This window comes from Seriola aureovittata, chromosome 23 (assembly GCF_021018895.1).
Source record: "Seriola aureovittata isolate HTS-2021-v1 ecotype China chromosome 23, ASM2101889v1, whole genome shotgun sequence".
Lineage (NCBI taxonomy): Eukaryota > Metazoa > Chordata > Actinopteri > Carangiformes > Carangidae > Seriola > Seriola aureovittata.
The window spans coordinates 11,419,483-11,707,840 of record NC_079386.1 but is presented as its reverse complement, the minus strand read 5'-3'; the positions used below and the strand labels follow the sequence as shown (position 1 = coordinate 11,707,840).

Sequence of the window (288,358 nt, the reverse complement as noted above, 5' to 3'; positions counted from 1 at the left end):
CACGCGCACACACAAACACAGCACTTGCACCACAAATAAAGCAAAGAAGACAAACCTGAGCAGACACACGAGACAACAAATCCACTCTGAAATTAAATATCAAGCACCACAACAAACCATCTGTTTGTAAACACACACACGCTTTACACCCGTCTCCGTGATGCATTCTCCACCCACGGGAAAAATATAAACCGTTTCACACTTGGGCACAGCTAATTATAATGCAAATATATGACAGTGCTGGTTGAACGTTCGCCCATAGGTTGACAAGAACAAACGTGATATGGAGATTCTCCCTCATTCTGGTTCACCTAGAAAGCCAAGGGCAAATGGAAATGGTTTAGTGGGGCGGATCGGCCCCCCAACATAACCCTGGCAGGGAACTTTGGTCTCCTTTTTAATTAATGAGCGCCAGTGTTTTGGAATGTAAATACGCAACTAAGCAAACAGACTGTGCAGTGAAGCGAGCAAGCCTGACGGCGGGAATGTGCATACATTTGACTGTCTATTAAATTTGAATTTTGAGTCATCCTGTGCATGATGTCATTTATTCCCGATCCGGCGGCGCAGCGTATCAGACAGATGATAACTAGAGCCGTGACCCAGCCTTGTTTTATTCATAATGACTCATAGTGTAGGAATATTTTCACTGAACACTCACTAAGCCCTGACCTCCCTCCCACCCCCCAGTCGCCGCCGCCGCCACCACGCCCCAAGCTTTCACTTCGCGCACGTGCTCGGATTTACTGTTTGAAACTCTTACTTTTGAAACTTTTGCGTTTCTCTTTTTTGGAAAGGCTTCACTACCTTCCTTGAAATGTCACACACACACACCCCTCACACTCCTCAACATGTAGAGAAGCGAAACGTTCGACAGCCCCGCCGCGCCTGGTAATGGTTGCTAAGCTATGATCGGGGGAATCGTTGGCCAGTGGAGGGGCTTAGGGAACGTTCTTTTACGGGACTGTCACTGTCATTGAACCATTAGCAAAATTTAAAGCGGCAATAACATCCACAAATTAATAATATCAGTCAGGCGGATATATATATTAGCCTAGCATGGTACACAGTGTGCAAATGTAGCTAATAAAATTCACCAGTGTAACGAGATAAATCTCAGTTTTCCTTCTCACCTGCGAGACTTTTATTGGTTGCTGCATGAAATAAAAGCATGAGTAATATCCAGCGGTACATTATTCTGTGGGTGTCTGAGTAATGATGACTTCACCTTGAGGCCTAGGATCACTGTCCCCAGGCGGGAGTTAGACTGGGTGCATTAACATTGTTTAAGAAATATAATCTCCAGACAAGCTGCTGATGAAGACTTTCTCTCTGCCGTTTGGTCAGCAGAAATCACAAACGTGGGCCTTGGATTTAATGTGTCAAAATGAGACTGAATTATGGATCATCAGTACCAAAGGCTTTTAATGCACCACAGCATGAGCCAAATGAATACTGATCGCTTTTCACTGAGGGACTCTTACAGTGTTTAACAACTTTAAAAAAAAAAAAAAAAAAAAAAAAAAAGCATTGGTGGTGGCCCTATGGAGGCAACTTAGTTTTTAATTTAGGTGTGAGACGGCCCACGGGTGAAAACAGCTTTTAACAGTGCAGTAGTGTTCATAGTGTCGTTTTTCAGGTAAAACTAAAGATGTATAGGCTCACAATGAACTTTAGTTGAATTTTGTAGGTTGTGTGTGTGTGTGTGTGTGTGTGTGTGTGCTTGTGCATGTTTGTGTGAGTGTGCTCTAGCCACCCAATTCTGCCTCTAGGACAGTACCGTGAAAAATATGGCTTTTTTATTATCCCATGTAAATAAGTAGAATGTGTTCAGCAGAGCCAATACTATTTGCTGAATATCTACAAAAAAACAATAGTCCCTTGTGCTGTATCCTTGCGAAACACATTTATTTAAGAAATTATGATAATACAACTGTGAAGACAGGAAGCCAAAAAGCCAATTATTTATCCCTTTGCAAGAAAATGACCCTGCACAGTCAAACAGGCAAACTGATGAGGTCAATCACTCTCTTGGAGTTTTCAAAAAAGGTGCTAAACGTGCTCGGGGAAGGCGAAAAAAAATTAAAAGCAGAGAGAAAGGTGTTTTTACAAGTCAGCAAGTCCCCGAGCTTCAGCCCTGGACTCCGGGGCCTGACACACACACAAACACACAAACACACACACACACACACACACACACACACAGAGAGAAGCTAACTAATGAGGCCGTGATACCAGGCAAGCCCCTCGAAAACTCACAAGCAAGCACTCTTCAACTTATTTCTCCGTGTTTTTTTTGTTTTTTTTCTCCCCAGGTATTCCGGCAGTAGATGGGTCCCACTTATCAATGTTCCCATTTGGCCTCGCAAACACAGGCCACCTTAATGAGTTTTATATGGTTGACCATTTGTTTTTTGCTCCAGTTGTTGCCAGTTTAAAACATGCGATGTGTCGTAAAACGTTGCAGCATAAGTTTCTTAAGTAAGCAGTTCAGCATTGGGATCATCATTACATCCCAAATTACAGTGACGGAGGGGGAGAGAGAGAGAGAGAGAGAGAGAGAGAGAGAGAGAGCGAGAGAGCTATTGTTAGGATGATTGACAGTGAGTGAGCATTTCAATAAAATGTCTCCCTGATGATTATCCTCAGTCAGTTTCTTTAAAACATATAGTGAAAACAGACCCCAACAGAAAAAAAAAAGGTCCCCTTCAATCAATATTGTCTCAAGTAATGAGGTGTCAATTGGATCAGTCCATCTGGCAGCAGTGAAAAGCACATATTCCAGTGTGCCCGTTGGCATGTGCGCCCTCTGAATGTCAACGAGGTTCAGACTGCTGCAACTGGGTAATCAACTCATTAGATTAGATATAGTATAATGGACACATTCTCTGCAACAGCGTTGATGGACTGTAACTCTCTCCGAGTGCCACTCAAGGCAGCCTGCCTGTTGTTCCTTCCCACAATCCTTACCGTTTATCCCCCTGCCCCCCCTCTTGTGTAAAGAATGTCTTTACAGGCATCAGTTGTATTGGAAGACACTTGGGTGAGTAAGTTTTTCATCAGCTATTTGTTCTTGTGTGGTTATTGTCATTGCAAACACATTTTTAATTTCAAAGTTTTTTTGGTGGTGGAAAATGTCAGTCACATGACAGTAACTCAAATTTGTAAATCTTACCCATTTAAATTTGTCTTGATTTTTAGTTGTATTTAAGATTTTGGAAATGTATCAAAATATGGTTGAAAAGCACCACAAAGCAGACACGGAGAGTGGGATGTAACCCAAATTCTGCAAAGCCACCCCAACCTTTACACATTCACCCGGAGACCTCGTTGTTGTCCTTCAAACTCCCACTGGACCTCACGAGACAATTTCATGGAGGATCCCAGTATGCACCGATAAACTCGACTGACACGGTCCATGGACTCACTTCACCGCGCTCCAAGCAGAGGAAAGGTAATTCTGTGTCATAAATCCAAGTTTTATTATTAGTTTTAGGCTGGGCTGAGATGCAGCAGCAGCAACAGTGCATCTAATAATAACAGGGCCTAAAAATACACAGGTAAATCTTTCCTTGGTAACCGCAGGGACCCGGCTTCACCGTCCACCGAGGGAGCTCGCTGACTAATGAAGTTGGTAAGCTTAGAGCAATTAGACACATCAAAGCTCGAATCTGAAAATTAATTAGGCTCTCCTCTCTTTCAGAAGGAGCATCCGCTCATGCGGCGGCTAATTAGCATACCGCCATCAAAACACGCAGGTGCCCATGTTATTGCTGCTAAGACCATTTGAGAAACGTTGCTCATCACGCGCCCCCCCCCCCCCATTAAAATGATCAAAACATCACTCTGAGAGAGTGATGGATGACATTTATGAAATCAAAACAGGTACATTGATACTAGCTGCAACTACTGAGTCACTCATCAATGTACAATTGTAACGTACAATTATGGTCTCAGTCGACTCAGGTTAAGGCCATTTAGACTCCATGTATTTTCTTTCACAACGTGCAATTTGGTACGGCCTCGCGCTCCGCTTTTGTTCAACTGAGTATCAAAGGCTCCCTTAAACTTGGGTGTGTCACATCAAAGGGACCCCGGGTCTCTTGTTAACTTTTAATGTCAAAAGAAGCACTGACATTCACTGAACTCGGCGGTCGTTTTCAGAACTTCATTAGCCACCGCAATCCGGTTTTTGCCGTGTGAAGTCACATCAAAGCCCGGGCAATCACATGCTCATTCACACTAATGAAGAGCTCCTTCAAACACAAGTGCTCATTATTAACGACACCTGATTTTAAATGCGAGGTGTATTATGTAAATTACACCCCCCACCCCACCCCACCCCACCACACCACCCCTCCCCCTTTCAGCCTTGTGCAAGTCGGTTGTGAAAATTTTGGAAAAAAAACAATTTATTTCTTTTTTTGTTTCAATCTACTGAGAGAGAATGGAGAATAATAGTATATTGAATATTTGTATATTTCTTTGTTCTAGCTCATTTTACGATGACAAAATGGGTAAATAATGCATAACTTCTCATTGATCTGTTATATGACAGTAATCAGGGCTTCTTAACCTGTTTCCTCATGGTAATATATTAATCATTTCCCTCAGCCACTCTGCTGTGAAAATTAATGTAGCCCAGTATGTTTTCCCTTTAGGCTGCACTTTGATTAATGAGCCAGGTTCATGCTATGCTACTCTGCTTCAACAAGGAAAATGCATCCCAATAAAGTTACAAAAGTTCAACAAACTAGCCACGTCCATCAATTCCTGCACAAGTTGACTGTGGCAAGTTATACGGCCGACGCTGTCAAACCGAGTTAGCTGTGAAATACAAGGCAACAGAGAGGGGGAGAGAGAGAGAAAGAGAGAGATAATCTCTTTGAGGTGATAATGATTCAAACTTGGTAGGCAACAGGAACTGAGACGCAACTCAGGTTTTACAAGTCAACACAGTGGAGGCCCCCAGGAAAACAAAGTTCAGACTCAGGGTGGGAGATAAATCCCAGCTGTAGACAAAGCCTGTATTTCTGTGTCCCTGCAGTTTTGCTCTAATCTGTCTCTCTCAGCCCTGTAAGCTATTAAAGGCCAGACAAAGGCAGTCCAGAGCTAAGCACCCTGTGGGGAGATCTTATTTACAGTGTAACTGCCACTTTGACTGCCTGCCACCTCTGTCTTGCTCCTGTGCTTCCTCGTTTTTTCCCCTCCATCTACTACTTTTCTCTCTCTCTCTCTCTCTCTCTCTCTCTCTCTCTCTCTCTCTCTCTCTCTCTCTCTCCCTCTCATTCTTCTCCACTCCCATCTGCTGCTGTGGGTTTTTAATCTCAAGCAGCTGAAATTCTATCTTTCAGCTTGGCTTGCCCATTTGAAGGGCTTGGTGTTCAACTTCTTGTTTCTGACTTGGCGTTTAATGGAACTATTGTTCAGTTTGAGGCATATCCCATTAGGTGAGGCTGAGACTGGGGAGAAACATAAGTAATAGGAGGCTGCTCTGGCCCATTTCTTTCAGACTCGCCATTTTCTCCCAGGTACATGTCTCCCCAGCACATAGCAACAAGTTGAGATTTGGTGCGGTGTGATTGAAATGGTTCAATCTGGTGCATTCATTTCAGTTCTCTCACCCTCATCAGTTACATCCTGATCGAGCTACGTTGTCACTGGTGGAACTGGCTGCAAGTAGTTGCTTAAGAAATATTCTCAAAGTCCTATGCTTTTAGATACAGTACATATGTGGAAGAGAAATAGTCCCAACCAAAGCCAGAAGCAAAAAAAAAAAAATCAATACTGTGACACTCAGCTTTTCTCCAAACTGTCAGCAAGAAAATATACCCGGGGAAGAATTCATCATTTGCATAGTGCGGTACCTTAAAACGGCCTGACACAAGTAATAAAAATGTATTAGCTTGCCAGGACATGGGGGGCTATGTTGTGCTGAGTGTGTTGCCTTGCAGTGCTGAATAAGCTAAGGCTACAAAACTTCCTCCAGGGTGCATGACATGATTCTACCAGGAATTGATCTTATAATTGTGAGGTTGACACCTCGTGTGTGGCGTTATTGCCAACACATCTCCCACCCAGGAACCTCATGTGTCGCCAACCTGAAATTGTTTTGTTGCCATGGCACCGTAGGCTACAAACTCTCTGTTGGTAAACATTCCCATTCAATTATTACTGGAAAAATAAGGCTGTCGTTGGTAGATGGTGTCATAGCAGTACTGACAGGTAAGAAAGTAAGAATCTTTTTATTTATTTATTTATTTTTTAGGGGGGTGGGGGTGCTTTATGTGTTTTATCATCAACCTGAGCAGTTCCCACGGGGCAAAGCATCAGCACCAAACAAAACAATAATCACCACTTAAGCCTAGTCCTCCAACACGATGCTCATTATCAATGGATGTAAATAAGTCAATTAGCATTCAAATAATCGACTTGCAGCCATGGCCCAGCTGAAATAGGTTCATTATTTTTCATTTTCATCCTTACTCCAATAACAACTAATAAACAGGTTTCTCACAGCAGTTTCAGGCAGTTATACAGAACAAAGACAATGAAGTGGGGCTGAAAGCATAATGCTACATTTATGTGTTTTTTTGTCACGTGAGTGGACAATTAAGAAACGTTAAACAAGGTCATCAAAAATAGTAGGAATTCCTTTTGTAACATTTATATAGGATTTCTTTGCATGTTTTTTTTGTTTGTTTTTTTTCGTTTTTTTTTTTTTTAAATGGGTATTTGTTTTTATTATTTTCTGTATTCATCATTGCTTGAAACTGTTAATGACTAATTAATACATTTCAATGAAATGCTGAACAATGAATTGCGGTATCAATTACTTGCATCTTAACATTAGATGATATTCACTTATTGAAACATGAATACTTAACCTTGGTGATAGTGACTAAAAACATTACTCAACAATCTGTGCTAACGACTACTTGACACAAGAGCCACAGGCGGCGTGAATATCGAAGGACGACAGCAGGCTGCGTATTGATAGACTTTGTTGAAGTGAACGTGTCAGCAGATCAGAGAACGGCTCAGATGAACCTCAGAAAACAGCTTCATGTGGCAAACAGCATCTATCCAGGCCGAGCAAAAGATTCAGGACACGGCGTAACAATGATCCGGCTCCAAGACAAGGCTAACATATAGCCGGAAATCTATAAATCACACTTGGTCTTCTTTTTTAAAAATGTACTTCCTCGCTCTTACACTCCTCCTGTCTGTGCCTGAGACACCCATGGTGGGCAAGGTCAGTCATTGTTCAAACATCAAATCACTCAAAGGCTGGCAGCTAAGCACCGCGCTGCGCCTCACCTTTATTCTTTATTTCTGGTATGGATGACTACAGAGCACAAAGGGATCTGAGAGGTGCAACATGAGTGTCAAGTTTTATTTTGAAGAGCATGGATGTGGTCAAGAATGTGTTTTACTTTAAAGTTTTGACAGTGTTGCAAGGTGCCTAGGAATTGGTTTTTGGTTTTTTTGTTTGTATTTGGAGGGTATATCTGACAGCTAGAATGTCTCCCTCACACAATACTCCCTCAGTTTGTTGAGAATTACTTAAATTGGGGAGTTTTTTGACTTGGCAGAAAATGTAGGCCAGACCACATGCTGGGTGAAGTGTGGAGAGGTCGACTGCTGGGGAGGCACTGGCTGTTTTGAAAGCCAGATTTACTCAATTGAAGCCCTTGATGATAAAAAAAACTTTTTTAAAAACAGCAATATAATTTACGTGATGCCAAACTCTGATCACCAAAGGATGGTGACTGGCACATAATGCAGTAAATACAAAACACAAACCATATATGTGAGTCTGCAAAATATGTACTGTGTCATTCTGTTGCTTTATCATGTTAATTCAAGGCAAATCACACTGGGACAAATAAGCATACAGTCCAACTCATTGCCAAAAATATCACAAATATTACAATCTATGGAGGGAACAAAGTAGGACAATGGCACTACTTTGAACTGAGACAGAAAAGGCTGGAAACTGAGTAAAGTTATAACAGAACATATCCTGTACCGCAATTAATTTTACTTTCCAGTTACTCATGCTACAGAAAATTCCATAAACAACCACTTCAAGTTCTAGTGATGGAAATGCAACCAATACAACACAAACATAATACCAATAAAGCCATTGCATTCATACTGTATCTATCCTACAACACAATGCAACATTGTGGCAAAGCCCTGCAACATATCATACAACATAATCACAACTTGTTCAATTGCCACTTAGCTGAAGCAGTACAAGTTAAAGAGGTCCCAACTTTGGCTCAGTCATTGTATGAAGCAAGGCATATGGCACGGCGGCCAGCAAACAAATAGCTCAAACAAAGAAAGTAAAAAATATAGCACTTGCCTTTTGTAGATCTACCTGAAAAAGAAGTCAATGCACCTATCCGTATTGAGGCAGATGCAGCAGGTATCAACGGAAAGAAAACCTGTAAAATTCTCAAAAATAAAAAAGCGAAAGATTGTATCATGTTCAGTCTGAAAGCACCTGAAGGGGTCACAAGAAGCAAAGAACCGATCATGGCACGGCAGCCAAGAAACAACACAACATTGCACAAACTGAAAAAATACGAGTGACACTTTCTGTCACCATTTGTCTGATACACATCGTAAAGGCTGGAATCTGAGTAAAGATATGACAAACCATATCCTGTACTGTAATTTGTTAATTTCCATTTATTTAGGCTCCAAAAAAAAAAAAAAGTAGTCCTAGTGATGGAAATGCAACCAACACAACACAAACATATTACCAATAAAGCCATACTGTATGTATCCAACGACACAATGCAACACTGGAGCCAAGGCCTGCAATTTATACAATGCACTAATCTGTATTCAGACAGATGCAGCAGAAAGCTAGCAAGACAAAAAAGGTGGCTTAAAAAAAAAGAAAGAGTTTCTGTGGAGCACAATGGAGCAGTCCGACTTACAACTGCACTACATGAGTGTTCAGACTGAACCTGAAGCTAATTTTAAAGATGGCACAATTGCCTACAAAATTTATTGAATTACACAAGCAATGAAAACACAAGTGTTAGCCTTCTGCACAGACATGCTAACTGAAAACATTTTAACTAGAAAAATAATAGTTAATTAAGTGTTTTCACTCTGCAAACTGTTTAAACTAGGAAAATAAGAAGGAACTTGAGTTGCTGGTAGGTTTTAGCATCAGTCTGAGTCAGAGCTGTCACACAAACACATACACACACACACAGTCAGTTTGTCAGGTTAGCTAGCTAACATCAGTGCTAAGTCTGTACAGTGGCATCACAGTGGCTGCTTGTGGCAAAGAAATGAAAAGAAAACCTCTAAAATTCTCAAAAACAAAGAGCAGCAAAAAGTTTGCATCGTGTTCAGTCTGAAAGCACCTGAAGGGGTCACAACAAGCAAGGAGCCAGTCATGGCACGGCAGCCAAGAAACCACACAACAATGCACAAACTGAAACAAAGTAGACTGACACCTTTTAGTCACCATTTTTAGATCTAACTGAAAAAAGCCAATGTGTCAGCCTGACTGACACATAGATAAACATTGCAGCGGTTTGGCATGGCATGCAGTTAAATACAATGCACATCAACACAATATTAAGAGGTCACAACATACATCAAGATCAACTAAGAGTGAAAGCAGCCTACAATTAACACAAAACAAGTGACACCTGCTGTTAAATTACATTGCCACTAGCTTGATCCAAACAAATGCATTTTAACAGAAACAGACAAATTAACCAACTAACCAGTTACATAAGCAGCAGCCACTTGAGTACGACTACACCAACACAAGTTTAAGACATCACGACAAGCAAAGGCACAGCAGCAGAGACAGATCAAGTCTAAGACATGGCACGGCAGGCAACATGGTACACATAAAAATGCAAACAAAATGCAACAGGCTGGAGGCTCCTTTTAAAGAACTAGGCCTCAGACCAGTAAGCACAGGCCCAGTCATGGAGAAAGCTCAAACAGCATAAAGATATAGCGCAAACGTCATGCAAAGAAGAAGGAGTTAAACTTACTTTTCGTAGTTCTACTTGACACAAAGCCCGTGCACCTCGCCTTATAGGAGTCCTCCTGCTTGGCTTGCCTTTTTTCACCACAGGACTTGATGGCCAGGGCTGAGAAGTCCTGCTTGACACTTTGAAACTGTGTATTTTTACAGAATTAAAGTCCAAAAAACTCCACTGGTCACATTGTCAAGCTTGATTCACATGCTGTTTATGGTTGAAAGCAGTCAGCAAAAGGCTTGAAGAAAAGCTGCAGAACAGTGTAATTTAGCAGTCTCTCTCAGATGTCCGACCACTCCTCCTTGCTGCAGATTTATCAAAGATGGTGTGGGTTTTCACATTTGCAAAATGTCCCTTTATAATCCAAACAAACTGTTTCTGTCACCGTCAACATCAGTTTGCATTGAGTGAACATCATGAATTGGCATGGATTGTTAAGCACGTGGGAAACACTCACTGTGGACCTTGACTTCCTGGAAATACAAAAAAAAAAAAAAAGGCTGTTTCCCCAGCCACAACACATGACAAACTTTTGAGCAATGACCCATGCATGTCTTGATCCAATCAAATGAAAGCTTTTCTCCATGCCCCACCCCCCAACATCCTGTTTGAAAGGGAAATACTTCCAAGTCAGGATGTAATGAAGCAATTTAACTAGCACCTGCTAAAAAGAAATCAATCAGTCAATCAGTCAATCAATCAAATAAACTTTATTTATATAGCAGTTGAATGCAAAGTGCTTTACAGATGATTGATGAGCAGATAAAAAGACAGTACAAATGTTTAGAATAAAACAATTTGAGACTAATATACATGAGAAATAAAAATGACAAAATGTAAAATAAATAAAACCAGATTAAATAAAATAAATAGAGAAAATAATTAAAATTATAAAATTTTGCTTTTTCAATTGATTTTTATTTCAGGAAATGTTACAAATAACACATTGTATATAAATCCAAAAAATAAACAACTATATACTAACATTATATTATATTTTGTGCATTTATTCAAAGTACAGCTTATGATATGTACACAGAATACCTACTTTTTTCAACAAATATACATATACATATAAATAATATCAACAAAGCTCATTTATCAGATTTTCACAGACATGGCATTACCTTCCTTAACTGCAAAAGATCCATACTGACAATACTTTAATAAATATTATGACTAAACCCATAAAATATTGTGGTTGGGTTTATAACTCACCATGTCTCATAACCAAACCTAGAAAAAAATGTTATCAGAAAATAAACTGGTTGCTGGTCTGTAAACTTCTCGCTTCTCTTCGCCCCCCAGACATGGATGCCATCAGAAATTCATCATGGATGAATTACAGAAGCAGCTGGGTAAAGTGTATAGTGTGTGAGCTGCTGTTCTGGGGGCATTTCTAGCTACCATCCCAATGTGTTACACAAAATAATTCAACTCTTTAAAAGAAAGGGCCTGGCTGTGAACAGTTTATATTGGAACTACTTTTCTACTGAAGAAATAGTTCCCATGAAAGCTGTTGACAGTTTGTTATGAGGATAATCTTTAGTAAAGGAATATTTTGTTCTCTGGAGATTTTTTTCTGTTGATTTTTTAATTTTTAATGTAATTTTTCTGTAATAAAAAAACAAAATAAAATTTCATTCGCTTATGTTGTTCTGGGCTAAAACATCTGGGACAGATATCAAAAAATAAAATCAAAACATTACATTACATACCAGTGGAAAATACCACAGAATACTTGGGTTTGCAGGTGAACCAAGGATTTAACTAACACTTTGGCAAGCCAATCAGTTAATGGCTGACTTGAAATGGAACAAGATAGGACCAAGTGTAAACTGTATATTACATTCTTGCAATTCTCCATCATCCTCTCTTGAAGCGAGCTTTAAAGACACACACCACTCTGATGGCCTCCCACCCTTACATGCATGCGCGCACACTTCCTCACATGGCCAGACACAAGGGAAAGCTCCTCATTATGGCCGGAGTGACATCACCCCACTGTGATGTGGACAGACATTATCGACCTTCTCTATCTCGCGGTAAAAACCTCTGTGCAGGGTAGTGACAGGGGTCAGTGTCAGGAGAGAGGGTGAATGTATAAGTGGATGGAATAGATTGAAGGGATAGAAAGGAGCGACTCCAAAGGCTAGTCGCTGTCAAGTCGTGGTTGTGCGGCCGACATTGCAATATCACATGAACCTTCGGCTGTTCGGAATTGAGACTAAAATGACTCGGGATTAGCTGTGACCGCGCTTCTCACATCTACTGCAGCTCTTACAAGGGTGCTTACAGTTTTTCAGTGCAACATCCTCTCTTAAGAAGATAAAAAATGTAACAATCCATCTCATCCCAATCCAGTGCTTGACTTTGGACTGATACAAAAGGATAAATCAAAGTGTATTCCAGATGGGAGGGGTTTGGCGAACTTCACATCCAGACTTTTGTTGGTTAATAGGTTGCATTAAGCCCATCAAGTGGTGTGGTGCGTGATAAGCAGTCTCACGAGCCCAGTAGGGGCCTGAAGAAGCTCTTGTAATGAATGGTTGGAGCACTGCTGATGCACAGCAATCATTAACAGCCTGATAATTACTCTGGATACCTCGATGGATTGTGTGTATGTGTGTGTGCGTGACGCAGATAGAGCCATTACGATGTGTGAGGCCTCAGAGAGAAACAGATAAGCGCTGTGTTTGTGTGTATTTTGCTTTGCTGGTTAACACATTGTGTGTCTGTGTGTGTGTGTGTGTGTGTGAGTGTGTGTGTGTGTGTGTGTGTGTGTGTGTGTGGCCTGGAAATGTCCTACTCCAGCTTTGTATTTATATTCCTGCTTACAATTGCAAATATGAGCATATTCTCTGCTGCTTACTGTGGAGGTATTTGAAACTGTCTCTGGTAATGCTGCTGTTAAAACAAAACAACAGCAGCCTGATTAAGGAAGCATGATGGATGCTGGGTATTTACGGTTTCTGTAAGGAATGATAAAATTACCCACAACTTGAAAATCATCACTTTTAGCACTAATTAAAACCACTCATTCGAGTTTAATTTTGACAAAGTTCCCCAACATCTGCATGATCAAGACAAATGTTTGCATCTCTCCATATTCCAAAACTGACTTTTTTATTCAATGGGTTCATTATTATTCACTTGCTTTTTGTATCACCCATCGAGAGATGTCTCTATGGAAACAAAACCATCACCCAGCATTAGTGACAGCACAACATAATAGACTAATAAGAAGGAAAAAACAAAATGATGCTCTTATGTAGCTCTCAAATGGCTCTAAATGATACAATAGGCACGTTGCTCAGGGAATACAAAATGTTAAGTCCCTTAAGGACAATGAAAACCCTGTTGGTCCATAAATACATATTCAAAAAGTGAAACATTATGTAATCACGGCAGTCATTCTGACGTCAAATATGTTTGAACCATATATTTGTTTTCATGCTCTACAGTTGAACTGAAATTTACATTTTCTTCTTATGTTTTCTTATGATACTGTGGCTATTGTGCATATTTTTTCTCATAAGAGCTTTTTTCTCTCTTTTCCATAAGTAAAAGTTTGACAGCGGTTGACTCACATTTGTGATAAGCCCGTAGAGCCTATATGAACATCGATTCAAGATGCCCCCCCTCCCCCCCTTCTTGGCAACCATACCTATGGAAGGATTAATAAACAAGCTTAGTGGGCAACAGATGACAATAAACAACAAATGGTACAAAATGACCACAAGCACACGCAGGACAACCACAAAGAAAAACAAAACAGCCACAAAGAGACGTAAGCCAACTACAAAGAGACACAAAACGACCACAAAGAGACACATAGCAACCACAAACAGTTGTAAAACAGGCTTTTACATGTCTGTGCCCAGGTGCCCATTGTCTCATAACCTGTCTTTGATCATACCATGTAGCAACCATTTGAGAGGACACATTGCACTGTTAACTTTGTATCTTATTCAGGAAGTGGAAGCTAGCAAGCTAGGCCAACCAGCTTTCCCTCTGCAGACTAGTTAGCCTAGCTTGCTAGTGTTACAGCCAATTCCCACCAAATGTTGCTTCAACACCTACTGAGTCATTAGCAGCTCCTGCACATGTGGTGACTGAAAATAAGCGGACTGTTAAAACTCACAGCAACGGGTAACCCTGTACCCTCAGCACTCTGTACATTGCTCAGTGATTCAAGTCACAACATATAGTGACTAACAAAGGAGTATCTGAGTGACGCAGCCCCCAAGCTTGGCCATTGGAAGAGATACTACAACTTATTTTTAATGTGTGCTCAAATTGCAGAACCAATATTGTCAGTCAGTAACGACAAATTCATGCACAATTAATGATTTCCTTTTAATGATCACAGTTTTGACAGATGTACACAAGCCTGAATCTACACCAAGGATATTTCAACTTTAACAGAGAATCCCTTGGTTTAAGATCTTTATGTTTTTTCGTTTTGGGAGACACACTGGCTAAGATTGGGATTTTTATATCTCATCCCAGACCAACTAAAATAATAGATTGTCATATTATACGGTACTCCCTTCTCATTCACCTCAAGTTCAGATCAACAATAAAGTATTGCTTTGTTTTATCTTTCTAGGCGCCAATGTTTGGCCACTGTCCAGTGTGGTGTTTCAGTGATTGAGAGCCCAAACAGTCCTGGCCCGCCCTGCATAGTTTAGTCTACCGAGGGGTAATTGAATAGCGCAAGGCTGCAATAGCATTCGACGGGAGGAATGCTGAGCTGCAGGGGAATATGGAGAAGGTTTCAGCCAGCAGCAATTAAACAGAGAAATGATGCGTGAAATAGCAGGGAGGAGGGTGGGGGGGTGTTAGTGAAGTGAGAGTAAAAGCGCAGAGACTGTAAAGGAGAGCAAGAAATGTCTAAAATATAGGAGAAACAGTAGTCGGGGAGAAACAGAGACATGATGGTGAAAAGAGATTAACGTTGTGTTGTGTGTTTAGAAATGATCCTCAACAATCTCATACTGCATGTGAACAGATGCACTGGAGTCTGACCTTGTCAGTGCAGGAGGACATATGTTGGAAGATTATCAGAAAAGAACCTAACACGTCAAAGAGAAAGAAATAAGACCATCCTTGACCACAGGTAATTGTTTTCATTCGTTGTTTTTCTGTTTCAGTTGCTGGCACAAATTGGATTCGGGGTTAGAATATGACAGCCATCTAGAAAAGCCTGCACCAAGAAAGCTTGGTGGGTCCATTCTGGTTGAGTGAAACAGTGCTTTCAAATTTCATTGCCTGGGCAACTACAACCAAACCTATATTGTTTATTCGAAGCTACAGAGGGGGGACAAATTAAAGCAACAGTGTCAATGCTCCTTGGCATTGATTCACTCAAATCTACTGGAGGGATGAACACTGTTCTTACAAAAGATATTCCCTCAGTAGGTGTTTTGATGATGGTGATAGAGAGCGCTGTCTAAGACTTCGGTCCAAACGTCTGTGTAACTGCTACAGGAATATTCGGATCCAGTAAAATTCCACAAAATGTACTTTTTCTAGGCCATTGTTTTTGTAAAATAAATATTGATGATCCAAAACCATTGGAAATAAACATTCTTCGTTAGAAATCCAAAAATATGAAATAACCAAAATTCCTCTACCTTTGGCAGACATTTCCCTTTGTGTGGGACCCCATCACTCATAGAAAGAAGCTGATGAAATAAAAATAGGTTTTCATGGCCTTTAATATCTGATACCCAATAGCTCTTGTAGGGTCTTTTTGAGAAAGGTTTGTTTTCATTAGATATTATTTTATTGTCCGAAAGCATGCATTACATACTTTGTTCTTAATCTTCTTTCTTGCTTTTCATTGATTTATTATACCGACTATGTGACTAAGTAGAGAAAGCTAGAGAGCCAAACTTGAATTAAACTTAATTTCGTACTTGATTTGTAGACTTACGGTTGGCTTGAAGGTAATGTGTCAGCATGCATAATAAAAGCCTCACAGTTTACTGTCACTGTCCTTATGATTGAGTCTTTTTTTTTTTTACACACAAGACATGCACTTATTACAGGCTTTAATAGCAATTAAGCCCCCATTCAGCTTTTATCATTATGAACGTTTTTAAGCTGAAGCAAATTTTATGTTAATGTCCCTTAAAACAAATTAACGGCGCAGGTTCTTTTCAAAATGTCATGGTTTCATATGTCAGAAAAAGAGTGCACTCTCTTCAGTGTGGTTGAAAATATTTGGAGTAGTCCGCTGCTCAGAATTATTTGACACTCGAAGGCTGAGTGGCTGTATTGTCAACTTTCAACTGATGCCAGAGGTTGGAAGAAATGCCTAAGAGATGAGGAGCTTTTTTTTTTTTTGAAAAGCAGGAGGAAGTGATTTCTTGCCTTTTCCTGCATCTTTACACACAAGCTTGTTAAAAGTTCATCCGAGCTCCTATCAGCAGCCACAGCTGGATATCTACTGAGAGCTTTCCATACACACACATACACACACACACACACACACATACACACACGCACGCACAAGGGCCAGGGATTCAAGGATTTAGGAGTTGATAGAGGAGGGGGTTTTAAAAGGCATAGTGTGGAGACTCTTGAAGTACACTCAAATGTCAGTGACCAGAGCGATGTTCAGGTCCGGGATGACTTCTGCATGGACTGTAGCTGTGCTGCCACCGTACACGTGGCCTAATGAGAGAAGCTCTGTGAGCCTGCAGTGTGGAGAATCATCCTAAAATTGGTCTTCAACTTTGAAAATGCTACACGAGCGAGAGGTAACTGTAGCTGTAAATCAACTTCACACTTTTTTCCACAAAGCCCGACTGTTCGGTTCATGTGCAAAGGAAGGAAGTTTATACATACACATGCATGAATCTCTCTCTCATACACACACACACACACACACACACACACACACACACACACACGTACACATACATACACATACACACTTTAATCCAGTTTATGGGCATTTCGCTGTGTGCGCGCCCACAGCATTCATGTTTGGATTTTATGTCACAGCTCCCCTCTGGACAATTGTTTCAGAGAAAAATAAAACATGCAATAAAACAGAATAAAAGCTGAAATGGAGAGGTGTGGGAATACAGCAGATCCATGACCTCTGTGAGCAGAAGCTCTCCAGCTGCCCCACATACTCATCCAGCTGCCCTCCTCCCTTCTCCTCCTCCCCCTCCATCTAATCCTGCCAGAGGAGTTTAATTTACTGCCCAGAGTTCCCTCACACAATTTCTTTAAAAGTGCATTTTATGAGACTGCAATTCCATTTCATAGGGGGCCCTGTACAGTAAATCCTATTTGCAAAGCGTCATATGCGGTCACATTAACATGACAAAAGTGCCCGTCTGCAGTCCTGTGCTTTGCTCTTGCCCATATTATCACCTGCTGAAGCATTTTATAGGATACCAGAGTGCCAACTCGTGTCCATCAGGAAAGTTGTAGTGGCTGCTGCCGAGGCATAAGTGGCGATGGGATGGGAGATAAAAGCGGCTCAGCCCCACAAACAGCAGCAGGCACCTAATATGAATCAATATCACAGCTCTCTCTCTCTCTCCTAAAAAAAAACTATCTACAGCTTAAATGTTGTTTTAGCAAAGTTCAGTGGGATCAAGGCATCAAAGCACAGAGGAGACTGAAGAGAGTGCACTTTTATACAGTGCTTTTGAAGTGAGTAACCTAAAAAATGTGTGCGCTCCAGACGGTTTCATCCCATTTTCAATCAGCACCAATCTATAAGCTTAGAGCTTCCGTAATGCCGCGTTCTTTCAATGTCAAGTCTATTGTAAGTACACGTTTTCAAGTTGTAAATCAACATTGACATCTCGCACCTGCAGGCAACTGCAAAGACATTGGGCTTTTTTTTTTAAAGTTTCTTCAACTTGGCCGATCAAAACTTAGCCATTCAGAAGGAGTACGCTAAGTGAAACAAGTAACAAGATGTGTCTAAATCGCTTGATGAACAGAATCCACCTGTGGCAAAAGACACAAATCAGACCTATTCAGTGGCTAACACAGTAAATATGAGCTTTGTTGCTGTAACTAACACGTTTCAATGATTTAAAAACAATAGATAAATACCATTTAAAAGTTCAGATAAAAACACAACTATATAGTCACAACTATTTAGAGAAAAGACAGGCACAGTAGCTTTTTTTTTTTTTTTTTTTGCAGGTTCCAGACGGGCAGACTGGGAGTTGTGAGCCAGAGCCATATGGTCCTGTTTCAGCAGCCCATTTCCCATCATTAATGAGCTGTGATTGATTGGATCATCAGCGCTGCTGTGTGTGGCAGGTACTGGATGGAAGCTACACAAAAGGTGTTAAAAAGTTAGGTGACCTCTGACCCTTTCATCAATGCCTCTTTACAGCCCAATTCCAAACCCCCTTCAAGACAAGGTTATCAACTGATTTAGACCATAATTGAGATGAATGACACTTTTATAATGTAAAAACTCACTATATAGACAATGGGTCTACATAGTGAGTTTATATTACAGGTTCAAACCTTCTCAATACTGTATATAGGGCTATACTATCTTCAAAGGATTAGTTCAACATTTTTGTAACTACACTTACTCACTTTCTTGCCAAGTTAAATGAGACTCAGTATGAAACTGGAGCCAGATAGCTTAGCTTAGCATAATTACTGGAAACAAAGGGAAACAGCTAGCCCAGCTCTGTCCAAAGGTAACACAATCCACCAACCATCACCTGTAAAGATCATTAATTAGTACAATAGATTTTGTCTTGTTTTTTATCTGTAAAAACAACAGTTAGTGGTACTACCTGCAGGTTATGTGGTGGAGTATTTCTTGCTGGAGGATTAAGGATTTAACTCAACAAATTATTTATAGTAAGCTAAGATAACTGACTACTGGATACAAATTCATATTAAATGGACAGATATGAGTGTGATATTGACTCTTGGCAAGAATGCAAATAAGCATATTGCCCCAAGCTATTCCTTTAAAATGTGTATACTATATGTAAGTTTATTTACAATTATGGGTACAAATAAGAAAGTCTCACAAACATTTGTCAGTTGCATTTTGTAACATTTTGGCAGGCAGAAAGGGCCAACATCTCCAACCCAGCTTCATCAGACAACACATTTGTTCCGTGCTTTGGATACTGTGTGGACAGCTTATCCAAAATATCCAATATATTCACAAAGATAGTTGTCTGCTAGATTCCTGGCCGCAATAAAAGTCTGGTGGTTTCAACAGAAACCATCTGTCCTTGTGACTGCTCTACATGTGACACTGAAGTTAATTATTTCCATAACGCAATTCAACAGTGCTATAGTTTGTAGAAATACCTGTAGTCAATCCATAGTCTGTACATCATATACAAAAAACAATACCCATGGCCGAAAAAGTTTATAGGTTATTCTCTGCACCCTTGTGTTGTATTACTTTGCAGGATAGTTAAAAAAGAATACAGAGACAGACATGGCACCTTAAGCCGGCAATCAAAAGTTCAAAAACTGCTGTCTATGCAAGTTTACAATGGTAACCTTCCAACGTGTGACAGTATTTACATAAAGGATTCAGGCTTGGTTGGAATATTAATTATTGATGTGAACTGTAATGAATGATTTATAACCAAAGCCAATCAGAAGCTGCTGTCTCGCGGTGCCACCTGAGGGATATTATATATTTATAACTCAAGGACATGCTGTCATTGTTTAGGCCTACCTACTTACTCTTGGGTTACAATGGTGCACAGCTTTTGTTTCTCTCTCCATTGTACTTTGCCTTCAAAGACAGTCGCTATTGGCTGTTCAGCAGACAACACACTTTCCTTTTAAGTGTGCTCTTGTAGGGTGCACACATACAAACTATAATGTCAAAGCTCCTCTCCTCAGGCTGCATTGAATACACACTTTTCCTGAACCCTTTTATTCCATGAAAAAATAAAATAAAATAAAATAAATAAAACGTGATTTACATTCACTCATGACCTTTACTACTGAGAAGAGTGGAGCATGTTTTATATTTTCATTTTCTCAACTTTCTCTACATGTTTTAATTTGAAATTATCGTATTTCATTGGACAGGGAGTCAATGACATATTTGCTGGTGTTAATTTTCAGTGGCGAACAACATTCTGATCGAGACCCATCAAGGATAAACTGTCACATTGGTGAAAATAAATAAATAAGTAAAAATCAACAGGTAAACACCACAGAATAAATTCATAGTCCATTTGTATTAATCTCAATAAGCGCAACGCTGTGCTTGTAAATGCATTCAGCACAGTACCATTAACACTACATTTAGAAGCATAGCAATATGCAAAGTGGTTTTGATGAATGTCTTCTATTAACACAGACAGTAAAACAAGGTAATATGTTGATGTGGGCTGGATGGAAATACATTTGCTTGCAACTCTGACTCAGTCACCCATGGGAGTAGAGCAAAATAATTGGGCCAAATTGATCGTCGCTTGGAATTAACCCCACTCTGATTGGTGCTATTGTAATTGGAGGTCAGGCGGGTTACTGTAATACATGACGTACAATTGATAATTAGGAGCCTTCCGATATGCAGAGTAAATGAATTCCTATGAATGAGTTCGCACAATGTGCAGGTTCATAGGTTGTTAATCAGACTAGCCTTTTCCTGTATGAGGCAAATGGCTGAAGTACACTTTGCACAGATGATTAACTCTAAACATAATTGTATGTAAATTGAGATTTCAAAAGAATCCACATTACTAAGCTGCCGTCCTGTATGTAAAGATTCCCAGATTGTCTGGGGTTAGGGTTAGGTATTAAATTGTTCTGCACTGAATATTCATCCTTTTTCTTATTGTGAAGTTTGATTTCATACATAATTACTAGTTAAAAGTCCAGCTTTTTGCAGCCAAAAAATAATCTGTCTGTTTTATAAATTCATTCTCAGTAGTTTTTTATTATTAAAAGGAAGAAAATAGATCTTTGGGGAAATATCACAAATACCCCTTTTCCTCTTAGCAGCTGGAGGGGCGTAACTCTGTCTGCCTGTGAGTGACAGCATCTGGGAATGAAAGAATAAATAAACAACCTTGTGCTGCAGCTTAAAAGTAAGTGGCATTGAAAAGTAAGGATCACACCAGCAGCTAAACAGAACAGAAGTTTAAATGCTCTTTAATGTGCCATAGCTTAGATGCTAATTAGCTAACTAGCCTGAAATGCACTTCTCCCTGGTGAATGTTTGTTTGGTGGCTTGTTCAACATGCTAAGGTGCCGAAAAGCTGTGTTCATGTTTGCAAGTTAGATAAGAAGGTGACTTCAGCAGACGAGTTGGTTGTTTAAAGTCCATGGCTGTTGTGTTGTCTGGTTGGCTGCTGTCTGGCTGTGGGCTTATGATAGAGTGACTGTTTTATGCTAATATGGTTTAAAATTAAGTGAAATTACTCTCTATTTTCTCTCTACAGTTCTGTTTACTTCCCCCTGGCATTTTGTTCACCATTGCAAACCATTTTGTTCAATAAAAAGTAATTGAAGAAGGAATAAAACCAACTTACTAACATTACAAGTAGCTAACACAGCAAATAACAAGCTTGCTAACAGTCAGTAAGCAAAGTTGTTAGCTTGTCAACTTAGCTTGGTTGCTAACAGGACAATAAGTTATTAAGGAGTATTTTACCAATACTTCCTGCCTCATAGCTGTTTGCAAACCATTACTCTTTTGTGAAGCAGTTACTATTCTAAAAGAAGATGATTAAATAAAAGTGAATGGTGCAAAACAGCAAATAAATAATCATATTTTAGTTTGGACTCTCCAGCTCTCTATCCACTCAAATTCGTGTGTCAAAATTCACCAAAGTTGCACTTCTCCTCGAGCAGATCCTCAGCCATTACAATTCCATTTGCATTAACTGATTTAAATGCAAAATGTTGCCAATTTCAATCCTGTTGGTTCCAGTCTTTTACAACAGATAAATGCAAAGATAGTAGGTGCCATTATGAAACACATAAATATAAAATATGTATTTCTACCTTTTGGTTTTTCATTTTTTTTGTACGGTAGAACAAAGAACAGATATGCATGCTGCAGACAAAAAAAGAATGTAATTTCATTTCAGTTGGACTTCTATGAATATTACAAGCAGTAGCATGGTCCCATACAACATTTACCCTGTGCGAATTTCCTCCCTCGCCTATTCAACAATCTTGAATTTCCTGTGAGGATTTAATGACTGAATGATCTCTACCGCTGCTGTTTCAACAAAGGCATACTGCACTGTATCATACATATATTGTTAAAGCTATGGTGTGCTGTATGTTGAAAAGATGCCCACTTCACTTTGGCTATTGCACAAAGGCCCACTCATGCACTGCTGCCTGTGTATTATCCCCCTACTCACACCCACACATAAAGCAGCCTATTGTGTGCCATGTTTTTTTTTTTCTTTTTTTTTTTTTTTAAAGATCCAGTTCTGAGGAAAGTTCAAGAAGGAAATCAACACCTTCAGAGAGGAGTGGCATCACTCCATCCCTGCTATGATGCATGTTTAGTATATTTCTACTCTTTGTATCTGTTGCGTTACTGTACATTAAAGGCTTGTGCAACATCCGTACGCTGCAGTGAGTTGTTCTTCAATATTACACACCAGATGGCCTTAGCTGCTGGTGAGAAGAAAGCATAAGCACTGAGATAACACGTTAAGACATCAGCCCATCAATCTCTTGCAGGAGGCATCTATCCCATTCATAAATCAATAATTCTCCATCATCCATAGTCACACTGTAAACTGCAACACTGCATGATTTTCAGCATACAGTGGAGTTCAAAGGCTTTGCATATTTGTGAGAATTATGCAAGCTACTCCCTCTCATGGCTAAGCCTCAGTCTCATGATGGTGCTCGAACCTATTCTAAAGGATCCTGTCTGAAGTGGGTGGGTGGGTGGGGGGGCATTTGAAGTGGTTTTGGCAGCTGCTGCAGGAGCTAGGTGCCCCCATTGCAGGAGATAGGCGGGCCCATTGTTGAAAAGCTGGCCAACAGTTCTTGCTCCGTTTGTTTGGACATGCTGCGGACATGATTTGGCCCTTCGCTCCGCTTCTCATTTCACCCGGCTAACAGCCTTTATGTCTATGGCAACATGACAAGCCATGAAAGTGGATATGACAAAAAGATGTGTGAAGTGTGCATGAATAAAGTTTGGGGGGGTGGGGTGGGTGGAAAGTACCAGATGTAAGAATGTTACATCAAACTACATACTACATATGCCATGTAAGTGATGTGCGGGATCAAAATGGGACTGTAATTGCACAAATCGGATAGTTATAAGTATATCAACACCAAATGTGACAAACAGCCACAAGCTACCATTGCAAGCTAACATTTCATGTTGCAGTGAGAAACGCCAGCTAATAGCAGTGAAAATGCTAAACAAATGACTTGCGTGTGTCCAAAAACATCAACCAATCGCATGGATGAAAAGCACAGACGCTCCCTCACACAATTAACATTAGCTTATTCTAGTTATGTGTCATCAAAATCCTGCTCTTTCCTCAAAATACAGCAGACACTGCATATATGCCTGATGTTCTACATTAATGTAAAAACTCGTATTAGAGATGACTGCAATGTAAACAGGAAAAGCTTCACTCGTGACAAATTGGGTCAATACACTATTTAATAAAGTATTATTCATCAGCCACACAGGATCAGGAAAAGAGACTCTACAGGCATGTTAAATGTAATATATATTTCTATCCAAAGCCATCAGCCTGCTCCTCTTTCCAAACTGAAACTCTAAATGCATATCAAACACAGAGCCATATCACGATTAAACAGCCTTAAATACATAGTAACAGTGTGGACCATCTTACTTTACAATTGCTGCTGTTTCAGTGCAATACCATCTAGACCTACCACCTTCATAAAACCCAGAGCTCTGACCATATTGGTGGAGCTAACAGATAATTCTACTCTGAGCTAGCAGGTAGGTTTCCTTCTTCAAATAATGAATTTTTCACTCATTTACTTACTTACTTACATACTTTTGCGAACCATTGAGTTTTAGGCTCAAAAACAACTTTGCTGTGAACGTCTCACCGTCGCACTGTCTCTTTTTCACATGGAAAGTGGAAACTAACAGGCTAGGCTAACTACATCCCTTTCAGAAAGTGAAAGGTAGTAAGCTTAACTTGCTATCGTTAGCACTGTTTCCCACCGGATGTTACTTTTTTGTTATACATTATGTTATTTAAACACCTGCTGAGTCTTGGCAGCTCACACACACTCACTGATGTGGTTGTTTCACATTATACAAAGGTTTGGGGGGCTAACTAGCCTCACGGCCTCTTGATAGAGTGACACAGGGAGTTCTAAAGTCACAGACGGGATTAAGCAATGGCTAACAACATAAGCACCCCAAGGTGATGAGCATGAGACCGTTGGAACTGAAGTGATATCATGACCTATTTTTATTGCCCCTCCACACAGATATTGCACCAATCAAATTACCAGCACTGACATTGTTAGTCCTAACCACAAATTTAAGTTTGACTTTATTCGGTGATGGTTCCTCAGGTTCCTCCTGTGTTCATCCACAGCTGCTTTAAGACGACAGCGTGCGTCGTTGTTTCCTCCTCATCTTGCCTGGCAAATTTGCCATTTCATTTTTAATCTGTAATTTTTTTTGGTTAAATTTCATTTGTTCATGGGATAAATAAATTACCTCTTTTGGAAAAAACAAATCCAAATCTCTCTCTGGATAGCCATGACAGCAGGATTATTAGGAAGAATTGTCAATTGATGCAATCATAAGAATGATTTTGGCAACTGTGTCATTATTGTTGCATGTAAACGCAACAAAATAAACACATTTGCATTGTAATGTGTCCAATACCTCTGATAATGCTCAACTGAAGTACCATTAGGCTTAGTATTGGCCCTCCTTTAAAAACACTGTGTGGATTATCATGGTTTACAGAGCCGCTGTCTGCCCCCTTTCCCTGGCATATGTTATCTGCAGTCGCAGCTGTATGGCACCAAGTACACAATATCCCCCATCTGCTGATCCAGTCATGCACTCCTTTATTTCCATCCCTCTCATTCTCCAAAGCCCACCTGACGGACCCAGCAGAGGGGCTAACCTGCTATGAACATGGCTGCTCCACGGCGTTGGCAGGAAACAAACCCTTTCCATTCCTGGAAGGGGCTACGCTGCACTGATGTGCCATGCAATCTGCGTGGACTGGCTGATGGTTGCACTTAGTTCCACTCATTTTTGCCAACATGAACAGCCCCTACTGCTTTAGATTGCGTGCCAGTGTTCCCACTATCCCTTGAATGGCCATGAGGGTATTGTGCCAAAATTGCTGGTGCTGCTTTGTAATACGCAAATTAGTTGCTCTATTGTTAAATCTGACGCCCGCTGCAAGTGAATGAGACTTTTCCAAATGTATGTTACTAGCTGGATATTTTTTTAATATTTGCTTCTTTACATTAGCAACCAACTCTGCTGCTCTTCAAACTGATGGGAGATACAGATAGATGGACAGACAGTAGCAATAGACTCCTCATCAATCAAAATCCTATGAAAAGCTCACACAAATATTCTCTATCTTGTGCCATTTCTGAGCTCGTTCTTAATATTTTTTGCATTCAGACACTCATCATCATGCCATAATTGTCTGAATATGCAAAATCCCCTTCATTTACTAATTGGTGAACACACAGTAACTGCTACCAAAGGGGGGATTTCAACACAATATTGCTGATTAGCAGGGCTGTGGAGGGTTCACTTTTAGAAAATCACAATTCGCAATTATGCTGTATTGAAAAATTATAGTAGCTGTAAATACACGCTCATCTAAGTGTAACACTCGAGCCATGAAATGGATCAGATTTATTTGTTTGCTTTCATGTACTGTATGTTAAAAATAGAGCAGTTGTTGTGTCCCATTTCAGAGACTTCTTGTTAAAAATGAACCGTACTGCAAAATGTTACAGCTTAAGCAAGATAAAAGAGCTGCTATTCCTGTTTGATTTAGTAACTTTCTTTCCCGGAAATAAATGCACAGCATAGACAAAAAAAAAACTTAGTACACATGAAATTAAAGGAAACACAGGGGATCTATGGCAAAGAGGAAGTCATTGTGTTTTAGCCTGATTAACCAAGCCTGTATTCAGACTCTATAACCAGTAAGACAATGTTCTATTAGCATTGTTTCACAGGAAATAATGTACTCAGGGAGGATGGGGGCAAAAAGGTCAGTAGGGGGAAAGATAGGAAGTGGTGAGAGACGTGTGTGAAAGTGAGGAAGAAGAGAAAGAGAGAAGTTAAAGGAGGAAGGTCCTGTGTGTCTGCAGAGAAGCCAGAGCCTTCGGGGACCCAGTGTATACAAGGCAGCAATTATACTTGATGAAGTGCCTCCCGCCGCAGCCCCCTTCAGCAGTCATTTCCCACTAGTGCGCGCCATGCCAGAGCCACATACATCTTCCTGTTGCAAAAGATCTCATTAACAACCAGTAGATGGTACATCACTTATCTTTATCAAACATATGCATAAGTGCCCCCTTATGATTCTCTTCTCCCACGACCCTCCTCTCCCTCTCTCTCTCTTTCTCAGACTTAAGACACATTGTCTTAAAGGCAAATCAGCTTCATTTAGCAACATAAAGGCAGATGGGAGGTTCGTCCACTGAAATGGAATAACTTTTCTCCATAACTAAGCAAATGACAGGGTTTTCTATTTCTCCAGCAAAGATGGGTGGAGGGTGGGGGGGATCAATGACACTGTAATGGGCATAATTAGCACTATAAAGTCGAAGCAAGAGCCATGAGAATATGGAAATGAATGCTGATTTCAATGCCGTAAATTACTCCTTGAAGCATATTCCTATTACATGTTCCAACAAACCTGTTCAGTCGGTTAAATGTCCTTTATTTTGGAGACTGGGTTTTAGTAAGATAAGTCATTTCTTATGGTGAATGGACTCTGATTTAGAAACTCGAAAATGCCCCATTTCACCAAACAATAGGAGGTCGATTCACTTTCCTGCTCACTCACAGTCACATCCAAAAAAGACCTTTACAAGCGAGTGAGAAATGGTGAAAGTGTAACTGACTGACAGCCAAATCAAAAGAAACCTTTTTTCCCCCTCCCCTCACTAACTACGCATGCAGAGAAGTTTTAAGGTGGACGACCTGCTTAAATTCAATTTCCATCCTCAAAAACGATCTACATCCTCATAAAAAGGTCATTCAACACGTTCAAAATGGTAATTAACATAAGCCAAAAGAGAAATGTCTACCCCCCACTCGCTCAGAAAGTCAAATGAAAGGAGGTGTGATGAGACGAGGGCTCATTTCTACCTCTGTGTCCCGCAAAGTTCTTCCAACCACCTTTACACTTCCACAGATACCATCTTGCTTCTTTCGTTCTAACAATAAGGACATTTTCCTCATTTACAAGTCACAGGCTATCTCCTGTGGGCCATTAGTTTCTGCTGCCATTTAAGCAGATTGTGGAATCAGTTGTCCTGGATGATAAGAGTCTGGTCGAATATGTATCTCCAATCGGCCATCAAAGTAAACAAAGATCCCTTCTGCCCAAAAGTAATTACACTTTGTCACCTCTACTCTTATCCAAGCATTATGCAGTTGGTTTGCCATATATTTGACAGTGGTTGGATTGACAGAAATATTCAGAATTCAAATGGGAGCATATAAGATACAAATGTACTTTCTCAAAGGAAACATACTTGGTATTACACTATCAATTAATCATACTGATTGTGGGAGCACAGCAGGCCAGAATACAGAAAGGGTGACATTTTCTTTTTCATTATCAAAAAGCCAAAGCAGCTGTGTGAGGCTGTACTTTGTCACAATGGTGCTCTCGAGCTAAATGCTAATGTTAGCAAACTAACATGCTCGCAATGTCAATGCTAATAATATCCTGATCATTAAGCCAGTGTAATATTTACAAAGTTCGCCATCTTAGTTTGACATGTTAGCATGCTAATGTTTGCTAATTAGCACTAAACAAAATCCAGGAGGCAGATCATAATGGTAATAGCTTTTCAGATATTTGGTCATAAATTAGAATAAAAGCACAAACTGAAATTCTGACACGATAATGCTGCTGTTAGATGAGAATGTTTAAATATAAGGCTATGGCCACATACACTGTCAGTTAGCTTAGCTTCACAAAAAGACTGGAGATGGGGGGAAATAGCTAGCCTGCATCTGGTAAAGGGTAATAAAAACCTGCCTACCAGAACCGCTAAAGCTCACTAATGTGCCACTTTATTTCTTGGCTAGCCCCCATAAAAAGGTAGAATTGTTGTTTTCACACTTGGATTTTTGTGCGGATTAAGCAAATGAGATGTAGCGTGTCAAATAACAGCATTTATAGATGCTAGAAGCCAGATTTCAATACCTTTTGACGGAGCCAGGATAGCCATTTCCCCTGTTTCCAGTCTTTATGGTGTGCTAAGTTAACCTGCCACTGGCTGTACCTTTACATTTAACAGACAGATATGAGAGTGACCTGTATCTTCTCATCTAACCCTCAGCCAGAAAGTGAATACTTTCCCAAAAAGTCATACTACTCCTTTAACAATATTAATCATACTGATAGAGAAAGCACAGTGGGCCAGAACACAAGAAGGATGACATTTTCTATCTATAGCCTCACGCAGAAAACAATAAAGTTCTTTTCTATACAATATTTTTCATGAACTGTGTGTCACTCTTAGCCCATATTTATACTCAGGTGTAGTGAAATAGCCCACAGTTGCATGGCACAGGTCTTATGAAATGCTAGCAGGCTGCTTTTTCCCCATCTAAAATACCAAACACTTCTATTCCCTGAGCAAAATAATCATACAGCTTTCATCTCCTCCTGTTACTACCTAGACCTCTTCTCCATCTGCCTGTCTCCCTTTCTCTCCAGTTTCCATTCCATCCACCTCTCCTCTCCTCTCTTGTCACTCACATGCTCCTACTACAAAGGTGCCCAGATGCCTCAAATCTCCAGCACTGATCTCCTCCAGCAAAAGGGTGACCCATGTGGGATCCGCCTCACTAATCACTGCCTGAAACCACTCTGGGCTCACAGGCCGAGAGATAAAGACAGCCGCGAGCTTTACTCAGCTTTAGCAGGCCTCAGCGGCTGTCTCTGTCGGGACTGACAAGCAAGACTGTTTCTGAGGTGAAAAATCGCCGCCGGCCAGCCTACTGCGAGCTACCTTTCCATCTCACTATCCGAAAAGTTCCACCACAATCTGTGGGACAAGCACAAAGGAATGTCACCTCTAAACTGGTGTGACGCTTGCTGCATAGCAGGTTAACGCGGCGCTTGGTCCGCATGCATAATTATTGTTTCATTGTTTTTTAATGTTTATTATCATTATTATTTTCCTATTTTTTTTCTCTCTCAAACTCTCAAGAGGTATTTATGTGATAAACGATGAACAGCAAGGCCTAGAGAGTGAGCTTCGCATGGCTGCACCGAATCCACAATTAGCCATTTCATTAGCATCCATTAACATTTCATTTTATTGTGTATATGGGAGCAACAGTAGAGGAGGTGAGGGCAGATGCTGCATTTTCCCACTGACCCGTGAATACACATGAATGCACTCTGGTGGCACGCTAATAGCAGCTCCTGTTTATGCATATGATCACTGAACATAGCCAAGTGGGGGCAGTTGACTGTTGACTAAGTTTCAAAACGAGTTGACAACATTGGGGCACATAAATGTGCACTCGGGTAAGTGGATGCTTCGTTTGGTTGCGTCTGCATTTCAGCTTTCAACATACAGTGTATATAAGGAATTTAACCTTAAAAAAAAGTTTGCTAAGTAGTTACATCCCCCTAAAATCTCAGATAATATAACTAATGTTACTAGATTCAACAGTGCCTCGGACAGGGGCGTATCTCTTTCTTCAGCACTAGCTCTTTTTTTACACCCAAAATATGAATATGAATTACAACCACTGAATCTTTTGTGGCACATAACGTAATCACCACACACACACACACAACACACACACACACACACACACACACACATTTTCTTTTGTGAATTTTGGGCAAAATTATAAAGACTGCATTCATCTCCTGGAGACTAACCCTTACTTGAACCAGACTAACCACTACCTGCCTAACCCTGACTTTAAGCACTATCCCAAAAAATCTGCATTTTTCCTAACTGGGAACACGGCCATCCCCAAATCTAACCTAAGTCTGACCCACACACACTCACACTGTTGAGGTCTCAGCAGCGGCATAGCGTCTCCTCCTCTGCTCTGGCGCCGTGCACTCACAGGCAGGTCGGGACATTTTTCTCTCAGAAAGTCTTAAAAAAATAAAAAGTTGTGAGCCACTATGTTTTCACTTTTAGAAGTCTTATCTTACGGTAATGTTGCCTGCCTATAAAAGCTTGCTAGCTAGCTAATATAACAGCAGAAAAGCTTCTCTAGAATTTACTGTGCAGCAGCTATCTAGAGAGTCAAAAGAATGGCAGCATGTTATTTGTTGACAGTATGGGACATTTGAATTTAAGAGCCTTACTCCATTATTCTCCATTACGTTTTGAATTGTCACTTGGTGCCTGGATTTTGTTTTTTCCTGAACATAAATTAAGACATTCTCACTCTGAATTGATGCAGAAAGGCAACAAAATTGTGCATAAAGATTTATCAGGATGCAGGAAATGGAGTGTTTGATGCTCAAAATGTCTTGGGGGAGGACACTGATCTGCTGCTTAAGGCCCCGCCAAATGTTTGAATGAAACCCACTTCCATGTTTTTAAGTATATTCATGTATTCTTTTAGTGTATTTCTTAGTACAGTAAATTACAATGGCACTGTTCACACAATCCTCTCAGTAATGGACAGAACCTACTGAGAAAATAGTTTTGACCATAGTCAGCACTCCACAATGGATTTTTTTCAATCCAGCATCTTTAAACATAGTTTACGAGTCAATCAAATCAAAAGCTTTAGTAAAAATTGCAGTCATACTGCATTTTCATTGACTTCCCGTGTGAGGAAGTTGGGATGCGGCATATTTGTGCAGGAAGGCAGAGAGGTGTGTATGCGTGTGTGTGCGTGTGTGGTGGTGGTTTCAGGGTCTCTGCCTCTGACAGTTTGAAGACACTCGGCTACAGAGACGAGCTTGAGGATCTAATAATTTCAGTGGAAGCTTGGTCATTACAAAGGTAAACGCTGACATTTCAGGCAGCGTGTTATTTTGACTGACTGCCTATTAGAGGGTGTAATGCAGCGCGCAAATGTATACTTCAAGCCTCACTGCTTCAGCAATGGACAGGGAGAGCGGATGGCTCAATCTACTGGTCTTTATTTAGCAAGGTCGCTCAGGACATGAGTAGGTTTGGACACGGCCAATACAACACCCCACACACACCCATGCACACGGACACAGTCGATGACATTGTTGTAAGCCAAACTTTTTTTCCTCTAAAGAGGTAGCACTATTAAGAGCCTGTCTCCATTTACAATATATTGGTCGTGTTTATAGAAGATAGGAGATATAAATCCACTGTTATAGCTTTTTGTCAGCCTCTAACTTAGGGAAAAGCTCTGTAGTCACAATTTCTGATCATTGGTCTGTCTCCGCCACCTTGACAGCCTCTACAGACCGCTTGCTTTGATAGTAAAACCACCAATTGAGGAACACCGAGCTGTGAAATTTAAAACTTTAAACTGGTACCGTATCAGCTCAAGAGATGTTCACACTGAAATACTTATTGGCTTCTCGACCCACTATGAAATCAGTTTGCTTGAAATGATACATCACTTGCAGTGAGGGATTACCAACAAATAATTGGACTATCTCTTGCAATGCACCAGCCCCTGTAATTTTAAAAAGCTCATGCAACACATGTTTTCATAAACCTGCCAGTCATCACCGACTCCAAGCAACAGGTTTATGGGTTTCAGAGCCTTTGAGGTTGAACTTTGTCTCTTTGAATCACTGCAGCTTGCCAAGTAGGCAGTTACTACTTTGTTCCCGACAGAGAGGAGAGGGCTTTGTTTGTTCCTCACAAGTGTCACCCCTCAGGGGCGTCTTATAATTCTGGCCTCTTTCCCCATCTTGTCTTGCTTTTATAGCCACGCTGTTATATTGGTTGGTTGGTGGGTCATGGAGGGCTGGGCACACCCCTTATAAAGGTCCCCGTTCAGGAAAAATGGAGGACTTTTTTTTATGGGTCTAATTGGAACTTGGCAGTGCGGCCATGTGGGCTGCTGGTAGGGATTAGACCGGTGGCTCAGTTGGCTGACTCCTGATGGAACACTATGGACCCAACGCAGACGCTTCCCTTGTTACCCTGGAGGGAGAGGGACAGCGTGCGTGTATCTGTTCGTCTGTGCGTATGTGTGTTGAGAGCATTGGGGATGGGGAGGTGGTGGGAGGCTACAGCCTTGCTCCAAAGCGATTTGTCTCGGCCAAAAGGTTCCCTTGTCCTTCACAGATGGCTGGGCATGCACCCCCATTAGTGGTAAAGAAAGAAGAGCGAAAGGAACACAGAGGCAGACGAGACACCTGTGTGTCTGCTTAACAAATAAACTCTTACTGTGATCTATGTACGCACAAGACTTGTTTTATACAGAATGTAATTTACACTCCATCACAGACAAAAACACATTGTGGAATATATCCAATGCCGGATCTGGCGAGAAAAGTTACTGAGGCAAGCAGAATCCCACGACTACTTTGAAAGAATTAGCATTTTCAGCCCATGGGGGCAAAATGACAGAGTAAGAGAGACAGGAAAAGGAAGCTGGACAAAGAATCGAAGATACCGGAGAGGGATGTTGGGGGGAATGGGATTTCTGCAGACTGCATGAGGCATTTTCGAAGTTCAATGTTACAGAAGGTTACAGATGCTCTAAAATCAATTTTTACTCAAACCGAAAGAAAACAAAATGGAGTTTGGCGGTCATCAAATTGTTTTGTCTGTTTCCCCCATCTTGATCGGTTGAAGCACGGCAGTTTGGCACAGTTTCAATGGGGCGTTGTTTATTGGGGTGAACAGTTGCTCATGGGGGTAAGGAGTTCAGAGCATGTGAGGGGAGGCTCCAAGCAATTTCGTGTGCATCTCACCTCTCACTCACCTACCTGCATTTATTTCAGCATTGCCCTCAACCCCTCTCCGATGGAGCTTTCCCTGCAGCGCAGATGCACTATATTTCTATCAATGCAGCCGTAGTGAGGGCAGATGAAGCAAGCATGTGACTAGGAGAAAAGTAAAAGCTAAGGCATCTGGTAAAATCGGCGCAAGCACCAGTTCAAAGAGGTAAAAGGATTCCATGGCCTTGAGAGAGGTGACAGTAAAAAACTGTAAGATTTTGACAGTAACTACTTGATCATGAAGTGTAAATTTGCACTGAATTATTAACACAAAATTTGTAGTAAATCTCCCAAAGTCTCTAAATTTGAAGGCATGTACTGTGATTAAGTATTACTCACGTCAACATGTGTATTTATGCAATCGGTACATTACCTGGGGCTGAATAAATAATCGTTCTCATATCAAAATCGCAGTTTGAATTTCAATAGTCATGTTTTTAATTATAACTCAATAGTGTGTTAATAAGCTGTTGCAAATTAATGTTTAAGTTGGGAATGACTGATCCCACTGGCGCAGCTCATTAGTCTGTGAAGCTAATGTTAGTCTATGATGCTAACGTTAGCTTTAGCAGCTCAAATGCAGAACTGCCAACAGCAGCATCAGGTGTCATTCTGATATCAATACAGTATCAGACGTGACTTTGTAGGAATTGGTTGTCATTACCATAACTATGCACGCTTTCTGCAATTTCTGTAAAGCTGTAATGAAAATGAAAATTGCAATATCAAAAATGCTGGTTTTCCTCAATTCGTTCACCCCTAACATCATCATTTTGTATAATTTTACTACATTTTACTTGCAACACTAATATAAAATTGGTAAAGTTCCAGAAGAGAGGCTTCCGCTGTGTCTATATTTGTAATCTAAAAAAGGGCTAGTGAGCATTAACATCCAAATTGTGCATTTTGATGCCCTGATAACCCTAATTCCTACTCCTGCTGAAGAAAAGTGTGCAATTTTAAAAACAGCCCATCTTTTCTAAAGATGCCACTCAGGAGTTGACTATCTACGGGAGCAACCAGTGCGTTGACTGGCTGAGAGTTGACAATTCTTGCACCTCAGGAAGTATAATTGGCGTGGCACAATGGCAAGAAGACAGCATAATCATCACCATGTTGACCAGGGTAATTTGAGCTGTCTCATCCTTTTAGACACAGCTAGTCTTTGACAGAGCACTTCTCTGTGGAAATAATAATATATGCGTGTCTGTATGTGGGATCATTCTCTATCATTTGCTTAAGAGGAAGTCTAAAAAAAGTTTTATGAAGAATCCAATATGATTATATAGTTCTTAACACCACAGGATAACAGTACTGTACCTACGTATCTACCTGGGATAAGGCATTCATTAACAATCAGCTGGTGTAACATTTGCTTGATAAGAGGATGTGGAATAAAGCACCAGAAGAAAATGTGGCATGTGTGTGCCAATACTGAGGTCAAAACTAAAAAACTGCTCACAAACATTTTGACTGCTGAGTTAGTGGAAAGGAGGCCGCTGGCCACACTGCAAACTGAGACCACTGAGAAAGGACACCGCTGGCTCCGAGGGCCAGCAGCAGCTCATCTCATTCAAGAAGCTGCGTGACATCAGAATGGGGGAGTGAGCAGGAAAGATCGCAGATGACCCCACTTACACATGCAACCACCTGTTCCAGAAACTCCCCTTTGGGGGAAAATGGAACAGTTCTATCAGGAAGTGTGCCACCCGTCACTTCTGCCTGACAGCAGTCCCTGCTCAACAGGCCATCGACTTCAGGTCTCTGCATGAACTGGGAAACACAACATATCTGATGGTGAGCACAAAGTACCAGTTTAGAAAACAGCATACAGTCAAAAATAAAGTCCTAATGTCATTCTTGACCTTATATCTGAAGAACTAATGTAGGTGAAGTGAATGACAGAGAGCCATGGGCAGTGATGGTCCTTAAGTAGATGATAATCGAGAGCTCCCCAGTGAGGCTTTTAAAGGCCATCAGCACCGAACCATAGAGACCAAAGATGTATAATAGCAAATCATGGTTGACACCTCTTAACTGCACAGGTCAGAGCGGCTAATGGCCTTCCCAGAGAGCACTGCAACCACAAACAACATTTATAGCTAAGTTCAGATTCTATCTTTGGACCGCTTCAGCATACGAGCATGGTGTGCTTTTTAGAATTGAGTGGGCCATTTCACTATTTACCGGTCAAGTCAAACAAATTTAATTGTGTTCTCTGAGCAAAGTGCTGTGACAGAAAGAGTACAGAGAAATACAATGTTGTGCAAAGAGAAAGCACACAAAAAATAAGAGTTTGGTGGGGGGGTAAAGGCCAAAACATGCCAGCTTTTAAAAGCCAATTGCAAAGCCATTAGGCATTGACATGGGGAGAAAAGGGTGGTGCAGTAAAAGTTGCGTTGGGTAAGATGAAAGGTGGTGTGCACCTTTTATCCACAATTACTGTGCTTATCATGAAAGAGCCACAGTTGCAGTCGCCCATAGTGGCAGTGACTCTGGCTCAGAAGTGAAGGAGTAAACAAGTGTGTCATTTGAGACGCCGAAGCCGAAATTCCATTTCAGACTCAATTTTCCTCGAAAACAATTAGATTAATTAGCCTCATAACTCAGACAGTGAGTGGGAAAGTAATGGTCACAATGTATCATAATGTCACAGTATCATTACAGCAGTACTGTTAACACTTATTATAAGGCTGGGGTTTCTATCAGACATCAATCCCAACCTTCTGGCAGGTTTAAGAATAACAAAATGGTCAAAGGAAAGAGGCCAGAACAGATGGTGTGTATATGGTCACTAATTTCGACAACAGTTGTGAGGAAAAACCCACTATAGACAAAAACAACAACTGTTGTAGAAACTGTATTCAAGAATCTGCTGCAGTCTGAATTAGCAATCATAATGCTGATGTTTCCAACTAAAACCTGGCAGTGGAAGCTGGAATTCTGAAAGGAATACCTGCAGCATCCAAAATGAGATATTAAGGTTGGTACATGGTAAGTAAGTAAGCTAAATTGTTTATGAGAGGAGGAAATGTTAAATACATATCTTTGGCATTGGTAATATCACCAAAACAAGTACACAAAAACTTGCATGACAAAGCAACAACTCTATATAGATTCAACATCAATGACATTACTATATGTAAATATATTTATGTGATATACACAGCAAATCTAGAGCCATAGGTGTAGTAAGACTGCCACCAGCAACAAGGTCCAAGAGAGTAATCATTATTTCCCTGTCGATTCATAAATATACTGTATATCCTCATCCACATCTTTCTATACCTTGTCGGGGTCCAGGGTCACTGCAGTGGGAAGAAAATATACTTGGACATGGCAGAGATGCATGTCCTTGGAATATAAGATGAATCTGGAAAAAACATACTGAAACATGATGAGAGCGTACAGTGTACACGTCAGTGTCAGCATGACTGGGGGCTGAACCTAGATACTTCTTGCAAGACAGGGACAAGAAATCAGCTGTCTGGGGAAAGGTTTTGGGGTGAGTCTAAGGATTCTTTTAGGATTTGTGTTATTTGACAACATATATGGATTGTAATATACAGTACTCATCATATAAAATTAATGTTGGCAAAAACATATACACGTTTGACAAAATTTGGCCTTATTAAGTTAATGTGGCCAAAATGTTAGCCAACAGTTCTCTATTTACACATCCCACAGACATGTAGCAACATTAGCGTTGATGCAGAGACATGTCTATGGCCCGCTGATGAGCTTTGAAGTCCAATATAATCACTCTATGCTGTTTGGCCTACAATGAATCCTGAAAAAATATGTGTCTCTTTAGCTGCTTATTACTACTTCCACATTAACCAGCTAAGTGCTAACTTTGTTTGTAGTGGTACGGCAGAGTGGGTTTATAAAAATGCTCCATAGCTTAGTGGTGAACTGCAGAGTCTGATAATAATAACTTTTATATGATTATCTTTCACATTATACATAGTAATTTTAGTAATTGTGTTATATAAAAATACTGATAGGTGCAGCTTTAAATCAAATGTCTCTTTTAAACAGCTAGTTTAACAGTGCTTTAACCAAAACCATGAACCTTTAATGTAACATGATTGTTTTTTTGTTTTTTTTAAATTATACTTAAATTGCAACTTTCTCAGTGAATCATTAGTCATTCAACCAATGTCTGTAATTACAATTTTCACCATGACATATTAATTCAAAGTACATGGGCAATTGCAAGTGTTCAATATTTCCAAGTAGGACAAAAACTATCTGAATCCACTGTTACTTTTAATGACTAACCCAACACATTTAGTTCTTTAACTTTAGTCCTTCTGCTCTACCCCCTGCTGGTACTTAGTCCACAGATCATTAAAATACATTTGCAATTCCACCACAACTGCTGTGTGTGCGCCTGTGTGTATGTGTGTGTGTGTGTGTGTGTGTGGGTTGTTGATGGTTGTACCACTTCTTCCTTTAGAAGTTAATTCAAATTAAAAAAGATCTGCACCAAACTTTAAAGGCTGTTCAGCTGCTGGAAAAGGTTAGACAGTGGGAGAAATATCCCCCACTGCAGTGACATTAGGCTTTGCAAGAACACCCGGTATGTCCTATATCACATACTATATTGCATACTGCGTTCATGCTTGTATGGTTGTACCTTTAATCAATTTCTATTAGCAATTTATTAGGAATGACAAGAAAAACATCACTATGTGGAGAATTAATAGCTCATTCTGGTAATATTTCTCACATCTGTGTATTTAGCACATGGTGGGATAGAGATGCATTCTGCTGTATCTATATTTTAAGACAAACCAATGCATGAATATATTATTAGTAATGATGGTTAATTAATTTTCTTTATCAATTTAATTACTTACATGTATATTAGTTTGATCTGCATAGCTTTCAATTATCTTTGGTTGTGTGCTTCATTAATTTAATGTTACAGAGAAATTTAATCTGAATTTATAAAAGACTTAATGAAGTGTCTCAATTTCATTTAGGGTGAAAATTATTTGACATGTTTATTTGTTACATGGACAGTGTGAGCACTTCTTTTGTGACACCCAGATGATAAAATTCTATTTATTTGTGAAGAATTACAAATTTCCTAGTTGGAATGACCTAACATAAAGTCAATAAAGTTAATAGTTCCCTAATACTCTAATTTTCATGGCATTTCATATTCTCCTCTCAGACAAACCGCAATTAACAACTGCATAAAGTAATAATTGCCATTCTTTTTTGTTAATTAAGCTGCTCCTTGGGGCAACACAGCAGAGCACAATTCATTTGAAACTATTGCAAGCGCTGAGTTTTAAAGTTACTCATATTTTCATGGTAATAATGACATTTCTCTGAAATAAAACTTCTTGAATGTTATCTCTGTTATGATGTTATGACATTAAAATCTTGTCTTGTGAGTTTTTCTCAAAGTTCGAGCTTATTTTGTTGGATTTTTGTTCTGGTCAGCTGTTCATAATAAGCTCATGTGATATATCCATAAACTTTGAGCTTGCTACTCATAATGGTTGTTGTACTTCAGGTTTGGGTTGCACCAGATCATCATAAACCCATAACTAAGTTTGAATATAAAGTCCTTTCTAAATTCTATGAACTACTTGCTAGTTTTAGTCTATTGATTTACGAATTCAGGTTGTATGATTCAAACTTAAGAAGTGTCTTAAAAATTGGTAAATCGGTTGCTATGAACCATCAAATCAATAGCAATTAAGTAATTAACTGAAAGTTGGCGTAGCATCACAAGCTAGCATAGCTTTTCAAAAATTACAGTTTTACAGGCGTAAAAGATGTGTCCTTTGTAAATGCAGGTGTTACTTTTTATTATTCATGTCTGCATCAATGAGGAAATAACTGGTCTTTTGAGAGTGGTTTAGAGTTAGTACTACTCATATAGTTTATAATGAGAGGAAAATATCCACCTATGCTCACCTAACTGACATTAGTTACTCATTTAATCAAATAATGGAATAATGTTATACAATCTGAAGTATGTTGTGTTATTGTCAAGATTTATTTCATCATTAAACAGCATTTATCAATTTCTCAGATGTGGAAACTGTACTCCATGTCACCTCTTTTAACTCTTCACTTTAAACGGTAAATGAGACAGGTAAAGAGAGGCAAAGGTTTGTGGAAAGTTCCCAGAGTCTTGCAAGAAGAATTACTTGATTTTATAGATGTTCTGCACAGGAAAAGCAAGAGTGTGTAGCTAATCATTGTATTTTTCACCATTACTCTGGAGTAGATGTTGGGAGACTCAGCCCTTTGGTGTCAGTGAATCCTGAGATGACCAGAAGCCAAGCAAGGCAGGTCAGATTGGCATGAGAGTGTGAGAGTGAGGCCAGATTACCTTATTGCAATCCAGCACTTTGAAGAAAAAGCTGCAAAAGCAGGCGTGTAGAATCCCCAGCCTGACCTTTATCTGACCTTTATCAGTGAGTAAAGCAGGCCAGGGAACAACTGGAAAGAAAAGGATGGACTTCAAGGACCAGTTTCGCCAAGTCACCACTGCACCCCCTGTTGACACTGTCCTAGAGGAAAGGCCAGAAATGCAAAGATCTAATAAAGTTGGCCACAGTACTCGAGTGAGCCTTGCAGCAGGGATTAAAAAGGGGAAACATACAACTGGCTAGCCTTGCCTAGCTGCTGAGCAGACCTGCTACTGACACCCTGGCTCCATCTGTGCTGGGACAATCAGGGACAGGCTGACTGCCTCCAGTGTGAATAGACTAGGTAATTTTGACAGGATCACCTCCAGCAGTATCAAAGCCAGGCTTTTTTAACCCCAAAGTCTTGTTACTGTAGATCATGTGGATGGAATGACCAAGTGTGGAGACTGAAGACCAGTCCCTATATGCTACATGGAGGATAACAGTGAGGTGTTTATTAAAAGCCTGAGAAATAAGGAAAGCTAAATAGCTAAATTCAGTCATCCCAAAGTGTGCTTTTGTTGTAGTTTACCTTCTTACCTTAGACTTTCAGGTATTCCTTTTTTACTCCACTACATGTTCAGCACTGCCTTAAGAACTTCAGTAAAACTTCAGTAAACGTTGTATATTGATGTTAGTTTGGATGGTTTTTGTATGTGAAGGATGGCCAGGAGCAAGTAACAGCTTATGACAGATGAACCCTGCACCCAAATGAGCAGAATGATAAGAACTATACATCCTTCATGTTTAAATTTAAAGACTACTTCAGGGGATGCAAAGAAACTGCTTAGGCAGATAATATGTCTTTGCTACTGCAAATCTTAAATATACAGAGCAACAGAGTGTTGGGCTGCTACCAAGTTTTAACTATGTTTTTACATATCACCCTAGAAAAACAGCCAGAAAATGGATGCCATGTTCCTCTTCAGGTGGTATCTAATTTGGCAGCCACAGATGATGATGTAAGCCCCCAGGAGAGGCCACAGGGATGGGCATAATGGCAAGAAGACTCCATATTAATGGATTTGTAGGGTTTGAGATCCAGAAAGGTTAGCAGACACCATGAGAAAAAAATGCAAGCAAAGTCCTGGATGGATACTTAATCCTTTCTGCTGCCAGCTCAGGGTACAGAACCTGGCTCGTAAGCCATGGTATACACCACATACTGTAGCTTCCACTCTGGTTGGAAAGTATGCAGCATAACACAAATATGCAACAGTAACTTCTTTACATACAACAAATGTCACAATTTTTGATCCCCATGTGGTAGAAAACAATAGCCTGGGTCCAGACCAAACCACAGGATCACCACCCATATCTCTGGTGTTGTGCTCTTTGGTGGCTTCTTCCTCTGTTGGTGAAACATTACACCAACCACAGCTCTAATTAACAGGATTAAGAAAAGCTACACCGTTTTCTAACATACAGTGGCTAGCTAGCAAACCTAGCTAAATCCATGAGAAATTGGAACAGAAAAATGCAAGTGTGGATGAGACTGTCACAGCTGTATAGGTTGGTGCAAGTGAACTTACAGTAATGACAATCTTTAAATTGGCATACTCTTTTTATAAAGGTGAAAAAAAGTATCTGCTTACAGCTGCTATATTAGCTTTAGTGCTAACTGAAAATAATGATAGCAGGACAGACATTATGCTACTGATAGCTCAGTGAAAAAGAAAATTAAGTATAAAAAATTAAGTATAACTGATCTAAAAAATAAATGAAGCCTTATATAGCCTCATATGTTTGTTATAGTATTGCTGTGATAGCATTAGCTTCATCATCAACACTTAACAAATCCCTGCTGTTAGTTTACCTTTAATCTTTCATTTTCCTTCCAAGTTTCTTCTGGCTTGACATATGCCTGGGTCCTCGGCCAAAGCTTGGCCCATACACTTCCACATCTGGGCAGATTGCAGCTGTTATCCTTCGAAATTGACTGACAGTCACAAGACTATCTGTGTGTGCGGTGCCAGAATAGGTCCAGATGTGGAAGTAGCATCTGACAATCATGCAGTATATGTGCCAGATTCGGGCCGTGGAACTGGGCGTATACTGGGCCAGAAGAAAACAAGCATGTGGCTCATGTATAGATTGGATTTATTTTGCTTCCTAGGATTTTATTGTGGAATATACTCACAACCGCCATTTTAATTAAAACAATTTTTTACAAAAAAAATTCAAAGCCTTTTATGGGAGTAAAAACTGAATATTTATATGTAAGGCAAAAATTCAAGATTGTTTAGTGTGGGATGTAGATCTGTCCTTGGCATTTGGTGAAACTGAGCATTAGGTTATTCCAAATGAATAGTGAATTGGCAGATATGTTGTTTTTATTTCAAATAAACAAGAGAACAAAATGATACTTAACTGTTATTGCTGTAGCTTTAGGCAGACAAATAACATCAAACAGCCTGTTGGCATTGCCAAGGAACACACTCCTTGTCTCTATGCACATAAACACTGTACAGGCCTAGTCATTGCTCTGCTCATAGAATTATACTGCCTGAGCATTTTAAATAATATCCATATTGCAATAAATGAGCTTACCATTGTAATATCTGTGCCATCCTTGAATCAGCACTTGCCTTTGAAAAGCCAGACTAGACTGCAAGTATTTGATGTCTCTTGTAACTTCAGTTGTCTTGCTGAGAGCAATACAGATGCACACAGGATGTGACATTCATATATCTGACAATGACAAATTTAAAATAATTTTTATCCTGATAGAAGCTCCTGCAAACAAGTTCTGTCGACCAAGTTGTCCTTACTTCACTGCAGCGATATGGATTATTCTGCCTCACTTCTCTCCAAAAGCGAGGCAGAAGTGGCCCGGTGGTGCGGTGTGTCTTGAAAATCTGAACATGACCGAGAAGATGTCGAGTAATCCAGGGTTAACATGGGCGGTCAGATGGAAATCCTGCTCAGATTGCAAAGCAGCATGGGTGTCCATCCGCCTCCTACACTGCCTGTCTGTAACATGAGACAAGCTGCCAAACACTGTAAGAGCACCGGTATATCAGGTCCATTATAACAACACAGCGGAGTCTGATTATAGATGACAGCTGAGGACAGGTAAGCACGTACTGTGCTGCACAGCTGCGGCTCTCAACCCCGTCTTACCTTTTATTTGTTTGGAAATATCACCTGAAAGACCCTGGTTACCTTCGGTCCACAGCAGCTACATCTGGTAGGAGGTGTGAAGGATTAAAAAGCCTTTCAAGCTCTTAATATTTTCTAAAGAGTGAGGGAAAAAAAACAAAAAAACAGCAACAGTTAATTACAATTACGGGAATGAGTCTCCTCAATCTTACGTTAGCCTCAATCTTATCTTAGCCTCGGGGCATTTCGGTGCTGCGACTCCATCAAAGAGACACAAATGAGAGAATTGGGACAACAAAACATCTCACAAAAGGCAGCTGGATGCCCTTTAGCACTGCAGTTTTACCTGAGCTCTTTGTGATTATTCACTCTTTTAAATCACTTGTTGCGTAACTGTTAACTGTTAAGTGTGACAAATCGGTCACTGGATGTGCTGAACCCTATGAAAATGCATTTGTATCTGAGCTATTTACAGTGGTGGAGGGAGTGTAGTATGTAGGTTCTTTACTTAGCTACAAGTATCACATGTTATATGATAGTTAGAAGAGAAGATCAATACCACTCTGGAACCTGCCCGCATTTTGCAAGTGATCAGTTAAGTTAGAGAACTTTAGAGGTGCTAGTGGGTGGGTTTTGATACTTTAAGAGAGACCCAAGCCAGCTGTTTTCCTGTTTCTAGTCTTTGTGCTAAGCTAAGCTACGCTAGCCTTTTCTTTAGCAGACAGACAGTATCTCAAAGGAAAGGTCAAGGTAAAGTAAAAGGTAATTACCTGACAGCCTGCTTACAGCGAGAGAAAACATGCAGGTTCACCGTTTTGTTCAAGGACGCTTAGAGAAAACAAAATTCTGTGGCAGGTCTCAAACCTGTGAGATTTGTGTGGGCGTCTCTGGACAACAGGCCAAAATAACTGGAATATTTTTGGCTCGGGTGCTTAATAAATCTTTATGTGCTACTTTTTCATTCACAGACATCAAAGCCAGAGAGGAGACAAACCTAAAGGGAATCCGAGCTGCCGAACGGCCCCGGCCCTTCTGTTGGGAATTCCTTAGGTGGCTGAAACTCGCCGGCGGCGTACACCTACATCCGCTGGAGCAAAGTCATAGGGAACGCCGGCGAGCGCTTGATGTTCCGAATGACTGGAGAGAACAAGAGCAACACAGAGTCAGCTGTGCCAATACATTCATCATACTCTGGTACCCCCACCCCTCCCCACCCCCCATGGACCGGGTTCACTGTTTACAACCTCCCACAGTAGTTGTGGAGTGCACTGATGTGGATTTGATGCAGAACTGCAGCCGCTGTAGCAGAGTGAGCATATTAACTTAAATGCTTTTTGCTGTTGCTGCTGTCACTACCCTTAGCCCTCTGCACACTACTCTGTTTTGGAGAAAATGCAAAAAAGGCTTCATTTAATTAACAAATACCCCACATATTTTATAATGTTGTATTCTCTGACAGCTGCCCACCCCCTTTTTTCGTCCCATTGCATATATCCTCGCAGAGATACCACTAGTTAATGAATGTCTATTTTAGTCATACACACTTATATTGCCCCCATTACAGCGGTATTATTTCAAACTGCTCCAGTTGCCTATATGGGGTGTATTAAGAATATCTAAGCCAATTTTCCGTGGAAGAGGCGCCTCAAGAACATGTCTCTGTTAGATAAGTTAATTACCTCATATCCTACGGCTACACACCAGGTTCCTCCTCCTCCCCCTGCTCCAGACAGGAGGAATAAAAACAACACTCCTACATGATCGAGATGTACTGTATGCTAATGCTAATTAACTCACCACTATTATCTTCATCATGTAACATGCACCTGGTAGGCTAATCACAGAACCATCAACTATGTACGATTCACCCTTGTGACACATATCACAGACCTAATTTATTTCACAGAATACAGGATTTTTTTTCTTTTTGAGGCGCTGGGTTTTCTGTCTCTTTCAGCAGGCAGGTAAGTGTGTGTGCGTGAGTGTGTGTGTGTGTGTGTGCAGGCAAGGGTTCATCAGCACTGTGTGTTCCACTGGCTCAAAAATAGAAACGAATTCCAGTATTCTCACGCGCAACTTTTTTCTTTTTTTTTTCTTTTGTGACTTATGATCTCTCCTTTGCAGAAGTGCAACAGGAAAGTGGAACGATTAGCAGTGATAGCATGAATAATTAGCATTTTCAAAATAACAACATGTCGCCTGGTCGCCATGTCAAATAGCATGTTTATCTCTTTTGTCGATGCTTAATGGATACAATGAAAATGTTTTGTGTAGTTGTTTTAGTAAGTCTACTTGCAGTGTGCCATATATTTTATTTGAAAAAATGGATCCCACATTCAGTGTGCTGTGCTACATGCAGCAAATAATTAGACTGAGGATCCTCTGAATGGCTGCCTCTTGTATGTATAGTGCCACTTCTGCGTTCACGAAACGGATGCTTTTTTTGTCCACATGGCGCTCATATTTCCTCATGAGTGAGTTAATGTCTCTTTCATGTCCTCTGTATCACTGTCATCTTGAATAAATTAGTTTGCTCCATAGCTACGATTTGTATTACAAGAAGCATCCTGGGCACGCTAAGTGGTTCCTTAGCTGCGCTCCGGGGATACAAAGGTTTAACAATAAAAAAGCGAATTATTAGTTCTGTTTTATTCATTGTGACAGAAAATTACATAAAGATTATTCCCAGGTTATTCTATAACATAGAACATTGCCTGACATTATTATAAATACTAAAACAACAATAAACCAAGCCTACTAACAAGTGCTGCCTACGACCAAAAACTCATTCCACTGAGACATTACTGTCCAAAAACTATTAAAGGCACATCTATGAGTCACACTGTTGTACTGGGTTCATTTATTTTAATGAACGTGGGCACTGTAGTTTGTTTTAATTAAATCCCACATACACTGTACTGCTGCCGGAAATACTTAAAAAGAAAAATGAATGTGTATTAATCCTCTGCTAAAAAATAGTCCCCCTAATTCACTTCTGTTGAGTAACGTTTGCAAAAAGTTTTTTTGGCTCATGGTCTTTTCATGGAATTTGTTGACAATAGGAAAAATATAGAAATGTGTCAGGCTTCTCCTTTAAGTGAGCATTGACAGAGATAAGGTGGGGGGAGTTGGGGGGGTGTGTTTATGTGGTCATTAAGAGTCAGTATGGAAACACCTTGGCTGTGTTGCGGGAGTCTTTGACTTAAGTATCAGTTGTGTCGGACATAAGTACATTGTGCAGATAGTAGCCTCTGGTTGTTATGGAAACAACCCTTTTTTTTTCATCATGGTAAATGCAGTCCGAGTAGTGAAAAAAAAAGAGGGTGAATAACATAAATTAGTCCTTGACGTGAAAAAGTTTGGCAACCCCAGGTCTGCGCTTTTTCCCTGTGGCTCTCTATCAGCCTGTTTTATCACTAAAGAAGTCGTGCATGCAGAGAGAGTACAGAGACAGACTAAATGTCTGCTGGACACATTTTAAAATATAACATAATCCTACTTCAATATATGGAGAATTGACATATTTCCTGAGTAACATTGAAACTGTTGCAAATGTTGTAGTTGAAGTGTCCCCAGCTCAGTGTTGATGTGTTTATGGATGCAGCGTGAGCTTGAGCAGCACATAATCCTGCATGTCAGCGCTGCTTTGCTCAAAGCTGTCTGGTATGTTGTCGGTGTTATGCACTCCAGTCGCTCTGCAAATACACTAAGAACCCTTCCGCGCGCGCACACACACACGCACACACACAAACACACACACCTATTCACACAAGCACGCTGCACACATAGCCTTCTGAGGGGAAAGTCAGTATGAGGGCTCGGCGCAGCCCCTGTATGAGGCGTGTTTTTGACTGGATTATCCCGACTCCACCTCGTCTCTGAAAAGCTTTAAGTTGGGAAAATGCTCCTCCTTCCCTTGATATCTGGCTGGCTTAATGACTAATAAACCCTCTTGTTGGCGCTCAAAGTCAAAGGAGCGGCAAACACAAGCAAAACAAACAAGTCTAATAAACACCACTAAATACAACCTTAAAAGTCACAAGTGCAAAGGCTTGAAGAACACAAAGGGCACATGTTTATTTTTCACTTAATTCCAAAAATGCTTTCCTATGAGGTCTTTCTGGGATGAGGCAGCTGTAAAGCAGCCTCTGCCTCTTTAATGTATCATTACCCCCCTCTGGTGGCGTATGAATGCACCTGTGATATCCACAAAGGCAGTATATTTAAAACATCTTTACCACCTCGTTGTTATGACCCAACACATTCTGCCTTGGTGTTAAACAAGGGGAAACAGTATAACACTTGCTGTAGATTTTATTAGTCGAGCAGAGTACTGTGACTCATTTCCAAGTCAGCGGCTGGAGGAGTTGCTTCAGTATGCGTTGTGCTGTTCTCGCAGGATGACTCTCCCTCTCTCAGTTTCCCTCACTCCACCTCTCACTCTTTCATTCGCAGTTGAATTCATTAGCCCTGCTGCCATGTTGCCAGCGCGGTGAGGAATGTAAATTACGGTGACGGAACAGATATGAACAGACGTCTACTAATAATGTCAGCTGATGTTATCAGGCAGGAGTACAATATTCAAAAACTCTTCCGTCTCTTTTTCCAGACGCCCCCTCGTCTCCTCCTGAGTTATAACTATTCTATCCATCCACCATCTTCCCTCCATTGCCCCTTCCCTGTGGCTTCTCTATACCCTGTCACACATGGCCTCCTCCAGCCCATTATGCTTTGTTTTGTGTCATGCCCGTGGACGCAGGGGCGAGCGGCATATGGATGATTTCAATCCATCTCAGGAACCCCTTCCTCCTCCACCCTTCCCTCTGTCTTTCTGTCAGACAACAGACACGCTCTCTGTTTATCTCTATCTCCCCTTAGCCCTCGATTCTCCACCTGCGCCAGTGATGGATACTGCTGATGGATGTAAAATGAAGTTTTAAACTAACTTTTCATAACCCTTTCTTGCATAGAGCTTGACTAAAACACTTGGTATTAGTATGCAATCTGTATCTGCATAATTTGAACAAAGAAAAACATGTCAATGAAAGGTGTAAATGTATGAAAAACACATTCCACCTGGAATTGGTAGAATGTGATCGAAAGTTAGCCTCATTTACACCTGGTATTAACCTCTGATCTATATCTGGATACATTATCTGGATAATAACATCCGATCCACAGGCCTATGCATTTACACCTGGTATTAATACGTGTTCTCATTACCTCAATCTAGATAACGCTGGCTAATGGCTAGCACACATGAAGCATGCCATGTCAAGTGAAGCAATGCTATGGATGGGTGTGAGCAAAAGCTTGCTAGTCAATCCTGCTACTTGTAGGTGTTGTCAGTCTAACTTAAGCTAGCAGGAAGAAGCAAGTAAGAAGTATGGACGATCGTTCAACTTTCCACGATGTGTGAATCGCATTTACCTGCCTGAGATCCGATCAGAATGTGAGCCAATCCGATCCCAATGCGCCTTTACACCTTGCATTTACATGCGTTCCTCCTTATCCAGATAGGACGTCCATATACAGATTATAATAAACGCATGTAAATGTGGTACGGATGTACAAATGCAATCTGTACAGTGCTGGCGCCAAACAACTTGAAAGGTCTCCGAACTCCACCTTTTCCTGCTATGTCAAATAAGCCCACACAGCAGCATTGCTTTCTTTAACACCACGTTAGGCCTACAAGCTCTATATGGATGATTTCTATAGGCAGGCATCTGATAAGAACTTGGGCACATTTGACAGCATATGAATGCTTGTAGAAACAAGCAAAGACCTTTGATGATGAGGGATTGCATGTCAATACCAGGTGTAAATAAGGTTTAAAAGATTCAGAACCTGGTCGGTACTATTTCTTAATCTTCGTCATGCCAAGTGATCTTACGCTGAAAGGTCACGATGGGAAGGCATGATGCTTATAAAGGAGCCCTGGATAGGAACTTGCTCACCTGGAGTCGCCGGGAAATGTCGTTGAATAATGAACAAGCTTGTGACTAATGAGTGACTCATGAATCTTCTCTTCGCAGGAGCCTCATGAGCATTCGTCAGCACAATTCACACACGCACACACACCCACCTTCTTTTCTCTGTATCTTTCTCCTTTTGTCATCGCGCACTGGTTGCTCTGGCTGCATGTGTTCGCCATCTCCCGAGGGCTTTAACTTTACCCCTCTCCCCTTCTCTCAGCACCCTGCCTCCTCCTCTCTCTGCCCCCCCACCCCGTCTCAGGAATCAGACACAGGTTTGCCACTGCTGAGGAAGCAACCATGGTAATCCTCAGGCTCAACTTCAAAAAGAGCCTCTAAAGACTACACTCTCTATGGCTCTGGCAACTCAGCCTGTTACCTCTGCTGAGGAAGGGGAGAAAAAAAAAAGCACACACCTCTCTCACCTGCCTGTTTCTCCTCTTCCCAGATACTTCACTCAACTTGCTTCTTCTTTATCAGCACTAAATGTTCTTCAGCTCAATTCCTCAACTCCCCTCGCAACAAATGCTCCCTTTCTCCGTTCCCCTGCCCTTATCGACACAAATCTCTGCAAGGCAAGGATGAGTGGGAGAGAAATGAAAACTGAAAGCAGGAATGAAATCTTAGGATGGAGAGTTGGAGTGAAGGGGAAAAGTGGAGGACAATGTAAAGCAGAAGGATGGCAGCCGAAAAAGCAGCTGGCGAGGAAGGGGAAAGAAAGAGACTGAGAGAGCGAGGGGAAATAGAAAGGAGATAGAGCGTTCCCAGTTCTACGGTTTGGTCTCGGAGGGGTAGCTGGCACATTGTCAGCAGATCTTTATACAGCTCTGCTATGCAGGAACAGGAGCATGAGCAGAGAAGATGGAGTTGCTTAAAGCGGGAGTGGTAGAAACCATTCAGTCCAGAGTGTGTGTGTGTCTGTGTGTGTCTGTGTGTGGTTTCAAAGATGCTTAGTTGAAAGGTAAAGGAATACGGCATCAATAACTGAGCATGAAATAATTGGCGTTTATCAAACAAGAACCACACACACACACACTATAGCTTAAAATAAAGCAGCATCCACTTGTTAACCCTTATTACAATTCCCTTGTAACTTTCTCAGATTTATTGTACCTGTTGAGAGAAAGTCACCAAGCATTTTGAAATTGTGAAATTTTCAAACAAAATCAATTGATTTCAACAGAATCGCTGTGACCAGTGAATTCACTAAATCTGTGCAAATATGTCCAATTAAGTTCAGCTGTGGTGAACCGTGACACTCACATTAGCACCACTGACCGATAGCAAACCATCTAACCAGCACTTTGACAGAGCAGAGAGCTAGTGAGCCCAAATTGAAGGAAGCTATTGTAGCGTATTAGCTTAGTTTCAACATTCACAAATACAAAAGTCAGTGGTGCAAATACAGAATGGCTCTTGAATACTATTGTGACTTTCATGCTCTGTTCGCGACTGAGCTAACTATTGCTAAGTGACAGGTATGTTCCTGGCTTGCTAGTGTATCTCACCCGCCAGAGTAGATCTCCAATTAGACCTGAAAGTAGGCCCTATGTCACCAAGCCGACAGCGACACACCAACTTCACACACTTCAATGCACTCTGGGTCATGTGAATCTGATTATCCCAATTGAATTTTTCACAAGTTGAAAAAATGTACTGTTCATGTGTAGGAAGCAATAACCCCCGATCTCTAACGTGATATATTATTTGCTCTTCATCCTTCTATACCACATACCCTTTGTGATACTTTTTTTTCTCTGATTGCTATTCTCTCATTCTTTGTGCTAATTCTGTGGATTTTACCCAGAGGTGCTGTACTGCTACGCCTCGCTGCCAGGAAGGAAGTGCAACCCCACCCCTATCCCCCATTTTACAATCACCCATCGCCTACGTGTCATTAACTTAATCTGTCCCCATAGATGGTATGCTCCAACAGTATGAATTATGAATTATTTATTTCATTACAGACGTGCTTGCCTTTCTGAATAAAAAAAAAAAAGAAGCTGTGAATTAAGTTGTTTCATCCTGCTGATGCCACAAAGCAGAGCCCTCTCTGAGTAGCTAGCAAAGTATTTCTGCTCTCATTGGGATGCGGCAGCGACTTCGGAGGCGGAAGGACTCAGACAGGCGCTACTTAAACATTTAAAATGGAGGAGGCCACCTTCAAAGGGATGGCCTTGCACAATCAGTGTAGCCCCTTCTTTTTCAATTAGGACACAGTCTGCCAGGCTGGCATCCTCACCTAAGGGCTGGACTAAGGCTGTGAAATATCGATGGCCGTTTCTCAGGAGCGAAAGGAACACCTTACGCTTCGTTCCCCCAGGTAAGTTTATATATTTAAGGTTTTTTGACGGCAGGCAGCTGAATGGGTGATTTGTTTGTGTGTTATGAGTGGGCGTGCAGTGACGCTCTAGTAGTAGATTGCACTAAATTCGATCAAAAAAAAAAAAAAATCCACCTCAGCAGCACATTAATCTTCTACAACCATAACACAACAAATAGATTGTTCAATCAAATGAATCGCTCCTTCTTCCTCAGCCTGAGAGTGATGTGTAGTTGTTTTCTGCAATATTTAACAAAGCCATCTATAGTGTTTCACCTTTGGCTGTGGCATGTAAACTCAGAGAGGCCAACTTTTGCTGGAATCAAAGCCTTTTTGCCTGTAACCGCTGGTAAACAAGGCCTCATTATTTTCAACTGTGTGATCCTGCACTCATCAGGGATATAGAACACACATCTGCATTGGTAATTGCACTAGCTCTGCATCTGTTCAGCAAATGAACAGCACTTAACATTAGAAAATGATAAACCTTATCACTTTCACAAAACTTTCAACCTTTATCTTGATTTTTTTTTCAGCGGGAAGGACAAAGTGCCTTATTAGTTTGGGTTGGTTGTGTTTTGGGGTTTTGTAATTAATTTCAAGATGAAGTTCTGAGTGATTTATTTTGCTCTTCACTAAAGAATGAGTAAAGCTGGGTGCTTATTCATCTAGATGACAACCATGGAGCTTTGTCAGAGTTTGAAGGCTTAAAGGGGAGATAGGATGTAAATTAATTAACCAAAAAAGATGTACGTGTACATCATCAAAACACTGCGAATGAGAATACTTCATTGTAATTTCTCTCTCAATCTGCTTTATGAAAAATAGTCACCTCAACACATGCAGATCTAAAAATTGGGGTTTCGAAAAGTGTTCTCAAGGGTGTAAACTTTTACATGCATATCAGATCCATGAGGACTCACGTGGTTTGCAAAGGGTGTGAAGCTGAAGACGGAGTGCGAAAAGAGCAGATTGGATTTGATATTAGTTCGGGCTGAGGCGAGTAGAGGGGTTATATACTTAGTCATACGATGACACAGCCCCTAATGGGGCAGAGAAGCGATGCACTGATATCCTTAATTGATGGATTAGAAGCATATAATTCCCTGCAGAGAGAGGATGATCAAGAGAACAGTGGAGAGGGCTCGAGTAAGCACGGGGAGCAAGAGCTTGCACATGACCTGAACGGTTAATTGAATAGGGAAATTCCGGGGATATTTTATTTAAATGAGGCTGGAAGAACAAATGAGGAAGAGCAGGGAAGGGAAGGGGAGATGAAGAGAGGAGCAAGGTGAAGGTTTAGAAGGCGAAACGAGCAATAAACAAGAGACTGTGTCAACAAATTGTGATGAAATTAAATTTAATGGCACTGTTAATGAGTATGAAGCAAATCAGGAGCTCAAGAGAGGTGGCTTTTGTCAATGAATGGCCATGTTGATAGATGATGGATGGGGTAAAGCAATAAAGTAAGGGGCCTGGGAGCGGATAAATACCAGTGCAACATTTATACATCAAGAGTGAAAGGTAGGTCCACAGCAGAGACGTGGATGGATGGGTGGAGGAGAGAGGAGAGACCTCTAGAGGAAAGCAGCAGATCCCTGTCTAAAACTCCCCTTTCATCTGGCCCACACAGTGCCAGATCAATCCAAACGCCCGCCCATCATTAGGCATCAAAGGGTTGTAGGAGGGGGATCCTGTCTGCACACAGCTAATCCCCTTTAAATGTGCCTTCTCAAGGAACAAAGCCGCCATTACATCCACAATGCATTTCTAGATGATCTGCACTTTTCTTGTGATGCTCCGCGATCATCAAAGCGAGCGAGGTGGCAGAAAAGTTACAAAAGGGAAGACTTTGAAATTCAGACATGATTTTCATGGCGACCGCTCTGTAACAGTGACGTCTTTTGGCGCGTTCGTCTACTCTAAACATGCGCAAATGCAAGCGCCTCTAGAGAGACGAGTTCTGCATTTGAATGTCTCCATTTTTAGCCCCGGACTCCTGGCTCACATTGATAAATGTTCTGACACTGACTTAGGGGACATGTAAAACAAAGGTCAGCAGCGTAAAATCATTTCCATCGCAACAGATGACAAATGGAGTCGGTTTCTTGCGTTATTGTCAAGAGATTCTCCCCTTGCCTTCAGTCCTTTCACTCTCTTTTCTGTACTATGCGCGTGTCTATTATTGTTCCTCCCTGAAAACCATGAATAAATAATTCAATCCACAGATTTTTCATTTCATGAGCGAATATGATATTTATCCCCTACCCGATCTTACCACCCACCCACCTCTCTGAAGGAGCACATAAAACGCTGTATGTCTCTTCACCTGAGACTCAAACAAGACTTTGTAAAAACCCTCAGCATTTTTTTTATTTCCTCTCTCCACTCCAGATCATCTTTTGAGCCCCAAAATGTTGTCTCAGCACCACTTGAGTTGCTTTGTTTTCTCTTAAGTATACATCCACTATTCCCCTCCCTCTTCGCCTTCTTATCCCACCCTCTCATCCCTGCGTTGCCCTCCTCTCAGCATCGTGCCGTGAATCTGAGACAGTGACAAACTCTGACAAGAAAGCCAGTGATCTTGATACCCGTCTGCATCTCAATAATGGAGCAACTTGATATGAAAGCCTTGTTATCAGGGCCCTCTTGGCTCACTGCGTGTTGCATCCCATCCGTCAACAGAGAAACGGGGAAAGGAGTGGGGAGACACAAGGGGGAGAAGGATGGAGGGAGGGGGCTATGGTTCAGTTATCACAGCAATGGGATTAATGGATGTGTGGGGTTTAAATTGGCTCTCAATGACAGCGGAGGCCTCACCGTGTTTCTATCAGTTATCGGCAGGTTTCCCCCCATTACTCAGTCTCTTTCTCTGTCTCTCTCCCTTCCCTTGCTTTTTCTCCCAAACGCTGTAGCTGCAATTTATTCCTAAACCTCTTACCATTTCTGTCTGAACCCCCCACACATCAAACCCCCCCCCCCCCTTTCCCCTTCACTCTTTGAATCCAATACTCCAGACAGCATGATGTCCAAATTAAAGAATGTGGTTTGAAGCCAGTGAAAATATATAGCCTGGTGCAGTAAGTCAACTGCATAAATGGACTAAATGAGCATTTTCAATATTTGATAACATAACATCTGATAATGTGCTGTTGAGCAGAGCCATCCCTGTCAGATGAGCTCAAGTTAAGCACCCCTTCTTTGACACCACCCGTCGTGTTCCAAATGGGTAGAGTGGATATTAACCAACACTACATGGAAGTGAATATTGTTACAATATCTTTTCATACAGTTGAGTTGTCATTGTTCATGTAGGTCTGGTCGACTTTGTATTTCAGCCATTGATGCATTACTTTAAGCTATCAGTCAGCTGTTTATCCATTAGTTTTAGCTAACCACTTCAAGTGTTAATCCACTACTTGTAGCTAGCTATTTCAATTGTTTATACATTACTTCTAGCCAACTACTTCAACTGTTTACATATTGCTTTTAGCTAACTAGTCCTACTCTTTATACTTTAATTTTAGCTAATTATTTAGCCATTATATTTAACACAGTTAATAATTTAAACTCTTCACTTTAGCTAATTATTTTGAATCTTTATCATTTACTTTTATTTCAACTACTCTCCTTACTTGCTAACTAGTATGTAGTCCCTTTGGCTAAACATAGCGGGTCTCAGGTTGGTTGGAGGTGTGTAAAGTGCAACAAGCCTATCGTAGCTGGTAATTCAATGCTTATTGTAACAATAAATTTGCTACGGATCAGCACCAATGTTTTTTTAGGGGACATTTACAAGACAAGAGGCTATAATACACCCTCTGAGCAGCGCTAAGTCTTCAGGGCAGATTGGAGGCTACAGTGAGCTGCTATTGGAAAGTGATGAGACAGGCCGAGGCTAACTGGTTAGCTTGCTAACTTAGTAGAGCAACGTTTCTTCTAGACTGGTACGTAAACAGCTGTTTATGCTAACTCTGGCTATGTAGCAACGGCAAAACTTAAAAATAGCTCCTTCAAATCAAATCATACTTTCTACGTTTTTTTTAATTAGTTGAGCTACTCGACAATCTTTCCACATATGCCTGCAGAAGTATACCCCAGGATACAAGTACCCCTGGCTGGGAATCACTGTAGTACAACATACATGGCCTCCATGATGGCTGAGCAGACAAACACCAGCAGGTGCAGTGCCATATTATTTAATTCTAAACTTTTCTACTAAAGCCAGTCTAACACTTCTAAGAGTGCTTGCTGTATCTTTTAGTAAGAAGGACTTTGTCAGAGATGTTTATTCACTACTCACTTTGGTTCAAATGGTTTATTCATCTGAAAGAAACTTATGCTCATGGCAGCAGATGGGCTCGGAAGGAAGAAACGCCACTATCAAAAAACCCCTTCCAACAGCCTAATTACTTTTCACTCTTGTCACTGTCAGTGTTCTACATTGAGAAAAATGGAGGAAGAGGCTTTAACATGGTAAAACCAAACTCCATTTGGGAGAAAATAAAGACGCAAATACAGCCATTTTGCTGCTACAGACTTGGCTCACAGTCACAGACACTGCAAAAACTATGAGACATCCTCAGTCTACATAGTGGGCCCGTGTTGATCAGCTCAGTCCTTCTTTTTGTATGCTGTTTTCTTTCTGTCCCACATCCTCTCCATCGCAAAAGTCCCCTGTAGGTCTCTATTATCCCTCGCGAATCCTATCAGTTCCAAAACACACACAGGGCACTGCGAAGATGTTTGGATGTGGTTGATTCAATTTGCTTGTTTTTGTGGCAAATAATGTGAGCAGGGTATGCCATTCAGGCATCCATGTGGATTCTCAAACATCTGCCGCCGATGGAAAAGATAACCAAAAGATTGACGGAATATGGAGAAAAGGTTACCTGGTGTGAGCAATTTACTGCTGTCGGTAACAGCGCTGACTCCCAGGAAAACGGCTGAACTCTAAGAAATGAAAATCATATTTTTCCTTTTCTTTTTAATTATACAGGTGTTCATTATTCAAGTCTTTCGCTCAAGAACGATATCGTAGTTTCCCTGAGGACATTCTGCTCAAGTAAAAACAAAATCAGAGTTGCAAGGCTCCTATCTGACACGATGAATTCCTTGAAACAACATGTGTCATATCTTTATTGAAGAGTGTTTCACGATTGCGGCACAGTTTGACATGTAATAGGGCTGAGTGCATGGCAGTGGAACCTAGTGTTTACTCTTTGTGTTGTGTGTTTTGTTGTGGGGAACGGGTGAGCTGCATCTTTACACATGGCTTCCCCTCAGTGAAGGCGAAATGAAGGGGAGCCCTCGGGGCACCCACAAAGACAGGAGGATCTGGAAGAGTCTTAGATGAGCATGAAAACACACACACACACACACACACACACACACACACACACACACACACACACACACAAAAAGCAAACAAGCACTTGAGGAAACAGTAAATTCACACAAGCAGACACACAATAATGAACATCCTCAGTCATAGCACACGGTAGGCTTTTTTCAGCACCATGGACAGCAGCCGCTCTTGCACATAGTGTATAGTATATTCAGTGGAGGCTGCTGTCCCAATGTCTTCAGCACCATGGACAGCAGCCTCCCCCTCAAACATTACACAATTCATATTTTTACTGCAACCAATCTAACTATCAGTGTGTACTTTAAGGAAAACTATGGGTAACTGGGTTTCTGATTCCTCACCATCACCTGTTCCTTTACAATAACTATATTACACAGCTATTTCCTTTGAGAATGAGAAACATGCAAGTTATTATTAATATTATTAGATTAACAGTATTGGATATATTATGCGTTTTGTTTCGTGATGGACAAGTCCAAAGTACAGTACTGGTGATGTAATTGTTGGGAGTAGAAATATTTGCAATGAGCACATTAGCTGTTGGAAAATATTTTATGATTAAGATTTGTTTGATTTCAAAATCTAAACGTCAGCTAGTTGCATATGTCGAGTTGCATCTTGCCATAGTAAAGAAAGAATACAGAAAACACCAAATATCTCCAGAAACAGAGGAGAAAAGGGGGAGCCCTCTGTTATCTATTTTCCTCTAAGCAAGAAGTTGCAAGTGAATTATCTAAACTTTCCCCCATAGCAAACGGCAGAAAATGTACTTTATCGCCCCCATCATTATTTTTGTTTGTGGATTTATTTCTCTCTGTCACCCCTTCATCCCCCTCCGCTGATGATTTGTTGCGATTTCAAGAGACAAAACATGGAAATTGCACAGAGGGGATCAGGAATTTACTTCTTGATAGCATCTGTTACTAACTATTTTGCTCAGCATGCAGAATCAGTTTTCCCTGTAGACCCGTTTCCCCCCTTTATCTTATTTATTTGTAGAAAGGCTTATATTGTCTCATACACCACAAGGTGCACCTAGGAACCTTTGTGCATGGCTAAACGGGAACTTTTATAGCGGTCCCTACCCAGAATAGCAATTAGCTGTGGTAGACTGGGGAAAAACACAGAGCGGAGTTGGTATGCAGAGAGCTCTGCAAAGTTAATGGACTTTTAAATCGACACTCTGAGCCAAATTCCCTCATTAATGCCATCCCTGGTCCCTGCCTACGCGACCGTTTGATTTCAAAGGTCAACTCTCAAATGTCAACATAGGAACGGTAAATAGAGTACACTTTTATGATTCCTGCACTGTGTGTTGAATGTATGTATGTGAAGTAAAGAGTGAAAGGGGCCCTACTGATACATTTTTATTTTCTATTTTACCTTTATTTATCTTGCTGTGGACAGGTTATGCATACAATTTGTCAGCCGTGAACTGCTTTACATTTGGAGGGTTCACATATTATGACTGTAAAACCAAAATCCTCTAATGTTGGCCGCCAAGATACAATAGAAGAAGTAAGAAGCTAAGTGCCCTGCTCAAAGTCACCTTGAAGGTAACTGATGTCTTTGCTTTTTGCTTGTTAACAACCACCTGCCAGATTCCTTTAGCCAATTTAAGAAGGGAGACTGGGTTGTACTAACTATTCTTACATCCATGACTAAAGCTGTGCTCCAGATTCACTCTACACACTACCACTGTAGTGATCCAAAATCGACCAAATAACTGTGAGTTGAGATGAAAAAGCTTCAGTAACATCTCAACATACACTGATTTCTTGTATACTGACTGCAAAAACAGTGAAGATGATTACAGGTTTATATTGTACAATATATAAAGTAAAAAGTAAAGTAATAATAAAGTAAAAGTAGTATGGAATTAGGACACAACAAAATTTTGCGTAAATTCTCGAAACTATTTAAGTACTAAGATGGAAATATCTGATTATGCTAACCTAACAAATGTTATTTGGTGATTTAGTCTAATGCTATTAACATAACATTTTTTACTTTGACGTATTTTCATATTTTGTTAAATGTACTTAAAAATATTTGTAGTTCCTACCTCATTATTAACAGGCAAGTTTCAGGTTACATTAGTAACCATGACCTGTTCTACAGTCTAAACGGGCCATAAATTAACTAGCTAATTTAAGTAAGCTAACATCAGTTCTTTTATTGGTTTAGTTAGCTATGCAAAAGTTACACCTGCTAGTTACTAGATGTAAAAAAGTTGTAAAAACTGAACTCTGTGTAAGAACTAGTTTGTGTGTTTTAATCAAGTGATGTTTGAGATAAATGACTTTTTTGAACTGTCAATCATGCAAAGCTACTGTAGTGGAGTCCCAGAATAAAACTGGAAATGAGCATAATAGGCCCCACAAAATGTATGACAGTTGTTAGTTTGAAGAAAGGTGATGTCACATTCTTCCTGTGAGTCAGGGTTTAGCCCTATATGAATCAAAACCTAATGACAGTTGGTGGGTTGCTTGCTTATGTTGCCAAATCACTGCCACATAAAACTGTAATTAAACTACAGCCACACAGTCCTGATGTAGCTGATCATTTTTTGAGTCTAAGCAAAAAGTAATGACTAACAATGGTTTTGTACCTAACTTGTACAGCGATTGTTGCTTATTTAGTCATTAATGTTTAATATAATGCAGGAATTTAAGATAATTTTTTGTTTATGAAAGCTCAGCATAGCTTGTTTTACCTGTCTGTAGCGACAGTGTTTTGTAGATTTTTTTTTTTAGATGCGTATTTAACAGCTTCATTGAGGATATTGCTACAACAGTCGGATTTATCTGTCAGTCTATGAGCCTGAAGACCAAAATGTTGCTTCCAGCCATAGTCAGAAAAAGTTGTTGGATATCACACAGAGTGCAGGGATGCTGCACTAAAGAATAAAGACAGAATAACTGTTCTGTGGATTGGACCGTACCAAGAGGAAGCATCATCAGTCTTGGTGAATTATTGGAATAGGATGTATAGGATGAATCGGATGTATTTCTGTGTTTTTATTAATTCAGTCAATGTGGACTTTAAAAAGCAAAAAGTACAGGACAGAAAAGGGAGGAAAACCCTCCCGTGGGATTCAGTTTCAGGCCAGTGGAGGGACCAAACTAGAGATCTCATGAACAACGCGGGACAATAACAGGCAAAGGTTGTCAAGAAAAGAGATACAGTGGGAAAAAATCATGATGATGGACATCTTGTGATGAACACTGATACAGTGCCCTGGGTCTGCTCAACTGAGTTTGGAGATGGAAGGAAAGTGTGCCATGCTGCAAATCTTTACGTCTAGCCCGAAGCTGGGAGCTGTGAGTTTTGACCCCGTGACTTTGACGGACCATGAAGCAAATAATGCCACGGGCCATAGTAGCTGGACAAAGACATGTATAGCATAATGGAAACACCACATCATTTCTGCTGGCGCACAAAAAATAAAAAAAGAATCCACACAGACACAGATCCATTAATCTGTTGAAGTGAAGATGTGCTGTGAAAGTGTACCTCAGTATTGATTGCAATGATGTCGCTCGAGGTGCAGCGGGACACAAGAACAGAGTTAACAGAGTAAAAAGAATAAGAAATAGAGGAAGGGAGGGGGAAAGGCAGAATTTAAACATGGCCTCCAGCAAGCAGACTGTATCTGTCTATTTTAATTTGCTTTCATAATTATCTGATTACTGCTTGTGCCTGTGGATTCATTCCCTTCACTAAATATAGGCCCAGATTGTTCCAAGGCTCTGCTCACAAATTCTCTTTGATTGTTTGGTGGAGAAAACCTTCCACACAGCGAAGGGGCCCCCGCTGAAAGAGCCCCCTCCTCAATAAGAAATGGGCTTCTCCGAGATGTTTTTTAAAGCATTTGTTAATATGCCCGCAAGGCAGGAGAGTTTTCATCTCTAGTCCCACTTGAAAGGCCCTCATCAAGACTCTCCAGATGTTTCCCTCTGCCCTTTCATCCGCTTGCTTTGTTGTCAACAAAACAGCAAAAGTTTTGTCTCATTAATTATTTTTTGCTCTCCGCTTTTGTGTTGATGTGTCTCAAATGCCATGTTTGGTGCCCAACAGGAGTTGTGTTGTGCATTCGTCTGGGCTTAACATGGAAGGAAAAAAAAAAAAAAAGAAAGAGAGAGAAAGATAAAAATGGAGGGAGGGATGTGTCAGGGTGTGGTGAGAGAGAGATAGAGAGAGAGGGAAATACGGAGAGACAGAGGCAGAAAAAGAGGGATATTAAGAATGCAACCTGCTGGTTATCAGGTTGAGGGTGACAGGGTGAGTGTGTAAGTGGCAGCTGAGAACGCTTGTCAAGGGAAATTTGGGTCAACATGCAGCCATCTCCCCGGGACGGCACTGCGGCCACGACAGTGGAATCCGCACTGCTTCGATTATACATATGTGTCAGATTGCTCTAAATGTTCACCTATACGCATTGATTTCCTGTTCCTATGCCTTGATTGATAAGCCGGCCACATTCCTCTATTAGTTTTGGTCCTCTGAAGCAACTTCTCAAGATGAAAGGGACAGAATGCATTTGCAGCGAGAGTCTGGATGTCTGTGTGTGTGTGTGTTTGTGTGTGTGTGTGTGTGTGTGTGTGTGTGTGTGTGTGTGCGTGTGTGTTTGTGCGCTCGGAGGCAGCTGCCTGTCTACCATTGTCTAGACAGAATCATGTGCCTGCATACTGAGAGAGGAGGTGACACGCCGAAAGCTGCCTGTGTTGATAATTCTCCACAACACTCATTTGCTGTGACAGAGACCCAAAAGTTAGTTGCTTCAGAACTTTAAAAAAAAACAAAAAAAAAACATTAAAGCGGTTCAGGGATTTAAAGTGAAGATCAGCTTTTCAGCATAAAACACTCAACAAACATAACAGCAATGAGTTAAGGGGATTATGATTATAAGGCTTGCAAAGTATTCAATACTATCAACTGTATGCATACCCCACTGTGTCTTCTTTGGGTGTTTTCCACCACGCGAGGCAGAACTGATGTCATAAAAATGCTCATTATTCACTGTATATAAAACCAGATACAGTAGAACTACTTTCAATGTTTCGCCGTGAAAAGTCTGACACACTTTCCTCCGCATCTCCTCTCCATCTTTATGGAATCACCACACACACCATCCTCAATCAGCCCCCATAACGCCTTGCTGTCTGTATGCCCTCTGGTTATGGCTGTGCCACGCTATAATGGCCCCCCACCCCACCCCCCTTATCTGACACACAGTTATGCAAATATTAGGTTCCACCCGAATATCTGGTGACAGGAGTTTCTCTCGCTCTCTCCTTTCCCCCTGATTATGTAGTGATAGGCTCGCTCGGCCCGGAATAGACTACTCGCGTGTAATCGTGATTAGTCATATCTCATGTTCGCAGTGATGTAAAACCCATCACTGCCTGGGCTTTATTGTCGACGTGCGTGCAAGACATACTGATGGACAGTCAGAGACAGATGGAAAATTCTTTTCATGCCACTGGTTCAGATATGGTATGTAATATACTATCCGCCGTGTTTGCTAATGAGGACTTGTTGCTAAAAAAGATCAACAAGCAGTCAGCCATTTCTATACTCTCTCAGCTGCCAGAAAGCTGAGCTCACATCCAGGTAAAGTGATAATTAATTAGCTTCATATGCTATTGCGCTGAATGCATAATTGCACTTTAGAGACATTGTTTTTATTTTTTGCTTCTCCTGCTTCTGCTTCTCTGCTCTGGTGGATGAAAAAAATTAAAGACACTGACCCAGAGCAAGACACAAACCCACACAGTGAGAGCTGCAACTGTACTGCCACAGTAAAGGAAGCTTTACCATTGGTTTAAACCCGTGGCTCAGTAGGCTTTAACTTCCCTGACAGCAGTCAGCACTCTGGGTTAAAATGCACAGTGACATGTCATGTCATGGAGATTGACTGGAAGCCAAATGAAAATTAAAGACAATGGCCAAAAAAAGAAAAATCATTCAGGATGCTGCTGTCTCCGACTTCATGAGGCTAACTAACAGAATTACATCTCCAAAGTCTAGGTATGGTAACTCTAAATCATATAATATCGGTTTATAGCACATATTCCCACTCGTATGATAATATATGTGACTCTAATCAAGAGAACAAAACACGAGTATATCTTGACATGGTAATTACCATGATATGAAATTAAGACAGTTTTATTTACATTATAGATAAATAAAGATTAAAGCTGCATTAATTGATTTGTTTTGACGACTTTGACGCAGTGGAACAAGCTCAAAACACAGCAATGATATTATAAAGTTTTAGCAAGCCTGTTAGCAAACAGAGCAACATCAGTATTTTTCTAGAGTCATGTTTCTGGACACCTGACGAGTGTAAGTCCAATATTAAATCTTTTTTAGCTCTGTTTTTGTCTCCGCATAGCTTTGAGCTGGCTCTTTAGGTGCTAAATGCTCCACTATGTTCACCGGTTTTCCTAATATTTGGTGTTGGACAGGTAGCGGACAGCGAGTTTCTTTTCATTTACAAAGCTGCTTGCTGTGGCTTCAAATGAAACTGATGACAGTGGGGTGAGAAAAAACAATCTAATGAGCTAAAGGATGCTGAAACACTGTAAATCTGAGGGGAACTGTAGCAGGGATGATTAATGTCAGTGGCTTTGTCGCCTCTAGCATCACCTTGCAGATAGTTATTTTAAGATAAAACTTAATGCTAAATGCTAAAATGTAATGTCCAGCTGCTGCACAAATATATATGCTGAACAAACATAATAAAGGTTTGCCACAAAATATACAGTTTCAATGATGTATCAGGTGAGTAAGTTAGAAAATTGGGAGCCATAATCCCCACCGGGTAAAAGGGGTGCATCGCGAGATGAACAGTATGTGTTAACATGTTTATATTGGTAGCCTCCCTATAACTGGCTTTCGACAGTCAGGTAATATGATCGTGTGACTTTAGTTGGTCAGGTGAAGCACTCATGTGGCTCGAGTTGGTCAGGTAATAGTGCCAAGCGAGGCCGTTGACAGCAACACTGAAGTTAGTGGGTGAGAAGTAAAATAACAACCATCCCCTTTCTCTCTCTCTCTCTCTCTCTCTCTCTGACACACACACACACACACACTCTGTCCCAGCTCTCTCTCACACACACACAGAGACTCCATCTCCCCGAGGGGTAGTGATCTGTGACTCCTCAGTGTTCTGTGCACATCTGAGATGACAGCACACACAACACGGCCAGCGCTCCAGTCTGGTGTTCCACGTGATCACCCAGAGCAGTACTGTACAGCAAACAAGATACAACCACAGTGTGTACACACAAGGAAACAGGCCAGGACTTCCACTGAATCCAACAGCGTCACACTCAGACTGGACCACACAGTTTGTATGAATACAGGTTGCGGTTTGACTTAGTCTTCTCTAGAGGCAGATGCATGAGCTTTGTCTTGCAGCTATCACAACATAAAATACTTGTTAGTTGTTCGCATATTTGCAGATGACAGTCAGTTATTCTAAGTGAACTCTCCAAGAGCTTTTTGACCGAAATTTGACCCTGTTACTTTTTGAAATGCATAAGAAGTAAGTACAGTAAATGCGCTCATGTAAGGAAGGAGCGAAATATATTTCTAAAGAGTTTTTGATCTAAGAGACAAACTTGCTGCTGCTGTGTCTACTGCGATGATCAAGGGGATTCAGTTAACAAAATTCTACCATATTATTATTTTAAAGAATGCAGTAAAGCTAAATATGAATGCAGCATTTGGGTCTTGGATGAAAACCGTAAATTATGACAGGTTGTTTATTTATCAGAGGAAAACAGTGTTACCCAACAAATCTGGCATTGACATCATTTTTTTTCATATATCACAACTTGGCTCAGATTTGATGGTGAGCATAAATTTGTGTCAGAATCCCTGTGATACTCATTATAATGTAAGAGAAACACTGAGATGCTGAATGCTAAAGGAGATGTGAATTTAAACTTCATTCCGGCTGATTATATGGAAGCTATGGGAGAAGTTATTCTCCACAGATACGATCAAGTGTTTCATGAAACATGTGCTTCATCTCTGATTTCACTGTGCGTCCCAGATGTAAATGTGTACATTTATATCTCTGTAATTTAAAAGCTGAGGCGCCCGCCCCACACACTTATTATCAGCTGAGGAAGGAGCAGACCGGATTCAATTTGAGGAGAGGTAGTGGATCATGAAGGCATTTCACCATTCTGGAACAAATTTGATATCCGTCTGGAAGTCAGGACCCAGAACGGTAGTGTTGTCAGAGAAAAAAAAGTCAAATGTTGCTTTCTTTGCTTTTCCAACTCTGATTTCTCATCATTGCTCAAACTTTTTTGATCTTATCACTTTCTCTGACTTTTTCCCTACATTTTCCCCCCCACCTCATTTTCGCCGCTTACCCGTAAATCCTCATGGATCTACTTGAATTTCAGCTTACGAAACTCAGACCAGCTGCAGTTAAAGAATATTTTACAGTTTACTAGCTTTCCAGTGATGAAGACGAAAGGAAAAGGGCAAACTCTCATCTTATTTCATTTTCTCTTTTTATAAGATCAAGTCTTTGGCATGGCAACAGCCTGTGCAATACTGTCCTGCTGTTATTTCATTACTTTTTTCTCAGAGCAGCTTGCTGCAACCAGTGTATGGGTGAAACTGTATAATATTGACAGGGTCTGTTTCATCTTGGTCATCATCAATAAGAGAATTGTGCCATTCGATGTCCAGCTTGCATGCGTGACAATAAATGCTGCCAATGCATGCACTCCCTGCAATAAAGAACCTCTTGAATTCCCAATTTTTACAATTTTTTTTCACCCCATATTCAAAAGTTAAGAGAATGAAATAATATCTCCCATTTTTTCAGTGCAAGTTTGTTCATTCTTTGTTTAATCTATTTTCCTACTTTACTTTTTCTTATCTAGGCTTATGCCTTGTCACTTATTTCCTCCATTAATGAAGAATCAGCTATTACACTGTGGCTTTATAATTGCCTGTCTCTCTCAGCTCTGCACTTTTGCCAAATCTCTTTTGCTGAACAGCCAACAGCCAACAATGAATAAATCAAAAGCTACCTTTGACCCCTGGACTGTATAAACAACTGTAATAACCTGATCTTAATCAGTTATTTTGTATTTTGTCTCTCATTTAAAATATGTGAATTGTTGACAGGTGCATAATTTTAATTCAGTTGGGTCAAGTTGCATCTAAAAGTAATACTTTTAAAAATGGTTCAGTTCATTATCAAAAGAAAAGCATAACGGTAATTGTCATTTTATTTTGAAGAATTAATGACCTGGATGTTTTTGTCTTCCGGTTGACCTCTGTTGGTGTTCACGTGGGGTTACGAAAAAAGGGAGAGACGAACGATGGGCTAGAGAGAGAAGAGCTGCATTTTGTGGGAGAGTGATTGCCGACGTTTTTTGGTTATTTGGGGTTTTCATGTTGGACTGTGTAAATCTGGCTACTGAAGAAAAAACTCAGAGGTGGCTTTAACAGAGTTTTGGACAGTTTATTGATAACGTGTTTTTCCGGCTACCGAGAGCGTCGAGTTAGCCACGTTAGCTCATCACGGTTGCCGCCGTCGAGGGAGAGCGGTCGGACAACACTTCATCTGCACAGACGAGAGGAGGAGACGGGTCGGGAAGAGCTGCAGCGGTCGTCGCGGACGTTTTGCTGAGGCTGGAGACCATCTGCTTGCTGTCTGCTGCTGTTGGGAGTGTGGAGGCTGCTGCTACTTGTTGCGGGCTGGGCCAGGCCTGACGAGGAGGATTAATGCGGAGGTGGTAGTCCGCTGTTTCATCTTTTCTAATGGAGGTAAACAGTACTGCGTCCTGTTTTTCATGAGCTCCAACATAAAGCGCGCCAACGAATTAATGCAAGCTTGCTAAAAAGACCAAATAATAAACACAGAGTGCACTCAGGTTGTTTAAACTAGTAGACTGAGAAAAATAAAATCCCGGGTCAATTTTATTTTGGGTGTTTCCTTGTTTATTTTCCATACAAATGTTTATTATTTTCTCACGTGGAAGATTTATTGTGTCCTTTAATACAAGACTGAGAGACTGAGAAACTGTGTTGTACTATTATTTGTCAATTCATACAGTAAGTATCTGAGTAAGATAATTCATATGTCCGGCAGTAAATTCATTTATTTGTCAAAGCCAGGGTTATTCCCTCAGCCTCTCATTGAGTGTTATGAAAGAGTGAGGATCATTGTTTACCCTAGACATGTTAACTATACAATGAGATGTCCCGTTCGCCATTTAATTGATTATTGGAGATAAAAGGAGGTGAATGTTATAATAACTATATCTGAAAGCGTTCCTCATATCACGAGCCGGTGGCGAGAGGGTTACACAACATAAGATGTTTGAGAGGCATGATTTGCTGTAATGGTGTAATTACACAACACAACTTCGAAAGGAAAGAAACAAAGGTTCCCTCCTGCCCCTAAAGACACGCCTTTGTTTTTTAATTCTATTGTTATTTGCTTAAAGACTTTTTTTTCATATAATGAACAACTCACCTCCTTCTGTAGATCTGGAAGTTCACTCTATTCCCTTGTGCTGCTTTTTCTTTATCACACCATATAGTAAAGTCAACTGAAATTAGTTTTTTTTTTTTTTTTTGTATAAGGAAATAAAACTGAGGCAGTTATTTGTCAAAAGAGGATAAAAGTACTTTAGACATTTTTGTGGAAACTTTGCTTACAATATCTGTGGTTTGAAACTGAGTGGAGTCATAGCTCTGAATAGTAGAATAGTAAGCGGATGTTGGACGTTTGTTTCAGTCCATGTACTGTTGGTTATGTACCATTAGTGATAATTAAAGCTGTTAAAACATCTACCGTTTGTGGTTTAAGCGGTTACATTTTAACACTAAACATTTGTGGGGACCTGTTCTTCTGATTTTACTTGAAAAGTGGAGCTAGCGAGTTAGGCTAATTAGCTACTTGGAAATTCTTTCAAAGGATCCTGTCATGGCTTAATGACCATACTGTAAAAACTCACAGCAACGAGAATCATGCAATGTCAGCACTAAGTCCATTACACCGTGATTTGAATCATGACATGTTGTAATGTACAGAGTAGTGGAGGAGCGTACAAGGAGCTCAAATCACAGATGGAACAAAGCAACGGCTAACAGCTAACAATGTCAGCCCCCAATTTGCTAACTGCTAACTGTGTGACTTTCTGAATCAAAGTAATACTACAAACTATTTTTAGTGCTCAGCCACACAGATAATACATCAGTTAAATTACAGAATTAAATTGTCAGTCTGTCCCCTGAACACTACAGTGGGGAGCGATGTTGAAAAAGGAAATTTCTTCTCTTTGGTAATTTCAATTTTCATCAAATCAGTACACAAGTCAAAGCAAATACCAAGGATAGAGATACTGAACCGTGTAGCTGTTTCCCCCCCCCCCTTTTTTAAACCAATATCTGGCCTTTTAAATCTGCCTTTGTACTTGCCTGCCTGCATTCCTTCCTTCAAAGCTTGTGAAAGCCATGGATGGCAAGAGTTGGGAGTGAAGCATCAGGTTGGCACGATGCCTGGGAAACAGAGAAAAGTAGAGAAAAGATGAAGTGAGAAGAGACAGCGATGAGTGAAAAATGTGATAGCGGTGAAGGTAGCGGTGGGAGTCCGATGATGCAGAATGAAAGCGTAACAACAGGACAGAAAGCGAGGAAAGAAAGAAAGAAGAGCGAGTGAGTAAGATGTGTTTAACTGCGGGAGTTTGTGTAGGAGTGATGGGAGAGCCCGCGGGGCCCTGAGGTAATCTGCAGGTTTGTGCGCTAGCTCTCCAGGACCTTGCAGGTGTGCTGCAGCAGAGATGTCACAATTGTTGTTTTTTTTCATGCACAAACACAAACACGTGAGCATAGAGTTCCTCCGCAGACTGTAACCCTGCGGTCAGCTCCTCACCTTGTCATCTCAAAATTGACCTGTTTCAATAAAAACAAGCAACAAAAGCCTTTTCTTCCCCCCCTCTCTGCTCCTCATGTCCATTTTTTGTCTCTAGCTGTGCTGGCTAGCAATATTAATGAAATATATTTGTAGCGATGTCATAAGCAGACCTGTAAACACCATCTCTCATACAGATAAACAATACGTACTGTAGAGGCAGCATGCACGAGGCAAATGTCCTTGGCTGTCTGTCTTTATGCGGTTTAGACTATTTCATCACAGGCTGTTGTGTGAACTGTCTGTCTTTCTGTGTTTTTGTTTACCACCAAATTCACACACACTTCACTTGCAATCTCTAACAGACGTCTACAGAAAAGACTAACATTTTTATATACATTCCTGCACTGTGACGGGTCCCCGTTTGCTCTTTCTCTTGTCTCTTTCTGTTGCTCTGACAGAGATGAAAAACAATGAGATTTAATCATCCCATTCTCCTTTTGCAAACAATTAGATTATGGCTTTGTTTTCTTTCAATTTGATAAGGGAATCTGACACCATTCTTCCCCGAAATCCGCAGTCATACATTATGGAGACGGCGGAGCGTGCTTCTGTTAATAGGAATTGACAGGAGCTACTGCAGAAATAACAAGAGCAGACTTCTCTGGAGTCTCGGGCCCCACCCAAAACACTGCGCTTGCACACACACACACACACACACACACACACACACACACACACACACCACACACACACACACACGCAAACACACACACAGACATACACATGCACACACACCACCATCAATGCACAACAGCAGTGGGACATCCACAAGACATCCTCATCAATTATGAAGGAGCTCTGAGTACCATCCATTACACCCAATCAGCTGGAGAAATCACTGTTTTACCACGATTAGCATTCCTCTATTCATTAGGAAACCACACACACACACACACACACACACACACACGTACACACACACACATATACACACACACACACACACACGCACATATACACACATATACACACATATGCACACACATGCAGACAATGCACCCGATAAGCCAGGATGAATATGGAGGAACTAAACAGTTCTCAGAATGCAAAAGAAACCAGTTCCAGTCCCTAGTTTATTCATGACCTGAATAGCATGCCTGCACAAACAAGCCCCGACTAATGTTAATTAAGCAGAAAAGAGGCTCGTTAGAGAGAGGGAGAGAGAAAATGGATTAATCCAAGGACGGCTGGAAGGAAATATTCGATTGGAGTTGGAAGTTATAAGAAAAACATTGGCGAACTTTCATGCTTCAAAGAAAAGGCGAGTTTTGAGGAAACAAAAGGGTAAAACCAGCCGATAGGGGGATTCAGTTTCAATGAGCCACAGTCAGGAAAACCTGACGAACAATGCTAGACAGCTTGCTACTGAATGTTTTCCTTAAAGCAGGGGTTCTCAACATAGGGGCTCAGGACCCTTGAAAGGTATTGCAAGACAAACCTGACAGTTCATGAGAAGATTAAAGGGACAGGACAGAATCAAAACCCAGTTTCTTCTACACAAAATGATGATTCACTTTTCTCCAATAATTCCCTTTTCTTATGAAACACTGCATAATTAACAATTTCTGGTATCTAAAATAATTTTAATAACAATAAAATTATAATTAAACAAATACAGTTTTCTCTGCTGCCAAATGTGGTTTCCTGCTGGGAGTGAGTCGTGGTGATTGTTGCTTGACAAGAACTTCAGCCATCGTTGCATCAACAAAACAAGAGGTTATAGTACGTCCTCTGAGCAGCGCTACTTCTTCAGGGCAGATTGGAGGCTCCAGTGAGATGCTTTCAGAAAGTGATGATATGTGCCAGGGCTAGCTGGTTAGCGTGCTAAAGACATGATAAAGACGAGTTAACACTGGCATTGCTTTCCACAACTGGAGACAGCTCTTGGCAAGTTTAACGTTTCTTTCCTACCATTAACAGGTGTTAATGCTAATGTCGGCTATGTAGCAATAGCAAGACTTACAAATAGGTCCTTTACATTGCCATGTTTATCTGTGATGTGCTAAAAAAATGTGTAATATAAGTAGAGAAGACTCACGGTAACAGATACTCAAGTATCTATCTAAGGTTTACTGTTTATCTGACTCTAGCCGCCATAAGATACTGGTCATACCAGACCAAGTAAGCTTAAAGCCGCAAACCCTCTGATTGCATTGAACTGAGAACAGGTGTGTTTCATTGTTTATGAATTTGACTTTTCAGTTGTAAGGAGATGACTGTGCTATTTCTTCCTTCAAAATTTACAGTCTAGCTTTTAAGTAAACAGAAGCCAAAAAGGTTAGGAGCCACTGCACTAACGCAAAAGCAACAGCAAGACAGGATCCATTTAAAGGTCTGATAACATGGACACTTGGGTGGCAGCTCTGTCGCTTACTGTTTTCCACTGTCTAATCCAATTCCCTCTAAGGCATTGCCATCAGATACTTGCTTGTAACTTGGTTAGAAAAACAGGAGATCAATTAAAGAGGTGAGCTGAAGCTGAGGGTACAGCAGTGGGAGCAAAGATGAAGGTTGGGAGGGAGTTTCTATGGATGTTTTCTTGAAGCAGAACCGAAGGTCCATCTACAGGTGCACATCAGCTCCTTTGGTTAGCTGTCAGGCCGCATTTTTGATGTGGCTGCATTGCGCTTCATTATGTATGCCATATTGAACCAAACCAACAGGTAATCACGGCGAATCAAATATTCATTGGGACACATTTTGCTTGAGGCCACGCTGAACCACGGTCAGAGCAACAGAGACACATCGAAGCCAACAGCTCTTGTCAGTGTACGGGAAACAAAGTACAGACAGAAGATTTAGTTTAACCTGGAAAACATGAATTCTGAGAGCAATAGGCTTGTTTTCTTTTCTTTGTCTGAGAAACTCATTCACCTTTTAGCATCTCCTAGCAACAGTATAAATATCACTTTGTGTGGTTTTGTGTTACGCTACGTTTTTTTTGACATTGGTGCTGCTGTGAGGTCATTTTTTTCATCTTTTGCCAGACCAAGATCCGTAATACAGATGTCCACTAGTCAGACTAGTCAAGGGAGGTGTCTTCCTGCTGAACGAGTCAGAGCAGGGTTGATAAAAGAAAAACTGTTAATGTCTACGAGCTGTAACAAGTCTATCATCACTGCTTTTGTTTCTTCATCATCCGTCGCTTCCGTCTCTTTCCCTCTCTAACTATGTCTCACTAGAGCACTTGCTCCTCACCCTTGGTCGCTCTCCATCTTTTCAATCCTCTAGTGGCAAATCAACCACATGCACGTAAACAATGCAACACACTCACACACACACACACACACACACACACACACACACACACAGGTGCATGTGCTCACACACACACACACACACACACACACACACACCATTTTGCAGCACCGTGGGGCTGAAAAACTTCTATCAGCGCAGCTTTGTCTTTCAGGTGGTAATTAGCAGTCATTGTTGTTGTTCTGCTAATCAGAAATCTCACACACCAATGAGGGTCATTATCTCGCCATCAGGAAAAAAAAAAAAAAAAAAAGACCAGCCTGGCTCAGGGAAGATGCACAGAGACGGGTGTGTGTGTGTGTGTCTGTGCTATGTGATATGTATTATGATAGAGTTCACAGCCTTATCAAATAAAATGGCGAGATTGGATCTTTTTCAATCATTTGGATATAGAAGGGCTTAATATCAATTATGAGATGGGATTCTGTGATTGTTTCTTCCTCTGGTTAATTGCACCTTCAGACTTATTCGCACATGATTGTGAAAAAGGCTTTGAGGCTAGATACAGCGTGAACAAAGAAGCGCCGGAAATGACGTAGTTCAAAACTGAACACAGTTAGAAATGAAAAAAATGCTTTCGAAATATTCCACTGGCCTCCAACAGCCAAAGAGAACAGACAACTTCAGTCATTCAGGCCACAATTTTGAATAGCGGGCTGTTAAAAAAAATAATAAAGCTGAGGGAGTATCAAACCAATAGCAGCCAGGAGAAATGTAAAACATGTTTTGGTTTTAAAGCTGCTATATGAGATGAGCAGTCTGAAATCAACACGAACTCTTTAATTTCTTTTTTAACGAACAAAACCCCATGCTGTCAGGATAATTTGAAGGACACAATAACATAAAAAAAATTCTGAATTGTGGCTTTTTCTTGTTTTAGTTAAGTTAAACAGCATCGCTCTTTAAAGCAACACTATGAAACTTTTGCTGAATAGCAGCTACCATCGCAACATTTGTCATTTACTAGAAAATGGTGAATGCAAACATTTTGTGTATCAGTAGCACAAGTAGAGGTGGGTCTTAAAGTCAGGGAGCATTCTAACTAATGTAACTTAGACAGCATGTATCTAATGTTTGCTCATCGAGCAAACTGCCTTAAGCAAGAGCATGTTTAATTTCATATGAATTCAAGATGTCATCTGAAAATTGTTTTTCTTTAGTCTCTGAAAAGTTTCATGGCCTCACTTTAAATCAGCAACAACAAACAGTTTTTTGGCAGCTAACTAAATAAAGCCAAATAATAAAGGGTGGTGTTCATATTTACTCTCTAATACCACACAATTACTTTCATGCAATAATGATGAGATGTCTGAACTCTGTGATGTGTAGCTTGGATTGGGTATATAGAGAGTAAGTCAGATATTAAGTATAGCAAACACCGGCCAAGGACACCTAAACTTCAAAGGACACTACCACTCTATTGAAACTCTCTGCATCCTTAACAAGCTAATGTTTAAATCCCTTCCAGTTTGCCACTTCTGTACCCCCCCTGTGTTGATAACGTAATTTAGAACAAACAATCTTGAGATGAAGGTTACTGCGGATGGACTGGCATTCTAGATTAGAAAAGGATAAATAAATAATGGACTCAGAATGAGGCAACAAATTATGCTAGTCCCCCCAATTCAAATCAATGGTGTCCAATCTATATCTGCGTCCTTGTGCTGGTGTGGTTTGGAGAGCTGGGGGGCATGATGGTGCACAACAAATTGCTGACTGTCTTATGTGGTGTGCTGCTGGTCACTCCAGGGAGATGGCCGTCTGCTTTAATAGGGTGGTCAAGGTCCCACACATGAACAGAAAGCCAATACAGGAACTCTGGATTCAGGGGTCAGGAGATCATCAAGCATTATCCCTCTCTTGCTAACGCACTCTTTCTTTCTTGCAGTGTTAAATGCTCAGGTATGCAATCTTGCCGTTTCCATTAGGCACATTTTTCTCACTCATTTCCTTCTGCCTTGTTCTTCTTCTGCTTACGCCTGCCCACTCCTGTACTCACCCCCTCACTAGTGAAATGAGGCAGCCCATTGGACGGTGGTATGCAGAGGTCGGCTCGGCCTCGCTTCTCATTCCACCTCTGGAGTGGATTACTAAATGGAAATGACCGCAGGGTTCGCAGGTCCACCCTGATCAGCTCACAGCTCCTTCCCTCCCTCTCTATCGCTCTCTCTGGCCATCTCAAACTCTCTCGCTCTCTTTCTCAGAATGCGGAACCTCCACCAAATCCCAAAGACCCTCATATACAGCTTTCCAGCCTGTGGTTATCTGCCAGCTATAGTTGTATCAATATTAGAATCATTCTCTTCCACTGCAGTGCACAATATTCACAGAGGAGAGACAGCATTTCTATGTGCAAGATTAAACCTCAGGATTTATTTTTCATCTTAAAGGGGTACTCCAGAGATTTAGTTTTGGACTTATATAAAGTCAGGGGACTTTTAGGAGACAGATTTTTAATATAAAATGGTCAAAATCCATGTAGTAGAGGCTGACATGTCCCGACTTTTAGTACCTAGACTGAGTCAAGCTCCAAAAACACCTACAATTGCCATAATTCTACTTGACAGTGTATTATATTATGCCCTCCAAGTAAACACCTGCGTCTTTCAAGCACAGCACCAGTTTGTAATGCAGGCTTTCCCTTAAAAAACTTGACGTGTCCAGGTCTAAAAGACAAGATAACCCTGAAGACATCACAAAAGTCATTCCCGTATAGTTTCCACCAGAGCCGTAAAAGATATTTAAAAACTGCATTCACAGACTGAGCAATACTCCCCCATGACGAGCTAGCTGATGACAGAGATTCAAATAGATCTGGTGTCGAGTTGATTGACAGCTGCTTCCACAGTTGGAAAAAAAACCTTAAGGCCAATCAGAGCTTTGTAGGTGGTGATGTCACCTTACAGAGGCGGGGCCAAAAACAAAAATCACCACAAAACTACAACTACCAATTTTACACATCAAAGTGTGTTTTCAGGTCTTGGGAAGTAATGTAATATACTGTATGTAAATCCGTACATGGCTGAAATCTGATAAATTGCCTCAAGTGATGTCGCTTCAGTCAGAGGAGGCGGGGTCTGAAGATTTCAGGTTTGACAATGAAAAAATGTATTAAAAAAAAAAAAAATTTAAAAACATCCCAATCTCCGAACTCCTGAACTATTGAGTTGCATTATGGGTAATGTAGGTGCCAGGTTTTGACTAAAAGAAAAACGAATTTGTGAGAAAAGAAAAAACTACCCATTGTGAGTCGGCAATGTTATAAAACTGAGAAAATAAAGAAATTTAACATATATATTGTGTGTGTGTATATACTGTATATATATATATATATATATATATATATACACATTCATACAGTACATACACACATACACACACATTTTTTGTTTTTGTATTTTCGCTTGACAGCAGCCTTCTCAAAGCTTTCTTGTTATATTGTTGCTCTGTCTTTTTAGTTGTCTGGAGCCACAAGTGATGTGTTATCACTTTAATTCCATGAGCAAGAATTCTGTGGCAAATGTGTGTGTGTGTGTGTGTGTGTGTGTGTGTGTGTGTGTGTGTGTATGTGTTTGGCTGAGAGTAACTAATAACTCGACACTACGCCTACAGTCATATGCAAATATGCAAAATAATTTGGGAATAGGCTTCAGTTACAGACTGCAAGATTACCACCTAAACAAACACAGTGTTATCACTGAGGTGACCTGCTCCGTCTGGCAACATTCCTATAATTCCAATACTGGATGGATAAATATGAAAATGATCCACAGCCTTATTCTTTCGCAGTGTTTAATTGGAATGTTTAACATTCCCTTCTTTATTAGCGCTGCGGTGACTCGCGCCCTCCCTCCACCGGGGGGGGGGGGGGGGGGGGGGGGGCTGATTGAGGTTTTAAAGACTCAATCCCAGTTGAATTGCAATTGCAGAGGCTTTTAATTAGATAAAGCTTGGCTGGTTTGAACATATACTTTACAGCCGTGTCAGGCTAAAAGGGTCCATGTGTCGTAAATATCACCCGAGACATTAATAGAATTGAGATTAGAGGGCAGAATGTGTGGATCAGCGTAAAAAGGCAGCCAGCAGTGGGACGAGTTCATGCAGTGAGCTATTTATAGCTCCTAAAATGGACGGCTCCATTAATATAAGGCTTACCCTTTCTGGAAATGTAAATCACCGGGGCCATGGCTCAACGTGCATGTTATACAGCTGCAGTATGTCAGAGTTAACAGTACCGTCTCTCTGATTTACAGTTGTCTGTGATAAAGCAAAGAACATTGCTTCATTTTTGTGTACTATCCTCATGGACATCTGCTGTGTTTTTAGTCAATATGGTATCCAAGCAATCTTCTATCTTTTCTCTCAGCCTAAAAAAATGAGTAAGCATCTAAGATAAGGCATATGGCTGCAAAGGATATATATTTTAATTGCATGCCTGTTTCAGAGAGGCAGCACGAGGAAGAGCTACCACTTCTCAGCAGACTAGAATATAGATGTCTAAAGTGGTATTAGAGCCATGTTGAGACCTGTCACTCATCTGCTCCCTTTCATTTCTGCCCTTGATGTTTATATTATTCACAGACTGAGACAAAGTGAGCAAACACCAGAGATGGGAGAGAGAGACCGAGGGGGGGGGGGGCTCAGTGGACACTTCCACAGGGCCAAGGGCTGATCAATAACCTCCACATTTCAAAACTGCATCGGATCAAGTCCAACATGCCTTGTTTTTAAGAAGCACAGGCTCCGGGTTTAATTGAGAAGCATCTCACGTCGAATCAGAGGGCTCATGTCTGTTCTTTTGAAATAACTTGTCATTTTCTCTCTTTCTCGAGCATATCAGCTCGCCCCTTTTTCTCTCTAATCCCCCTCCTCTCTCTCTCGCTCTCTCTCTGTCATCACTGTCTGTGCGAACACTGCATACAGCTCAGGTGCTCTGCTACTGTACACCTCTGCATGCATGTACCGTGTGACTCAAAGCACACAGCGAACCACAGGTGGAGGAAATATTCTGTTCTCTTCACTTACTTTAAATAGCAACATGGCAATACCTCAATGTAAAAGAATCCATTACTAGTAAAGGTGATGTGCTGTAAATTAGTATTATCAGCTAAATGCATTTAAAGGACCATACCTGTGTTTTCAAGGTTTAGTTTTCTAAACTAAAAATCATGTTTTGTATTTGAAATAATGATTTTTGAAATGACTTTTAGATTTTGTTGGTGTATTTTTCCCGACTGTTCCCGGCATCTGCTTCTGTATAATATGCAGATCAATTAGCTGCCTCTTGAAACTTGTTTGGGCTGTTTATTCCATCACACAAAATATCAAGTTTGCACTGAAAAGTTAAATCATTTCTGCCTGGTATTTAAGTTTTAAGTGCAGATTGACTCCAAAAAGTCTGCATGGAATCACTTCGTGATAATAATTATAATGTAACTTCAAAAACAAAACGAAAAAAAAAAAAAAACTGTGATGGATTCCACAACTCAAGCATTTTAAAGAGTTTGCCACTTCAATTTATTACTATACAGAGATGAATGGAGGCCAAACAGATGCCTAAATAGAAGGAAATTAGACACAGATGCCTTAAATAGAAGGTGATTAATGGAGTAAAAGATAAGAAAAAACAAAATTCTGCTACATGAATTCGCATTCAGGTTTTGAACTTTTCTCTAATCTTTGCTTTTTCTGTGAAATATTGGATAATTTTACCTCTTTGTGCCTCAATTACTTAAATGGAACTAAACCAAAATATGAAACATGAAAAGGAGCCCTGGCTAGTTATTGATTTTTCATATGGGGCAAAAATGGTGGGGAATCACTGCTTGAATCTTTAACAATTTAATGAATTTGCAATGTTTTAATGCAATATCTTATTTTGAAAAGAACTACTAACTATATCTGTCATGTGCAGTGGATTAGTAAGAGTAATAATAAGTAAGTATTTGCTTAGTGTATGTTTTGGATGTAAATTTTGACTCGACTTGACTAGATTTAATACAGTACTTGAACAAATGAACTTCACACTGCAGCCACTCATGCTCAGTGCAGTGACATGGTCAATGTCAACGCATACAATAATGTCCATGACTTTGCAGAGCTTCTCACTGAACTCTCTTACACCATATGGTGACCTTCATACACTATAGGTCTCAGAGGGATGGCAAAGAAAAAAAAAAAAAGCTGGGTTATAGAAACACAGAGGACAACAGAGGTAGATACACACAACAGTCCAAGGAAAGATGCAGAGGATGTAAAGATGGTCTGGGGTCAGTACAAGTCAATACAAAAGAAATGAGAAGGTAATGTGGATCCAGAATTTTAAAAGGGTTGTTATCCTCACTATTCTCAAGGAATAGGCATTTAATGCAAAACAACTGATTTAGAGTCAAAGGCTCATATACTGTATTATCACACGAGAACCAAGAGGCTATACTGCAAGTCTGTTGCCAGTACAAGCCAAACTGCTCGGAATATAAAAGACCCTCAACAGGCCAATTAAGTAAGAACATATTCATTTATAGTAGTGCAATGAACATAGTAATATAATTAATAAAGGCGAAAGAAGAAAATATATATTTGCACAGTGCAAACAAAGCCTTAATAAGAAATGCTCAGACCATGAATGCACAAATGTGCTATCTGTATGATTAGAATATAAGGACATGAAACAAAGGACGCGCAGCTGGCGTATGTGGCATAATGAAAATAAAATGTTAATATGAATTTTTCATGGAGGAACCTGTGTGACAATTGCCTACGTGTGCATTTTCCGACTGCTATGCATTATTCAACAAGTGAGTGTGACTTGAGGTGGGGAGTTTATTCTTACATTTGACTTGAGAAAAAAAGCAGAGTGTGATGAAACCTACAAATAAAAATAATGATATAATTATGTATGAATAAGTCAAAGATGGAGGATGGAGTCTTTTGCAAGTTGAAATCCACAATGGGGCTGAAGATGCTCCGAGCTTCCAGGGCTCCATCTTTTATATCTTGCAGATATGTTCATAGAACACAACAGAGTCTCTAGACAGAAATCTGTAATATAAAAGTCCTACACATACTGGGCAGATGATATTATATAGAGCTGTGCAGAGCAGATGCAGCATTAAAATAAAAATAAAACACAGATAAAGAGCTCGAAGCAATTTAACAGAAAAAAAATGAATCATGATGCATAATAAACCAGAGAGAGATAGTGGTAATTATCATTAAACAACAACACTGATGATTATCACTTTTTAGTTTACCACATTTCTATCATTATATAAGGTATCTTTAATTTTCATATTATTTTGATGGCCTTGTTTAATGTAGTATTTTATTTTTTACCAAACTGTAATTATCTGATGAAACCCTGATCAGGGTTTCTTTGCTATATAAAGTGCAAAACTTACAATTTCTCTAAAAAAAATTGTTTCTGTGTGTATCTGACTTTCTGCTACACACTCACACGCTGACACCTCTACATTCTCCACTGTTCCCACCATCTGCATTTCTGTGAAAGCACAGGAAAAGCAATTTTTAGCATGTTTTCAGAGTGTTTGGCAAAAATAGAAAATTTTAATTTGCACTGCGCTCAACGTTTCTTCTCAATTCATAAATTATTTTAAAGTGAAAGTCTAAAATTAAGCATCAAAAGAAACCAAACATGCCTTTAATTTGATTTTTTTTAATAATTTTTCAAAATTCAAGAATCAGAGATGATAACCAACACCTGAATGAACAACCAAGCCGAAACCATGTTTCTCATCTCTTAAATGGATATCTGATGGTGTTTCTGCGGCAGATAGTCACAGAATCTTAATGACAAATTTCATGTAATAATACACATTTAGTTAAACAGAGTTTGTGCTCATCTAAATTCAGAGTGGGTATGAGGTGGCAGACAAATTACATAGAAGGTGAACACTGTCTTTCAGTAATAAAATAAAAAAATAAAATATCATGCATTTCAGCGGATCTGGAGACACCTGTGGTAACTTGTAGTCATAAAAGCCATTTTAATAGTGTATATTTCAAAATTTCAACCAAAACGAAAATGATTTATGTGTATTTTTAGTAAGAGCACTAAAGTTGACAGTGAAGCAACTGTTAACTTGTGTATTGAATGAGTCCCTGCATTTCAGTGTTGCTGACTCCACTATATAGCAAAAACTTGACAATAAGACATTTTTTTAAAGAACATAAATAGAAATCTAAAGTCTTCGAGAACTTTTTCTCTTGGCTCCTGCAAATGGGTAAGGCAGCAATAATTTTATATTGTGAGGTGTGCATGCTAAATTAAGCTAGCAAACAGACAAGCTAGCTAAATTTGGCAAATTTTTTGCGTAAATTATTTTGTTATTAAGACAAAACACTGAACATGATGGTGCAACTTCCACTGAAATATTGGGCAAGCAGAATTAACGTATCATTAAAGCTTAAACTGGTCAGTAACACTGCATGTAAAAGCATTTTGCAATGTTTATTAATATATTTATACTGTACATTAAAATACATTTGGTGGCGGCCAGTGCAATTTTAAAACACACAGGATCATTTGCTAAAAAAAAAACACTGCCAGTGGATACAATTAACGGTTACGATGTTAACTGCTATAAAAAATAACAAATAATTACAAATAAATACTTACATTAGAATGCCCATCATCTCATGTCTAATTAAATATGCGACTATTAGCCACCGTTGACGGCTAGAGGCCTAAAACTTGCTCTTCTATTTTGTATTGGATATGCACATACAAGTATTTTAATTCTTTGTTGTAATAGCAGATCCTGCCACTAACAATTACAAATATGAGGGAATGCTATTTAATGTGTGCAACTACATTAAACTGTTCTTGGAGCAAAAGTGCTACAAAGAAAAGGTAAATGCTTCACTAAAGATCAAAATAATCAATACTTTTCAGATGAAAGACAAAACAGCCTTTTTAAAGTAAGTGGAAACATAAAAGCATGAAGCAAGCAGTTTGGAGTATTTCTGGAAACTTCTGAGATTTGATAGCTGAACATATTTGTGTAGCATTCTCAGACTTCAGAAGAGCGGTATATAAATCATGTTTTGTAGTGCTTATGTCAGCGCCATGTCCAGCTGAGGTCTGCGTGACCTCCAATGTCTCCTGCACCTGTTTTCCACATCCCCTTGTGCATCGGCATCACTTTATATATCCGAGTTCAAAAGCAGTCTTCAGGCTATGACCCCCCCCCCCTCGACATGAAAGCAACTTTATTAGTCTTCATGTGCGTTGTGTGCTCTTTCTTTGTCAGTCTCCACACTTTTCTCCGTCTTCTAACATTTCAAACTCACAGTACCTTTCTTCCTCCTGCTTATTTCTTTTCCTGCCAGTCATTGTTCTTTGCACTGCGACCGGTCTTGCTCAGCACCAAGCTCAGTTCATTCAGCAGATTGGACGGTATCACACCCTCCCCGCCCAGAGTGGGTCTCTTGCTGGTGGTTTTACAGCCACTCTTAGGGGGAAGAGGCAAAGGCATGGGCTTCAAGTGTCTGGGCAGGGACAGGGACGGGGACGGGTAAGGGAGCCGTGGAGGCTGGCCAATATCCACAGAAGATCTTCTGTGTGGGACCTCTGGGGCTTTGAGCAGGTTGTTGTGCAGACCAGCATCCGTGGTCGCCTCCTGGTTGCCATCGCCAAGAGAAATCCTCCTGTGGATCATTGGTGGGCAAACCTGGCCGATACAGATGAGTCAACTTAAATGCACGAGTGCTAACTTTAACATATTTTAGTAACAGGTTATTAGAATTATTTTGGACATTTGTCTTCAGAGTGAAGCATTTAAAACAAGTTTCAAGCCAAAGCATTGAAAAGCACATCCTCTGCATCTTCAAATGTAACATTAATAGTAGCAGAAGCCAGTGTTAGCAAGGCAAAAAAGCATTAGTTAAACAACTTAAATTGCTCATGCACAGCTATTTAAGTGTACTGAATGTAGGAAATAACCAGCTTAATTCTTGAAATGGTTGATTTAATGATAATAAATAGATCATAGTTTTTGCTCAGCCATGTTAGCAAATAAGAAATGTTATATAAGTAAGCAGAAACTAAAACCGGCACAGCTTTCCTCACCTGTTTGCTGCAATTGAGGCTTTCAGTCACAGCTGCTCCTCTGGACCACTTGTTATCTGCAGCTTTTTTTGAGTTAACGGTCTTCGAACAGAGGTCAGAACCGTACTGAAGACACACAGCCAACAGCCCAAATTTGTGATGGTTGTTGAATGTAGACAACAAAGACAGTTTGTGTTAATATATTGCCTCTTTAAGGGATGTATGCTTCGGATGGATACTCTCCAGGTATACACAGGCACATACATGCAGACGGTCGATTAGCGGAACATAGTGTACTCTGTAGTTTTCCTTTTCAATTAATTGTATTCACAGTTTATGAGGGAAAAAAAATAGTGACGATGATAAAGCAAAGAAGAAATAGTGGAAAACAGGATGTGGAAGCTTAAACTGCTGTTTTTGGACAGAAACACAAGGAAACATAAGCACCTTTAAAAAATGAGGGAAAGTCAGAGTGTGAAAAATCTCTGTTCCAACGCAGCTCTCCGACTGAATTTCGGTCTCTGGCTAAACTTTCTCTTTAACAATGTCTTCTTTTACATCACTGTGACCCCAAGACCTATAGAACTGTCTCTTTTTAACAAATCCTTATTTCATCACTGCCACAACCTGTCCTTGGACCTTTACACCCTCCCACCAACCCTCCAACACTCACCACCACCACCACCACCAACACCCATTCCACCTTGCTTCAAAATGAGGCCCTCCGTCGCCAGTTGCTATGGAAACTGCCGGAGCACAATGCTCTCTAACAGGTAAGAGAAAGGAAATCAAGAACACCAAAGTGCTCTCTGTCTACTTTCTCATCTACACTTTCTCTCTGCCCTTCCCACAAGTCCTGTGTCCTTCCCACAAGCCCCGGTGTTGGAAGCTGACAATCCTGATATTTAGCGGATTTGGGAGGAGAATCCTAATATTTTTAGCCGGCTCCAGTCTGCTATAGATTTAGTCGCTGCAGAGCTAAGGGCTTCTCCAAAGAGCAGAGAAAAGTCACTGAGCCAACTGAAATAAACACCTTGAAACACTTAGAAACAACAGACAAAAATTGGCTTCTCCTTTAGATCCATCTCTCCCTGACAATGTTGCCCTTTTTACTTGCTAACCCAAACTAAGGCACAAAAAGGCTTTTACAGTAAGCACCTGTGATAAACAACACTGTGCTGCAGATGGGCTCCCATAAAGGAAGCCGAGCAGCGGGCTAATACTGACGAAATGTGCTGAGCATACAATCCAGAGCTGGGATTTCTCTGTTTGATCTTTCCGTTTAGGATGAGCGTGATGTTCACGTTATAGTCATTTACTTGGAAATGAGCAGAGAATAGACACATGCGCTCGGTCTAATGAGGAAACAAGATGCTATTGCACTAAAAAGATAGCAGCAATGAGTGTGAGAGTGAAAAATAATACAAAAAATATGACACATCCGTTGCTGTTCTCCCTGTGTTTGCTTTGTCTTGCATTATTTATGTCATATGTGCTGTGTCAGCGACTGACAGCGACAACACTTAGCTGTATCTGGGGGCTAAGTACCACAATGCGATTGTTACAGTCGCCTTGACCTTATTCTCACAGCTTTTCCACATAAAATGATTTATGTTATTGCTGAGTGACCTCGAAAACTTTACAGTTCTTTCCCTGTTTATGTATTTCATCTGCCTAACAGCACAATGGAAATGGATGATTGGGGTAAATATGATTTATCATATCTCCTTGTTCGGAGATATGGATTGTAAAAGATGATTTATTCAGGCTGTAATCAAGAGTATTTTTTCGACCATATAAGGAGGGAGGATATGTCCACAATATGTGTCACATTCACTGGTATTTTTGGTTTGCAACATAACTATAAAAATGGTTAGAGAAAGGGGACAGACTTGTCTTGCACTCCCTAACTAACTGCATGGCTTGAGCCTCTACTCATTACTTCATCAAGTTCCCGAATGAGTGAATTCCTCGATCTTTGCTCCAACATCTCTGTTGCACATCATCTTACCTTCATCCTGATTATGTCCGTCACCCAGCTGACCTGCTCCTCCCTCTTCTCGCAGCACAAATGCCTGAGGAGGGAAAGCTCACTCACATCACTGATTTCCACATTGTTTTTTTCACAGTAATTTTAAACTGCCGAGTGGATTCAGTGAGTCACTGCACTGGACACAGTTTGTTCTGAGGGGACAGTTCATTGATCACTGTAAATAGACTTGACGATAGGTGGGCTGACTGCCATTAACTATGATTACATGCATCTGCATGGGTAAAGTATCCCTTAGCAGCACTGATTAGTGCTGAAACTAACAATCTAGAATGATGGTTTAAATAATGCCTGTCACCTGCTCAGATTTATACAGTATTCTGTTTGGATTTGAGCTATTTCTGGTGTGTCGTGTACTGTACTGTACTGTACTGTACTGTACTGTACTGTACTGTACTGTATGTACGTTATTATTAAAGCCCTTTGAGGCTAATTTCTGATTTGTGAATTTGGGCAAAACAAAAAGGACTAAAACTGACAATATACCATCTTCTTTTTTCTTTGGCATAGAAATGTAAGCACTTGCTAAACAATACATATTCCCTTTTTTATTAAATTTTTCTCATCTCATCTGTTTCTTTAAATCATTTAAAAAATGGTATTTGGTAAACATAGATCAAAATATGCCCTAATTCAAGCTAGCAAGATTAACAGTCTACAGCTATGCTAACAGGCTGTATTTAGCCACAGCAGTGCTTTGAGCTAAATGCTAACATCAACATAGTGTCAATGCTAACAAGCAAATGTTTAACAAGTATAATTTTTAACCTGTTCACTGTCTTAGCTTAGCATGTTAACATGCTAACATTTGTTGATTAATAAATTAATTATTTTAGTCCAGAACCAAAGTAGTGAGCTGATCAACCAAGAGCCTTGTTGTTAGCATGGCTGAAAAATAAAGCCTAACATCATAACAGATGGAAATGTGCCCATCCTGTTCAAAAAGGTCTTATTTTATTAACTTCATTGTATGTTATTTCACTTCCTACCTGTTGACCAGAGAGAAGCCTCTCACCATGTGACCATCAGTAATACTATTTAACCGGACCGATGCTCCCATTACTAACCCACTTAGATCACGACGACGTGCTTTAACTTCAACTTTATATCTCTCTTCCACTTGATTCTTTCTGTTTTAGAGATATTTTGAGTGGAAAGTATAAAAGTCACACTCATCAATGATTGAACAGAAGGACTTCTGCATGGCACTCACCATTGTTGTTTATCAGTGTAGACTGTGAAGCCCCAGCTGTAGAAACGAGAAGGACATGGGTTAGATTTTGAGATTTCGCTTCTGCGAACTGAAGCTTACAATTCCCCGTGCACCAGATTCTTTTGGAGACAGAGGTTATAAACATGTTTTTGTGATGTATCCAACTCAACAATAAAAAGAAAACTTGGTGAGAAAGTAAAAGATAGCAGCGGGTCAGAACCTTTTCATTAAAATGCAAAGAGGAAAAAAAAAGTTCACTACAAATGCTAGGTGCTAAAGAGTGGAGTTAATTAAGTTAATCATTGCACTTCCAGCCCACATGTTTATGCATGGGCAAGCCTCTGTATGCTCTGGGTTAAAGTATACAATACACTGAGCGCATGTTGTTCACCTATAAGGTTTAATTTATAGATTAAATTTAAGATTGTTGTAGACTTAAAAACGCATGGATATGTGTATATGTGTGTGCATTTGTGAGAATTAACGTGGACAGAGGCAGTATAAGGTGAAAAGACCACCTTCCTGGAGAATACCTCTCCCTGAAACCTTTCACAGCTGTGGCTGAACAGGAGCAGAGGAGTGGGGGAAGAACAAAGCGAAAGAGGGGGCAGAGATAGAGAGCCTGCAGCCTGGAGCACCACTCCTGTGAGTTAAGGCAGCCGATCCAACCCCGCAGTAGGCCGCTCACAGATAGACCTCTGCCTAATGAGGTACTGGAGCGCTGCCTCTCCTAACCCTCTCACTATGACTCTCTCCGTTCTCCTCAGCACTCTGTCTTTATTTCTTTATTCAGCGTATCACTTCTCCCACAGCCCACTCAACAGTATATCTATGATACCACGCTGTATCATTCTTTCCTTCTGTCCCTCTTTCCCTCTCGTGCTTCATCTCCCTCTTCTTCCCTCTTATCCACTTTTTCTCCCCTGAAGGACTGCGTAATGCAGACAATCGCTTGCTGGACTCATTTTTCACGCTTCCCCAGACTCGAAATTCCGACATGGGGAAAATTATGAGGAATTGTAATTGGGTAATGTGAAATATAGGGTTTGGCTTCTCAAAAAGCCCTCTTTGTTTGTCCAACAAGAACTGCTGCACTTTTGGCATGTGTCATAAATTATAATAATAGAAGATCATTAAAATATAACTGCGGCGGCAATGTTTTCAACCCACAGTAGCAGAGTTTGATAATTTGTATTTGTTAAAATGCAATTACATTTGATCAGTTTCATTACAGTGAAAAATAAGATGGGGTCAGGAGTGGCTTGGGCATCCCAAACTTTGAGGGGAAAGAGAAAGGGCAATATATCTTTGGGGACTATTAGCTCAGGCACAAACTGTTGCACATGTGCACAAAATTCGCTTGAAAAGACAATAGCGATACTAAATAATCACTGGTTCTTCTTATATACACAATAGGGGTTGATTCGTTAAGAATGTGTAGCAGCTGTTTTGGTGCTAATGAGTCACTATATGTTTTCCAGTGAAATGACAAAACATTGTTTGACTCAAGACAATATTTATTGCACCACAACATATGCAAGGAGGGAATGGAAGTTTAAACAAATGGCCTGGAACGGTAGTAACACTTTAACTCAAGGACCACTTACTAGCTTCTTGCAGAGCATTTAACTGCATCTCACTGTCTTCCACAGCAGTCTGCTTCATTGCAAAGGTGATGTGACAAAAAAAATGCTGATGAATTGACCTAGAGTTAGCCCATAACTTGTCTTGTCAATCTTCTGTTTCCACATACATATTTTACTCATGATGTGCAAAACCTTCCATGATTGATTTTCTATTATTTAAGGACGCCTCTTTAATTCAATCCCTGACCTTCATGTTGAGCTGAGAGCATGTTTTTTACTACCTTATTCTTGCTCGTAGCCTTTTCTTCTTGCAGCGAAAAATGTGCATAGTTGAAATTTCCAAATACATTAGATTTATTACTTTCTTTCTCCAATTATTTAACAGCCCAGTATCAGGCCTCAACGGTCAGCAGCACATTCAAGTTTAGTCAAATGTAGCTGCACTCATTTATTTCAACAGTGTTGATGAAAACTGGAAACTTGGCGGTGCAAGACTATTATTTAGATAATTTTACTGCAGAGATTTTAATTAATTTTAATCCCTCATTCACATACATTCAGACACTAGAGCTGTATCACGCATGTGGAGTGCAGATTACCTGGTTGGAGGTTTGAGCTTTTTCTTCAGGCCTAGGTAACATTTCAGAGACTTGAGCTGGATCACTTTCTCTGCTTTAGTGCTCTGCAAAACAAAAAACAAACAAAAAAACAAAAAAAACAAAAAATGAATATTTTGGATAAATACATGAAGGAAAAAAACTAAGCGAGAAACACATTAAACTCAACTTAACAAAATAAACCAAGATTTTAAAAAGTGCCAGCAAATGATCTGTACTACTTCACAGCACGACAATCAATCAACTTCTTTCAAGCAACAAAGAAGAAAGTAGAAGAGAACAAAGCCAGGAAAATATAAGTAATAACTTGACTCTGACACCTACACATCACACTACCCACTCCGTCTCCTCCAACACAATTTGCACTAAGTATAGACCTGACAATAATTGTAGAAGCCAAAGATATCAATTAGATTTCATTAACACTTCTCATTTCCTTTGCATTCATGCAGTAATTAGCCACATTTGTGTGCAACCTGATATTTTAAAAAAAGCCTTCGGAGAAAGCCCCGCTAAGACGCCCCTCCCTACAGGCAGAATTACTGCACTTCCATCAATTATTAATACTTCTTCTCACTCCTTTACGAATCCCATGTTTCAGCTGCAGAAATGTGCTGAGAAGAAAAGCCCCCCAGGGAAAGCACTCTATTCTTCCTTTTCAAGAGAGAGTGGGAAGTCCACTGCCATGATTGTGTTTTATATTCCTCCTTAACGCCAAGATTTGGAACCCGGAGACGGACATGTTGCCAGGGATGTGAAGCACAGAGAGTTTGGGTGGAGTTCGATCTGTGTGGTTGCAGTCATGCAGGCTCTGTTTTAACACATTTTGGTTCTCTTAAGCAGCTCTATACCCTTTTAAATTCCCTCGTGATACAAGGCACGCTCTGCTCGCCAGATAGTTTGCGTGTGCATGAGAAAAATCCCTACGGTGGCAAGTGTTTACAGTAGATGTGGCAGTAGATTAAGCCGGAAATAAAAGTGTACTCACTTTGATATCTCTGTAGAGCAGCAGCTTCTCTGCACGTAGTACAAGATATTTGTCTTGGAATTTGTGCCCCGACAGCAGTTTGGAGGATCCATCACTGAACTTCAGATGGTCGCCTTTAATAAACTGCCTTTGGTCTGCTATAACACAATGACATCAATTAAAAGGGAATATTTTCTATCCGCGCAAAGCGGAAGCACTACACGATCAACTGGTGCGGAAAAAAATCAGTCAGTTTAATCAATACTTTGATCAACACAAATTTTGATAACTGATTATAAGTAATATTAGATTATAAGATACAAGTCATTTATGAAGAAAAAAGCTGTTTAGATTGTCAAATGTGATGCTTTCACTTGTTTTTCTGTTGTATGCTTTTTTCCTGTTTTTTCAGTTACATGATTTAAAGATGTCACGATTGGTTCTGGGAGCTACTCGCTGTTGTATAGCTCCATGGATAACTATGTAAACTGTTTGTCCATTGCTTTTAGCTAACAAATATTTCAAATGCTTATCCATTACTATTTAACTGTTTACAAGCCATTGCCAATTACTTTCAATGGAAGGTTGCTAAAGCCTGCTTGAAAAGTCACTTAATGTTGTTAGATGATGTAATACACTAATCAGCACATTTTATGACGTCATCATGTTGTATTCGCATTCAATTCAAATCTTATTTGTATAGCACCAAATCATAACATATATTATTTCAAGTCTTTACAAGGTAAGGTCAAGACCTTACAATATTATAGAGAGAAACTCAACAGTTGCCACAATGAGCAAGCACTTCAGTGACAGTGACAGTGGGGAGGGAACCCCCCCCCCACTTTTCACAGGAAGAAACCTCCAACAGAACATTTTTTTAATAATGACATCAAATTTTTTCCAATTAGTTGAGTGGAAAATCTTTCCAAACACCACTAGGCTGCACCCTACCCCTTGGGGTAACAGTTGGTTGGGAATAACTGGTGTAGATTAAACACTTGATAGAAAAAAAAGTAATCAACACATGAATATGTAATGAAAAAAAAAACATCAAAAGAACCGACAACGACACATAACTAGTACAAAAGCTGTATAAAAAAAAGATCTGCAATAAAAAGCATCATTTTCTATGACTTTGTACCATCAATAGCATACTTAACCTTTCCCATCAGCCACTCTTTTGGCCCCTGCAAACTTCTTTATAACAAGAAAAGCTGAGCTTGGGCAGTCCAAGGTACTCCACTCCAACACCTGCTCAAGAATCTTCTCACTTTGGTGCAACGGGCGCTCTGTTGAAAATGAAAACAACATCGGGTCAAAGGGAAGGGAATAATTAGCAGGTACAGTAAATCTGCGAGGAAATAGCAATGGTCAAACAACAACGCTTAGAAAAGTCAACCACACACAACAAAGCTCCATTCTGCCTTCTGGTCTTACATGAATTATAAATGCATAAAACAAAATCACAACCTCATATCATAAAATCCATGACTAATTCTAGTTAACCAAATAACAAAATTATGTTGTTGTTCTCCCCATTTTCATCACAGAGTAGTTTAAATTATCTCTAGCATATCAGGACCTGATTATAAAAACACACTCATGTGCAAAATAGACCTATTATCTCTTCCTAAATGGTGAACAGGGTACATGCTATCAGCCAAAAAAAAAAAGAAGCTGATAATTTGTGTACCACCACCCCTGCTCTGATGCCTCCATCTCTACACTCCCCTGTTTTTCATAACCGAAGGAGGTAAAAAGAGCCACAATGGCATAACTTATTCATAACAGTGAGCTTATCTTCTCTCTGGAATCTCTGCAGACCCAGGCCATGGAATTAGTTCCTCATTTCCCAACAAATATTAGCTCCCCTTTTCTGCCTATTGTCCTCGATAACAGTGTTTATCTGTAGCTATCCCCCAAAATGGCTAATTAACGCACTTTCCCTCCCTTCTTTATGGTTTTATGAGCAAAACCTGTCACGCTACTGCCTTCAAAATAGCTTGACTGTTTACTCTTCCACAGACATATTGTCTTGGCATGGAAAATATGCTGAACCGTCAGCAAATATATTCAGTATTCAACACACCTTCATTTTTAGAAGAGGACAGCGTGCCCTCTGTAACTTTGCGAGGAGAAAAACAAACATAAGAGCGTGGTGTAAACTCTAGGTGAACTGATGAAAAGTGCACAGGGACCGCCAGCTAAGCAACTTCACGACAAAGCTCAACTTTGACTTCCCCTTGCTCGCTGCTTCCTGTGGTACGATCAAATGCGAGCGTGTGAGGTGCCATCAGCGCATATTAATGCAAGATGAGGTGGGTCAGTTCCCTAGGTTGATCATGCGAGTAAGAATAAGGTAATTTATGACATATGATGGTAAAGATGATTAATTAATGTGCATATCATCAAACCGACGATGCTTGGCTAATTTCCCAGTGTGCCTCCATGTTCACAGAGACTGCTTTATTAGAGAGATAGCATAGTCTTCTAATCACGAGGTCCTCCGATGAGAGGATGTGTGATCTTTGTATATGCCCTGCATGAGAATAGCCATTTAAATGCTGATGTGACACATCAGTCACAAATTGGATAAACTTTAAATGTCGGTGGAAAGTTCAGAGCAAAGATTTTCAGCTGTGATCATTCAACAGGTGTCTAATGATAAGAGAAATAAGTTTTTAGCGTGCTTAACATGAGCAGGGGTCTTTTAGAAGTGTAAATCTAATAGTACAGTTTTCCATAATGCGTCATAATACATTGGAGTTGGAGCCACAGCTGATATGTCAGTAATTAAAGCAGAGGCTGAATTAAAAATTTGAATGAGAAAAATAAAAAGGAAATGACATATCACGCTAACTACCATGACATGTTGAAAAATATGAATTAATTGATTGTTCATAAACACAGTGAAATGAGGACAAAACTACAGACTACAATGGCAAGGGAAATCATTTTCATGAAGATGAGTGTATAGAAACACAATCACATTTGTCAGGTCTCTGGTAATCTACTGCAACACTTCAATTAAAGAATAAGAGCTCCTTGACTCGAACAAAAGGGAAGAATGAAGTATTCATTCCTAAAGATGCACTTCTGGTTGATTAAAATAAAATGCTTGTTTAATGTCTTCAAATGGATTCTAAGAAATGCTATTGAAGTTGCTTTTGCAGCTACTATGAGTTACAAATAGACATTTCTAACGCTTGTTATTTGATGTCATCATGGAGGAAGTGAGTTTACCCCAAAGCATATTTTGCTAATGCTAGCCCCTAACCCTACACAAGAGTAGAGTTGCTCTCAAGACGGATATGTAGAATATACAATTGCTGGTTTCTAATGCAAGTTAGTTGAATATGAACAAACGCCGGCAGAAAACAAAATAGTGGTCAACAGCCATGTCTCAAAACTTTATGTGCTTGTGAACCTTTGAAGTGAAGTAAGGTTCACATGTTTGGAAGTGAATGCAGAAGTACAACCCAAGTGTGATGTTTTCGAATTTCGAATCATCCCTGTTTGAAATGTAGTGTTTTCAGGGTTTGAATCAGGATCATAAGGTGACTCTCAGAGAGTCCTGCATACCTAGCTCTCCATTCTCAATGACTTCGAAGGTGGTCCAGAGGTCATCACTGCTGAAGGCGACGTTCTTCGTGCTCAACGCCGTTTCAGCGAGCTCCGTTGAGCACATGCTGGGAGAGACCTACCGCGAGCGCAACAAACAGATAAATTCATACCTCAGCAAACAGCACAATGAATAAAAACAATAAACAGAAGAAGAACAAAAGCTCAGATCATAAGCTCTCTGTGTTGATACCGCTGCCTTCAACCAGCTCTCCCTTTTGAGCAGCCACTCAATATTTAACATGTCACATTTATTGCACAGATATTTGACTCGCAGGCATATCCGCGCCGCACTGATTAAATACTTGCTTCTTTGTCAAGTTATTAGGTGTACCTGAAAAGCAAATGTGCTGCCTTACTCCAGGGGGAGAGAGTGGAGTATTAAAGTCCAACTGTGCTGCTGAGCGTTCCTCTTTAACCCCATCCCTATTCTGCCGCCGCCGCTGACCTGAAAGGAATCCGTAACCTACAGCGGTCTACGTGCCTTGTAAAACGCAATTACTCACACAATTAAATCAGACATTTCTTTGATTAGTTCGCTTTTGATTTATTTCAGTGGTGGTAATCCCATCAGGTTAAACCACGGATGTCTCGGCCCTATTCTATCAACCTCTCCACCTCTCATTCTGCCCACCCTCATCCCTCTTCCTTTCTCCTGCATCACCTGCCTTCATCCCACACTCTGTCTCCCCCCTCCCCCTCCCTCTCCGCCATACCACTGAAGGACCTATGGGAAAACAGGCATACACATTGACAACATGCCTGTTGAAAGCACAGATGCGCACATTAACACACAGACACACACAGACCCACACGTGCACACACACACACACACACTTATACCTTGATTAAACAGCAGTTCTCTGGCTCTCTCTTTTCCAGGTACACCTCGAAGATCAAGTCCCCAGCTGGAGAGAACTGAGGAGGGAGAGAAAAAGGAAAAAGGAAAGAAAAAAACCCAGTGTGAGACAGAGAGATCAGCTGAATTACAAAAGCAATGGGTTGGATTGATTGGCTTTTCTCCTAAATTCCTTGCTCCAATGTGGCATGAATCTAAATGGAGAAAAGTGAGAGAAATGGTTGGAGGATTTGTGGAAACCAAAGGTCGTTTTTGGAGCTAGAGGCAAAGTAAACCCTGTAGTATGGAATGCCAAACCAGGCTAAATAAAGAGAACAAGTGTGAAACAGAGACACTTGTAAATGTGGAAGTGTAGGGTGTATTTTTCACCTACACTAAAACTGAAATGCTTTCCTCAGGTGTTTGTAGAAAGTGAGATTTCCTTGCGTTTTGTTAAAAAATTTAAAGCAGGTTTAGGTGCTATATTAATACTGTGAAGGTATCAAAGCGCTCAGTCCGCAGAGAAAAATGCACACAGCCTGTGTTCAGGAACTGTGCCTTAAAACGAGCCGTCATGACTTCCTTAACTTTGTGATGTCACTGTACCCAGCCACACACTAAACCCGGCCCACCTGGACCCACCATCCAAGCCTCGCAGGATTTGGTTTCTCTTGAGTGTTCGCCTGAAATCTGCTATATTTCTATTCAATCACTCAGGAAACAGTCAGCCAATCAGAAGAGAGCTCTCAGAGCCTCTCACCTGATTGGCTCACCAGAGAGGAGATGTAAAATTACATTGATATGGTTTTGGTACTTATAACCACAAATATATCTTCTTATGGTGATCAAAACTTCAGATAAAACACAGGAAAAGTGTAAAATATGGGACCTTTAAAGCAAAGTGTCAGAATGAACCCAGCAGATATGTAGATCTAATGTCATCTAATGTTAAAACCTTCATAAAATGTTGCCTTTCTGTAAATGAATTACCATAATGTCTTTGATTTCTAGTCACCTACTGATTTTATATTGATTTCTGAAAGCTACATAAGCTAATCAGTGCATATTAAACAAATTGTTAAAGATTCAACACACCCCGAGTTCATGAAGTTTCTAAACCTTGGTGGCAGAAAACCTTAAAGTTAAACAACATTAAAACACTAAATTGCTTTCTTGAGAATTAGATGAGAGGATTGATACCACTCTAATATCTGTCGATTAATTATGATGCTAGAGCCGGGAGGCAGTTATCTAAGCCTGGCAGTGGTAAAAGAAGCCTGGTAAAGAAAAGGAGGGAAACTGTTAGCGCTGCTCTTGCCACACAAACAAACAAATAAATAAATAAATAAATAATGAATAGGCTTATCGTGTAATCCGTACATAAACAGAAATGCAAAGAAGGTAATTTGTGGTAGGCTTTGCTCTGTAACTGCAAACCTGTTTCTTCTTGTGTATGTATTAAGCAAAAAAAGATTCAACATTTCATTTACTTGTGCCTAGCTTTAGAGGTGTTAAGCTAACCCAAACGTTTCACCTGCAGATCAATAGATAGGAGATGACACAGTAAATATACATTTTAAACTAAATGTAACCTCTGTGAAATTAAAACAAAGAGTTTTAGGTGACCTTTGTGTCTGACATTCAAGAGGTCAAGCTCCTCGTCAGTATAAATCACCTTTCTCGGCTTCCAATTAAAAACTTTTTGGTGTGAAAAACCAGAGAAATTAAGCAAGAGAGTCAAAATGTAACTTTCTTTTTAGCTCATTTGAGGCACTAAGTCCAAATTTCTGGCAGTCTAAGGGGAGTGGTAATCCATCTCTAGAAAATGAACAACTAAGTGAGCACGAAAGGTTTCTTTTCCTTTGGCTATCTGGAAATTACAGTTACTTTTCCTTTGTCATTTTAATGTGCAGGTGAATTGAGGTCCATTATTGTCTTGAGCTGGGAGAACTATCGCATGATAAGAGGGAGGAAGCCACTTCTGACTCCCGTGGCCCTAAAATGACACAGAAATTACAGTCATTCAAATCAATGGAGCGAAAGCTGTAATTGTGAAAATGTCACACACAGATATGGGACCATGCTGGTTTTCTCAGTACACTCTTCCTCCTTCCCTTTCATTGTTATGTGATGGGAAGAGGACCACGCACACTTTACAAATATAGCATCTGCACAGTCGAAAAGAAAGACGGGAAATGAAGATGCTGACAACTTTCCAGCAAATTACAGCTGGCCAATTTGGCCAAAAAGGATATCACGATTAAAATGTTCATATCACTCAATATAGATAATTATTGATCATTTTTAGTGACCTTCTTTGTTTTTCCTTGTACCGTTTGGATGTTTTGTCATATGGTGTTGTTGCTGAGTACTTCTCCATCATCGACTGTCTGTGGGTTGTTTCTTGAGATGTAGCAGATGGTGGTCGTGACTGACATGATGTGTCATCCATAGGGTGATAAAATAACTTTGTTGTATTCCCGCTTTTGGTCGGGGCAGTTTTCCTGCACAGCAACGTTGTTTTGATATCAGGCAGGACTCAAAGAAACCAAAAAACTACCACACTGGCGAGCTTCACCGGCTGCACTGACTCACTCTCTCCCTCCACGCTTTTGCTGTTGTTATTGTCACCCAAAAACACACCTGTTAAATTATTGGCGGTTTGTCACTCGAAGCACGCTCCGTTGTCAAGGGATATGATCGCCTGTTTGTTGTGAGCTGGGGAGGGAGCATGCTTGAGGTTTGCTCACGCAACTGTGAAACTATTGGACTTTTTTGTCGAACTATTTTCATATTCAGATTGGTAAAGTGTCTGTCAACAGTACACATCTCTACTGTTTGAATCACCCAGGCCTAAAGATAATGCAACAAAAATAAGTCTTACAGCTACCAAAGTCATACTACCTCTGCACTCACCGTGGCTGTAAATTCAGGTATTCATTTTGAAGTGCCACTTCTAACTTAGAAGGCATGACATTGCTTTGCACCTCATTATATCACTGATTTACTTACTCCCTAAGTCTAGCCACCCTATCCACTTGCAGGGTGCAGGCCTCCTTGTCATTCTCTGCTTTTAAAAAAGGGAAACAGATTAGATCAGACCCTTTACCTGCAGGGGCCGAGCCCTCTGAGACAAGCTTCCTGCGAGTGTCGAAAGCGCATATTGTCTTGGCATTCGAGTGCAGACTCAAGAGCCATTTGTTCAGCAAAGCCTACATCCTGTACCTTAACTCCTACCTCCTCTGTTTGGCAACGTCCGCACTCTAGTTTGAATAGTGCAATAGTTCAATTGTAAATCTTCTCATGTCAAATGCACCACGAACCACGAAATCTGTGTGCTTTTAGCTATGCTAGAGTCATCGCTCCAGGGATGGTAGGGTCAGTGTAGCTGGCAAAGGCACGAGTCCGAAATACATTTCTTCTGGAAAGCCAGAGTATTTTTTCTCTGTCCTAACTTATTTTCTCTCTGAACTCTAGTAGTATTTCTCCATTCACACAAGTTTCTTTTTACTTCTCCAGAGTAACTGTCTCTCCAAAACTGTTGACATTGACAACACTGCACATCTGAATCTAGAAAAAATGCTTAAGATAATTATTTATTAGCTGAAAAAAAAATCCAGTAGCAAGCAGTGCTCCAGCCTCAATTGAGTCAGTTAAACATTATCATGCTGCATTTTTATGTACAAGTGTTTATGAGAAACAGAGTAAAAGAGAGGTAAATGCTTTTTTGTGTTTAGTGCCAATTAGCATGTCACCATGGTAACCTGCTAACATTAAATGCAAAACATCAGCATGTTAGCATTCTGATGTAATGCCTTTAATAAAAACTACCATTGTGCCTAAGTACAGCCACAATAAGCTGCTAGAATGACTGTAGACTCCATTTTGACATCAGCAACCCAGGCATCATTTTGCTTAATTTCGCAGTGATGGAAGAAAGAAGAAATAACTGACCTTCCCGAGCTTGTCGAGTAAAATGTCTCAGAGAGACGAAAATCTACAGGATGAATGAAGATGATTAAAGACATTGTTTCACCACCATCTTCAAGACTGTCTGAAAAGAAAAGGTATTTTTAATCTAAGAACCTGAACTGAAAGAGACTTTACATCATTCCAAAAGAAAAGCCAAAGATGATACAGATGATATATAAACCTGAGCCATAAACCACTTTAAATGAATGGATGAATATCGTGGACATTTCATGTTAAAACATTAAACTCGCACTTCCAAATCGGTCGTTACAATGACTGGGTTCGATTGCTCTGCTGTTTAATAATGTTTGCTAATATTTTAAATCATCCCTAAAATAAGCTTTCCCATTATCTCAACAGAGATATCTTCCCCATGCTGACTTTTAATTACTCTACATGATGAATGAAAAAAAAAAACAACTTTCTTTTTGTCAACTAGTTTTCCTCGGTGCATAGCATAAAACCTTCCAAAATTCGTATCCATAGCCAAAATGCTGCCCCAATTTTCACCTCTGACAGCTTTATAATAGCACCGGCTTTCTGCTGCGTAACCCTCCTGACCCACAGCAGCAGACATGTTCTGCAAAGTCTATGGACAAGCTGGAGAGAAGTGTTTGTGTGTGTGTGTGTGTGTGTGTGTGTGTGTGGGGGGGGGGGGCATAAACAACTTACTTCAGATTTCAACAACAGCAGCGGCATGTGATTAAATTTTTTTTTTTTTCCAGTTATCCGAACCAAATGTTTTTCTCGGCTGAGGCATCCAGGCATAAAGTACCTGCCGTAAAGGTTAACAGGAACAAAGCCCTTTTTCCTCACCTGCCTGCTCCTGCCACCCCCCCCCAATCCAGAACCCCTTTATTTTTGCCAGAAAAACAGGAAACCTGTTCAAATGAATCCCTGATTTGAGACACCTTGACGCATGCGGGCAAATCAATATACACACACACACACACACAACACCCATTGGTGATTTGGGTTCTGTGGGTCGACTTACTGTGGTGTCCTTCTTGTCGTTCCAGCGTGTGATGAAACTATTCTCTCTCTCCATCTGTTGCACCTGGTCTTCATTGACCTGTTGGAAGCATCACAAATAACACGCACGCATGCACGCACACGCACAGACACACACACAAACACACACTTCAAGTCAAACTCAGCCAAAGAGAAACTTTCGGATCAAGTTAACTGCACTTGAGAAATATTAAATTGCTTCATAGAATCATAAAGCCGTTTTTCAATAGTAATATTAATTTCAGCACTTAAATACAATACACGGAAGACCGGATTGAACCAGGAAAAAGGTATCATCACGCAAACTGTAGAATTGGGTCGTTCAGCTGACACTCCTAAAACTAATTTCAAAGGAGGAAGTTGGCTGTGAGTGTTTGACACAGCTCAGCACCAAGTGAATACTCTTTTCTTTCACGAAACTCTGTGTGGGAAATGACATTTTTTATTCCAACTTTTTTTCTTTTTTTTTTAACATAATTATCATTTTCAGAGAACAATTTGCTTTGTTAGAGTTATACGAATGGCAGAGAAGATTGTGGGGAGAGAAAAAAAAATTTCACAAACTCATCGTGTGTGTGTTTAGGCCTGATAATGGGCCCCGTCGACGACATCCAGCACAGAACTGGCGCTTTAATTAGCGAGACGTCTCACTCGTTTTGTGTCACAGCGTGTGTATTCACCGCTATTGGGCTCATGATTGGTTGAGCTTAATGGCTATTTGTCATGCGAATGATGGCGTCTCGAACCGATTTGGAGTGAATGCTCCTCCTTTAACGTCAGAACAAGAGGGATCCAGGCATTCCGCTGGGAATTAGCAGTTGCTCTGTGCTGCGTATCCCATAAGCCAGGCAGCTCTCCAAGGGTAACATTGATCCCACACCCCCGCCCGTCCACACATCAGCAAAGTCAAGCCTATTGTGGAGATTTGGCAACAACAGTTCTGCTCCCCAGATGGTTGAAGTAAGGGAGTGTAAATAAAGTCATGCCTGCAGCCTGGTTTAGATATGCAATATGGTAATATCTGTATGCTTTGATAGCTGTTTATTTATAGCTGTTTTTTCCATCATTGATCACTGATTGGACAGTCAGACAGACAAATCCAGTGGACCAAGCACATGAGATTGGATATACCCTATTCCTACCGTTATAAATATAAGCAGAAATATTTCATGGATGACTTAGATAATAGGTAAAACCGCCTGTCACAGGTTAGCTACAATGCCAATGAGGAAGTGATGCAAAGCCAAAAAGTTATTATAATACATGGGTTATGGTAAATAAAGCTGGGCAGTATAAATGAGAATACATAAAACTATGCTAAACTATATCAATTATGGATGGTAATGGTGTATGCAACATGTATGTACTGCTGTTTTTTGGTACATCAATACAGTATTAATCCTACACACTGTCAGTCACTCGTATTCACTTTGGTAGATAGATAGATAGATAGATAGATAGATAGATAGATAGATAGATAGATAGATAGATAGATAGATAGATAGATAGATAGATAGATAGATAGATAGATAGATAGATCACTGACAGGGAGGGGGAAAAAAAATCAGATTTTTCTACCATTATATTTTTCTTCTATCAAAATGGTACCTAACATATAGAACAGAGGCATAAGCCTGGCCTCCTTTCGCCTCAAGCGAGAGATGTCCTGAACAAGATTCCAGTGTTATTTTTTGTTCTAGGTGACCTGTTTTTTTAATATAATCTCTGTGTTTTCTGGAGATGTGTGCCGTCTGTGTGTGCAGAGCAAAGTCGGCGAAGACACCTGTTTCCATATTTGGCCGTTAATTCTGCCAGCAATAACCTGAGCAGAGTAGCACCAAGTGTACCAACTGTTCTTTCTTTTTTTATGAATTATATAATGCGTGTTTATGCAATAGAAATTGGATGTTATCTAACTTACAGGTGGAAGATATCATGTAACCACACTCAGCTCAGCCTTCTGTCAACCTCATTGTCTCCCAATCAGCTGCTCTCCACTTTTAGCGCTGTCAAATGGCAAAAAAAAAAAAAAAAGCAAACAGCACTTTTGACTTACACTGAAGAGTGTAATGTAGTTGTTGATGAGGTCATGCACCACGCTAATTTCCTGTGGGGTTTGTCCCCGAGTCTGGAACAAGCAGGAGGAGAAGACGGAGGCCAGTTTTTCGCTCGGCATGTGGTTGATGTGAGAACACTGCTGGATCCTGAATCACAGGGACGAGACATGTTTAGGAAAAAAAAAAAAAAAAACTCTTTCAATCTCTAATACCCACACATACTCCACACTCACACAGACTTTAATGAAATGCAAGGCCTCAGTCCAAATTCAGCAAAGGGCCAATAAAGTCTTCTCTAAACTATTTCCATCATTAACATAATGCAGCTAAATCACGACTATCCACAGCAGGTTTCCGGGGAAATGAGGTGTAATGTGCGCGTCAGTGAAGGAGACATTAAGACGGCAGTGTTTGGATCTAAATGCAACTGCAGGTTGACTTCTTGTGTGGAATGCTGACACTGTGGATTGTACACAGCGTATGTGCAGATTCCCACTATGTACATCAGGGGTTCCACCTCCATCCTGTAATGTATTAGCAGGCATTTCTACACATAAAGCAGAGTAAGAGTGCTACTGAATGAAATAAATGACTTTCAAAACAAGCCCACACAGCCAAAAATGCTCCAGTTTATAACGTAAGCACGATTTATCTTATGGACTTCAACTACTGTATGTGTGAGGTTTTAATAATGAGCCACTTGATTCGTCTTGCTTTGTAAATCCAACAAAAGGTACAAATAGTATGGAATCAATTCATCATATTCAACCTAAGGGCGCTGTTGCTTCAGTGACAAAAAAAACAGCCTTTTCCTTTTCTGCTTGCAATCTGAAAGACCTGTCACCATCTCAGCTCCATATACAACTACAGCATCCCCAACTAAATTCAATTTGATTGGTAAGATGATTAAAAAAAACTCACACACATTACAAAGAGGCACGTGGGTCAGAGGAAAACAAGGGGGGCGACAGGCTAATCAGCAGGTGACAAACAGCAACCCTAAGGCGACTCAGGTCGCAGGACCTTTGAGTCCCTGTACTTGTTCTGTCTGATGCTACAGAGCTGCACCTGTTCCATCAGCCACAAGTTCATTCAAAAACGTGATGAAGACGCAGACTATTTAAATCTTTTTTTTTGGCTGTTTTAAAAGAGTCACAATGCATCATTTGGCATCAGAAGGGGGCTGTGTATAAATAAAGCGATCTGTTGGATCTCTACGTCGCATCGAGTGCCGTCAAGTTGTTGCAAAAGTGGCTGCACTGATTAAGTTGATTTTGGACTTTATCACATCAAACCAAACAGAGATGGATCACAGTTAGCTCAGCGTAGCGCAGGCAAAGGACCAGAAACATTTTCTTTCTGATGACAGCAGCACAAGAAACAGACCAGACAGAGATACAAACAGGCACAGAGAGAGATAGAAGCAAAGCTATATACAGTAGGCCAGAGAATATAATATGAGGTGAGTTTTATTATAAAGGGTTAGTCATACAGCTGTCAGGGGCCTGTTGTGTTGTCCGTCCAATTTATTGCGTTTCCTGTTTATTCATAAATATGGGAAGTACATTGTTCAATGTTGTTTTGGCATCTTAATCTCCTGGTTTTAATGTTTTGAAAACACTTCACAACATGAATGTCCCCGTCAGGATATTAATGTTTACACAGACAGGGAGCATGACCTTGAAAAACCCTCTCTAGTATAAGCTCTAAACGCGTCTCATATTTGAAGCCTGTGTGTGTGTGTGTGTGTGTGTGTGTGTGTGTGTGTCTGTGTGTGTATACCTGTACAGATGTTGCAGCAGAGCATCGAGGGTTGACCTGTTTATCTTTGGCAGACTCTCTATGAAAGTGGAGTATTTCTTCACTCTCTGCCTCTCATCCTTCTCATCTGTAAACCCACACAGATGAGGAGTACTTGAAATAATGCCAAATGTAACAAACTATAAACGGAGACATGACCATGAACACACAAAGGAGATGAGGGTCACACTTTACTTTCTGTATTATTTATAGAATATTTCATATTTTTTTCATCGGTAGTGATGAAATCGTGTGGCTGCTGTTCAGAAACAGCATAAAGCAAAAAACACGGACTCTATATCTTTGAGACATTGGCATATTTTGTGTCACTCCATGAAAGTTTACACCTAACATACCTAGGGCGGACACCCAGTATGGATAGAGCTCCTTGGTCAGCAGCGCGTCCTCGGCTTGGGTTAAGAAGCTCTTGAGGGTGTCTGTCACGTCCTCCAGCTGGTGCTCCTTCTCTCTCAGTTTCACGTTACGGGCGCTGCGGGTGAAATCCTGCAGGAGCAAGGCGACTCTCCCAGGGTCCCCGGGCCTCTGGTAGACCCCCTCTTTGCATAAACCTGGTTGCACAGATCGAAAGGATGAGTCAGATTCCTTGATCTAAAACTGGCCCTGGTGTTTTAGTCATATTGTGACTGTCTGATGATTAATACCCTCTAATGTGTAGAATCTGCAACAGCAAATGACAGTAGATAGATTTCTATATGACTACATACAATTACAGGGCAATAACGGACCTTATAGACACTTTGACTTGTGGGATGTAACAACGTTACATAAGCACATTTGAATCTAAATTGCCGGTAGAACAAAATTGTCAGTGCAAGGTATATTAACCTTCTGTATCACTTTATAGTTTCACTCAAAGTTAACTTTAATGCCAGTCTTTCATTGCAATGCACACTACTTATCATGATATACGTCCCCCCTTTTGCATTTATTAGCCATTTCTCAGGCAACAGGCACCATGTAATGTAGATTTGCTGTGGTGTTTATATTTTTGAAGCAATCCTGCAGTAATAGTACACTGAAAAGTTAAGACTACATTTTCTACATTTCTAAAAAAAAAAAAAAAAAAAAAGAAAAAAAAAATATGGTGAAAGTAGAGATAGGATAATGTCACAGTATTATGCTAGACAACATTAGAAAGCATGAAATTCTCATCACGACACAGCACACTGGATGAATCAGCTCCTTAAGGGGAAATCATAATAATAGTCCTGCAGAACTTATTTTTTAAAACTTTTTCTCCCCATAAATTTAATGCATCTCACCATACTGAGTGACAAAAGCAATGCAACTGTCGACTATTATAGGGACTCCATTCTTAGTCAGCTGTTGGTCACTGAGGGCCTTGCCATCTGTGTCAGCGGCCATCGAGATGGCAGAGTGCCACAGTGCAAAGTCCGTCTTGTTGAAGCCATGGATGTAAACTGTTCTGTTAAAAAAAAAAAAAAAAAGATGAAAAAAAAAGTCATTATTAATGAAGAACCTCGTAATATAATTTCCTATAACAGTATGGAGTTTCATATTTTAAGAGCTAAAGATGTTCATATATTTGGAAAAGCAGTGGTAACTCATTACATAAACAAACCAACAAGATTAAAGGAATCCAAAAGCGCTTCTACAGAACACACATCTATAAACAACCACCAGTTTCCCCCACGAGGTTTGATCAAAAACACACAAACGAACGGCAATTAACAGAGTAAGCACAAAGTCTTGTTGCATTACTCTAAAAGGGAGCCTGAAACTGTCGGCTTGTGTGAGGGCTGCGATGTGTTACGTGCCATCTCACCTCCTCTCTCTAACTAAAGCAGGCAGCCTGGCGAGGCCTTAATTACCTCGGATGGTTACAGTAGGTAAAGTGCATTCGGACTAACAAGACAAAGGCAGAATCAAAGCTAGCACAACTGCATAATGCATAGACTTGCAGTATCACAAATACGTTGCCAATTAGCAAACCTTTTTTTTTTTTCCATTTTCAAAGGAATGACATACCTTCTGCCCTCCACCATCAGCAGGACTTGGATCTTGTCCTCGCCCTCGGTATGTGTGGAGACAGCTGAGGGAAAAGGGCAAGGGGCTTTAGTAAATGCAGGCTCCGAAAACATTGGTGTACATTCAGAAGAGCAACACGTTCTGCGCTAATGCACTGTAATGTGTAGGGAAGAGTTTAGGTTTGACATTTGCAGTTGTTCAATCTCTGTCAAAAGCATGGACACTTAGACGCTTTCGCCATGAAACCTGGAAGTTGACGCATTCATTACCTGTCACTGAAAGGTCTCCCTTTTCCTAAGTATTCATTTATGTTTTAGGGCAATCATGGCAAATAATACATTGCACAATATGTCTAGACATAGCTGACTATTTTTTCTCAAATGTGCAGACATACAACAGAAAGAAAAGTGAACGACCAGTACAGGAGTGGAAAATGCCAAATGCATCCAATTCAAGTTAATAGCGTTTTCTTGTTGTAATGGGAAACACGAATTCACTTTTTGTGTCAGTGACTTACTAAAGGTAGTTTAAACAAGTTAAAACAAGAGAGGGAAGCAGGGCATAAACACTACTGCCATTAGTCATTAAGCTTTATATAAAGTTGTTTTAAATACTATTACCAAGTAAGACTGCACCAAGGGGAGTATTAACACAGTGTAAAAAAAAAAAAGAAAAAGAAATCTATTCAGTCAATCTTTTAAAACTGAAGTAACAGTGCAAGGATACAGAAAAACTGGGCTATGGGACTCGAAAGCTCAGCCATAATCTCTTCTGTGGGTTCAAACAGCTGCTTGGATCATGGCAACAAACACACATGCACGCACGCACACACACACACACACACACACACACACACACACACACACACACACACACACACACAGAAGAAAAAAGTACAAAAAGAGATATGAGGCTCTGCAGTTGAGTCACAAATCTCCTTGAAACGACATCTGGCACTTTCATCATACTCAAGTTCCCACTGGTTGTGCTCAAATAATGGATGTAAAACCTCAATAAACAGTTGATTTCTAAAGATTGTTATCTCACTAAACAACTACGTGAACAGAACGTAATTGTCAAGTAATGCATGATTTTGTCGGAGTGGTTCGACATTTTTGGGAATAAGTTTATTTGCTTTCTTGCCACGAGTTAGGTGAGAAGTTTAGACTCGAGGCCAGCTGTCTCCGCTCAGTTTACTGTCTTTATGCTAAGCTAAGCTAACCGGGCCAATGGCAGTGGCTTCATATTTACGCCGCGTCCTGTGATTTTCGCCCTCCACTTTTAAAAAAACATTGAGCATTCGAATGACAGAAAAACAAAACTTTTCAATTTCTTCTACCAATCACCACAATCTCTGCATCCGCTTCTTTAGTAAACACATGTATCAATAATCTCCACTGACAGAAAAATTAATTTGATTGTTGTCTCAAAAGAGGACACAAGGACTGGTAAAAAAAAAAAAAAAAAACATTACGTAATAGTGTTATTTTGGCCTTCAAATCATTTTTATAGGCCTTTGTATGTTGAGCTAAACAGCAAAAACAATTAATTCCCAAAAGTCTGACTTAACAAACAATTTGCTTTTCATTTTCGCTGGCAGATTTTCAAGGGCACAGTATTTCATACTGATATAAACAACAAGAGAAGAAAGCAGAGAACTTCAGAGATTGATATTGACATGAGAGAGGTTTATTAACAGTGTTATCAGGTAAATGCAAAACACTTGTCATTGTTGTTTGAACAAACACACAGCAATCCTCTTTTATCCATCTTACAGCTCAGTGGGAATTTTTTTATTACTTAATATGTTTGTGTGATAAGGAACTAAGTCTGCAGCCTTGTTCTCTCCATTATTTGTACTGGCCGTCCTGTAAGACGTTTTCATTATGTTTTTCCCTTCTAAAAATCAAGGGGATTCAGGTTGCTGGTGCATATTTTTCAGTGCAAGCGTTAAAGTTTTGATTTTTCGTTTTTTTGGACGGGTATTACCTCTGCAGACCTGGGTTCAGTTACCACCTTTGGTCTCCAATAAACCGTGTTCATGGGTGGGAAGCAGTTGAGGGATCCGATGTTTTTTGTTTTTGTTTTTGGTGTGATGGCATCTTTTTCTGATTGGGAAGGGGGATGTAAAGATGATGTGGCACTGTATAAAAACGAATGCTCAACCAATACTGAATCTTCGAGGCCAATACTGATATTTAAAATAAACCGGCTGATAATCTTTTTTTAACATAAATGTAAGCATAAGCATTTATTGATAGGGGTCTCTTACATTTTGTTATTTAAAAATCATAACTGACGTACAGTATATGATGGACATGACAGTTTACTATGTTTTTTTTTTATTGCTGGACAATAATGAAAATTAACTTTCAAATGTCTGTACATTTCTTGGTACTTATCAGCTGACATATATACTGATACGGATGTATCTGTTATAAACCCATGTCAGCCAGCTGCTTTATGCAAACTCTTATATACCATATAGAGTATACTACTCCATATGCACTATACCGTTCTACAGCGTCGCTGTCCTGTGAAAACCATGGATCTCTATAATGTAAGCTTTTCATGTGCTAAGAAAAACAATCACTTTTTCATCTTTCAGCTAATCCACTGGTTTTACAATGGTTTATTTAGTTTACAGCCCACATAGGAACACTTAATCCCTCATTTTATCTGGAAAAATTCAAAATCACAGAAATTCGGAAATACATGCTTCTCACTGTTGTCTCCCAGGGGAACAGCAAAAAAAAACTGAGGCTACTTGAAAGGAGATGAACACTCAGCAGGGTTATTGTTTGCAAAATACAAATGACTATAGGATACTATTTAAAGTGAAAGTTCAGCTGTTTGAATGTCAGTCATAACATATCTTAGCAACAGTGGATTGGTTTGATTAACTTTAATGGACTCAGAGTGAGTATTGTGCCGCTGCAGGCTATCGCAAATAGTGGGAAAATGTTCATCAGATCAGGACTGGTCTTCTTGCCCGTTCTGAACAAGTTAGCTGTGATATCTGAGCTAATAATCATGAAAATAATTTTTTTACTTGAACCTCAGTGTTGACACAGTGAAATTTGACTGCTAAATATGCTGGACTTCAGTCTTGTGCTGATGCCTATCTTAATTTTCAGATGATTGAGCAGAGCAATGGGATTAACATTTTTTTTATCTATTTAGCCACTGCCTTAAGAGAAATCCACTGAGAAAATTGCACTAAATGAGATCAAAGTTAATGTGCTTATCTTGTTTGAAAACCTTTCATTTCAGAAAGTTCTGGGTGGGAAGGCTGATTTGTGCACTGTGACAGGTTAATGATTATCCAACTGTATCTGTCATTTTCCACTCATTTTACTTTGGTTCTAGTTATTTGTGCGGGAGACATCTTGACACACGACATCACAAAAAGATCAATCCTCTCTCAAGTACACAGCTAAGCCCCCGGGAAGCCATTCTGAGAGGTAGTGCACTCTCATTCTTTGGAGATAGGATTCCTTTTTTTTTTGGTTTGTTTTTTATTCATTTATTTATTTATATAGCACTTTCCAAAAACAAAGGTACAAAGTGCTTCGTAGTGCAGAGAGATTAATATGGAACAATTGACACAGATCAATAACACATTTTGAACAATTAGCTTAAGGCAGTAAAAATTGCCTTAATCATAGGGTTGACACAAACAGAGAATAAATGACAGACACGGCAATTAAGGATAAAATGAATAAAAGCCAAAGATTAGAGCTTCCACTTTACCTCCAGTAAGAAAACCCTTTGGCGGGATTTGAGAAAAGATTTTAAAATGATCACAACTCTTGCAGCCTGAGGCCAAAAAAAGCAGGAACAGACTGCATCACACTTACAATGAACTCCTGATGCAGTATGAAGTGCTGCATGTAGGAAACATGTAGTGATTTTAATTGAAAAGTATATTCATTTAATCCCTCGGTGCTACACAGGGCCCACCTTTCATGTGGTGGTGTCACTGTTAGAGAAAATAACAGTTAATCCCGTGTCACAGACTGCGATTCCTAAAGGAATCCTTTCAGTGCTCCAGAACCTACCATCCCCCGACAAAACACAGTCCCTTCTGGCGCTAACGGCTCCCTGGCTGTGACAAATACGGTTTGAGAAAGCCGGGAATAAAAATGAGCACCGCTGCAGTTCTTTATCCCGCCCGAGGTGAGTAGATGGGGCAGCACATTGCGCAATTTGATCCGCGTGGAGCTGTAAATAGATTAAAAAGATCCAATGATTCTCCCTCCTTCTGTTCGCACTTTTCACTGGCGCAATCGATTGAAATGTTACCAAAATCTTTATTATCTGTCAAAGTATGTGTGAACTTTTGAGCCTTCCATCCCTTCTGGCAGCTTCCCCCCACTAACTGTCCTTTAAATAACTCCCATTTGTCAGCCATGTGAAGATACTTACATAAATTCATGTTAGTGGGCAGTGGAAAACGCTGCAACCACGACACCTGCGCACTGTGAATATTCAATACGCTATGCTGAAAGCAACGTAGATCACATTACTCTCTCTGAAGATCATGTTTTCACACCAGATTTTGTGAGAGCAGCAAAATGAAATCTGAATCCTATTTTGACTGATGCATTACGTAATATTGACCACTGCTGACTTCATGTGAACAGATCCTCTCACACACAGGCCTGCGGCACCTTTTCAATCTCCTCCAAGCCCTCTGCAAGCGTGATGTTTATAATGGAAGACTAAGCCAGCCAATTAGCGATCCAACAGAAATGTGTAATGGTGTGAGAAGCTGAGATGTCTTCAGACACCAGCCGCTTGCGTGCATCCTCCGACATCATTAAGCAGTTACAAATGCAAGTAGCAGCAAAGTGTTATGGATTGGTAGCTTTTTTGGAAATTGCAGAGTATAGGAAAATAATGGGAGTGAATTTTAGAAAAGCCAGAAATGACAGCAAGTTGAGTGCCACCGATACTATCAACCATAAACAGATATGGTCACTTTGTGCTGGAGGATTTTATAAGTCTGATTTATTGCCAATTAAAAGCTTAGCTGAAGCTATTGAAGGAAGGACAGCTTGCTCATGTAAACTGTGGCAATTTGGGACAGAGCAAAAGTAAAAGTGTATTAACCAAAAATGCATTAAATGGAGTGTAACATTTTTCTTTTACGCATACATAATAGAAAAGGTCAGTATCTGAAGTAAAAAAAAAAAAAAACTCATCTCAATGGATCTGACATGAAGAATAGATTTTTGCTCACAGAGGCAATGGCACTCTCTTGTATCTAACATTTTTTTCTGAGCATTACATTTGGAAAAAATGGGGATCATGCTACATATATTCAAGGACGAGGCATTTATGGCTTCACAACAGCAAATGCTCTCATTGAGTGTTGCATTATAGGGGTTTTTGGTTTTGAGGGTTTTGCTTTTTGAGTTTCTTTGTGTCAAAAACACGACTTTGATAGTGAAGTGTTTATGTTTAAAGGTTTGTCTTATGTCTGGACCAATACAGTTGAACATTAGCTTAACAACCGAGACTACAAATACTTGCTACGGCGCTGAGCTCTCATCACGAAGAGGCAGTGAGAAACAGAGAAATAATCATGCAAATAAGCAGCATTCTTACTGAGCTCCTGTAGTTGTTTGAGTTGAAGGACTTCCTGCTCGCCCTCCTCTTCTCCTGAGCCGAAGTGCAGAGCAGAGCCTTCCAGCATAAACCAGCCCAACCTCCAGTGGTACAGGTCATGCCCCTCTTTGTAGTGCAGTCTGCCAATCAGCTCGCTGTCTTTCTGCACCAGTCCCTCCACTTTGGACGGGACGAAGCACTGCAAGTCGGACACAGACGGTACACAGAGAGGAGCGAGAACAGGCTTAGGAATTAATAACTTTCACAATTAACTGTGGGAAACTTTTCACTGCGTCACCTCAGGACAACACAAAAACACGACAGGTGCAGCTTTTATTCTTGAAGGGATAAACCTTTGCACGGGTTCTGAATTTTATTTTGCAAGTACAGATCCATCTCTCCTGCTTGCCTCTGTTTGGCCATTGTGCTGTGATTCAAAATGAAATATGGAGGTGTAGAAGGGCCGATGGTACAGAAGGAGAGACATATGGACTGATGCAGCTATACCTCCCACTATCTATGACTGTGTTGCCTGGGATTAAAGAGATAAAAAAAGGGAGTTGTGGACATATTTATGTAGGGTGTTATTACAAGATCCTGTCAGCATGTGGGGGAAGAGATAGCAAGACCACTTGTCTTACAGAAAAAAAGCACAGGCAGAAAGGGACTCGCTGAGGACAATGTGTGCATGTGTGTGTGTTTTGCCAAGTAACTCAGCGGATGAAAAAGTGTGAGGTGGATGTGCTGTAGCTCTGCAACGTGTTCACACAGTTTCTTCTTTGTAACTTTAAGTGAAAAACAAATGTATAAAAAGAAACAATGGTAATAAGTGTGCTTGTGTGTGCTTGTGTGTGCGTGCGTGCGTGGCATATGCACAATGTGCTACCTTTGTCAGTGCCTGGATCCAGTCATGCTGCGTTTCCTGAGTTTCAGCTCCGACAACCAGCGCTCGCTCGGTCTGCAGGTACAGCTCCACGGTAAACACAGCCCTGCCACAGACGCACAGCTCACTATTAGATATCTGGAATGGAAAATGTCCTCACACCCACAAGCAGGAAGCAGGCAAAGAAACATCCAAAACTATGTAGGCTACATGTGCACACACAGAATGAAATAAGGGAGGTTATACTTCAATATGCCAGAGCAAGCCTAGTTTTGCTGGACTGAGAATCAAAAATAATAATAATTATATAATATTACATAATAATTTGTAACCATGAATATATTAACTATATATAGGATTATTTATTTATTTTATTTAACTTTTATTATTCCAGTCTAGTTTCACTAAGCAATGATCACACTTGCACATGCATTTACACCTTGAGGATTCCCACTACATTCACAGTCTAATCATTTGGCAGCTCAGCTCATCTGAAGCTGCTGGTGGTTAAACGCCTCGCTCAATGGAATCACAGTTGTGGCACTGACGGAGGGGCATGTTCTTCTCTCTCACTTTTCCCACCAAGTTTTATCTCGTTATGTTACGGCTTTTTCTTTCTGTGCGTTGGGACATTAGCGAAACGTGTCCAAGCGTCTCAGTAGGTCATGACAGAGAGCGAGCATGCTGGGGAAACTAGCTCACCTAAATATACTGCAGCTGTTTTAACATTATCAATTACACCTGTGCTTTTCCTGCTGTGGCAGGCCGAAACGTCTGCTGCGAAATGGAGATCAGCTGCGCGTAGTCACGTGGTTTCAAAGAGATTAAACCAAATGACGAAGATTTGTTGGCAAGTCTTGTCTATATGCTGACCTTTAAGAGTTAAGGCTGGATTATCATGTCATATGTTTGATATATGGCATGGTTTATTCACTAAGTCTGTTGCCATTGCACTTTGTTGCATTTTGCTTTTATCAACACACCAACTTTTCCACCTCAGCCAAGTGCACAACTTGCCAATGTGCATTAAAACTGATGGCTGGAAACTCACCTATGGAGAGGACGGAGAGGCGATACAGTTTAAATATTGTGCACAATTTCAGACTCTCACAGGGAAGACAGTGTCACACTTGGTTCACATTAAAAGTGCCACTAATAGTTGTGTAACAACTAAAAGACAGAGCTAAAGAGAGAAGTGCAAAGTGGGTGTGAACGTCTGATTGTCAGTTTCAGAAAGTTACAGATATCACCAATCTGACATGTTGTAGTATGAGTCTGTTTTAAATAATACTATTTTAATACACGCCGTGGCTAAGGTGCAGTCAGTTCAGCCACAACAGGCATCTCATGGGTAAAAACAAATTTTAATGGTTTTCCAGATAACAATGACTTTCTGATAAATTTTGCATGAATTTCAACTCAAAACCTCACAGCTGATTTTATTTATCCTCACACTTTCATATAGAGCTCCCCAAAGGTAAGAGACATTATTTTTCATTATCAAGTCTGCACAGAAAAGAACATCTGTCTAGACTTCGGGATATCCATATATAGTTTGAAGTTTGTTTTTTTGAAAACTTTTTTCCATAAGCAAAGACTTCAGATGTTAAATACAGCGACAACGTCAAGCTTCTTCTTTTTTTTTCTGGAATCATTAGTATAAAGTAGATTTTCCAATGTTTGTGTAAAGACAGTAACTTTGTTTATCAGTACACAGTGGCTTTGCTCATGTTATAATGTAATGTCGTTCACATAAACAGACTTTGCCTTAAAAGTGTCATGCATGCAAATTTCAACGTGTATGAGTCAGTCAGTGAGGGACAGTCTCCCTGCTGGGTTTCTATTTGAACAGAAAATTTTATGCGTGCACGGTATGAGGCTATACACACACCAAACGCATAATCCTTCAAAAAGAAAAGGATCACGCATTCACTCCCACACTCATTCGTCTGCACACACAAGACACACATTTGCAGGCAAAGCCCTTGCTGTCGGAAGCAAAAAGGCAGCTATTAATCTTTGTTGGTCTTTCTCCTCCTGTCGTCTCTGCCTCCGCCCTCTCTCTGTGTCTCTCTCTCTCTCTCAGTGACGGCACAGAGGTCAGAGTATCACTATCTTAATGGTACGAACAGAGTGCCAAGCTGTAGCTACGTTTCCATTGGTACGCTGCAGCGACGGAGGCTCTAAATGCTACAGCGATGGGTGTTTAAGGTGGCGTGTCACGAGGGGTCACGGCAGCGCTGAGTCGCTCTCTTCTCACGCGTGTCAGGGGAACAGGCGAGACACGGGTGTTTGTGTGCCCTCACGTGACCCCGCCTCCCTCCTCCTCCCCGCCGGCAGGTGTGCAGGCGCTTGTTAGAAGGGGTCCCGGAGGGAGAGAGCAAGGGAGGCTGTGGCGGAAGGGTAAGGCAATGTGCTGGTATCATAAAGAAAGGACAGGAGGAGAAGACAGAGGGAAAGAGAGGATGAATGCTGCATTATGACTGATCAGTGATCAGGTTTCTCCCCTACCTGCTCCTGTAATTCTGAACCAAACTGGTATATTTTAGTTGTCTTAGTGATGAATATGATGCTAGTGCTTTGTTTTTTTGGGTCAGAGCACTCGTGCTCATGCTGCAGTGAGATAACAGGCTCTGGAGTGAGGAAGCACATCGGCTTTTCTTGTGTGAGTATGTGTTGAATTCCAAGTCTAGATAACTTTATTAATCCCAGAAGAGAAAACTTTTTTTTTAGACCTTTTTAAACAGAACATGGATACAATTTAATACATTTTTCATGGTCATCCTGTCCAAAGTATGAATGTTTGACAGAAAACCAGTGGGGATGATATGCTTGAGAGATACATAATATGAATTTTTTCAATACTTCTCAGCAGTATATATGGCAATAAATCTTAATGATACCATTCATTAAAACAGTGATACCTAGACCTGGATAAGCAGAAGAAAATAGGGGGATTTTATCTATAAGCTATTGAGCTTTTGATAAAAATCAAAACTTGCCCTTTATGAGACGATGAGTTTCCTTGCTACTGTAGGTCACAGTCGAGACAGTGTTTGCTACAGGTGTGATGGTGCTGACTGAAACGCCACAATAAAGGATTAAACCCACCGTTGCAACAATCACATTTTCAGTTTATAGGTGTGTAATGTCCCTGGACGGACCACAATCAGACAGAAAAACATTTCATAATTAAGATTAGGCAGGTACGAGAACACATTTAAGACTTTTGTAAATGAAATCAAAAACTTTTAAAACATTTACAGGCCTTTGTGGAGGAAACTGAATTTGGTATAGACGAGAATAGTTTCTTACTGTTGTGTTGCGGTTCTGGAAATCTGTATTTTTACTTTTGCAACATTCTATTATCAATAACTTACTTTACATTATTGGGTGTTATTGGGGGAAAAAAAAGAACCAAACAACCAGTACAAGTCATTTGCAACAAAACAAAACCAGTCCTTCCCATGTACTTTCTGTAACTCACACCTACATTGTTGGCATGTGCAAAACACAGTGTCAGTGGATTTGATATTGGCTGGGAGATAGGCAAAGAGGTTCATCATTATTATTATTATGTGCTTATCTCGGCGTACTGGAAAAACACTTTTTGTTGTCGACTAAAATTTAACCGAGCTTACAGACACTCTTCCTTGTGCAGGAGTCTGTTCCATGAGATTCACCTGTGGTTTCAACATGCACAGAGTTACCTATAGTGTTTCTGCAACCTTTTATTTTCTCCTTAAGGCTTTTGTGTGCTCAGAGAAAAGTCTTAATTCCCAAGCCCTTATATATTTATCTATATACATAACCCGTCTCAGTGGCAAAGCTGGCAGCTAAAAAGTCTTTAAAAACTCCGATATTTTCGTTAGTGTGTGTGAGAGAAGGAGACGGTGAGAAAGGGAGCGAAACGGTGCAAAAAAGCAGCCGAAAAAGGACAAAAAAAGGAAAACCAGGAAAAGAGCAGACAGGTTTGTTACCAAGGTTTTTTTTTGTTGAATTTGAAGGTCAGAATTGACTGAGAAATATTCTTGTCGAAACAGGAAAATGAGTCAAAAAAAAAAAAAAAAGTCCCTGGAAAACCTCAACTTATCACCAGCCAACATACTGGCTTCGCATTAATTCCTTAGGAGAGGGTTTGTAATATTCATACAACTTTAGCAAACGTCGGGGCAGCGCTATAATTCACGGTGTCCTCTGCCACTGTGAAATTACCCAAATGCTGTGTTTAATGGAAACGACACCTACGGCCTCCTGTAGAGCGCCGATAGGTTGCTGGTGGGAGTGTGTCATCTGCATACGTTAATATTCATGAGCAGCAGACAGTCAAAAGGTGAGGCGTCCCCGCTCTTTTGGCTGCGCAGGCACGCTGGGAACGCGGGAGTGAGAGGCAGAGAGGCAGAGTTTAATCCAGCGAAACGCGCTGGCATTATGAGTGTTAGCGACAGAGAAGTAATAGCCACTCTGGAGGTGAGGCCGTGACCTGTAACTGGGATGTATGCGCTAAGCTAAAAATGGTACGTATCACTGTCGGTTTGTAGAGATAGAGCATGCACAATATTATCACTGTAACCTGTTGCGACTGTGTATGTGTCCGCTTCATTATAAAGGTCATAGTTTTATCTGGCCAGATGTGTTCCTAATAGCTGTATAAATAACATTTACAAATAAAAGCATTGTTCCCTCTTCAGAACATCTGCTATTGTCATTAAGGACCTGGCTTCTGCTTTAATCATAAGCCATTATCAGACTCTTCGCCGAGGGACTGGCGCGCACACACAGGAACACACATACAGGACAGATCCAGTAGGAGCGGGTAAACAGGAAAGGATTGAGACGTCTGCTTCTTCTTTGTGTGTTTGTAACGCTTCCAGAAGAAATAAAGAAAAGTTTGTCGCCGGAACAACTTTTTAACTGAATCATAGTCTGAGAGGAGAAGTGAGGGAAGCGGTGCAGTAGGTGGAAAGGTACAGTGAATGGAGGGAGGGCAGTTAAAGACGCAACATTCGCCCGCATCTCCGCCTAAGTAAACAGGAAATATAGCACTCATAAAGCCTTGATAGGTTCTGTTAAAGTGAATAATGCCCAAGTTAAGACTATGCTAATGAGACATATGACAAGGAGGAGAAAAAATGCAGAGGCCTGGGTTTACATGTGTGTTTATGTCCTTAAACCAGGCTCTGTAATATATGAATTACATGTGCAGTACATTGTAATTTAGCCAAATAAAAGAAAATAAATCATTTTAAAAGGGGTTTTGGGTGTGTACGACATGTGTGTCCTTAAAGCAGGTTGAGCAATCACATAAATTATGATTTAGTGGAGAGGATGCAAATTAAGCATTTCAAATGTGTGTATGTGTGTGGGTGTGTGTGTATGAGAGCAGATTTTAATGGTGAGTGTAAATGAGTGCCCCATAACCTGGCTGAACAGCTGTAAAGTTTGATTTATGTGTAAATTACCATTTAATACAGTGGATTTAGATTAATATTAAATGTTAGATATTAATATTCATGCTCTAACGGCCATGGTAAGTCTGATTTTGGTGATTTAACTTCAATTTTGAAATTCTATCTTAAACCATTTGATACTTCAAAGTTTAGGAGAAGAAAATAAGTAACAAAAACAAACTTTTTCTAACCTTGCCGCGAAAGTTTATGGTATATATATGGTATATGGTAGATACAAGGTTTTTTTCTAAACAGCACTAATACGACAACACAGCATGTAAGTGTGTTCATACAGTACGTGTTTGTTCATACCCAGCTCCAGTCATTGTCTCCGTGTTGCTGATGGCCAGGCTAACCACCGCAGTGACATCCACCCTGCCGATGGCCGACGGGCTTCTCTCGTTCTCATAGTAACTCAGGAAGCCACCCTCCAGTGTGCACCAACGACGTGTCATGTCTGAAATACACACATAATCACCCATATTTCCCATTAGAAATATACTTACATACATACATACGTACGTACATTCATACAAGGACAAAGACAGACTTACTTGGATGAACTACTTGGATAAACTTATTGGTTATTGGTAGATGACGGGAAGGAAAGTCAGACACTTTATACGCCCATCCATCCACCTCAGTCATTCAACAAATTTTTGTGGTGGCGTTCAAGGGTCATGCATCTTTTTGCTTAGCTACTGAACTGACTCACATCTCGTTTTAAGTTGACTAAGTAAAGTCTCGACACAAGATTTAGCATATTAATTAAGAGGTGCTGGTGGGTGGATGTTGGTACCTTTGGACGGAGCCAAAATTGCTGTTTCCTATTCCTTTAACATTTTCATTAAGCGCATGTTGGCAAGCTGATGATAGGATTTAGCTTTAAGTACAGCCTCACACAAACACCAGAGTGCCTGACTCATTCTTGTTCTTTTGTAATGCAACCAGCGAAATGTTATGCTGTGTCATGATAATATGCTGAGTGACAGCAGCTTAAAAACAGAGAAGAATAATGAAGACAGAAAATTGACAGCAATATCTATTTAAAGTTGGCTAACGTTAGCCACCAAACTGCTCTTAACTTTTCTTTTTTTTTTTTTTTTTTTTTTTTTTTTTTTAAGAGGAGGAGGAGTGTGTTATTTCCTCTTTCAAAAATTACATAACACTACTTTAAGTGCCACATGGTTAAGATTCAATACCAAGATAGACAGTCTCTGTTAAATGTCATTTCGTGTGTACATTTTGCAACTTCATCTGATGAAGCACCCTCCAACATGTCTGGTGCCATTATTGGATTATTACTGTAGAATCATACATTTGCATACTGATAAAATTGAACAAATTGGCTATTGTTTGTGGAGTCAGAAAAAGAAATTAATTAGAGCCTGCAATGTTAGTGATTGGTCTGTGAACAATTAGCACCACTCCAACTCCATTTAACACAGCTAATGACTCTCTACAAGCTAAAGCAGCACTACCAAGAAATCGTTTAAAACTTCGGAGATAAAACGCTGTGCATACAGTTTTCACACATGGATGGATGTATGAAGACGCTGCATTGTCAGAAGCTTCGACCTTTCTTCTTCTTTAGGGTACAGTTGACTCAAAAACCAAGTCTTTTATATGTATATCCAAACCAGGTGGATGTAATGCTACCACCGAGCTAACATCTCTCCGCGATCAACATCCAAGATACAACGCCAAAAGGAAAAACATCCGCACAATCAGATGACCATGCCTCATCTTTCTGTCCATTTGAGAACAACTGAGTCAAGCAAACGGCATGTGCAGGCAGACACAGAGAATTAAAAGAGTTAAGAGACTCCAAGTACTGAGCAGATTTCAATCAACAAACATGATCTCAGTGGAAAAGCTGGAAAACACACAACATTGTCTTTCATGACTGTCTGACTGTGCAATTTACATAGCCAATGAGCATGAAGTTCATGAAAACATACCTAATTTTGGATTTTCAAAGTCACCGTGCCATCTGCTTTTTTGTTCCGCAACAAACACTCACACACATACACAGACACACACACTCAGACACACACTCACACAAACAGCACCCCCACCCTCCCCCCACCCCCTGTCGCTTGCGACTCCAAAGTTTCCACTGTATTCATCTCATGAATATGCTAATTGTGCATTCCTCTGCCAACTGTGTGATGTTTCTGAAGGAACAGATATAGTTCCAATAAAAAAAGGAAGTGTCTACAACTGGCTGTTAAAAGAAAAAAAGATGTGATAAGCATAGGAAAGGAGGATGTCAGTTTCACTCTATTCACCCTTGAGCTGCCTGTCTGTATGGCTCTTTCTGACTTTTTCTTTGTCTTTACCGTCTGGAGAAAAAAAAAAAAAAAAACAATTTGGACATGATTATGCAAACAGCTTTAAAACTGCAAAATGACTAATATTTAGTAGCTTACTGTGGCATTTAAAAAAATATATATTCTTTTGACCCCACTTCCCTTCAAGAAAAGAATTATTCCAGCAGCTGAAGAATCATCATCTCTATCTGAAATGAACCATGCATGTAGCAGGTTTGTATGTGTGCATGTTTGCGTCTGTGTGTGTGTGTGTGTGTGTGTGTGTGTGGGAGAGGGAGAGAGACTGACTCTGGTATTTAAAGTCATTACCAATCCAATCTATCTGACAGGACACAGTGTTGTCTAGGTGACAGAAAAGATCGTAATGCACTTCGCTTCCATTGCAAATGTGTCCCTGGATTGCTAAGGTTTTGCACAAAATGTCATGTCTATCATTTCCCACCGGAGGATAGTTAAGTTTTTGTTTTGTCCCATATTTTCCAGTAATTTTGCCTTCTTTCCCGAGGTCCGACCTCCAGTAGGGTAATATCTGAACAGTGTCATTTGCACTGACATCTGAAACGCTCACACAATCATCTTCTTAAGAGGCACACTTAATTTCCGCACTGAAGTCAATTGCTATCATAAGCTGCTAGAAAGCTGTAATGCCACTGATTATCGAGATATTTTGCTTCATAATGGTTCCTGTGGACGCAGAGGTTATTAGGGAGTTTAGCTTATGTATGAACTGATGTAATGGCAAATACAAACAGTATTGTCTGGGGCAATGGATCCCAATCAGAGCCTGCAAGATAAACGAAAAAAAATAAAAAATAAAATAAAACATAATCTCCCACGCATACCTGTGTTGTTTTATATGTGGTCCTTTAATCTTTGCTTTTTTTAAGCCGACCTAAAGGCATTACTCTACTGAGGGAAATCGGTCCAGAAGGAAATATCTCTATCGTCTGGATTGTGAGGAAACTTTACAGACATTCATGCCCCCCCCCCCCCCCCCCAAAGGAAAAGCCCACTGACTTTTCCCCTACCACCACCATGAGGTCGACACTTTTGGTTTCAAGTGAAATGTCTCGACAGTTATTGGATGTATTGCTTTTCATGTTCCCCAGGGGATGACTCCTAATGACTGTGACCACAGCGAAATATCTCGACAACCATTGGATGGATCGTTATTGAATTTGGCAAGGACAGTCATAGTGTTTGTGAACTTTCGCGATCCCCTGACTTATCATCTTCCGGCACCATCGTCAAGACAAAATTTCCATTGGTCAAATACTTTCATCTATTTTTCTAACAGTTTGGTTTTTCTTTACAAAGAGCATTACAACCTCACAGAGCCTCCTGAGCCTGGCTGCAGTTATTTTCTTTTCTTTTCAGGCAAAAATGTCAAACATCCTGTAGTACCAGCTTCTCCAATTTGAGGATTTGCTGCATTTTCTGTATATATGTGATAATAAAATGAAAATGTTTGGATTTTCAACTGTTGGTGGGACAATACAAGGACTTCTTAGGAAGAAAAACTGTTGAAATTAATTAAAGACCTTACATAAAGTTTAGTTTTCTTAGGAATTACTGGATAATTTCTGACTTCTTTAAGCTTTTGAAAATGAAAAAAGGAGGAAAATATCTTTTCTGGTTGACTAGGAGTCCCACGTCCTGTAGTTTTCCGGGTTCTTGAGCCATAAATGTTGGGAACCATTTAGAGCAGGCTTTTATAGGAATTTTAATGAACTACTGAATAATTGTATCTCTTTTTTCTATATCTAAAAATTATCAACATATATACATATATACAGACATATAAAAAAAGCAATAGACATATAACTAGTGACAAGGGGTCACAGGAGACATTGTTTCATTTTGAGTGGTCACGAGTCAAAACAGTTGGGAAGTGCTGGTCAAGGGCATGTAGAGTCCCAAAGAGTATATGTATATGAGAGGACTCATATGTCCTAATACATCAAAAATATTAATAGATCTCATTTTGATGTTGGGATATGTGGCATCAGGATCATGTCTCCTTGAACGAACAGCATCTGACAGAATCTTTCATCTACACTGCAGAAAAGGGGAAAAAATGTTTTTAATTTGCTCTCACCTCCAAGAACCAAAAAATCCCTCTGTGAATCCAGGAAGCAAATTGCTGCGGGATCCTGGGTCCTGACAGCATGGACACATGAATGGGCTCACTACTCGGCCAACCAGTTTCTGAAAAATTATCCTAATAAAGGCCAGCACACCCACAGGTACAGATGTCCACATAAGGCCTTAGCATGCCAAGGAAAAGGAAGGTTGAGAAGGAGAGGGGATTTAACAGGGGCCAAAAGGTGAGCAAATGTTTGACAAATGTAATTTCAGATACAGTTATCTCCTTTGGGTTTGAATTGTGAATGAATATGAGGGATTTGGTAGATTAAGGAGAGAAGCCAGAGACAGAAAAAGACAGAAGAAGTGACGCTGAGGGGAATTAGACACTTTTCATGGAGGCCTCTAAGGAGAAGAATATCTCAGACCCTTCAAAAAGTTGTATGACCATAGATAGAACCAGTAGCATTGGTGTGGCTGCCATTTCACTATCAAAAGGACTATGGTGTAAATGTGGAATAGCTGCATTGAGTTTTACTGATGATTGTAACTATTATCCAGTTTTGTTGGAATCTGTGGCGCAAGTTGCTTCCGAAAACGGCAGTGAAAGCCTCTGGATCCCTTCAAGACATTCCACCAGGAAACTGGCTTTATCAAAAACGTGCACATCACCGCACCACAAGCATCCTCCTTCCTTCTTTGTTTGTGGTTAAATATTTCCTTACTGGGTGGGATACCACTTGCTTCTACACAAGCACCAGTGCAATGGGGGGAACAATAGTGCTTGATTTACAATCAAGCAGCTGCGTCCATTGCCAGCTGTTCCACACACACACACAGTATCGGCCCCGTGGCCCAGCCGTTCTCCACGGGGGTCCACAACCAGCCGCCAGAGACAACGCTAACGGAAGCCAACCGTGGTACATGCCTCCACCAGCTAAATTGGGCCAATTAGCTTGTACGCCAAGAGTGCTCCCCGCTTAGCATTTTCCAGAGGAAAAGAGGCCTACAAATCTACAATGTGGAATCTATGTCTCGCTTTGTCTGCTTTTTTTTTTCCTCATTCCCTCTCTCATTTCAGCAATTTGTACAATAAGCTAAATGCTCTAAGTATGCGAGATGAACAGGTTGATTGGACTAATCAAGTCATCAATGAGGCAATTAAACTGTCTTATTGTTCATCTACTGAATGGACAAAGTTATAGAAACATATTTACTCAAAAGTTTTGACTCTGCTAACAGCGCTCTTCCCAGATTTACCCAACGTCCCTCTAAACTCTCGCAAGAATTACAGCCCACTTCATTACAGGGAGGAATGGACAGATATGGCATACGATAAAGAAAAAAAAAAACACTATCTACCATGTATTTTTGGCTTTAGCAACAGAGCTACTCACGCGTTTAGACAAGCAAAGGCGCAGTAATATGAACAAAGACATTCTGAAAAGCATATTAGATTAAGACAAATTGATTAAATAGGCTTTTGTGTACTTCTCATGAAATATAAAACAGAACAGCATAAATGTCACTTCTTAGAAAGTCCAATCATTTAACATTCTTTGAGAACTAATTCTCACTATAAACCATAAAGAAGATTTGGTTTATTAACAAAAACTTGACTCCAGCTTTGTAGCTGCAAAGTAATTGAATTGTTCATGTGGGCTCAGATTTGTGTCCTCAATAAAACTGTTAACATAATTCTACTTCTCTCTCTCTCTCTCTCTCTCCCTCTCTCTCTCCCTGTCTCTCTCTCTCTCTCTCCTCTAGACAACCCCTCCTTTACCTCCCCCTCAGCAGCAGTTGTGAGTTACTGTTGCAGGCAAAAAACAGAGTGCCGCTGATGAGGAAAAGACAAAACTAATCAGAAATTAGGGGTGCCATCCCTGCTGCCACTCACCATTCCAGACGGGTGCTGCCTACTGTCTCTCTTTTCCTCCCAAAGTCTCTCACAGAAACAACACGGAAACGCACAAAGCAAGTACACACTCTTTAATGTGAGTGTAGCATGAGTCACTACCCTGCCCATTTGTGTGTTGGGGGGGGGGCTGGGGGCTGGGGGCTTCATTAACGTTGGAATCAATTGTGTAAACCGGATATAGAGCGGAGCTCAACAGAACAGCAAATAAAGTGGAGAATAAACCAGTTCAACCTTGATTTAAGCAGAAATAAAACAGCGAGGAATATTGTTTTCCTAAGCCTACTGTAATCTATATTCCCAGCAGCATCTAGAATGAGCACAGTCTTGCTAAATGCTAAGAAGCACGGTATTTTGTTTCATTATGGCGGACCAACACGATGATCCCCCGTGCCACCTCTGTCAAGGCCATTACCAAAATTGCTTGCCAAATTAATTTATGTCATACTCTGAATTTAGTTCCCATCAGTGGAAATACAAAAGCCTATTGGAGTTGTCTCCAGTTAAAAAAAAAAAAAAAAGCGAAGTTTAAGACGCTGTGCCAGAGTGCTTTTATTAAGCCCTGAGCACAACCTATGAATTATTAAGAACTTCGGTGTATCTATAGACCATCAAACCATTAGCCTGGGAGCGAAAGGCATCCTGGAGTACATTCAAAAATACCTCATCCCTCCGTGCTCACAAAGTCCTGACAGCGCTTCTTCGTGATTGAAGAAGTTGGAACGCATTGTGTTTTAAACCCAACCTCTCTGAATTTTTCAACAGCTGCAGCTGCAGTTAAAGCACCATTAAAGCACAAAAGCCAAACTCGCACCGCTCTCCATAATAGATGAAATAACAAGGTATTTATTGGCCGAAATATTACCAGCACTTATCTGAGGGAAGACAACTCTGGAATGGTGTGGTGTCTGTGAGTGGTACAAAATGTACAACAGTGATTAAAATGGACCCTGGCAAAATAGACACCTGTAGTGTTAGTCCAGGAACTCACTGTACTGTAGAAGGAACAGTACAACAAACCATGCATTATCATAATGACTGGCTTTTATAAGAACAGCAGTGGTGCTGTTTTTCTGCAATTACTGCAACATGAAGAATCACACTTTAAAGATAAATGCTTATTTAAAGCTGCTCAAATTTCTTTTATATTATTATATATCAAATGACTATGTGTAATGTAAAAGGAGAACTCAGAGAATTCTCTCGCGAATCTCTACGGAGCGTTTTAGTGTTTTTCAGCTCATTGTTTTGGTTTTACTGTTGTGGTTCACTCTACTATTACTCTCATCAACATCGTTTCCAGATGCAGGCAGCTGTTTCCAGCAAAAAAAAGCAGAGAAACGCATTGCCCATTGCTTGTCCAGCACTTAACAGCAAACAAATTTAGTAAGAAGTTTAGCATTTAGCAGTAAGTCAACTTTACTAGGTGATGATGTGTTTCTTTTGTGTTTACAGTTTATTCCTGCTACCCCCGGATGGCCAAAAGATAATGAATGCAGCTTTAAAAACAAGTCAGACGGGGCAAGAGAAACAAACGTAAGCCGAGGTTTATGGAAGAGACAACAAAGGTGAACAGTGCAATTTGTGAGGGATTTATTAGCTGCATTTCAGGTACACTAACTTTTAGGTTTACCTCCACATTGAGTCGTTGGTTCAGATAAATGGTCTTATTTTAAACACGATTGATCGTCTTACCGCTGGACCCATCAGACTTCATTGTAGACACCATGTTCCCCAGAACTCAGCAATTACTTTGGTGAGTAGAAAAATTGATTAAAAATAGACATTATGACTAGAAACTATGAAATTAAGACCCAAGTTGAAAGATATTAGAATTATCCTTTAACTAATGAAATTAAAATTGATTCCATTTGTACAGATAATGAGAATTTCAACAGAAATTCATATAAATCTTCCCCAATCTCCTTTAAGGGGCAATTTCCCAGACCTCAGTCCTGTTCATTAGCAAGCATGTACAACCACCAATGAGAGCAGAGCATGTGTGGGGTGATGGAAATGGAGATGGATGTCTTGCCCAAGATTCAGCTCATTCAAGTGGCAGGTAGCTACAAGCTGTCACCCCCACACGCACACATTCCTCCTCCATCCCTCCCCATCCTCCAGCCCACTCCTCCACCTTCCCAATAACCCCATTCCCCAGGGGAAGCATCCAAAGCCGACTCCATCTCCTAATTACCCATGGGCCCCTGAAACGCTCCAGCTGTTTGGAGAAGTGGGACCATTGCGGAGCAGGAGGTGCAGCAGCAGCTGAGGAGTCTGAGTGTGAAATAGAGCCTGATTAAAAGTTTTAAAGTGACTTGGAAGACAAAAGAAGGGGAAGAAGAAGTTTTGGTGGAAGCTTCTCTCAGGTAGATTTAGAGTAGACTTCGACCAAAAATTTTAATATCTATCTTTATTTTTTTATCCTGGCCCTAATCTACCCTGTTCTTCCGGGGAGCATTCACTGCTGGGTCATCTACGAGCATACTTCTGTCTGACAAGTATTCCCAGAGGACCGATGCAGAGCGAATTTGAAAGACAGATTCATTGATCGTTTTGACTGGACTGTTTGGTGTACGGATTAAATGATTGGCAGTTTGACAACTGACAAACTGACACTGATTGATCGATCAGCGCTTAACTAGAGTAGACCTCTGACAAACATGCAGTTTAAATTGCTTACAAATGGATTGATGGATTGATTGGCCTTGCCGGGGATTTTGCAAAACGGCATTTAAACTCACCATCTCTTCTGCGGCGCTCCAATGTCGACTTGGCAGGGCCAGAGGAGATGTAGAGGAAGCCATCCATGAAGAGGGAAGCGTCAGACAGCGAGGGATTCTCCGACCACTGCTCGAGTCTGGGGAAATCTACAAAGGGGGGTAGAGACACAGTAGATGAGCAAGGGAATGGTTTTCCCCAAAGAATGCAATGGCAGTGGTGCACCATCCTGATCCTGCACTTGCACTTGTGTAATAAGTTCACCTCCACTTCCATACTATTACTTTTAAATATGATTTTTACTGTCCTTGATCCCCAGTGAATACTGGTATACTGCTCTCCAATGGCAACCATGTATCACTGTATTTTGTGATAAAGACAATTTCAGATAAAATGAAAGATTAATTGCTCCTTTATAAGTTGAGTCTTTCACTGCCAAAATTTATATTCAGGTTCCAGTTTTTTAGGAACATCTAGCTAAAGCTAATGCAGTCTAATACAACAGTCTCGCACTAAATTCTGCTTCATGAAGGAAAATAATGATATAATCACTTTTTGTTGAAACCCCATTTATATCAATGAGGGCAGACTCCACAACAGAAACACCCCAATACATCTCAACAGCACCACAAACTACATCCTCCAAAATGACCACAATGTTGAATCAACACCACTTTAAAAAAAAAAAAAAATTCAAGGTTCAATTTTGCCGACACAGAATTTTGCCTGTATTACTGCAGCAACTGCATATACAGCATTATCCAGATATTATCTGTCATATTGTGCAGCTTCCATCACAATCATCGCTGATATCCTATATTATAAAAAAATAGTTTTGGATTTGGAATGTAGGAACTTTCCCAGATTAAGATAGCACTAATCCCAGATGTGATTCTACTGTATCTTTGTCTCCCCAACTATATTCACGTTAAAAAACCTGACGACAGAGATCGTCCTTCAACCCGAAAACATGGATTCATGGCCCAGCGTTAGCGTGCTGCTACACTGCTGAAGTGTCCGTAAACAAGACGCTGAATCCCCATCAACTTCATGATTGCTGTTCTTCAACCTGCACTCTAACCTCCATGTGGAGAGTATTTCCCAGCGGGCATCAATAAAGAGGCACATTATTATCCACTTTTGTCCATGAGGAGCATAAAACATGATTATACAAACCGCTGTTTATTTAGTCATGACTTTGTCACATGGTCATTCTCTTGCAAAGGCAAAGATAAGGTGTAATGAGAGCATTACAATGCACCAAGTAACCTTCCTGTACTGTATCCGTTCAAAATAAGCTTTACACTCTGTCCTCTCTTCATCATTGTCCATTTAAATGAGAAGCTTTCCTCGCTCATTTTCCCCCTTTTTCCTCTAAACTCCCTCTACTCATCCTTTCTTGCTAGTTTTAAGAGATCCCCACATTCAACCTTATCGTTCTCAAATTCAATTAGCCCCAATTCTGGGGTTCAATTTTCTGCCAGAGCCTTGGCAATATCTTGGAGATTTTATCTTCACTACCTCTGGCTCTCTCATCAAGCAAGGTAAAGTAACTTTAATTGAAACCACTTTTAATTGAAGCGACATTTCCACCCTTTACTGACACCACCGACGCCACATCTCAAGGCCACATGTCAATCCACGCAGAAAAAAAAAGACAGTTTGTTGTGATGCTGTACAGGTAATTTGTTTTTTGAAATACATGTTGATCTCAATGACACTCCTAGATTAAATAAGTAAATGAAAATGGAACTCCAACATGGTGATCATAAATGAGGACTGTAAGGAATAACAAGATGAAAAACCAGCTAACAATAGCATCATCATCACTAGGTAAATTAGCAGCAACAACAACAATAACAATAACAACATTATTATGTCTGGCACGATACAGGCATTTTTATGCACTGTAGCTATTTCTTTAAAATGCAATATATTTTTAATGTGTGCCAAGGATGCTGAGCCAATGAGGAGCAAGGTGACATAAAGCCTGAGTGACGCTAGGTAGCAACATCTGTAATCTAGCTGTGAATCTAACATGGAGAATGTGCCTGCCAATAGCTGCATCATAAATACAAGGAATCTGACATACAATTTAATCAGCAAACTGCAGGGAGGCGAGTCTAACACACACACACACACACACACACACACACACACACACACACACACACACACACACACACACAATTGTCCAACCACTCAGGTTGAGAGAATGTAAATAAGCCAGTGGCTTGATGCTGTATCAGTTGAAACAAGGCTCTCTCCGTGAGCCTTGTTACAACAGTCCCTCTGGGCCCCTAAAGCTGGACTCTGTTAAGATGGGACTGTGATGTCTGTGGGGGCGGCAGTTGAGAAGTCTGGCCTGTGCTGATTGGCTCAGTCCCCAGTGAAGGGAGGTGACATGACAGAGTGCTCAATTAGCCATCTGGTCGCCCACGGCAACGGTCACAAAGTGGTGCCCGACAAGCAGTGGACAGTGGGGTAATCAGAGGCACTCGCTCACACGCACACGCACAGGCACGCACGCGGAATTACAGCCACACATAGTAAATGATAACACAAAGGACTAACATATGCAAGGCGAGCAAAGATAACATGTACAAGGCAGTTAAAGATAAAAGAGGCCAGAAGGCTAAATTTCTAAGTGTAAAAACACACAATCGTTCACATGATTACGGAAATGAAACCAATTTATTTACTGGGATATGTAGCTAGAGGGCACAAATACACACAGCCACTTTTTAGCCAATAACACTTCAAAGTAATTCTTCAAAATTAAAGCCATCCACATATTTAGACACTCCATCAGGGAGAAACCTTTAATTTTCTCAAACTCTCAGCAGCAGCTTGTGACCTCCTGACCCTGTAACAATCCTGTGTACAGCCCTGTGTGTTGGTTAAAACAAACAAACAGCTTCAACAAGCACAGAAAAAAACGACAGAGCCGTGCGACGTTGCTAACAACAGGGTGGAATGGAGACCCAAGATGAAACAGGCCCCTCAGATTTAGTGTTTGTGTATACGTGTGTGTGCTGGTGCTCATCTTTTTATTATCCACACAGAAAGCCTGCCGGATAAATTTTTAATGTGCCGCGAGATTCAGAGATTCCAGGCGTCAGGGATGCTGGGGTGGCAGGAATAAAACTTTTTCTTTGCCTCCAAATCCATGGTGTGTCATTTAAGAAGAAGCGGGATGATGTCGACAGTATGAGGCATTGCTGTTTAGCTTGGTTTTACAGTACAACGACCCCCTGGGTGGAGCCAAGAGCCGCCATAAAACGCAATTTACATGTTTATATGCTCTGTTTACAGTTTAGGTATTAGCTGACACTTTTATCCAGAGATTTACAGTGGAATAGCTGGCAGGGATTCAGCATCTTGCTTTAAGACAAACAAGTTGTTTTGGACGGAAATCAAACTTGCAACCTTGAAACCACTATTTGTAGAATTTTTATGAGTTTGACATCTTACAAATAATTCTGAAAGCACAAGATTGTTTATAGTGAGACACCCAGAGATGATGGCACCCAACTCTACAGCGCTGTGTGGCTTTTTAGCGTTGTTCAGCTTGTTGTTTTGTTTGTCAGGCCTGCAACTTAACTGTTTTGGTTCAGCCTTACCGCTCTCGTTAGCATCATTTCCAGAGGAGCTGCTTTTAGCTTAAGAGGTTTCACTGTATGCTACCTGCCCAGCACCCAACAGTAAACAAAAGTTAGCAGCTATTTAATGAACACAGTGGAGCATTTATCAGTTAAAAGACCCATATATTTCCTTCAGGGGTTGGTGGACGGAAGCAGGGCTAGAAGGACACTGAATATCGGACTTAGATTTGCAAGGTGGACACAAACACTGCTCTATATGAAGGCTAACGTTGCTACATTTCTGCTGGATGTGTCAATAAACAACTGCTAACACATTCATCTTAACAATTTTGTCACTGTTTTGTTTACAGCTGACATGGTTCTGCACCAAATTGCCATTGCGACTGACTTACGATATTTGACATCGGTCAGAGAATACATTGTTGAAAATAACATTTTTGTAAGTTTTAATATAAGCCACTGTTGAGGGTCAAAATGGAAAAAAGACCTAAGACATAAGCCAAACGCAGTAGCATAAAATTATCTACCAGATTAAAAATAATATATGTCAACAGATTTAACTACATGATACAAACGACACGTGATACAGCCAAGTTTCTCTTTATAAATGTTTACAACATAAAGACCCCATACCATGCCCCAAAACATCGTCTACTACAGAGTTGATGCTTCAGTGCTTTTTTTCCCAGATTTGCTTCGCCAGCCTCTTTGGGAGTGATGTAAATCTGTGTGCCGGTTGGACAATAAATGCAACTAATACATCCAAACAAATGTGGGGCAGTAAATTGGAAAGGAGGCCAAGTGGAAGGTGGAGCTCTCTCGCTAATGTTGTGCAATACTTGCAAGATCCAATTACAAACTTGTCTTTCCAGTTGGACAGCGACCAGTGGCACAATCAAACAGAGTGACAAGTCCAAGGACGTAGACTTCTTTGGGGTGTTACTTAACTATGCTTGTTTGCCAAACTGTTCTGTTGTACCATCGGATCAAACCACAGACCTGAATGTTGTAGCAGCATTACCAAAGCGATCAGTGTTTCTTTGTCCATTAGCTGATGCTTTAATCCAGAATGATTTCCAAATTAGTGCGGAGGCTTTATGGAGCCACTAATTACTATTTGTGCAATTTCAAACCCAGAAAATTCCAGTTATAGATTTGTTTCCTTCACCACTGGCGCTCTAAATTAACATTCAAAAAGCAATATCAACAAATATCAAAGTACAGTATCCACAGTATTTGGTGTCAGGTATTATATCCATCACCATCTTTACACTGCCAAGTGACAGGACAGACACTGGTGCCAGCATGGATAGACACGATCTGTGCCAAAACAGATTATCCTAAAAAAAAAATGACATTGACAGTGTGTGCTTATTTTGCCCTTTTTCATTCTTTTAGTTCCAGTTTTAAAATTTTGGCTTAAACTGTACAAAAATGTTTCTTTTGATGTTGTCTATTTGCCACAAGTTGTCACCAAATGGAAAATAATTTAACTTTTTCTGTCATCTCCAAAGTTTTAAACCCTTTTTATTTGTTCCAGTGATGAAAACAAAACTTTTATATACATGCTTTTGATGGTTAATTTTATTTTTGTGGTCTTTGTGGCCTCCTGAGTATAACTTACGGGAATACGGAGCACATAAAAAATGATAGAGGAACCTAAAATTATACAAGAAACCACCACGGTGGCAGCCTTTGACTATAAGGGATAGAGCCATCATTGAAGCTGTCCACAGGGGTTCCCAAAGTACGAAGAAACACTGCCTCTGAGAGCTGTCCTTGGCTTTTTCTTTAATGGAATCTGGGATGGGGATATGTAAATGAACATGCTCCTACAGTATCCCAGGGTGCTTTGGGGCAAGCAGGTGTGGGAGGGAGAACGAGGCCCGTCGAGGCCCGTGTGCATGCACTCACGTATGCTTAAAGAGAAGGAGCAAATGAAGAGGCAATGCTCTGCCATCAGTGGATGTCCTAACACCGGTGCTACAAATGAGCTGCTGTGGAGGGAAGGGACACTGGAGAGAGGGGGGGGGGGGGGGGGGGGGGCTGACAGCTTTGTTTTGATTCGCTATATCCAGGGGAAATAGAGTTTTCCCATCTTTATTTTTGCAAACTGGAAGCATGATTCTCACTAAGAGCTGCTCCAATTAAGACTTTAGTTGAGAATTGTTTAGGGTTGGCGATTGTTTATTGCTAGCTTGTTCCAGCCTCCCAGCAGGGGGGATAGTGAATTTGGTAAAGAACCATGTTTATCATCATTCCATTCAGTGGAAATTCTGGCTTTACAGCACCATGTGGTGGTTGAATGAGGGCCTGAAGTGCACCCTTGTCTGTGGATGCATGGTTTATAAGACAAACAAAAGAGAAAGCAGTAAGGCGCGAAGGCACCACAGGTATGCGCATGATGGCATGCTGCTGCAAACAAATGACATTCCTATATCTGTCCTCGTGTTACCTCGCCATGTGTGCTACCACTGTCCTGCTGGAGCAGCTGTAACTCAAGGCTGAGGTCTTTAGAACTCTACAACAACCCTTAACTGTGTTCTGCCCTCGTTACTGGCTGCTATATGGCTCCTTTTATTCTTCCCTCTATCTCCTCATTGTCAACACCACTCGATACAGTAGGGAGGGTGTCATATGGGTACTGAATTGTTCCCGGTTTCTGCCAGACGTAACACTGAGCACAACAACTGAGAAAGTTCAATTTCTGTTTAATCAGAATTTTCACAAGTTTTTTTTTTTTTTTCTTTTTCTGCAAACTCAGGGGGCCACATGCACAAAAACAATGCAGACGCCACTTTCCACAGCTTTGTGTGATGTGACAATGTGGCCCGGCAGAAGGAAAATGTCAAAGAGGGAATTTGGACAGTAATTTGTCTGGAGCCTTAATCTTCTCCACAAACCACAGTAGTCTATTTCTTCACTGCAGTTTCACATATCATATTTATAGATGTATGTTTTTACATTATTTCACAAGCAGTTCTTTTTAACCCTGTTAAAAAGGACAGCAGTGTTCTTGCCTCACAATATCCTGAGGCTGAATGATAATGATTGTTCGCACACCTAACTGAATGTGAATGATCGTCAGACAGAACTTTAGTATTAGATCATTTTGCAACATCAGTTTATGTGGGATCAACTAAAAAATAAACTACAGTGCCATTTATCCATTATAATCAAGGAACATGTCACTTGTTTTTTTAATAGTTTTTTAACAACAATGGAGGTCTATGGTAAAAAGGAATATGTTATCAAGTTTTGGCTACACAGGCAATTGTTTGTTTTGCATCATCTGTAAACATGTTTTCATTTTCACCCTAATAAAAAAAAACGCATCACTGATTGCTGGAATGGGTTTTAAATGTTGATGCTTAACATAAGTCGTGTGCTGCAAAGTTGTCACATATGGAGGTTATTCTTCAGGACACTGGGCTGGTGTTTCAGGGTCTGAAGAGATTGTGTCATTTTAGGAATAGCCTCCTCCTTTCACTCTGCCACACAGTCCCAACAACAAGTGAACACTGTAAATCGGTCAGTATCATTTGGGTTCTCAGTAACCCCCCTGACCTAGGTCCTTCTTGCCTGCAGTAGTTGGTCGGGTTAGTTGGACCCCCATCACCACAGGAAGAGCCTGGATAGCTCCATGTTAGTTAATGATGAAGCCCTACAACTTCCAGACACATAATGAGTGTGTAGAGAAAGCCTGTACGCTACACATTTCAGATGGACAATGCCACACACGTGAATGTGTGTGCATCCATCTGTCTGTCGGCATGTGAGTCTTGTAGCACAACTCCAAGTAATGGCCATCACCATGGCGACCAGGTGACCCATGCAAGCAATTAGGAGTCCCTAACAGGCTCAGTGCCGGCGAGTGTGCACAGATGCGGCGCATACATTATGTAAAATACAGTCCCTGAGAAAGGCTCCCCCGGCCCCAGCCAATGGCCTATCTCGCTCCTTTAATTTAATACATTCTTATCATCAGCCCTGTGTGGAGCCACACAAACAAAACACAGCCATCATGAGGAAGCCACACGACACAGCACATCTGTGCCGTGCCTCCAGTGCAGGGAACATGAAATGGGTAATACAAAGACTGAATTTTTAACTTATAACTCTCTGGCTTCAAATTTGTGGGTTTTTCTGACTTCATTTCCTATTCATGGCAGTGGAAAAAAGAACCTCCCACTGTGCTTTTATAAATGTGGCGGTACAGCGGTGAGTGAGGGTTTTAAATATGATTGGCTTGTTAAAGTGTTAAGACAATGGGCTGAATATATGTGGCGCCGATGGTTGTAAAAGTCCAACTCTCACACCTAGTTTAAAGGGCTTTTCACAGATTTATATGAGTGTCTGCTTTTTTTTTCTTTTTTAGGTCTGACCAGGAAAATATATGAGTTATTGTGTTTCACAGCAGCTTTCTGGGGTCCAGGACCTCACCTGGGTTGAACAATGGCCATGGAAAAGTTTTGTATATTCTAATTAGAACTCTTATTTCCTTTGTTTTTGAATGAAAGAGAATGTACAGTAATTATGAAAAATATATGCTCAGATGCTCTAGACAAAACACACTAGGACAGAAGGTCTTCTCTTCCTCCAAAACCAAAAACACAAGAGCAAAACTGTAAGAAGTTGATTAATCAGTGTGTTTGTCTGTTCTAATGAAAGCTGATGACATTAGCATAGCCGGCTAACTAGCTTAACAGTAAACTAGCATTACCTCCAAACTCAAGGAGCATACCGGTAGCTAGCTACATTATTTTGTCGGGTTACAGGTCACGTTACAAAAAAATCCTGTTGAGGATTTAAGAACCAAATGCAACTACATCAGAGTTTAACGTTAGCTGCTCTGTCCAGCTTTTTACTTTCTAGTTGTCCTCATCTTCTGATCATTTCCTTTCTACAAGTGACAGCGAACAATAAAGCATACCTCTGTTTTGCTAGTCTGATTATCTGTACTTAGCATCCAAACACGGTTATGTCGGAACTAAATAACATTTTAATTACTTTTCAGAAATAATACTTCACTATAATATTAGCTACTTAGCTATTTGGCTAATGCTAAATAGCTCTACCATTCAATAAAAAAATTATGTAGGTCCTCCTCTATTTGGATAATCAACTGGTGAGGATGCTAACTTTTTGGCTACGACATGTCAATTTAGCCTCAATCTTTTATATTATTTATTTAGCTATCATCCATTTAAGATGGTTTTGCAGAATTCCTAATTTAACATAAGTCAGTTGGAAACATTAAAAAGTGGGTTACGGTCAGGTTAAGCTGGAGATAGAGTTTTAAGCCAACTCAGAGAGTTCAGCTAGCTACAGCTGCTAAAATCTGCAACCAACTGTCACCAACAAACACTGAAGTCACAGTTAGAATGAGAAGCCTGCTTTTGTTCACATCCCTGTGACCTGTTTGAAAAGTGAACATGGATTTGAAGTGTTAAATCTGCCACCATTAAGTGTAAAGTGCATATGTGCTGTGCAACAACGGACGGCTGGACAGGAGGGGCACCAAAAGTTACTTACCAGATAGTTTGTTCTGGTGCAGAAACTCCATCTGTAACTTCTGTCCAGCACGTTGAGCCAAGAGATAGGGGGTGGAGTAGGTTGGATCTCCAGTGGCACACATAACATCTGCCCCACTGAAGACCAGCGCCATGGTCTGCAGCACGTCGGGCAACACCACAGCTGCACACAGCCCCTGTACACACATAAAACAAGATAAAAGAGCACATGATGACTTCCTCTCGACTGTGCCTTCTCTCGGGCCCACTATGCGTCCCATGCGGGCTCAACACCATTTATAAAACTCTTCAATAATGTATTTGCGGGTAATACTGTATTTCTGATTTTGACATGTTTTTGTAAAGCAGATTCCTGAGTCTGATTTTTAGTGGTCACAAATCTTATTTATGCAAGTCCACCTGTCACTTGACGTTTCCTGGTGTGATGAACTAATAATAAAAGACTGAATAAGTGCAGTCGCGGCTCATTGCATTCCTAAGTAGCTTTATGTAGCTGGATTAATACTTTAAAAAATGTCACATCCCAGACAATGAGCCAGTGAAAATCCCTGAAATGAGAGTATGGTCTCACTTCCCTGTGTGGGAGGAGCAGCCTGGTGTCGCTCTGTGTGTCTATGTGTGTATGCCAGGTTGATAGAGGACAAAGAGTCTATAAAGTGGCGTCAGAAAACCATATAAAGTTTAGAATTGAGTTCCGCCCGTTGATCTCAAAAGAGAAGTTAAAATAAGATCAAACTTTAATACTCCCTGCGGGAATCATTAAATCTCTAATCCCTGTGAAAAGGGGAATATAGCAAATAAGAACAGGACAAATGGGCCATATTAAATATAATGAAACTAACAATTTCGAAGAAGAAAAATGTAGGAATAAAGACATGAAAAACAATGGAGTGAGCAAAATTACAGCGGCAGAGAATACTGAGGCAAAAGGGAAACAGGTAGTGAATCTGCTGCATGGAAACAAAGCAAGTATGCGAGACATATACAATATGAAACTGAAAAGAACGACATGCAGTACATAACATGACACACAAACACAAACCTTTACTGCACACAATTCATCAGTTTGCCATTTGTCAGCTCAAAAAAGCAGAGATATTGTTTTAAATATCAAGAATGTATGAATGAAGTATTGAAAAATTTGCTAAATATAGGAACACAGACTGATTTGTCTACTTTTGCCTCAAATGCTTTCATGCAACTTACACTATAAGGCATAGAACATGCAAAATCGAAACTGCCAAAAAATAGATTTCAATCATAATGTATGAAATCTACATTAGGGTGCCCATAATCATACAGTATGGCTTCTAATTTTAAACAAAACGGAAAGTACAACATGAACTCAGTCTCATAGTCTTATTTTCATCTTGAGGGGCACTTTCATTAAGTCGAGAGACAGATTTAAAAAGAACGATCAAAATCAGCGCAGCCGGGCTGAGATATCTCAACATTTTGTCCCTAAAAATGAGTCAAGCTTGGAGCCTGCAATTTCCATAATGCAACTTAACAGAAACTTTCATCAGACTGCCTCTGCCTGTGAAATATCCTCATCTTTCAAACTCCAGCCAGTTTTTTAACGCAGGTTCTCAAATATTTAAAGTCTCGAGATATTTTCTTAGACTTCAGAAAGCTCCTCCAGGGTGACAGAAAACGTTCTACAACCGTTTTCACAAGCTGGGCAGCACGATGCAGACTATGATAAGCTGAGACACCTGTCAATCAATCAATCAAAATCAAATCAAACATTACTATCAAGAAACAGGAAGAAATACCCAATTAATTTCTGACCATTTACTCTTCTCTGTCACGTCTGTTTTCTCTGTACTCTGTTCCTCCTATGCAGTGAGTCCCTTTATAAAAGTGCTTAACCTTGACTTCACTACAGACTGAATTTTATTTAGTGCCAGCATCCAGTGGCCATTAAAGGAACTGCTGCTTTAAAAGCACCTCTTCACTGAATTCATCATTCAGTGGTGGAAGGAGACACTTGCTCTCCAGGGCTTGCTTTGCTTTTATAAATACATGATGTTAAATCCCTTCTTTAATAGGGGCAGAAAACTTATATACTTAGTGTTTAGCCATGCAGACATGTTTTGTTAAAACTATTCACCCATTTCACTTAGTATTCCAGATAAGGGAAGGAAGATAAAAGGGCCAGAAGAATACAGTCTGACCAAGGAAAACATTTTCTCTCTGTATGTCTCTTCCTATCAGTCCAGCCAATTGATGTGACATTGTGCACGATGACCCACAACGAAGTGGATCAACAAAGGAGTCAAGTGGCAAATAGCGGAATTTCAACGAGCAACCTCTCCTTTCATCTGACTTGGACCGAGTCAGTAAGCTGCATTGATCTGCCACAAACAAGCAAGATCAGTATGAAAGTGAGGCACAGCGAGGCTGCGCATATACACACAGGCAAAGTACACACACAAACAGAGTAACTGTCAATATAACCTGCCCACCCACACAAAGGACCTGCACTGAGATAAAGATGTTTAAGTATTTGTGTGTTCCAGGCTCACAGGCTTTTTTTTTCCTATTTATGTGCACAATTGCTGCTGCTGCAAAAAAATCAATTAATCTTCATCCACATAAAACGTCAGAAAATGAATTTGTGGAAAGATATGATTAGTTTATTCACTTCACTCTTTGTCTTTTTCCTCTCACACACAAGAGGGGGGGGTCAGATTATGGCAAAACAGTCCCATGCAACCTGGCCTTATTCTGTATCGTCTCTGGAAATGACCTTCCGTGTCATAGCAATTACTGCAGCCACTAGAGGGTTTATGTGTGTTAGTGTGCGAGTGTGTGTAATGATATAAGAGGGTCCTTTGACACCCCCCTCTCTAGGTCATGTGGCCTGCGGAGACTCTGTGGAGGTCACTGGGATATGAGCTTCTAATGGGGAACATGGGACTGAGAGATGGAGAGAGCGGTGGATAGAGAGAGGGCATGAAATGAAGGAAGCGGATGTAGAACGAAAACACCTTAAACAGAATAAGCACACGCGGTTGATATTATGTAAGGAGACACGTTGACGCAATCAGGTATAAATCACTTCGCCACCTTTTTATTCTTATTTCATTACTTGAATTGACACTTAAAACGGCGATTTACTGTATGCGTCGAGTATGTTTCATGACCCCGCGGCGCATAAAACCTGTTAAAATGCCATTGCATGATTTCAAAATTGCATGAATGTCAATGAGGAAATTGCTTTTATTATTGTCTCTGTACAAGAGAAGCCTCCCAAAGGAATAGGTTTTCTTTAGCTTTTATTTTTTTTCCTGTTCATACTTGCGTTATGGTAAGTAAATGTGACACAGAACTGGAACAACGTGTCCAATGAGATTAGACTCAGTGTCCTTGTTTATGTTAAAAATACTTTTTTTGTATTTTTTTTAATAGGTTGCTGTGATTTATTACTTTTCGCTGAGATTTGTGGACCTGTTTTTAAGAGTTTATCATTTCAGCAAACAGACACACACAAGTTGAGCCATCCTGTGGAATAATGCCTCTATGACATATTGATCCCTATCAAGTCTGCTGAGCCCATTTATAAAGGCAGACTAGACAGAGCGACAGCAAACACAACCACCCACCTCCACTTTTTTTTTCTATTCCTATCTTCCTCTCTCTCACACAGACACATACACACAAAAAAAAAAAAAAACACACACACACACATCTCCACTGGCCAAAGCCTTTTAGGCGGCTACAGGCTGAATCCAAATGTCCGGATGTCACCGCACTTGCAGACTCATGAACTTAACTTGGGCTGCCCAAATCAACAATTCATCAAGTCCACAAGGGCCGTCAAGTGGACTTCCTGCAGGACTTCCAGAGGGTCTGCTAGGTGTAGAGACTTTAAGGGACTTTGCATGGAAAATTACCCATATTCCATAGTGATGTGGATGTGATGAAGTAAAATCCATTATTTTTGAAGACTTTTTCCCCCCTCATTTTTGTTGTATAAGTTTATTCGTGTAGTAAGGTTTCATACTGCACATAGAGAATATGAACATGGCTCACATAATGTAGCAGAACTGCACATATCACACACAAGTTGTCGATATGAAGATCTAGCCAGACAAAAAATCCTTTGCATTGAGTTACAGGGTGAGACATTTCAGTTAATCTCCATGGAAACACATGAGGTTTTCAAGTCCCATCTCATAGCTCATTTTTAACCCCTTGCAGTCCAGCAGACTTGCTGACACGAAGACGGCGAGGACGGTACACTGTGCGTTATGACAAACGTTTGCGAGGGCTCAGCCCAGAGGGTGGACATTTGGATTCAGACACATTCTCTCTGTGTCTGTCACACTTCCTCTCCTACACCGCCCGGCGAAAAAAAACTCCCACTATAACAGCAAATTCACACATCTCTAGCGGAGCAGCCCACATGTTCACACGCATGTACACACACCACACATTCCCACAACCACACACACACACACACACACACACACACACACACACACACACACACTCAAAAGCCAGCAAAGCCGCAATAAAACCAACCCAAGCGTTTCTGTTGTGGATCCTAATCCACTTTTCCACTTAGCTAGCTAGTATATCTCTTCCTTACTTTCCTCTCTCTCTCTCTCTCTCTCTTTCTCTCTCTCTCCATTCCTCTCTCTCTCTACATCTCCATTCCTCTCTTTCTACTCAAGAAAACAAAACAAGGGGGTTGATCTGCGTAAATGCTGACGCAGGTGGAAACTTAGAGGCTCGATGCACGGTGCTTTTAAGACCCTCTTTTTAGAGACAGGTTTTTTTTTTTGCCGCAGCAATAAACCCTAAACCACAAACTGGCAGAGAAGGCCTTAGTGCCAACTTGCTTATACTTAAGATCAATAAGACGCCCCCTTTGGCATCTTTAGACTTATAGTGCAGTTTTACTGGCAGTCAAAAGGTCAGAAGAATACGGTCTATTTCAGGTTCAGGGGATTTAGCTAATGGAGTGGAGCGATGTAGCGTGTTCCTTAGAAGCACAGATGTAGGTGCCCACTTCTGACTGCATGCTTGGTGCACTTCAACTGCACTTTGGTCTCCTCATAACAGACAATTACCTAGGTAACCTGCGATAGTAAAAGACATTCCAAGTCTTAATGTTTTACCTGTTTACACTATTGCTGCTATCAGGACATAACACTGCTAACTCTTGCACCTTCTCCAGACGTTAGTGTGTAAATGACAGTGCAGCTGAAATGCACTGTGACTGCCAGGTAGAGAGTGCAGCACTGCAAAAATCAATGGAACCTAAAGCACAAGTTAACAGACAGGTGTGATACTCAATGGCCAGTAAAAGAACACAGGGACAGCTCCTAAATGTTAATGTATGAATAACAGAACCATGTTAGCAAAATACTAGCTGAAAACCTCAAAACATTATTTCTATAACTTCGATTTCTAGCGTTGTGACTTCTGCTCAAGTGGCTTTATGGAAATCACACCTGGTTGAGCTGCTCCAGGTCATGAAAGCCCTCCACGACCCTCCGGTACTTCCTCTCCCTGTACTTCCTGCGGGTGAACGTGGCGCGCTGCTCCGCCGAGGCCCCGCTGTGCAGGTCCTCCTCCAAGGGAAGATTAGCAGCCCAGAAACTGTTAGCATTCTTGTTCCCCACCTCCAGGAAGAGCTGACAGGTTGGAAAACGTACACAGGGGAAAAGGAATCCAGGTGAGAATCATTTGTAGACCCATTAGTAGTGTTTGAATTCACATCCACCAAGCGCAAAGTAAAAATGAATGTGTAATCTGATCCATTTTAGCTAGGAGAAACCACTGACACAGTAGTTAAATGGCTGGGGTGAAATATTTGAACATGTATAGTAGTTATTTGGCAGTAACAAATGATTTTTGGCAGATAATAACTTATGAGGGGGATGAAATAATGATGCGAGTTGCACACATACCTCCACTAGCTCATTGCTCCAGATACTGCTGTCCAACTTCAAGCTCCGCACTTTGGAAATACTCGGGCCGAGGGAGCGGTGTTGTCCTGGTACACAGGAAGACACAGTCATCAGCGCGATTGCACAGGTACACAAACACGCACAGACTCAGAAAATCAGACGAGCCTTGTGTTCATGAAACCTTTCTTAATTAGATATGGCTGGCTGTCAGGGCTCTTAGTTCCTGAAAAGTAAAAAAAAAAAATTAAGATGTACATATATGCACAGAAATCTCCACCGTGTGCACAAACACACACCAAATGTCTGCAATGGAAAAAACAATAAACAGGCAGTAACAAGATGGAGAAACAGAGCATGACCGCAAGCTCATTCTCTCACTCACAACAGACATATTTAGTCCCCTCAGCATTTCTAATTGGAAATGAAAGCACAGAACGAGGGCCATTAATTGCTAATGAGTCATGAGTAATTCATTGTGTTTGTTGGTCGGCCTGTTTATTTGGGTGAACGAGAGGCTTGTGGGGTTGCTTATGGCCAAAGACAGAGCATACATGCATAATACATTAGACAGAAACACGCTGTATGTGTGAATGTGAATTATTGTCCTGTGTGTAACGGCGGATAATTTTAGATTTAGATTTGGCATGATCTCATTACTGTCTTCTATGCTCAAGTAGAGCAGCTGTGGATGAAAATGCGGTGCCATGAGCTGTGAAAGGCCATCTCGACACAAATCTAGAGGGCACAGATGCCAGAAATCTCTGAATAATTTTCAGCCATCATCAGATATTAAAAAGAGATACTAACTAGGAAGTTATTTTTGATAACAAGTGATCATTATTTACCCTATGTACTTTAGGAATGCCGGTGTTTTCTCATGTCCATACTGAGCAGAACAAACCATAAAATTGGGGTCTTAAATTATGAAGATTAAGCACCACGTAAAACACAGACTTTACGCACTATAATAAACTTTCCCAAATGTGCTTTCATTATCATTTTTTTTAGCTTTTCTCAAACATCTTAAGCTGTGGTGCCTTTTTGAATGTGACACCAGGATGCATTAACTGACAGGACTAATTTCTCCAAGATTGGATTTTGAATCTGGTATGCCATGCCATGCCCCATTCTGATCGGGCTTGATGTGACCAGATGATAAATTAAGGGGCAACTGGCAGTCCCAGTTTTCCTGCCAAAACAGTTCTGAGATCAAAATTATCTGGTATACTGCTACAGTTTAAATTGCGAAGTTTTAGACCACTTGTAATTTAGTTTCTTTCAGAATCAACACCAACAACTATGAATTTTTTTTTTTTTTTTTTTTAAAACAGCTGTGTGTCATCTGCACTGTTGAAAATTAAACATTTACATCGTGTTGACTTACAACTTGGATGAATGGAAGTATGTTTAATGAAAAAAAATTTGTGGACTAAGTACTGAACCCTGAGGAACAAATCATCAATATTTACAAAAAAACTGTTGAGGGCCTTTACAGAAAAACAATCCAGGTGTTTTCAAGTTATTCAGTAGCACTGTGTATCTACCATATGGCCTCCTATAATGGATGAGGCATCATCTACATCAGCACTTTGTCTGAAGGTGTTTAAGACTTTTGCTACCACAGTGTAACATGAGCAATGTGATGCACAATCGCCTTCAGCAAGTATGTTGAAATGGGATCCAGGCAGTAGGTGGAGGATTTTAATTATGTTGTTATTTCAACAAGCTCCAAATTATCTTGTTTGTTAAAAATATTAAAAGTCTGTCTCAGGAGAGACACTATACCCTTGTACTCCAGATGTTATGCCTGATCGAATTCTCTCATTTTCTGATGAAATAATTTAGGAAACTCTTTAACAGTCTTTAACAAAGACCCAGCAGCAATCAAGGCTGTTTAGACTGACTCACTAGATGGTCAATCGCTGTGTCTGTTTGTTTGTTTTTTGTTGTTGTTTCATTTGTTTATTTACAACTACCCAAATGTGTTGCAGCTGAGCCCTGAGACTACAAATAAAAAGGATTCCCCTCTCTTCCAAGGTTAAATCAAATGTTTTTTTCTGAAAAACTTTACAAGTGTGGACACATTAGTGTAGTCAGAAGTGTTTAAATATGGTCTCTTCAACCCCTAAAGTCACATTGAGAAGACAGGAATAATCACTGCCTTCCGGACCACATGGGTCCAGCTTGACAAATAAAGGCCAAAGAGCCAGATTCTCCTTTGAGGGAGTGAAATTATTTCACTCTGGGTGCCTGCTGCAGTGCTACAGCCAAGCTCCAACAACTGAGCCATAAAGCACCACAGGACCATTTTCACTCGTGTAAGGGTAATGAAGCTGAAAAAAGTGTGCATGCGCGCACGTGCCACCGGGTACGTGGTGAGATCTTCACATATAAATAGCCTGTTGTAAATGTCTTTATTTTTCCCTGTGCAACCAAAACAACATTCCAGACACAGCAGCAGCTTTCACTAAAAAATAAAAAATAAAAATAAAAAATTTCCCAACATGCCAAGGATTTCAGCTCCAATCAAAAACGTTCCCAGTGACTCCAGCGACAGATCATGGAACACTTTTCCAGCTCTCCATACTTATGGAATTTTCCCCCTCATTCAATGACAAGTCAGAAGGAAACAAAGCAATGAGCACTGCATTTTTGTGTCACCATGGCAACTGTTGCCAACGGATGTGTCTAGAAGTTGCATCCTGGTTTAAAGGAGTTTATTGCAATTATATGAGAAGACCTTCCAGTCTGTGGAGTAATGCCATTTCCTCTGGGGGTTGTGCCAGACAGAGGGAGAAAGGGCAAAGAGAGGGAATGAAAGTTAAAAGTATAGAAAGAGGGAGAGCTTTTGTTATCAGAGAACTAAGATTAGTGACGAATGAGTGCAAAAGTGGTCACTTATAGTGATAAACCCACAAAATTTATCACAGAATTCTATAGTTTGCCTCAGCACTACGTGGAGTTTTAGCTTCTTTCTGCTCATTTAGTTTAATTTAGAGTCACCACTCTCCTCAGCCTCATTTCCAGCAGCAGCAGGTGGCAGTTTTCAGTAAAACTGGCTCTGATAAACCCACTGTACGCTACTTTCTCACCACCAACGTGCAGACAGACAATGTCAGCAAGATGCATGGGTGGAGCACTAATAGATATTCAACCCAGGAATTGGCAGAGACCAAAATAGAGCTTAACAGAGATTAACTATTGGACTGGGTGACCAGAAACATGACTCTAAATGAATGCCAATGTTTCTCTATGTCAAACAAATGCATAAATAGACAGTTTCTTTAGCTAGATCAAATTTATGTATGTTAATGTGTTTACACTTGGTGTGGTTGCACTGCTCCCAAGTGGCCAAAAAAATCAATTAATGCACGATATTGCCACAGGTTTTTGGTTTTTACTCAATGTTGACAAATAATGCCCAGGATAATTCTGAAAGGAGTGTATTATATCATATATATTATATATCTGTAGAAATGATTCCTGCTGCAAGACGACATTGGTGTTCCTTTAAATAAAAACCTCTTGTGGCAAGGACAGCTCAAAGTATGCATCAGTAAGAAAAACATTCTGTTGTCATTTAATGTTGAGCTGAGTGGTTTGCTGCATCTCTTAAAGTAATTAAGAAACCACAGGAGTGTGCAGAGTGCTTGTGCTACATATAGTATTTAAGAAAAAGAGATTTTCACTTATGTTTTTGTATTATTTAGTTTTTGGTCAGATTCACCTGTTTTCTAATGATAAAGCTAAAAGCGGATTATTGTACTTTTAATTAAACTGACTGCGAGCCCCTTCAAGTCGACGCAAACAAAGACAAAATATTACAGTATGAAGCTGCTCCACAACAGAGAGTGAAGCTATAGACTATTAAAATTCATTCTGTCTTGGCAAGAAAAGAGGAAAGCCAGTCTGGGATCATTTTTACCATTAGCCTTCTCATTACTTCTTTCCTCTTCCTCTTGTTCAGCATTTCTCTTTATTGTCCATGACATGAGAGCGCTAATTAAAAGCGTGAGCAGTCATTGGTATTCCAAATGGACCACCGCCTAATTTAAGGAGAGCGCAGTGTGAGGACAGCTTCCTCCGTTGCAGATATTCACCCTCTCTCTCCCAGCGCGTCGACAAAATGTAATATTAAACACCCCTGCAAATGAAATCATTTAAGGGTGTTTGAAAAGGGATGTTGGATATCTGATGCGTACCAATTACATGGGCTTTGCAGAGGTGAGGTGAAGAATCGCATTAAAACTTATGACTCTGGGAGAAATCTCAAGCTTGGAGAAGGTCTGGAAGGGGATGAGGGAGTGTACAGGAGCATGCAAGAGAAAAAATATATATACACCAGACACCAACCAGAAAGCCCCTCCACATCGAGCATGGCTGCTGCTGCGTCTCTCTAATCATGTTTAGCGGGTCAAGAAGCAGTTTGGGATTCCCCAAGTTCTGGCCCGGGGCTTAATCTTTGTTGTCATTTCATCTGAGACATCCAGTGTTGCCAAATAGATTAGAGTGAGTCCAGAGGCCAGGCGCCAAGCCCCGTGAGTGGCTTATCAACCTGAGATCTTATTCCAAAAGAGCCCTCTGGGTCAGAGTACATACTCACTAACAAATATCAGACCACACAAACAGATTAACAATCGAGTGCTAACATGCTTTTTTTTTTTTTTTTTTTACTTTAGCATGTTTTTGAGTCTTGCACATAACTTTTCATTAGCAGCATGGCCTTTTTTTTCTTGTTTCTCTATATATATTTAATAAGCAAATAACATCACTTTATATGAGCAAAAGAATGGTGTATGTTGATTTTCCAACTTTGACCCTTTACAGCCAGGCGGTGCTTAGACATGACTCCCTGTCATAGGTCATATATGCATGTGTATGAGCTCTGAGGAGAATGAGGATGATGTTCCGTATCCAGATTCTTTTATTTTAAGACATTTTAGAAGTAAGATTTAAGGATTTAACATCATTTTGACTTGTTTTTTTTCAGTGAAGGATTGCTTTATGGGTCTATAATTTATTAACAATTTCCAATAATTAATTCCAATGAATTGCAAGCATAATCTAGTGGGTCTTTTAGTCTGTGCAAAACAAATCCGCTGAAGATTCATTAGAAATTTGTCAACAGGAAAACTATTACTTTTAAATTTAACATAACATAATCAACTAAATCCCAAAACAAAATAACAGTCTCAGACCTTTGTCTCTATTCTGCCTGTTTGTTGTTTCATTTTTTCCAGGAAACTTCTTATGATAACCATGAGGGAAATTGTGGACCCGTAACATAGAGTGTTGCAGTTTTGTTCTTCTTTTTTCCTCTCTTGTTCATCATGAAGCGTCTGACTCTTCAGATTTGTCTTGTAGGTCCCTACTCGTCGAGGGGGAACCACTGGCTTTAGAGCGATCTAATGAAGCGTGTTGTTGACAGGCTGTTTGTTGCTATTCATACAAAAGCTGTCTTCACAAGTAGGGGATTGTTCATCTGATGTTTATCTTTAGTCTATGCACAGATTGTTGTTCAGCAGTTTGTATGTCAGCATCCGGCACGTGTGTGTTCATCACAGAGCCAAAGGAAGTAAAGTGTAAAGCTGTGTGCGTGTGTGTCTTACCTGCACATTTCTTACAGATGACCACACCCAGATTGACAGACGCCCACTCCGGCTGCGGGGCGCGACAGTCGGCGCAGCTCCTGTTGGCCTCGTCGAACCAGATCTTCTCTGCCACTTCATAGTCGGAGAGTGTCTCAGCGATCGATTCTTGGACCGCTTCAATCCACTCCTCCTTCTCCCGTTCTGACTCGGCCGTGAAGCTGCAACAATTGATTTTTTGCCCCCCCCCCAATCCCCAACACATGCCTCACTGTTATTGATTTGATTTGAGAGAGCAATTAAACAGCATAGTATCGCTTGGCAGGGTTACAGGGGTGTGCAGTATTTGGAGTAGTTTTGAGGGGGTTGCTGAGTGTGTATGCCTATGTGTGATTGCAATAGATTTGGTGAAACTGATAGTGGGGGTGGTGGTGGGGGGGTGGAGTGATGAGAGCAGCAACGGTGCAGGTAAATCAATCTGTCTCACCTTGCACTATTAAAATCTATAGTGCTAATGCGGGATATTTTTCCAGGATATTATTTCTATATTAGACTCAGGAAAGTTGAGAAATGGTGATGGAAAAAGAGTAAAAACCATTTACATTAAAAGAAATCGTGTTTAACGTGTTGTCCCATCAGGACTTACAATCAAGAGCCCTTTCAATTTGAAAGTGAGAAAATGTAAGAAGAAGAGCAGTGAGATAAGCTTGGTAATAAAAGTGGTGCTGCTTCTTCTATTGACATGGTTGCAGTTACAGACTTACAGACTCGGATTATAAAGTAGATAACAAGAGTGATTTGGAAGCAAACCTCATTAATTGTGAGTGAGACTGCGCTTCACTTTCATGTCAACCACAACTCACCATGTACAAATTATATGGGCACTTGTCCAATTCAGTGGAGAATCTTAATAGAAATCTTGAGGCCTCAGCAAACAATCACTTTGTTTACATGGACATAAGAAATCAGGATACTCAGGAAAACGGCGTTTACATGCACTGTAGTAACGTGGTTACACAGACCTCAGGAATGAGCCTGATCTTATTCTGGACACATTGTTATTTCATTATCATATGTTATTTCACCTGCATTGGTGATACAATATGATGTTTCCATACTGAAATGTGGTGGAAACTTATACTTATATACACTTATACTTAAAAATAATAATAGATGGGCTACTTTGAGTTTCAATTCTGGTCTGATTGGATGGAATTATTTTAAATATGAGGATGCATCTTTAGATGTAATGATCTTTAATATATATACATACACACACACACACACACACACACACACACATACACACATATATATATATATATATATATATATATATATAAATGGTTATATATAATCCCCTATGAGAAGTCTAGCCGAGGAAACCAGGTTGCCAGGTTTCTCTTTAAGAAATCAGCTCACTGGAAAAAGCCGACTATAATCTGGTTACGGCATTTAAGCAAATAGACTGAATGATATTTTATGATAACCGACTGATAACACTTTAGAGAAGGATTTTTTTCCATTTGAACGTGACAGTGCCCATGTCCACAAAGCATTGAGTCAGAGTCTGGTGTGGAGGAAACTCATCCAACTCCTTTGGGATGAACTGGAACAATGGCTGCGAGCCAGGCCCTTATCGCCCGACATCGAGTACCCATCCTCCTCACTAATGCTCCTGTGGCTGAATGGGAGCAAATCCCTGCAGCCAGGTTCCAAAATCTTGGCTAAAACCTTCTCAGAAGAGTGAAGGCGGTAACATTTGGCTTTCTGCATACTTATTTCAGGTGTCAATGTTCTTTTTGCCATATAGTTTATTTAGGAAGAGAAAGGCTAAATGATTTAAAAATGGCTATATCTCATTTACTGATGGAAATAATATCACCAGAGAGGTCAGACCAGGGGGAAAGACAGGGTTGGGAGGTAAGGAATAAAAAAAAAATCTAGTGGTAATTGGTCACACCTGGGAACATGTAGAACATGTATACAGTACATGCATTCAAAATATAAAAACATAAAATATACATATGCACACCACACATTTAAATATCGTGAACCGTTAGAGATCCCACAGTGGGATTCGCCTGTCATTCAATCCATCTGTGTCTCACTCATATGTTTTCCAGAGTGAAGAGATCTTGCTGGAAGGCACACACACACACACACACACACACACACACACACACACACACACACACACACACACACACACACACACACACACACACACACGCACACACACACACAAAGCAGTGACTGGATATTATTAGGTTACATCGTAGGGACAGACAGCACAAGTCTCTGACGGAGAGGGTGGTATTTAAGTGTGTGCGCTAAATGTACTGAATAACTCAAGATTGGCTAAATGTAAAGAATGTGTGACAAGCAATATGAGCGCAAGTGTGAGCTTAAGTGAGAGCACGCAAGAGACAAGAAGACAGACAGCATGAACAACAGAGTACGACAGATGTATAAAATTGAGAGGAGAAAAAAAAGAGAGAGAGTCTTAGCTTGACTGAAAGAAGCACTTAGAAAGGAGAAATGGGACCACTGGTTTCCATGGCAACCTGGCGACCGGTGCAAAGTAAGACAGAACACGAAGGTTGGGGGGGGGGGGGGGGGGGGGGGCTTTCGCCCGGAGCAGAGGATGTGCACCAGGCCAGCTTCACCCAAGTAACCCAGCAGGGATCGATAGGTTGATTGGGTTCAGCCGTCCTGTGCCCACCGGTCTCTGCCCAGTGCCCCCGTCTAAAAAGATGACTGTGCACATCGGCCGCTGAAGTGCAACGCGGCCTCCGAAACCACACAGGGGCAAAGAGAAGCGGCAGGCAGGAGGCAGCGCAAGTGTATGGGGAGGCTCCCAAGCTGCAGAGTTTTAGATACGAAGTGAAGACCTGTGTCAGCTGAGGCCACAAAACAAGCTGCAGCTTTAAGGACAACAGGCGGTAAAGAGGAAAAATATCAACTCCAAGACAAGCTCAAATACGCCTTCCAATCCACTGAAACATGAAAACAAATGGAAGTAAAATTACTTTGTTTTACGGACTAAGAATAATTAAATTGTTGCCTTTGTGGTGATTATAAATTTACTCGTGACTAAGCTGTTTGCATGTGCCATTTTTCATTAAAATTACAACTTTCAATCAGTCTCATACTTTGTTGAAAAATGTCAATCATCCTCATAACCACAGGCTTCAAGCTTCCACCATCTCCCTCCCCGCCACTAACCACAGTCATAGAGCTCACATGTTATTCCACGCTGTTTCCATGTAATTATCTGAGAATTTATCAAAACTGAAAGCAAACTAAGAGTTCAATGAATAGAGTAATCCACAGATCCGAGGAACACTTCGTAAGCCCCCAAGTCTATGTTGTTCAACATTTTATTGATTAGTTTGACATTTTGAGGAAATGTGCTTTTCGCTTTTCTGGAAGACAGATGAGAAGATTGATACCACTCTTGTGTCTGTACATTAAATATAAGTCAGGATAAGGTTATATCATGGACAGTGCCAGGCTAGCGGTTTCCCCCTGTTTCTAGTCTTTATGCTAAGCTAACCCACCCATCTCCTTGCTCTAGCTAGATATTTAACATACAGTCATGAGAGTGGTATCAAGCTCCTCATCCGACTCTCAGCAATAAGGCAAAAGAAGGCAAACTATTCAAAAACCTTTAAAAAAAAAAAAAAAAAAAAAAAAAAAAAAAGCACATCTAACATCCCATTTCAACTGGCCGACGTGACCTTCATGGTCCTGGAGTTGGAGAAACTGCTCTTTATATTCAACTTAAGGGTTTCCCATTCACCCAAGGACCTCGTATCAGTCCCTGCTCATGAAAATGTATTTTTTATAAATGTAAAATGACAGTTAAATCTGGTAATCCAATTTTGATGTGAAGTATCTTGACATTCTTTTGAAATTCTCAATTATGGTGGGCATTAAATCTCAGGTTTACTTCCACTGGTGTCTTTCATCCTATTTGATGTGTAAGGCTTTTACGCTCTGCTACCCTAGAGTTTTTGTTAAATATAGCATTTAGTTCATCGGTTTAAATAGAGGATCATCAATGTTTCTTTCATGACACCTAGTCATTCCCAACAGCATTCATTATTGAAGATTTTGGCTATGAGAATAATCAATTAAGCCTCCATAGTGACCTTGATGCGAAACAGTTCAGTGCACTTCTAAAAAGCAACAACTCACCTTCATTTAAAAAAAGAGTTACATTAAGCTATTGTAACATTGTCAAATGTATCTAAAAATGGGACTCCAATTTCAAATGCCAGTCAGCAACACCTGTAAATTCATTTTGGCTCAGAGAGCCAGCCAGAAAATTACAAAAAAAAAATGTGTTATTCCAACGAACTGAAATCAATCATTATGACAGAAAATATACAAGGTAGTACTGTAATGTAAGATGAAAAAACTCTGACGAAGCCTGTGAGTTCAGATTAATGTCAAGTCTGCAAAAAATGACCCTGATGATGTCACAGTGATGTCATCAGTGGTATCTTGGCTTATGCTTGAAACGCTAAAAGTTTGCAACAGATAAGCCGCTTTAAAAAATGGGGGCAGAGAGTTCAAAAGACTCAAACTAAAATAATGGTACTAGTTGCATTGTGGGAAATGTAGGATCCAGTGTTTTTGCAGCTTTACCCGGAACGAAAACTAAGGTTATCTTAACCTCTACTGCTCCGATGTTGACCATTCTTTTTACAATCCATCTCTTGTGAGCCTCCCAATGTTACGGAAGTGCAGAACTAAATAGCTGAAGTGCCCCTTCCTAAACATATGTACATATAATGAAAGAGTTATCGGTCACTGTAAATCCTTCCTAACCGACTTAAAGGGACAGAAAATCCAGAGTCAAAGAGGGAATATGGTAATGAAAAGACTGTAAATGATGGAAATACCTTCTTGATTTGTTTAACTCAGACTGCTAAAGCCTCACATTAGTTTCTGCTTCACGGAGAGGAGCAACCAGTAATTCTCTCAATGTACATATGAGTATATGAGAAGTGCTTTAAGATAGATTTGAAAAATGTAAAACAGTAATATCCAAAACGCAAACAATTTAACCTAGTTATATCTACCAATACAGACAGAGTAGCTTTGGGGTTTTATATGTCATGTTTTTCTACTATCCAACTGTGAGCATTTCACAGTAAACCTGTGTTTTTGTGCCGCTCAAAGATTTGAAAAATTAAATTTTAGATATTCAACAGAAAACATGCCCTTCCAAAACCAATGCTCAGGATAATCCAAAGACCTCGTGCCACAATTTTTGATTAGGAAATATTTTCTGTCAAAGATAAAAAAAGAAAAAAAAAGAAAAAAAAAGAAAAAAAAAAAGAAAGTGAAATTGTCCACACATTTCAATAAACACACCAGACAAACACAGATTCTCTCCAATATGCCCTTGAGCTAGCTGTTTATCTGCAGCTTCATTTTAGTAAAAGTGCTTTCTGATCAAGAGCAAAAAGTTTGGTTTTTTTTCTCCAAACTTGAGTGTCTTTGCCTAGTAATATCTCCTCTCCGCCTCATTGTCATTCTCTCTACTCATAGAAGTGTGCGATTGTATCAACCATAGTGGACTGAACGCTCTGTCCATTTAACGGCAGCAAAACAATGGAAAAGCTAAAGTGAGTCTCCACAGCTTAAAGTGATTAGATGAGTTTCTCACTAATCCCCACCTTGAGCAGGTAGGAGAACGCTCCCAGGGCTACCAATCGATTTGATACACACACACACACACACACACACACACACACACACACACACACACACACACACACACACAATAAAACTCTTTCAGCAACCAACCTCATCAAAACAATTCGGGAGACCTGAGCTCATTTTAATTCCACCCCTTTTTTGTTGCACACAAAATGGGCAATTACGTCCACCGTATTAACGAAGCTGCCAAACGATGGGACCATTAAGGCAGCTGACACAAACAGATCGATCGGACATACAACAGACAGGTAGAGGAATTGGGGAAGGGAGGGGGGGGTGCCTTTACACAAGGCGAACGGGCAAAAAGGGAAGGGGTAAAAAAAGAAGAGAAGATGGCGAACAAGCGCATACAAACAAACAAGCCATGCTTTGTCCAGGCAGCTGTGACGGTTGTATTCTAAATGGGCCATTACAGCACAAACAAGCAGCGCGCTCATTGATTGTAGGCCCTCTGGGACTGGAGTCGCCTCAGAGGCTTTTGTGCCCTACAGGGGCAGAGATACCTGCATGAAGCTCCCATGGGGAGGCTTCATAAAAAAAGTCCTGATCGATAATTAGTGATTTTTGTGCAGAAGCTTGCTCGCACGTAACGCGAGTACAGCAATGGCCAATAAGTCTGCGAGGCGTGCGGTGGGTACGGCGGTCGGCAAAGTGGTTTGTGAAAGAGATTTGACACAAATGAAAGAGAGCGCGACTAAAATACAGTGAAAACAAACAAACAGTGAAAACAAACTCTTTGTCTCATTAGAGGCGAATCTTAACAGTGTGTCGTGACTGCTCATTAGTTTCACAACTTACATCTCAGAGGAAAACATACACTTTATTCGGGTACAAGCGTATACGTTTGGTTTAACTGTCTGACAATAAAAGTGAATTTCCCTGAATAACTTTAAATAATTCAATGTATAAATAACTTTTATTTTTGTTTGTGGAATGACTCCCATTTTCACATCTGCAGTTTGTCCTAAAACAAAATTAAACGTTGTTGCCTTATTGTTCACACCAACCACACAGGCCTGAGAGATTTTTTTTCTTGCTTGAAAACGACTTAAATGGGGCGTCGTGTAGCGTAGTGGTCTAAGCAGGCACCCCATGTGTAGAGGCTATAGTCCTCGCTGCAGTTGGCCCCGGTTCGAATCCCGCATCGGACGGCCTTTCGCTGTATGTCATTCCCCCTCTCTGCCTCCCCGTTTCCTGTCTCTCTCCACTATACTATCAAATAAAGGCATAAAAAGCCCCCCAAAAAAAAAAGAAAATGATTTATCAATTATCAAAGTAGTTGCAGATTATTAGTTTGCAGATTTACAAATCGATTAATCGATTAATTATTTGAGCTCTGTTTATTTTTTCTTTTCTTTTGACAAGTATTAATGAGGACAAAGCCTTTAAAAAGTAACAGCTAATGATAGATAATGCATCAAAGCTGCAGGCTCAATAATAAAAATTATTTATTTTAATTTGTATTGTTAGTAATGTTACCAGCATCAGTCTTGTCAAGGTTGAATTAACCATTAATATCTCTGTGGGAGGGTTTTACAGTGAATGGTGAAATAACCGCGCCCCCCCCCCCCCCCCCAAAAAAAAAAAAAACACTGCCATATGTCTGTATTTAGAAAAAGGATTTAGGAATGACAGCAGAAGGGACAATAAACAAGTAAAAAAGGCCCTTTAAAACTTCACAGGAATTTAGGGAGATGTTGTGTGAGGCAGACCTACTGCAAATCAAGCCTATGAAAGTGGCTTTTACTGTATGACATTCAAATCCAAAAGACTTATTATGATCCAATTTTTGTTCAAATAATAATCAAGAACCTTTATCCTCCTGTTGATACTTTTTCTTTTTTTGCTCACCAGACCTTTTTTTTCCCAATAGATAAGGAGCCAATTTCCCTTTTAAGACACATTTTGGTTTTATATTTACACATCTCATAATAATGAAGGACAGAAACTATGTTGTGGGTAAGACAGACTTTCTATATATCTCATGAAGATTTTTTTTTATATATACAAGTCTTTATAGACCATTCTAGTTTGAATTAATCCTCCAACTCTCCAGGTAAGAAGAAAAGCCGTGGTGATGAAAAACACAAAAAGGGAAACCTGATATTACTACAGTATGTGAATATTCTTTTACTACAAGTACCTAAACTCTTATCGCACAATGAGACTTTTAATATCTTACATGTATAAGAGCAGATTAACCATAGTGCCTGCCGTCGCCGATGAATACGGATGCTTTATGAGATACGATTATTAAGATTAAAATACAGTGAAGCAAGAGGCTTAGTGTATGTGAAGGACATTTCCCAAACTATATGGTTGAGATGAGATGATAATGCAGTGGGATTTGTTTTAGAAAGGAATATGAATGAAGTCTTGACATCCCGCTGCTTCCTGCAGTAGGATTTTAAACTAATGCGGAGGTGTACTACAATGTCAGCCTGTTGAATGCATCATTCTGAGGGGTCTGTATCCAAGGAGAGATTCCTTCACTTAACATTCATTTTTTACATGATGAAAAAAGCAATAAGAAATGGAGTATGTGTTAAGGAAAAAGCTGCGAGATCAAACAGAGAGAGCGCACTTTTCTCTCTCTCTCTCTCTCACACACACACACACGCACAAAAAGACAATTCATACATCACACACATCTTTGCATGAATCGTTCCTTGTTGTGGGAGATGGGGCGGCAAGAAAAACACACACACACACACACAGGTTAACATACTCATACACATGCATATACACAAATAGAGTGCATACGTACCAGAAATTCTTGAAGGGTGTGTTGACTTCAAAGCCCCTGCGGTCCATGTCTCTAATATTGGCAGCAGTCAGTTCCACTTCAGCAATAGCCAGCCCCGCTTTATAGTCCTGGAGAAACACAAACAAAGAGATAGAGATCCATAAATGTAACTATAATGAAGTGTGAGGTAGTTATCGCCTAGCCACTTCAAATCATCAACAATTTATCACCTTCTTTTATTCCATGAAGAAAATAACTTATTTGCTGTTTTACCAAGAGTTAGAAGAAAAGACTGATACTATGCTAAGTATGGAGGTAGAGCCATGAGGTGATTAGGCTAGCTTAGCAGTCTGGTTCTCTGTAAAGTTCTGCCACTGTATGCCAAGAAATAGATCCAGTATATAACTACCCATAAAACCACAAGTTATCTTTTACATTTCTGTTTGTGTTTGTGTGAAATAGTGAGCTTTATTATAGGCTTAATTAACTTTGGACAGTGTTGGACTAGCTTAATTCCCCATGCTAAACTAAGCTAATCCCCTCCCGTCCAGTGCGTGTGGTAGCAATCTTCTCATGTGAGTCCTGGCAAGAAATCTGCTGCTCCTTCACACTAAAGGAATACTTGGACATTTTGGGAGTTACACTTAAAGGAGTTAGATTAGATTTGACACCACTTTCATGTCTGTAGGTTAAGTACGAAGCTGGAGCAAGCAGCTTGTTAGCTTAGCATATAGAAAGAAGACAAGGGGAAATAGCTAGTCTAGCTCTACCCAAAGGTAGTGAAATTACTCATCTTGTTTGCTTAATTAGTACAAAAAACAAAGTTAAAGAAATATATTGAAATAAACTGACAACAGTTTGTCAGTTTACGACGCACACACACACACACACACACACACACACACACACACACACACACACACACACACACACACACACACACAAGTGGTAGGAAATGGACGGGTTCAAAACACTGTAACACAAAAGCGATAATGCTTTCCCAAAACACCCTGCAAATATTAGGGGCCTTCACTAAGACACCATCTCAAGCTTTTTTTGGTCAGAGGCCCTCCCTAATAAGGTGGGATCCACAGGTGGTTGTTTCTCACACGGGGCTTGAATGTCATTTGGTTTAATAACAACCAACAAACACTGAAGAAGAGCTACAATAACTGCAGGGACAGTCTCAGTCTCAGTCCTTCCTGTGGATTGTTTTTGTTTTGTTGTTTTAGGAAATGGAACTGGATATAGACTTAGACATGTGAGAGAGGCCTCCTGAAAATAGCATGCGACAGACCAGTCACACACCCAACTGTCATCGGCTTTCTCTCTCCTTCTCACTGGTGACGCACAAACCTGGCCTGTGTGCGACGTGCGCGTACGTGTGCGCGAGGGTTAAAGAGAGACAGAAAAGTGAGGCTGTGGTATGTGTTGCATTGAGTGTGTGTGTGTACACCTGCGTGAATCAGCAAAGCTCTGCAAAAGGCAAAAGGTGCGTCTGGGGAATCCAAGCCAACCTCAGCTTTCAGCCTCAATGTTTTCACAGGCCCATTTCAGAAATAGAGGTTAGATGCAGAGCCACAGTTTTCATAAGCTCTGTAACTCGGCGCCCCTACCTTCTCCACTTCAGCCTCAACACTCGCAGCAGCTTAGACCATTTTCTATAGCGTAGAGCTCGAGGCATCCGACATTACAGTACAGAAAAATGCAAACTTTACTCCACTCCTGAGGCACGTAGACAAAGCCAAAAACATGAGTCGAAAGATGGGGGAGAAAAGGCAGCGGGGACTCAAAGGAAGGTGGAATGAGGGGGAAAGTATAAGTGTGAGAAGGTCCTGGTAATCCTCACTGAGTGTGGGTGAGACAGGTGAGGGGTCAGCTGAGCAGTTTACGAAAAGAAAGTGTGCGTGCGTGCGTGCGTGTTTCTGTGTGTAGAAAGAGCCAGAACAAAGGAGGATCTGCGCCAGTACTCGACGGCGAATCACAAAAAATACAGCCTTCACAAGCGCTAAATGCTGCCTCGCTGTGCCAGCTATAGAGCATGTGTGTTTTTTCTGTGCTAGCTGTAAAACAATTTACCACTAATTACACCAAACAAAGAGACAAAAAATGAATCGACACCATCTTTGTTGATTGTAGCAGTGCAAAGAAGCGTGTGTTTATGTATGGGGGGAGGGGGTGCGCTTTGCCAGATCTCTTGCAGAATTCTTCAACTAATTGGCAACAAACTTCTCAGATCACCCAAATTTTGCAGATTGTAACACAAGGGGGTAAGTCACTTAAATATTTGCGTGCTGCAGGATTTCCAGCCTGATCTTTTAGTATTGTGTGGGTTGGTTCAATTGAGGCTAATGTTGTCAAAATCATCATTTGACCATCATTAGCCCCAATTAGACTACTTCAGACAAATTTAGAGGACTGTGGTGAAAAACTCAATTATTCTCTTTTCCTCGCGGTTCTGCACAATGATACTGAGGCAGAGCGAGTGGAAGAGAAATATAGCCAGCGTGGAGAGATCCTAAGAAGCGTTATGAGTAATTAAGATACTCTGAGCGAGAGGATGACATAAGAGACACAAAGATAAAGAAAAGAAAAGAGCAAGACGGCGTGAGTGAGACAATTGAATTCACTGTATGGCCAAGTCCTAATTGAGCTAAAAGTTTTGATGTGAGGGCTTTCGGTGCAGCAGAAACTTGCCTCTCTATCCTATCAATTATAACTACGTACAGTACATTGCTCTTTTAAGTTCAGTATTTTCTGAGGTTTGAAGATGCATGACGCGATAATGAGAGAGCGGGGGTGACGGGGTATAAACCAACCTCATTCAAAGCTCATTCTCGCCAACCACTTGGTTCAGCCAAGGATCTCAAGGCAACAAACGGCAGTAATTCAAACACAGAAGGATAAATGGTTTACATGTATAATTGTATAACTGTTTTGTTTCATTCTGGGAAGATATATGGAGGAGGAGAGCACCTGTGCTGTATGTGCACACACACACACACACACACACACGCACGATCCTTCCCGCCTGTCTGAATGTATGGGCATGTTAGTGTGTGACTGTGCTGAGAGGGCAAAGCAGTCACCTATACCTAATGACCCTCATCCCTCTCAGGCAGCCAATTAGAGCACTGGGTGTTAGCGGCCGTCCAGCCCTCGCCACTCGTTACCTACCCAATATGTGCCGTGGCCTCCTGCCCTCTCCAATTAATTCACCAAGGATGGAGGGAAGGAAGGATGGAAAGAGGAAGGAAAGGCATTAGAGGTAAAAATAACTCACCCAATTACAACAGCCGAGGGGTAGGTGGCAATAAAGGTGCTTACAGGGGGAGAGGGCCCTTAGGCAAATGTTCGTGCGCATGCGCAAATTTTTTTTGGCTACTTTTTGTCCACAAACCAGACCACATAAATAATCTCCAAAAACTTGAACTCAAACTGAACTCAGAGAAGCAAAAAAAAAAAAAAAAAATCAACTCAAATCAAGTAAACACACCAAATTCCTGCAAGAGAAAAAGCATTTCTCTTGCGCCTATAATGAATAACCTTAACCTGATAAGTGCTAAGCAAAGGCTTACTCTGAATATTCTAGTCATGCATCCAATTATAATTTCTTTCAAAGCTTTTCAACCTCTTATTGTGTGAGTCAGTCACTCCAGAGTGCCAAGCTGCTCTAAAAGAAGCCAGACAAGTAGAGGCGGCCTCTACTTCTATCTCCAATTCCATGTCCACTCAACCACTTAAACTGCTCTAAAAGCATGCAGGGTAAGACCGTCTCACAAAGGGGTAGGGGAGTTTAAAAGAGCACACACTCAATGGAGACAAAAGACTTTTATTTTAAACATCAGGCAGCGAGACAGAGTCCAAGGAAAGTGAGGAGCTATGGACAATGATAGTGGATAGAAGAGACGCGGAAATAGACAAATAAATGTATAGAGACAAAAGAGAGAAACAGAAAGAGGCAAGTGATGAATGAACTTCTAATAGACCTGAGGAAAAAGTAACTTACTAAAAAAAGAAAAACACATATTCTGGAAATACATCTGAAAATCCTGTATTGAGTTAAGGAGAGGTTTTGAACTGCAACCAGCAGCCAGTGCAAGTCATTCCACAGGTCTGAGAGTCACATTTGGTCAAAAATATTTCATAAAACTTTACTGTGCATGTGGAACACGGCTATAAAGGCTTTATGAGTCTGACTGCTGCTTCAGTGTGTGAGTTAGACTGAGCTGATAAAGAGTAGGTTTTAAGAGTAGCTTTGGTAGCATAAAAGGTCCTGAGGTTGAGGTTCTAATCCCAAATGAGTCAATTTACAGTGAAGCACCAACCTGGGTGGATCTTAGTGTGAACCACATGACTGTTCAGACAAAACTTTGAAAATCCAACTCAATATTTAAAGATGCGCTAAGAAATATTCTTTAGCCATGCTAGTAATGCTAGCCCTCGGGATGTCAGTGTCAGTCAGTCGGTCCACCAGCCTTTGGATGGAGTGCTATGAATTTTTGTACAGACCATGATGTTCCCTGAAATTCCACTGGACATTCCCATCAGCCCTAGCGGTACTATCTTAAAATGTTAGCATGCTAACTAGCTAAATTGGTGGAACATGGTTCAAAATGTACCTGCTGTCATCATGTGAGTATGTGCAGATTGTTGTGCTGCCACCCAACAAGCCAAAAAAAAAAAACAGAATTACAGCCACAGTATTTAAAATTCGCTCTTTGAGCTGTATTAGGTATGCGAAAAGAAACAAAACTCATTACAAGAGGAAGGCCTCAGCGGAAGCAAAGTCACTCTTGTGTCACAAATTCTACAAAACGGCCTTGCAGTCTTGGGATGTTGTTAATTGTTACAAAGACGATCTTGAGAAGAGCAAATGAGAAAGAGATTTAATTAAAGCAGAGATTAATTAAATTCTGGGTCTCACTGTTATTGTATACTCAGAATACCTTTTCCACCAGAGAAGGCTCTACTGTATGTGTAACTTTTGCTAAGTAGGAATTAAAGTACAAGAAAAAGATATCTGGCAAAAGTTTTTGTTCAGCCAATCACGAGCCAAGATTTCATTGTAGAAAAATAAAAATAAAAAAACTGTTCAAGTACGCTTGCAGGAACCGGTTTACATATGAGATGGCAGGAAGAAATATGATCATCCAACAAACAATCAATCAGCTACTGGTGTGAAGACAAACCAGATAACTCTTGTGATGTATGAGATGATAGGACATGAAACAAGTTGCTCTGGTTGTAACGATCTGCCTATGCAGCCCATGTCAGGGAGATCATTCTCAGAGTAAATGTGTGTGTGTGTGTGTGCGCGTGACACACTTTGTGCACTGTCTGACTTTCTTTTACCTTAGTGTTTAAATGACCTTAAACACAGCTCCATCACCGGGCTTACGGTCCATGAGAAATGGGGTAGGGGTGGTGAAGGAGGAGCTGGGAGGATGATGTTTCCAATAGCTCGTTCATCATGTTAGATTAAATACTCCACTCCACTGAACTTGAACGGGGCAACGGTCTACCTCCCTCCTGCTCTCCATCACTCTCTCCTTTTCTTATAGCCCACCAACGCTCGTTTCTCACTCATGCGACCCCTGCACCAAAGCGCTCCCTCCATCCCTCTCACTTCATCTCTCTAGTTCTATCTCTTTGTTTCTGTCTCTTCCTCTTTTGTCAAAAAAGAACTGCCGCTCCGGCTGCATTTATGCCAGGGATTTAGCTTGTAAGCTGAAATAATACAATTAATTTGTTCTCTCTCAGATTCTCCCTTTCCCTCCGTTACTCTAGCTGTCTCAGATCAAGGAAGTGGAAATGTGCTGACATGGAGTGATACCCAAAAGAGAATTCTAACAAAGATGTTTGTTCACCTTAATGAAGAAAATAATGAAAGGCAAACAACAAAACTACAAGAGCGAGCGAAACGAAATGAGAGCCAAGGAGGGATGGAAATGAGTTGAATGCGTGCAGCATTATCAAATATGCACACAAATACGTGTGAGGCACTTTAAGAAATAGTATCACTGCTGTGAGGTATCTTTCCATCTCAGATAAGATGTCTTGCTGCCGGGACAGGAGTAGGCAGAGAAAAGAGTCTCTGAACATGAGCAGGGACTATCAGGGCTTAATTGGACTGACATCAAATAAAAAAAAATAAAAAAAAAGACTCAAGAGAATCTATGAGTAAGAGAAAACTTATCTCTCCTTTATTCCACGGCTAAAAGGAGATGTAAGTTATGAAAGAGAATGTATGACTCTGTAAGAATATATTCTGAGTACACAATAATACAAGGAAAGCTACTCTGACTTTTTGGGCTCTTTGTTCATTTAACAAAAGCCTCCAAAGTAAAATGCCCCACAACTAAGCATGCTAATATTTTAGCAGCATGTCAAGGCATTGAATTAACAAAGGTACTACTATTCAACTACTGGAAATCAGTCAGAGAAAATGACTTTGAGGAATAGCTGAACATGTTGCCAGGAGTTAGATGAGAAGATTGACACCACTCGCATGTCTCTGTATCGAGTCTGGAGCTAAAGTCAGGAGGCTATTAGCCTACAGGCTAGCATAAAGACTGGAAGCAGGTTAAAAAAGCTAAAACTTGGCTCGTATGGCCAAAGTTACAAAACACGCCTGACCACCACCTCTTTTTTTATTCAGTACAAAAACAGAAAGGCAAAATCGATAAATTCGTGCCATGGGGAGTTACGTGCTATAACTATTTCTTAGCAAACATTAGCCAGACAGCTTAGCTTAGCATAGAGAGTGAAAGCAGGGAGAAACACTTAGCCCGGCTCTATCCGAAATTCAAAAGTACACTTGCAAAGACCTCTAAACATCAGTAATTAACATTTCTCACTTGTTTAATCCGTACACAAACAGAAATGTAAAAACAAAACCCTAATGTTGTAGTTTCAACTGTAAAACCACAATTCATCACGTTTAAAACACGGCTTATGGATTAAACAAATGAGATACAATATGTTAATTAGTGAGCTTTAGAGGTGTTGATGGCAGGTATTTTTTTTTAACTCTGCACACTGTTTTCCTCATGTGTCTTTATGCTAAGCTAAGGGCCTCCTGCTTCTATCTTCATACTTAACACATAGACAAGATAATGGTATCAATCTTCTCATCCAGATCTCAGCAAGAAAGCAACTCAGTTTTTTTTTTTACATAAAACCTGTGTTACAGACTGGGGATGTGGAGACATTGGATGTGGCGCCATTTACAGGCAGGGGTGGTCAATAAGAGATAAGCGTAGGACCCAGGGTTTTTGAGCTTGATCAATAACAGGTACTACATGTTAAAAATATCTTGACACTCAGCTTAATCAATACTGACCACTCATGTTTTTTAGATCCATCTTTTAAGAGCCGCCAACATTTTTGCAAGTGAAATAATGTCAGGAGTAGTCATTTAAAGGCTGTAAATATTCATCAGAAATACTGTATTCATCTTCCAGAGGGTTTTAACCTTAAAGACTCCAGGTTTTTCCTAACTTTTAAAACTATACTCATTAATTGTTTGTTTAGTTATTGCAAAAACAGGACAAGAGTATGCCATAAAGTAAATACAGCACAGTCTCAGGAATATGAAGTACACATGAAGTCCGAGGTAACGGGAATAAAGTCACATAAAGTTTGAAATGCAGGTACAGCACTGTCAATATTTGCTTGAGGAGAAGCTGAGGATTTCAAGCCACATGCTTTACAGGAGGTTCATACCAAACCAACCTTTTTTTTGACCACATTCAGAAAGTTTTTATCTTTCTATTCTTGCAGGTTATCACTTGCCATCTAAAGCAGGGGTGGTTTCAGGAGGTCATCAGGAGATCATCTTAAACGCCTTGTTTTTTAAATAAAATAGGAACTTGATTAATAGCCCAAAAAGTTACTGCATAAATATTCACTGAAACCAACTGGGTATATTTAGACAAATAATGTTTGGGAATATTTAATAAGCTTTTTGAATCAGTAGATAATTGCAAATTTAACAGAGGGGAAAATATGCTAAAATATAATTAAATGCAGAAAACACTGAAAAAGATCTCAAAAGAAAAAAAAAAATGCACATTTTAGTTGTCCCAAAACAAGCTGGTTCTCTCCTCCTATAATGTATTCACTCATTAAAGTCATAAGTTGCGTGCAAATTCCACTACAGATGAAAAACACCGTTGTTTGAAAAGGGTCACAAACGCATGTTAGACCCACTTCTAGTCTCCTATTCAGTGTGAGAAATAATAGTAAATATGTTTGTCCTTGCAATATTTTGGACCTTGACAAACTAAAGTCAGTGCAGCTGTCATCTTTGAACAGTATGAACTTCTCTTTTTCTATTTTTAAACAAACTTGCTACTTGCTACTTCTCCCTCCCCGTCTTGCTGTTCTGCACCGAGCATTTGCATAAAGATGCGAATGGACGAGGCGCTGCAGTTGGAGGATCCTCGCATACTAATAACATTGTGACACCTGTCTGCCTCTGACAGCTCACATTCAGTCAGATGAAACTGCAGTCGCGCGGAGACAAGTGTGGGTTTCAGCTCGTGTCCACAAAGTAGCGGAACACTGACAGCCATCGGTAGTAGCCACACCTGTGTATGGGCAGATGGTCAATACTTAACTTTATGAATTTCAGCAAGCAGCACACCAGTCTTAGCACAACTCTCTTCTCTCCCTTTCACATCAATCTCCTTCTATGTCTTGCTCTTTAAATGTTTTGCAGAATTTGTCTGCAATAATTGCAAAAGTGTCAATCAAAAGTAATTAGTGGAAACAAAAAGCAAATCATACTTTCAGAAAACAAAATTATATCCCTGCATATGTTATTACAATCTATCTATGGCACAAAGAAAAAGCTTCACTTTGATATATCTATCCTCCTAAAAGTCATCATCCTGTCACTCATGCTTGTTGTGTGAGGATGGATGTTATAGTTACATATAGCTCAAAATTAAAATGGAGACGATCAAAATCTCACTTCAAACAATTCACAGAATGCATTCAACCAACTGCAAACCAAGGCTGCATGCCACAGTGAATCCAGCACAACAGTCTAAAACATGACAACTTTGCTACTTTCAAAATGAAAAAGAGACACCAACACTGCTCCACAAATTACTATTAGGGCTGATTTTTACCCTATAGTTCGCTCTAACCCCTAATTATTGGGGCAGTTGGGACAATTAGGAAAGAATTTTGGGGCACTTTTGGGTCAATTGGGTCTACCAGAGGGGCACTGGGGACATCAGAGATCACCTGCGGTCACTTGGGCTGACCGGACTTACTGGTCATTCACTGGGCAGCAATGATACTTCTCTCTCTCTTTGGATTGAGTACTAAGAGCAAAAAGGGCTGTGGTGCTGCTGCCTGACCAGCCTAGACCGGACTACTTTTAAAGTTGGTGAGAGGAGCTGGGCAAAGCAAGAAATTGCCCCAGGGTCCCAAACCTTCAAGGATGTCAAAGGTTCTGTATTCACGGTGTGTCAACTGGTAAGTAGTAATTTTATCAATTGCAACTACACAATATCAACATAAGAAATAAAGGCCTGGCAGTGGATTCCACAATACCTACATGGTGTGTCTTAAGTCCAAAATAAATTTGCGTATAACAAAATGACCACTAAAAGGGGCCAGAATAAAATTTTACCCCAGGTGCCCTTGCGGGTTAATCTGGCACTGAAGAGAACGTGATTTGTTTGGACATTATTGAGGATTGTGCTACTAAGGTACTGCTCCCACTAACTACATATTTACTAAACACATCCTGTTCCAACCTATTCTGGACCTTCATGGCTGCGCTTGCATGTCATTAAAGTTGCATAAATAAGTTGGTTGTTCCTGTGTGCTACCATGTGATTGTACCCACTGAAGACAGAGTAGAAAATAGTAAGTAAACCCTAAAGCATTTTCACACATATATATTTACTTTTTGCATTACACATTCATGAACATCTCCATCTCTTTCATGAACCTCTCCATCTCCGCCTCATCTGCTTCAAATAGGCTGTGATTATTATCTACCTCTTTCAAACAGGAAGCTGTCATCCTGTAGAGAGGAAGTCCCAGTGGTGTTGGAAGTACCTGTTCTGTTTTGCAGAGCCTGACTTTACTCCCCGCCAGGGACACCAGCACTCTGCCTTTGTAACCACGGAGCTCCAGCAAACCTCGTTTGTTTGTGGAGGAGGGGTGGGAGAGGCTGTCGGAGGGCTTCTGGGAGCCGCAGGCAGGGGGGCGCGTGGCCGTCTGAAGAGTTTCCATCCACTCCTGGCGCTCCCCTGTGGACACGTGCATGAGTGAGAGACAGAAACAGAGAAAAAGAGAGGTAGATGGTGAATGAGGACAAAAGTGTGAGTGCGCAAAAGAGAGTGAAACCAAGACAAGCCAGGAAGAAAAGTAGACAAAGAGAGATCAGGGCATCTTAAAGTCTTTGAATTATAGTGTTAATTCATCATTTCTTCATCCCTTAAGTGAGTTACATTGGCTCGTTGGCTGCTAAACCTTCCCTGCATAGTGATGCAGGCAATTCCAGTCTAAAACAAAAGTAATTGAAACACAGGATGAGCCATGATTGGTGAAAATTAACTTATGCCTCTGGAAAAAGAATATCCTGCAAAGCTGAAAAGTGCAAAGTCTGGCACTAAGGATATAGATAGCTGCTTCTCTGAAATTTGCATGCCTCAAGCAAGATGTGGTAGGGGTAATTTTAGTCAAAGACAACACCTAATTAAAATACACAATTAAAAAAAATATAGCTTCTAATGAGACACAGCTACAGTTCTATGAATCCACTAATTTGTCTCAACCTGGAAACCAACAGAGAAAAGTCACTGAAAGGTGTAAATACATTTTGCAAAGTAGTTTATTTTGGTTTGAGGGACTATTTGATTTGATATGATATAAATTTGCAACTGTCTTGTTTTGTGGTTTAAGAAATTGAGCCCTGTCCCCCTTCGCTATTGTTGCAACATCTGTGTGGCTTTCAGTTCTCACAGTTTACAATGATAATTTTACAACATTTAGTCATTTAGTCCATTTTTTTTTCTTTAAATGGGCCCTCGATTTCCTGCTGACTTAAAACGAGAACTGTGTAAAGAGATCTTAAATATGCACCTCATGGCTACATTCATATCATGCTAACAGGCTAAAAATAAACATCCCAGTCAAAAAAAACATGAGATCAAACTGTTATTTTGGTCCCAGCGTGTTTGGCACAATTATTTATTATTTGTTTCCACTTTTAACCTTGAAACAGAAAAGGCTTTAAGGATGAGTACTAACAGTTGTGTTTGGAAAATGCAGCGTTATCACAGGTCAACTGACTGCCGGTGCTGGAGTGTAAACATCTTCAATAAAAAGCAGGGCGGTGCTAAGGTCAAAATCAGCTTGTGCTGGTTGCGAACGGTGCTACTTCAAACGTAACCTGTAACCCCAAGAACTAACGTCGTTAATGAATAACATACCATTGCTAGCGGCTAGCTTGTCAGACATGCTAAGAATTGCAGCGTATGTTAGAGCAGAGATACACACTTTATAATTGATTCCTTAATAAATAAATAATAAAAAATTTAAAAAAAACAACACCCTACAAACTATTTCTATACTACTGCTGGAGCTAACAAATATTTTCATTACGGATGAATCGGCCATTTCCCAGCCCTGTTGCATCTCTAACAAACACCATTATATACACACAGTATTGCTAGACCAGCTCCATGCATATTGAAAAAGCGAAAGCTTGAGAGGTCTGCTGCACCTAGGTATGGTTGCTAAGCTATGATTGGACAATCTCCACTCAGGCGAAGGGTTCAGCAAACTGTCCTTAAACTGGCACCTCACATGTTTGGTGCCTTCAAAAGCTATTTGTCCTTGAGTAGGTCACTGAATCTCTACGTTATTGTAAATCACCCTGGATTACCGCACAGCTAAATGGCTCAATTGTAATGCGATGTACCATGTTCCCAACAGGGTTAACATTCAAACGATGTACACTCAAAAGGCCTTTAAGATATCTTCCTCTACAACTTTTCAAACTGACATAAAAGAAGACTTGGAAGCCGGTGCTGTAAAGCCCATTCCCTTACCGCCTAAGACATTTTGCTATCAAAGCCAGCAAAGTGGAAACACAAGAGATAGCAAAAGATTGTAAACACACAAGTACACACACACACACACACACACACACACACACACACACACACACACACACACACACACACACACACACACATCACAGCAGCAACCACTGTGGTATCTGTTCGGTACAAGAAAGAAAAAAGAAAAAAAAAAAAATCGGTAAACTGATATGAAAAGTAAGCCATCAGTGGGGATGGACCTGTAAATTTGAGCAAACAAAATCATAAAAGGAAAGGAAGTTTTTGAAAAGTAAATGCACTTCAATTCAAAACGTGTGCATCTATCAACTCATCACTCAAAAACAAAAAAGCAATTCTCTGACAGAATTTCTGAAATGCACAAACCGACAAAGCGATGCTCTAAGAAACAACAGTGAACATTTGTGTGATCACACAAGGGCGTCGCACCACCCCCTTTTTTAGGAAATGTATTTTTGGATTCCCATGAATTTGAACAGGATGGAGGATATTATGAATGATCTCCAAACACAGAACGTGATATCTGTGTTTCGTACTAACGCAGTTTGTCAAAATATTGAAGATGGAGCCTTTAATTGGTGTATTCACTTCATTTCTCTCTGTTTTTTTTTTTTATAATCCCCTTTTTTTTTTAAAGTTATTTTCCAAAAGAGGAAAAAAAGCACTGGCACACAAATCATGTCACCAAAATCAATTAAAATATTTGCTCTGTAGGCTAAGGAAACACAAGGACATGCTTGTAGGTCTACAAATTACAAATTTGTAGCACGTCAATTTAGAAATAGAAAATAATTGTTTTTCTGACTTTATTAATTTCCTCAATGGAAAAATGTGTCCGTTTTCTTCCTCACAGCTTATCTACAGAACAGAGGGCTTTCGAGTATCTGCAGTATTTTGTCAAACACAAATGGATAGTCAAGCGAGCCCTGTATTTTCCATGTCTTTACGAATCCACAGGTAACCAAGTCTGGCGATGCCTAGCGAAAACTAATGTAGTCTTACACAATAGTCCTGCAAGAAATCCGCCTTCATGAAGGTTATTAACGTTGAGTTTTGTTAAAACTGTTTTAAAAAATTACAACTATTTTGATTATCAAATAATTTCTTTAGCAGTTCCAGCAGCTCATATGTGAGGATTGGATGCTTTTCTTTCTCATACATGACAGTGATGTTTTGTACTGTGGACCCTGGTCTTCAGCGAGTGTCCCTTCACTTTACAGTGTGAACTGGAGTGCAGGGGGAAATGTATTTGTTACTCTTTTTGACCACAGGTGCTCGTTAATTGGTGGCTCAGCATGCTGCTTCCAGCGTTGGCGTTATCTCTCTGTGGAGGTCTGTTTTCTTTTTCGTTGAACCACACTTTGTGTAATTATCCTCAGGTCTATTTGGATCAGTTCTGACTGTCCTCAGGTCTTTTTTTTTTTTTCTTTTTTTAAAAGGACAAGTTTTCTACGGGTCATTTCAGGGTGAAAATTTTGGATGTGTAAAAACCTTAATCAGAAGTATTATATATGCACACATCTTTCCTCTTGTCTTAACAGAGCCAACTGTGTTACCCTCAGAGTGACCTGCCAATGTGTCCTCAACGCACCCTCCCTCTGTAAAGTGACGGGGGGGGGGGCTTCTCAGTGACCTGTCAATCACTTTGCAGACACTGTCCACCTGACATTGTCGCCAAATTGACCTTAATTAGCCTCTTGACTGTGACACTCTAACCCTCCTGCAGCCTTTGCAGACGTGTTCCTCTCTCTGACCTTGCACGCAAACATATCCCCCGTCATCTCCACTTCTGAGGAAAAGTTCCTCCTCTCTGGGCATCCTGCTCCTACACGCTACCACCCTCCCAAACTCTCAAATACTGTATCCGCTGCCTGGTCCGAAACTGAGCTCTGGTCAGGCTACCCCCCAGATTCTTATGAATTCACAAAGAGCTGCTATCAATAATGAAAAGCCTACTCAATTATTGACTGCTCTTTACATCACTAGGCTTTACTGTTCCGTTCCCGCCCTGCTTTCTGAGTTCCATTACCTGTCCTGCACTCACTTATTTGTCTGTTCATTTATTCAGGGCCTCCTTCCTCTCTCCCTCCACTCTCCTTTTCGCCCCAGCTGTCAATCTGAGCGCGGGAGGGAGGGCTGCAGTGAGGAAGGAAGTGGGAGGATTGAGAGAAACTTGTGAGAGAAACAAGGGCAGACAGTGGTATGCCCGTACGCTTGCGTGTTAGCATGTGGGCATGCGGCCCGTGCGCCTGAGTTTGTGTTGCATATATTTGAGTGTATGTTGTTGTTTGTTTGTGCACACGGTCTCGCACATGAACCTCCAGCGTGCTTGCCAAAATAATTTTTACTCAAGTGTGCAAACATGCAAACATGCCCTCACCTCTGCATGCATATACAAAGAATATACAGTTACTCTCAGCCACTGAAACCCAGCGGCCACATCTAGATTCATCGCTTGTTAAGAGATATATGTATAGCCGTGTATTTGAACGACTGTTCCACTTTACATGAAGAGAGATGAGGAGAGAGGCAGATAGTCCTCGTTGAAAGTGGATGAGATGAGAGCCAGGTCCACTCAGCGCTCAACAGAGATCTTAGAAGCCACCCACGCAGTCTCCATCAACAGGGATAAAAAAAGAAATAGAAAAAACACACACACACACACACACACACACAAAGCAGAGGGATTGCGGCCATTTGCTCTGATTTCTCTCATTTCAATCGTCTCATGCCAACATAATGTACATACACAACATGGAATGAAATGTTTCCATTATCCTTCAATATTTAATCTATATGTGTTTGCCATGTTTTGTTTTTGTTGCCATATTGCCGCCATGGACGACATCATCAGCCAATTTTTGCAAATATGAGCACCTGCATGTACAGTCCCAGCAGCCACTGCACATTAATGCACCATCAGAAAGACACGAATCTAACGTCAGTTGGACATTAAATATTGGTTGGAAATGAAAATTGGTCTGACATTAAAATCTAGCGTTGGATAAATAACATTCTGACATTTTGCAGATGTTTTGCTGACGTTTAAAGGACGCTGGGTTTTGCTCATGACTGTAATGTCAGTATTTTATATGTCAAGATTGCGCTGGCATGCGACATTTGTAAAACGTTGGATTTTGGTTACTTGAGAACACAAGTTAAAGCCAACAAACATCAGCTTAGACATCGTCCTGACACTGAATTTTGATACACGATGTCACAACTTAAACTCAACCATACTGTATGTTTGAGGTTAATTACAAACATATTACATAGTTTGTTCAACAGATATTCCCGACGTCTGTATTTTTTACTGTAAAATGCGTACATATCATGATCTGAATTCTTTAATAAGTTCACTCATGCAAATCTTACCAAAAATGTTGGTTTAAGTTAAGCCAGTGGTAAGAGTCTTGATCTATTGCTAAAAAAAACATTCCATTACTGGCTATATTATTTGATCATTTAAAGCTACACTACTTCACATGTTCATATAATGATACAAAGTAATGACTAGATAGATGTGATGTGTGTCACTCCGGTGATAATCCCACAGAGAAATACCACAAGATTACAGTTCCCCTCAGTTCAGGAGCATTTCAGTATCTTCGGTTCACTGTTTTGGTTTAGCAGTCCCCAACTTCACTGTTTTGGTTCTGTCTTAACGCTTCTGTTTCCAGGCAGCGGTTTTCAGCAAAAAAGGCGAAAATCGATCTGCATCCGAACGTAGTAGAGCATTAAGCCGCTAAACAGCCAGATAATTGTTGCTGTTAGAGGATGAAACAGAAAATGAAAAACCAAAAGCAACAGACGTACATTAATCAGATGGAGAGCAACACAACTCCAGCTCCATGACTGCTAAATATGTTTTCTAACATGCAAGCACATCAATGCCATAAAATATTAATGTGTCAGTGTTGTGCGAACAGCTTGTTGCATTGCCCTCAAGTGGACAATATTCAATTTAACAGATTTAAAAAAGGGGGGGAGACTAAAACACACCACTAGATAGTTAAATGTAAAATGATGCAAAGTGAAATATGTGCTCCCATTCTGTGTCCTCCTGACTTTATATTTTCTCCCTGGCCTGTTCCCAACCATCTTGTTTTTCTTCCTTACGTCTTCTTTCTCAAACACTCTTTCCTGTCATCTCAAACAAACCCAACATGTGTTATGCGCAGGCTTGTGGAAAGGCAATTGCAAAAGCATCAGAATCTAAATCATCAACATTTTTTTCCTCACAATAAATCCCACCTCGTCTCTGGTAGCATGTTTATCTGCATCTCCTCCACACTTCTCCAACACACTCCCTCCTTGTCCTGACCGTTCTACATCACTCTCCGCTGTGTCTCTTCCTGCCAAACTCTCCTTCCCTCTCACTTTTTTCTTCCCCCCATTCCTGCCACAACTCACTGCATCACTCCCTCCTTCTCTTTTCTCCCCCCCCCTTTCTCTGCCTGCCTTCCTTCCTCCTTCCATCTCTCCTCTCTCAAGCTGACAGTACCTGAGGGAAGAGGCCACCTGCGGACCAAGTGGAGAATCAGCCGACAGCTGTGTGCACACTCTCTCCAGTGGCCTTCAATTATTCACTCACTTCTCCCTCCTCCTTTTCCCTCTCCTCATCTTTACTGTGCCCTTTTCATCTCTCCCCGCCGTCTCTGCCTTTACCTCTCTGTTGCTGTTTCACAGCGAGCTGCCTGTCTCGCTCTATCATTCCTGTTATTCCCTCGCTTAATCCCTTCCTTCCCCTGTTGCTCCTATCCCCTTTTCTTCTAACCTTCCTGGATGCCTTTTAACACTCTCCCACACTCTTCTGACCATCACTCCATCATTTTCTCCCCCTTCTCACCCCTACTGCATCAGCCCAGCAGCTCCTTAACTCCACTTCACTAACCTACTCCTCCTCTTTGCCTCTGTCTCCTCATGTCTCCTTCTTTCTCATGTGTTTCCCAAAAGATTGATGACTCTCCGCCACAAGGCGAGTGGGCCTGTTTAAAGATGCATGAGGTGATGAGGCCAAGTTTTCTCCTCCTTCTCTCTCTCTCTCTTCTTTTTCCCCTCCCAACCCTTTCTTCTGACGGCAGCAACCGCCTCCGTGAGAGGCTTCCCACTGATCCCAGGCGGTCAGAGGCCACCTCCAAATCAGACAGCCCTCCCAGCTCTTGTCAAGATGGCTGAGTGTGACGTATGACGATCAACCAGCAGACAGCGTGATAAATGATGCCGCTGAGGACTGCGACTCATAAATGGACAAAAAAAAAAAGCTGGCAGTCATCGATATGATGATGCACTGAATCGACAGGGAGAGGAGGGAGAATCGCTGGTGCTCAGTGCTCAGTGTGGTAAAAATAAATGAAAAAAGAGTTTGAAGGGCAAGTTGTTGGCGATATTGCTTTTTTATGAACCAGAGGTGATACAAAAATGCAATTTTTTTTAGCTGGATAAAGGATCATAATAAATATATATTTCATCAAGCAATGCCATAAATAGAATACAAGAACAAAACAAGTCCTGCATTTTGTGTATAAATAACTGCATCAGGTTATACAATCCTTATTTAGCGCGTTGCGGTAGAAGAACTGTGTAGCAGAATATTTGTTTAAGAGACCCTGACCAAAAATAAGTACGTATATGTAGGTAGTTAGCACTGCAGGTCAAAAATCCCTGTTCTACACCCACCTGTATTAGAAACACCTGTGCACATGCTTATCCTTACCTATCCAATTAGCCAATCTTGTGGCAGCAGTGCAAAGCCGTGACTTTCACTTTGGAGTGATTGTTGGTGCCAGACAGGCTGGTTTAAGCTTTTCTGAAACTGCTGATCTGCCGGGATTCCTATGCACAAAGGCGTTGTAATGTTTCCAACATCTTGTTGAATCCATGCCACAAAGAACTGTGGCTGTACTGAGAGCAAAGGGAGGCCCTGCCCAGTGTTAGTGTGGTGATGATAAAGTGCTTAGTGAGAGTATAGATTTCGAAATCATTTCACTGACGACTATCTTATTCAATATATTCATTGCTGTCTAGAATGGCTGTCTTGGACTGAAATAAAGCATGGTGCAAACACTCAATACTCAGGTACAGATAAATAACATCTATTTTAAAAGGCCCCATGAGTTGATTTTATGCGACTGTCAACCGTAATGTTTTTCTCAAAACCAGCACCATCAGTAACCAAAGTCATAAATTCTCTAATTCTACACATAATGGCAGAAACGGTAACCAGGCAGAATATTTGCATTTCACTGACTTCTGGCTAAAAGTTTCCAGTCTGTTGGATATCTGACAGGTGTGTAAACAAGATTTTGTTTAGGTGGTGTTACGGTGTGTATGAGACTGTCACGTTTCCAATTTTAACTAACAAACGCGTGACTGTAGCTTTCTGATATATTACATTATGTTATTCCTGATACATTTCTATAAATTGACGTGAAGCTCAAATGAGAGGCTGCTTCTTTATGTCAATAATAACCCATGAAAGCTTTTATGAATGGGCATAAGTGAATAACTGAACAAAATATAATCAGAGTGCTTTTGATAGCATAGACCATTGTGCTTCTCTTTGAAAGTAGCTTGAGCACTTGGCCATTAACAGCCTTGCTCATGAACAGTCCAACTATGTCTTTATAAATGTATTGTATTTTTCTTGCATCAATAACCCTTTCACTGCTGGCTTACAGGACACTGACTGATGAAGAAGTTTGTCTTAAATCACGCTTGATGTACGAGAGTCTTTAGTGCCTTAGCTATTTCTAACTGAGCACTGAGGACTAAACGACCAGTTGCATTTATCAAGAGCAATAAGCTGATGCTCAATACCAGTGATGAGCAGGTCAAATATTGATGATTCTATTCCTAGCTCAACAGATGTCAATATGTCAATAAGTAGCATCGAGGTCTCAATGATGTGGTCGATAACAATCTCTCAGTTCTCACATATTCACACTGTACCACACAATGAGTCAAAGGTACTGAACGCAATAACCATGCGAAACTCAATTTCTCCAATCTCACTCATTCACATGAATCAAAGGGCGGCCAGTATCTGACCCCAGAAACAGACCCTCGATTAGTAAATGAGCAGTTTGACCTGAGCTGCCTAATAGACTGCCATCAAGCAGACAGGAAGTAAGGAGTGGAAGGTGTCTCTTTCCCCTCTCATTAAGGCCGACACAACTCTCACTCCATTTTGTCTGACAGAGGGATGAAGAGAGGAAGGAGGAACAAGACTATTAAAGGACATTTCCTAGAAGATCTGAGATTGTTATTCCTTTATTCTAACCTTTTAGATTGACTTCATACCACAGGTTCAGGTAGGGATATTAAGTCATTACTGCCAGCAACATCCCTAAGTAAAATGTACGGACCAATTCGCATAAGCATCATATTCATAAAGTATTTACAAGAAAATACTTGTAATCTAACAGGCTTATTTGCGTTCTTAACAAACAAAGGTTTATCCATTCACATAGTACTTCTTTGCAGCATCATCAACTGTAGCACTAGATAAACAGTGAGTGAGTTCAGTTTGGTGTTGGTTTCTGTACGGGCACAATGGTACCAAACAACTGCAGGTTACAGTGCACGGTCATTGCACCCACCTGGTGTTTGTTTGCTAATAGTTCAGCACAAAACTCCTCCTCCACAAATGTGTGGTTTTAAATTTCTGTTTTTTTACATGCTAAACAAACAAGCTAGAAAATCTGTTTTAGAAGTGCTGTTAGGTGTTTTTTTTTTACTTGGGACAGAGCCAGGCTAGATGTTTCAGGCTAGGCTGAATATGCCCTGAATGCACATTAGATTAAAAAAGGAGATAGTACTGAGGACATATAACATGTTTATTATGGAGTTATAGAGATGCTAGTATGTCAATTTTGTTAGCTTTCAAAAGAGCCAGGCTAACGGTTACTAGTTTTTGTGCTAAGCAAAGCTAACTAGGGGCTGGCTGTCGTTTCATAATTTAAGTACAGATGCAAGAGTTATGTTCATCTTCTCATCTAATACTGGGAAAGAAAGCAAGTTAGTTTTTCTCCGAAATCGGGAAATTATTCCTTTAAAGATTCAGCATACAGTCACTGTCTCCAGCTGTTGTTTGTTAGCTAAATAAAAGTTTAGCACATAAGAGCCAGGCTAGCCGTTTCCCCCTACCTCCAGTTTTTATGTTAGGCTAGGCCACACCTCCATACTTAACACACAGATAGGAGATTGATATTGATATTTTCATAAAATCTTTGAAAGAAAGCAAATAAGTACACATTTCTTAAGACAAATTTTAAGTGATGTAAAACCTCCAATTAAACTGATAATGTCCTTTTAGAGAGAGAAGCAGCAGAAATAAATGGCAGAGAGGAAACTGCAAGAGGAGAAAAAGAGACAAAAAAGAAAGAGGTGAGACAGAAGATTACCACAGATGCATTTAGAGAGAGGTAAGAATGGGGGAGACAAACAGAAAGGGAGGGGGGAGGGGGAAAGGACAGAGAGAGGGAAACAGAGGAGAACGAGAGAGAAAAACAAGGCCAGACAGGGAATCAGACAGTCAGAGCGACTGAGGCAGACTGACAAGCAGAAAGAACAGAATGAGTAGCTGATAGATGACTGAAAAATGCAGCCCAAAAAAAAGGGAAAAGATGCACTTGTTGTACCTTCTCTTTCAGCCCGGAATATGAAGGTCCGAAGTGAGGTGACTACCTCAAACTTGTTATCACCCAGTCCTCGTACCTGTCTGATAGCACTGGCCAGGATCATACCTTTGGAGTACATCTCCTATACAGAGAGACAAATAAAAAGAGATAAGAGTGCTGCAAAAACACACACTAAATAGGTGTATATACACACACACACACACACACACACACACACACAGCTTCATGCATGCTTGTAATGTTATTGAATTTTTGCTTATTCCTATTATCTGCATCTGTGGACCCACAATTACTGTTTTCCAGTGCACTGTTTGCATCAATAGATTTGTAATTCTGAGTTGTACTACCGTTGGCTATGATCGCTTTCAATTTGAAACACCACTGACAGACGTCCTCAAACTAGAGCCATAACCCATCAATACAGCGTCAAATTTATTTGCAGAAACAGCTTCCCTGTTCCCTTTCAAACAATAACTTTGATAAATGGCACAGAGCTCTCGGAAAAGCAGCATTTGAATCAAGAAATTGCCGCAGAAATATAAACAGCAAAATGTACACTGTATCTTTTCATATGAGCTGCATACCATTTGCTAAGCCGGCAGTCATTGCATTGATGTGATCTTTACGTTAACATTTGAATTAACATAAAAATTCAAATTACAGACTTGACATATGTGTAATTTGAAAATGGAGATGCAGGAAATAAACCTACGCTCAATTAAGGACGCCCAAGAACAAGAATAACACACATGGCGCTGTCATTTGGGCGTTAGGAGACATCATAAAACAAATCTACAAGCTGAAAAAAAACTTCTCAAATATTTAAAAAGAGACATGTACACTGTACTGGGGATTTGGGTAAAGCATAGGAAGTGCTTGTTGGGTAAAGTGGGATTTGGTTGTGTGTGTATTGTCTCATTACCCCCGTGTTTTCCCTTAGCAGCTCTAGTGGAGGCATCCAAATAAGGAGGATGTTGCACTGGAGGCTTCATGACCCTCTTTACAGTCTCCCTTGACAATGGCAATTAAAGTACTGGGTCGTTGTCAATGTGAAAAAGAGACAGAAGGGGCAAAAAAGAATAATCAAACTTCAATATCATCACTTCTAAAGAAGTTGGGACAGAATGGAACCGCCATCTGATCGGTATTCAAACCATGACGCGGCAAATATATGAGAAAAATGCCCTTAAAGTAGTGGAAAAAGCCAAGAAGATCTCAGATTGTAATGTTCTCTCAGTAGAGTGAACTGGGGGACAGTACATTATGCTTCTGTAGTGGTGTGAAAATCACTGGGTTATAAAAAGGGGAAAAAAGGGGTCGTTGCAGACATTGCATTATTCATGTCGATAATGTCATTATCATTGCAAAGTATGAAAAAAAAAAAACAGACATGTCTCTTTTTTTCCTCTCTGTTGCTCTTCAACGGGCTTGACCTGAATTTTGATTCTCTGCAGTCCTGTGCACACTATAATGTGCAACACTGCACGTTTTCTCTACTGTAACGCCGCCGTCATAAACTGCGAAGATGCAGAGTGGGAAGTGAGCAAGGAAAGAATGAATGGAGGAAGAAAAATGCGGTGAACTTCTGACTCCTCTCTCACCATTGTTAATTAAGCCCGTGACCTTGCCATCCACAAAAGCCTATTTCTGGAGATCATACAGCCAAAAATATACCAGCCAGCGCAGTCAGTTAGGGAGAGAGAGCGGGGGTGGAGGGGAGGAATGAATGGATGGACGGATGGAGGGAGTGTGAAATGAAAAAAACAAAAAAAAAAGAGAAATTAGGTTTGTGTGAAAGGCCAAGGAGAGGGCTGAGGGAGAGAGAATGGAGAGAGCATGGAGAAATACAGTGCAAAAAAAAAAAAAAGAATAAAACACAAAGCAAAAAGCAACAGTGAAATCCATAATAAAGAAGAGAAAGAGATGCAGAAGGAGGAGGAAGAAAAAGGGAGGTGTGTGGGAAAGACATCATGTAGAAATGAAGATGCCTAAGAGGGTCAGGGAGGGGTCCTTCTCATATTAAAGCAAGATGTTAACAATGGAAACAAGAAGTGGCTCAACCTAATTACCGACAGCCGGCCTTGTACATTTCTCTCCCCAGGAGTTTCACACCAATATCTCCCCTCTTTCTCTTTCTAAATTTAGATAGAAGTTAAAGGAAGGTGAGGAAAGGAGAAACAAAGTGTGTCCATGTGTGTGTGTGTGTGTGTGTGTGTGTGTGTGTGTGTATGTGTGCATGTGGATGAATTAGCTTGGTGGCTGCGTGCTGATAATTATACCCCCAGTATGGGTTAACAGTAATTAATTGTTTTAATTCTAGTTTTGGGGTCATGACGGAGAGAGTTGTTTAATTGTGAGTTGTGCATCTGTAAATACTCTGACAGCGGAGTCAGTGGAGGGATGATGAAAGGAAGCGGTCAGCGTTAAGACAGTGGATTCAGACAACACCACCATGCACTGCAGCCGCCCACACACACACACACATACACACACACACGTAATGTTTATAGACTAATCTCAAGAGGATGGACTGCCAAGGAAGCAATGAGGCCTAACTATCTCTCTTTCTCCAATAACAGACACACCTGACTCACCTCCCCCTGCCAAAGATCTCCTCCACACTCATTTCCCCTCACTCGTCCTCCCTTCACCTCCCTCCCCACGCTCGACTCTCTCACTCCCACATCCTCTCATTCGAGCTGCTCCTATATCACTACCTCTCATTCTTCCCTCCCAGCACTTGTCAATCCATGTCATTTCGCCAGGCGGTTCCCACCTTTTTTTCTTTTTGTGGAACTGCCTATCCTGTGTGGATAACTACGTCTCGTTTCTTTTCAAAAACAAACCGGTAAACTTCAGGAAACAATTAAAGCAGAGCAGTGGCGCTAAAGCCTACAATAATGGAGGTGTGGAGAGAGTAGAGAGGAGGGTAAAGAGGGTGGAGAGTTTTACCACCAGCATGGAGTTAAGGTTCTGGCATCTCCAAAGCATCATATTTTCAGTAGAGGCATGAGGACACCAACTGGATGCAGCAGAAAACTGCACCTCTAAAAAAATAAATTAATAAAAAAAAATGCTTGTGGGCAATAATGCAGCCTTGATCAGTGTTTCACTGAGTGGGATGCCTTAAGGATTTGGAGGATGATGCTCTCTGGGCAAAGCTGTCTTTAGGGCAAGTCCAAGCCAAGTCTCAAGTCTTGTCAAAGCAAGTTCTAACACACAAGGCCTTGAGGGGAAGAGCAAGTTAATTATAACCAAGTTGGCTGCAAATCTTTCAGGCCTTTGAATGCTGACCATAAATGCTGCAAATTTTTTTGTAACATTTTCATTTCAAACACGTGTTAATAGAGCAGTTTGTTCCACTGGACAATTCCAATAATTGAATATCAGAAATGTGTTGCCATGCAAGGCCTGACTATCACAGTCTCAGACATTAAGGAGTCAGCGAAGTCCAAGTCCTCATTTTTCGCCTTCAGAGTGCCACAGGTCTAAGGTACATAAAATCGGTACACAAACTTGTTAGCAAACAGTTGCTTATTTACACATCCATCAGAGAGGGAGCAACATTAACATTGATTTGAAGTCATATTTGTGTCCACATGATGAATCTTCTTACATCCATTCCTGGAGGAAATATCTGGCTCTTGAGCTGCTGAATGCTCCACTGGGTTCATCAGATAGTTGCTAACTGTGTCCGTCTGCTGTTTGGTGTGTACAGCAGCATACAGCTGCCTGCTGAGGCTAAAAGCAAAGCCGATGAGAGCTGTGAGCGTGAATCAAAATATTATCACATATTTCGGGCCCTGTTGTGGTGATCAAAATGAAAGCAAGCATAAACAAAAGACGACAGAAAAAAAAGAAGCATTTTGGGTGTTACAGAGACTGAGGCATCTCGGGAAGACACAGGAGGGAGTAGGCAGAGGAGCTTTCAGGCTTGGCAAGAGAGAGCTTTGCAGCGTCAGACAGACAGACAATCAGGCACACTGAGTCACTCAAAGACTGATCCCCGATCCTAAAACCTCATCTCCCCTTTGGCCTCCTCTCTAGCCCCCACCCCCACCCACCCTGTCCTCTCATCCCTTCCATCCCTTCATCCCTCGCAGCCATCCGCCTCACTTCCTCCCCTCACTACCCTGAAGCCAGGCTTTGGACTGTTTTTTCACAAACACACACACACTAACACACATACACACACACACACACACACACACACACGACACCACATCAGGACCCTGAAGACTACATCTCAGGCCCAAAGCGTTCTCCCAAGTCAATCCTGGTGTTGACGAAATCAGGCGAAAGGGGTGATTGATGAGACGGATTGGATACACCGCTGTAGAGGGAAAAGTGAGACTGAGGATCTCGCTACTCTCCCACGCCACCTCCGCTACCCCGATGATGACATCACCGCGGCCAGAGACCTTCAAGCTGCGACTGTGATTAAGTGCGATTAGTTCTGTCTGGGGCTGACAGATCCCACCGGATTTCAAACTAGAAAAGAGTTTTCAGGCTGTTGAAAGTTTAAGAAAGAGAACAAGCATGGGAATGTTTCAATGTGTAGGCATTTTTGTTTTTGTGTACATGTACAAAGACTGAACAACATTTTCTACAGCAGAAGTAGGATGTTAGCTAACATTAGCCACCATAAGCTACTGGTCATAACAGACCGACCAGAATTGATAGAATAGTAGTTCTAGCAGCAAAATCTGCATGTATTGAATAGAGCAAGGTTGCGTTTTACTGCTAATGAATTCTCTAATGTGTGAGAGAAATAATATGTTGTTCTTTTTTTTTTTTTTAAAGTTACATAGTTGTGGAAATTCTTTGAGATTTGAGGAAAAGACATTCACCGGGAGCTCAGAAGTATTAATTTTAAGCTTGATGTCAAGGTGGAAATGATGAGCGGCACAATGCAGTTGTGAATCAGAGTAATGCCACATCAATGATGTCCAGACTTATTTCTTGGAGTGTAAGTATGGGCCTACAAAATAAGAAGAGTAGAAGGAAAATTCCTTCACACAATACTTTGGTTTATGACCAAATATCTGACACATACATAAACTGACATCATCTTCATCTTAACGTGTACTGAAAATGTTAGTATGCTTAACTAAGATAGTTAACATGTTATTGTGGACATGTTAGCATGGTGACATTAGCATTTAGCTTACATGTGTCTCAGCACGGCCTCACTGTGCCACTAGCATGTCTCTACGTTCTTAGTTTTGTTGGGAGATAAAGGTAGTTTGAGTCAGTTGAGCTTAGTTTGCCTTCATTCGAGTTTTTTTTTAATCTTGATAGATGTCAATCAGTATGTAATGATATACTAAATATGCAAATTAATGCACAACACTATCTAGCGACATTTTGAGGCGGCTTTAGCTACTTTCCATTGAAAATTGTTGACAAAATTGCTTGTAGTTGGAGCACCTGAGAGATGAGTCTGAGACAGTATCCATTTAAAGCGCAACAAGATATTTGGTTTGGGGAAGGAAGGAGGCGGCATATTCACACACACAGTGAGTGCTTGCTTGTTTTTGTTGAATATCACAGTAATTTGCTCCAGTTGCAGATCACTCCAGTGGAATAATGTTGTAATCAGTACAACTCCTCTGAGATCAGTTGTGTAGATTTTGATCCCCCGTGTCAACGCGACAAAATTTGAGACTCAAAAAGGTTATGTACTGTAAGCAGTGCAGCAATTTTTTGTAGTCACACAAGCACACACACAGACACACCACACATGTCTCTGCACTGTGAGTGAAAGCAAACCACCGACTCATATTTCAATTTCAGACACAAAGCGGTGCTGAGAGACTTCCTCACAATCTTCATCTACCCCGCGCTCACCCTGTGGAGGTGGCACTGGGTGGCACGCAGGGTGGTACAAGGCCTCAGCTGGCCACATAAACCAGGGATGACAGAGAGATTGTATTCGACCTCTTCGCTCACCCGAAACATGATGAAGCCCTCTGCTTTCTCAGAGGGGAGAGTCACATTGGCAGGATGACTTTAAAAAGTCTAAACAACAATCCCTGTTCTCTCTCTCTCTCTCTCTCTCTCTCTCTCTCTCTCTCCCTAACACACACACATACACACACACACACCAAAACAAACTTTCATCTTTCCAAAAAGTGTCGTGCCTACGCCAACAGTGACACGGACTATAAAGTGCTGACTCGCTGGCCTCCCTGCCGATTGCCGCTCTGCTGGCAACGGAGCGTGTCCTGATAAATAAAGCAACAAATACAATGGAAAGAGAAAACGAGGTGAAAGAGAGAGAGAGCGACAGAGCGAGCAGGAGAGCATGGAGGGCTATAATTAGTATGTGATTAACGAGCAGGCTTCAGACAGGTCCCACATCATTGATTGTGATGTTGTGCAATGCTACTGCAGCGAAAACGAGCTGGCCCTGGGAGGGGGCACCGAGGTCACCGCTCACACACAAACACACAGAAAAGTGTTTGTTCTTAGTGCAAGATACATCCAACAGTCATTAATGAGAAGATGAAGGTAAAGCACATAATGTCAGCTAGGTTGTGGCCGTGCGAGACTCACTTGAAAACAAAGGATCCGAGCATTAAAACTTGTACTGAAAAAAAACTCTTTGTTGTGAGTTTTAGCTCCTCGAAAAGAAATCATAGAGTTTTTAATGTATTTTGACGAGGAAGCTCGGGGAAGCTACTCATTTCTGTTTAGTATAAATTCATTAAAGAGTTGTGACATGTTCTTGAGTTGTGTAATTGAACATAAATCAAGTTAAGAACCCTATCTACTATTCATTTTTGTCAGTATTACAGCACTGTTGCATGGTAATGCAGTTTAAGTGCAAACTGATTGAAGTCTTCACAGCATACTTCCTGAGAACTGACTAAATTACATCCCCAACATTAAGTATTGAAAAGTGTAAAGTAACAAAAGTTGGCATTGATTGCTTGGTGAGATTCTTATTTACCTTCTCTTCAGATATTTCCTCATTTAACATCAGAAAACATAGCTATATGTTTATTTATTTATTTAGTTTTTTATTTTATATTGATGCAATAAGGATACTGAAGAAAGAGGACATTTTGGCATTGGACATTAAAAAACACTGTAATTTAAGTAATCAGTAGGTGCATTTCCATTAACCTTTTTAATGCGCAATTTGAAACTGGGAACTTAAAAACGAGTAGCGATAACAGGAGGATTTCAAAGAAACTCTCAAATCTCGCAAAAGAATTTATACGCTTGCATAAGGTGGTTTATCAGACTATTCAACAAAGCAACATATCGCAAAACTGAAACGGGATGAGACACTTTTTTCACATTTAAGTCGTAGCACCTGCCGTATCATGCCCCACAGACCCAGTTCCAACCAAGAGACAGACTGCTGTCATGTTTCACAAGCAAGAGATTTCAGGCCCCTACCTCAGAGCAATAATGTAATGTTGAAAAAAAAAATAAAAAACATCATGCAGACTTGATATGAGCTGTACTGGATAACACAACTCATTAATGGAGGCATCATCTCAAAGTTCAAATGAAAGAGCGGCTCAGTAGTTCAAAAGGACAAATGTGGTCATATAAAAGGATGGCTGAGCAGGGCAAACAAGCTTACTCTGATGCACTTCTTTAGTGAAATTTCATTAGTTTGTTTGATCGGTTCAGTTGATAACTGTCTGTAACTGACTGTTGTCTTCATTCAAAGCTGCAGCCCCAAACCAGTTTATAAATGTTGGTGCAAATCAAAAAGGTGTGTGACTTGAAAACAACAGATGGAACAAGTGAAGGTTAAACTGCCATCTTGCTTGCATCTGTGTGTGCCTCCTCTACAGTTTCTGCTTTTTCAGCCCCCATACTCTCACCCTACCCCATCTCTCTCTCCCTCTCATCCCTCCCTCCCTCTGATGATGAGGCAGGCAATGCTAAGCGAAATTTCAAGCTCAACTGTCAGACAGAAGGAGTATAAAGAGAGGTACAGGGAGGAAGAAATGCTGAGGGAGGCAAAAACAGAGGAGAGTCTTCCCTCTCCCTCTCCCTCCCCTTCCCTTCTTTCTTTCTCTGATAACTGGTCAGGTGCCAACATCAATGTACTTTACTGTATGGCTGGGCGGGCACAGAGAGTGCTGGCCCGTCATGCGTGGTGTAATGTCGCTCTGTCCTTGCTCCCCTTCTTTAGCCTGCCAAGCTAATGATGATGATGATGACAATGAGAAGGAGGAGGAGGAGAAAGAGAAGGGAACACTTAGGAACTTGGCTCGACTGCTCGTGGTGTAGATTTCTGTCACGGAGGGATGAGATTGGCTTCGCCAGTTTGCATGTAGAGGCTGCGAGTTTGTCAGCAGCAAGGGGAGGGGAGGTGTGAACATGTGCATGCAAAAAAAGGTTTTAGGCTTAAGGTACCATTAGCGTGTACATGTGCTTTCTTTCACACCTACCTTGTCATTGTTGTAGTAGGCCAGACTCTCGCCATCGAATCGCACCCACCTCCTTTGAAAAACACATTTTCTGTGAATAAAAGGTGAAAAGTTGAGGTGAAAATATGTAATAAACCCCCAAATTTAATCCATCAGTCTCATTGGCTTATAAACCAAACAAAGTCAGTTTTTTCAACAAAAAAAAAAAAACACGTCCAAAACTGTCAAGACTTTAAGCCAGTAACTAAATCTGCTCTGAACAGGTACTCATATTTCATCAAGAGTGCCACTGATTCAATAATGTCAAGAGTTGTATCAACAGCTGCCAATTAGCATAATCAAAACAAATGGCTACTTTCAGTTTGAATATTCAACAGCCCAAGGGCAGTTTGCCAAACCTATGCAAATGAGGTGGTGAAGGAGAATATAAAAGTCAGTGATTGATAGCTCCGGCTTAGAGCAATGGTGAAACATGGAGCACCAAGAGACTCTGGAAAGAAAATGCAGTTTTGCCAGGGAGGCCAAACTAAGCAAAATAATGAACGACATAATGTGCATCTCAGTGCTACGAGGTTATCTCCCTTCTTCTCTTCCTATCCTTCCAATAGAGCTATTCATTATGGAAAGATCTCCTTCGGGCTTCTGTATCTAATACCATTTATCAATTTTAAATAATCATCAAAGATAGACGAGACATGGGGGAATGGGGCAGCAGAGGAGAGTGCAGAATGGAAACGGTCTGCATGGAAACAGGAAGCAGTGGTTGCAGACTCTAGCGCTGTGGTTCTTTGCCACTTGACAGGTGGTGGCGAGATGCATATGTTCATTTGTTGGGGTGAAAGGTTGTACACCAAAACTCAGCAAGAACATGCACTGATGTTAACAGGAGATAAATATTTATGACCGACAATCCCTTTGCAATATGGAGCTGCAGTAAAACCGGCAGTCATGATGATTTCATACAGACCAGCGTATCATTACATCAGATAAAGAAGGAATTTCTAAATTCTGATCATCTGAGCAGAATCTCTAATCACATTTACCATCCTCTGCAGCACTGTAACTTACCCTTGAGGTGACAGTTTGTCCAGCCAGCCCACTTTGAGCACCTGGTGTTTGGGCGCTCCATAGAAGCATGCATATGGAGAAATATCAGGCAATGCATTTCTGCCCACACCCCCCAGGGCTTCTGCAGACTCTGAGTAGAGGTCACACTCCACCATGATCAAGGATCCATCCTTAGGGCCAGAGGCAACTGGACCAACGGCAAGAGTTTCAGGGGTCAGGGTGAAACTTTGGTCCGAAATTGCTCGCGGCAAAATGCTGACACACTCATCCACTGTTGAATACTCATCTTTGTAGCGGTCTTGGATAGCTGGAGCTGGTGGAGAACCTTTTTCCTTTGACGCTTTGTGTTTAGGTGACTTTTTCCTGCATGAACACAGACAACAAAATGTGTTGGGTGACTATGCATTCATCTACTAAACTGATACTGATAAGCAGTTAAATTTATGAGTTGATACCGGCAAGAAGAACATTGTTTCTCTGCCCTTTGTTGTTGAAAATTTCAAACCTTTCATTAGCATCATCGCTAGGTGTGGTTAGATGATAATTAGCGTGCTCTGTTGCACCTGTAGCCACACCTAACAGTGAGGTAATGAGGAGTACACTTCCTCATTACTAACTAACTAGTAAGTAATCTTTAAAGCACGTTGCATCTTCTAAGGACAAGCTGCTAAAGAATTTTAACATAATTACAGAACTTTACTAATGCAATGTTCTTTGATTCCTGTTGGACAAAAAACACACTGAATGGGCCAAAAACCAGAGAAAGAGGACCCTTATCTGTAGTTCTACTGTCACTGTACAACCTAAAGGGGTTTGTTTGTTCAGATTAATTGTAGTTTAATGTAAAACGTGCAAATAACAGTAGAATTACCATTAGTTACGGCAGAGAACTTGGGCTGGGCGTTAAAGATAGTTGCACATTTGGCAGAATACACTGCCACGAGGTAGCTGAATAGCTCAATACCACAGAGAACTGTTCACGAAGAAATTGTTACAGCCCATATTGTAACTCCCCTTAAAACCACCCTTTTTTAGATCTTTGTTTGTGTCCTGATTAACAATTGTGATGCAACATGTTAATTAATGCTTTAGGGATGCTAGTAGGCCTAGTTTTGAACTTGGAGAGAGCCGGGCTAGCCGTTTCTCCATCCTTCCTGTCTTTCTGCTAAGCCAATAAAAGTGTACAGACACGAGTGTGGTATTGATCTTCATACTTAACTCCCGGCATGAAAGTGAATGTGCACATTTCCTGAAATTTCAAACTATCGTACATCTAAGGAAGGAAATGTATACTTATTCCCCTCAAATCACCCTGACTACTTGATGATTTTGAATGCAGCTGAAGAAATGCATTTATTGTTGTACTGCAAACACCATTGTGGCCACATATTTGCTTCCGAATATTGACCATTTAAATAGATCAAACTAACTTGTGAAGATGCATGTAAGCAGATGAAATATTTTGGCAGCTGGAGCTTAAGAAGTGGTCAACACCACAGTAGATTTTCATAGTTGTTGTTGTTGTCCTACTTTGAGAAAGCATGTGACCTTTAACATAGTGCTACATAACAATATAAAATCTTATTATTTTATCTGATGTTACACTGAGACCTGTAACCTCAACAGCATTATTTATGGTCAGTTCTCTTTCTCAACATTTGAATTTCTATTTATGCATCTAGAGCATGGGACACCAGTATTACATCAGAATACTATACCTCTGTTTCTTCTGCTTTATCATGTCCTTAAACCCCTTCTGTAAACCTTCTTTAACACCATGGTCCTATAGAGCACAAAAGAGATTAGCATCAGATGAAAAAAAAGCATCCATCTTTCAGTCAGACACTGTTATCTTGTTGCTGCACTAAGCTATGTTAACTTTAGGGCTAGGTGACATTTCTATTAACCTCGGGGGGCAAACTGAAACAAGCACATTTTCCACTCTGTTATGCGTTCATGGTGACAATATTAACACTGAGAGGGAAGTTTGGTGTGCAGGCTGTGGCTGAAACACGGCTGATAGTGTTGAAGATCTGAGAAATGTCTGTTCCTCTTTGGTAAGCTGCTACTCACTGTCCACTAGTGGGAGTGTATAGTCTCTTACCGGAGGGCTTTCAGGGTTGTTGTACAGGAACATTTCTCCGTAGGGAGCAATAGGCGTCAGGGTTCTTTGAAGTGTAGCTAAAAGGACACAGAGACAACAAAATAGTGGTTTTGTCATGGCATTGAACCTTGCCGAACACAGTGTGAAGGCCTAAACATGATGCTTGAAAAGTAAGGAGCTTAACAGGATTGTTCCAGTTAAATTTCAAATCACTCAGATGTTATAGTGCCCTTTGCTTTAACCAACTCATTGATCTGAATACATGTGCCAACCTTTGATCCATGCAAGCAGTAAACCAATTAAATTTTGTTTTAGCATGCCTATCTCTCTTCCTCTGCCCCTTCCCTCGCCCAACTGGGAGTATGAGCCTCAGTCCGCCTCAAACTGACTGAGCCTCTTCCAAGGCCATTTCTCTGTCTTGGTTCCTGCAGGGACCATGGTCGGTGGAAGACGAAGAAGAAGAGCGGGGAGACTCTGGCCAGACACTATTAGTCTGGAGACCTGGGGCCACCCTGCGTGGGCTCCTGCCTGTCTCTGTGAAAAATGACACCACCCTCTCCTGAGGATTGCAAGGGCCAGAAGACACCGCCATAGGGCTAGACACACACATAGACATCGGTGGAGGAACAGATATGCACACAGACAGTGGTGTACAAAGATCGAAATACCCTCAGACACATGAAGATGCCTTGAGAGAAACAGAGACATAAAAAGGATGAACAGTCAAATAAGCGAAGTCTCACACTCACACCGTTACAGGTGTGAATCGACTACTTTTTAAAGCTTTACAGACACAGAACTCCAAAACAATGTGGGCCATTACAGAAGGGCACAAAGGGCATGTACCAGACTTGGTACATTTTATGAAGGGGTCAGTTTATTTGATGATAGAATCCACTCCAACACAGTGGCCCTCGCTACAAACGGGCTCGGTGGGCAGATGGCAACCATCAATCATCATCTATCAGCTGACCTTCAGGCCACTCGCGATTCTCTCTGAGGGCCACTGGACGCCACTGTACTCAATTCCTGTCTGATTCCCTCTATTCTTCCCTCGCTGGCTCCATCTCTGGCTTCTGCCTTTCTTTCTCTCAGTGAACCACACTGCTTCTTTATCCGTTCATGACCTGACTCACTCTCAAGTCGCAGTCTGTGAAGCGACCTAAATGCAGCCATCAGCGCAGAGCTACCGAGGAGATTGATTTTGTTCTGAATGAGGCCTCCCTGCTTTTAAGTCAGGGGGTTACAGGTTAGTTTGTTATAATCACTTATATGTGTCTCTCCCACAGCACAGCACAGAGAACACAAAACTGCCACCAACTGAATTTAAATTAGTCAACAAAAAATGTGTTGTTTCCCAAATGAACTAGTGAATAGTTCAAGAGTTTTTTTCTACTAAATGACAATAATAATGATGTTGAGAATAATGGTTATTATTATTATAGTTATCATGATTTTTTAGTTTGTTTTTTTACTAATAAGTTAAGTTCACAGTAGAAAGAAGTTTTGCAGTGGAATATTGAAGTAGTATCACAAATGAGCAAAAATCATCCTCAAATGAAGACCATGTATGCAGCTGAAAGCCCCTGAAAAAAAGTAAGTGGACTTTGATTACAGATTTTTGTTGTTTAAAGTGTTAAATAGCAAAACTTAGCACGCTAACATGCTAAACTAAAGTTAACATGGTAAACATTCTGTGCCTAGTAACCATATTGTGAGTATCTTAGCATACTGCAATTAGCTCAAATCACCACAGTGCCTAATATTTTTTTGTTTGTTTTGCATCTTTTTCCATGAAAAATGTCCATCATGACAGAGTACATTAAACTTGTAAGGTCAGACCTAAACTGATTTTATAGAATAAATGAGGGAGAGTATAATCTTTTTGTATCTAATAGCTTATTCTTTGTCCTTTTTTTTCCTCTCGCTTTTCCAAATTAAAAATAAAAGAAAAAAAAAGAAAAGAAAAAGATATCTTCCAATCGCTTGTTTTGTCTGACCAACAATCCACAACACAAAGGTTTTACATTAATACCAATATAAAACTCGCTTATCTAGAAAGCCTTAGTTGCACTAGCATTCTTCCTCTGGCTGCTGTGGTTAGTGCCAATGTGTGACTGTGTGTATGTGTGTGTGTCTGTGTGTGTCTGTGGCTTAGGGTGTACACACATTTGTAACTGTATTGTACACTGTAGTGTATGTACAAAGTCTGGCACTTGAGATTATGTATGTATGTCACTGTACGATCAAAGGCCCTGCAAAGTAAAACTATTTTAATAATTGAATAATTGAATATTCTGCCCAGTCTGCTGTGCTGCTACAGCTGCTGAAGAAGCAATACACAGAAACGTGTTTTCGCAATGAGATTTTTCTTGTGAAAGAAACTTATTTATAAAAGAGGATGTGTGAGGGTGTTAATTAAAATTCTGCCAGCCTCCAGTAACAAGTTTTGATTGAATACAACAATCATTCTGTGAGACTACACTGCACAATTTTTTTTAAAGTTCTGGATCTCATCTTGGAATAAACTCTTCAAATATGCTCGGGTAAAATGCTAGACCTTGCTGTGAAGGGAGTTTTAGCTTGCTAGTCAAGCTCCCCGTTTCCCTGCTCTGGGACCGCCTCGCCTCCCTCTCTTCCTCCGTCTCTCAGCCTGTTTTGCATCCATCTCCTCTTCCTTCCTCCCAACCCACTTCACTGTCTTGCCTTTCTCTCTAGTCTCACTGTCTTTCCTTTTCTCTCTAGTCTCACGCCCTGTCTTGTTCCATACAGAGAAAAAGTTGGCAAAACAAGGCCTACCGAGATATCGCTGCGTTGAAGGTACACGGAACAAGGATGGAAGGGGAGGCCAAAAAAGGAGTGTGAGGGGAGATGAAGCAAAAAAAAAAATTGGACAGAAATCTGTTGAATCCGTAGCATGAAATAATGTCACAATGTCGTCATATATTGTCTCAAAGTGACTGACATCTTCACGGGTGTTAATGCATTCATACAGACTGTCCTCACAGAAAGGAGCCATATAATCCTAGGAGAACACGATTACCTCAGCACAGCACGCAGCTCACGTAGTATCTCGTCAGATGAGGGTTGACTAAGCCCAGTAAATACAGCTAGGGAGGAGGCAAAATTCTAAACATATTTGTTCTGGTTGTACTACAAGCCTGTGTGTTGTTAGCAAAGTTAAACAACTTCTGAAAAACTTTGGAGAGCTGGGCGACAGGAATACACACTAGGGTCTTGCTGAGGGATAAGATGTGAGGGAGCATATTCCCTCTGAGATGAGTGCTTGAAACAGGGGCAACACCTTTTCCCACGACACTGGTGCCGAACACCCCCACCCCACACACACACTACCCTCACCTCTTCTCCCTTCTTTCATCCGGGCAAACAACAGCACTGCTGATTCTACTGCTGAATGAAATATTCATGGCAGAGACGAAGCGGGTGCAGCTGAAAGACTGTGTGTACCTTTCTGTACGCCGTTTGCACCAGTGGGACCTTCGGAGCCAGTTAGGTGTTCAGGGCTGGTTGTTTGCGCTGGTGGTGTGCTCCTGAGGAGGAAGAGAAATCAGTGAATTGGAACCACCAGTACAGCACATGGGGGAAAAACAGGTAACACCATGTAGACGTAAAGGCCTTCAGAACAGAGATCTCACAGTTAGTTTAAGAGTTCAAAAGTTCAACAATGTACATTAATGTACATGGAATGGAGAACTGAATATGAAATTAGAGGCCTCAGGTTCTCCGGCGCGTGAATCTGAATGCAAAGTGAAAAATTCATTCATGCCGTAGCAGCATACAAGTGTATTTCTCCAGGTGCTTTTCACCTTGCTGTTCTAACTTATGTGATGTGTTCTCAGAACTTTCATAAAGTCAAACTTTGTGCTTAAAGGAGTAGCTTTTGGGATATACACTTATTCGCTATCTTGCTGAATTAGGTGAGAAAATCAATAACACCAGCAACACCACAATCATATCTTACAATAAATATGAAGCTAAAACTGGCTTCTGGTTAAAACAGCTTAGCAGAAAGACTCGAAATAGGAGGAAACAGTTGGTATGGCTCTGTCCAAAGGTTAAAAAAAATCCTATTCCTTGGAGGAATAGTTTGACATTTTGGGAAATGTGTTTCTGAACTTTCTTGCAGAGTGTAAGATGACCGCATTGACACCACTCTCCACTGTCCATATAGCAAATATGAAGCTATAGCCAGGGCCTAGCTTGGCTATAGAATGAAAACAAGGGGAAACAGCTAGCCTGGCTTTGTCCAAAGATGAGAAAACTGCCTTCCAGCAGCTCTTAAGCTATCTTAATTAACACATTACTTTCATCTTGTTTGTTTAATCCAGACAAAAATTATTTAAGTAAAACATCAAGTAAAAACGTCATCATGTCTCCACAGTAAGCTACAGCCAGAACCCTGTTAGCTTAGCAGAAAAACTGGAAACGAGGGGGGAAAAAAAGCTAGCTTGGCTTTGTCAAAAGGTAACAATGGGAAATACACTTATTTACTAGCTTGCTAAGAGTAAATGGTGCCAAGCTTTCTCTGTATCTCTACATAACCAACATTAGCATAAACAGTTGTTTACTCATCAGTCTAGAAGAAACTTTGCAAGTTCAACCTCAAACTTCACTTCTTTACTCGCCATGAACTGTCTCCAGTTGTTGTAGTTGCTCCAGATGCTTTCATTTCTGTCACTTCTTTTCTTCTGTCGAAGTTAGCATACTAAGCTGCTAGCCCCAACCCGCCCTGTCTCATAATACTACTTTACTATAGTGTGTCACTGTGGCGTCCACTCAGTTCAGTATGTGAGGATGGAGAAGTAGTGCTTCTCAGATGGCGTATTCTAAACTCTTGTCTTGGAAACACAACAATGGCTGAAGCTCTTGCCAACCAACCATCACCACCACCCTCTCCTGACAAAAAAAACACATTCAGCAGCAAAGAAAACTTAATACTGCACCTTTAACCAGGGTTCCCACGCCCTCTTAAACTTTGATGCTTCAATGTGTGTACAGTGATGGCAGACTATGTGGTCTCTTGCCTTCTCTAGAATATAGATACCAATCTCATATCTGTACTATAAATTTAAAGCCACAAGCGGCCGTCTGTTAGCTTAGCTTAGCACTGAAAGACTAGAAACACGGGAAACAGCTAGACTGACTCTGTACTGTTGTTTTTACACTTCATTTATGCTGTATCCTCTTATATGCACTTTGATGTGATTTAGGTTGCTTTCTGTGTGTTTGCCTCTTTTAATGTATAACATCAACCTGTAGAGATTGGAAATGAAATTCAGCATTTTTTAATCATATTGATATTAATTAATGTGTGTTCTCCCTGATAAATAAATGAATAAAGTGAAGATTAAATTAGCATGTAAATAGTGAGTATTAGAGGTGTTGGTCGGTGTCTTTTGTTACCCTCGGACAGAGTCAAGCTAGACATTTCTCCCTTTTTTTTTTTTTTTTTTTTTTAAGTATATCCACTAAGCTGAGCAAACTGGCAGCTAGCTGTAGCTTCATATTAACCATAGAGGTATCAATCTTCTAAACTATGCCCCTTAACTATGCCTCAGCAGGTAAATGAATAAGCGAACAATTCTTTATTAACTTAAACAGGCCTTTACCTGTCCTGAAATGGTGGTATTGTCTGATACGGGATTTCAGGAACGGGCCGGTGCCTCAGCCTGTAGGAGCGAGTGAGCCGCGGACCGGCAGGAACCTTAAAACAAGGCTGTGACTCATAGATGGAGTTCTCCACCATTTCACCATGAAAACCCTCATGGCCCTCTGTCACTGTTAGGTTGGGTATTTCAGCAGAACAGCGGACAGAGTCGCTGCTTGACAGGGAGGGGTCCTCTGAGCAAATTTCCCAGTCTGAAGGCATTTCTGAAATGCAGATGGATTCACTGCTGCTGCTGCTGCTGCTGCTGCTGGAGGACACAGAAGGAGGGATGCTGGTATGTACAGACATGGATGTTCGGATGTTCTGGGGATTACGTGGGGCCGGTTTAGGCGGGCAGAGGTATCCGTCCTCCATTTCTGTTCCCAGTCCTGTTCCTGGAGGCAAAGTCTGACTCCCCTCCAACTCATATTCCATCCTCTCCTTTGGCTGATGGTGCTGACATGAAGTCCCCCTTGTTTTATCTTTTAGAAAGATATGCCTCGGATGTGGCACCGGCTTCCTCCGGCACCTCCCATTCTCTACCCCTCCCTCTTCCTCTTCTTCCTCATCTTCTCCACCGCTCTGAGGCTTCACCCCTAGTGCTTCCAAACTGCGGAGGATGCGCCTCCGATGGCCTGTTGGAACCACTTTAAGCTCCACAAGGCGCTCTTCTGTGACGTCCTTGCAGTCTTCCAATGTTTGGTAACCTCCCTGCTGGAAACATGAGGTATACTGGGACAGGCGGAGGGTGGACAGCCACTCCACAATCTCCTGACTGGGCTCTGGAGGCTCCAACATGGTGCTCTAATTCCAAATCTGCCACATCAGGAAGACCTTTAGAAGACGTAGCGGTCCAGCCTTAAAACCAAGACACAAAAATAGATAAAAATAAGTAATGGTTAAAGAAGAATGCTGTAAAGTTAGGAAGCTGCATGCAACATCAGACAGAATATAATCTTTAACTTAAGATGACTCCACTCTTGTACCATAGACAGGATTATTAACCTTTGAAAGATCCATTAACTCTAACAGTAATAATTTAAAATATCTGTTAGGCTCGAATGATATTCATTTTTCTACAAGCCCAAATTATCCAAAGTGGATATTGATTTTGTCTTAGGGGGAAGTCTTGCAGGTTAGAATTTAGGGGTTGAATTTCAGCTCTAAATATTACAATGATGGCATTTATCATCTGTAGCTTTGAAAATATGACCTCATTAACAGAATAGTTTGACATTTTGGGAAATACATTTATTCACTTTCTTACCAGGAGTTAGATGAGAAGAGTGATACATCCATCACACCTCTCCATTAAATAAGCCTGGAGACAATTAGCTTAGCTTAGCATAAAGATTTAAAACAGAGGGATAAAGATAGCCTACCTCTGTACTAAGTAACAAGAAATCTGGCATATCTGCATCTCCAAAGCTTACTAATTAACACCTTCTATCTTGTTTGTTGAATACATTCAAAAACCAAATTGTAAAAACAAGTTGCAGTTTTACCAGGGATGTTAGTGGCTATTTGAAAAAAATACTATTCAGCATGGTATTTAGTAAGCTTTAAAAAAAAAAAATTTAAAAAGAGATGCAGATATTTCTTTTCTTCTTTTTAATCAGGCCAGCTGTTTCCTCCTGTCTCCCGTCTTTATGCTAAGCTAAGCTCACCATCTACTGGCTATAGCTCAATGGTTACCAAACAGACGTGAGAGTGGTATTGATAATCTAATGTGCTGTCAGCAATGAGAACAAGCTTATTCCCCACAAAGTCTATTCCTTTATGCTTATTCTGGAAAGATCAAGATGCATGTAGTGTACATTCAACAACAAGTGAGCACAAACACACACACACACACACACACACACACACACACACACACACACACACACACACACACACACACACACACACAGACCTATATTTGCAACACCACTCCTGGATGAAACAGCAGGAAACAGCAATATCTATGAGGAAATAGCATGCCATTTTGTTAAGAGACCAACCTTAAGGTCTGAAAAAAAAACTGAAAGGCCAGCTTACACAGCTCACATCTTTGTTAGAACCCCTTTTTTTCCGCAGCACTTACCACAGCAGAGTTTTAAAATTCACACTTTACATCGTAGCTCACTGCATGGCAACATATAATAACCCTGCTAATGGAAAGCTGTTGTCGAAAGTCTGTTTGTTGGTGCTTTCACGGCATCTCTTCAAAGTCAAGCTCTAGTTCTATATCTTTTCACTCTATCTCTCTCCCACACACTCACTCACATGAGCGCACACACACACACACACACACACAACACACACACTTGAAACTCACAGGAAGATAAATCATCATCAACATCTTGTCATGTCCACTTCTCCTCTTTTGAGTTCAGTGCACAGGAGACATGAAGTGTTACTTCTGCTTTCAAGTAAATATAATGTTGTAGCATGCATATACATTGTAGTGTTTTACTAACAGGTCACATAATTAACATGAACAGAAACAGGCCCAGTTCCTGTAGAGATTTTACATGTGAACCTAGTATACAGCTCTGATGTACTTTACAATCTAAGGCAAATAAGATGTGCTCACGTATGTTCAGATGCTAGATAGACACATTTCATTTTGTGAGTACAGTCCCTGCTCAACACAAGACTGTATTAAGTCCTCATAATAGAGGCCTATACAGTCTATCAGACCAGCCCAGCTGTGTATTGCAGTGTTAACATGCAGGGACCTGTGTTGGCTAACAGCCAACACAGGCACACGCCAAAGCTTTCTCGTGCATTTGACCTGGCCTGCTCCACATCTCTGCCTTTTAGCGCTTCTACACCCACTCACACAACTGCACGCCAACACAAACTACACACACTACAGAGCACACACTTTCAACAAACATTATTAAGGGCTGGATATAGGAGTTTTGATCCACAGCTACTGCCCAGTGTCAAAGCCCACAGAGTGAAGATCAATAGGAGAGAGCAAAAAGAGAATTTCACAAGATAAACAGCTTGCAAACATGCCACATGGGTATGGGAACATATGAAGTGGCGTGTGTGCAGACATAAAGACACCTCTGAAGGCAGCACGCACACCAACACATTAAGAATGTGCACAAATCGCTCACATACAATAAATTTATTAGAACAAAACAAAAACTAAATCTGAAAGCATGGCTGCCAGCACAGAAGATGTGTGTGCCTGTGTGTGTTACACCCAACGCACAGTGTCTTCTACAGCAACCTAGGTATGCTTATACGGAGTGAGTCACAGCAAGCACGCCCATGCATGCGCACACACACAGCTACTGTACCTCACACATCTGCACATCCCTCTGCCAATCAACGCTGAACAAAGTCCGATATGTGCATTCCCTTCCTGGTTTGAGAAAAATACCTGTGGAAGTTTTACAATTTATGTTCCCTACTGAAATATTGTAAAAAAAAATATGAAATTGTGTTTTGAGGATAACTGTCACACAAACACACACACACACACACACACACACACACACACACACACACACACACACACACTTCATCTAAATGTGTAGCAAAAACCACTTCATAAAAGTGCTGCGTTATTTTGGCAGGAGCTACATTAGTGGTTCGCACGTGTGTAAGGTGCTAATTTGTGTTTAAACTTACGCCCAAAACGGTTTTTACACCACTATGAATATAACTGGTTGACGCAGGTTTACTTCACTTTCTTTTGATACTTATTTTAATAAGCTTAAACTACTTGTGAGTGATACCAATGATTCCTGCCTAGCTTAAAAAAAGATAATTAACTTAAACTAGTTTATGTCAGTCTCGTGCCCACTTTAGCAAGCTTTGATGGATTAAAAAACAAACACTTGAAGTCGGGATGCTGACGGAACACGCTACCGTGCGTCCGGTAGTTTCACCAAAGCTTACCTGCTGGTTAAAAACAGGAGGAAACCTCTGGCTTCACCCGCACACCTTGTCTTCTGTTTCTGTCACATTACACCGGTGTGAGTATCTGTATCGGCCTGTCGCAGCTGTCCTCACAGCATGCTTATACACACTCGCCTGTTTCCGTTCCCTCTCTCTCTCTCTCTGTTCAGGCGTTTCAGAGCAACTCCACGCCCATTTCAGCGAAGGGCCTGGGGCTCAGCGACAGCAGAGGCATGAATTGCAGAAGTGCAGTCCTCACCTTGCCTTAATTTGTGCTGCCACTGTAGCCAAACACTGCAGGCTGTGACAGTGTTAATGTTGCAGCTGGACTTAGTTGCAACACTCACCATTAATCTCTTTGAGCTCTGATTTTTCTAAATAAGACTGTTTCCACTTTTAAAAAAGAAGAAAGAAAAAAAATGTGTGCATGCTTGTGTGAAGCATTGGAGGGCAGCAAAGTGGAGGAACTTGTGATGTTTTGCTGGGAATACATGGCATGTCCCAGCTTGATCCTGAGGCCCCAGGCTATGCATTCAGCAGAGACAGGAATGCATCAGGCACTGGTGAAAAGTAACTTAGTATATTTACTCAAGTACTGTAAATATACTAGACAGATAGTAGACAGATAGTAGACAGATAGTAGACAGCTTTAATTACTTATTACACAATGGATAGTGTAACAAGCTTATAAAATACAATGCATTGTTAAAGATTAAACCAGTGGTTTACAAACTTTTTTTACTTCAGACTTCTTACACAAAGCAGTGTGAACTCAGGGTCACATTTCAGATGTCTGCATTGTTAACAGCCTAATCAAATAGTGATTTTTTTTTCAACACTACTTCTACTATTATTAATCACCATCATCATCATCATCATCACAGGTTTTTGAAATAACATATAATGTGACAGATTTTTTACCTTTATCTATAAATAAATAAATCAATAAATAAATCAAATGAAAAATATATACATTTAAAATAGTAGTATAAAAACTACAAAACATAAGAAAGTATCAAGATAAAAACACAAACACCTGAAGTGCATGGGTCCATCAAAACCTAAGTAAACCTTAGCTTTCGGTCCCACATGGTCCCACACAAAATATGTAACACATCTGGGTGTTTGTTGTTCCACAAGTGAACATTATCAGGACAAATAAGTGAATAATAGTTTTCAGAATCAGCCACATGATGGTGACAGAGAGCTGCAGTACTGTGGCTTTTAGGCAACAAGGACTTGTCAGAGCTAACCATTGGTTAGCTATTATGTTATTGTGTTAGATGAATGTATACATATCAGAAATCTGATCAGAAATTTTGATTTGCTATTCAATGATTAGTAAGGCCACTACATTTAAAGAAAAGAGCTCATATGAAAATTGGCCCCAATCTCATAAATTGAAGGGGAATTAGAGGGGGGGCTTGTTACCCTGTCAAGGGGACTTAACCTGGTTTACCCTACAGTTTGTAGTGTAAGCCACATGATGGTGACAGAGAGCTGCAGTACTGTGGCTTCAGGTAACGATGACTTCAATGTCAAACGAAACTGAATTCTGTTTATCTGCTTCAGTTTCAGATTCCTGCTGTTGTACATGCTGGCTCACTGTCACACTGTCATGACTTAGTAGGATGCTTGAATATAACAGAGCCATCATTATTAATGTTGTTACAGTGCTTTACTGCCTGCTTTGAAAACAGCCCATTGAGATTTGTGTGATGAAGGAAAATGATTTTCTTCAAATAAATAAAGATAATCAACAAACCAAAAAGGTTTGTTTTTCACTAATATGTTTTCTGGTAAATATGTTTACATTGTCTTATTACCCTGTTGAATAAATGTAATCCAACTTTGACATTTCAAACCTGAGTTTAATTTATGGAACTTTTGTCAATCCATCCATCTTCTAAACCCAAACACTGTTGAAACACTGTACTCAAGTTTAATACAGAGGTCTTGTACTTGTACTATTATCATTTTATATTACTTAATACTTGTACTGCACTACATGTTTGAGAGAAATATACCACTCACTTTTTTGTAAATAAGATTTTAACGAAAGAAATATGAGGAACTTATAAAATACAATGCAGCGCTTTACTTTGAAACAAACAAGTAGTCTGTGAAGTACCTTCTAGTTGGCTATGCATCGACCCATTACATCATAATATAATGATATTCAACAATACATTATTGATAATATAGCACTCTAAAGGAGTATTTTTGCATAATTAGTACTTTTGTTTCTTTGAGACCATTTTGCTTATGATACTTATGTACTTCAATTGAGTAGTTTTAGACTGTGGTATTTGTCTTGAACTTCAGTAAAGGGTCTGGATACTGGATACTCCTTCCACTGTCTATGTCTTGGGACTGTAAAATCAGGAATTCTACTTAAAACAAAATGACATTCTGCACAGTATTAAAATGCTCTAAAGCCACAATTTAATTCTATATCATCCTCCCCAACATACACAGGCCTTTAAAACACATGGCATTTCTGATATTTGAAATAAAAATAAAATGTGAAATTCTTCACTGAGTTCAGGAGTGGGTGAAGTTGAAGAGCTCTTTTACTGTCTGGACATACAAGCAGTAAAATGAGTGACGGAAGAATAGAGGAGAGGGATGAGATGTCTGGAAGACAGCAGTCTGTCTTCCTGTGAATCTTTTACTCTGTGGCTCCTCTTTTGTCTCTCCCTGCCACGCCTCCAGGGGTCGCCTTGGCAACATGTTTTACTGCTGGCAGCCATATAAATACAGCATTGGCTCCTGTAAACTGGGATAGCTGTGCACAGGAACACTCAATGCCAAGGACACAGCGAACAAGGAGGATTCGGCTTCAAATCTAAAAGGAGGTAGACGACAGAATACATTTATTCTTGGTGAATATTAGATATTATTCACCAATATTTTGTTAAAGCAATGAATTGTTTTTTGCTATATACAACATGATTTGAAAAGGGGGCAGGAAACAGGCCAGATTAGACATTTGTGACTCTTATATGTTGTATTTTTCAGCTCAGCATGGATGACGATCTGCTGGCGAATAAACAGACAGATGAAGCTGAGTCTCTCCATGGCGGGAGCGAGGAGGAGAGTCTCCTCAACATGTTGACTGAAACTATTCAGGGGGTTGAAGCTGACAGACAATCCACAGATCATTACAAGCAAACAGTGGGTGGGAGGAGGTGCACAGGAAAAGAACCAGGTAGAGGAGAGGAAATACAGAGAGGGAGTGAAGAAAGGATGCTCAGTCCAGCAGAGGATGAGGAGGAGGATGAAGAGGAAGGAGAGGGGAGAGGAAGGAATACTAATGAAGAGCAGTTGGAGAAAGAATGCAAACAAAAAGTTCTGCGAGTGCTGAAGGAGCTGAGTGTTTTTCATTCAGAGCGAGTGGCAGCCTGGAAAGAAGCCCTCAGAGAATGTGCCTCCATGCTCAACAAGTGTCCACCAGGGGGCGGTGATCAGCAGTGTACGTCTACATTGGGTATGGAAGTTGATCTCATTGATACATATCTTTTCCTACCTTTTAGAAGACATTGGAAAAGTAAAAATATCTTAACACAGTGAGTCTTTGTGTAGAGGTAACAACTAGACTTTGATTAGTTAAAGGAGTTCAAGTGTCAGTTCACTGTAAGCGGGGAAAGGAGTTGAAGTGTCAGTTGAAGTAGAGACACTGAAGGAAGTGTCAGTGGATGTTTAAATGTAAGCATCGTCCCTAAATGATTTTTAAAGCAGATATTTAAAATGTATTTTTAAGGCAAATACCTACAAACATTATATACAAACTTCAAAACACCACATTTGACTTCATTATGAATAGTTCACAAAATTCAAAAATAATTCTGTTCTTTTTTTTTGTTGCCAGCAGTTGCCCATGTACAATATGCTTGTTTTTTTCAGAGCCAGACTGTAAAGCCATATCTTGTTCAGACTCCCTCAGTGATACTTTTCAGAGTATAGTGGAGGACACAGAGAAAATTATGCAAAAACTGAGCACAATCATAACCAAACTGGATGCAGAAATTGTCCAATTATCTGCAAAAGAAGCACCAAGTGTGGATGCAGCACTTCAGGACACCAGAGACTCAGAAACTTCAGCGGAACCTGAAGATTGCAACAATCACCTGAGCTCCGGTGATCCATGTGAATCCGACTCTGGGCGTAAACAGAAGGATGAGGATGAAGGTGATCAAAGCTACACAAGGCCGTCAACAGACACTGAGCAAACATCAGACTGCAATGATGTGAAAGACACAGGGAAAGAATTGGAGGTCAAAGGTCAAGTGAGTGATAATGAGGTCTGTGTTTATCCAGTGAGTCAGACTGAGTTACTGAAGGAGACAGAAAAGAATGCAGAGAAAATCAATGTCAAGGGCAAAGAACAGACAAAGAGTGAATGGATCACACTGGGGTAAGTTGACAAAATCATCATCTTTGGTTGTTAAAATCATTATCTAATATTGATGTCTGGTTCTTCATTTTAGACACATTTAACCAAACTTAAGCCAGAAGCATTTTATGTACTCTTATAAACAAGAAAGTGAGTGATCTCCACTAGAATACAATTGACAACAAACAGATTTCTGCTTATGAAGAGTAAATCAGTTGATTCTGCTCCCACCTGTGTTGACAGCAAAAATGCTATTTAACCTAATGGGTTTTCGAAGACAGTAAAACATGTCAACAAGTCCTATCACTAAAAAAAAAAGTCTGGAAATGATTTGATTCCTTCCCCTCATTTCCCTTGCTCAGTGATACAGAAGCAAACTCTCTGCACTGCTTTATTACAAGGTGCACACGTTTTGACCACCTAGTCTCCCCATAGCCTGCTATTTCCCACAGTTCACTGTCAGGTCAATGCCCACATTTGTCCAAAGGCCAAACAAATCAGGAAAATTCAGATCAGAAGGGCAGGACAAGTCTGGGAGAGGCTGATATGGAAAATGTGTGTGCTTCAGCATTTTAGAAATTCTTAAGATGGTTGCATTTTTAAATCAGAAATGTTGCTTGAAGATAATAATATTTCTGCTACAAATTCTACTACTCCTATTACAGCCTCTAATATTAATAGCAATTAGGAGCTTTTTCATGTTGCTTACAATCTCCCATGTTTCTTGTTTCAGCTTGAATTTCACAGCTTAATGTTTTTAATCTGTGTACATACTGTATCTATTTGAAATAATATCTAGGCTCACTGGTAAAATGGAGGACAGCCAATCAAACATACCAGATGCATGCTTTATTAGAGCACCTATGGGTGTGGCTGAAGTCCTGATGTGTGAAGTGGCAGACGCCTTCAGCTGCCTAATGGTGACCGGCACTGAGGAGCTGGTGAGCAGGGTGATCAGGGTCAAAGTTCAAGACAGAGCCAACTTCCACTTCCCTGTGACCGTGGTTGTGCCTTTCTGCGCGCGCTACCGTGGCAGCTACAGGGATGTCACTGTCAAGATAATGGATGGGAAGAGGAGGGTGAGCTACGTCACTCCTGTAACAACAGAGGGCACGTATGGAGGACAGAGGGTAAAATTTTATATTAAACATATGTTCACTTATTTTAATTTTCAAAACTGCATGAACAAAAACTGTATATTTTGATCTATGTGTGCTTTTCATTGACAGGTCAAACTTAACTGAAAAAAATTAACATACATAAATTAGTCGCACAAAAATGTGTAACCTTTGCATGCAGTATAGCACATTAGCATAGGACCTGGGAGGCATAAATAAAGCTTGACTTTCTTCCTAAAAACATGTTTTGAATGTAGCATTGAGGGATTGCAATGAAGGCAGTGTTTCCAAATATAGTGTCTTCTCAATTATTCCAAGCCCAGAGAGACTCTGGGGACCCTGAAGATTATCCACATTGTTGGGTGTGATGCCTGTTTGAAGAAGATATAAATCTCAGTGATGAGTTTGTGATGCAACATTCAAAATAAAACCAATGAAAAAGAGGTCATCATGAACCAGGGGGGGATAAAAATGTAGACTGAACAAGGTTTTTTCTTTCTTATTTAAAACCGAAATAAAAACCTAATCTGGATCTAAGTTTCTATGTAATACATATTCAGTGTGAATAGTGAAGGTTAATTTGTACCCAAACTAATATACGTATGAGAGACTTTTCTAATTCTGTTCCATCTATTATTTGAAGAGTAATGTTGTCTGTATTTCATAGAGAATGGGAATGAGTTCTTATTTTTCTGCATTCAGGGTTCATTTTAATTGGAATAGTGAGTTTGTAGCCAAACAGCAGTTTGTAGCCAGCTGAATAGATAACGGCATCATCTGCATAGAGATAAAACGTCGCTGGGTGGATGTTCTTTCCTATGTTGTTTTGAATTGAAAAATAAACAGGTTCTAATTTAGAGCCTTGTGGTGCACTGATTCATATACTTTGGCTGAAAAAGGTAATTTCATTTATGTGTCATTTATGTCTTCATCAGGGCTCATTTGCAGAAGTGAAGGTGTACTCCCTGGGTTTCTTTGCAGTTGTTTCCTGTCTAAAAAGAGAAAATTACACCGTTCCCAGTAGGGGTTTGTCACTCAAGCTCCCCATGGACCAGCGCATTTGTCTCAACTACCTCCCAGGAGCCTTCACTGCTCCAGTAATGGCACAGGTCATGGTATGGAGATGACTTGAATTGATCATTATCCATCTTTCTCTCCATTTGACTTTTAATACAAGCATGGTATTGCAAAATTCATTGGTTTACACAACTTATTTGTTGTGGGCTATTTGGGATTGAGAGTTGGGTAAAACTCCTGTGTAAATTTGAGATCAGCCCTCCGACTCAGTATTCAAAAAAGTGGAATTGTTCCAGAAATGATATAAAAACAAAGTAAGACATGGTAAGGGAAAAGGGACATAAAAAACAAAAGAGAGAAGGAGAAAAAAAACCAGCTGTGGCTAATATTTGAATTGACTTCAGAGTGTAATCATCCGTGAACTAACTTCACCACAGCTGTTTGTTGCTTGATTGTACGTCAAAAACCAATGTCTCCCACTCTGCACGGCTCTCTCAGACAAACCAGCATGCTGTTGGCGAAAGAAAAGTGTGGAGGAAAAAATATATATTTTCATATCACACTCCACTCTGTCTAAACTGCTGCCTAAATAATGCAGAACAGCTGTTTCCTGCTTCAGATCCAGCCGTTAGACGCCGTCCTCCTGGCTGCTGTCAAATCCAGAAGTGATGTCTATTATTCAGTGGTGTCTACGAGCCCACTACTCTACCTCACCCACCCGACCTCACAGCCCCTGAGACGACCCCTCACTGTCACCCTGCCCTGTCCCCCGAACCCTGAAAGAAAGAGGAAGATAAGGGGACAAGGTGAAGAGACAAAACATCACCACACCCACTCTGTTTATCCAGCATGGGATCAACCTGCTGGCCACAGAGTGAGGTAAGATAAAGCCTCTTTGTGTTTGTCTTAATTAAATTAAATTAAATAAGATTTAATATCCCTGCACTTTGAAGCTCACACATGACTATACAATGCTAACAAAAATATATTAAAAGCAGGGCTTTTTCTTGTGATAGGGTATTTTACATTGGTTTTGATATCTCTGTCAGAATACTGGGTGCCTTGAAGTCCTCAAAGGAAACGTCCAATGAGCAACTGATTGTTCTGGGCTCAAAGGATAAACAGTGGACCGTCCTGGAGAAAGTCATGGTCAGAAACCAGCAGGACGGACTGGCATCCTTTGAGCTGACAGAGAACTTTGACAGGTTTGTAAGATCAGGGTTTCTCCTTTTAAAAAAATCCCTGGTGCAAAAGTAAATAGCTGATGAGAATCATTAATAAGATTAGTAAAAATCTGTTTTATTTAAATAGGCCTTTAAATACAAGACATTAATCAAAGGTGATTTACAGGACAAGGAACATAATAAAATAAAATACATACATTAAGAGAAATGCAAACACACAATACAGTATTTGCCCACAGACTTACTATGCACAGAATCAAAGTAAGAGATTGGACACACTCAAAAGCCAGTAACCACTTGATTATGTCCTTGACCAAGGCCTCCCCTGCAGGGAGGCAGGAGCAAAGGTTGTGTTAGAAACCTTGCTGAAGAGCAATGCTCTGCGCCAGCTTGAGGCTACAAAGAGACACTTGGGTCAAAATATTGACAGTTACACTAAATTGGATATGAAAGCCTGAATGATTTTCTTATTTTGTTATTGTAACATCTGTTATCTATTTGAATCTCTGATCTATATTTCTGACAAATTTGGAAAAAAAGATATGTAACTGGTCATAATAAACTGGGCCAATTTAAAAGTATAGCATAGGTATAGCATTAACAGCTGTTTGCGTACCAGTCTTGCCAAGAGCTCAGTCATCTGAGCAGCCCTACTTCTTCAGGGCAGACTGGACGCTACAGTAACTCGGTATAGGAAAATGATGAGACAGTCTGACCGGGCCGGGGCTAGCTGGTTAGCATGCTAACTTCAGTAGAAGAAAAGAAGTGATAGAAAATAGAAAGCAAAACAAGAGGGATGATGTTTGATGCTGAACTCACAACATTCCTTTTGACTGGTATACAGCTGTTGATTCTAAAATTAGCTATATAGCAATAGCAAAACCTACAAATAGCTCCTTTAACATGTTTATTGTGAGCATATCTATGACATCACTTCTCAGTGGATGTGTTGTTGCACTTTCCAACTTAACAAGACAACAGCACAAACTGCAATGTGAGGCAGAAACATCCAGAGCAGAACTACAGACAGTGCAGACAGCCCCAGGGTCAGACGAGTAGGGTAACGCTCATTTTTAGCTTCATTTGTCTTAGGTTCACTGCTGATTTGAACAGTTTGTCCATCCACAAGAAGTACAATCTGAAAAACACACAGCGTAATATCAAAACTGTTTCATGATGTGCTACAGGTGCAGTACATGTGCTGGGATGCCAAACTGTAATAATTTTCTTACTAAATCTCCTTGTTCCTGAGCCTTCCTACTGAAGTCCACCAGCCACTGCAGCTGATTTGAAGGACTGTAGGTTTTCAGTTTGTTGCTGTTGTCTACCATACACAGTATCACTATGCGCTGGCTGCTCACAGCCCAGATGAGGATGTGACAAATCCTGTGTCTGACCACAGAACAGAAATAGTTCTTAAGCGCTGCAGATCAATTTAATAGTTTTCATTTCCTGTTTGTACCTTTTTGCTGAGATGCAGTTGACAGATGTTGACTCCGGGTTCACATGTCTCTCAGGGGAACCAGGAAACTGTATTAATCTCATAAAATCAGATCCATGCTGTGCTGCTCTTGTCACATCAAGGAAACTGTTGAGAATGGAACACACACACAGAACAGTAAACACTGTCTTGATTGATGCACAACAGAATATTTTTTTGTGTGAATGAGAGTAACTGAAAGTCCCTTAACACCTCTCAGTGAAGTACAGTCTTTTCAGTTTTTGTTTTGCGAGGGAGTTAGCCTGCAAGATACAGAAAGTCAAAACTGTGCTCATGTTTTTATAAAGAAAAACAAAAAACATGTAGGAATGAAATTGAGCATTTTGAATTTGTTTTAGAATTTGTTTTAGCCAAAGAGAGCAGACATAGTGTTGTCTTAACAAGATTTGAGTAATTAAATGATATTTTGATAATAAATAGGATTTTTCTTCAGCTGGACATGATTTTTAGGTTTCTCACAAAACGTATTTGGTGTCTGAAGCCCACGAGTCCAATGAGTGTGTTTGATAGACGCAGCAGCTTAGCAGGATCCTGGGCCGTCCTCACAGCCACATCCAAACATAGACTGCCAGCTGTGACTGTCATCAGGAGCCCTCCAACCACATAGACGAGATAGAAGACTTTACCCCTGGTCACACACAAAGAGAGCAAGAATAGAAAGAGAAAGTTAGGGAGTGAGGCTTCACATATCTGGGGAGAACGGTCCTTTGTGAAGTCTTTTGAAATTCATGGATTCTTACTTGTGGACATTCAGCTCTGGTGGAAATTTCAACATGGAGATAGATGTTTGATGTGTTGATGCGAGCCACTGCAGGAACAAAACAAACATGTAAATATGATCAATTAAACACACTTTTATATGTGTAGAGCAGAAATTATTGTGGTGTTCAGCAGAAATAGCCAAATCTCCAGCCATCTTACTGTCATATTTAATCTTAGTAAGTTTTAAAAGTAAGAAAGATTCTTTTAGTTCTGTTGGTTAAATTTGCAATATTTTGTTAGTTTGCTTTTCTACTGTTGGATATACCATAACAAAATCTTTGGTACTGGTCTTTAAAAAACGTCATCATCATTACAACATTAATTTTACTTCTCAGTGTAGTTTTGTTAACTTTTTTAATATAATGGTTAATAATGATAATCAAATTTAATTCAGTTTAATCTCTTTAGTATGTCCTCGAAGATTATCTTATTGTATATAAAGAACATGAACTCACCACTCATGCAACTCCTGTTCCACCTCTCTGGCCTTTTGATGTTAAAAGTATATGTCTGTTATTCAAACATGTTAAAGTATAGGAGACAGAATGACAAGAAATGAAATGTGAAGTGCTACAACACTTACAGCAAGCTTTCCTTTACATAAGAGGTTTAAAAGAGGCAGTATGGAATTCAAATGCTTTGAATTCCAGGCTTTAGCATTTCTATGTCAGAACATAATCACACATTTATGGTGAAAGTGTTAATAAATCTCTAGAGAAATATAAGCAATGAGAAAATAAAGGTATCTGACTGCCTGTCTGATTTAGTCACCAGTTTAAAAAAATCATTAAGAATATTAGTTGTAAATCGTGAACTGTTCCTTTAATAAGAATGGAGCCTGATTATTTCCTGAAACTCTTTCTCTTGTTCTTATCTAAAACAGCTTGCCTTGGGAATAATGTGTGTACAGTAGGTAATATGAATTCTTTACTCTGTATTAAGTGTATTAAGTCTGTATTCTGCCCACGATAACAGACTCATCTCTTCCTTTTATTCAGCCACAATCTAATCTCTTCACTGAGCTCAACTTCTTAACTTTGGGTCTGTCTCTGTCTGCCTCTCCCCTCCCTCCCCTCAGACTGCTGCTGGTTCGTCTCCTCTCCCCACTGCAGCCTTGTCATCTCACCTCCCTGGCAGAGGAGCTGGAGGAGTCGGTCGGCTGCCACGCAGTCACTGTCGTCCTCCAGCACCGGCAGGACAAGCCTCACACTGTCCTGTTAGCTGCCCTGCCCAGCCGGGACCTCAGCTGGGAACTGAACAAACTGCGAGCTCAGGGCTACAGCGGCCTCCTGGAGACCTCATCAGACATCTCCATGTGTGAAGGAGACCAGCTTCTGCTACGTTTCAGTGGCAACATCACCTCCACAGGTGGGGTGTGAAGTTGACATACAATGGGCCTGTGACAGAAACAATCACATTTTGAATCTGTTTGCTCATGCAAAGTTTTCACTTATCCAATAAAATATCTCAACATGGATTGGCACACACAAAAAACGGTTGGTTCATGGTTCCCATAGGATGACTTGATATAACTTTGGTGATTCTCTGATATTTCATCTAACACTACTGTTAGGTCAAATTTTCAGTTTGTCCATTACTTTGGTTTGTGACCAAAAACCTGCAAAACAAATGAAATCCCCATCAGGCTTGGTTTAACAAATGTTATTATGCTAGTATAACTAATACTGCCTGCTAGCTAAACTCCCACACCAGGGTTCATATTTAAACATTCAACAGGTAAAATATGTTCTGAAACATACCTGACCATGGCAAATAATAAAGCAAAACCTCCATGTAACTCCAGCTCCTGCAAAAAGTAAATATATAAAGCAGAGGTTAGCTTAGTTTACAGCAACTTTAAGCTAGCAGTGCTAGCAATGTTTAAAAGCAACGTTTGAAGAGCTAATTTGCTGAAAATACACATTGAGGGGTGAAGACAGACATTATAATATTGCTATATACATAATTAGCAATGCAAAATAGTCAGCTATTAAAACTTATTTGATGGATTTTCAGTAATTATGTAAGCAAGAGATTGATAATCATTACCTGTTTCCTATAAGTATGTTAGCATTGGCACATTAGCATGTAGCTCAAAGCTGAACCTGCAGCCTCGCCTTCATACAGAGGGAAAAAGGCTGAAAGAAAATATTTCACAACATATCAGACTCTGCTCTAATTAAATGGTTCTCCTTTGTCCATATACAATAAACCAAACTCACCATTATTATCTTTTGCCTCAAGATAGATCTTTCTTCACTCTTAAGTGATGTGTTTTTTTTTCATGATATACTCGCTGAGTCTTGATTCAGTTATTTTTCATATCTGCATTAACCCCAGATAACACTGACTTAAATGAAATCATCTTTCTTTTTAAATATTCTTCTTTTGCAATAGGAACTCAAAACAACCAAAATGACGTCCCACAGGAGGGAATCGCCTTTCACAGTCAGCGCATCAATCACCTCTTAGTGCATCTAACTGAAGTGGATCCATTTGGGAACCACAGCTCCCCCCACTACAAGGGGACGGCTGTGTTTTACAAGGTGACCAGAGGTGAGCTGGAGTGGCGAGGGGACAAAGCCGCCCCGAAGGACGGAAAGCTCCTGGGAGATCCTGTGTGTAAGCTGTCTCTGACTTTACCCAAGGTGAAGAAGCATTCACAGAGATATTCAACATTATACTTGATGTGATAACGTTGACCTTACGATGAAAGAATATTCTTACATACTTCATTTTGTTTCATCTCAGAAGGTGAGAAGCATTAATCGGCCCATCACAGCCAGAGTGAAGATATGTGAGGAAACAGGTGGGTGAAGTGCCTTTTATCTATCATAAATGCATGCATAGTTCTTTTCCCCACTATAGCATAGTTTCCATCCTTGGTCTTTCTCCTCACACACTTTTCCTGCACACTGAAGCATTCCTTGTCTGTGATAATATGTCTACAATTTCAAATAAATGTAATAATCTGTAATGTTTTGAAATGGATTCAATTGCTGTGGTGCTGCTTATTGCTTTAACACTGATCAATATTTCAGTATTAGTATCATTAATCTGGTAACTTTTAATGGAATCGTATCATATCATGAAGTACATTATCATATTGTATAGTATCAAGTACAGTTCTACTTTATTTGAGTATTTCCAATTTTTATAATCTTATAATCCACTGCATTTCAGAGGGAAATATTAAACATTTATCTGATATTTTTTCTTTGAAAAAAATTGGTTAAAAAAAAATCCAGTAAGAATATTTCGACCTGTTTTAATACAAATCCATTCATAGTAGTTCATTCATTTCAACCTGTTTTCATTTAAATTCTAAACAAGTTAAAGTATATTCACTGCAAAATAAGGTTATGAGAACTCTTAGACAGAAATGTCTGTATAAAACTGGAGGCTTTTGCCGATTAGACTGCAGAAGATTTCATAAATTTACTTAAAATTTAAAATCACTTCACAGCTACAACAAAAATGATGCTCACACATCAGTGATATCAATCATAACCATATGAAAGGGGCCAACTTTTTGATAGTTGCACCAAATTCATTGCATCACTGACTATTTTTGCATAAATTAGCCATAATTTGATAAGTATCAGGAAACACCTTTGATGTTGTGAAAATTATTTCAACCACATTGCTCATTCCTCCATCCTTCATCTCTTGCCCACCCACCAGACTCCCTGCCAGACTCTCTTCTTCTCTGGCTGGCTGGGGAACTTTCAGAGGAAGAAATAGCCCTGTTGGCGCTCTCCCTGCGTCTCCGTCGTAGCGCTGCACAACTGGTGAAGCTCCGGGCCGGGGACAGCCTGTCCACGCAGGCCTTCCACGTCCTGGCCATGTGGAGGAGGGCGCTACCCGCTGCTCCACACCAACCCAAGGCCTCTCAGCTGGCTCACTGCTTGGCCAAGAGCGGCAGGCCAGATCTGGCCAGAGAGCTGCTTCTGCGACAGGCTGCTGCCACCAGACACGGCTCACTGAAATAAAGAGACTTAAAAAGCAAAGATCACACAGATCTTTTACTGCTGCTCATGAACATGGGTGTCAAATGAGGTGCTCGCAGTGCTTTGTTTGATCCACAAGGGGTCAGCATTGCCCTGTGAGAGTCTGTGCTGTCTTCAGACATGAGTTAAATTTTTAAGTTACTGGTTGTAACCCCTTTTGGCGAGTGACCCTTAAAAAATGAAGCTATCTACTTGTGACTCTACTTGTCATCAGTGATTGATTATGTGTATGAGTTATTGCTAAGTCAACCACAAAGCTTTTATCTGAGTAGTTTTAGAAATCTAAGAACAAAACATTATTCATTTAATCAAGAAAAAAGCAAACATTAGAGGGAATAGGTTATCAGAAACAAATTAATTTGTCTATTTTATTAGCCATTTGTAATTGACACCTTGCCTCAAACTATGTGTTGTAATGCAATAAATCTAATCAATCTGACTCTAGATACAAGCACAGATCATTTTCTGCAACTACAACTTGATTCACGCTTCCATAAAACAAAACAAAACAAAAACTTGTATAGTTTTTATATGTGAGGTGTATGTTGGTATGGTATGTGAGGTCACAATGTGTGTGACTGGAGATGTTAAGCGTTGCCACGCTTTGAAATGTATGGGTTTTCTCAGGTTATTTTCACATTTAAAGTCAGCATTAATCTCTGTCAAGACCTTCACATTCTCACTTCATTTTGTAGTTTGTCTCCACAGACAGGTAGGAGATTTACACGACCAGTCAGCCATCTCCTCTCTCTGTGTAAACAAACGCTGACACTGAGCTGTGACCTCTTTTCAGCTCCCTGACACCGAGTCATCTTTTTGACTTGACAGCGTCTGTTGATGATAACTGATTAGATAACAAAGGCTTTTCTCTCTGCCTGCTTAGGTATATTCTGTTTTTGATGTAAATTGGAAAAACTTGGAATATAAATGTATGTATTTGTGTGTTTTTCTTTTTTTTTTTTTTTATATTTTTGTGTGTATACGTTTGTATCTATGCCTTTCAAGTGGAAAGTGCTGATATGTACACAAATCACTGCATATATTTAACGTGTACAGATTCTGAAAATATTAGTGGGGTTCAAGCAGTTGAGGAAACATCTCATCACAAAGTCCATTTAGTAGCTAATCTGGAGCTTTCAAACATATCTGACAAGACTCACCATCAGATGGCGTCTTTCCAGTTGTCATGGAATTGAGCGATAGTTACACCCATCCCTCAAACCTGTGAAGGTTTTGATTTCTCACCATGTTAACGTTAATGGGGCTGGATAAGATCGATACTTAGCAAGCATTAGTTTCACTGTTATTTTCTCAATTAATATAATTATTTAGTATGCAACGTGCCAGAAACTTGTGAAAAATTCGTCCAAGGTAACCTCTTCAGTTGTTGTCTTGTCCGACCTGCAGTCCAACATTTTTTCTTGAAAAATGAAGGAGAAATCGATTATCAAAATTTATGCAGAATAATCTTCTTTCAACCGAGTACTTGGAGAGTTTTTTCTTTAACCTCTTCAGCACAATATCATGTACAATATGTTACTGTTCCAGCCATCAAGTGCACATATAAAGCCGTTCTTACAGCATTCCTGTTTTAAAATTTTCAACAAACTTGTGGAACCTAAGCTAGCTTAATTAGCCATTAACTACAGGAGGTGGAACTTTTCTTTTTCTAAGCCTTCTTGTCAATGTTAGTTTAAAAGTTGACATATGATCAAAAGCTCCAGAACAGCTACTAAATGAATGTAGTGAAATAGATTTCTTAACTGCTTCTTTCAAGGCCGAAAATGGGCTTTGAACCTCAACTTTAATGCCAATATGAACGAGAAATCCTTAAAGTGCTTAGAAATAAAAATGTAAATTTGACACCTGGGAGGATCGTGTGATATGACAGTAATCACTGGGACTGCTACTAAATAGACCTTGTGCTGAGATGTTTTCTCAACAATTATGTTCTGTCTGAAAACCTGAGCTGAAGTTGGTTTATATAGCGCCACAATGAGTCCCTCTTATAACTAAATTACTGGCAGCAGAAGTGCGCTCTGTGTTTTTAATGACGTTCACCAGGGTTTTTCTTTTTCATCTGTCTTCAGAGCCTCCTGCTCCAGCTGTGTGACATTCTGCAGGCCCTAAGCTGAAGCAGGGGGGTAATGATAGATGCCATGTGTCCAGGTGGGGGGTAGGGGACTCCCCGTGGAGACAGAGGAGACCACCCAGTGCTGCAAATGGGGGGAACGGTTAATGAAGTATGAAATGGTAACAGGTGGAGCTGATGGATTAAAGAGGATGATGGCTTCTGCTCATTCTCTGTCACTTGCTAACAAAAACGGTCTCTTCTGTTCATTAACCTTTTCTCTTCCCTTTATATTCTGCCATTGTATTGTTCCCCAGCTTCACACTTAGGTGGGAGTATTGTTACCGTATTTCCCTTTTCAAACTTTTTACACTCCTTCTTGCTCTTATGCTCACACTTTTCTTCCCACTTTCCCTTCAGTGTGATTCTAAAGGACACGTGTGGCATCACTAGCAAGAGAGTTTAGTGCCTCGGGAGAGTGTGCCAGAGGGGGGTATCATTAGTCTGGCATAGGGCCATCAGACACACAGACACACACACACACACACACACACACACACACACACACCACACACACACACACACACACACACACACACACACACACACACACACACACACACACACACACACACACGCACACACATTGAGGGCTACACTAGAGGTAAATGTCACAGAGGGGGCTCCCACAGTGCCAGGAAATCTTTGCCTCTCTCATTTTATCTCCCTTCTCTCCCCCTCTACATTATTGAAAAGGCCACGCAGCAAGGCACTCTGGGAGGTTGCCCATCGTCCAGTGGGGGAGGATACCGAGGGCTGATGAGGTGAAGAATTCCCACAGAGTGCCAGCGTAAAGAGATTCTGATTAAAACCTCATCTGTTTCATCATTCATTTCATCATCCGCCTTCTTCTTCGTTTGGAGTGCTCCGACTACTTTTTTTTTCTTTTTTGCAGGAGTCCTCGCTGCCTTTATTAGCTTTCACACTTTTAGCTGTCAAGGTAAAACTGTCTGATGTGATTGAGATGCAGAAATAGTCGTGAATTAATATATGCACCGTCACAGCTCATACTGAGAGTTATGGAAGAAAAACAGACTTCTCTTCTTTCACTTAAAAGCCCCAGATTTGTTGTTAAATTACCTTTTATCATAAAAGTGGAGGAACTGGAAAATTACTTATGCAAGCCTATCCATTAGCTGTATGGCTGATTATTTTTGATTTAAGGCTAGTTTAATTACCCTGTTTACTCATTTAAGCAATCATACACACTGTACTGCCTCACAGTCATTTAGATCTAAGCACAGCCGAATCCTCATCAAGATTGAACGTTAAGATTCTGAAAAAAACAAAAAATGTATATATATTTATTATTTTGAGAAAATTGATAAAACTCTTATGTATGGTAAACATGAAGCTACGGCCAGCAGCGAGTGCGTTAGCTTAGCACACAAACTGGAAACAGGGAAAAAGCTACAGCCAATCTCTGTTCAAAGGTGACGAAATCTGTGTCCCAGCAACTCTAAAGTTCACTAAACAATGTTCCATTTTGTTAGTTTAATCCATAAAAACAGAAGGGCACATCAAAAATTGCAGTCTTTTTGCTAAGCTAAACTAACTGGCTGCTGGGGGTAGCGTCATATTTACCAAAAGAAACATGAGACTGGCAGCAATTTTCCCACAAAGCTCTACAAGAAAGAAAATAAGTGAATTTGCCAAAATGTAATTCTATCACTTTTACTGCATTTTATTCTAATTGTGAGTCCCATTTTTAAAATATCAACATCATACATTGTCATTCATTCATTCATTAGCCATACCGCTTGTCCTTTTAGGGTTGCAGGGGTGCTGGGACCAATCCCAGCTGACATTGGGTGAGGGCAGGGTGGCACCCTGGACAGGTTGCAAGTCTTTCACAGGGCTCATACACTGTTAACAAACGGAAAAAAAATAAACTTAACATGTACAGAAGGCTAAATATAAATGGTGCACCAACAATCTGTTTTAAATCTGAAATTGAGATAAGCTATATTTAGCAGCCTCAGGTCCATAGGGTGAGTTGGGTCACTGTGCTGTGTTGAACCCTGTGATGAGTGAAAAATGGAGACAGCTCCTGTGTGGCTGTCCATTCATACAAAAACAAGGATGGATCAAATCTCATGGGTGATTCTCTGACTCACACCCTGGCCCTGACTACAGCCCTTTGTGTGCGTGTGTGTGTGTGTGTGTGTGTGTGGGAGGGAAAGAGACAGACAGACAGAGAGAGAGAGAGAGAGAGACCTCTCAGGTGTACTGCTCACTGGTCCATGACAAACTCTTCATTTGTCCCTCATTTCAGTGGCAGACAGGGCAGCTGGGGCTGTAATGGCTTGAGTTTCCATTGCAAAGGGTGGGCCATGAATCTCAATCAGCGAATATTATCAATGTTTCTGTATGGATCATGACTGCTTACATGTGACAGGTGTTGCTCAATGATCCCACAGTGACAGCTCTGCAGTTCCCTTCAGCTCAAAGGAGCTATTGGTAAGTTTTGCTATTGCTACATACCCAGCATTTTGATGACTTTGAGGTCAATGTTTTGCTTTTATAGCCACAACTTGACAGTTTTTATTCATTCTCAGAGTAAAATAAATCTTATAATCCAAATGGTAGATTGACAAAATTAGCTTATGGTGCATTTAGGAGCTAAAGAACCAAACATATTCACTTAAGAGCTGGTAGAGACCACAAACAGAGCTAAAAGAGGAGTGAATATTGGACTTTCATTTTTCAGGTGGACACAAATCAACTATAAATGAATGGCCACGTTGCTCCGTGTCTGCTGCATGATGTAAAAGGTGACTGTTTGCTATGAGGTTTGCCATATCAGCTTCAGAGGTTTCTGCTGAAGTGACTAATAAGCCAGTTTTAAGAGCAGAAGCACAAACATATTCACTAAGTGGTTTCAGTATTAGCTATGTTGAATTCATGCCACTGTAGTGCAGTATGATGGGGAAGCGGACATATGGGCTACGTGGACATCTCTGTGTGGGAGAAGAGCAATCACAGCTAAAGCTAAGTAAGTAAAGTCACATCAACTGGTTTCACTACACCATGGAAGATGTTTGAGCCTTTCTATCCTCTCCATCATTTGAAAAACACACATTTTAGGACATTACTACAGCTGTAGAGCTTCGTAACCAACTCTGGTGTTAGCTAGCTAGTATTTTAGTTAATACAGTCATTTCTGAAATCCACTGCAGTAGAGTTTTTCCTGGTAAGTCCGACCACAGTTTCAAGCTGGGCAGACTGACACCCGTCACACAAAAACACCAGCACAACAGTCCTTTTCCAAATCAGAACTAATGAAAAACTGCTCATGCAGCAGCGAGGCACAAAAGAGTCTGGGCTGGGCTCAAGAGCTTGGGATCTAGATATAAAGGACATTGCTGAGAATTTTATACAATGCCAATGTTTTTACAGATAAACCAGTGCTTTTCCAAGGGGATTTGGGATTTCAGGTTGGCCACTGCACCGACCTGCACCAGCCAAATTCTATGTTGGGTTGATGCCGACTTTGTTTTTGATAAGATGCTGGCAAAGCTGGTAAGACCATTAATATAAGTGTAAAAATACAATATGTGCTGTGGTTGAAAATACTGCAGCAGTGGGCACCTTTGTGTCTGATGTTTTTTTGTGCTATTCTGTGCAAGTCAAAATGTAATTGATTTGAAAGTCATGTGTGCATGTGCATGCACACACTCAATCAGACAGATGCAATTCCAGCTGCGTCCATGTCATTGTTGACCATTTTCTGATGGAATAAAATTGGTATTGTTTACTCTGGAAATCCTCCAAGATTGTGTGAGATATTGTGAGACAGAGCAGGAGGGGGGAAAAAAAAAGGGTGAAAAAAAGTTGGGATGATGGAGAGAGAAATGGAGGGAGCGGCAGGAGGGGTGAAGAGGTGTTAGAGGATTGATGGAAGAGTGAATAAACAGGGGAGAAGGGATGAGAAAAGAGGGAGAGAGGACGGAAAGGTGTGGCGTGATGGTGGAGGGTACAACGTGAGGGAGGGAAGGTGTAGCAACAGTGTGTCCACTGGTGTGTGAAACCGGCTTGACATCTGGAGTGTATGTATGCAAGAGTGATCACAAGGTGGGGAGAGCCATGGAGAGTGGCTGGATTTCTCCTTCACACACACACACACACACACACACACACACACACACACACACACAACACACACACACACACACACACACAAACACTTGTGGTACGGCTGAGAGGATCTTCTTTAGGGTCAGAAGGTCAAAAAGAGTGCATTCCTCTTACTCCCGTGACAGTTATGTGTCACACATAAAGACCACTGTGCATCCATCCAAACACACATAACACTGCCATGACCGTAAACTGCAGAATGCCTGCAAGCCCTGAATTAACACATAAAGTACCTGATCTTATCATAGGCCAGTTTGTGACAGGTTTTACAGAAACTTGAAGTATTTGGTTTGACTGTCTCTCTTATTGTCTGCCTTAGCCTTCTGTAAAAAATATGCACCTCATAACCCTGTCAGTATGTCTTTCCTACTCAACAAAGCAAGTAATAATAATAATTTTGCTCCGTCACATCCAGTGTCAGTGGTGGTTCTGAGCTAACAAACCCTGCAGCTCCAGACACTTTGGTTTAATTTGGGAGGAAGACTCAATACCCCAATTGATATATCTGTCAGACTGCCTGTTCTGAAATATTACTTTTATTAAATAGTTTACAGAAGTTCCTAAATTTCTAAGAGTTGCCTGCACTTGGGTTTGCAACTTGTGTCTGGAGAGTACATAAATAGAGACTTAACAATTGAATTGCAACCCGCTGTCTTGTGTCATTATCCCGTGATTAAATAGAAAATATTGCTAAGACACAGATGACGTCTCCGCACATTCATTCCGTGCTATTTACACGTGTGAGATGAATAATTGAAGCAGGGTCTGTTGGCCATGGACTGGTGTTCACAGGACCCACACTATGTTTATATGTTGTAATTATTAATGCCTATGGAGCTTGGGAGTTGACAGGACTCAAGGATGAGGGTAGGATATTCTAAAAACAAGCTCAGGTTCACCTAAAAGTAGTGAAAAAAATAAATCAACAAATATCCTTAAGAAGCAGCCGTGAAAATGGCCTGACATTGTGTATTGCCTACATTTGTAACATTTGTTTTTGAATACAGTGTGTACACCTTTAATATCCTGGTGCTGATACAACTGTGGGATCAATTTGGAGAATGTATTCCCTATTATTTTGTCCTTTCAATGCAAATCAGTGAGGGTAGGCTAAAGAAGAGACACACCTCTATTCTACAAGAATTGACTATTATAACCTTCATAAACCTTAATTGAGGATTTACTGCATTGTATTGTATTCGACTGAATTAGTTTTAGCTTGGTGATTGTTGGTCTCCATAGCAGCTAAATGCTATGCTGACGTAAATGTGTGGGCCATAAAACAAAAACAATGAGCTGAAAGATGCTAAAAACACTCTGAGAACTGAGAACTGCAGATTCGGTTAATAATTACCTGTGGGTTTGTCACTGTGAGGGTCATTTGATGTTTGTTAAAGAAGAAATATTGATTACAGCAGCCTTAAAACACGTATTGAGAGCAGTTTTGTGTCCAGAAATGAATATCCTAAAGTCCTTTTTAAAAAGATAAAAAAGATCAAAAGTAGCAGGCTAGACATAAAGAATATAAGAAGGCTGTTGGCATGACAATGAAGAAAATTTTCTGAAATTCACACCGTCTAATGCCCTCTGATCTCTCCTCTTCTTGTCTCTTTCTCTGTCTCCCTGGCTTTCACCTGTCCATCACTGACAGATGCCTTGGTTATGTCCCATGAGCCAGGGAAGCGATATCTGCATGCTGAGAGGCTCTGATCACTCACCTGCACACTATACACAGCACAGAATTACTACTATAACAGGTAGCTTACCTTCGTATCTTTCATTGTTTTTTGGAGGAATTGTTCTGGATTGCTATTGAAAGTAAAAAATTGCATATAACTATGCCAGAGACCTGACCTGAGAAATTCTTGAAAACTGGAAACTGTCTCCTTTAATGCAGGAATGTTTCACAGCATCAAAATAAAATTCAAAGCCACAGAGACACAGATGACAGATGATGATGTGGAGGTCTCACAAGTCCCACTTACTCTTTAACAACCAGCTGTCTACTTTCGGTACTAATTCCACCAGTCCTCATTAGATGCCGCACTGCAGATGACCTTGCAGCCAAGTGGTCTCATTTCCTTCAGAATGTTGCCCCAGAAGTGGAGATGACGGTTAAATTGGCTAAATATTGAACTTAAAAAATATTTTAAAAAAAGCTTCTCTCTGTTATGATCATAGTGTACCACATTAAAGTTGAAGTACAACCATAATCAATGTGTTGTTCATTTTAGATTTTTCATAGAAGATTTTTAGGCCCGTGGATGCAGTGCAATACTGCTTTGCACAGATGTAGATACAGTATAGAGATTCACACACTCATATTCTACATATTTACATATTCTACAAAACAATACCTTCAGCAGTATGTTTGCAGTTTTTATTGTGCAGTGTGCACTGCACACCATGATGTACATCCTGCCATGACAGGAGAGAAAATAACAAAAGACGAGAACACAATCACAATGCGAGACCAACATGCCACACTTCTCCCAGGAGACAATGATTCACCGTTTTTCCATTTTTCCCTCAAACGACTGGAGGCAATAATGTGGCTTCCTGGTCACAGTGCAATATATCCAAACATCAACACGGGTTTGACCGCATTTGGAAAAGCGATATTCTCATTGTACTGCAAAATGGGACTGCAATGTTTGAATACACAAGCAATATTTATCCATTTGGGCCCATTTGAGCCTTTGGTTATTAGACTCTATGCAGCAGTCCATTTAAAATCCTGGGTTCACTCTGCCCAGGGCACCCTTTTCATGTAGCCATTTACATTACATGAGCATCTTGTTAGTGTCTGTGCTGAAAGCCAACAGTCTGTGTGGTTGGCTGACCTCTGCCTGGCCTCTGATCTTTACCCCTTTGGCCCGCGCTCAGCACAGCGGTTGCAAAGAGATATGAAACAAGCCTGCAAATATTCAGGTTGTGTGGCTGACAGACAAATGGCCATGAAATGTTGAGAACTACTATTCTGTCTGCACTACAACTATGTTATATCTGCTGTGGTAGTGTTGTACAGAAGCTATATGGCTTCCAGACTACAATTTAAACATTTCTGACTTTTCTCTTCAAATGTTTAAACCAAGAGCAATAATTTCCAAAACTATGAAAACAAGTCACAGTTGTCTTATCCGAAAGGCTTCTTTAGGATGAGAGGTGAAACGTCTTCAAGACCTTCAAGAAAGTCCAGTTGTGTCCATAAACTGTAGCTCTAGAGATACTATGACCTTGAGGACTGAGAATCTCTCCAAATTCAAAAATACACCTAACAAAATCTCAAAATCTCAAAATTAACATGTTCAATCTGTTGCTGCGACTTTCTAGATTGTTGTTGTCACACTTGAGAGTGTTTCTGCATTACTACATGGTTACCACTGCTAACCTTGTTGTCGTCATCATCTAAATAGCCAAAATTAGGTTCCTGTGCTACATATTTGTTGCAGTTTGATAGCAAGGGAAACAGATACCAAAAAAAACTGTAGCTACTACCCAGAATCAACTATGTCCAAGTCAGTTGCTCATATTGAACAATATGACATGAAAGTGGTATTTTCAAAGGTGTTGGTATGTGTATTTTTGAACTTTGGACAGCAGGCTAGCTGTTTACTCCTGCTTCCGGTCTTTGAGCTAAGCAATGCTAAGCTAATCGCCGCCTAGCCCCAAGCTTCATACTTTTTGTTTACAAGAATGAGAGTGGTATCTTCTCATCTCACTATTGAGTTTCTGGTGTAACCGGACTAAACTTTTTACACACATGCAGAAAACCTGTTAGCAAAGCAAGAAAACAAAGGTGTTTTATAGCTACAAATTAAACAGCTTTTCTACAGCAGCAATTTCTTGATCGTTTACCTCCTCTGCTGGTAAACACTTTGAGTAACTTGGGATGAATGTGGTATTTTGGGTAGAAACGGAAAGTATCCATAACTGTAATGGTGATGGTAATTGGCTACATGCTCACAACAAGGGGTAAGTAAATGACGTGCTCTATTACTCTGCGTGTGCTTTTGCAGGGTGCATGTAAAATGATGTGCATTATGTTTGTGCAGCGATGTGTTTGAGTGTGTGTGTGTTTGCGAGACTAAATGCCACAGTTGAGATGTTAATAGCTGCAGGCTATCACACAGCGAGCATAGTAGTAGTAGCAGGAGAACAACAGTAAATATTCACATCATAATCATCTTAATGAGCAGCGGCACCAGAGCAGTTTGGAAGTGCTGTAAGGTCTCTCTATCCTCCTGTCTGATTATCCAGCACTTTTCACTTTTTTTTTAATAATCTTTTTATTTCAGTTCCCATTCCCTTCATATGCCAGATCTCTCAGCTGTCATTTCTCCTCCCTGAAGAGCATCAAAGTGGTCGCAGAGGCCTTTAGATTTGTGAAAACAACTGTGAGAATACCCATGGACAGACGGAAACGGAAAATCTCTGAACAAACACATATACACACATATCTAGCCCGATGATCATGAGCAAACATGAAAGGAAATGAAGCATGCTGTGCAATCACAAGGTCAAGGTCACCGCATTACCATAATCTTGAGCCCCTGTGTGTGTGTGTGTGTGTGTGTGTGTGTGTGTGTGTGTGTGTGTGTGTGTGTGTGTGTGTGTGTGTGTGTGTGTGTGTGTGTGTGTGTGTGTGCGCGCGCGCGCATTTGTTTACAAACTCTGTACAGATAAAGAGATTTCATTAATTTCTGAATCTGGATCATGTGGTGTCATTCACATTACCCAAAATCCCAAATTAAATATTAGGAAATACTCCGATCCATCCTTGACTGGCTGATTCATCTGCTCAGTAATGCTGCAACAACAGCAAACACTACAGTTGACAATGAATAATAAATGTTAATTTCATTAACACCTCTTGTTTCTTTTATTCAGTGCAGTTGCAGGTTGGGATTTCAGGTGCCTGTTTCTCCAAATCGGCAACATGCAAATCATGATTGGCAACAAACGATTTCTTCTCCTGTTAATTCTGACAGATTTCACTAATAAAAACAAACACTGCTCTTGCAATTTATGCATAAGCACGCCAGAGCAAACGACACTTATTCATCTGTAAAATGTGACACTGCCATGATTTGCGATTAAGCAGTACTTTTGTGAAACAGGCCCTTGAATGACTAAAATCTTTCCTATTTTGACTTAAATGGGCTATTTGTAAGTTTTCTCTGCCACCAAAATTGTTTTCTTGCCATTCAGCCATTCAACATTAAAATGCTTTATTCCGAGTTTATACCAGATTTTATCACCGGGTCTGATTGTTTTTGAGAGGGGGAGAGCTCTGCAAATAATTTGCCTTCCGGTAAAAACAATTACCGTAAATCTCGGACTATAAGCCGCTACTTTTTTCACACGCTTTGAACCCTGCGGCATATACAACGATGCGGCTAAATTATAGATTTTTACTGGCCAAAGGCCTCCAGGGGGCGCACTAACGGCCTCCGGGGGGCACTCTAGCGGGAAGTGCAAAAGTGAGACAGACATGTGGGGAAAGATTATTCGCCGAAGAAGACACGGTAGTTTTGATTTTGATTTTGAACTGTCATGGAAAACACACCATATGATGCGGCTTTTAAGTTAAAGGCAGTCGATCTGGCCGTCAAAGAGGGAAATAGAGCCACTGCATGTAAGCTTGATATCAATGAATCGATGGTGAGACGTTGGAGGCGGCAGCAGGAAGAACGGAAGCATGTTACTGTCGTGTTGGTGCCATACAGGCAGTTTGAAAAGTGCGGCCTATATATGTATATATGCCCTCAATAGTCCGAGATTTACGGTAGCACTGGAATCCTAACAGGGAGTGGCTGACTGCAATTAAGGCAATGGTGGTGAAGGCGACAACTCCCCATGATCCCATGCTACTTCCCGGCGCCACCAAACACTCTTTTGCTATTGTTTTGATTGAGAGACCCCAAGCAGCAGAAAATTACATATTGTGCATTTAACCTACAAAATTCTCTAGAACAGTCTAACTTCCCTTATGGAGAAAAACAGGACACTTCCATGAAGTTACAACAAGGGAATCACTTTAATAGAAGTTCACAGAATAATTCTTGAGCTTCACGGCTTTGTATCAGTATTAGTTCTGAACAGGTAAAATTGCCTGAATTTTCCAAGAAAACGGACCCAGCAGCCTTTAGATATGTCCCCATTACAACCCGATGTGTACTCAGTAACCCCAGAATCTCTCCATTAAATACTCTCTCGCTGTCCAAGTCTCTCAGTTGTAAATGGAGCCACTCCAACAAACGTCTCATATCATTTCCCTGCAATGTGTTCAAGCAAAGTGCAAAAAAAGAATTTAAAAAATAAAAAAATAAAGCAAACCTGGGACAGAATTGACAGTGATCAAATGAGAAATACTGTATCTGTGGATTTGGTCTAACAGCTGTGAAACCATTAATACTGTAGTCCAGACAGTGAAAGAGTTAAAAGGATTTCTTCCTGAAGTCAGCCAGACGGATGATCAAGTTAACTGGCTTGATTGAGAAAAGTCATGTCTGCTCAGTGTCTCATATAAGCACAGGCATATGCTCCTTCATTTGCAATTGGCAGTGGTTACTATGTACTATGCTCTGTATCTGTGTGTGTGTGTGTGTGTGTGTGTGTGTGGTGGTGGTGGGTGGGGGGGTTAATATGCTTGCTCATGTGCACTGAACAGTACACTTGCAAATATTGCATTTGTAATCACTCTGACTGTACTTGTGCATATTTGAATGTGATCTGGGGTGTTTGAGAGTTTGTATGTGCATATGAGAGATGGCTAGAAAGCAGATGTGTGTTCCTGTATGTGCGTGTGTGTGTGTGTGTGTGCATGCGTGCGTGCGTGCGTGTGCTTGTGTTCTGCCAGCACCATTTGGCATTTCTCAAACAGCTGTCAGCTTCAGCCAAAGTGTTTCAGCTGACTGATCCTTAAACTGGGCCAATAAGTTCCCACACAAAACCCCACATCCCCTACGTGTGGACACTTTGGGTATATTGCTGCATCTATCTCAACACATCATTCTCCATCCTGTCATCCATTACTCTCTCTAACCATCTCTCCTTTCCCCACTCAGTTCCTTATACTTTCTGTTTTTCTGCCTGTCTTTCCGCTCTCACTTTCTATTTTGCTGTCAGACCGCGAGGTTATGTGAAATATCTCTTGCGAAATGATGCTGTATAACTTAAAGTCACAATCTATTATATTTTCATGACATCAGACCATGTTTTTACTATTTATCATCATAGTTTCTGCAATAGGCATTTAATGTATTTACATATTGTAATTAATGCCAACTTGTTGATATTAATGTCACTATATCGCATCAGAGCTGTATTAAGGATTAAGATGTTTCAGAAGTGCCCCTGAACAACAAGGGCCTTTTGCAGCCATAGTAATTGTGACAGGAACCTAGGAGGAAGTCATGTGACAATGTCATGTGATGTTATAGTAACAACAGAGTCTCCGTAATCAGAGACTCTGGTTGGATGGGTGAGTCAAAAAACAAACAAACAAACAAAAAACATCAGACTTTAACACTGAGACCGCCATTCGATATCTGTCTACAAATGAGAGCCAACATTTTTAACCATGACCAGGATCATAACCACGTTTATTAGAGTAACCATGACAACGACGGTCCGTTAACCTTTACCTCACCTTATCCTCATCATCAAACTTCTTTTGCCGAGCCGAACATGAAATCTGATTGTGGTTATTTTTGACCGACCTTATTAAAACAGAGTGAGTTTGTTTGGTTGCATTGATAACAGATACACCAGTTGCTTAGCAAATGTTTGCTGTAACATTAAACAACACTTATTGTTCCCACCAGTAACCAAATCAAATCTTAAGGATTTTAACTTTAACGTGGAGCCAAAATAAATGAAGAATTATGTCTGGTTGTATTCTTTGGAGCAATTTGCCAGTGTGATTTGTTCATATTCAGCACGTGCAACTGTATGAATGGACCCATGTGTGTGTCACTTGTATGTAAGGGAGTGTACAGTACATATGACCATGCGTTTGAGTCTTTGAGAGTGTGTGCATTTGTGTGTGTGTCAGTGCTGGAGGCGAGAAGCATGACTGAGCTGTACCATACAGCATCTCCTCTGGTCCCACCCCCTGCCCTCCAACTACCCCCCAAGGACAGCCAGCCCATTACAGTAATTAACTAGAGAGGGGGTTGATGGGATGGAGAGAGAGAGAGAGAAAGAAAGAAAGAAAGAAAGAAAGAAAGAAAGAGGGTTGGGAGAGAGAGAGGAGGTATGAGAGATAGAGAAAGTGGTTTTGAGTGAGAGAGGAAAGAGAGATGGAGGAGGTTAGGTTTTGGAGGGAGAGAGGAGAGGAGAGGAGGGAGAGGGGGGGTCTTTTTCTGCCGAGGCAGCAAGTGGGTGGGGGCCGCTGCCTTCCTGCCTGCCGTTAATCCCTGAGTGACTTTCACTGCGTACAGTAAGCAGTGCAGCGCAGGCCAGAGCCCCCGCAAATTAATCTAGCAAAAAGCCTGGGATGTGGCCGCGCTGAACCCCCTGCTTTACAACCCCCCCACCCCCACCCTCTTGCTAAAAGACTTGGGAGAAAGAGAGAGAAGGAGTTGAGAGGGAGGAAAAGGAAGAGAGAGGGAGACAAATAGGGGGAAGAGAGAGACGAGATAAGCTGCAGCTGTATTGTCCGGTGAGTGGAGGAGAAATGAGGAGGATAGAAGGCAAAGGGGACAAATGAGCAGAGGAGCGAATGACAGGAGGTGGTGGGAGAGATAAGGAAGACAGTGGACTATTTAAAGCGCAGAAAAGGATGACCGCGTGCCCTCGCACCACTGACATCACTCAGGGACATGATGACATCACTGACTCTGGGGTGGTTTTCTGCCACTCCATCATGATGTCATTTTCCTCCAGCTTTGGCCCCCCACATCATTACAAAGAGACATTTCATCTTAAAAGGTCCGATATGATTCACTTTCCATGATGTTTATCACACAGTTGAAGTTCATATGATATTTCTCTGAAGAATAGTTCTGATAGAATTGCCTTCTTTCTGGGAATCAGTTAAGAAGAAGTTCATGGGTTGAATACAGAGTTGGAGGCATGTTTAGCCTAGCTTAGCATAAAGACTCCAGGCAGGAGAAAAGAGCTAACTTGGCTTTGTCCAAACTGAAAAACACACCTACCTACAATTCTAAAGCAGTCTTATTTACAAGATGTATCTTGTGTTCTTATTAGCAATTTTCCATTTGAGGCAGCAAATGCAATCTTTATGCTAAGCTAGGCAATATCCTGACTTTCTGACTAGCTCAGTAACATTACTGAAAAACATTATAATTATGTCCCTGTGTTAGTTGTTCTGTTATGTTTAGCCTAAGAAAGTAATTTTTGTGTGTATTTTTAAATCAATATTTTTATGACGTACCTTGAACTTGGGTATACACATGCTTCCAGTCAAATGTAATTTGGGGTGACGTCCTTCATACAGAAGCAGCTTTTGACTGTTAGCTTGTGGGTTGTTGTAGCTAGCAGAGCAATAACACAGGTCAATGATGTGTGTTTGGATGTCATTGAAATTCATGTCATTGATTTTTGGCCACTTAGGGCTGTAAATGCAACATTGACATCACTACCTTATAAAGTTGAGATAGCTAACCTGTTAGTAAGCTGTTGCCTATTTACATTAGCTCTACTCTGGTCTTCACCAGCTCCTTAAGGAAATATCTGGAAATATCTTAGCCAGTGGATTGCTAACATTATCTGTCTGGAAACAAAACAAAACAAAACAAAACAAAACAAAAAAAATATAAATGTATTTCCCAAAATGCCTTAAAGGGTAGGGTATTCCTGGCAGCAGTAGCTCTTCTGGTTAGAATGATGTGGGGAAAAGCACATTGCTTATAGCAGAGAAAGACATTTGATCATTTTGTTAACTGCAGTGCATTTCATATACAGTATATCATGCACTTGAATCACAGTGAGTCTGAATCTGGCTTGTGACCTTTATCACACACCATCCTCTCGCTCTCTTAGTCCCTCGCACATCTTTTTCTTTTTTCTCTTCCCTGTTTTTACAGAGCAATTCACATGGAATAATCTACAAAAAAAAAAAAAAAAGATTTATTCGCCGTTATTCTGATGATTACATCTTGACCGTGACAGCTTTGGCCTAGATGAAACTAGAAGCTTTATATGATCGTGGTTGCCATAAGGTTGCATCTTTTGAGGAATGAGGCAGCGGCTGCAGTGCTTTGTAGCTGCATCAGCTCACTAAAGAGAGGGTGGGTGGTGCTGTTTAAGATGGAGTTCAGTTTAATCCTCATGCTCGCTTGTGCTGCTGCTGCCTCCAGGGTGTCCAGGCATAACCGGCCCATTTTTTCCCCCTCACCACCAGTTTGTTTATCCTACCTGCAGCCCCCATTTAAGTCCTGCCTTGCCAGCAAAGAACAGCCACAACTAATTGATTGGAGCCACACTGTATAGAGATAGGGGGATAGCAACACAAGAACGCCCATCTACCCTCTCATTCATTTCTCTCCTCACTTCATACTTCTTTTTTCTGTCTGTTCCTAATTCAACAAATCCGCCACTGTCCCATTCACTTCTATTACCAACCACAATTTTTGCTCAATCCAATCTCTCCAATCAGCTCATATATCTTTATCAGTGGCAGCTGCTAGTCTTCCTTAGGGGGAGCACAATAACCAAGCACCATATTGTTACAGCCAACTGAGGAACGATGATGAACGATGATAATACTAAACAATCTCCCCAATATCCTCTTTCATTTAGTAAGCTGCCCCTGAGGCCAACAGGCGCTTATTGAGCTCTGTACTACAGCGTTTAGCCTCGGGGCCCCACATGCCTTGCCTACAGTGGGCTTGATTGACCTGATACCTCATGAGGATGCCAGGCAGTTCCCTCATTTGCGACTGAGTCTCGTTTTTACGCCTGTGCTGATTGCCAGACCAGTCGCAGCGGGGCGAGCGAGGGGGCTGCATTTGTTTTAGCCGACTACGAGAGCAAATGTGGGAGTGCCATGAGCCGGACAAATCAGTTGAACAATCACATCGGCGAATCATGCGCCCCACATCTCAACTTCAAACCAAGCACATACACACACAGACACACAGCTTGCAGTCGCCTGTAGGCTCGTGTTATCAGGCATTAAACTGTGCACATGTAAGAGATAGGCTGACCCAGAGCGAGGAGTGCACTGACCGAAAGAAAATAGGCCCGGCATCACCATCACACCCATGTCAAATTGTGTTTCCTCTCTGCTGCAACCTCTTGTTTCGCTTCCTCTATTTACTTCTATTTCCTTATGTTTTGATCCCGCCAATTTCAAAAACTCTATTCTTGATGTTATAATTAATCTGATTAACAAACTCTGAGAAACAACTTATTTTTGGCATATTTACTTAGAAACAGGATAAACATTTTCTGTGCAAAGCAGAAAATAGCTTTGATGATCGTGTTCATTTAAAGAATCTAAAAGTAAAAGTAAATGTCTGTTGGTAATAAAAGTTTGAGAAAGTTATTCTAGTCTGAAATGTTCTTTAGATTTATCCACTGCGGTGCAATTTGTTTTCTTCTATGAAAATGTGAACAGAATGGTGGTGTACTTGCTAAAAAGCAGTGTACAAGAGTGTATCTTCAAATGTAAGTGGAAGTGAAAAGATGTGCACAATAAGAAGACTTCAACTTCAAATAAATGTTCTTCTAAATGAAGAACTTGGTTGAATGACAAGATAATAAAAAATAAAAAGGCATGGCCAAGTTAATTTTAATTTTAATTTCTGTCACTCAAGCATAAAGTATTGACTGAAAACCTTTTATTTTGCAGATACTACTTTATGCCAGTGATGTACGCATATTTATGAATCACACTTAACCAAGAGAAATAAATGACAATTAAAATTCCTACTCACTGCTGTAGTGACCTTATTTTGATATTCTTGCACTAACCATGACCTTTGTTTTCGTTTTCCTTCATTGTTCACATGGACAAGGAAGAACAAAGGCTGTCAGATGTCTCCACTGTTCCATAAAGTTACATTTTGAAAAGGTAAAATTCATGTACTCATTAAACAGACAAACAGACTAACCCAAGGACACAAGGGAATTATTTACATATTGGCCGAAATGAATATGTAATTCATGGTTTGTTTATTCTTTATCTTCAGCATTGTTGAGTCAATACAGGTCAAAACTGAATAATTTTTTAAAACTGAAGAGGATTTTTGCTTTTCCTTTGCCATTTGATGACAAAATGCACTTCAATGCCTCACAGGAAATTCAGGAAATTATTTGTAGAGGTTATTACTGAAATGCAAATATTGTCTTTTGAAAGGTATAAAGTTTTTATCTTCTTTCCTAAAATGTGATTCTTCTAGCAACAGTCAGAGCTGGCTGAGTATCAAAGTGCTTTAAGTTTACAGGAAACTCAATTTGACATTGCTCTATCAAGTTGCTTCTTCAAGTCTGACATTTTGGGAAACACACTTAATCACTTTCTTGTTGACAGTTAGATGAGAGGACTGGAATACCTCTTATATCTGTTTATTAAATGTGAAGCTATAGCAAATATAAGATATTATAAATGAGCTTTACAGGTGGTGGTAGGCAGGGTTTTTTTGGCCAGACCACAACAGTGGGGCCAGCCCTATAAATGCGAATGTCACTGACTGACTGAGTGATGAAGTTACACCATTGGTTGGCCAGCCAATTATTGGAGTTGGCCGTTGCTGTTTCAAAATGAATTGGCACAAACAGTTCCTATGTCATCAGGGGGCATTTACAAGTAGTGTTACTAACTTTGCGCCTTTGCTGCTAGATTTACAGACTTTTCAGACCCCTTACACAAAAAGCACCTAGCGTCAAATCTAGCGATGGTTCGGACAAACCTTAAGTACTTTCCATACAGATCAGTAGAGTACTGCCCTGTGAGCGCTGGATTGGGATTTTCCCTCCACAGACACACCTCTCTATGCCTTTCATTTAGTTGACCACACGTCAGCTGGCAGATGTGAATGAACCTCTAACTTTCTCTCTATAATATCAGAATTTTAGCAGTGGGTCGCTTTATTTGGAATTCGTCTGTATTAAAGTTCTGTATATGTGAGCACAGAGAGAGGAGTAGGAGAGAAGCATGTAAAGGGCTGAAACCAGCTGACACTAGGCAGAATGCAAATACAACATGATGACAATATGAATATGCCAATTAATGCAATCTGTCATCTACCAACATTTAGCGACTTTTTGAGCAGACTAGCTACTGTCCATAGTAAGTAGTTGTTTACAGTGGTTCTACAACAGATTTCAATTACATCTTCAATTTCACCCATTGACCATTGACAGTCCAACCATATAGTAGGTTTTGGCCAAGTCTTGTTACCTTAGAACAGAGCTAAGCTAATTGGTTCCCCTTGTTTCCTTTGATTGTGCTACCTTAACCAGCTGGCCGCTCAAGCTTCACATTGAACAGATAGGTACGAGAGTGGTATCAAGCCTCTCATCTGACTCTTGGCAAGAGGCCGAGGAAAAGTCTTTCCTAGGAACACCTTCAACAACCTGAAAGGTAATTGGAAAGGCCAAGACTCAAGTCGATTTTGACACCTTTCGATGGCTTTGTACAGTAGAGTGGCATTACACAATAGCTGTGGACCAGGTGTCAACAGTTCCAACTGGGCTCCCCCAGCCAGCACTCAAGACTAATTACACCCGAAAATCGTCTCCACAGAACCAATTAGCTACCACTGACACTACTCGAAGCGTCCTATGCTACAGGGTCGAAAGGTTCCAAGCGCTTGGGAACTGTTATTATGATGGACAATTGGCCAAAAAAAAAAAAATGAATCCTTGCCAAAACATTCAAATATTAAACAAAATATAATCCTGAAGAGGTTCTTCTGAATGTTTTCCTGGCATCGTTGAGACTGCGGAGGTGTTGAGTGAGGGAAGCTGGATGTATGGGTGGTGTGGAGAAAAAAGAAAGGGGCCCTGGATGGTTTTGTGTGCTCTAATTGGCTCCTCTGGCTTTCACCTTCACAGGTCATCGAGTCCGAGCAGACACAGAGTATAGTGGTGTGGATGGCTGAGGCCAAAAGGTGATATGGTACTCTGTGTGCTCTGTGCCTTTGTGTCTGTTCATATCTGCGAATATGTCTGAGTGAGACTATCTGTGTGTGTGTGTGTGTGTGTGGTGTGTGTGTATATATGTGTGTGTGTGTGTGTGTGTGTGTGAAAGAAAGGCTTGTGAGCGTGCATGCACATGTGTGATTTTCTTTTATTTAACTCCACTTTTTGGCTTTCACTGTTAGGAAAAAAAAAAGTCTGTGCAAGAGGAAAACAAAACAAATGGAAGCAAGAAGGAAGGAAAAAAGCTCTGTAATTTGCTGGCTGCTTTACTAATTGAGCTACCACAGCACTTCTCAAGAGGCGGGTTGGCTAGGAGATTGGATGGATTGATACGGGTACACACACACACACACACACACACACACACACACACACAGAGAGAGAGAGAGAGATAGAGAGAGAGAGATTGAGAGAGAGAGAGAGAGAGAGAGAGAGAGAGAAAAGAGAGGCACAGCTCCGCACACACACAGATAGGAAATGCCTCAGACAAGCTTTCATCTGTTGTTTTCTTCGACAAATTCGATTAAGTTCTGCACAGGCAAAACAGAAGAGATGGTGGCCTGCTCTTAAAAGCTCCAAGAAATCCAGCACTGCCTCACCGAGTGCTGTTTTATTAGTCCACAAGGGTGCATCTCAATGAGATTCCATTCGCTGTCGGAGAGATGTTTATTTCACGTGTTTGACAGGTTTTTCTGTGCAATTCAAATGCAGCACATTTTACACACAACACCCCAACATCAAAGGACCTCGAGGCAAAAGAATGACTTCAAGCAGGTTACAACATGCACTTAATATCTCCTGCTTCTGCCTGAACACTGTGGTAGGATGCGAGAAATGCTCAAATATTAAAACCACCAAAGAGAGCATGGGAGCGAGGGAGAGCGAGAGAGACCTCAAGCTTTACGCAAGCAAATAAATCTCTGTATTGTTATTATTAATCCTGTGTCAAACAGGAAAGCTCCAGCGTCATCCAGAGAGGCAAATAGACGCTTTCCATCGCAGCTTTGCATCTCAATGTGGACGATCCCCACACACAGGACCCCACAGATTAGCACATCATTTAGGATTTTTAATGACACCCTAAGGCGCTACCATACTTTTTCTTATGATGACGAGGCACATGTTCTTTTCTGCCCATATAGAGTGTGCCCATTTATGTTTTTGTGCTGTAAATGTGGGTTTGTTTTACATTAAACGTGATGTCCTTGTTGTCCAAATTACTCCTGTATATGCTCATAATGTAGGGTGACCACATTTTTGAACCCCCACATCGGGAGCGTTGAGTGTACTGCACATTCATGCAGGTGCACATGTATGCGCCTATGCTTAGGTGATTTCATTAGGATTATTTCAGAGCTTGGCACGCCTGCAGAGCACACTTTTCAACACCATGGACACCATGAATGCAGCACTTTTTTAATGCTGCGTTAATCACAGCAATTGTGGTGAAAAACGGGACATTTTAGTGTTTTACAGATATTTTTGCTGGTACAGCGACACTCAGCTTGACAATCCTGCACAAACCACAATGTCTGGTTACTGTATCATAAGGTCCTGTTTCTGCTGACATCCAAAATAAATTAGATTTAAAAAAAAAAAAAAAAAATTTGGAACCAGATCAGCTCATAAAATGCATTGTTTCTCAAGAGCATCATTCAAACATTTCTGATTCACTTCCTAATCATCAGTGTGAGCTATCGTTTCCCCTTTTTGGGCTTTTTTAGCTTTAGCTCCTAGCTTGTAGCTATAGCCTAGGTGCTAATAAACAGCCCAGTTGGAATCCTCAGAAAGCTGCCATACCTTTTCTATCATAATGAGGAGCCTTTTTCCTTATAGACCTTTCATATGATATATGTGAGTTTGTGTAAATTATTTCAATTTCTTCTGTCAAGTTTAGCTGGATATCATGTCTAAGCTAGCCAAATCTCACTTTGAAACCATTAAAGCCACATTCACCTTTGATCAGACTGTAAAAAGGATTTTCTGTCAGGGACATTTTTGCTTATAATTCAACCATGTCTCTCCTCCTGCAGGAGTATTGGGTATAAAGACATAATGACAAAAAAAAATTCATTGGAATGAAGTTACTGTTTCTCATTCTTGAGCTAATTTAGCTTTTAGCTACTAGCATGCATAGCCCAGGATGCTAATTAACAGTGTGCATGTGAAAGCCCAGTTGGAGGCTTGAGAAAGCAGGCTCCCACACATTTGCAGAGCTTAATCTCTGACTTAATTCCTCCGGGTGAACAAATTGCTTGTCCAATGGTTTCTCATATGAGCAGATTAGCAAACAGTCAATGAGGCATTGCGTTATTAGCCACAACAATGTATTGTGTGTTGCATGATTGGAGAACATTAAGTTGGCTGGAAAAGAGTTCAAGAAGTAATTAACACAAGTACTGGGTCGCAATTCATTTCTGAATTAGCTGAATTGAAAGTGAGCTTGTCAAACATTCAATAACAGTCAGTACACGGAAATATTACAGCCTGAAAAAATAACCGAGTTGACTTTCATTCTAGCATCCCCCACATGATTATCCTGCTAGGTAAATGGCTTGTTCACTCCTTCTGACTCCATCATACATCATTACATTTTACCCAAGATGATGATGCTACATGCAGTGCAGTAGGCTAATGATATGAGCACAGTAAAACAAACACTACTGTGCTTATGCCAATAGCTTTTTATTCATTATTATAAATGTTTAGGCTATGACACACCATTACCTTTCCCCACTGGCTTTTGAATGACATTTTATACTGTCTGAGCATCATTTGGCAAAAATAATGTAAGTTTTACTAAGCCCAGGGGCCTTCTCAGACTATATTTGTGATGACAGCTGGGCCCCAAGGCTCACAGTGCAAGTATTTCCCCAGAGGATGCTGGCAAGTAGGAATGCTAACAAGCCAGGCCAGCACCAAGTCATGAATTCTCCCCGAACTGTATAGTTTTGTTCACTCAATTTTCATACAATATTCTCCAAACCAAATAGTGTCTTTAATTAACCAGAAACATATGATGAATAATGTCACTGGAACAAAAAGAAAAGTAATTATTCATCAGAGACATTGTTTCGGCCTTGTTTGGCATGACAGACATCCATGGACATCCCATCTTTAACATGCATGCCTGTGGTTTAGGGGCAAATGTCCATTGTTTGAATCCACAAACAGGCATAATTAGCAAGCTCTGCACTGCCTTGTTCTCTGTCTGAACTGTGTGTTTTCTCCAGCAGCACAAACAAGGGCCATCTAATCATAGTCTCCTGTTGCCAGGATGGGAGCACTGCATCTAGAGGAAGTGCCTTTAAGCAATTAACAAGTGTAAACAAGTCAGATTGGCACATGTCAGAGGCAACGCCCTGCTGTGTGGCGGCTGCATCAGGCGACTGGAATCTCTAGCAGAGAGATGTTGCCTACTGTATACGTTCGCGTTCATTTGCATGTATGCATATTTATGTGATTTTTGTTTTCATTGAGACTTCTACATTTTCAAAAAAAGTTCTCATGAAATAATTAAAACATATGGTGCTCTTAAAAGCAAGAGCCTTGAACTGAGGAATGACTTATTTACTTATAAAATGCATTCTACATATTTTAGAGCTAATAATATTCTATATTTGTGTGATGAGGCCATCCAGTGACAAATGACAGCACCCACTGTGATTTTAGAATATGTGGAGACACTTTTAGTTCACAGCTTGAAGACCAGCATATAAAACCAACTTTGATGGAATTTCTCAAACAAAAACTGCATTAGTCGCGAGTCCTCAATTCAAGTCAAGATGTGCTGATGTCTAGTGTAGTGATAGAGTTTGCATTTTTGTGTTTGTAAAGATACCAGTTTAAATGTCCCAAATTACTAAGCTTAGGAAAATATCGTGGTCATGGTTAAAAGAAGCTAACGTTGAGTGTAGGTAGTAGATGGAGGCAAACAGTGTGGTGTCCTTCCTATAAGGATTTGCTGTGCTCTTATTATGACATCATGCTTTGTCTGTAAGACTCTTGCTTCACTTGTCTTCTTAATTTAGAAATGCAGTTTTTCATCAGTCTTCCACCACTGCATGTGAGATAGCTGTGCAACAAGATTCCTATTAAAATTGTATCACTTTCCATTCCGGACAGGAGGAATTTGTCAAGATGGCTGCCGTAACCAACCCCCGGGAGCCATTTAGGGGCTTGTGTTCAAAGTCGAAGTGATTAAAGGATGCTTTGTTGGACACATAAAAGGGAGATGGAGTGAGCGAGAGAGAATGAGAAAGAATGAGGTATCATCTCCTTACGTCCTGCTCATCAACAACACGCTGTCTTCAGAGCTCCCTGTGTCCCTCTTTTGGGCAGCAAGGCTGTTTGGGTTCGTGTTTGAAGCTCCGCTGTCAGCTGGCTGCTGATTGATTCATTACAGTTATCAAGGTGATGCAGCTAATGCATGTTAAAACATCACAGTCAAAACGATTATTTATGTGGTACAGAGGGCTTTGTGAGCTTCCTGTTTGCCTCTTCCTCTGCAGAAGGATACTATAGCCAGTCTCATATAATTCCCATTTTTAGGGATATAGGGATGCCAATGCCTGTGCCCCACTTCGGTCCACACTGAAATGTCGCAAAAGCTACTACCTGGATTTCCATGAAGCTTTGCACAGGCATTCATGGTGCCCAGAGGATGAATCCTAATGACTTTGGTTATCCCCTGACTTTTCATCTTGTTCTGTCACCAAGTCAAACTTTTAATATGTGCAATACTTTGATTAATGACATTAGGGACAAAAGGAAGGAAGAGAAAATTGGCGAGCTTCAAGTAGCAAAAACACACACTTTTTGTTGAGACAATCATGGACAGTGAATGGTCCTGTGTCCTTCACGTAGCCTTTGGTTAAGTTTCCATTGGTTTACATATGTTAATGCACCAGATGGTTTTAGAAAGACGAGTCTAATTCACTAGGGCTTAGTTAAGACAAAGAAATGACAATAGATTATTCATAGTACGTTTTGTTTCTCCTGTAAGTAAGTAGGTGGTGTGGGCAGCCTCAGTGCTTAGTACTAATTAATTTAACTAAGTACTAGACATAAAAATATGTCTATATAGTACTACCAGCGCTTTTACTTACGACATATATACCATGAAATTCTTCAGACGAAGCAAGACAACATTACATCACTTCCTGTTAAAGGTAATAGTGTGAGAAGATTGGAAGGTTATGGGTTCGTCCAAAACAGAAGCAGATTGAGACAAGAAAACTCAAACGGATGCCAGTTGGTGTGACATATTGCGCCAAATGAAAGCTGTACACATATACTTGTCTCTGTTCAGTAAGTGGAGATGGAGTATGGAGCTCTGCTGGGCTAATTCAGAGCCCAGTTGGGTCCCTCACCCACACATCTTCACAATATCCTAAGGTTGATAATCTCACCGCCCTGAGTTCAAGGGGAAGCCATGCACACACATCCACTCTGACTGAGTGGATGTGTGTGCGATAATGTGTTAAATGCATGTGGGAACTGTGTATACATCCTTGTGAGAGTGCATCTGTCATTTTGTGAACGCACGACTGTGATTGTTTGTGTACTCTATATGGAGGAAAGTCACATTGCAGCATTTCAGCCGCAGTGTCTGCCGTTATATTGGCTTTGCCAAAAAATCCCCAGTGATCAAGTCCAATTCAGCAGCCATGCCCTAATAAGCTCTGCACATCAAGGCTTTTCTCCCTCTTTCTCCCTGCTTCACTCCCTCACTCGTATCCTTCCTCCTGCTTTCCCTTTGACTGCCACCCATTAGCCAACTCAGACCACACAATAGAACTCAGTCACATCTGGCAATTTAAATTAGTCCTATTTTCTCTGTCTCTTGCGCTTTAAAACACCTCTCAACAGAATGGCCCCCGTGCTTCTGCTGCACCCAGATTATTTGGCTCCCATTTATCTGCGTGCACATTATGTGTATGTGTGTCATTATTTCTGAATGCTACTCTGAGCATAGAAAAAAAAGGGGGAACAAAGAGACTGGAGCCCAGTAATGACAGGGCCACACTCATAACGCTTTCTATAGATATCATGAAGAGAATTCCAGCACTTTTCTGTCTGGGGCAATTAGCTTTTACATATTTAACTGTATGCGTTGGTGACGACGGTGGTGTGCATATACACGAAGACAGAATGAATTAGACAGCTTGTCAATTAGAAAAGTCCCTCGCCGTCTCTTTCATTGCTCATTCCTTTTGAGTTTCTGGCAGAGGAAGCGGGCTAAAACACACACACACACACACACATGCGCACACGCACGCACGCACACACACACACACACGCACACACATATATATATATATATATATATTGTACATACAAAGCCTAATTAAGAGATAAATGCCATGCTGATGTGTTCTTCCTGTGATATAAATGCATAATGTGTGAGTGTTTGTATATGTTATACCAGTGTTTGGAATTGGCTGTCATTCAGCCTACTTAGGCCCGTGTCCCAGCATGCATTTGGGTTGCGTGATGTAGGTTCTTTGTCAACAGTGCTATGAGATAAACACATTAGTCTTAACAAGCTGCCCGTACAGGGATGGAGAGAAAAATGGCTACAATAGTAATTAACGCTATACTCTGTGTATTACTGTTCACACATGTATGCCCACAACACACACACACACACACACACACACACACACACACACACACACACACACACACACACACACGGTGGCTATATCTTGTAATCAAAGATCGTCTTGTTATCTTCATTTGCACATACACACAAACACACATGTACACAACCTGCACAAGGCCTTTCTTAAGAGAAAGCTTTGGCAGACAGCTGAGAGCCTTGGACCTCGCTGTGACTGATTGCGAGTGTATACGACTCTGAAGGCAGTGACGCCTCTAACCCAGGGACAAATAAATCACCATGGTGAAGAGAAAGAGAAGCAGGGGAATAAGATAAAGAAGTCTCGCTGTGAGGAACACAGCGGTTCTGTACGCCAAAGAAATCAATTAGTCTAATGTGTTGTACACATTAAAGGCTGCTTTAATATAGCAAACTGCGTAACAGGTCTCTGTACACCATGGTGGTACATGTACTACATGGCTCCTAGAAGAAAATCCAAGTTCACCATCAACTCAACTCTTAATGCAAAGCACTGTAATTTTTGACCTCATTGAGCAATTTACTGGTAAATTTACATAGTTCAAAATGAATCTGGATTCTATATGATTATTATCCGAACAATATTTATGTAACCAAACCTTTACTCCGACATTAACTGACCTTTTAGCCACTTGGGCGCAGCAGAAACTGTTATAAAGCTAACATGTATAGCTTTATAGCATACAGATAACATATTAGCAAACAGCTGCCTGAAGACACATTCATTTTGAGTCGCTGAGTCAAATTCACTCTCCTTTTAGCTCTGTTTTGGTCTCCACCAACTCCGACTCTTCAGCTAATCGATGTTCCACTTTCCTCGTACTCTTGTACTCTAGCCAACTTTGTCTGTTGTTTGTAGCGTGTGTTGTGTGAGCTTTCTCACTGAAAAAAGGGCCGGACTTGGGCCAACATTGAGCCAGAAGAAACAATTATGTGGCCCAAATAATTTTGCTATCTTTAGCAAAAGTTACAGTCTCTGTTTAACTGTATAAAAAAAATTAACAACATTACCCTGTATTAAAAGGCATGTCAATCAATTAGAGAGTGATAGTAGGGTTTTGAATCTTGAAGGGGAGGCAACCTTTTTGTTTACATCTTGATCACATCACATTTAAGTTGACAAATTGTGAAGATGTAAACACTGATTCAGCAAATGTGATGTTTTCAAGATGGGGAGGTGAAAGCATTTATATCGCTTTAGAGTAGTTTGTGCTAAGGAAATTGTTTTTTTTTTTTGTTGTTTTTTTTTTTTTTTTACCTGTGTCTCCTTCCCACTCTTTCTCTTTTTCTCTCTGCCTGCCTTTCCAACTCATTTGGTCAGTCAATCAATGACTCTGCGATAATTTGTCTCCATTTCCCACAGCCTATTCACGTGTCAAAGAAGCAGACTCCCGTCTGAAACACCCAGCCTTAAAATAATCCAGCCCTCCCACTCACTCGCCGCCAATTAACTTAGCCAGCGGCTGCTGCTAGGTTAATTAGTTTTGTTGCAAATGCTACCACTGTAAGGCAGCGATGAGTGAGCTTCAGGTTCTTCACTAATTCACTTGTTTCTCAGAAGTTAACATAACTCTTCATTTCTGCCATTGTCTACTGTGGTTTCAGTGTGATGTACTGGTTTGTGAATTTGCCCGACATGTTGTTTACAATCTCCGTTACACCTAATGAGCCTACTGATGGCTAATTACATTCGTGTTTATTTTGGGGGAGGAAGCAGTGTTGTCTTTCATCAAATAAACTCCCACCCCGTCCTTTTTCACTTACACATACACAAACACAAGCTATTGTTTTACCTTCCTCTGCTCTTTTTCTCTTTACTTTGTCACGTATGCGTTGATTAAGCAGCGCGGCGAGCAGCTGGGGAGCGGCAGCGTTCGGGAGTGATAAAATCCCTTCAGGTGAAACTCTGTCAACACCTGCCATCTCCGCTCTGCTCTCAGCAGTTGCAGGCAGACACCAGGCCCGGGCAGAGAGAGGAACAGCAAGCACAGCAGTGCAGCGCAACAGCACTTCTGCCGTCTGTTGCACCCTGGACAGCTGAGTACCAAGGACAGGTCAAGTCTGCTGTTAGGTATGTGTTTGTGTGTGTGTGTGTGTGTGTGTGTGTGTGTGAAGGTGTATCGTCTTTACAGAAAGACAGGATAAAGCGAGGAGGAGTGTGCGGGCATCGATTGAGTCGAAAGTTTCCCTCAAGAGCAGATGTGTGTCCACTCTTCGCCAGGCCTGCACTTCAGACTGAATCAGACATTTTTTGGCCCCTGGACGACGCTGTAAGCTCCATCTCCCAGCATCCTCCTCTCACATCTCTCATCCCTTCACTCTTCTGTTTAGAGAGCAAGTCATTTCCTGTCTTCTTTGCTGGGGCTTCTTTTGTGGCAGCCTGCTTACACCCCCCTCCTTCAATAAATGATGGACCCTTTCTCCCTGGCAGACACTAACAGCTGCATATATATGGATCCAAATGAAGCAGGGCGAGCTTTTTATGGCTCTTTATGATATATTAATATTTATACCCCTGCCAACCAAGATAACGATAGCGTTTGAATTTAGCGCTCCCAATTAACAAGTTCCAGCTGCTGCACTTCGGGTTTGTGCGGAAGGGTTGTGCATGTGTGTGTGAGGTTGTGTGTACGTGTGTGTGTGCATAAGTGCTCAAATGAGAGAGCATGAAGAGGGGGAGTTAAATGTTCAATTTAAATGTTATGTCACGAACTAAAGGGCAGATTGAATCAATCTTGTTGAAACACAATTAGGATTTTCCTGCTATAAACATGATGCTACTTCTAACACATAACACAGAGACAATTATCTCAGTCAAAGGAACAGATATATGGGTTTATGATCATCCTATTACTATTATGTTATCAGGAAGCAGCAGACTGGTAGTTAGACTGAGTTAAATGCAGATTTAATCATCATTCATCTTAGGAATTCACTGCACCCACCTTTTTCCATATTCCAATTTCCCTTCTCCTGATAAAGCAATTATGCTCAGCAAATTCAGGGTGAAATCTAAAAATAGACATACGAAATTAAATAAAGGTATTATTTATATCCTACTGTCAAGAGCCAAGAGCGCACCCTGCTTGATATCATGGGGCTTTCCTCTCTGAAATAGCTCTGAAGCATGTGTGTGTGTGTGTGTGTGTGTGTGTGTGTGTGTGTGTGTCATATGCTCAGTGACATCTCCAGAGTTGATTGGTCTTAGTCATCCCTGCCAGACATGGTGGGGACAAAAAGGACGGCGCATGACAGCAGCCATGACTCACTCCCACATATCTACTCGGCAGCAACTTGGAACATACAGACATGAGTGATGACATGAGTGGTGGCAGCCCATGGGGTGCACAAATATGCATCTGCTACCTGTTTGTGTGTATGTGTGTGTTTTTGATCTTATACTGTTTATTTCAACTAGTATACAAGATATCAAGATACTGTATCTTTTTATACGAACAGGAACTCATACAAGACGCGTGCTTCGCAATTAAATCTAACAAAGACAGCAAGTGAATTTCATAAGACTAATGAAATGATATAACATGTTAATTAGTGCACTTTAGAGGTGCTAGTATGTGGGTTTTGCTAGCTTCGGATTGAGTCAGTCTCTGTTTCCAGTCCTTGGGCTAAGCTAACAGGCTGTTGGTGGTAGGCTTATGGGATATTTACTATGCAGACTATGACAATGATATACATTTTCTCCTTTAACTCTCTGCAAGAAAGCAGAAACTATGACACAGGTCCCCCAAAATGTCCAAGTATTAATTAAAAAGCCTGCAGCCATGCTAACAGTGCTGTGAAGCTGTATAGGCAAAGCTGTTCTTTGAGCTAAATGCTAACCTCAGCATGCTAACATACTCACAGTGACGACACTAACCGATTCTTTCACCCCGTAGTCACTAAAGTAAATACTGGGACGATTTTCTCAGCAACACACACTCGCGAGATCTGGCAACACAGATATCTCATCTCTCTGTTGGCTCTGGTTCGGATTCACTGCAGAGGTGCCTACGTTGCAAAATTTAAAAGGATTTCAAATTTAAAATTGAAATAAATATTGTTTTTCTTTGCTTAGCAACACTATTATTGTTATTATTATTTAACTTTTTGGAGGGAAAAATAGAGAATATTATTAGGCTAACATGAAATTGTACTGGGTTGATCAGCTATTTAGCTAGCAGATAAAAATGAGCTTCAAAAAAATGTTGTATGCAATTTGTGTTTAAAAAAGCTGTAATAACAAGGACAACGCATATGTCTTCTTTTCCAGAGGATGCAGACGGTTAAGTAATAAATTAGCTATTAATATTAGCACATTTTATAACAGCTGATCACGCCCACTTAGGAGACAGGAAGTGTATATCATTTCATACCATTGATGCAGCTTGTACTGGGTCATCTTTGTTATACAACACCTTTGTTTTTCCTCAGTCCTCTCTGAAAAGGCATTTCCAAATGTGAAATCAGCCATTGCAATAAATATCTCTCAAAGCAAGCGAGGAGATATAACCGACAGATCGATAGTGACAGGTCAGACAGACTGACAGCACACAGTTAAATTTATCCCAAAGGAGAGACAGTCCCAGCAGATGGACAGACCAAAGGGGCATAAATCCTGCTATGACTCATAACATTAGCATAATCAATTTAAAACCCCCATTCAAAACACAAAAGCCAATAGATATCTATGAGAATGCTTAAAAGTCAATTCTCTGCTGGCAGCTCCAACAACAAGTAATGAAGCCATTTCTGGTCACACACACACATAAAAATGTACAAAGCGGTTGACGGACAGTCACATGCTTTGTAATTCTTATCCAACTTTGCCACCTTCGATTTCTTGTTGAATTCTGCCTGGCTGACTTTTACAGCACTAATAAGGTATCCAATGTTCTCTAGAGCCCAAGCTTGACATCTCTTTGTGATTGCCGGGCTATTCTTATAAATACCTGAGCATAATAAGAGCCCGGGCTGCAGGCGAGTGAAGACATCCAGTCAGCCGGCAGAGGAGACGGATGTAGCTGGCTGGGCCCAGCCGCTCATTAGTGAACAGGTCCAGTTATCCTTCCTGGTGAGTCAGAGATGTCTAACCTCACCCTAGCATAGCATAATTCTAGACATTTCTCAACTAGTCAGGCACAGCAGAGAGCCATCGGACCAACTGAAATCCATGAATATTTCACAAAAACATCCATGTGACAAATGCATTATTATTTCCCTGTGCTCTATGTGTGTTCTGGTATTTTTTCATCTGACTCTAGCAAAGGAAAGTAGTCTGTACAAAAAGTTTCAGTTCAGTATATGAAACAGAAATGGAGACTGATGGTGTGCAACATAACCGTTAGTTATGCCAAAGTCCAACCGCCAAAAAGTGACACATACAAGCAGAAGTATCCAGCACCCTCACACCTGTTTTCTCTCCCTCTCACACATATTCTCTGCAGCCGTCAACTCGTATCACTTTGTCAGTGTTATGCGGTTACATGTGAAAGGTCCGCCCGAACACAAGCCAAAAAAAAAAAAAGGAAGGGCTTGGCATTCAGGTAAACAGTTCTCACCCTCACAACAAATTAGGTGAGACAAGGGTTTGACTTTTTCAGGTTGAGGACCACACACCAAGTTCAAAAGTTAAAACAGTAAATGTCACATCACAGTAATTGTTTAGCTGTATAGTCTGGTGGGTGGCTATGACTTCTGCAATGCTTTTTTTTTTTTGTAACTGGAGTTTTCAGGCTGCTCTAGCAACAGCACAGGTGTGTGGATTTCTGTGGAACAGACAGAGTGAAGAGGTGAGAGTTTGTACTTCAGCTCGGCAACTGATTTCCTTCAAATGATTCCTTTAAAACTGGATATCCACTGATTTTAAAAATCAAAGTCTCTTCGCAGGTATTGTGGAAAAAAAGCTTTGTAAAGCCTTCTGTGTGATTGGACAAAGTCTAGAATCTCTAAAGCCTGACAAAAGAGCCAAGAGGAAGGTGCAGACTTCTAGTTTGCTCTTAGACCATTTCAACTACAATATGCTGACAGGTGATAATGGGATTTTTGCCCATTGACGCCAAAAGATTTCTGCTTACTTCAGCTTTAATTGGTGGAGTTCTCTTTCTTTCTTTCTTTCTTTTTTTTTTTTTTTTTTAGATTTTCTGCAAAACTGCAAACCAGAATTTCAGCTACAAATTTGAGTTGTCATCGAAAAATAAATATGATGAATGCACATATTCTGGCACAGAGATATAAGCACAGATCTTTTTCTTCATCTCTTAAATGATGCGACTAGTGTCTAACTTTATTACCGAAGCTGATATCATATGCTTTATATTATAAGGTTGGTGATGTAAAAGATGGGACTGGAAAAACACAGCACTTCAGTGTGAACACATAGTTAATCTTTCTTTGAACTGCATTCAAAACCAAGACTTGCATTCCCTCACATCCAGCCAACACTGCTCGGATGGTTACCTCGAGACCACCTATGCTCCCACTCACCTTAACAGCATCAGTGGTTTCCTTGAATTTCCCTGTGACTCATAGCAATTTTCCTATGCATTTGGCTGTCATCCATGTATTCAAAGAACCACAGTTACACATGTAACTCTTACTTAAATACATATACCAGCTGGTAACCACTCACATTTCACAGAGATGATTCAAAACATTATTCTTACAAGGCGAAATTGAAACTGACGTCGAGTTTGGACAGATTTACTTGAACTTCTCTTGAACTGGCGTTAAAATGAACATGATAAAATATGACCAGGATCGGTTAATGGTGTAATAAAGCGACTGTACTAAAACTTGAAGTGACATTGCAAGGTTACAGTGCGAGAGGTAATTCTTTTGTGGCTGGTTAAACATGTTTTATCAAAGTCAGTGTTGATGTGACATTGGAGACTTCTTGTTTATTTGACAACATGATATCTGACGCAAAACACGTTTTTGGGAGGAAAGCTGCAGTTGTATTTAGGTGAGCATTTTTCTAAAACTCTCCACAGGGAGTTCATTGTCTGGTGCTGGGAGAGGACCTATTGATGGGTGCATTTCTCCCGCTCAGTCAGGAACGGCCTCAACAGACAACTCATTATTTATTTTTCACTCAGAGGCTGCTGGTCTGACACTGATGTATGAGCATCTCATTGGGGGGGAAATCCACTCTGCCTGCTGATCCCCTGAATCTAAACCCAAGCTAATAGGCAAGAATCTAATCGAAAGTGATTAAAAACATAATGAATAAAACCAGGGGGTGGGGGGGAGCAAAAAAACCACACTGGCCTAGCACTGCATCAGCGCTAACTCAGGGCTGAGATGTCAGGAAAGGATGGGTAACAAGGAATGTGCAGCACATTTCACTCTCATTTGCTAATTGAGGAGATAATGTAAATCATTCTCAGAGTCAGTGGAATAAACGGCGACTTACAAAGCACCTACTACTATGGAGGAGTGAATCAGCATATCTGAGAAACGGATCTCATCCTAGGGGTTTGCTTTGCTTTGCCTCTAGCCTGGTAAGACTGAGACATTTTAATTGCACTAAAGGTTAATAAATCAGCAAGGAAGCACAGGGACCTGGGGTCATGTAAAGCATCAGTTAGCGACCATATCCCATCATTAGCAGGCACGAGCAGCAATGTATGACTTACCAAACTAGTTGGTGAGAATTTGTATTTGTTGACGTGGATGTTGATCAGAGCTTGATCGATAAATCGTCCAGGCTAAAATTAGTTTATACAAAGTTTTTTTTTTGGTATTGGGCCATATATCAGCAAATAAGTGACAAGAAATTGTGGTAGAGAAAGATTTGACTTTTGAAGTAGTTTAAAAACACTGATTCCATTACATTCGTTTTTGAGCCGTAACTATCTTGATTGCTACGTATCTTGGCCATGACTCTTTAGAAAAAAGGATTCTTCAAAAGTCTGTGTTAATTAAAAGGAAAAACAAAGCAATGGCCGTTATATCTTCATTTTCTTTCAAATCAAGCCTAAACAGCAACAACAACAAAACAACACTTTATAGTTTACATCAAAAATATCAGTATTTGATATACCTGCTGCATGTTGTACCCCTTTCTCTCTTTTTTTTTCTTGCCTCTCTCTTCTCTGTTGACTAATCAATTGAATTCAGTGGAAGCCCATGCTGAGCAAGCATGCAGGTTTTACTCGTCAATTTTAAATAACAGGACTCTTAAACCTTGTTGAATTCCTTGTCAGTTTCGTCAATTCGTGAGCGACTCGCCATTCTTAGAGAGCACCGTCTCTTTCCTTTTCACTCTCGGTTTCAAAACGGTCAATAGAAAATCCCGGTCTAATGTTGTAGTCAAAAGGTCCTTGGTGTGATTGTATTGGAAAGGAGGAGGGGAAGGAGAGGCTGCTGAGATCATTTAATCATTGTTCCTTATACATCCACTTATCATTCCACAGCAAAACTAGCCTTAATGGCTTGGCTGTGCTAGTCAGGATATTATTTCATACATGGGGGAATTAAATGAATGCACGGCAGAGTTCAGTCTCCGGGAGAAAAATAATGGGAATCCGCTCATCTTAAAATATTGGATTTGTTAATGAATGGAAGCAGTTAATCTAAAGCTCGACTCTGAGAAATTGTCAGAATTTATTTATTTCTTTTAAATCAGGAGATGAAAACGGTGACGAAAGGAAAGGAGTAAAATCAGGCAATGAAGCAGAAAGGGAAACACTATATTTCCGATTGCCACAATACAACAAACGTCTATCAGGAGTGACACGACCATGAAATACCATGAATGCAAACACAGTGGCTGTCAGACTTTCCCCAGTGGAGGGTTTAGATGAAGGTCACCCGTTGTTTCTCTAGCACTGTCATTATCTGACAGGGAGGGAGAGATAAGAGGTCGCTGATAATAAATGCTCCAGCATGATTGGAAATAATCTTGACAAGAGCCTCTCCAACAGTCCAGAAAAGTCTGTCAATGAAACAGGATTGAATATGACATGTTTTTGTCTGTGCCAGCCTCATACAATATGAACACACTGCAATTTCAAATAAATCTGTGAGCGACGCTGCCGACGAGGGATGATTTATGCAAGTGCTTTGACCGCTAATGCTTCTCACTGGGCATAACACTTGTGCAACCTTTTACCTCAGTGAAGACATGAAAGGGGTGATATGTGGCCGTTTCTACTTTTAAGTTAGCTTTGAAGGCTCAGTCAGATGGGATAGACATAGCGGCTAACTTCAAAAAACTGACTAAGCTGGTTACCTTTTACAGTGCCGCCCACGAGTGATCTATTGGATTGGATTTTACATTGACTACCAGGTTTAAGGGCTAATTCGTAGATTGTCTCTCTTCACTATCCTAAAAAATGTGTTTAAAAAAAAAAAAAGGGTCGCAATTGACCGTATTCAAAAACCTCATTATCATCCTTTAGTTTTTAGTTTTTTTTCCAATTTGTTCTGTTCCTGCATGTGCAGTTTACAATGACTTTTGAAACAATAGGTCTTTGATTTTAAGACAGCAACGGAAGCAGGCTCCTCCTTTCTAGCTGAGAACCGCAGATTTTAGTGGCTGGAATGGAACCGGCAGATTTCATTTCACTGTGGTGCTGTTGGTCATTTGAATCTTCTGTTCCCTGCTAACATTTTAAAGTGACAATTTGGAAGGCTGGGGTCTTCAGAACTGGTTACTCTACTCTATTATTTTTATTTACCATTTATTTCTGATTGTTCATCTTGCCTATTGACTGATAGGATAGCTGTTTTTAGACCATTTAGTTATTATTTTTCAGGTTTTACTTATTAGAATTTAGGTATTCAGTGGCTGAAATTGTATTTGTACATGCAGTGACTGGCCCCTATTTACAAGCTTCTGAGGCTTATTGCTAATTTGAATCCTCAACAACTGATGATCCATCAGACGACATGGAAACATAGGAGCAGTATTGGTCTTGCATTGCATTGTATAGCTTGTTAGCTCTTTTAATACGGAATTAAAAATAGAAATGTAATTAAAATGTTATTTGTTCTAACATGACCCTTTAAAGGGCTGGATCCTTACTAGAGAAAAAGGTTCATATTGTTAACAATGCTTAAATTTTAATAGAGAATGGATTTGAATTACCACTTAGTATGAGAATGTCCATAGGTCGTCTGTGCCAGCAGCTTATTACAACCCACAGTTACATTTCATTGTTGTTAGGCAACAATCGTTATACACAATTGTTGTTATAGCAATAAAGTATGCATTAGGAGGAGGTCCGGGTGGATCGATGGATCAACTAAATACAGGACTTTGATGACATGGGAGCCCAATAGTCATGTTTGTTTGTTTTAATCATGAGCATTCCACAACCATAACGGTGTATTTATTACTGTAACCATGAGGACAAAAGGTCCTCTAACCTTAGGAAAGTACTTATTCTAACTTAAAACACAATCTTTCTCTAAACCTAACCAAGGAGCTTTTATGCCTAAAGGTAACCAAACTGACCTTTCTATATGCTTGACGGCATGTTTATTGTTGTTACCATGATGGTGAATGTCCAGTACGTTTGCCGCCACTGGGGCGCTATTTCAGAAGATGATCCTATGAGTCGTACATGAGGATACGAATGATGGACCTATGTTGTTCGTAACAATATCTAATGCAAGTCTGGCTGGAGCATCTTGGCTCCTAAATGGTATGCTTCAGTCCTGAACATTTATTTTTCTAACCTAACCTGTAATCTCACAATATAATGTTATTAGCAAATGAAATGTCCCTTTTCTTTAGGAAACCCTAGGTTACTCTAAGTAGGAGGCAAGTCAGCCGTCCACTTTTGCTCTTGTGTTTTTGGTACTGGAAACCCTTCAGACTCTTTAAAAGCTGATTATCGCTCTTATTAGAGCCCCATGATCTTAACTTCAGCATTTGGAGCACTCCAAAGCTTCAGGTCTGCTCTGCCAATTTACAATAACAAGCTGTATATTCATCTACATTACCTCAAACCAACTTAAAGCTGAAACTCAGCATTTTAACCTCAGTCATTGTTTAATTTTTGAATGCAATTGTTCTTGAGTACAATGCCAAATCAATAGATAATTCTTCACTGTCCAAAAGCTTTGAGTCTGCACTTTATATTGTGGTCTGGTTCAAAGAGCAAAAGTTTGTTATGTGAGCCACACCACAAGTTTGAACGTCTGTTTGAAATGAACTGGTTGTGATTCAGGAAGTGGCTGTACAACTTAAAAAAAAGTGGAGGGAGGGTCATGTTGCTCCCGCTGTGCAGCATGCATCATTGTCTCCATTTATCTTGTTCGGTGTGTATGGTAAATCTAATCTGATGCTTTGTTTGTGTGCCATGAATTTTGGTGACACTGGAAAACCTTTTTTTTTTTTGCCCAGGTATTCATATTCAACATAACAAGCATGGCAGGAAAAGTAGACAACAATAGCGGCAATCAGTTCTCAGTCATAAACTATTGACAGTGCTGTTCATTAACTTTTTAGCTTTTAATTTTCTTTTTCATGCTTTTTTTTTTAATAGGTTGCCACTTACATCATTGCCTAGAGCATTAATACACTGTACATGGGCAATGGATTATCATTAAGAGCTGTCAACATGTGGGGCTACCACAATTTTATATCTAAAGCCTTTACTAACAACAGCATACTACTGCTATTGACATCAGGAGTGCAGCCCATACTTTGTTCCAGTAAATTAAAACAGTAGTAAGTAGTAATTATGCATACTAAATAGTGTAATATGACAATTAGCATATAGCACATGCTGTATTCTTTTAGTTTAAAGTATGAACTGGGACATAAAACTTGTTCCGACATAGTCGATGAGTCATTATTTGATATCATCAAACGTGCCTCCTCTTATCACAGGAAAATCTGCATAATGAAGTCTTTATCAACAGCAATGTGATGGAAAGACAAGTTCAGGGAAAAACTGCTCACAGGCTGTCAGATATAGCACCGTAATCAAGATTCTGTAGAGTTTGTCAGTAGTTTCTGAAGTGTTTGCAAGAGTTTAGCCATCTTGTGTGAAGTGCAGGCCAAAGTTTAGCATTTTCAATTACAGTAAGTTTAGATGGCTTTTATTTTGGTCTGTAGACAAACTGCAGGAGGGGTCATTAATCTGTGTTTTCGCCATTCAAAACGGAGGCTCATAATCAATGCTTTTTAGCTCTGTGTGGCAAACTGCATAGGTGTTCAGGTTCGGTGCAAACAATCATCCTTATTGGTGTATTTTTACTGACTGTATGGACACGAAAGTGGATAACTAAGTTTAGGAAACATGAGAAAAACTTAAGGCACCTTAGAGATCTGGTGCAATAGAAAGAGGGACAATAAAGGGGCCCAAACACGATGGTTGGGAGTCCGGGGAGTTATGCTGGCGACACAGTCACCTTGCCAGTCTTTATACATCCTCCAGGGAGAATTTTGCAGAGAAACAAAATCAGTGTGTGAGCTGGAGTGGCCCTGACTTCACAGATGCCCACCTTTGACTGTCCCTCAAGCATTTTTGTAGCACAACTGCTGATGAGCAGCAGCTGTGCTGAACAGCACACAGGCATGGGTCATTAGAGGTGACTATCAAATCCCTGAATTCCTACTCAAGATGAGTGCCATTGTCTTTTAGAAACAAAAAACTTGTCAAGACCACAGAATGTCTTTGTGATTTAAGATAAGTTTGCATGTTTGAGGACAAATGATCAATTACCTTTGAGCCTTGGTGATGTTGTAACACTTGGTCGCTGACTGGACTGTATTGTTGTACGTAGACATTTCAAGCAAACATATTAGTGGCATCCACTCATCTCTGACAACTTATTGCTAACCATGCCGCATCTCTTTTATGCAACATAGAGTAGGGTAATATGTCAAAGTTGATTCCTCCATTGTTCTTAAAGCTGTATTAGGGGATTATTGTTAGACCAAACATTTATATATTATTACTTTATGAATTTATTGTGACAAATGTGTTAGCACACATTTAGCATTCAAAAGTATTCATTGGTGTAAATATTAAAAGGAACTATTTGTAAGTTTTGCTATTGCCAGTAGCTAACGTTAGCATTAACAGCTGTTTACTTACCAGTCTAGAAGAAATGTTGCAAGTTCAGCATCAAACTTCATGCCTTTACTCACCAAGAGCTGTCTCCAGCGGTGGAAAGCAACACCAGTGTTAACTCTTGTCTCTATTACTCTACTGAAGTAAGCATGCTAACCAGCTAGCTCCAGCCTGTCCCGTCACTTTCCAATAGCAACTTGGCATCCATCATTTATCCATCCACTCATCCGTGTTACTTTTTATGGATTCAGGGAAACCCTTGTATGTTAGACATTGTCACATTCGCAGATGCTAAACTTTAGACACAGTGAACCTTTCCTGTGTGTAAACGTTGTCTCCAGTCTTGTCAGCATTTACTGTCACTGGCAAGTTAACTGCCTCTGTCCTTGGTCTTTCACTATCATTCATTTTGTTTTAGACTCACTCTTGAGCTGTTACATACTGAATCTAATGCATAATGGAAGATCTATTAATGCACAAAAACACATAATAAAAGAGACTTTACGATGTGTCTCTCCCTGGTTGTCACTGGCCTTGTTGCTGAACCCGCGCCATTGTCAGCATCTGCTGGTAAACAACTGACAACCCCAACATAGATTCATGTCTAACCTGAGCGAGCCGAGCAGCACTTTGCATGTAAAGTAGGAGTAGAAGAGCAGCACTTCAAGAGGAAGTAAGACCAATCCCATTCTCCTTGTCTTAAATGTAACTCTCCTCTCTGCATCCTCCTCTAGATTCAGCCTCAACTTACACACACACACACACACACACACACACACATATTGGCCCACACCTCATTAGACAAACAGAGAGTGGCATAACGCGCAGCAATTCAGTTGCTTTCTTCGAACATGTGAGCAGTCCACACATCAGAAAAGACCTATCATCTGCGCATGCATTTAAATGCGTGCAAATGTTTTGTTTTAAACATGAGCACACATGCTGTTTTCATAGGATACTTTAAATCCAATTAAAATGTGTGATCCGGGAGAGAAGTCTCACCATCGCACAAACACACGCACGCGCAAACTGCACACGGTTAATGAGCCGCCGTGCAACCAGCCAGAGTTTGTCGCTGCGTCTTCTCCTCTTCTCCCGAGCATTAATGTATTTCTCGCTCTCCTGCTCTGTGCGTCAAAGGATTACAGTCTCATTTGGAGTTAGCGTCTTCCTTGTGTGCCACTGTCAGGGGGACTGGCTGTCTAAGCCACGCTGCAATAAAATGTTAAGCTTAAGTTTTTCCTTTTCACATTTCAGTTTTTAAACGTTTTTTTCCTGCTATGATATGTGAAACATTTTCTTACTGGGGTGAGATAATTACTCCTCTTTCAGATGTAGCTCTGGAGAAACTTTTAATTTAAGAGTGAATTTATGAAGGCTAAAAAAGACATTTGATACTGGTGGCAATCTATAGTGTATGTATATTTTTTCTTTTTAAAAAAAAGGACAGATTTGTATAAAACAGAAATGTATAAAACAACTTTGTCAGAGAAATATATTCCAGAGTTGCAGTTATCTACATTTACAGGGTACACAAACAACATAAAAACCCTCCTTCCATCATTCCTGTCAACTTGAACACGCTAATCTCTCTCTAGTTTCCTTCTCTTTCTCCCTCTCTTGCCTCTCTTTCACACCCGCGGCTATTATCGTCCCTTTGATGTCTGACTTTTCTCGCTGCTGTTTAAAAGAAATGGGAGAATTTTGGGTCTAAAAAGTGCGGGAGAAATTGGAAGAGTGGAACACTGCATCATGTGCCCTCCCTACGTTATTTTAGTAAACACACACACACACACACATAACGCTACGTTCCTAAACAAGTTGTAGAGAGCAAAAATGAGAGCAAAATGACACACTGATGGAAGCAATGAGCCGAGGGAAGGGAGGATGAAGGTGTGAGAGGTGTGAAAGATGAAAGCCTAAACGTGATTGTGGAAGGAACAGAGACGAGGTGACATATTAACGAGGAGCCAAAAAGCACTTGTTACATTTTGAGGCTGAATTTTACTCCGTGTGTGTGCCGTCACTTTCTACAGTCACTCTTTCTCCCTCCTTTCATTGGTAATCTCTCCATCTCTCCCTTTCTTCCCTCCTCCCTCCTTTCCTCCCCATATTGCTGCCTAGTCATTGGAATTCATTCGTTTGGCCTGACAGCTTTGGTAGATACGGCACTTAGTCCTTATTTGGGGGGGGGGGGTCATTCATCTTTAATTCTCCCAACCGCTGTGCGGTACCATCACACACATAAGTGGACTTTTTAAACAGATAAGTCAGAACAACTGCATTTCCACATATGACAGAAAAGATAATTGGTTTTATATATCGATATTCACACATTGTAACCCCAAGTTTCTCAGACTTACAGCCACTTATCTTTGCACTCAGAAATTTGAATTTGCTCGCTCAGCCAGTCAAAATGTTCCCTTTCAATATCACTGGGGTTGCTATTTAAGGCCATAAGATAAATCGTTAATGAAAACAATTATCTATTAAATGTAGAGTTTTATTTTCTTTTGAAAGAAAGGCACAGGAAGTAAGGAGAAGCTGCAAAATGAACAACAAATAGCATCTAAATATTGAATGTATGGTTGGTTTGTTCAAGTATTTAACCATTTAATTTAAATGTATGTGGTTTACAATGGCATTCTTGATTGATGCAAGAAACACTGCAATTTTTAAAAAATATCTTATAATGCAAATGTTCTGTGCAATATATTTCAATCCTTTTTTCTTTTTTGGTTTTAATGTGAACGCTGTCACTTATTTCTCTGTTTGTACATTATGTAAATATCTACAAATGCAAGTACTTATGTAGACACCTTCTTATTTATGGTTGAGTTGTTATTTTGAACTTTATTCTATTGTTATACTTCAATCAATAAAGGCTTATCTTATCCTATTAAAATCTCCCTGATTCATGTTTAAGTTTTCTTTTATCTATAAAAGTGTGGTCACAGTGAAATTCATCTGTGTCTCCACCAAATAGGTGGTGCTAACTCCACAGTTAGCAAGCAACCATTCATAGATAATTCCCACTACTACAGCTCTGCCTTCTTTCAACCTGAGGGTGTGAGGGGCCTTTAATATACTGTGATTAAAATGCATGCACACATACAAGCACACAGACAATTCTGACTGTCTGTTTTTCAAGCCACAAACAATGCCGGTGAATTGTTGCAAACACAACAAATCATGAATGCAAACACCGCAGCTAGCAATAAATAATCTATGCTAATTTGTTAGCATAGATGTCCACTGATTGTTTTATGCCATTTGCAAACAATGCAAGACTCCATGCTGATTTACACAAATGCACAGACACACTCACACACACACACACACACACACACACACACACACACACACATACACACACACAAATTGCCATGGCGAGACAGAATTAGCTGCACTGACCCCCCAGGCCGCTTCACTGAGATGCAACCAGACAAAGTCCTCGCTGCACAAACACACACATACAACTCATGCGTCTCACACACACACAGACACACACATGCACGAGGAGAGGGATTCCCCAGACACACAACTGTGGACAGGCATGTGCCAACACAAATAGGCATACATCTTTACACATGCATTTGCACACATTAAACAAACAGCACACACAAAGTTGCACGCTTACACACACAAACAACCGAGCACAACATGCAAGCATCCGAGGAGATTTATTAACAGAGGCGGACAGGAGGGAAGAAATCTGCCTTGCTAAAGGGCCTAATGACCTCATCTGTGGCCAGCAGCCGACATGACTGATAACATCCAAGAACACACACACACACACACACGCACACCGCTGGAGGCTCGTCCTTTCCTGCCCTCTCCAACACTGTTCTCACTGTGTTGTAAGGGTTTAATTTTACACCATGCTACATTGCACCCTGATTAGCAGTGAGCTGCACCTTCATCAGATTAAAAAAAAGAAAAAAAAAGAAAAAAAAAAGAAAGTGAGGACTGTGTCTGCTGTCTGTTTCAGTACTGAGCTGAGCTGGGATCAGTGCAGGAGGCCTCCATTTTCTTCAAATAACCCAAAAACACTGCAGCATCACACATAACAAATAACCTAAAATACACTGCAACATCACATATAAAGCCGTGTCTGTTTTTTTCATTTTTACACACACACACACACACACACACACACACACACACACACAACTCCAGAAGACAAAGAAAGCCAGGGAGAGAGATGGGGATGTAAGAAACAGATCAAAAGATGGATTGAGATTTCCAGAGAGGGGGATGAAAAACAGATTACCTCCCCTCCAACTGCTGTTTTTTTTTATTTTTTATTTGTACCTGTTCTCTCTCATTCTCTCTGGATCCCCCCCCCCCCCCCCTCTCGCTTTCTCTTTCTCCTGGCTGGTCTGCACACTGTGTTACAAGGGGTGTGTTTGCGCATCTGTGTGTTTGCGAGCATGTGCTTGCATGACGTAAAACCTTGTGACAGGTCTTAGCATAGCCAACTGATGATGATAGCAGCCCCACACACACACACACACACATATATATATATATATATATATATATACCCCATTTTTTGCTTCCCCTCCTTTCATTTTGCTCTTTACGCCCTTTTTTCTCTCTTAAAGTCCATGGTTTTCTCCTTTAACTATTCTATATTCAGTTTGGCTTTCACCATTTTCCCGTCTCAGAAAAGGCTTGGTTAGTTACCTTGTAGATACGGTAGATACAGTCGACAAGTTGTGTGTGTGTTTTTGAGCAACCCTTCATCCGGAAATACCATTAAATAGGCCGGATAAGCCAGATACGTGTGCTGTCAGCGTCTACCTGCCTCCAAGGCCACACTCTTGTGTGTGCTAGCGTGAAGGTGTGTGTCTACAGCGCGCCACTTCTTAAAGTGGATTTTTAACTAATACCCTTCAACTTACTTCTCCCCATCCTCTGGCTATTTTATTTTCTCTCCAATTTCCAGTGCTGCAGTGTAACAGCACGCTGTCCAGCCCCATGCTGTTTCCTGGATATTTCTACATGTTTTTTTTTGGGGGGGGGGTTTTCTTTCTCTCTTCATTTCTTTTGCCTGATCCATGACCAGGCACTATAGCGTAAAGCTCCACCCGCTCAGCTCTCTAGGATTGGGTGGAAGAGATATCCATTTCCAGATGTAAATAAATCTGTTACTTCCCTGACAACACAATTCATTAGCTATCGCAGCAATCTGCCTGTTCACGCAGAGTGCTTTGACGCAGCAGTAAGTGTGTGTGTGCAGCAAAAGGGAGAGGGTGGGTGGTAGGGTTGGTGTGCATGGGTGGGGGTAGGAAAATGTGTCAGCTTACTCTTTGGAGGTTTGGGTGTGATTGCAGGAGGGAAGTGCTTTCAGAGGACAGAGCAGCATGTGTACGGTGGGGTTAACAGTGAGTAACTGCTGTATCGCCCGTTCTTTTACCTCATCGCTGGCTGTGTTTGCTCATTATTAATTGAATGTCTTTTTTTTTCCCCCTCCCATTGGAAACTGGTTGACTGAGGTGGTACTTACAGGGAAGATTATGTAACAACTCAGTGTGAAACATATGTGGGTTTGAATTGTACATATAATTTATCCTGTAATTATTTTGTTCCGTCTGTATGTGCACCACTTTTCCACCACACAACAAAGCCGAAGCTATAATTTCCTAATCTAGGCGACAGTGATAACGCACAAGTACAAAGTACAAACTCATGTAACGCTCTTTAGGCCAAGTCAAAACTAATAATATATGTGGATCTAAAAGCTTAGGGACTACTCACAGGGCTAGCAGGTTGCGAGCTAACTGCTAACAAGCTAGCCAGCCAGAAACATGTCAGTACAAGTCAGTGCTTTTACTGTATCGGGTTGTTTACTCGACCTGACATTTTGTTCTCAGGATTGTAAATTATTTAATTCAATAAAGAAGAAGGTGGGGGAAAAAAACTTTTAATTAAAAATCCTCCTAACTGCTTGCTAACTGCCAGTTAGCTCAGTCACTAAGGGGACGGTTACATAAACTTATTTGTACCATCAGCTCTTGCGTCTGAAAATCAGACACTGACAAAAGTTGACAGTGGAGTATGCTAATAAGCAGTAAAGCTTAACTTGACATAAAAAAAAATTGTGAATTTGCATGAAAACATTTACTTAACCGCTGCAAGAGAATCCACTAATCCCATCAATTCATTTGTCCATCGTCCAAGTCCTGCATCCCACATGTTGGTTCTAGCTACAAAAAAGCTTTGTTAGGATGAAGGAAAGAGCTGAATGAAGCGTGTTGAATTGCTAAATAAAACCATAAAAAGTTCATCTTTCTTTGCAGTACTTGGCAGTGAACACTTTGCAAGTACATGAATTTTCAAGTTGTGTTTTTATTATCTTTGGTTTATTACAGGCACTAGGTGGCATACCATTTTGTTCTAAATACATTGTTGTATATGAACATTTTTAGAGACAGGTTTGTCACACTTTCTGGTTTCCTTACATTCAATCAAAATCATGTTCAGAAGGGCAAATCTGTAAAAAATATTTTGTAGGTGATAGGTTAGCCATGTTTGCATTTTTGCGTGTCTATTATGCTTCATATGAATTTAGCTTAAGTTTGCTATGAGCATGGTTGCTGATGAGATTAAGTTGCACACTGAAAAATGTTAACAGTTTTCTTTATTAATCTGCATGTGTTTTCATCAAATGTATCTGAATTCACCACATTTAGTGGTAGAGCAGACAGACACTACAGAGTACAAATTTACACTTGAACCTTTTAATTGCACAACAACCAACGTGATATTTGATACAGGTTATTTCAAGAAGCGGTCCAATATTTCCATTCTGTTAGAAGAGCAGCGTGTGAACAGTTGAGTTCATGAGACACTGAACTGTACGTGTATCATAGCCTCATAATGAGCTTAGTGGCATCATTCCTCTATTGATCCAAAACACTACACTTGCATTTTAATGTGTTAGGCCACCAAGTGAGATAGATACTACATTTATTTTAGCAAGGCTACGTTGTTCAGTTGCTATTTCTGCTCTTTAAATTACTTTTTGCATGATATGTTGTTCTGATGTAATATTCATAAGTTGCAAACAGTGCAATTGTGTTATTTAGTCCTCTCTGTGTCTCTGGCTTCCCTCTGGTGATCAGATCAGCTCTAATGATCGGTGAGTTGAAGCCACACAGTGAGAACAACACTCCTACCCTGATAAAATCCACTTTGTCAGTGTTTCCCTCTGAGAATCCAACCACCTTATCAATGCCAACACTTTGCCACAGAGCTACAGTACCTGATGTTTTACGTCAAAGCCCAAAAGGAGCGCTACATGTGAAATCTGCAGGCGACAGAAAAAAAAAAATCACATTTGGTGTAGAAGATATGATGCAGTGAGTGAGGGAGTAACATTTTTGATTCATATTCATTCATTCATTTGGGCAACTGGCTGCTTTCATGTCAAATTATGAAGGAAAATCAACAAGAAGGGCTTACCTTTGAGCTCGGGTAGCTCAAAGTCTCTTGTTTGGCATACCAAAATCAAGGATATTGGACAAGAAGATCAATACCATTCTTATCTATTTGTTAATATGAACCTACAGCTAGTAGAAGTTAGTAACTTAGCTGGAACAGGGGAACACAGCTTGTCTGATTCTGTTTGGTCACAGATTTAAAAGTAGACTAGTAGGATTTTTAAACTTTTGGACAGAGCCGAGCTTACTGTTCCCCAGCCTTTATGCTAAGCTGAGTTAATTTAACCAACAGATGTGAGAGTTACCTCATCTAACTCTTGGTAAGATGTTAAATAGTCATATTACCCAAAATATCAAAAGATAAATTTGAGAGTAAATCATCTCATTCTGAACCAGTTTTTGTCAACATTCATTTTCTTTTCAGAATAAAACCTCCACGTTGTTTCATTGAATCCAACCCCATTCATAAAATCGACAACAGATGCCGTACATTCATTAAGAGTTATGAATGCTCCATAGGCTGCTGTTGCCAATAGCATCTCCGCTAACAAGGTTTGCAGGTCACACAGTGAGTGACAGCCAGCTCTCAAAAGAGAGACTGACGATTTCGCTGGGCAGCTGATGGCAACAGAGAAATATTTCATTCCCGAAATACCACTTTTCAGCTTCTATAAATGCTCACATTTTTCGGCGAGGGTTCATGTTGTGTTGCTTATTTGCTAACAATGCTCCTAACAACTAACATCTCACAGTAACAGTGCTATTTATTTAACAGTGTGCTGGTACCGAGCCCAGATTCTCACTGTTTGTGGAGAAGATTACGGCCTGTTTTTAGCTTTGCTGCAGACTTAGTGAATTTCTCTATAACAATGTTCTCCTGTTGGTTTGATCACAGTTTTACTGAGTTTATGTTAAAACGAAACCCACAGAGGATTTGACTAAACCAGCTATTCCCATATGTCGTCAAGTGCATCAAAACGCAGATGGGGGACCTGAAACCTTTAACCTGCTGTTCACCAACAAACACCACAGAGAATGAACAACATGGGTCGATGGGGATCGATAATGACTGTAGACAGGAAAGTGTCACGGTGAGGAAGCCAGGAAGTGATACACAGGATGGGGGCAACATCTCAATGAGGCATCGCAGCTTCATTGTCCCTCCTGTGGTTCTTGTAATAAGGGGGAAGGAAGCAACATAGTAGGGGATGGGATTTGGGACGGAAAGATGTGAGAAGTGAGAAGAAAAATAAATGGTTTAGGCACACCTATGTCGTTCGGTGCAGGAAATTGGATATAAATGTGGCGCAGTCTTTGCCCTTGGATTAAAATTATAGTTATTGTTTTCAAGTAAACAAACAGATATAGCTTAAACACATACATCTTTAAAGCTGCACTAATAAATAATTCATATCAACAAGGGATCAAATGACTATGTGTAATGTGCAAGGAGTCGCTCACAGTTATAAAGCCACAGAGAAATATCATCTGACTCTGCAGTTTCCTTCACTTCCTTGAAGCATTTGAGTGGTTTTTTTTTAGCTCATTGCTTTGGTTTGATGGCCCGAACTTCAAGTGTTTTGATTCACTCTCTCTCGTCCTTCCCAGGTGCAATCAGCCACAACGTTAAAACAGGTTACTGTTATTGTTTTAATGGTCGGGGGTTCCTGCCCGGCATCAAACAGCAGACAAAGTTAGCAACTAGCTTGTGAACATTTAGCAGCTAAAGACATAAATACTTTTTTTTTTTTCTCCGGAGTGGGGTGGAGGACAAAACAGAGCTATAGGGGAGTGAACGTTGGACTTACAGTTGCCCTGTGTGCGCTGGATGTGTGCACTGACAATTGTTTGCCGCAGAGACTTTAATATTTTTGTTGCACTGCTGCAAATTTCCCCCAAAAATGAACGCACCTTAAAGAATTCTATGTATACATTTTAAATATGTTTACACTCCATATCATGTACATGGCATGTGGGAATATGTTGTGTTATGACGCTTTATCATCTTGTAAATGAAACTCTTAACGTCATTACCATATAACTTGCCCCCTCAAGCACATTACTGCTCACCAAATGGGGGCCAATAGGAGGTTCATACTGGCTTTAGCTTTAGCCTCTTTTTTTATTTTTTTAACTTGAGTCCCTTTCCAACAAGTACTGTGCCCTGTCATATGCTATCTCGTTGTGTCATTCTGCTGCGCTAGCCTCTGCCCCCACTGCTGCCTTCATGTGCTGCTTAGGCAAATATAGAAAGAGACATTGCTTGTGTGACATGCAAAGCCACGCACAGAAAAACCCCTGAGAAGGTGCATCCGCGCTTTCCACACACCGTTACATAATGGATAGGCTATGGCAAAGGAACAAGGCAGCACAAAAGGAAGAGGGAGACTTTTGTGATGTGTGTATGGGGGGGGGGGCAGAAAGTGTGTGTGTTGGATGGAGGGAGGGACAGAGAGAAAACTAATTAGCACAGCACTTTAAGCATCACGGGCCACAGACTGCTGCAAGTGGGGACTGCCATAGACAATCCCAGTCAATTTTCCCACTCAGCGGAGAGAGCTGAGGCATGCTCTGACATTGTGTTTTATCTCAGCGGGCCTCTTCACTCATGTCAAGAGCTGGGGAGAGAATGAGGAAAGACGAAGACGAGAGAGGGAGGCAGGTTTGCTGGTCAGAGAGTGTAAAAAAGATGGTGAATTAAAAAGGAAAAAGAGCAGTAAAAGTAAAATTGAGTAACGGCGCGGGAGGGAGGCAGCTTAGGAGTGAAATCCAGGAAGACAAAGACACAAGCTGAGAGGAAGAGAAAGACAGAGACAAAGAGAGCTGCAGCACTTGGGCAGCAATGTTTGAATAGTTGCATTTGTTAAGCATTTTTCTCAGCATTTAAATGGTATTTCAAAAGGCGGCATCTCAAAAATATTGGTGGTCTGCTGACAATACATCACTATTTCCAATCAATAGCATTTGCAGAAATGTCAGTGGACGAAAGCTTGTTTATACAAGACAGGGCTGTGCAACCCGGAAGCAACTCAGTTGTTGTGGGTGATCCAGACAATTGAAAATAATGACTGCCCTTAGTGAGAGTCTTTTGTTTTTCAAAATGCAGCAATGCACAGTTTGATTCGCAGCGGGGTCCCTGTGTGTTTTTGATGAAAACTAACCTGAAGCTCCTGCACACCGTGAGGAAAACAAATAAATGCGGTGTATAGGTATTCAGCACAAAGAGGGAGACTACAGTTACATGTGAGCTCCGTCCTGCAAGCGTCTGTGTAGCTGCTGCACATGTCCGCCGTATCTAATCTGAATAAATCATTCTATGAGACAGCCTTTGCACTTTAACAGCTCTATTTTTATGGTCTCCCTACCATTAGCATCAAAGTACAATTCCCATTTACCCCTTCACTTGCTGCAATATGCATCGCACCAAACTGTTGGTGAGCGCTGGTGAGCATCATGAATATCTGAGTTTGAATGTCACCATATTGGATTTGATGTGGCAGCAGACAATATCAGGGTGATAGAAGATGAACTACTGTGCACCAAAATATTTGGTTCCTCTTTTTAGCCCTGCCAGCAGCATAGTTCTAAGGGTGGTAATGTCAGTAAACCATGTTGGTCCAGACTGAAATAGCTCAACAAATATTTCTTTGTTTGACATTCTCGGTCCTAGTAATGTTTCCATCCGCTAAACGTCAGCATGTTAGCATTGTCACTGTGAGAATAAATCAATCAATCAAATTTTATTTATATAACACTGTTCATATAGGTTAGTGCAGTTCAAAGTGCTTCACAGATGCCTGACAAGCTAAAAAGAAATGTTAGAATTCTGACATTAGCATTTAGCTCGAAGCAACACTGTGTCTTAATGCAGCTTCACGAAGCTGCTAGCTTGACTGTAGACTCTGGCTATGTCCACACTGCTGTGTTTTCCATGCAGATGACTGCTTTAACTACGTATCAGAACTGATCGCCATACGCACCTGAAAACGCTTATCAATAACAAAGTCAGTAACGCTTATAATTCGTTATCCATGTTGCATTCACCACTGGTAGGTGTGGCTGATAAGACCCAATCAGGAAGCAACCGTGAGTGTCTTCGTCATTGTTTCCAAAGGTCTCTGTTTTTGCCCATCCAGACTACAAGGCAACCCTGCAGTTTGCAAACAAAAATGCAGCCGGCAGCATTTCCGATTTCATTTTAGGTGTTCGAAAACTCTGGAGTAGTGTGGACACCAGGGGTAAACGTAGCAAAAGAGATGTAGTTTAAAACTAAAACGTAGCAGTGTGAATGTAGCCTCTAAGTCTTGATGATACAAAACTTTACTTAATGGATGGATTCACCTTGTTGGCTTGCTTTCTGACTCAACTGAGCAGGTAAGACAGAACAGGTTTCTAATATTCTGTACACATGGTGTTAATACAGGAGTCCTGTTGTTTCATTTCAAGTAAATGTTCTGTGAGATGTTCATTCTTACATTTAAATTATGCCGTTAACATTAAATATTAAACACTTTCTTCAAAGTGCAGCAATCTAAATAGAATCCATTCATCATTTAATGATCTCTGTATCACGGACTATATCCCGCTCTCTCTGTGTTCATTCTCTTATTTCCAGACACTTTAATTGTCACCACACAGCCGGTGCAGCGATCGCTCAGTCATTCCCTGCCATTCTCCATGTGGGGGCGAGCACAATAAATGAAAATACAGACGGAGTCTTGGAGACTTGAGCAAAAACAAGAGTGCTTTCTCCATTTCTGCCACCCTACTCTGCTTTCTGCCTTTGCACACAAGCACAGAAAATCTGTGGGAATTCATTAGCCGGCTGCTGATTTATGGCGCGCAGTTGTCGGCGCATAATTAGCAGTTGAGGATTGTTTATGATGGCTTTGCAAGAGGAGTGGAAAGTGTGTGGCGAGGAGTGTGGTCCAAGGTCAAGACGGGCCAAAGAATGACAGAAAGCAAAACTACTTTTAGCGCTTTTAAAAAATGTCAAAGTCAACACGATTAGCTGGTAAAACTTTTGTAATTACGAGCAAAAAGTTTTCATTTTATGATGTCAACATAATAAGTCAGAGGATAAATATTTTATAACTATTTGGTATAAATATATCTTTTCTTGTGCTTACAGAAATATTGTTGTGTGAAGGCTTGTTATGCGAGTTCAAGATATAATTATATTGTGCTCACAAGGAAACAAAACAAGTGGTAATTATCCCCAGTGGTCTCCATAATATCCTGTTATGTGCACCAAGTTGCATAATAACAGCCCAAACACAGCCAAGGATACAAGCCATTATGAGACAGACCATTACTGTACACACACATCAGAAAGTTTGATGTCATATTGCACCTTTCATGTTTTGGTCAAAAGCAAAAAGAAGAAATGGCAAAACCTCTTCAGATGTTTTCATGTCCTCCAAATTAAATGGCAGCATATGTTGTTTGTCCATGCCCTTTAGAACAACCCACACCATTACAAATCAGTGTTGGAAGATAAGTCAGTTCTTAGATGTGATGGTTAAGGTTTTGTTAGGTTTACGCACAAAAAACAACATTTTTAGATTTAGGGAAACATGGTGTTTTGGGTTTTTTAAGGTTAGGGACTATCACTGTCGTTCTCATGTTAAAGTTCAAAGTTTTGTTGACCAAAACCATCCATCCACCACTTTCGTTGGTGTGTAAGTGTCTGCTAACTGCCTCCGTTATTATCAATCCAGCCACTAGAGGGCATTGTCACTTGAATGTGTTGAACATATTTCGTTTTGGGGCCAATTTTAGGTGCAGCGCAGTTGCGTTCAAAGATAATGGAAAGAATATGAATTGACTTCATGTGGTCGAACTGAAGCCAAGAATTCTCCACACAAAATGTTTCAACTTGAACAAAACATAGGCACTGACACCAGGAATTTATGGCTCTCCTTAGTAAACATACAGATGTAAAGGAAAAGAACAGAAAATGGAGGAAAATAAGAGAATGACTGAAGTTCCTGGTGAGGCTCAGCTGTCACATGAACACGTGCATACATTTGTAGCTAACAGTTTTTTTTTATAGCCTGTACATTCTCTGTTTGTGGCAAATAAACAATGAACAATTGTTCTATCTGAACACATTTTCACAAAAGAGATTAGCTTGGATAGATGTATAGATCAACAAAGCGTGTGACTTTCACACAAAAGTCTGCTGTTCACAGCCAACAAGCAACACTGGTTTCTTTTAACTACGACAACAAGGAAAAAACAAAGCTAAAGCACAAAGATGCAGATCAATCACATAAATGTTTTGGGGTTTTTTTGCAGTGGTAATTTGCAATGGTTTTGGAACGCCTACACACTGACTACAAACCGCAAATATATTTCAATTTTGAGTCTTGTACATTTTTCATCGGATGAAAATGTATGAATTGTGTGGCTAACCATCTAACCTGCCCAGGCTGATACATCCCAAATTAATTACCAATTCAAAAAGTAAACAACGAGCACTCAGTCAAAAAATATGTCAAATGCAATTTTCATCAATCCTGATTTCCAACTGGCGTGCATCTAAATGTCATGTGTGTATCTCTCCGCTCCTTTTTGAGGGTTTTGAAAACATCATCCTGTCAATGGTGGTGTCAGATGTGTTTTGGAAGGCGATGACAAACATGTTTTCTGTCATTTAGTTTGGAGGATCTTTGCCCCCTAACGTGAGAGGAAGAAACGGCGTCTTTCTGCTACCTCTGTCTAATATTTACCAAATGTCATTTTGAATGGACAAACTGCTATTGAGTTTTTCTTTTTCAAATTTTCTTAATTAACTGTGGCCATGTTATCAGACGCCAGATTGAAGCAGCAGATTTATGAGCGGCTGGATTGGCTACCATGTTTGGTAAGAAAGGTCAGTGGATTGATATTTGTCCATGCTGTGCATCCTTTTTGTGTGTAAGCGCACACACACACACACACACACACACACACACACAAATACTCCTTCACGTACACACCTCTGGGACTCAGAGCCAACAGCCATCATTATCCCTCTCTGTCCCTTTAACCCACGCACACATCATAGTAGACAGACACACACACACACACACACACACAGCGTGGCAAAGCTAAGGCATGTTCATCTCAGAAGGAGGCTGCATCAGTGTCTGATCTTATCTCAGGTCAGCCGGCCCCCCTTCAGCAAAACATGGCTCACAGTGTGTGTGTGTGTGTGTGTGTGTGTGTGTGTCTCAGATCAATACCCAGTTACAGACAGTTCAGCCCCACCCTGCCTCTGTGCCTGGGCTCCAGGGGGAAAACACATACACACACACACACACACACCTGCACATGCACACAGAAAAAAGAAAACACAGAGGTCTGACAGACTTGGAGCTTCTAACCACATATGAGTCTATCTTTGCTTCTGGCACACAGAGACAAAACAGACAGAAAGCCCGGATAGGGAAGGTGGGGAGACAGTGGACAGCACGCCCCATGAGAAGGAAAATGTAGTGTGCGTGAGATAAAAAGAATTACAGATAAGGAATCGAAGCGACAAGGACAAAGAGACAGAGAAAGCAGAAAAAAAAGAAAAATATGCAGACTGTGGAAAAAATAAAGACCCAGGGAAAAACATGAATTGATGGCCTTTGATTTTTTTTTTCTTGCTGTCCTTTTTCCTGCTTTAGCATAAATGACAATGTGTCATATAAGCCCAGCTGTGATTTACCAAATCCCCCTTCACGTTGTGACAGCCTGTGGAAGTGCGCCTCCTCTTGCTGGAGGAGTTCCCCGTACAAGATAGCAGCTTCCTTCCCCTCCATTTGAGGTTTTTACTAGGCTCTTTTATTAGTAACTGTCTGAAAGTGTGGGGGTTAGTGCGAGATCAAGAGACAGAGGGGGGTTGGGGGGAGGAATGAGAGAGGGAGATTCCTTCAGGCATCCGCTGTGCTCCACACGTCTTGGAAAGGTGTAAATTGAAATGAAAATGTGGTTTGACTTTGATTAAAAATGTTCTGCATTTCAATAGTTCTCGTCGTCGTTGTCAGCCGGTGTGGGGCAAACCAGAGAGCTTGAAAACAAAAGGAAAAAAAAAAAACAACACACAGCCCGGTTTAAAGGAATACTTTTTTGGAAATGCACTTGCTTTGTTGCCGACAGTCACATGTAAAGATTGATCCCACTCTCATGTCTGTACAGTAAATATGAAGCCCTCGGTTTGCTAGCTTTGCTTTGCTAGCCACTTTTCTTTGTTCCCTGTCTAATTAATCCGTCTCCTCACTGTAGCTTCATATCGCCAGCTTGTCTAAATGTCTCATACTGTAGGAAGGTGTTCTGTGGAGAGGTGCATCACTATCCTTGGAAAAGGCAGTAAAGCCTAATAATTAACCCGACATGTTTCTTTGCACCATCACTTCTAGTTAGCTTTGATAAAGGGAGATTTGAACAAAACAAAGAATTTTTCAAATTTGAAAAAGGTAACACAACTAGTTTGAAAATCTCAGCACACTTACACTTAGCTTCCTCTGATCCAATCAGCTGATCTGCGGTGTAATACAGTGTGCCCTGCAGGTGCGCTTGTGCGTATTAATACTGAAGTTCAATGCTTGTGAAAATGTAGTTCCAAAGGAAACCCCCATCCTCTTACAGCTCCTGTAACAGGGCTCCTGCCTGTTTCTCCAAATTGGTAATCTACTACACGTAATACCCAAACCATGATGTCTTCCTGAACCTAACCCAGTAGTTTTGTTGCCTTTAGAGGTGCTGGTGGCCGGACTTTGTTACTTTTGAACAGAGCCAAGCTAACTGTTTCAGTTAAGCTAACCAGCTACTAGTTATGTAGCTTCACATGTGATATGACAGATATGACAGAGAGTCGTCTTTAATCTAAGAACAAGAGAAGTGAAAGTGTTTTACCTAAAATGCTGAAATATTTCTTTAAGCTGCACATAAGTAAGGTCTGTACATGACACTTACTAATATATAAAGCATAGAGTAAAGTACGTCATGCACACAACACCGCCTCAACAATCGAACTCTCTCTGTTCAGGTTCCATCCATTTCTGAGGAAACAAATGAGCTCTTAAATGATTATTGATCGGCTCTCCCTTCGTCCTCCCTTTCTGGAATATTCTCAGAAAACATGAAAAGGCATCTCAGAAATTCCATCCATCAACAAATACCTTTGATTCCACCCAATGCGCCGCATAGCCCTGCCTAATCAAAGCACAAACCACAGACGGACGAGGAGAAAATGGATAAGAAAGTCAGTTTTCTTCGATGCTGAGCTCAGAATGTATTGATTGCCTCCCTTTTCTCCCTCCTCCTGTTTCTTCCCTTCCCTCTCTCTCCTCCACTGAATTTTGTGAAACTGCTGTAATCACCGGCAATTTGCAGGGCGCCTCGCAGCTGGACTCTAGCCCACTGCTGACAGAGTGCAAGCATGGTGGTGTGTAGAGATATGTGTGTGTGAGAGAGAGTGAGAGAGTGAGTGTGCGAGGACAAATGCATGTGTCTGCATGTGTGTATCTAAAAAAAAAAAAAAAAAAAAGAGGTCTATTTGGGGAAATCTCTGGACCATCTCGGTATTGGGTTTGGTGTATAGGCCAAGGTCCACAGAGGAACAGACAGAATTTTTATTTTTACAGATTGTTGATTACCTAGGGGGGGTCCCTCGCCTTAAATTGAGTTGGGGGCAAGACACACAAACACACACACACATACACACACATACACACACACACACACACACACACACACACACACACACAGATACATTTTGAGCACGTTCGCCTTCAATTCTGTTGTCCCTGTGAGGCTCTATCCTCATCCCATTTTTGAATAAAAGGCAAAAAAAAAAAAAAAAAGTGCATATTTGAACAAACTGATGTAAATTTAAAACAGATGACTTATACAACCCTCATTCTCAAACACTCAGACTGTCAAGGCCCTTTTACACCGAGTTTGGTTTTTCAACTGTGATAAATTTGCAAACAATCAAACAATAGGTGAAATTTGCAATAATTAGAGCTTCAGCCAATCACAATAAGCGACATCACACATGGAAACAGCGACGCGGGCAACACACTGTAACAACATTGGCAATCATTTCATAGTTTACGTCTTGCAGCACTCAGCGCATTTTGAAGTCTATAAAGAGCAAACGCGGATACTGGCACTTCACTACTGGCAGTCAACTGAGACCTTGTGCTGTTATAAAATGAATGCTAACAAGTCCGCCTAGATTATTGGAAGTGACAAGCAAGTTACACTCAAACACCTTGCCAGAACCACGGTTGAATTTTTTTTTTTTTTTTTTTAACTGTAGACAGAGTAGAGATATCTGACAGCTGTTTACATGTAGCTTAAGGGTCCTGTTCTCTCCCTGTCCACTGGAATGTACTTGCCATAATAAACACACCCGTTGTCAGAAAGGCACTGAAGGTGGGGTCAGCATTGTGAAGATGTATTCAAACTGCCTCACTGTCATCTTTTCCTTTTGTTGCACAAAAACATTTTCAAAATGACCATGACAAAGAAATTTGTATCGAAGATATAAATACCTGTGATACGTCATCTCTGACAGAAAATCTTTTGCCGATAATCCGAACTCTATGTAAAAATTTGAATGCAAATGTACTTTTTGTAAAATTTCAGCTTTAATATACTGGTAGAAGCCAAAGGTGTAGTCTTGACAAATACATGAGGATCGGTGGAAAGTACCATGTGTTTTTCTATTGTGGTATTTATTAGTGCATTTATACTGTGCGCTCTTGTGCATTAGGTTAAGATATGCAGGAAATAAGTCAAATACACTAATAAAGTCAAACAAAATAAAGGAACTCAATCTTGTTTTGGAGAGCTGAACTTGAAGTAGAGAAACTAGTCAAATGGTATGCTTTTAGAAAAAAAAAAAAAACAAAGATAGACATGCACACTCTCCACTGTAAGCACCTTCGTAAATGGCCTCGGCACACCTGAGAAAAACTGCAGGGGCTGCCGGTTGATTTCCTGACCTGCGAGACTGCAGCTGTCAGCTTCGAGACTTTCAAAAATGACTCTGTCCTTACAGCAGCTGGAAATCCTGCTGACATCACTGTCGATGTGAGAGCAAAAGTCCTAACGCAGCTCTGGTTCAATTTTATATGAGACTGAGAATAGCTGTAGTGAAAAGTACATCCGTGTCTTGCAATTTCCTGCTTTGCCGTTTCCATTTGGCTGGACAAATTGAGAATGAAATCGACAAGAATTTCCACACTGTAGCATGTAATATCATGTAATTATGTAATAATCATTGAGAGGCCGTGGATTATTAGGGTTTTTTATTGTCACGGATGTTGTTAGGCCCATTGCCAAACATGATTGCTTCCCATTAATTTGCAGTTGGGCCTTTATCATATAATAACCATAGCTGGAGAGGTTTGTTTCCCTTTGAGCATTTCGCTCCTTCTATTATCATTTTTATATATCTGTACAGAATCGTATCATCAGTGTCAGTCGATGCTTTGTTGATAGTTGTTACAGAAAATACAGGGCTCTCTACGGGGAGTTCATCATTCATTCACACACAGTTTTGTCACAATATTCAAAGATACAGCTACCGTCTGTGAAGCCGCAACGCTTCTGCAGCACCGGAAGTCACCATGACAGCAAACCCACTTTTTCGCTGCTGAAACCCTGAACTCCCGACACACACTTACACACACTTACATACACTTACACACACTTACACACACTTACACAGACTAATCAGTGCAATCTATTCCAGGAAGCCATCAGTAGCTCCGACAGCTGATAGGTGTGATAATAATAACATCAGGACAGCTTGGTGTAATTTGCAGTGGGCTTAGCTATCACAACAATGGATATTACATTCTTGCCTATTTGTCATTCTTTCACAACCCAGCTTTGCTGTTTCCCACAAGGGAAAGAGCTACCACATAACACAGGGAGGGGAGGAATGCAAGGAATAACATTGTACCCATGACCTCCCTTATCCTGAACAATAGCGATGAAGCACACACAAACGCCCTCTAAACAAACCCGTACACAGAGACAGTTTTAGTCCCCGCTTTTCATCTTCCACACACATTCCCAAAATCCCACACGGTCACCCTGAATCTATCCCCGCCCTCCCAAGGGATGACAAGGGCATACTGTACGGGCACTGCCTCTCTGAAAGCCAGTGGAGGAAATATTATAATTGCCGGCGGTGTATCAGTCATTAAGAAATACCTCGGGGAAGGGGAGGACACACTCCACAAAACATTACCAAAGAGACCTGGCTCTTGTGTATTAGTGGATATATGTGGCTTGTTTGTGTGCGTCTGCTTTTCATGCAAAAAAGTAAACAGCGCAATCGCTGATTATCCCTAAATCCTGGAGCCCTTACTTTTGCACTCAAAGCACTCTGCTCGGTCCCAGCAGGACAGGAAACGTTTTGGAACAGCTGATATCAGGGCTGGCCGCAATTTGTCTGTCATGTCACTTAGTATAAAGCGAAACAGCTTTTTACACCACTCTGTTGGTTGATTTTCTTTGAACCAAATGTGGGTTGACGTGAGTCGTGTTTTAGAAGTGTAAGAGGAAGGCAACCTACTCACAACATAAACAGTCAAAGCATTTCCTTGCTTCTTTTGCCATGTGATGTTGTGCTTTTTATATTCATTTATTTGTCTGTTTGCGTGAACATATCTTTATATATCTGTGTGTGTGTGTGTGTGTGTGTGTGTATATACATATATATGGTAAATGGGCCGCACTTTTCTAGTCTTATCGACCACTCAAAGCGCTTTACATCGGAAGACAAATTCACCCATTCATACAGTGCTTTTCCCAACACACATACAGTAGCTTTCTACTACACATGCACATTCATGCACCAATGATACATCACGGGCAATTCAAGGTTCAGTATTTTGCTCAAGGACACTTCCAGATGCAGAATGGAGGAGCCAGTGATCAAACCACCCACATTCCGATTGGTGAACACACCACAGCCGCTCTACATATACAAATATATGCAGATTTATTGTGTCCAGGTTTGTATTAATTTTGCATACAATTGTGAGTAAAGTTGTTTTTCCCATGGTGGAGAGCGAATAACAATTCCCATTTCTGCCCATACCTCTAATTCTACACAACACTGAATTTTTAAACAGCAAATAACAAAAACACAGTACACCATCCAAACAGGTTGAAAAGTGCAAGCACACTGTTTGTCACATGTAGAAGCATTCGCTCACTTATCTACTTCGCAGGTCTTGAGCTTTGGATAATGGCTTTTATCATATACCGGAAACCTCACAGCACACACGCACGCACACACACATACACACACACACACACACACTTACACACAATCGTGATTTATTGCAAAGCTATTTTTAGATGCCCACAGATCTTCATTTAGTATCAGCCATGAGCTCAGATGAGACTCAAGAAGGAGCCATTTTTTTTTAGAGATGATGAATAATTACTACACATCTGTCTGGAAACATGAGAAGGATCGGTAGCTAATTTTGGCTTATTTACTATGCCATGTTTATGTTATGAGTGCAAATGAATCTTTAAATAGAATTCATGCCCCGGCTCAGTTTGAAAATAGATACTATTGTTGCTCATATATCATGATGCTAACAGCCTGAGTACATACATGCAGCCACACTCTGTAACCAGCAATATTCTCTGATAGTCCCATCAATCAGAACAGACAGACTGCTGTTGGCTGAGGCTGTACTTTCACTCCATTGTGTGTGTGTGTGTGTGTGTGTGTGTGCGTTTCACTGTGTGTGTAGAAGTGTCTGTTCGAGTGACAGGGTTCTCAACACAGCACAACATTTAACGGGAAAAGCGAGGAGGGCTCATGACAGGTTGCAGTGGTCATGCCCCCCCCCCCCCCCCCCAATCAAATGACCAAAAGACCAATCTTGCTGGGAATGACGGCTGACATCACTGCGGAAACCAAGCAACAGCGCAGAACCCGTGACATTTCAGGTGATCTCAACAGCAGCCGGGCCACCTGCCCCACTGATTGGTGGGCTACATGTTGTTGAAAAGGTATGAGACCCACATTTATGTGCAGGAAACGCTGTTGTCATACAGCATGTGTGCATTTGTGCTATTCTTTCCGGCATGTGATGCCAAATATAGTACGTGTCTCATGTGGCATGGAGAAAAATAATACCCCTTTTTAGACTGTAGTTACATTTACTGAGATCCGATTAGATGCAGAGGATTTTAATTGTTGGTTTTCAGACGTCGGAACATCCTGTTGAGACTTTCGGAGGCTCTGTGAGCTTAAAGGTACAGTCTGGATATGTCTTGTGACCAAACGCAATTATGTTAACATTCAGAGTGTCTCACCAAGACGCATTTTGTTTATCCTTGAGGCGCAGTTTGAATGAATGAATGAATGAATTTTTATTTTTTTTCCCTTCATAAAATATGTACAAACACCTGATTTCCTTGTGCCTCTGACAGCAAGGGATACAAACAAAACCAGCCCCACCAGTGGTCAAAAACTCCACAGGGGTCCTTTTAAAATAGCATTTGTGTTGGCTACATTAAATTAACATGAGGAAATAATGTGAAAAAGCTTCTCGGTTACCAGAGCAACCTGTTTATGGAAAATTGATCCATGTTTATGAAAATCCTTACCTGTTGACCCTTTATAGAGCTTAAACTCTACCATGTAAACCATTGTATTTAAAGCATTTCCTTCCTCAATAAAAACCTATGCAAAGCCCATTTTAATAATTAGAAAACCTGCATTAATTTTATCCCATGAATGCTTGTTTGCTTATGTTCGTTTACTTCTTCACCTGCTCTTTGCTAGAGAATAGCTACAACACCTTGCCACATTACCGCCCTCTAACTGTCGATCCCACGTGATTGAGTCTGTTCGTGTGCCAACAAAACAGACGCCCACTCACCAAAACATTGCTCCACAGCTCCACTATTGATCACAAACTCAACAGGGTACCTTTAATTAATCCACACATCAGTGATAGGAAGTAACCTAATGACTCCAATCCGCCTTTGTTTTCATATGTACAAGCTAGGTTTGCACTCACAGCAGGTGCTCTCCCAAAATACCAAATGGATATAAAGTGATTTGTACTAAGTTTGACAACTTTGCGTGGACAGAAATTGCTTAATATTTTATCCCAGCAGTGCCCCTGTTTCTACAAACTGAGCCGTATCTTGACTGTGGTTATAGGAACAACCCAAGGAAAGTAATTTTGGAAAGAAAGAAAAAAAGGAAAATATTGTATAAGGCTTTCGTGTTTTGGAAAAATGAATGAATGAATAAAGTGATTGAATATAATAAGAACGTTGTGTGCTAACATCTGTGGTGACATTGTTAAAATGTTTTCAGTAATAGTGCAACTACAATGAAACAAAAAGGAATAAATTAGTTACTGTATTGCACTGCAGTCTGTGTATACCGTGCAGGTCAGTGAAATGAGGCTCATTTTCGTTGTTCATATACAGAGGCATTCTGTACTTAGATAATTAGATCATTCAAGCTGAAGACAAATGCCAATAAATATCTGTTTATTGAAGCCATTGGCTAAAACCTCCCACACTTAAACGCATGCTGAAATAGTACAGTACACGAGTATAATATACTGTACATATAGTGCTTTCAGCTCAGAGGAGAGAAGCCTGAAGCTGTGTTAAGCAACTGACTATTGAATTTGAATATTTAACCAGCTTCCATTAAACCGCTGATTAATTTGAGGGCACTCCAGAAGTTGCCAGAGCATGAAAGAGAAAATGAGGAGGGAGGGAGTGAGGAGACAGAAAGAGAAAGAGAGAGTGAGTGTGTGTGTGTGTGTGTGTGTGTGTGTGGGATATGCACACATGTTAGTCAGAGTATTAAAACTGTGGACAGAAACAATGGTGAATTATATTTAGTGAATGAAACACGGAGATGATTGCTTTTCTCCTGAACTGACCGTTAACCAAGCTCGGTCCCATAGTTACTGTCGCTACGTTTACGAATTTCCTGCTCTCTAATTCACGATGATAACGCTGGCAGGTTTACCATCAAAATGATTCATGTTTTTTAAAAACTACTGAAATTTCAAAACTGGTAACCCTCAGTTTTATCGTTGAAAGAGACAACTGTTGCTAGCTAGCTAACTAAGCTAATATTATTTCCATGAGTTGGTTGAAAACACTGTCTGCGTCTGACTTTTAATGTTTCCGTCTGGCACGTTTCAAAACAAGAACACCGTTTCAAATGTGCACTTCATGGCCACATACAGGATATTGTGCTAAAAATGTTAAAGTTTAAAGCTGCATGCTTAAGGAAAAAGGTCATCCTCCTCACCGGTTGATGGTCATTGTAGAAGACAAAGAAATAAAGAAACTTTGTTCTTGAGCAGCAGTGCAAAGACAGTTAGTGTTAAACTGCCAGTATGATAAGGGAAAAATGCTCCTACTACCAGAGTATTATTACATTGTAAGTTCTTAATTTCATTTAAAGGTTTACAAGTGAGGCAGAGGTTAGATTCATGCCTCATTAACTGTCAATTTTAACATTACAAGAGGAAACGGCTAATGATAAGGGCTAACCAGTTTACGATCAGCGTCACACAATAGTAAAGTGCTACACAGTGGATGTGGTAATTGTGAACAGAGTTGTAAAATAATGTAGTACAAAATGCCACTACTACTATGCTAAGGTAAGACATATATTGTTTAATCAATTCGTTACACTGCTCTTGTATTTCTTATTCAGAAAGGCTAAAAACAACAATAAAAACACATTCTTTTTAAATAAAAAGTATCATGTTTCCACAGCACACCACCTCAGCATGTGGAGAACCCAAAGCATGAAAGTCCTGATACAATTTCTAAGCGATGAGTAATGAAGGGTCAGTTCCTAATCACTTACATGGCCATTTAGGTTCCTCTAAAATCATCGGATTCTCTTTCCTCTTCTTTGTCTTTCTGTCAAATTATCTATCACCGTCTCTGATGAAGTGAGGAATCCTCTTCCCAGCGTGAGGGGGGAGGGGTGACCACCATGAGAGGTAAAAGGGGAAAAGCTTGATGGGGGTTACTACTGTGTCGTTGACAACCTCACACACACTGACGGTCTGACATATTTTCAATCTGAATCTGTAGTAGCAAGGATACCAAATAGTTTGCCCTTTTGTTTGTTTTTACATATTGCTTTCAAAATGAAAACCACTGTTCTCCAAGGTTTGGCTGAACACGGCTCTGTGCTCCAATGCAAAAAGCAGCCGCCTTTTGCATTGCTCAAAGGCACATTTACGATATGTTGATTATTCGCTTCCTCCCACGCAGGTTTCATACATATTCTCCATTAGCAGAATGAGCAACATTCCAGTCACAAGCTCCTCTGACCTTTAAGCTTCTGCTGCAGCCATTTGAAAGCAACACAATGATTTGAGATGCAAGTCGTGACCTCCCCTCACACCACCTGTCAATCATACGGCACATAACAACAGACAGATGTTCATTCACAGCCAATCGGATGACTAGTGACATATACAGATGTTACCAATGCCCAGGAGATGCTGTGAGTGGCAGGGCCAGATGTTGGAAAACACTTTAAAAGCTAATCAGTAGGAGACGCAAATAGTAAAGTGTAAACGCACATGTGGGGCTTAGTTATTTTAATTACATGTGATGGACTTAACATAATTTGATGGGAGCTTCCCTCGCGCAGCCCAACCCAGCTAATCAAGCACACAAACAAACAAACAAACAATCCCATTCACACACACACACACACACACACACCACAGACAAGCACATACATATACACGTAGAATGGTTTCTCTTAGGAGAGATACCTGAGGCGCCATGCCTTTCTCCACAGAAGACACGTCGTCATGGCAACGGGCTGAAGCGGTAGCTAATGGCCTTCTTATCAATTCGATCCAAATGACTCTCAGGCAAAACAACGGCCGACTCCTCAACCTGTCGTACTACACAGGCAGAGGCAAACGTAGCTCAGCCGTCCTTGAGGTTTACACAAATGCGATCTAAAAGAGGGAGAACATGAAAACACACACACACACACACACACACACACACACACACACACACACACACACACACACACACACACACACACACACACACACACACACACACACACACACACGCGGTAAATGCAAAAACTAAATTTATGTTGAGAATCCACAATTTCACCGTACGATGTTTGAGCATCGTTCTTATGTTTGCTCTCCATGTTTATACTCGCATACAAAACACATTCTATCATATTGACAGGTTCATAAAGAGATTTCACTTTCATCCCCATCTCTACTGGACACACACACACAGACACACACACACACTGAGCCATGTCCCAGTGGAATCCATCTTCATTTGCTGTGTTTGAGAGCAGCCCTGAGATTCAACTCTTCTCTCCTCCATCCTTATGTCTACAGATGCTCTTCGCTGGTCCTCTCTGCTTTCTGAACCGAGCAGCAGCGTTTCCCACAACCAGCGGCAAGGACACAATTCCTATTTCTCAATCATTTCCCTGCAGATTAAATAAGGGGGACTTATGAGAAAACATTGAAGAAAAAGTATTACTTGATCTGAGGTGTTTGCTCAGGCAGCACACAGCTAGTGAGCAATGTGACTTATCTGAAGTTAGCTAAACACTAAAGGTGTGTTTAGGCCATTAGCGCAAATCTGACCACTGGACTGTATATTCACCCCAAACAACCAAGCGTTACCTGTAACCTAGCTAGCAACAAATGCACCAACCGTGTGTTCAGTTCCAGTTCTTTCTATCGCTTAATTCCAATCTCCTTTTTTCTCTCTCATCTCTGCACATTTATGAAGCAGAGACTTGATGATGGTGATTGAAAAGATGAATCACCCTCATCATCCTTCAGTCCTTCGGTCTGGAACCAACTGACGGACCATCATTGCCTAATAATGAATTTCTATCATGTTTGCTTGATGAGTACAATGTATTCCTGTGATGTCACGTCAAGCTGTTTGGCATCCACGACCTAATTTACATCCAGTGAGTTCAGAGTCAACACAATGAGTAGAAAGTAGAAAGTAAGGGTTTGGAGGTTGTATGTAGACTTTCATGCAAGAGATTGGACTTTGCATCCGATCACAGACCTGCAAATATTACTTGCCTTTTTTTTATAGAGATGTTCTGTTTTTGAAACTAGTAACGGAAATACCTTCAATTTTGCCGAAAATAGTGGATTGGGAATCGGTGGGTATGCGACTCTAAGCACCAATCTGATAGCACGTAATGTATTTCTGAACTGTTTAGTTTCACAACCTGATAAAACGACAGCTTTCCTGGAAATCGATTCTTCTTCGCTGCTCTGAAAGTGTAGCCCACACAGGAACTTGCGCCGTGCAGTCACTGCCAACTATTGTTATAGACTGGCAAAGAAGAATTAAATTCTGGTAAATAGTGTAACGTTAGCCAAGATCACTAATGGGCGGACTATGCTGAACTGGTGGTCAATTTCTTTCAACACATTAGTATCGGCTCAGCACTCGGCCGATACATAAGGTCAGGTATCGGAATCGGTAAGAAAAAATTGGTATCGGAACCTGAGTCAACCTGAACCACTATCTTTCCCTAATTTTAAATGAGTGTATTTGTTGTTTAACCTTACCTTAACCATTGTTTATTTGCCTTAACCACTGTGACTATAACCATGATATTACAGAGAGAGGGAATTTTACAAAAAGGAGGCTGAAGAAAATGTCATTTAACATAATCCTGGGCTCTTATCGAGTGATAGGGATGTTTCCTTTCCTTTGTGAGTGCACCTTCAATGCAGGAAAAAAAAAACATCCTTCTATGTGCAGCTTTTATGTAAGAAGTTTATATTTTGACACCATCTGTATTCACATTTTTAACCAAAACTCACAAAATGAACTTAGTATCACTCTTATCTTTGAATTCTCTTTGACCCAGTTATACAAGGCTGATTAATATGCGCCCATCTGGCCGTCACTAGTCTTTGGAAGCAAAGTACAGTTAATTATAAATAGGTTGTCTTTTGTAAGGTACAGCTCAGTGTGTTTGTGAGTCTGAGTCTGTTTCAGCACACGCAGACAGGTGTGTTGAGTGTGATTAATACATTGGCAGACAACAGAGCAGCGAAGCAAAATTAGATTAGAAAGACGATTCAGTTTTTCAAGCTGTTCTTTTTTTCCCCCCATAAATGTTACCATGGGCAGAAATAATAAAATACAATACAAATGCAGTAATATAAGCACATTACACCAGTGATGAACAAGGCAGCGAAATTATGCAATATTTAACACTCTGAGCTACTATAAAAGGGGGATGCTGAGATGCATTTATATGTAATTCATGTGTGGCCCAGCAGTTCAGAGGGCCTATGATCTGCTGGGGGATTTGGCAAGCTAAGCTAAACTAAGCTAAGGCTAGACTGGGCTGCACTAAGCCGGATGGTAATAAGGGAGTTGGTAGAGAGTAATCTGTCAGTGTGCCAAACTGGCGCTATCCTGCGGGAGCTCATTAGCTTAGCATTCTGCCTCGGTGGTCCTGCCTTGAATGAATGGAAGTGCAAAGACAGAAACAAACACTCGTCGTGCTGCCTCCCACAGGTCATTCCTCTGCCCATTTTCCCTCTTTCTATCTTTTATCCTTTTTTCTGTCCTTGCCTCATGTCTCTGTGTTTTTTTTGTTTTTTTTTTCTCCCACTGGCTGCGATGAGTAGTTTAACATGGTGCCATTTTACCCGAAAACGTTCCAGTCCTTACTTTCAGATGCATCAGACACGATTTTAAAATCGGCTCACAAGAGCCCGTCGATGAGCCAAAAAGCCCTTTCAAAAACTCCCAACCTGGATCTCAACCAAAAAGATTCTCCCTCGACTGAAGCTACCTCACTCAACTTTCTTCCACTTTTCTTTCCATTTTAATGGCAAGTCAAACAGAAAAAGGGAAAAAAAAAAAAGTTTTCCCAGGCTTAACAGTTTTCTCCTTTTTGTCAAAGCTTTTGTGCACCATCTGCTTCTCTCTTACAATTAGCCCTCTCTGCCTGACAGCCTGTGAGACGTTTACATCTCCATTGTGCAGCAGCAAAGCTACACTTCCCCTCCCTGGCTACAAAAAAAAAAAAAAAAAAACAGGTGAGCCACCGGTCGAGGATTTCCCATTAATAGACGTGCGGAGGTGAAAGCCAACTTCTTACTGGAAATGATGCTCTGTCATGTCTCGGTGGTACTCTTTGACAGCAATGAATCAGAGCTACCTGTGGATCCTGATATATGGACTTTAATTAGAGGCTTTTTAACTGAGGTGTCAACCGTGTGAGGTGGGTTATTAAGGCAGGATTGCCTGCACTGCCTTAATGATAAGTAATGAGTATGCAACCTCAGTGGAAATCAAGCCTCGCTCCTGTGTCTGGAGCCCATCAGGTTTCCTGTTACAGGATGTGGTATTTATGACATATAGATTGTTTAAAGAGGCCGCCCGGCTTCAAAACAATATTTCATGCTTGTGTGCAGATGCAAATGCTTTCTCTGAGTGATTACCCGCCATTCAGACGATACCATGGGAAAAGACAAGACACAAGAGACGCGTGAAAAATTAACGTGCATGGAAATATCGGTTTTATGAGCTGTGCGAATGTACACCTCCATTATTTAGCGGTTCTTGGAGTGCAGCGTAAGCGATCAAAGCCCTCACGCCTCCACTGTCGGGAATTTTTTAGCATTCCAGGAAGGAAAGTTGTCACCGCATCCCACTCATCAAAAAGAAAAAAAAAATGCTTTTGATCATTTACAATCACAGGATGGCATGCATTATTCTGTGCCACACGCACATATTATCTGCACTACAGCAGCCAGGATAGATTTATTAATCAAGAGATTTGCCATTTTCGAGTCACTTTTACATGCACTGTGGGAAAACGGCTGAGCAATTTGTTCACAAGCACCCAAATCTGAACACAAATGCGCAATTATATGCATCTAAATATCAACAAAAAGGAAGCATTTTTAAAAAATGACTTACTCACATACTGTACATTACATAACAAGTATGTCATGATTAAATGTACACTTAAAACCCCTTCCATCACTACAGTTTTGTGAATAACCGGAGAGAACCATGTATGAATTACAGAATAGCACAGAAGGGACTAAATCCGATGAACAGAACCAGCCAGGATCAGCAGGGGAGGACCGGGGATCAGAGCCCAATCCTCTCCGACATACTTGACATGTATTTCTGCCATTCCGCTGAAGCTGTCAGATGTTGCACACACTGAGAGGAAGGGAAAATTTGTCGAAGCTTTGCAGGGGTGAAAAGGCAAAGAAGAAGAGAACAGGCAGCTGCAAATGGAGGGGGAAAAAAGAGGGAAGACTTCCTGTCAGTGTTGAGCACAAGCCGAGGTACATTGGAGGGACACGCACCCTAGAGGCGAGGATATCTTTGAAGTGCAGCTACATCAAAGCACACTGCCTTTCATACTCATTTTTAATCTCCTTCTGCCCCCCCAAGTCATCAATCCTTGTGTTTACCCTTATCCGTCAGTGAATGAGGAGAGTGACTGACATACACATTGAAGCTATTGTCTACCTGGGGCAGCCAGAAAGCTACACACCTGAGCCTGAAGCTTTAAGTACCCACACACTACAGCCCTGAACATTCGTCTCATGTATGAGTCTCATCTTACTGGAATCTTGTACCTATTTCTAGAAACAGGTATATTTATTTCTTGCATGAAATGTGCAGACTATCGCTTACCATGTGGATCCAACCAGGCCACAAAAGACCAAAATCTTTAACCTAAACCAAAATTGGAACCAAAAATTATAATAGCTCCTTTATAAAGGTGCCTACTGTGGAGTTATTGACCACTTGTAAAGCTGTAGTGTGAGGGTCAGAAAGCCAAAGTGAAAGGGAAGCTGTAGGTTGTTTTCCGCAAGTAAGTTAACTTAATTTAAAATCACATTAACGTTTCTAATTACATAAATTGACCGACTCCTGTCCTTTGCCCACTGAGCTACAAAAGAAACATAACTGACAGTTAAGCTAACTGGTCTTGATGAGGGTCATTGCCTGACTAACACAAAAAAGGCTTTGTCTTGCAAAGCTAATTATGTAGTCATTAAATATAAAATGCATCCATACGCTTGCCTTTTTGAGGATGAACTACAAGATCAATCCAGTATGTGTGTACTGTACGCCGTCTGGGTGCTGCACTGTGCTCTCATGGTTGAGTTCTGCCTTTTCCATCCTGTCAACATAAGCAACACTATACAAAAATCTAAATTTTTGGCATTTTTAATTCATTCAAATCATGATTCTTATGCGAATCAATTCATTCACTCATCCCTAATGTCTTTTAATTGAAAAGAGTCTTGCGATTTCATGCAATTCCCCATCGACAGTGGTAGCAGTAATGACCTGTAAACATCCTAATGAAGGCGGATAGGAAGAAGGCTGCTAGCTGATGTACACTATCCAAGTTTGAAAACATCTGAAGGACCGTTTGGAGTATTTGACCACCAGTTGCACTGTGGTGCAGTCGCGAGTGAGTCCCTTTTTTATTTGCTTTACGCACACACACAGCAGTGCAATGCGTGCAAGCACATGGTTAGTGCAACACACATTAAGCTTAAAGTTTCATATTATTTCACTGACGAACAATTAGTGTCACGCTAAGAGGCGTAGTAGTGCTGAAGAAGCAAAGAAATAAATGAGGATGTAAGTAACACAGGAAGAATATTACATGAATGCTTTACAAATATATGAGAAAGGAAATGCATTCAACACTGAATTTAAACAGAACCCTTGTCTGTATACAAAATGACCCCACAGGGCATTTTTAACTTTACAGCTGTATTTGAGGTAAAAATGTCTGTTAGATCGAATGTGTTGTGGTGACGAAAGTGCAATTTTATGTGGTGTATTCAGTATTTGCTATGGCTACCGTTGGCGTTTCAGATGCATGCGATGGGAATTATGTCAAATGCCATATGTACGAAGATGTACAGATGTCATTTGCAAATGCACAGCCTGAGAATCATACAAAATAAAAGCTCTAGGTAATCCATTTTTCCATATTCAGAATTTGCAGGGATTTATTGTAATTCTTTTTGCATACCTGCAGCGGGAAACTATATACACTATCATTCCTTGCATTATGACCTTTGACACTCATTTGAATTCCTGCAGGTAGTGGATAGTGGAGCAGAGATGTGAACAAGGAAGTTTACAGATGAGGGAGAGGGAAATTATGAGACGCAAACATAACCGCACACGGCCACATCTATCACCCCTGTGTGATTGGCCGTGAGTTGAATTCATATTATCCGGTTGCCTCTTGCAGTCATCATCTCCTAATAAACCAAGTTGATCTCTCTCACACACCACCACGATCACTGCACACTTATCCATCTATCTGGAAAATAATAATTTATAATACAATGATGCTGTAATTATGGAGATTTTTGATTTCCACATAAAACGCTAATTCTGAGCTGCTGCTACCCTCCCCTCCCCCCCATTGTTCCCCACAGGATTTATGAAAAGATACCGTTTATCTCATGTTTTGACAAAACTGTGACCCATATTATTTAACCTCAATTCCCCAGTGGAGACTAAAATACTGCCTTTGTGTTTAAACTAAAAGACAGGACTGGAAAGAGAGAGAGAGAAACTGTTTAACTGGCAGATGAGAAATGACGGGGGATTTCAAGCATGATGGACTCAAGAGGCTTTTTCTCTCTCTCTCTCTCTCCTCCTGCTGTTTTTCTGTTTATTGGTGAAATGCTACATCTACCTGTACACACACAGTTGTAAAGCACATACACAATGATTCACAAGTTGTGGGTGGGGGGTGGATGGAGGGGGGGTGATCAGTGTTGAAGGCTTCTGTTGCCACATCCATCACGCTACCATGACAAACATATGGTGAAGATAGAAGACCAGCCATTGCAGAAATGAATTGAAAGTTATTGTTTTGACAGCTTATTTTCTTTCTTTAGTGCTGTGAGCGAGAGATTAAGTAAAGATTTATGCCACGTCATTCAGTAACAATTATGATTTATGCAATAGCATGTTACATGTATTGACATGAATCAACCAGGAATGGACAATGCACAAACACAGCATGACCTATTATAAGCATTTATAAGGAGCAGACTTTATATTAAAAATAGATTAAAGAGCCACGCGTAATGTGAAAGGGGTCCCTCCTATTGGCAAACCGACACAGAATTATCTCCCAGCGCTACAGTCCCACTCAGCTCCAGGTAGTGTATTTTGTTTTATGGCCTGCAACTTTACTGTTTTGATTGACGTTCACTGCTCTCAGCTCAGTTTCCAACCTCAGCCACCTATTTTCAACAGAGTAACTATTATAAACCCACTGTACACAACCTGCCCAATAGCTAAAGAACCAGATATTCTCCTGAAGAGTTGGAGGAAACCAAAGCCGAACTAAAAGGAGAGTAGATATTGAACTTGAACTTGGGGGGTGGCGAGAAACAAGACTTCAAATGAAGGCTATCTTTCTGTATGTCTGCTGGGTGTGTAAATAAGCAACAGGTTGCAACATGTTTGCTATATCAGCTTTATTTGTGATAATATGTCAAGGATACATAATAAATGTGTCCCTCACTGCTTCTGTCAATACTGCTAAAAGGTAGGATCAGATTGTGTTTAATGTTAGCAATGCTAGCATATTTACTTTACTTTAGAATGAGGAAGATGATGTGTCTTACTCTTACTTCATTAAAGATGTCGATTCTATGGTGTCTCTCTCTCTCTCTCTCTCTCTCTCTCTCTCTCTCACTCACTCTTATCCCCTCTCTTACCTCATTTTAGGCTTTTAATCCACTTTTAATTTTATTTAAATCTGTTTATTTGATGTTTGATGTTTTGTTATGTGAAAGTTTTTAAGCTGGCTCTTGGCCAGACCTCTCTTTCAAAAGAAGATTCCGTCCACAAAGAAACTTGCCTGATTAAATTAAATTTAAATTTAAGAGAGAACAAAAAAAGAAAATCTCCATTAGGGGTTTTAAAAATGTGTTTTATAGCCCTGTAGTCATCTTTCCATTGTCTAAGATACTGTTTTACATCCCAGTCACATTCAAACATCTTACAGAAAAAGAATTGTGCAAATACTAATGGTACTGTCCCGAGACAAGGGAATAATACACCTGAATTTTCGTAACGTATGGCATTTCCCAAGCTTACACTTTGTTGATATTTTTATGTCTCTGTCAAAGTTCAACAGGGGATTTAAGTACCAACAATCCCCACACTTTTCCTCCTAGCAGCTGACATGATTAATTATCACCAGATGGAGGGTCATATTTCCTGCCCTGACATCATATTAATCCCATGGGACAAGAACGCAGAGTTAGTAGGCTACCTATCATCTTCAGATTAATGTGACAATAGGTTATGGCCATGCTGCTGTCGTGGCTCTGCTCTGTTCGGTCTCCACTAAGCCGAGTTAAGTCATTATTCTTCACTATTCCCTCCACATCTCAGATCCGACAAGCAGTTTTCTCTTTTGTTTTTTGTCAGTAGGATTGGTGGGAACATCAGGGGATCTGTTTTCCACAAGATTAATTGGACAGGATTAATTGACAAGAGCTGCTCACTGAACATAACACAAAAGTTGTAAAGTTTTAAAGATATGAATCCCTCTATATTATGGATGCTTTGTATTTCACCGTTTGAACTGTCGCTTTCCATCTGTCACTTTCTCCCTGTGTGTATAATTTCACCCCAGTGTGCTGCTCCTAATTACTCATCCATTTTTGGCATCATCCTTTCGTGTCTGTCCATACTAAGGCCGTTGTACTCACAATGCATTGCTATTGCGTGACTTGCCTTTCCCAAACCAAATGGATGCAAGTCTGAGCCCTTATTGGACATGACATGTTAAAGCAGCCGTATTTCTGCTGCCATTTTTCACATAAATAATACAGCATACAACAAAAGTATTTTCCCTTGGCTGCTAAGCCACTGAAGAGGATAGCATGACAGGAAACACTCTGGCTATAGGTGGATATGAGTTGTCATATGGTGGGTTAATAGACAGGGCATAAAATGGTAATTATACGATTTTTCTGCTTCTAGTTAAAGGGAAGACGTTAATGAAAGACAGAGCACAGGGCTCTGCTTTTTCCTGCAGATATGCAGATGTGTGGCCATTACTACCATCCCCACACTTAGCAGCCTGGCATTTTAAATTGTAGAGACACAGAAAGAGCAACTACATTTTACTTTATTTATGCTATATATTCTGGCCATTGTCGCGCCCACAGTCTTGTTGTGTCGAAGTCAGTTTGATTTTTGACTCCCTCCTAGCACACACGCCTAAGCTTTTTCAGACTGAGTCAGGGGAATACAAAGCAGTAAAAAATGGCTGCCTGTCCACTCTGGATAACATCTTGGTAAAGTGTGATCTCATGAGGAATTGGAGAAGGAGCTAGAACTTCCATTCTCTCTGTCTCTTTCACACACATAAGCAAGCTTCAACTGCAAGAAGAACTACAGAGGACCAGAGCCAATTAGCACTGCTGTCATGGACCCCATCCAGTTAAAGCGCCTATGTAACGCAAGAAGCTGGAACAGTTTTCTTCTCTTTTTTTTTTAATTCACTACATTATATAATTCTTTCAGTGCAGAAATATACAGTAAGATGCATGAAAAGTTTTTGTTTTTGTATCTCCTCAGCAGGACAGAGTGAAGTGTTCAGAGCCAGGGCCGTCTCAGCATGTGTTGAACACAAGATTGATAACATAATGTACTAGATCTATTTGCAGCCATAGCCTTGCTTGGAAATCATCTTTTTTTCCTAATAATGTGCGTCAGGACACACAGCAAACCCTGTCATGAAAAGAGATTAATAGTTTATTAGCTGTGGGTATTCAGTTCATGTCTTTCATTTTACTCATTTAGACAATATTCACTAGAACTATGTTTGGCTGTAGATATCCAAGCTATCCATGCTTAACAGGCCTTAACAACATTATCTGTTTCCATTCCCATGAGACTCATATTTATAATATATGAATGAGTATGAATAATACTGACACATACCTGAATAAGCGTGTCTTTAAAGGCACAGTTTTTGCTTATATTAATTAGACCTCTAATAACACTGAAGAATTTACTTCATCTTTTTTTGCACCACTGATTATTGTAACTTTTTGTTCTTGAACATAAATGTGTCTAGATAGAGATATTTTATGTGAAAAAAGGCCATGATATTATGTGAATAGTCATTATTCACATAAAAAAAGGGTTATAATCAAGATATTTAAAAATTAACTTTGCCCATATAAGGGGGATTAATTATTGTAATGCACAGATACTGTATATAACTAATTTCAGAGCAGACATTTTGATTTGTCATAGTAGGAAAAGCACAGATATGACAGTAATCCAGCACAAGCAATACCAGGACCTTGAAACTGAAGCAGCTAAATGGAATTCAGTCATCATTAGTTTTACACCTTCTTCAGCTGTGACATGTCAATATGCCCCCCATGAAAAAGATGTGGTCAATTTAAGAGTGTAATGCCATTTATGCGGCACACAACATCTATTAATTACAGTCTAATCTCATTTATAATCCCTTGCTTATAACGCCTGTGGTGACAGCCTGTTTTAAATCATGAATAGCATCACATACTTTTAAAATGCAAGCACATGCACATCTGCTATTATGTGTACTAGCTTTCAGGGGGTTCGAGTTAGCACACTTTTGTGTCTGGCGCTGTAAAGCAGCACAATATGGTGTGCTTAATATGAGGGAACATATACAGCATGTTCAGACAGAAGAGGAAGTCTATAGGAGGTGTCATATACAGTAATGACCACCCCACTCCTTCATCTCCAACAGGAGATCAATAAAACATTCCCCATGCGGTTGACTACACTGTGCATGCATGTGTGTGTTGATTTCTATTTAAATAATCCACAATAGCTAAACATAAACCCTTTTTATTCACATCCGCACATGGGGTGTGTATTTTATGTATCTGGATGTGTTCAGCATTCAGCACACACGAACACGAGTAAGCACATGCATGTCCGTGTTTTGCCCTGTTTAAGCCTGAATCGCATTCATCACACCTTCAGCCTCACCCACTTGAAAAAATAAAAGCATAGAGCTAAATCAATTAACCACCAAAGGTCACAGCGGGAGCACAAACAAAACCGCTAATTGGTGAGCCATGAAAAGTGCCACGGCAGACGTGGCCAGAAATAGCCATAAATAACTCAGCGGTCCTCACCTAGACTCTGGTTTGGCACAAAGGTAATGCTAAGATAGCTGACATGCATCTCACACTGCCAGTGACCAAATATAACTACAGCATCTTGGCTGGTGCTTGTTGTGGTGGAGGATTCGCACTTTGAGGGAAGTTAGCAAGAGGAGTAGGAGGAGATTTCTGCAGTCTGTTTGATTTTGGCTTGAATATTTTATAATTTGGCTTCAGATAAAGCAATTGGTAGTCTTTTCATATGACTGAGCTTCTAGGGTTTGGTTTCTTTGTCAAGAATGCATTTGCAGTACATTGCTGTACATCACATGCAGTTATCGTTCCAGTAAAATGTAGCTCAATTTTGAAGCTAATTTCAGGGTCATAATTAATCACACATTGGTTTCTCTAGCACCATCATTTGGTCAAATAAAGTTTTCTAATACTTTTGTTCAAATATCAGCAAAAAAAGTGTTGTGTGCTAATTAGCATGCTAACACATGAAGCTAAGATGGTAAACATGGTAAACATACCTCTAAACATCTTCTATTTTTCAATCCACTTCAGCCAAGTGTTATATAACAATATATAATCTTTATTTTTCTTGTTTCTGGCATTTCCACGTAGGATTTTCTTAAAATAGACAGATGCAAATGTACCTAAAGATATTGTATGTGGTAATCGTAATACAAATAAAATATGTTCACCCAAAGTAATACAGTCCATATTGTCAGCCGTCCATTGCAACAATTTTATGTATTATTTTTCTTTATTTATTCTTGTATTATGATGTTATGAAATCTTTTTTCCTGATGAATACCAAGACCAAAAAGTAAGTGTTTTCTTGGCATTTGAATTGCTTGTGACTTAATGGTGTCACTGACACAAGGTTTGTATTTTCACTGATCCTATATGGGGGGCGCAAGGTTGCTTGTCACCTCTTAATCCTGTATTTTGCCGGTGAAAGAGTGGAAGAGCGAGGGAAACTGTTGCTGTAGAGCTCTGATTGGAATCCTGTCTTGGCTAATAGCTGGATTTTGTCTGAGTCCCCCTAAGCCAACACTGCCATGTTTTTATTCAGTTATAGCCTGGGTATCTCCCGGGTTTTGTTATGAGAGTAGCGTTATCGGTTGTGTGAATGTAAACACTGTCAAGAGGAAATGTGGAGGAGGACAGATGCGCTCATAGGAAAATACCTACCGCTCAAAGCGGCCGATTCATTTTTACAGATCACAATCAAAGCAGAAAGAGCCGCTCTTGTCTATCGATTGTGTAAATTTTTCACTCATGAATAAGCCCGGTGATTTGCAAGGTGCCAAAGTTAATCTACTTTGCATACATAAATTGGTAAGCAGCATCTGTTCCTTCTACAAGCTTAAAATGGAAGTCAGGAAATCAGAAAATTACCTAATTATTCATACATTACTGAGAAACCTGAACATGTAAATGAAATTATAACAATGGGCTCTTTGATTTTTAGGGCAAATACGATGCGGATGTGAAGATGTCACAGTAGCAATATAGTTCAAAGGGACCTGTGATCACTCGGGCAGTCAGTGATGTTATAGCAAATACAAAATCATTCAGCGCTTTATGGAAATGAACACTGTAGGAAAGAAATGAAATGGGATCAGAGTGCATGGTCACACTGGAGCGCTGACCCAGGAGCAGGCTGGGATTCAAGGACATGCTGAAGGAAGATCAAAGGGTCACAGTAATATCTATAATAGTTTCTGTAAATGAATTAAATTTAAATGATCTCTAATCTCCAGTGCAAATTAAAATCTCTTGATATACCAGATTTAATTTATTCTCCTTTCTTCTTGATTATGTAACGGAACTTCAGTCTACCTGAGGGGAATACACACATGCAATAATAAGCATAATGGGAATGGATTGCACAAAAAAAAGATCATTCCAAGAGGAAAAATCTTTTGCAATCGGTTAATTAAAGATTTTAATTGGAATCCAACTTGGTCATTACTATATAAATTCTCAACGCCCAATTACATTTACCTCACTTATGTTTGTTGCCATGCTGTCTGTTGGCTGTCTGCTGGGTGCTGGTCAGTCTGCCACTTTGGATTAAACTGTGAAATCTGAACAAATAGTGGATGGATTGCCATGAAACTTTGTACAGATATTCATTCATTCATTTTTTCTCTACCACCACTAGCAGGTCAAGGTTTTCACTTCCATTTTCTCATCCACATCACT

General features: G+C 40.5%; 2 protein-coding genes and 1 long non-coding RNA gene across 7 annotated transcripts; 2 read left to right on the top strand and 1 right to left on the bottom strand.

Annotated features, from left to right (window-relative positions):
* Positions 1 to 65,561: 65,561 nt before the first annotated feature.
* On the bottom strand, positions 65,562 to 195,570 carry arap2 (ArfGAP with RhoGAP domain, ankyrin repeat and PH domain 2). Of its 3 annotated transcripts, none has more exons than XM_056369274.1 (33): positions 195,433 to 195,570; positions 191,492 to 192,387; positions 189,330 to 189,412; positions 185,862 to 185,938; positions 185,476 to 185,540; positions 183,758 to 184,120; positions 182,711 to 182,780; positions 174,291 to 174,411; positions 163,619 to 163,812; positions 153,557 to 153,663; positions 145,075 to 145,274; positions 139,466 to 139,551; positions 139,007 to 139,189; positions 133,543 to 133,717; positions 124,426 to 124,551; positions 115,661 to 115,805; positions 109,902 to 110,004; positions 109,016 to 109,214; positions 103,403 to 103,466; positions 102,676 to 102,839; positions 101,749 to 101,961; positions 101,375 to 101,480; positions 99,592 to 99,739; positions 97,519 to 97,596; positions 92,558 to 92,632; positions 91,676 to 91,793; positions 89,254 to 89,382; positions 88,112 to 88,248; positions 87,106 to 87,188; positions 84,921 to 84,956; positions 83,669 to 83,732; positions 81,679 to 81,783; positions 80,045 to 81,280 (listed from the first exon to the last, which is right to left on the bottom strand). In XM_056369274.1, the coding sequence occupies exons 2-33, from the start codon at positions 192,325 to 192,327 to the stop codon at positions 80,921 to 80,923; spliced, it is 5,013 nt and encodes a 1,670-aa protein (XP_056225249.1). In that variant the 5' UTR covers positions 192,328 to 192,387; positions 195,433 to 195,570; the 3' UTR covers positions 80,045 to 80,920. The 3 variants fall into 3 exon arrangements, with proteins under 3 accessions (XP_056225251.1, XP_056225249.1, XP_056225250.1); XM_056369275.1 differs by having other exon boundaries at positions 88,112 to 88,245; XM_056369276.1 differs by lacking the exons at positions 80,045 to 81,280; positions 81,679 to 81,783 and adding an exon at positions 65,562 to 67,915.
* Positions 195,571 to 198,208: 2,638 nt separating this feature from the next.
* dthd1 (death domain containing 1) lies at positions 198,209 to 209,859 on the top strand. Of its 2 annotated transcripts, none has more exons than XM_056369279.1 (11): positions 198,209 to 198,290; positions 198,454 to 198,922; positions 199,339 to 199,849; positions 200,628 to 200,958; positions 201,882 to 202,061; positions 202,583 to 202,842; positions 203,013 to 203,168; positions 206,489 to 206,778; positions 207,808 to 208,058; positions 208,165 to 208,219; positions 209,095 to 209,859. In XM_056369279.1, the coding sequence occupies exons 2-11, from the start codon at positions 198,460 to 198,462 to the stop codon at positions 209,400 to 209,402; spliced, it is 2,805 nt and encodes a 934-aa protein (XP_056225254.1). In that variant the 5' UTR covers positions 198,209 to 198,290; positions 198,454 to 198,459; the 3' UTR covers positions 209,403 to 209,859. The 2 variants fall into 2 exon arrangements, with proteins under 2 accessions (XP_056225254.1, XP_056225253.1); XM_056369278.1 differs by having other exon boundaries at positions 208,162 to 208,219.
* A 3,985-nt stretch (positions 209,860 to 213,844) lies between these two features.
* LOC130164836 (uncharacterized) lies at positions 213,845 to 217,841 on the top strand. Of its 2 annotated transcripts, XR_008826667.1 has the most exons (4): positions 213,845 to 214,011; positions 214,262 to 214,546; positions 217,340 to 217,445; positions 217,586 to 217,841. It is a non-coding gene; the product is annotated as an uncharacterized LOC130164836 (long non-coding RNA). The 2 variants fall into 2 exon arrangements; XR_008826668.1 differs by lacking the exon at positions 214,262 to 214,546.
* Positions 217,842 to 288,358: the final 70,517 nt, after the last annotated feature.

Excerpts from the sequence above, each read along its gene's own strand:
- arap2 (XM_056369274.1), bottom strand. The coding sequence starts at position 192,327 with ATGTTGGAGCCTCCAGAGCCCAGTCAGGAGATTGTGGAGTGGCTGTCC. Across the intron at positions 189,413-191,491 it reads ATACCACCATTTCAGGACAG|GAGCACACCACCAGCGCAAA; the intron begins GTAAAGGCCTGT and ends CTTCCTCCTCAG. Across the intron at positions 92,633-97,518 it reads ACGACAAGAAGGACACCACA|TTCTCTCCAGCTGGGGACTT; the intron begins GTAAGTCGACCC and ends CTCCCTCCTCAG.
- dthd1 (XM_056369278.1), top strand. The coding sequence starts at position 198,460 with ATGGATGACGATCTGCTGGCGAATAAACAGACAGATGAAGCTGAGTCT. Across the intron at positions 202,062-202,582 it reads CAGTAATGGCACAGGTCATG|ATCCAGCCGTTAGACGCCGT; the intron begins GTATGGAGATGA and ends TTCCTGCTTCAG. Across the intron at positions 203,169-206,488 it reads CTGACAGAGAACTTTGACAG|ACTGCTGCTGGTTCGTCTCC; the intron begins GTTTGTAAGATC and ends CCCTCCCCTCAG.